The following is a 286,056-nucleotide window of genomic DNA, read 5'->3' as shown; positions in this document are numbered from 1 at the left end:
AGGTGCTTCTATATCCAAACCCGAACGCTTTTATTTTTTTTTATTTCCACCGCCTCCCCCGCAATTCGAAAAAAAACGATATTAAGTAATAAAAAAATATTACATAATCTGATAAATCACAAAAACGCTTGGTCATGTTTTTGACTAATGAAAATTTGAGAAACTTCCGGTAAATAACTTAGGAGTTTTTCACATTCTAATTTTCAATATAGACAGCGGGGTGCGATTTTGCTGACGCGCCATAAAAAGTCAAAGTGTATACAAAAGTTGGTTGCGCCCAACTTTAATGAGTCCACTTGTTTTTAAAGTACATTTTTGCTTACTTATTGTTCGCTTATTTTCATATCAAAGATTTTCAAAGGCTCCATTTTTCTATAAGACCAAAATAAGTTTGCTATGCTTTTCACTTCCCACGCATAAACTTAATTCTGTTTGCATTCGCAATTACTAATTCTACTTAAGCCCATCAAATTTGATGGCTCCCACTGGGAACTTCAATTCAGCTCAGTGCCGGCCAGGCTTTAATTAGAAGCTGCCACACTCCATACACACACACACATATAAATTTGTGGCATTCGCACTTAGGCCTGGCTGCTCTGGCCATTATCATTTCATTAACAGACGAGTAGACATAAAAGACAACAACTCCTCCTAACGCCTCGAAGTGTGCAGCAGCCGGCCACAAGGTTTGTCTTCATGGTATGTGAGTATTGTAATGAAAACACGTGTTGCGGCTATAAACAAATTCGTGTACCATGAAAAGTAGAGCTTAAAACAAAAGTCAAAATTTGTTTGCAACCGAGTTGCTTTAAATATGTTAAAGCAAACCGGACAGGTATTTCATTTATTATAATTTTTAAAATTTCCTTTTTAAGTCCAATGCGCTTGTAATACGGATATATAAATTTCTTAAGCCATGTCAGTCTATAAAAAAGTTTTTATGCGAAATCACGTGGCGGCATATCGCGAGCAACATTGCCACGTGCTAGACAGTTTCCGACATATTGACAATTGCAGCAGCAGCAGCGGCAGCAGCAACCTCGAATCTGCCAACACCACCCTGGCTAACCAGCAATCTAACTGTCGCTCAAGCCGGAGAGGATCCGATTGCCGTTGCCTGTTTTTAGTTAATTTCTTACATTTTGGTGGCAATTGGCAACTATAATGTAATCCACCAACTGTGTGCGTTGGCAGAAAAAATCAAAAACAAAAAGTTTCTGCTCGTATACAACTTATAACTGTCTGTTACAACAACAACAACAACAACAACAACAACAAATATAACAACAGCTGTGGCTATTGTTTTGGTACTCTGTTGATTTTAATTTTCAGCAAACTCTGGGCGTCGACACACCCACTGAGCGCCCAATGCTCTTTTGCTATATTTTTCGCATTGATTGTGTTACAATTTCAGGTTTTACTGTATTTGTTGCTGTGGGGCGACTTCTACTTCTTTTTTTTACCGGCAGCGCGGTTCACAAAACGTGTCCGTTGGCTTTGTTGTATTTGCTCCCGCTGCTGCTGCTGCTGCTGCTGCTGCTTCTGCTGTCTGCCACAAAGCGTTGGAGTTGTTTTTATCTATACCTCCGGTCGTTGGTTTGGGCTTTATATACATACCTATACACACGCACACACACACACACACACACACACACACACATACATATATACAAGTCAAGTTGGCTATGGCTTTGATTCGCTCGACTTGCCTGCCGGTCCGTCTGGGCGTCTATTTCTTTTTTAACCGGTTTATTTCTCAGGCTCTCGTTTGTTTCGTTTTCATTTCAATTTACGAGCGAAAAAAATCAAATCCAAATGACTTGAACATATTAAATGCTCTTGTTTTTATGGCTCCGTTTGTGCATTTAAAATAATCCAAGTTAGATATGATATTAGAATGACTTAAGACGTTTCAAATTCTAAACCGTTTAGTATTTTTTTTTCGTATTTTTGTATATTCAATTTTATTTTATTTGAATTTTCGGAATATAGCAACTTACCATAGGAACACAATGTATGAATATTTTTTGCAAGCTCCACATTAACTAAAATATAAAAAACACCAACAAATTTTCGATACTTCAAAAAAATGTCGCTCCTACGATAGTTATATAACTCTTGTCATAACTGCTTATAAAGCTTAGGCAGTCAACGTTTTTCATTTTAAGCTCAACGTACTCACTCTCACTTTAACATTGTCTACACATTCGCTCTCGATCATTCGTGTACGAGAAAATAAGAACAAGAAGAAGTCGTTGAGAGTAAAACCAGTTCAGATATCGGTATAAGCAGCGCAGTCAAGAAGTAAACTCTCAGTTTTACTGCACTTTAATTTGAATATTTAGCCTACTACAAACTGGCACATGAACTATTAACTGTAAATATGTTTTTTATTTGCCATGGACTTTATTTGGCAACATAAAATATGTCGCATTAAATAAATATTTTACAGAAAGCCGCAATAGCGTTTCAAAATGACTTTCATTTCCTGGTAAATAATATTTTTTCTGTCACTCTTTCACTTTTCGTGTGGGAGTTATATAAATGTGGCAGATGTTGATATTTCATTAAAAAAAATAGAGTTTACAGTTTGTATTTCAAAAGGATTTCAATAACATGTATTTAAAGATTTTATTTTATTTAGAAATTTAAGCTAAGAGGGAAACCAAGAGAAGGTTCATAAAAATGTAATTATTTTTTATTTATAGATTGATTTGTTGTTTGAAAAATATTCTATTTTATCAGTTTCGTACTATTTGCTCAGCCAAAAAGATCAGCATTAAAATACGTAATACGACATTTTCATCAAAGGTGCTTGCATTTGGTTCGCAATTTCAAAACCTTTTTTTAATTTAGATTTAAGCTGTCATGTTTTAAATTGATTGTTGTTATTTGAGTCAAAGACCTTCGCTGTGGATAGTTTGCTTGTAGTATGTTGGGGACACACCCACAATGCTTAGATACAATCAACTAAAACAAAATCAACCTTCAACTAAAACAAAATGCTTGTTGATATAAATATTATGCCAAATGCTTGAAATAAACACAAAATAATGCTTAACACAGTTTTTTTTTGTTTTTACTTTGCCATTTATCATGAAAAGTGAATCCGTTAATAGTACTCTTGTTTTCGTTGTTTCCTTTGTTTTTCATATTTGTCCGAGTTTTTTAAAGTACAAGGCGCATGACTGCATATAAACATTATTTATGTCTTAATAGATTAATTGTTAAGATTTGTAATGAGAGAAATATGAGCTAATTACGTTCTTTTCGCTTTGCTCAATAAATTGTGTTCGTGCCATGCCGCAACCAACTTTTAGATACACTTTGACTAGGGCATAGCAACAAAGTGTTTTTGTTATATATTTCAGATTCATCCGTTCAATATTGTGGGCGATTTAAAAAAAATAAACCCGATTTGGCCCGGGCATACAAGCACCTACAAACGAATTTTGGTGCTCTCCCTCTTATAGTCTCTGAGTTCTTGTTGCTCATACAAACGGACGAATTGGTTATGTCGACTCAGTTTGTAAGCTTGCCACGCAACCTTCTAGCTGTTACGTACATTTGTACAATGTTTTTATAAAAATGGCACAGTGTATAAAAAATGAGTTCTATGCATTTGCCTCCGTTTGCTGTTCCGAACAAATCTAATTTTGTTTATTTTAATTTTCATTTTAAAGGCTTTAAAAACAGATAAAGTCTAGTATTGTTGCTCAATCATTTAAATCCGAGTGTCTAGAGAATGGTATAACGCCAGTGGCAGCTTTTTTTCCAGCGCCATTTGCAAATGTCAAAGGGTCGCATACTTAATATTTCATGAATCTATTTGTGACTCTGTTTTCATGGCGACAAAATTGAATTTTTCACTTGGCGTGCTTTAGATTTGTTGCTAGCCTCTATGACTATTTCATCAATATGCAAAACAACATTGACGTAATGCACATAAAGAAATACTTTTTGCATTTCGTTTTTGTTGTTATTGTTTCATTGGCTACCATTAGCGCAGCAACAACGAGGCCACTGCAAATCTTACCTGAGTTGCCGTGAATTAGAAATTAGAAAACTGTGCCAGCACACGAAAAATTATGAAGCACATTGGGACGCAGACTACGACTGCGACACCGGCACCGGCACCGGCACCGACACCGACGCTGCTGCCCGCCACTCAGCATGAAATTAGAAACAGACTTTTGGCGACTGCCCTGGTGCCCTGCCATGCCTTGGCCTGGCCTGACCTCTGGTCTGGTCTGGCCTGCTTTTTGCATAACACAAAATCAATTACAAATTTAATTAAATATGTAAAGCTCAGCAACAACAGCAGCCGCAGCAGCAACAACAACAACAACAACAAGAACAACAGCAACAGCAATGTAAGAGAAAAGCTCAATCAGCTAAATGTCCCAAGCGGCGCCTTTGGCTTAATAGCAGACACAGCAGGTACAAGAAAATGGCAGAAGGTTGTCATTTGAGAGCGGGTGGAGCCATAAAAATGTGGCATTTAGAAATCCACCTTCAGGGAGTTATATATCTTTAAGTAATTTGATTTATATTAAATATGATTTTAGCAACTTGAATTATGTGTACTTCAACTAAAACCTGTACCAAGATGTACTTATGTTAGGCGAAATCATAAATTAAAGATGAATACAAATCTTATGAAGACTTTTGGACAGAAGCCTTAATTAAATTGGTTGTCCATTGCATCTGCTCTCTATAGGCGTCCGGCCTAATCTTGTCCAGATATTGTGCATCTTTAATGATCAAGCCGGAGGAGGAAGCCAAGCTAAATGCACATGTGGTTGCCAAATACGTTTGGCATATCGGCAAATATACAACTGGCATGCGTCAGCTGGCATTGCATTTTGGTCAATTTGCATTTGCATAACGTTTGATTGGTTTATGCCACATTCTGAAGCACTTAACTTTGGCAGCACTCTGACGCAACTGTCATGGGCGACAGCGAAGTGAGTGAACTGAATTTTCAGTTCAGTTCAGTTCAGCTCAGCTCAATTTAGTTGAGTTCAGTTGTCCGTTTTCCTAAAACGTTTGGTGGGGTGGCGGGGGCAAGCAGTTAATTTAGCAAAGTGCCTCGCCCCTTGAACTCCACCATTCGCACCGCTTAATTAATTTTTGTGTTTATTTTCGATTTCATTGCAGGTATGTGCCTAGAAACGCCAGCAGTGCTGCTATTGCTGCTAATATCGATTAAGGTCACAGTGCGTATACGTCACGTTCTACCACCTCACGAATTCGCATTCGAGCAACAGTTATGTTTGCTTTGCAATAACAAACAACTTGAAATCATTAATGACTCTTTTACAAAATATACAATATCTTTATAAATGCAGGCTTTGTAGGTTTTCATTCATTTTAATAAAACAAATTTTAATGTTGTAACCTAGATGTAGTAGTCAATAAACTCATTTCATATACAATGGCATGTGGGGGTAAATTACTTGACTGGCAAAAACATGAAATGCTTGCTGCAAGATTTTTCTGTCTTAAGTTTTTTTCAAGTTTTGCTTTTGGCTCAAATGTTTGCTTCTGTTTCTCTGACAAAGCAGACAAAATTTATGCAGGCAATGGCAAAACAACAGTGGGTGGCAAGCTAAGATGTTTTGTGTCTTAGCCGTCATTCAATATTCATAAGAAATTACTTAAAGCGGCACTTGCAGTAGCCTAAATAGAAAGCTTTTGATTAAAGCTTAATTTATTAACAACAACAACAACAGTTGAAATATTTCAATATGAAGACAACAAACAGTTAATTAGGGCTGCTCCTTGTCGGCCATTAAGGCCGCCTACCTATGAAGGTAGTTAATAGCAATATTATGGCTTATAAAAACGATTCTTTTGTACACAGTTTACTCAAGTAATTTTTACGCAATCGTCATGGGCACAACGTTGACGCTGTTGACAGTTGATGGTCATCGCTGTCGCCTCATCAAACTAAAAATATTAAAGCCGACTGGCAAACAATTTAAGGTGCAAACGTGTGAATACCCAAAACGTGTATATGATGTTGTTCACTACTGCTTGATAAAACTAACGATGCTGCGGCAGCACGCCACCGACTTGAAAATTCATTAAAAGATCAAATAAATAAAAAGTAAAGAGTTGAAAAAATGTGTGAGTTTACTTATATGCGATACTTTGGTATTTGTGTTTGACAAAGTCAAATGTCTTGCAAAGTGCTCATAACTCATTTGGACGCGCTAAATAAAACACAAAATTTTCTTCTTTTTTTTTTATTACTGTTGCTAAATGTAGGTTAGGCGGACTTAGATTAATCAACATAATAATATTTTCCCACACTGCACTACTAAATGCTTCTCAGTTGCAAGCCGAGTAATTGTTACTTAAGAATTACTTGAGCTTGCAACTTGCCACTCAAGCTTGCTGCAGTCTACATGTTGCAGACAAATACCACTGACTGCCTACATGACACGACTGTTGCCGCTGAGCATTGGCTGGTGTGGAAACTTAGCAGCCGAACAGCAATTTTTCATTGTTGTAAAGTGCTCGAAATGGATTTTTACTTAGTTGCCCGCCGCATATTGCTGGCATGTCTAGCAAACATGCTTTTCGCTTTGCTGTTGTCTTGACGCCCACGTCATGCATCAGTCTTATGCGCAAAAAGTTATTTTTAATGAGTTTTTATATCTGCGTTGCAGTGCAAAAAAATAAGAATAAAAAAAATAAGCAGCTCACTTTTATTGAGCCAAGTTTGAGGCTTGCGTGTTGAACGCCTTGACGCCTTTCTAGTTTGCTATGGATTTTCCAGTTGCAAGGACACTTGAAATTAGTGTAACCTAGGAACGTTTGATGCGCCGTCAGCGCGAAAACAAATCAAAGGAGTCAGTGTGTGTGCGTGTGCGTGTGCGTGTGTGTTGTGTTCGAGAATCGTGGCCAAAAAGAATCAACAAAGGCATAAAAAGTCAACAAATAACTATAGCATGTTGATTTAACATAGTTAATGCGTATAAATGCGCTCCTCACATACACATACATAATAGCATATATGTTGCTATGAACGTATCCTGATGGCTCGCCAAATGGTGCGGGCAGTAACAACACTAGTAGTAAAAGTAGGTTCAACAATAAACAAGCTATAAAATGTTTTCCTCATGTACACGACTTGCTTGGGGATCATTTTGCTTTTTATGTCAAATAAATAACAAAAAAAGAGTGTGTCTATTAAATAAACTATAAAAGTATTCATAAGACGGAGGCAAAATCAATCTTTATTATTCATCTACTGTGCTACTCTCTCTCTCTCTCTCTCTTTCTCTCTGATGCTGCATGAAGATACTAGCTGCTTGAGTTTAGCAAACTAATTTTCTATTTATTTAACAAACATATATTTTCAAAACATTTTTGTTTCGCATTTAAATACTTGCCCATGTAGAGCAAAAATTGATGTAGCAAAGATGTGTATGTGGCTCCTGAATAATATTCAATAAGCAGACTTATTGTTAGATGCGTGCTTTTACCTGAACCTCTTTACATTCACCTTTGTCACCTCTCTGATGATCAGCTTGTTTCTTTAAAAGAAAAATGTTATGCTGAGCATTTGAACTATTTTAAGTTGGCGCCACAGGCGCTATCCTTTTGCCAGTTTGCTCATTGGCAGGCCTACGAGCCGATTGAGGGTCCTAAGCAAGTTTGTTGCTTTCTGCTTCGTGCTTTGATTGATTTCGTTTACTCTTGAGAACGTGGCCCACAGTGTTGTCTTGTCGTGTGTTGTGTTGTGTTGTGTTGTGTTGTGATAACACGAACTTTCTGATTTGACAAAGTTTTCAGTTGTTGGAGTTGGGAGCATTAATTTCAATTCTGCTCTGAGAGCCAGAGGTCGAACGCTTAACCTTCAAAGTGCTGACAGTAGAAAATTCATCTAGTACTTATCTATGCCAATAACTTGGCATATAAAAGTCAAGAGAGGCTACCAATGGGCCGTTGCTTGGGTTTGCCATAATAAAAGTCAACAGTGTACATCGGAAGGAAACTAAAATCAACGTCAAACACAGACGAGCCCCATTAATTTTTATTGCTCACGAAAAGCCGTAAGAAGCAGAAAGAAAAAATTTGAATAAAAATTAGCAGGCATACATTTAGGCGCGCCAGCCATAAATCTCATAAATACCAGGCAGCAACTGTTACGAATAGATGCCGAAAACGAAACCAAAAAAACCAAACTTCAAGGTAAAAGCCACCAAAAGCCAAACGCCAAGTACTCTGTATGTGTGTGTGTGTGTCTGTGTGTGTCGCCATTTTGTTCACAGTTTGGTTTTTCTTGGCTTGAGCTTTAAATACTCCTCGTTAGAGCTTCAATTGAGCTTGTCAAAAAGTTCATTAGTGGGAATGAGCCTTAAATAAATGTTTCATACATGGACATTTCATTTTATTTCGTTGTTTATCTGTAGGCTTGGAACCGACAAACAAATAAATTTCCACAGCTCTTCTTCTAAAATAGGTCCAGACTTATTGGCGTCGCTCATTTTTGTTGTGTATTGTACTCGTGCTTACATAGAAGCTCCATAAAGCGAAACTTTAGTTTTAGTTATTGCCATTGGCAGACGCTAAGGTTCTCTTTGATTACTGAGGGTTGATTTTTATTTTTACTATTTCATCTTTTTATGTATTTTTATTGTTGTTGCGGTTGTTGCATAAGTTCTGCCTAAGCCGCTGCTGAGAATTCTGCTTTAGTAGCTGACAGTGACGTCAGCTGGTCTGCCCGGGGCTTTATCTGGATGTCTTCAACTGATCAACGTAGGCTGTGCTCAGGCTCAGAGCCTTTTGGGAAGCATACAAAAGGCGAAGACTGCTTATTTATAAGTATGTTGGGTATTATGTGGTACTTAGGCTGCTTATTGGGATTTGCTTCGCGTGGCGTGCCGTGTTGTCGTTCATTTCAGGTGGCGTCTGCTGTATTTTGTTTTTACAGCGACTGCGACTGCGACTTATAATTAAAACTTATGGTTGTGCGTGTGGCAACAGTTAGCTTATAAGACGGCTTAAGCTCAGGGCTACTGCTATTCCCCAAGATGTGGGCATATTTTTTGGCGAGCGAAATAAGCACAGGCATAACAAGCTAAAAAACACACGTTGTTTTTTATGCGTTCACGCATCAGGCAATGCACATAACGCTTATTGAGCTTGCCATTGCTTGTTCAAGCATATTCCACTTGATTGATTTTGTTATAAAATTAAAAATAAATACGAATGGCAACATAAATTTTATGTGCGTTCATTGCGCATTTGCATTTGCCACAACATTATTACATGCATACATATGTGTGTGTGTGCGTGTGGAAATATATGTATGTATTTCGCCTTTGGGCTTCGATTGGGGTTCAAAATTACGTTTCTAATACGCAGCGTTGGCCCAACAATAATAAAAGGCACATTCACTGTGATATATTTGTAGAGCTCTTAAAGAAAATTTACAATTTGATCGACTTAGTATACCTCTTATCTTGATTAAAAATGTGACTCTTACTTATTTATGTTTTTTTTTACAACAATTATGCAATCTTACAGTATAGAATAAAAATTATTTGCTTTCAGTTTAAAGTCCTTGTCTTATTCAATACCGTAAACGAGTCACGCATCTGTCTCTCTCTCTCTTCTTCCTTGCCTCTTTGGTCTGCTCACTGACTTCCTGTGTGTGTGCCAAACGCTTCCTGCGTACATGTGCTTACTCATTTGGTTTATGTTCAGCTCTCTTCCTTCTACTGCAGCACGATGAGAATGTTGTGCATTTAAATTTTCCATACCTAGCAGCACTTAGCCCGAAGAGACCTCATCAGACTCACGGGTTCGACTGTTTTGTTTAAATTACTCACAATTCTTAAAGTCGCTGTCATTGATGTTATTCATTTTTGACAACAGCTTTTTTAGTTGTATTTTGTATGTTGAATATATTTTTAATATAATTCACTTTCACACTTGACATGCTAATTCAAAAATACAAAAAATACTTGTATTCTGTATTACCGTGTACCGAATACTGTTTTGCAAGTTTTATTTGGTTTAGACCCTTTACATAAAAATAAATAAGAGTTTTTTAGTGTGAGAATTGATAATGGACCGAAATGTAAAGTATATGTATATATTATTTATCAAGTTGAGTACGCTGGTCTGTACGAATATAGTTAAATATAAGAATATAATCAAAAAGAGCTCCTATTCTTTAGAATTTAATCAACAACAAACAGTTTTTTTCGCAAATAAAAATTCCCTATATTGAGCTAAGCTCGCAACGACAGTTTTAGATTTCTACTCAATTTATTTTCATAAACTTTTATACTTCATTTGAATTGTATTATATTATAAACCCTCTATAGAGGGTCTCATACTGTCGGCACGAAACTAATTTCCAAATATTTATTGTTGCAAATGAAATGCAAACATTTAAATTGAATAAATGTGTGCCTACAATAAATTATTAATACGATTTGCATAAAATTGCTACTGTTTTGAAATTTGCTTTCAACCTTGACTCCATTAATCAATTGAACGCCCGCATATTTTTTCCAAAGAGACCCAAAATAATAATTCGTATGCGCGATGAAAAATCAATTAGTAAAAAAACATTTTTATTATATGCATAGTTTTTTATTTGAGTTTTTGGCTGATTTTTTACGCCGCACACTCGAACTCTCAGCTTGTGTTCAAATTTATCGGCATTTCTTTTATATATGTTTGTATACTTGTTGCCCACTCTTTCTGTTGTTGCCGCTGTCTGCTTCTAAATGTTTAGTTACAAAAACAAAAACAACAAAACTTGTTTAAAATTCCAAAGTTGTTTTGAAGTTTATGTTGCGCCCAAGACACATTTAATGTTAATTGTTTTGGCGCTGATTGATTCAATTCTCATTCAACATCAAGTTTTTGCCACAGATAAATAAATATTTTTTTTTATTTGAAATTTGCTGACAAATTTCATTTGAATCGAACAATTAAGAAAATAATGCTACTATGAGCCACTGTTAGTTAATTAAGTATTCAGCATTTGTTAGCTTTGTTATGTTAATACTCCATTTACTTTCCACAGCTGTGTGTGTGTGAAATTAATGCACATATAGGCAGCAACTAGATTCAAAACCTAATCGGACGTTGAAACTTTTATTCTTTTACCATAATTAGAAAAATTGTTGTACATTTGTATGTACCCAAGAACTTGATTGTTTCTCTCTAGAACAAGTTTATTATATAAATCGAAAATAATGTTAATTTCGTGCATCTAATAACGAAGCCATATTTAGATTAAGATATGCTGATATAAAACCAGTGACGTTTCATAGCGAATTTAACTCGAAATCTCGTCTCGAGTTGTATCCAAGCCAAGTTTCGTCCACAGCGCGACAAGTTTTTTGTGGCTGCTATATTATGTTGACAATTTGAAATTGTTGGGTGATTGGCAGCCGGCAAAGTGAATGCCGCAATCATCAATGGCTCGCATACAATATTCAAATGTTTTCCCAATGTCTGGCTAGCTGACACTTTGGCATTTGCATTACGATTGAAAGGAAAATGTGCAGGCATATAAATTTGTAAGCATCTTTTGGCAATCTTTTATAGCAGGTGGCAGTTAAATTGGCCAGAGCTGAGCGCAGGCGTTGCCTGTTTGTCAACTTGCAACATGCAACCTGTAATTTATGCTTTCAATATCCACGCGCCTAATAAGCAGCTTTGTTGAAGTGGAATATCTCTCTACATTGGATTTCTGTCAGCAGTAAATGTGGCTTGCTATTTCACACCTAGAGCATTCAGTAAGTTCTTCGCTGATGCTGCAGATTAAGCTGCGTGCACAGTTCGCAGCAATTTGTAATTCGAGTGGAAAGTCGCCAGAGCTTACTGCAGACAAAGGCATTTTCAACTTTGAGGCAATTCAACTGCAGTTTTCGTGTGGTTTGCAGTTTCATTTTCCAGCTCAGGCATTGTTTGTTCAAAAACATTTTTTTGTATCTTTTCTGGGCGGTGCTACTCGAGAAATTGTAGCGTGTAAACTCAGGCATGCATTAAATTTCACTTTCTCATAGTTGCTTCATAGTTGCCGCCTCGAGCTGATGTGTGCGGGGCACAGCTTCAGCCTCAGCTCTGATTTTCTATTGTTTTCAGTTAACCATGTGCTGCTAAGTAGCCGGTTTCATTCTGTTGAATTATGAGTTTCGCATTTCAATGCAAAGTTGCTGTTGCACGTCATCCACGTGAGAGTTATTAATAGATGAATGTATTTGTTTTTATAAACTTAAAAATTGGGTCAATAACTTTATGAACGCTCTATAGTTACGGGTCTCCCTAAGATCTAAAAATAAAATTATAAAAGTACCTACAATCGGGCTCACTCATATCAAGTTTGGTGTCTCAAGCCCTTTTAGCCGATGAGATCGCCCAAGTGATACAGAGCCTGCTCGATAAAGTGAACGCTATATAACGTGATTCGATTTTACAAAGCGGGAAAACTTTATAGCATTTGCATTTGTTACGCGACTAATTTGTGGTTGTAGAATTTAAAGAAAATATAAATGTTTAGTGGGAGGATTACTTCTGACGATTAGATAGCCCTTACAAATGTCGATAATTAAGCAACTCTAAGAAATAATTAAGCTGAGCTTGATTATAAAGCCTTTAAATACACAAAAAAAGAGTTAACTAAAATACTAATACTTATATGACATAATAAATTAGTTTTAATTAGTTATATCGAGCATGCATTAAATGTTTGCCTACCTAATGTAAGTTAGTGCCCAAATAAAAATTGAATTGGATTTTTTAAAAGCTTGCTTTGGCTAAAGGCGATTTTCATTGATATCTAATATCGAGGTACATAACAGCAATTAGTCGGAAGGCAGTCAAAGTCGAACCAGGAACAATAACACTGAATCAGTTATACCCGCCACACAATGAAACCGCAACACCCATTTATCGCCCAATGTGGTAAAGACAATTAGGCATGCCCCGCACGCACACAAATCAAATGAACATGCGACAAGCAGGTTCACAGCAATAATTGGGGAGCCCGAATTCATGGACAAGATAGACAGACAAGCTAACAATCGACAGCACCATAAATCCGAGCCATATAGAGATTTTGGCGGCGCGATAAATGCGCCGAAAACTGACACGCGCCCACGTAATTAGAACATTACCAACATTTAGCCCAAATAGAAACTATAAATTATGTGTTGGGGCTATCGCAATCCAACCCAAGCGAACCAGTTTGTAGAGCTCTTTCTAATGTGTGTTATTGCTACAATGTTTATACATTTTATTATATTGCTACTACCTTCAACGATTTGACAACAAATTTGACAGCTTAGAAAAAAGTAAAGTCGAGTTGCGTGTGAGGCGAAACAAGCTCGCAAAGGCAAAACGCAATTAGAATCAACTTTACCTATTTAGAATTCAATTACTATCACGAGTATGTGTTTTTGTAAAATTAATAATCATTTATGGTGTGCACTTGAATATTTTAGGCTTTCAAATTTGAGTTTTGTTTGACACGGCATCACAGCATCTTGTGGAAGCGCTTTCTTTTAGATTATTTTCTTCATGATAAAAGTATGTAAATTTCTTTGAAAGTACTTTAAATATTCATGCGTATAATAAGGTGAAATGCGAGTGACATGAGCGTGAGAAGCTTTAAAGCACATTACCTTTAATTTACATTCCCCAGAGAGTAGAAGCCACGCTTTAAATAAAATTAAATTACTGACTTACTCTTTCGGTACAGAGAATAAAGTCATAAAGGTTTAAAACATAAAAAAGTAAATGATCGAATCTAATTTAAACTTCTCAACTTGATTCGATCGACTTTAATATTTTAATTGAAAAGCGGTCGATACAAAAGTAGTTATGAAATCTAACAAGCCAATAAAATATATATTAATATTTGCTTCAAATACGAAAGCTAATTTGTGAAATTAAATAAAGCACAACTTGCTCTGCATTAATTACTTTAATTTTTTCACTTAACATTATATATGACTATAAATTTCGAATTAATTTTTCATTAATGATCTGGCTTATTAAAAACAAATCAAATCATTTCATAATTAAATTTGAAATGGTGATGTTAAATGTAAATGTGACGTTTAATTTTCAATAGTATAATTTATGCGTTGTTAACAGCTTCTTGTATCAAAAGTTTAGGTGACTAAATTTTGACTGATACATTTTTTTTTTTTTTATAAATTAGGCTCGTAATCATGAATGAATGTTTGCTTGTTTTTAAAGCATTAACAGACATTTTTTAAGAGCCAATAATATGAGCTAAATGATGTATTGATGAGAACTACAAATTTAAATACGCCTCGTAGCTCGTAACTAGTTTCGAGTTTCAACTGATTGGTTGATGTGACAACCATTTAAATTTACAAATAACTCATTTAGATGCATGAACCTTTTATTTAGTTTAGTTAGTTAGTTGTTGATGTGCTTCGGAAGCTAAGCTCACAGGAATGTAAATGGCCGCTTTTAATATTGACATTGAGTTATGGTCGCAAAGTGCGCTGTCGTGTATTGAAGTTTTAAGAGCAACATTTTTGGAATGACCTACAAAGTTGTGTAATTAATGAGTTGAATGCTGTACAGTATGCACTAATAGTTGACACTTTAATTGGAAATACCGCAAATTTATTTATTTACTACAACACATGTACGCCGTAAATCCGGTGGCTACGTACGCATACAGATGCAGATACAAAATTTTAATATTTGATCAAATTTGCATTTATTATGTCGAACTGAATAGATGCAGCTCATTGTGTTATCCGTGGTGGATGGTATCATCTGCGTCAAAGCCAGTTCTTTTTTGTTGTTTAATTATGTAGACTTATCAAATACTTTAGTATATTTTTAATTAGCTTGCTTTTGTTAGGCAACTAAATTAAAGTTTTATTACAAGGTTCTTTTTATTTTGAATGCAGTTTTTGACTTTCTAAAAGATATAAGAATTCTGCTCTTGCTTATTTAAATTATTTAAGGCTTAGTTTTTTTCTTATTCCAGCCACTTTTTTTAATTAAACCACTACAATTTATTAGATTTTATCACCTTAGCTTTAATGCGCTCTTAATTGCTTCATTTAATAAATTCGGCTTTTATTTCATTTCAGGTAAGCGCATTAAATCCAAGATAACTTGTTCGTTAAGCTAAACAAGTAAGATACATTTGGTGATTATAACTCTCAATGCGATGCCACTTTTGTTGTATGTATTAATAGATAGATACAATTAATTAATTTAATTTGTGGGAATGAGTTGGCAACCCTAGTATCAATTAATAACAGATCGATTGATCACATTTAGTTTTAAGCAAGTCGACCGACAGCATCGTTTGGTTTCAAAACTGACATTTTGAATACTGATGCTAATATGCAATCAAAAATTCACTTGATAAGCTTTTAAGTATAATAAGAATGCCACACATATAAATTTTCAACGCATTATACATTCTGTATCTCTTAGATACATGTATGTATGTTGATTTGCGCAAACCTAAAAAGTAAAAGTGCCGGTTGAAACCAAATATGAATAATCTAAAAAGCAAACGCAATTCGGTTCCCGTCTGCGTCACAAGGTTAGCCAGTTTGGAATAGATACAATGCGAGATCGCGATACTTGTGAGTTTTATGGCCAAATATGGTGGACAGTCAACAGAATTTCATGCATATTTATAAGTTCGCAAAGTAGTTGCTGTTATGTATCTGTATCTGCTATTTGCATTCAATTTATTTGTTGATACAAGTTTTATGGCTTCTGTAAAACCATTTCAATATTTGTACCATTGCGACTGTCACTTATGTCGAAAGAGGGTTTCAATCAAATACGCCGCAAAAGATCGTGGGTGGCTAAGCGGATTTTGTTTTATTTAGCTCCTAACTGAAGGTCATGTTAACTTGTTAATGTTGGCCACTTTATCAAAATAGTTACAGCTATAACCGTTTGTAAAATTAAATAAAAATTAAATAAATTAATTTACTGTTGAACTAAGGTTTTCGAAAATTCAAAAATCATTGGTTAAACCAAACGCAAAACATTCGACACATTTTAACTGACCCAGCAAGCAACTCGACAGAAACTGCAGCCTCTTGCTGCTCTGATGCAATTTAAGTCGTATAATTGAGAGAAGCTGAGACCCAAACGGCGTATTACTTAAGCTCATAATTATTTGTGGAATACTTTCAATTGAAATGCCGTAAAAAAACAACATGGTTGAGACTCACAGTAAAACAATTGTGGGCACACAATTTGATTCGCAGCGCTATCCCGACATCATCAGATTTGAATGATTTTCATAGGGGTGCGGCGGGGCAGGGTGGTCTATAGCTCACGCCTCGTTTGTGTGGCCCACTCTTTAAAAAAGCTGTCTCTCTCTCTCTCTCTTTGTTACAGTTGTATTGAATGCGATTTCGATTCAATTAAATTCAATTCAATTGTTTGTGCGCTTTGTGCGGTCGTTCGTAAGAGTTGCAAATATGCCGCAGAGATGCTTTCATTATTAATTTCTCCCAAGCATGTTTTAAATATTTTCCTATGCTCGCATGCATGTATACAACTGTGTTAACGACTATAACTGAGTATGTGTGTGCATGAGTATGCGGAAGCATTTCTGAATTTAATCGACCGCATCACGCAGAGCCTTCGAAAGCCAACTAAATGCTTGTAGGCCACACAGAGTCCAGCAGAGTTCTGAATTGCGCAACAGCTCCAAGCTTGAGATTTCAGCACTCTCTTGATTTACCAAAAAAGCTTTATTACTATTCAAATTTAAATCCAGCGCAGTGCCAAGCGTTGCTCACAGCTGAAAAATATCTTTGTAGCTATGTAAGTAATTTGCAGCGAGCTCTGCAAATGTGAGATGTAAACGAGCTCAATTCAATTGCCAGCACAGCACTATTGACTTTTCCATTTAATTTCTACTTGCCATGCATGTTCTATGGGGCATGTTGCAAGTACATATGTAAGGCTTGTCTCGGAATCGGACTCATGTAACTGTGTGTAATCCGCTTAATTGTTGAATTGAAAAGCAGGATTACTTCCAGAGCTTATGTGATGCCTTTGGCGCAGGTAGGACCACATACACATACATACATACATATGTATGTGTATTTAGAAAATTAGCTTAGATTGTGCTTTTTAAATATTTCTATGCAAAGTACTTGGACTACAGCTAACCCCAATATTAATTTGGCTTAACTCAAATTTCTTTCGAACAATTTTCTTTAATACTCAACTCACTATAAATAGATTTGTTATTTTTCTGCTGACTTAGTTATAAGTATCGCTGCGCGTCGGTGGCGTCGGTGGCGTCGCTTGCTTTGACACTTGACAGCTCTTGGACAACAATGAACTAATTTAAGCAGCGCACTGGCATTCACCAGCGGCATGAAGTAGTTCTTGTTGTTGTGATAGCCTCTTGAGTTATTGTGTATCTTGTCGTTTCATTTTGTTTTTCGTCTTTTTGTTGAAAAATTAAGCTGCATGTACGCAAAACGATATTGAAAAATTAATACACATAATGCTTCCGGCACAGCATGAAAATACAATACAACAACGAAATGTAAAAGAAAATCAACAGCAAGCTTTCAAAAGCAAACACACCATACTCTTACCAGCTGCTGGTAGCAATCAATGTTCAGTGCTAAAACCACAGCAATGACGGAGGTCTCTAGAGTGCGCGGTCTCCTCTCACAGAGCCAATGACAAGTGAATAAATCTTGGGAGAGTGTCTGCTCCACGCACTCATGAAACTTAATTTGTTGGCAGCGTTTTGTTTAAAACAAATTAAACATGCGGTCACTCGGACAGAGTCGACAATTCATATTGGTCATAAAAAACGCTCTATTCATAAATCTGTAAACAGAAACAAGAACGCATTAAAGTTGGGCGCAGCCAGCTAGTTGATACACTTTGACAATGACTTTCACAGAGAATACACGAATGGGCAGCATCCGAATGGACAGCGACGTCAGCAGCGACGCTCGTGAGGGCATTCAATGGAAATCTTAATATGTCGACAGTTATTAAACCGATTTATTTATCGGAAACTTTCGGCATCAGTCACATTTTCGATTTGTGATGGAGGGGGGAGGAAATTAAATTTTCAATAACAAAAGCGATCTCATTTTGGTAAAGGAGGAGAATCTACACACCAAATTCAGTGTCGCTCAGTTTTATAGTCTCTGAATTCTTGTTGTTCATACAAACAGACGGAGCATACGGCATTATAGACTCAGTCTGGGGTCTGGCTGGCCTCTCTTCTGCCTGTTTCATACAGTTACACCACTTGATGATGTCCGTGATGTTCCATTTCTTATACAAATGCCAAAGTGTATAAAAAGTAAGCATATTTAGAGTTGATGCTCGGCCTTGTCAAACTCACCCAGCTAACCTCGGAGAGTGTTGGCACCTGGCGGCAATGTTGTTTATGACTTGGAAAAGTCAAATGAAAATAAAGCTACAAAGCCAGTGAAGCAGGATGCCAACTGCAGTAAGCGGTTGCCGCAGTCGTTGCAACAAATAAAATAAAAATAAACTGCAATTGCTGCCAAATGGTGCAGATTTTTAGTTTTTTTTTGCTGTTTTTTGTTCGGGGGCTGACAACCTGCGGCCAGCTACCGTGGCCATGTCATTCACTTGGGATGCATTTGTCACCAGTTGGGTGCCCAAAGGCGTTTAAAAAATGTACGCATAACTTGACTCCCAACCGAGCTGACCTGGTAGCAAGCAAAAAAAAAAACATTTGAAATATATTTTCCAGTTCTACACTCAGATAGTTTTTCATTACGAAACAAAAAAAGTTTGAGTTATGCGTTAGGCAATGCGGCAAGTATTGTTCCGAGTTGGGCAACTCTTTCATCAGCTGCACAGGCAAGTGGCGACTGGAGCTATAGGATATTACTTTTTCTTCATTTGAGCTGCAATTCAGTTGACCTTAATTAAAAATATACTGAGAGCTTTTAGCTTGATGTTCAGATAGCCAATGTTGCGCTCACATCTTATGTAAAGAGTGTAAGAGATTAACAATACTCCAGCTATCGACTAACGATAGTGATTTATACTACTTAGTCTGCTACAAAGTTAACTTTTATCAACTTAGCTTCTAAAGGCCGCTTACCAGCTCAAATTGAGACCACAGTGAATCATTGCAAGGATGTGCTTGCTTGTCAGGGATTTTATAATTGTTACCCAGGGGTACAGCTTACAAGCAAAGACATAAACATAAATAAGGTGGCTTACTTCAAGCTTGTTAACTGCTTTGTTATGTTTGCCAATTAAGCTGCATTCACAAGCAGTCTGCAAACTGAACCATTACATGGAACAGATGCATCAATGTTATCATGCATACATTGCTTTAGACACTGACTTGGCCTATACACAACACGCACACAACACGCACACACACACACACAAAAGCAGTAATCGATTGAATATACTAAGAACAATTAGCATTGTTCAATGGTATTTGCATCTAAATTTCCATTTAAATCCCTAAAGCCATCAATTCGACATTGGAAGCTGACACCTATTAGCTTAAGCTTATTATTGAAACAAGCTTGACTTGGTGTTATTATTATTATTCAAATATTACATCTTTATTACAACAACACCTGTCATTAGCTAAACATGCGCCTAATTTATGTTAACAGCGTTGAAAAAACATTAATTTATGTACGCTGGCCGCTTCGATTATTGAGCGAACATATCGATGACAACGGCCCAAATTAAATATGCATGCTATGCATATTTCAAGTTAATTGGGTTAATTGGCACTATTGGCAACGGGGCAATTTTGCATCCGATTATATTTTGTTACCGTTTCAAAAGTTCTATATATAGTCATAGTTTAAAATGTTAAATGATTGAAAAAAAAAGAATTATTTGCTGAAATCTTAAAGTAAAATAGTTGATATCAATTCGATATACGGATATTTATGATATGAAGCATTATCTAATGTTATTTGAGAATTCAATGCGCTTATTGTTAAGTCAAATGTGACAAATGCACACCACAAACATAAATTTAATAAAGAAATTAGCATAATTTTATCGTTTATTTTCCGCTGGTTGCCGCCTTAAATTCTTCAAAGCGTGTGGCAAACGTCTAAAGTAGCTGATGATGATTTAACTGAACAGATATGTTAAGCGCAGATAAAGTAGAAACAAATGTGAAATCAAATCCATGTCATATTTCTTGTGAGCACGGTCCTCTAATTTGCCTAACAATAGAATTAAATACACTTATTAGCTCTAATCCGTTATTGTATTTGGCCGGCAAGATTGTCAACACCGCTTTGGAAGTCACAAAAGCATGATAAATGTCGGAAGAGCGTAAACTGTCCACGATGTTTTCTCACACAATTTATCAAGTTTGGGCCTTTATAAAAACGATATGTACTCATGTTGTTGATTTCTTTTTCCAACTTTGTACACAGTTGCTTATGGCTCGATGTTGATCTTTATGCAACTAACTGCACAACAAATGTTAATGACAACAGAGCTATTTGCTGTAATGTACTTTCTTTTTTGTTGCATTAGCTTCCGTACGAAAGATGTGAGATCATTATCTTTTAACTGTGCTCCATTTGACAGACCCCATGCTGAATTGTCTCAATTTAAACGTTGCTGTAGCCAAACTAAATCTATTATGATTGTTTGTTTGCATAGTAAAAGGCATAAACTAAAAAAAAAGTTCATAAAGCACTAGAAAAGGATATTAGCAATTTCCTCTTTTAGTATAGGCAATTTTATTTTTCTAATTTATTTGATTCCAAGCAGTCATTGCCGATTAAAGTCAATTTAAAGTGATTAATTTATGATGCATAAAGCAAATCAAATAAGCAAATGCATGACGAAAATGCGTTAAGGTGATGACGCTGTTGTGTCTTGAAACAATACCAACTCTTTTGTCAAATAAATTCAATAAGGTTGCGCATAAATTTTGCTTAAAGCAAACGAGAATGAGGGCTACGCAACTGCACAATACCCTTTATTGTAAATGCAGAGAATATTAAATATAATAAATATAATTCATTCATATTCAACAACTTATGAATTTATAATAATATGTGCTGTCCAAGCAAACGAATATTTGTTTTTATTTTGCTTTAGATGCATGCAAAAAATTATAATCATTGATGGCAGGCAGCTCCTCCGTATGCCTTTTGGGTTAATAAATTACAATCCATTTAATATACCAACAAATGTCAAAGTGTATAAACAAGTGAAACACGTTGAAAAGTTGGGCAACAACAACAAGCGAAATATGAAATTAAAGATTTAGATTATTTATACACGTAAGCTTATATGGCAAATATATATGCATACTCATACGTATGTCAGCTAAAATATTGTGCGAATGAATCATATTGCGAATTTCGCTTTTATATTGGTTTTGTTTTGGTTTTGTCATTCATACTTGAATATTCGAAGGAGGTTAATGTACCTAAGCCAAGATACGTAACTGTAACCGTAACCGTACCGTAACCCTTGTTGTGTTTGGATTGTTTATTACTTTTTGATTATGTAGGCTAATTATTATTTTCAACTCACTGTAAACGGAGAGCTCAAGGCATTTCCGTTGACCTGCTTTTGGCATAGATTTCGTTGAGAAAAAACCCATTAGATAAATTAACAAGCCGTTGGTGCTTTCAATTCTATATTGAAATGTTTCGCATAATTAATGGCTATGGAAAATACTAGTTGACTGACTGGCAGCTCGTAGTCCTTTAGCGCAACCATTACAATTAATGTTCTCAGGCTGAACAATGACAGCTGCACTCGGCTGTAAAATGGAAAATGTTGCCGGAAATATTTAAAACGCCATGTTGGCAAACACAAATAATAACGGCAAGAGGCAGACAGCCAACTGTTAGTTGCTGGCTCTTTAGCAAAATTAACTAAACTAGCGCAGCATACAGAAAGCTGAAAGATATGTATATTACAAAAAATTGCAAATGCCAAGCTAACGAATTGCTAACGAATGGAAATAAGTACATTTTGTTTTCAGTCAGTGAGTCCGTCCGCCTCAAACTCCTGTTAGTATTTCCTTATGTATGCCTGTGTCCTGAACACAAAATAAATATCAGTGTTGTCTATGCCCCTCGCCCCTTAGGGGACATTTCTTGACCAGCTCTGGACCAAAATTATTACTTACTGTTTGGTGTGAATAATCTCATCCAACACATTCAGATAGACACCTAACATTATTCGATTATACAATAATATCTATACAATTATTTAAAAATAATACATACAAATTATTGTCAAATTGGATTCGATTCCGTATTATTTATCTTACGTTAGTTTTATATACTTCCAATATTTTGATTACTATATTTTCTCCGTTTCTGGATTTTCGTTCCACAATATAACATACAGAACTTAAGGGCTGCAAATTGCATAAGGTGTCCGTGTTACCTGATTTTATCAGCAGCTGATTCTGAAGATTCATATATCTATCTACAAATGTATATTTGGTAGATACTTCCACTAGCTTCTCTACTCTGAACTTAACAATATCGAAACTTAAACTCCTATAAGTCTAATCGATTCTTTAACTGGCTCGATCACTGCCCTATTACCCAATCTTGACGCGATATTTCAATTAACAGGCCTGGCTATTGTACTCACTAATCCCAATCCAATCGATATGCATACTGTATTCTGCTCTGGCTTGCTTAAAAATACATAGGCTCGTCCAACGAGCAGAACCCAAGACTATTCATATTTATTTACTACCTTGAATAGGTGGGCACATTATCTATTAACCCGTAGCTGAGCCATATGCTGACAGCGCGCTCGCCGGACACGTTGCATTATTTATGAAACGCATTTCAGGCATTGACCAACTTGTAGCGGGGGCAAATGGGAAACTGTGAGCACAGTTTTGATAAATTACAGCATTGAAAAAGCATTTGGTCACACACAAAAAATAGATGTGATAAAATTCACAAGTTGCATAATGTGGCAACAAGCGGGCATTTGAGCATCTTGTGGCACAGCACTCGCCATATTTGGTCGAGCTCTGAGCCAGCCGCTGTTGCAACAGTTAGAGCAGCTGCAAATTGCATTTGTGATTCGGTTGCAACGGTTCCGCGTTTAATACTCAGTTCGACAATAAAGAGTTTTTATTTATTTATTTTGTTTCGTTTACAAGCTGCTGGCAAATCGTTTTAATGCTTTTAAGGAAATTACAAAAGAAGCAAAAAGTGTATTTCTTATTTACAGTTTCGTTCATATTTTGTATTTGTTTCGTGCAATTGTCTGCTTGAATGACACATACACATTTTATTGTTGTGTTAATAAACTTTAGTGCAATATTAGCTGCTGTTGCTACAAATTGTGTGCGCCTGGTTTACTGCCTTTTGTGCGATAATAAAAATGTTTGCCAAATGGCGGCACACACATTATGCACAATGAATGGAGACGAGGCCTTTTGCCTCTGCCTTTGCCTGATTTTGGTTTTGGTTTGTTGGCTATTTGGCTTTGGGGCGTCACTTTTATCTTTTGTTGTTGCTGTTGCTGCTGCTGTTGTTGCTGTTGCTGCTGCTGTTGTTGCTGTTGCTGTTGTATCTGTAGTTGTAGTTGTATTTGTTGTTGGTTCTAACTTGGCATTGTTTATTTTGCAATCATCCCGCACCTCTTTAACTTCGCTGCTGCTTGCTGCTGGTTTTTTACACAATAGCAATATGCATGTTTCCAATTATGGCGCTCAAAAGCCAGTCAACGGTAGCAACAACAACAACAACAACAAAAACAATAACAGCCCTTGGCAACAACTAGCGAACAATAGAATATAATGATGACGTTGGTGACTACACCAATCAGCAAAGAAAAGCAGAGCAGCTTTCCCGCCTTTGCCTTTCCACACACATTGGAAACCAAATGCAAATTTATATACTGCATACATCGAATATGCACACAAAAATATGTGAAACAAAAGTCAGAGCGAAATGTTATTGTTCTTGTAGATGCATTGTATGTTTATATGAGTAGCCAACCTAATGCATTTTTCCACTTGCAAAATGCATTCTGTGTGCTTGTACATTTTTGAGGCTTTTAAAAAACAAAAATCGCGCATTCCTCCATAAAGAAATTGGCTTCTTCTGCGTCGCTTTTAAAAACGATGAGTTCTTGACATACATGTAACAAAGTGCGCTGCTAGCGATAAGATAAAATCTTATGAAACTCATGAAAGCAACTCAAAGTTGTTGTGAGCAGCTCAAAGATTCGAGCTCTACTTTCAGTTGAAATCAATTCAATGCAGAAAGAACTATGAACATGGAGAGAATTTGATTAGAGCCGCTTTTTGTTTCATATTTTATAGCAACCGAGCTCTGATGTAATTAAAGAACAAATAGTATGCATTTGCTTATAAATATTGAGGTTGCAAACAAAAGTCGTCAGCAAAGAAAACTGAAATGTGTCAGAACTACTTGACATTTATACAAAAAGTACAAAACATTCAATGAACTGTGAACTTCCGTTGAATTTCATAAAGCGTGCATAATATTTGGGTTATTCAACTGCGGATTTACACTTCCTCTTTTTGTCAAGTTTTATTTTTGTACTTAAAGAGAATGTTCGTTGAAACGAATAAACAGATTTTATGTACTGATGCTTACAAATAATTATTGATACATAATGATCAAATTATTAATCGCGAATCCCAGTTTATCATCCTTACATACTCGAAGCTTAAAAACAAGCTATTGTCCAAAATCTATCAATTTGTCCTGAATTTGATAAAATGGGATTAATTTCACAATTAATAATTTTTGTAGGCTATGTGTTTAATTGCCAGCAACTTTTTAGTACAACAACAAATTCACTTTTAAATTAGTAGGCTATTAGTTCATAGACAGAGGATCTAAACAAAAGCATTAGCCTATTAATGATATAAAATTTAGCAACAATCAAATCTGAGCTATAAGATTTGATGAAAAATAATAAATAATATTCTAAGAAATAACCGTGTGAATAATATAATATTATTTTTACTGAACAATCACAATAACTATTCGGCTTGAAATAACTTTGGTCAATAAGGAGTAACATTTTCAAGGCTGCTCTGGACATATTTTAAATTGACAGTGATCAACAAACATTCTAAACTGTTTAAGGCGGGACTATAAATAGGAATATGAAAGATATATTTCCAACCTTTAGTGTATTGATTTGTCTCTTTGTCGCTAAGTCCACCCAGTATGCTTTCAAGACTGTGTGAGTTCATCTGGGAATGCTTTCGAGATGATACGATGTTCCGATGGAGTCCTATTCCATAGTTAAGCTACCTTCGATATGAGTATCATTTCAGGACTCGCATTCACGGCATAAACTTTTAGTCTGCCTTTACTTTCCTGATATCCAAGGCAATCAAAGAAATTATTTCAGCGATTGTTTTTAATTTTGCACAGCGCCGCTTGACGTGGCTCATTTCGCTGTTTTTAAAAGCACCGCACGTTTTAAAATCCGGAACCTTTTTAAACATGCATTAAGGCAAACACTTTTATGGCAAATTAAACGACATTAAGTGCATTGATGAAGTCATTAACATACATATGCAACAAAAATTACCAAATTGTCATCGTATTAAGCTGAAAATTAAATGAATTTCTCTTTGTTAACAAAAAGGTTCGATGCTAAAATGCAGTTAGCACTTGATAAAAAACAAAGGGATCGGCATTATTCATACAAACAGCCTGTGTCTGAGGTGCATTAATATTAATTTTATGATAAGTATTTTTTATTAAATAAATCACCTACTGTTGCATCGAGTCAACAGACTTTACACCTTTAATACTATAACAATAATATTAATATGAAAAATGCTCAGAAAATGCATGTGTTTGAAATGAGGCCTTTTGAGTTAACTGGGTCGCGACAGACGGACGGACGGACGGACGGACGCACGGACGGATGGAATGGAATGGATGGATAGAAGGCAGTTTCTGCTGCCTCTTCAACCTTGACAAGTGAAATCTAAAGGCGCACACATAATTTCCGCAAGTGGCTTTTGCCAACTTTAAATGAAAACCTGTTAAAGGCAGGCCCGCTAGAAAGAGAGAAGCATAGCCGTATGTACATTTGTATGTGTGTGTGTGTGTGTGTGTGTACATAAAAAGGCTGCAAACCACGCACAAAGTTTTGTGCAGTAAAATCCTAAAAGGAAACGTCCCGAACAGGGCTGCCAGTTGGCCAGAACGTGCAGTTGGGTTTACCTGTTTTCTCTGCTGTGTGTGCTTTGTGTGCTCTTTTTTTTCTGCATGACATTGTCGACTGCTATAACGCTTCAACGCTTCAGAAAACTCATACACAGACACGCACTCACACACTCACATAACGACTGTAAAAACCGCTCATAGTTCTCCGTCCAGTCACGCCAGGCAGCCAGGCAGCCTGCTAAGTTCACTGGTGAGTTCAAGGTAAAGCAACCACAGCGTGGTGCTCTTTCCTTCTGTCTCCACTCCACTCGCTAGCTTCGTATACAGTCTGGACTGTGTCTTAGTCTTCATTCTCGTCTTGGCACAGTGTCACTGCTGCTTGCCGCCTCAACATCAACATCGTCTGCTTGGCTTCCTCTTGGTTTGTTTTTTTTTTTTTTCGTATATGGCTTCTTATATGCCTGCTCCCATTTGGTTGTGAGCAGTCTTTAGTGCCAGCCGGGGCACATAATTACACACTGCTGGAGTCATGCAAAAGCCACGCCAGTGAAAAATTACCTCAGAGTCATTTGAACATTCAGCAAGAAATACAAATGCCCTTCGTTGAATCTGCAGCTGCAAGTCCGATTAAATATTAAGGCACATGTATAAATGCCACAACAAATAGGATATTCGTAATTGTTAATAAAAAATATATGTGGCTTTTCTATTGTGTGACCTTTACTAGAAGTTTGCCTTACCATTAAAATTCAAACTGTCATTCTGTATTGTTCTGTATTGTCTATGCTCTGCAGCTGCTCAAATGTTTCGTTGGAAATTGAAGTTTCGTGTGCAATTATCAAAGCCATTCATATTAAATTCAACCGAAGCCATAAATATTCCACAGTTGTGGGTTCAAAACGTTATGACATCACTTTTGTGTCCAAAAGCCTAGCAAAAGGTATCAGGCATTAACGCATAAATCCCACAAACAATGCAGAGTGAAGCTCTAGTGTCGGGTAACAGCAAAATCATAGAATGAAACAAAAGCCAAAAAAAATTGTGTCAAGCCAAACTCTGCGCAGCAAAGCGTAAACAATGCTCCAGAGCTCACTGCGACAGGGTGGATCCAATTTTAAATTACTTAGAATTACAAGAAACTAGAAACAGTTGCAAGTGCAACTTTAAAGCTTATGCCACAATGGGCGGCAGAGGCAATCTTCTTTCTCCACAACTAAAATTCAATTAACACAAACACACACACACACACACACAGACACACATATACAGATGCGGACAAGTATTGTACGCTCTCTTTTTCTGTGGGTGCAATAATATTAATTAATAGTGTTTAAGTCTCATAATAAAAAACACTGTTGCAGCAGATTAAGAAACACAAAAGCAACAACCGCACATAGTCAATTACGTTGCAATCTGTTTGTTGTTAGTCGCTTTACTGTACATTAAAAAGAGCGTAACGTCTACAAAGTGGAGCAGATTGTTATATTTCCTACGCTTGTCGCTCGCGCTGTCATTGTTGTCACTTTGATGTGAAAACCATAAAAACAATGTGAATCACATGGTGGCGATGCTGATGATGAAAATGAAAGTTGTTTGTTTTGTCTCGGAGTAAACTGTTCAAGTTTTGTTAGTATTTTGTTAAAAGAGACATTTAACAAACACCGTGATATGCCAATAATTAAAGAATTATTTTAAGTAGTTGTTAGCTTTTGAATACAAATAAAATGAAATGTAAGACAATTCCAGCTTGACTTTTATTTTTTTTAATATTTATATAACGCGACTGGCATTGCCTCAGTTAGAGCGTAAATTTAATTTCCATCAGCCTTATAACTTTTGCATTTAATCCGTCAGATATATACGTTTGCATTCAAATAAATCGCCATTGACGACTTTTGACATGGCCGCAAATATTTACAATTTTATCACGATTTGTTTACTGAGAAAAACGCGCACATGCATGCACACAAACAACCAGCGGCAATTTTTTTGCGTGCAATAATATTTCTTTTCCATAAAAATAAATAAGCAAATTAAAGCATTTTTGTAAACACAAAAGCATATGAATACCACAGTTGTGCTGAATATAAATATTAACAGGCTAAACTGGCGAATACCGGTTGACTTTAATAATTTAAAAGTATATTTATCTCATTTTCATTATATGATTTTACCAAATTAAAAATTTCTAGACTATTAACAAGTCCAAAAGTATCCTGACTAAAGGGTTATATGATTAAGCCGCCGTGCTTATCCCATTCACGACCAAGTGTGTGTTCACACGTACACATGTGTGTGTGTGTGTGGGCTTGTGTGCTGGTGTTGGGGGTTCCTTTTGTGCTCTTATGAAAAGCAATTTCATGTTATGAATCCGTTTTTAGCCAAGGCAAAGTAGCGCGCCATTTTTGTATTTATTGTACAATAAAATATTATATTTACAGTAAACGAAAATGTGGCGTTCTTTCTCTTGTGTGTGTTTGTATGTGCAACCCTTTTCCTTGGAAATACACATGTATGAGAGTGTAACCACACACACACACACGTACTAATAGCTAAAAAAGTTTGTGCAATACTCCGCACCCTCTCGTCTTTTTTACTTTTGGGCTGTATCGTTGATTCTCTCTACCCGAAATACACAACGGCTCAGCGGCAATTCGTTACGCCTCGCATATTGCACGACCGCGAACATACACATACATACACACACATACACACACACACACACACACACACGGTGTAGTGTTGCTACAGTTTGCCAATACACTAAACTAAATTGAATAGATCTTTTTTAAATATTTTATGTTATATTATTAGTTGTGCAAGAGTTTCTGTCTAAAGTAATTTGTTCAAAATTAATATGAAATAATGAATTTTGTTTGAACTTATATTATTTGCAATTTTATGTATAGAGTATTAGCAGCTCTACCAAGCTTCAGTTTTCTGTTACTTAATACACAAGTACGTGTGTACAAAAATGAAACTATTTTCGTATTTGTAAGATTGCAGCATTGGATAAAGTTGCTTCACAGGCAGCGACAGCGTAAAAGCGTTGCCCAAAAGTAGACTACACCCACTTAAACATATTCACACAGACACAGGCTCGGTTTCTTGGCTTCTGTGTGCGGCTGTATGATAAGTCCAATTTCTATTACTATTTCGATTATTTGTTGTATCTTGTGATATGCCAGCCTTTGCTATTGTGTGGTTGTTAGCATTTTCAGTCGTATGAACGTCATTGCTCGTGCGCTACATTTTGTAACTGACAACATTCGTTCGCAGCTGCCAAGTGCACAACATTGTATATAACAATGAATTGGAGTTCTCTTGCATAACGCTTTAAGCACTGAGCTGTTGTCATAAGCCCCCCATGAGCTGTAATAGGAAACCTCATGCTTATAAAGTAAGGACATTATTGGTCAGGTGAAAGAGCTGAGTCAATATAAACATGACTGCGTGAATGTCTGTCCCTCTGCTTGTCTGTATGAGCATTTATATCTCATAATATCGACGGATTTTGATCGGAAATCGATCGGATGAATTACTCTCCAAATATTACATTTTTTACGCTCTATGCAAAGAGTCTCAGTTTGTCGAAAAATATATTTATACCTTACATTCTTTTACTTGGCTTGCTGAATTATTTTTCACTTAAAGTTCTCGTTTTTATTACTCGCTTTCATAATTGCTTTAAGTTGTAAGCAGACAGTTTTATCATTTACATTTACAAACTCAATCAATTTATTTGAAATCTAACTTTATGTACATTTACATATAAATTGCACAACTTCCTGTCACTTTTTTATCACTCTACTCTCGTGATATTTCCTTGCCAAATGGCACCTACAACAACAGCCACAACTCAGCTAAAGTCACAACAGCTTAAACTTTTTCATTTTTTGCAAGTAAATTTGTTTTGTTTTTACTTTGCTTCAGTTTCGCTTTGCCGTTCCACTGTCTCTCAAAGTTTAGTCCATTTCGTATGTTATTTTATGGTTATTGGGTGATGGCTATTGTGTTACAAATTAAAAGTCAAAACCTGATACTTTCTCACTGTCATAGTTTTTTGTTGGACGTCCTATTTGCACCTACATATGTCAAGTCTAAAATGTGCTCTTTTGCGCTTTTGTAGCTTGTCAAATACTATGGGCATGTAGTAATTCGGTTTGACTTGGGTGCAGGCCATAAAGTCCGCTTTAATAGCCCATGTGTCAATACGCACAAGCCTCACTATTTAAAAATGAATGAAGCCTTTTAACGACTACAATTTAACACATATGCTGCGCGGCCGCATGGCTCATAAATGGCATAATTATCGCATATTAAATGCGTACCATTAAATCGCTGGGTCTGTTGTGTTCTCTGTCTCTCGTTAAAGTGCACAAAATCGTCGAAAAGCCGCTAAGGAAATTATTTATGCATATCGAGCGAGCGACTGACAACATTTTTGTTGAGCTTTTCGAAACAAATCATAAATAAATAGTGTGGGCAGAAGAGTGCAAGCAATTGTAAAACTGTTAACATTAATTAATTCAACGTTAAGTAAACGAATTCTTTTTTATTTTGTTGTAAAGCAGTCTGAGCTGCAGTTAAGCAATGCGGCCAACGCTTAAAACGGCATTGGTTATATGTTTTGATATTTACATGCGCCAATTATAAATATTTCATTTGCAACTTTGGCGACAAATGGAAAAATACTATAAGTATTTACTCCCATATACACATAAAGTACACATAACTGACGCAAAGCGCAGATATATGGATGAATGTATTTTTTTGAGCCAGCGATTTATGTGGGGTGGGCCCTCAAGGTTAACGACAAGCCAGCAAGCCGAGAATGCAAGCGAACTGAAATAACAAAGCGAATGCATACAATTAAAATGCAGTTTATGGCAGTTAAGTAACAACAACAGCAACAAAAATACCCGCTCAGCGAGTCAACCTCTGAGGCAAGCATCAACAAAAAATATTAAAAGACAAGAATAACAATAACAACTGCACCAGTAAACTAAAGCCATACAAGTTTGTATGCTGTCAGAGCAATTCGTCATATTGTGGCATTTATAGTATTTATATACACACTCGAGCTTACGATATACATATACATATATATATTGTATATGTATGTATCTGAATGTTTGTTCGTATCTGTGAAATCCACAGTCCAGGGACTCTGTGTCAGATTTGTGCGTTAAGCTTGCTGCATTGCGGGACTGAAACAAAAAGCGAACAATTTTAACAGCATTGCAATGGGTTTTAAAACCACGAAGTGACAGAGTTGTCAAACAGCGTAAAAAGATAAGAATGTTCAATAAATAACTGTGATTCAGAGATATATTTTTTAAAGGGATTTAGATGTACTCTTCAAAGGAAAAACTGTGTAACAATAGGTAAAAATATTCTTCGTGTGTATGTTTTACTAAACTGTCACAACATAGTTAGCTGACAACTCTGTTTACCTATTATAAATGAAAGAAAAAAAGTCAAAAAGTTTGTTTACGATTTTATTTTCACATTTTTTATGCCAAATGGAAGAGGGAATTTTAAAATTCTTTTAGTGTAGGAAACAATCAATCCCAAAAAGTATTTATACTCTTGAATTAAATATTGAAACCTAGAGCTAGGACTCCAATTTGGTATGGCAATTCTCCTACGCGATGTAGATCGAATTTATTTACTGCTTACTGTGACTTGTTTACTATTAATATATTTGGTTATTGCGGCTTTCAAGTTAAAGCATATCAAAAAGTTGGCTGCGCCAAATTTTGGCTCTTCAATTGTTCGAATTTGAACGCCTTTATGGCTAACAGAGTCAAGATAGATTTTCATGTTACATACCGCATACAGTTTGTTTCGTAATAAGTACTAAAATAATTTGGACTTATTCTATTAATGATATTAAATTATTATTATTATAATGCTTTAAATCAACTGATTTACAAATGTGCCCCAACAGAATCCAGCCTGAACACCTGCATAATCTATCTCATAATCTATTGTTCCCTATTATGTTAGGTTAATTTTTCTATACATGTTATAAAAATTTTTCTCTTCTTTTACAGGTAAGCGAAAAGTCTTTACTGGTAAACACGTAAGGCAACATATATACTGTTAATCAATAAATATATACAACATTTGATAATTGCATTTATACGTAATTAACTATATCATATTTATTATACATATAAAATGCTATTTACAACTAGAATAATAAAATCATTCATACGAAGCATTTGTAGATTTGTTAACCAAATTAAAACACAGTAAATCTAACTCGCTAATTTCGATCCAACATGTGTTTCATCCCCCTAACTGCACACGCCCCATGCCTGACACGCCCATCAACGCCCAACAACTAAGTAAACGTACAATACTTTTATCTATGACCACAAATCGAGCAGCAACAACATTCTATTATATTCACATTGCATTTGCATATTATTAAAGGCAGGAAATTAAAAATACTTTTTGTTTGACAATTTGCCAAACATTTTATATCCGCATTTAGTTTGGCAATTTCCAACATTTTTACAAATTTAAATGCCAAAATGTGGATTTTATCGCCATCATTTTTTCTCAGTTTATCAAATAGCTCAATCGGCCATGTAATTAAAAAAAATATACGTATATATTAAGTATGTAGCAAGCTTATTATAATTAGCTTTCCACAACATGCGCCGCTATCCCAACATACTATATGCTTCAAATTTGTGCCTGCCTAATATTTTTTCTTTTCAAATTCCAAGTGCAATCTAAGCTCGGCTAATTACGAGTTTGCCGCCAGGCATTTCCGCTTCGTGCACTTCTCATTAGCCTTTTTTTTCTGTTCACTCGTGCGGCTTTTTGACACTTTGGTGTCACAGGCGCTTGAGAGCTGCGCATTTGGCCTACATACATATGTACGTACATATATAGTGGGGTTAAGGATGCATAACTGTCATCAAAAGTGGAGTGAAATGTGCTTCCGTTTGGATTCAGCCCGCAAAGCCAAAAATTGAGAATATCATAAAGTTTTGTTCAAATTAACATTAAAATTGCTCAGTCATTATCATAATCTCTCTTATTAATGCACAATTTCAAAGTATAGCTAGTGCGCCTTTTCTTTGAATAAAATATGCCCAACAATATTACGCATACGCCACATAAGTCAACGGGTATTGCGAATTCCCAGAAATAAATTGCGGACGAAATCGGCATGCTATCAAAATTTACATAGTTACATAAGTATATACATATATAAATCAGATATTCCTGTTGTTGCTGCCTTTGTTTTTCTGCCAGCTTTCTGTATTCCCTTTGATAATTTTAATTTCTATTGCTGCGGTGTAAAATTTAGTAGTTAGAATTGTGATTGTAACTAAATATATTTGTAGATTTTTGCTTATTTCTAATATAGTATTGTCCCAAATACTGTTTTCTCTTCTAGCTGTAAATATACGCGAGTTTAGTTTGCTTTGTTTATTAAAAATACTATACAAAAATAATCTAATTGATTTTCATTAGCGCATTAAGTGCAAGCCTTGTGCTTCCTGACCCGCCTGCCTCTCATAAAAGTATATAGTGGGTGTTTGTGTATGTGTAATAAATTACTTTAAATTAATTGGTTTTATGCTGGCCACAAACATGTTTGCATTTTAAATACAACGTTACTTTTTTACACATTTATTTATTGCTTAACACATAGCCGTTGTCGATGTCGATGTCGTTATTGCCGTTGTATCATGTACTATATGCATTGCTGTATAGATTGACACTTTTTTAAAGGTAGTACTAAATAGGTATTGTCAAGGAAGTGCTCCCCTTGGCAAGCGTCTATCTAACACAACATGTAAATAATGCCTTAAGTAACTTTAAGTATTCTCCTAACCAATAAAACTTAATATTTGTGTTCTCTGTAAATATTCAAGTCAATAACAAATTTTATTTTCGAAGACAAAAATTGCATTTGCTTTTATGGGTCGGCCATCAGTATACTATATCGTTATATCGTTCATACATATGTACATACTGTATGCATATATACATACATATATTGTATTGTATTTGTGCAACCGTGTAGCTCACAATGAGAGAATAACATGTGTGCTTCTCACTCACAATAACAAAAGTAAAATGAAAAGCTTGCCCAATCAGTACGAAAACCAAATACTTTCCCAAAACTAAATAATACAAAAACAAATGTACAAGAAAATCATTTTTAGCCAACCAACCAAAAATAAACCAATCAAATTCCCCACAAATAGAGAGAAACGAAACATTTTTACCAGTGGCGACATTTTCTTTTCTGGTTCTTTTCGTATATTACAGGTTTCAGACACCAATTAAAGCGTTTGCCTGCCTGACAGCCTCAAGGTAAGCTCTAAAAGCTGCTCCATCGACACCATATTCGAATCTTATCTACTACTATACTCTCTCATTGCAATACTTAATAGCTTTATGTACACATTATGTCGTTTTGTAGTGTTGATATGTTGAAACAATTGGCTATCAAGTTTAAATGATTTGTACGAACAAGTCCTAGTCGAAAAATTCAATTTGTAAATTTTTGTAGAAATTAATATAACTAGCACATAAAATACTATTAGTATTCAATTTATATTCAATAACTATTTAATCATACTAACTATGTATAATTTACTAGTAAAGTCTTTGTTCCAATTTAAATTTAAATTCAAATTTCTCTTCAGACTTTCAGTCTTTTCAATGCTGACCATGCCATGACTTTTGAGGCAATTTGTTTATTATTTTCGCACATAGCAATCCAAGCATGGCAATTATGAAATTGTTTTAACCACATGGCCAGCACCCCACTCCAGCTTGCCAAAATGCTTTCTATTGTGTGGACAATAAGAACAACTGGACCTAAGACACTACACAAATGCGTATTACTTGTCTTCTTCGAAATTTGTATTGCTGGCTGTTGTTATTACAGCACTTGCCAGTCATCAGGATTGTATAACACAAGTGGTTGGTCCTGCTGCGTCAATTGCAATTATTATGTTTGCCTCGTCGTCGTCGTTGTTGTTGTTGTTGTTGTTGTTGTTGTTGTTGTTGTTGTTATTATTGTTGTTGGCTATGCAGGCAATTTGTTAAATATAGAATGCAACATGTAAACCCGGATTAGCTAACGTGTTTCAATTCGTAAAATCGATTTAATCTTTCATAAATGTGACGTACGTGTCTACGCAGGTTAACTGTTTAGATCCCTTTCATGTTACACGTGTGTGTGCAGTCTCTGATTGTCATTGACAACCAGTAAGTGTCACGTATTGGCTGTTAAGCTTAAGAGCTGTTCTCTATTAATAAATGTGCAATTAGAGCCGGTCAATTATGTAATCAACATTTGTGTAAAGTGTTAAATTTGTGTCTCTTAGACACTTTGATGTCCATCTTTATCTAAATATCCGTGTGATAACACTAATATAATTATAATAATATTAGTGTACCGCATTAAGCAACATACGACTAATATTTATAATTTAAAATAAAAGCGTCGAGTTTGTGTTAACAAATTCGAGTTTTGCTACCACTATGCAGATTTTGAACTCGTGCATTCAGCACTATAATTACTTGTTTACTACCATATGCTAGTTTGAAATGCACCGAAAACATTTCGACTATCAAAGTTGGTAGTATGAACTCCAATCTGGCAAGAGCATGCAACCTAAGCCAACCAATTAAATAAGTTGTAATAAAATGTAGAAGCAAACACCTACCTTGACTAATGGAAGGCTGACATGAAGACCCACCCAACATGGACTTTAATTAAGAACACATGCTTCCTAAAATTCGAATTAACCTTAAAACTAGATATGCTAGAAATAAAACTGTATTCTCCTGAAACTTTGTTAAAAGCGTACATTTTTGCACATTTGCAGTTTTTTCAAATAAGTGTAACCCATGCAAGCGCGTACAAATATAATTGCATAATCGCGTCGACAATCGGCGATAATGACAGCAGTTTAGCTGCACATTACACATCATAAAAAGTGGGCATAACAACATCAATTACAAGAGGCAAACTCACATGCATACACTTGCGAGCAGACATTGCAATGGCTGCCAACACACACATACACACACTCATTTACAAATGCAAGCAGTATGGCGGCATGTGCAATATATTATCCGCTAATGTGTAATTATAAACAATTCGCTGCTTGTTTGTTATTTATAATGGCACTAGAACTAAACTTGTTTGTTTTTGTTGTGTTAGTTATTAATGTTTCTGTTGTGGTTGCGCCAAGTGGGCGGTAGCTGGTGCAATAGTTTCGGATTGTTGAACAACTGTCGAGGCACGCTTTAGCTAAGACAACAACCAGCAAACGCAGAGTGCGTGCAGCTGCCACATTTGCCAGCTAGGATCAGCCACTTCTGTTGTTGTTGTTGTTATTGTTGTAGCTTGTAGCTTGTTGCGGAGGTGCTAAAATGTCAAGCTTAACTAAATGTTTTGTAACACGCAAACTAAGTGCACAGCAGCAGCAGCAACAGCAACACGAGCAACCAACAAATTGTGCACATGAATGGCAATGAAATTTATGCATAGAACTTAAAAGTGTCCCACTGTCGTTACCGCTATTGTGGCTTTTACTGGGCCAGCAGCTGTGCCAAACTACATGTTCAACGAAATCAACTCAGGTAACAATTGCTTTTAAATTACCTACGAACAAAAACACGAATTGCGTACTGTACAAAAAGTATTGCATACACAACGGCGCAGCTGAAATTGTGCCAAGCTGAAATTTCCAATAACAGGCAGACAGCAAGCACAAAACAAACAAGAAACAAAAAAAACGTTGACATGAGCACAAGAACCAAATGCTTTTTTCTGTTTCTCTAATTGTTCTTGCACTCTTTGGTTAATGCTTTTTATTTTACTTTGGCAGCTGACAGTTTCTCGACTTTGTTTCTGCACTGACCAAACAAGTGACACTGTGGCGGATGTGCATTGTTACGGAAGAGCTGCAGATTTTTAATAACTTCCGCAGCTTTAATTACGCCGAGCTGGAGCGTTAGCATTCCTCATTTACTGCTGCAATCCCTTTCGTTGTCGGTTTTTACGCACCTGACTGGGTTAACAGAAGTTGACCAAGCCACAGTTATACCTAAATACTTTTACCGACAATTGGGCTTAACAATTGCAAAACATCATAAATAAATAAAAGCTTGGGACTGCCTGTTCAAAGCAAAAAACTTGGCTTTTCTTTGCTTTTGGGATGCTTTTGGGATGCTTTTAGTAAACTTCGGAAAGCCTCTATAAATCAATATAGGCGCCATCCATTAAGTGGATGCCTTTCCTTTTTAATGCAAACAGCAGCCACTTAATTTCCTATTACTATAGTGATAACGGCAACACAGTGCGTATGCGTAATGTAAACATTGACTTCATTTCCTTGCATGACACAAAACAGAATTTATAAGCCAAAATCCCAAATAGCAACCAAAGCCAAAGCCAAAGCCAAAGCCAAACTCCAAATGCCAACGTCCATTTTTGACAATTACAAACACATTGAATTTTCAATTTTTGATACTTGACATGAATGCCAGCACGCGATATTGTGATTCCAGTGTGCACCAACACGCATATGGCCTGTGTTCGCGTGTGTGTGGGTGCCGACAGTGACTGACGATGATCATGATTTATGCATTTGCAGCTCCTTTAAGCAAAAAGCGTTTTATGCTAATTTTCGTTGGGGAAACGCGCTTTCAATTTACTCTGCCTTATGCTTTGTTGTGGACGTGTAAATATGCAAATGCTCCTTCGCTGCGCTGCCAAAAATCAACTAAGCCACTATATAGTGCGAAGTATATGCCATGTGCCATACGATATGAGCTTAAAGTATACCTGCAGGGTAGTCCACTCAACGCTGGTGCTTCGCACTCTGCGCGTGGCGAGGTCAAAACTTTTCATACGCAAACTTTGTAGCAAAAGTTTAAAGCGCTCTACAGCCGCATAGCATCGCAGCTGAGCTGAGTGAGCTGAGCAGAGCAGCAAGAAGTAAACTTTAGTTAGCAAGCTCTACCGCACACATGACCCATTAATAAGTGCACGGAAAACTTTCGTGTTGCTTCACAACAATTTTTTTATTCATTTAATTTTTTTTTTTTTTGGTAAGCTTTGGTCATTTTATTTTTGGCCCGCAGCGGGTGCTCAGATTTACCACACTGGCATTTTGCCCAGCACGTTGTCAACATAAATTATAGCCAAGGATGTCTAGTGGTGGCAAAGTTTACACTTTCTTGCAATTTAAATGCGTTTATCTGTTCGGAATTGTTCACCAGACGCTAGACAATGCCAACTTTTGAGCTGACAACCACAAAAACACCACTGGGGCTCTGCTGTCAGGCCAACAGCAATACTCTCATAAAGACTTAAAGCCACACAAATACGCAAGGTCAATGCGTTTAGAACTGCAGCTAGTACTCAAAACGTAAATATGCATTTGCTTGCAAAGCAATTCCTCCAGGCGCATCTAATAGATACCAAAATTTATGTACATACATATATGCAGCACCAAAGGCACACGGCCAATGTATGCCAGTGGCAAGTCAATGGTAATGAGTCAAATAGCGGAAGCTATGAATAAATTTGCACACAGCATGCACTGAGAGCAACTCAAAGTGAATGGGAAAAACCTGATCAATGCCATTGAAAAAAGACTGCTATGCATGGGCAAACTAGAACTAGTTGGCATTATTTCCCGCAGTGTATGAGCACAACTTGAAATGTTTAATATGCACGCAACGTGGCAAACTGAATCGTAATATGTCTGGTTGTGCTCAGGAGAAGGGGAAGGGGAAGGCTTCGGTCAAATGTTCGCGGCTGATACGTTTTGCGTTGTGTGGTCTAAGACAGAATGTGTTGCAAGCTTGAATTGCTACCCAACATTAAGTACGACACTTGACGATTCAAATTGTAACTTTAACTACATTTATCACTCAAATTAAGAGCGCTCAAGAGTGCTGCATTAATATGTAAGTCACACACACACATGATGAGCATAAACAACAACAACAACAAGGGACTTGGGTTTCATAACAACTCTCACTCTGAGGCTTAATCTGAAATAAACAGCTCAGGGACCGTTTTGACGTCAGCGCCTTTTGCCAGGTGACCGAAATTCAATTAAACTTTTGTTGATATGCCTCCCGCCAGCCAGCTCTCGCTCTTCTCACGTGCAATTGTTCAACACCAGCCCATCCTCCTATATATATTTCTATATCCCTGCCCGTAACACTTTTAGACAGTTGCGTTCTGTATTATACAAATAGCCAAGTCACGTTAGTCCATTTGTAATTCCCCGTGTGCTGACACGTTCATGTAGGTTGAATTACTCGGTCGGCTCGCACAATTTGTGTTGTTTTAATAAATATTTAACACATTTTAATTGAAAATCTAAAAGCTGCAGCTAGCAATTTCTGGCACATAAAAAAAAAAGGTTTGCTTTTATTTTGTGCAATTTAACAGCCACACTTGACCTATAATAAATAGCAGAAATGCCAAGCGCAACAAGAGGCAGGCAGCTTGTTAAGCTCATTAATTAAGTAACGAAATGAAAAACCAAGGGCTGGGTAAAAAGCTCAAGTTTCCAGAGCAGTGTGCGTTAAATACATTTTAAATTGCTTGTTGCTCATGGTTAATGGTTGAATTAAAACTGCAACTAAGCTACAGAGAATTCTATAGCTAAAAAATTTATTAGGCTAGAGAATATTGTAAGCTTCGAAAAATATTTAAAATGCAGCATTGACCATAAATAATACTTACCCTCCAGTACGGTTAACTGGTAAGCACCAAGTAACTAGACTGGCTATCTTAGATTATCCGACCAGTTACCAACCTACAAATCTTTTCACTCTGTCTGAATTACAAAATATCAACGTATTTCATATATACGAATCAGGCATGTACTTTAGTAATACACTGACATGGAATATTCCAATTGGTGAAGCGGCTGGTAAAAAGTATAGCTTAAAAATGAAATTGTCAGTGACTCGAGCTTATCTGCCCCACTGGCTAAGAATGCGTATTACAAAAATAAGCCTGATATGATATTTTATGGAAGCGCAATCTTAACTAATTAGGAATTCGTAAACTAATTGTTGTTTTGAATGTTATTGCTGCATATGTATTCAACAAAAAGAGATCCGTTCACATACAATGCAAATGGTTTAGCTCTTGAGTGCTTAATATTGATTACTAACCACACAAAGCTCACAACTCATATGTTATTTGCCTTTGGAATAGCCTGCCTAATACTTTGAAGACATTAATAATATTTAATTGAAAAACTAAAATATTAGTATCAATAGTTAAATAAGCACTTTTAATGTTTACATAAGTTTTGCCTAAGTAACGGCTTTAAATCATAAGATACGTTAGCGTTGCATGTTATTGATGCATGCATGAATACGCCAACATAATTACCAATTGCTATTAGCAGTACTATCCTAAGGTTAGCTTCACATTTAAAACAACAACAACAATAGGTGCAGAAAAATACAAACGATAATACTTAAATTTTGGGCTTTAACTAGCTTTCGTAGTGGGCAGATGATAGTGCAATGTACTGAGTGCATGGATAGTAATAGTTTTAGGGCTCTAAGGGTATTAGCCTCACTATGTATATTATGTCGTGGGCAATGTGCAAAAGCAAATGCAGTTTGTCTGCTGTGTTATCAGTGCGAAACTTTAGTGATTTTTGCAGTTAGGGCTTTGCCATCCTTGTATGCACAAATCACGACATGTGGGGAAAAATGTTTTTCATTTGTGTTTGGCAGTTCACTGGACTCTTATTACACGCAAATGAATGCACTGCGAGTTCGCGTTAGTCGCGCCCAGACAGTCATAGAAATAGCAATACTTTAGCTTTGGGGTCCGGGCTTCGGGCTTCGGGCTTCGTGCTTTCGCGCATTGCAGTGCACTGCAATTGTCGCATGTTGGGACACAGTTTAAATGGATGTGGCAAGCGGCAAAGCCGAAAACAGAAAACTTCGATTATGGCAGCTCGTAAAAAACAATTTTGTACTAGGCGCTTTGTACAGAATTGCATTTATGGCCATGTTTTTATTACTCTTGTTGTTTTCTTTGGGCGCCCCCAATCCCTTTGGCCGCTGACAAAAGCTTCTTCAACATTTGTTAAGAAAACAAGTCATAAAAATTCAATTATGTGCAAAGGGCGTAACAGCGAAGAAAACAAAATAAGATCACAGCCCAAAAGGAAATGTATACAATCTTAAAAGGAGTGCTCACATGAACGAAAACATTTTTATGTCATGCTCTTGTTGTCTGCAGATATTGTTGCTCTCTGGCTTTGACACACATGCAAAGTATGCTGAGAAATTTACGACATGTGTGCGTGGTTAAGTATGTGCGTTAGCTGCTTGACATAAGAATATGTGCATAAATGCCTGAAACAAGAAGCAGCTCTTGCCAAAAAAAAAAGCCCAAGAAGCACTTCAGGAAACCACAAACGCGAGTAGAACTATGACTTAATATGTGCATAAGCAATAGAGAATGACAAACAAGTGGAAGTGCATGATGTATAATAGATATGCACTATTATGTATGTAGTATATGCAAGGAATGTTGAATTCCGTTATATGATTATACTAAAATGCTTTAAAAGTAATACGCCTCAGCTGAAGTCAAGCAAAAGCTCATCGATTGGGAGAGACACATTGACTGTGGCTCATTTTCCAGATAATAATTTTCGAGTTGGATAAAAAGTTCATGAAACTTTGACGTAATTTTCAAAAAACTGCTGTGAGACATAAAGTTCGCAGCTTTACAGTTGTACTTTAAATCGAGCTAAGTCATCGCATTCCATTCATTTAGTAATATAACTTATTTTTAAAACTAATGCATACAAAAGAAACGTAGCTGAACAAAAAAACAAATGTTCTTCTCCTGTTCATATACAATTGACTTAAAAAAATGTTCAGAGACTTACTTTTCTTCTTTAATTTGTCCCACTTTGTAAAATAATTCGTGTCGATACCATAAACATATAAATTTTGTATTTAAATTTGGTCGCTTAGGCGTTTTCCTTCAACTAAAAAAACGGTTTCCAAACATGATCATGCATGATAAAAGAACTGAACAGAACGGCTGACATGAGTAATGGGAACACATTTATGCAACCCTAATATAAATCTCCTTAATATTAGGCACTTATGTCTATCACACACATTGTAATAAAACATTATGAATATCTTGGCATCTGCTTTGTATGCCATTTACTTGTTACTCTTTCCACGAGTTTCTTGTAAACAAAAGCAGAAACATTTATGCCTCATCTCAGTTACAGCTGTGCTCAGCAGAGTCTGTCGCTATTAACCTCTCACTAGTTAAGCTAACTATGTACATGCAAGAAAAAGCATTAAGCAGCGCATGTATGCATGTATGAGTGTGTGTCCATGCAAATATTGTAGCATACTTTTTTGCATAAGCAGCAGGAGCTTCTTCTTCTTGTGGCTTATACAAGACCTAAGCTCAAGTTCCAAGAGCCGCCTTTACATACATTTGTTTGGCTTTTCATGTCAACAACTTGAGCAACTAATGCCTGGTCTTGCATTACAAAGCATACGAGAAGTCAACACATCTGATTGACAAGGCATACGAATTTGACATGCCACAGAAATTGTGAAGCGATCAAAACATCGTTGCCAAATGAAGCTGCAAACAGTGGGTGGAGCAGCAGAGAGTCCATTTAGTCAGCTTCCTGTATTGAATGCGTTCACTTCTGGGCATTCGCTCATCTGTTACTCTCATAACAGATGTGTCAATAAAAGCAGAGGCTGTCTCATTCAATAACGACTAAATCTCGCTTCTGCTCACAGATATCTCGATTTCTCTTTGCTTATCTCTGGCAAAATGACAGTTTGATAAATTGTGTGATTAATGGACATGTGTGCATAAACGCAAACGTAAAGTACTTTTGCAACTCTTGGGCGCTGGCTTACAGTTGACAGCCCACATACACTCTATACAAAATATGTGTGCCTTGTTACATTAAAAATAATTTGTTGTACGCGCCTAAAAGCGCACAACACTCCAAATATCAAACCAATGTCCGCACTTGTAGGAAAAGCAGCAACGTCAGTTGGTTGCTGCTGCTCATAAATCAAAGAGATGCCAACATTTCTAGAGGCGGGCGCTCATTAAAAAATGAGCGCCATTTGCCCCAACATACTAAAAATTGCAATGTCCTCGCTTAAATATGCATATGCATGTGCAAGTGGATTCCGCTGCATAAATATATATATATACATATATATTTATATACGTAGCTAGCGCTGTGGCAACTCCACTCGAAAAACTAACACGTCATAAATCTTGCAAAAGTATCCTTAAGCGCTCTTTACTGCCGCAAAAACTCATCACTTGAAAGGCAGGCGCTGAAAAAATAAAATACCAAAAGCAAATATAATTTTTCTACAGCTTCCACTCTGACTCTCTCTCTCTCTCTCTCTTTCTCTCTCTCTCTCTCTTATATGCTCTGCCACCAAACCAAAAATAAATGCATCTATATATTACTTGTTGCAGTTATTCCTTGGCAACTAAACTTGGCCAAATGATAGACTTGCAAGAAGCCGTAGCTTAGTGTTAGCAGCAGCAATTTGTTTGTCGTAGAACTTGGAACTTTCCACAAGCTGTCTCAAGCTTCTTCTTTCAGTCAGCATAACCCGATGTAGCGCATCACAACATTTTAAGTTAACATGCAATTTTTTTAATTACTCACAAAGCCAAAGCCCTGCTAAGGTTCGGACGAGCATTGCGCTCGCAGAAATGTGCAGCGCTGTGAGCTTATTTTGTTGCATGTTTGAGTGAAAAGCAGACACAAAAAATGGCGCGCTGACATTTTCTTTTGCGCTGCCGGGCACCAAACTTGCCTCACATGCATTCTACTTTACTCTGTTGCACTAGCCGTAGCTGTCGCACATGTGTGTGTGTGTGTGTGTTTCAGAGTGTGTATGTGTTGACGCCTTCTGGGCAAGTTTGAAAAACAAGAAATCAAAGTTTGTACACAGCTTGTCTCATCTTTTTAATAAAACAGACTCATGGTGACTCGTGTGTAATATTGATTATGGCACATTGTTGAAGCACGTCGCTAACTAAGTTGTAAATTACATCTACAATATTTATATTAGACTTGCTTAGCGCCACTTTGCTTGGTTGTTGTTAAGCTGCAGCAAACACGTAATAAACAACCGGCAGCAGTCATGATACGATATAACGACTGTAGTAGTTTAAAAGCTCATTTAAAGTTTGTTTAATTTCAAGACTTGTCTGAGCTTAAGCGAGACAAATGAAATTGCATTTGCATCTAATATAGCCGAGCTGCCATTGCCTGAAATGCGATTACGTTCTAATGACATTCGGGCTTGCGCTTTTCAGTAGCCTTGCGCGTTGATTTATTCTTAAAGCAGCAGAGTTCACTAGTATTTGTGTTTGCTCATAGCAGCGTACTGCAAGACGGGCATCTAAATGGCCCATGGGGAAATGCAATTTGCAGCTTTAGACATAGCCAGTGGTACTAAATTTTAATAGAGTTGTCTTGGCCTCTAAGCCATTTTATGAAAGCGCTTAACTATGGCTCTTATGTATAAATAAATTTTCATCTTCTAGTATTAGTTGTTGTTTCGTCATCTTGCTTTTCTTTCTGTATTTAGATGATTGTGTTTGTAATTGTGTACTCATTATATTTACATTTCTCTTCTCGATTCTCTTTCTCTTTTACAGGTTAGTATCTATCGAGCATTTACAACAGACAGCGCTCAGCTATGGGTAAGAGATTTAAAAGAAAATGCAAGCTATGACACAAAATTTGCATCCATTAATAATGAGCAATAATACTTGAAATTTTATTAAAAAATTTTTGTTCACTTGCGCTACCAAACACATGCGTATACTTAATTTATTTATTCAAGATTATTTTTATTTAATTTTCCTAATTCGGTGGTGCAAAAGTTGCGCTTGTGCCAAAAATCTTCAAAACAAAACCGGATGCATTAAGATTTATCAAATCAGCAGCGAAAGCAGCAACAACAATAATCAGTTTAATGTTTGCTCTCATTTGCAAAATAAATAAACAAACAAAGAAGCAAGCACATATTGTTGCTACGTGTATACGAACTTTAACTTGATTGCTCGCGACTTGCTTAAATATTCATTAAACGAATTTAATTTTGACTTGAGTCTAGCTAAAATTCTGATGAGATCTAGGCATTTTTTTATTATTTTTTTTGGCAGCCTATGCAGCCTCGTAATTGGCACATGAACGAGTTGTCTGCGAAAAAGAGCAAAAATTACAAGCGTCAAGTTGAGTTTGGCTTTAGTTCAAGTAGTAGCTGGTGTGCTACGATACTCTACTCTTGTTTTTTTTCTCCTTTTACTATATATAGTGGGAATATTTTTTCATTTTTTTTTTTTTTCTGTGTAATAGTTGTAAATTGAAACTGACAATGAGCGTAACAACAGATTTTATTTTTAATTTCAAGAGCATTTATCATAACAATTGTGTACGCATTTGGCACAAACAATTGATCAATTAGCGTAAGTTGTAAAACTGTTTTTTCTTGCCCAGCAAAATCTGCGTACAAACAGCGTATAAAGTTCAAAAAACCGTGTTTTAAATTGCTTACTTTGTTTTATGTGCCATTTGTTTTACGTGTGCATGTGCCGACCGAGTGGGCGAATGTGTGTGAGTGAAATACACACTGACCATTTAAAGTAAATAAAAGAAACAAGGCACTAAAAAATATATTTTGCCATGAAGAAATTGCAGTGCAAAGCACAATAGCAGCTCCCAAAAGCCCGAAATTCGCAAACACAGAACACTGATTCTCGATTCGGACTGGACACATGCCACTTGCAACTGGCAATGTTTGCTATGGAAATTGCTGTTGCATTCCGTTGGATGCCATTGAAAAAGTCATTGCTCGCTCGACTTGAGCGTACCAACACTTATTATAAGTATAGAAGGTACTTGAAAAACCAACAGAAAGAGCGAGACGTAGGGGAAATATCATTTTGCATGTGCAATGAATTATAATGTAGAATACTTCAATTTGTATTGTGGCATGTGGATATCTGATTCTTACTCACAGGAATCACTCGCATATTTACATATTTACATCTGTATGCTGTATGCTGCACAATGTACGACAATTTTAAATGTAGCTCAAAATCCATGCTATATAACAGAAAAGAGAAACATGAACACGTTCGAGTTACTACACTATGGGACTCACTCTGTAACTTACACATACATTCGCTTCTCATTCCCAAACTGTTTTCATGCACCCTTGGAGCAGGGGGCGTGCTTATATCTAGGAGTGCAACAGAAAATATCTACACATAACAGACAAATTTAAAATTACCTATGTATGTGTTTTCGCGGTCGCCGATTACGAATCTGAGGTAACTTTTCTCTTTTCATTTAAAAAGTTAATCATTATTATTTTCAATTAAAAGTGCTGGGTTTTTGCTGTCCGCCATTTTAAAGAGCACGAATAAGAATTTCATTTCTGATGTTCGTACCTTAAAATGCAAATTTAAATCTTGACGTGATGGAAATGTTTTTACCGGATTTCTGACAAGGTTCACGCTTGGCACGAAAAATTTATTCCACTATATCCCATGTAATTCGAAAGACTCATTCAGACCAAAATATTTGTGATAAGAGCTCCCTCACATATTATTAAATATAACCCGTTGCTTATTGAATATTTTAATAGTTTTAAAATTGAGCTTCAGCCTTCCACCGTAGATAGTATGGGAGACGTGGCAGACCGCATAATATATATAATCTTGATCAGCAGCAGCCGATATAGCCATGTCCATCTGTCCATCTGGATGTATGAGCAACAGAATCGCAGTAACTATAACAGCTAGAACAAGCAAATGTAACTTCCATGGTTAAATTTAAACGTAGCAAACATTGTAATACAGTTTAACTAGCGAACCGCAATGAGCCCCAATCCATTTCATCTAACGGTAAGCGGTACCACAGCATCAACGCTCTTCGGCTTGAATATTGAAAATCTGCCATAATGGAAAAACTCTTAATTATCCTTTTTCAATTTATCAATAGAGGGAGAAATCCATGCTTACACAAATTTTATTTATTGCCACGTCGTTATGTGCAGCTGCTGAGTTTACTTTGCCTAACCTCATAAAGAGCACAATATAAACATAATTTAAACTAAGTTTACGCTTTTTGTGCCGGGGACGTTGGCAAACTTAAGCAAACTTTTTTATAGCACACTTCAAGACGTAAGGCCAATTAAAATGCCAAGACGGCATAGCCTCTGACTTTCTAGCTGACTTTGTTGTGTGCGCCCTAACGTACAGTTTTTCAATCAACATTATAGCACTCCCACACACACACACACACACACAAACAAGCATCAGCAAAGCACATGCGTGCTAATTTATTTAACAAGCAATTGGCACGTAAAGGGTTAATTGTTGGCCCAGTCAGCAGAAGTCGCACATTTTCGTACTTTGTTCAATCTGTTACTATCGATTTTGCATGAATGCCTAACGACCTTAAGCTCAACTGTAAATCCATATTCATATGCTGGATTTGCCTCTCAGCCTCTTTTTAGGCTCTTCTTTGCTTAACACTTTACTTTAACGCCTTTGCTTCGTACGGGCTTGCACGTTTGCTTGTTTGCCTTTTGGTTACGGCCATTGCTGCGGGCACCGAGCTGCCCACATTTCTCATTAAAATTTTCGCATGCTCTATCCAAGAAAAATGCGTCCACATTCTATAAAGACACATTCATCCAAGTCAAGGGCACAGTCAGCCCCTCATCTGTATATTGGGCATTGCAAAATATTACTCATACGCACCATTGACGCTGCAGAAATGCTGCGGGCTGTGTATATTCAAAAAAAAAATATACAAAAAGCTAGTACATATGCGCATATACTTTTGTCTCCTTAGCCTGGCCACTCTTAGCTGGAGCTCGAATACCCAACAAAACAATTTCAAACAATTAAAGCAGACGGCAACAATAAATTTTGTTAGCTAGTAGTTGCTGCTGTGAATAAAAGTGCATATTGACTTTTAATTTGTCTGCCTGACAGGTAAACTGATTGTGTAGTTGCCCTTGTGTGTTCGGCTCCAGCCGTAACTTTATTGCTCGCTGCTTTTTACGGTTTGCTAATGTTATTACGATAAAGCAGTCAATGCTAGTTGAGCTAGTTTAGCAATTCCCCTAAGGCATATTAATGAAATAAATAGATAACCACTTAGAGAATTGAGCTTAATAATTTGCACAATTTTATATATTTACTCGCTTTACTAGAAAATTAGCATAACGTATTATAACTCAAAAGCTTGCTTGCTACTCGATTTTCAAATTGATGAAAGCAATAATGTCAGCTCAGAGCTCGGTGCACTTTAAATAAATATTTTCAATTAGGTCCAATTGATTCTTTATTGGGTCTTGACCCAGTATTGCTAATGGTAACTTCTCGGTTTTATAAAAAAAATAAAAAAAAAAACTATCCCAATGGCCAGTAAGCGATAGAACTCGCATAAGTCCAAGACAAGTTAGAAAAATGCTTTTGAAAATAAAAGTATGAAGCAATAGCGCCCTTAACGCCCTTAGCACTTATTCCCTTGGCCGCATTTCAGCTTACTGCGCTCGCTTTGGCTTACCTGTGCTCGTTGTACAAACACGTAATCGAATAATCCAATTTGCTTGTGAAAAATTGAAACTTTTTGTCGTAGGGCTTCAGTTGACGACACTCTGTCTCACTCACACCAGCCCTGGTAGTGGCTAATTGCTTGAGTGTACGAGTGTTTGTATGTCTCACGATTTCATACTGCATGGATATTGTTTGTAAAATTATGTAATTGACATTTGGTATTCGAGTATGCTAGATTGAACAGAGAACAAACTATGTAATAAGAAAATCACTACAGCACTACATTCAATTATGTATAAAGACAGCACTTAAAACTTTGCTACAGTGGCACAATTAAATAATCGTTTTGGGTTGTGCCTTGCAACTCGTTCAGCTTGGACCGCCTGCTGCCATGGCCTATAGTGCAATGATGCCACCTGCTGTTAGTTTCGCACGGCTTTGTGCTAGAACCAGCATGTGTGTGTGTGTGTGTCAGGTCAACAGCAGGCCTTGTGCTGTGCTCATCCTTAAACATACTTTTATTATATTGCTTGGTATTGCATGTTTTACTTTCGTTGGCATTGACAGCTTCTATGCTGCGCTTGGGGCAGCACTCGAAAAACTTTTAAAAAATTCTAATCCTTATGCTCATTGCAACATTAAGTTCGCCTAAGTGCGAGAGAAGCACACTAAGCCAGCTGCAGTTCTTTTCCAGCTGCTACTGCCAAAGACAAATAGACAGCGTCAAACTGAGGCTTACCCCAGTGCGTGCGCCGGAAGCCATTGCGGGTTAAGCACGCACACATTGGCAAGGCACTATTGCCACCACCAGTAATGCGGTAAGGGGCAACGGCAGGAAGTGCCACTGACAGTCGGAGACGGGCTGAGAAGACCTGCGTGAGGTAACAAAGGGCGCGCGCGGTGTGCCTCGCGACACTTTATGACAGACTTGTGGGCCTGTTGCAAAGCCAAAATGAAAGAAAGAGATACCTGGCTCGAGCTGCTGTTTGCCCGCCAAAGGGTTTGGGGTTGGGGGTTATAGCCTGTCAGGAATTAGGAATGCATTGTCTGTGTGCTTAGTTCAGTGCAGTTCATTTCTATGTTGCGCTCAGTTCTTTGGTTCTTCAACTCAGTGCAGCTCAGTACATGCATCAACTCTTTTGAAGGGCTTCCCGACTGACAAATGTTGGCTCAACCCCTGCAAATGTCTTGCAGCAAAAACGGCACAAATTAGCGCGTTTTGTGTTTCTTTTCGTATTTTTATTTCAGACTTTTTGTTTTGCGCGCAACTGGCAAACTGAATTCAGTTTGGTTTCCAGTGTGCAACTGGCAACAGTGACGGGATATTGCACCATTGTGTTACAGCTTGCAGCTCATAAAGTCATATGCCGCTTTTCGTTCGCGGGTGTGTGTGTGTGTTGTACTTGAACAAAGTTTGCTGCGCAAATTGAGTTTGTTTCGCAAGTAATTTGTTTCCATGGGTGTCGTGACAACAAGACTTCAACAAATATGAACTACTTGGAATCTATGCTGTGGTAAACAATTACTTAAAATCTAAAGACTGCAGCCGATATGTTTGCAAATATTATGCAGAGAGCAATTCATTTTGTAACCTTATTTTATTCATAAGTTTCATAATATTTGTTGTGCATTAAGTACATATTTTCTTATTCTCGGTCGCTTTTGTAATTTTAATATTTCTCCGGTCTCGCACTATGGACGCTCTCGACCTCAAAATACAGTGTATTTTCATCTTAACGCACACACATACAATTAACGGTCAAGAATATTTTGTACAAATATTTTACGAGCGCGCAAATGGCCGCTGGGGCTATTTTTAAAAAATGTTGCCTATGTTTGTGCGCATCAGTTAAATCAGTTTTTGTTTGCTTTTGAAAATAAATATTTGCCTACATCACTTCTCAGCGCACACAATTTTCATTGCTCGCTTTTTGGCTACGTTTCCATTCGATGTCGACGCTTTGCCAATAGGGCAATCGCTTGTTCACTCAAATGATGCGGAAAAATCACATTAATGGCAGCCGCGTGCCCACTTTTTTGGATGTCCCAAGCGACCCTAGACGCTTTTTCGCCATTGGGCCAATTAAAGTTTAATATGTGAACTGCAACGCCAAGTCGTTAAGTTGCAACGTGGGGACGCCATCTTTAATTTATGCTTTGTGCCTACACGTATGCAGGCAGCAACTATTGCACACGCAAACAGACAAATACATAGAAAGAGTGAGCGAGACAACCGCAATAGGCAACGTACTATGGGGTAATCGACTCCAGAAAATTGGCTGATACTAATTGCTTAAAACTAGATTTTTATGCTTATATATTAGCAATTGATTAATCTGCTTTGTTGAGATAACAGCTGTGTTAAATATGTCGATATCGATCAAATTAAATTTGATTTTGTTTATGCAGTTTATTTTAACTTTGCTGTTTTTTATTGAATCTTCTCTTAAATTGAAACTAACAATAAGTTTACAAATCTTATAACTAAAGAGTATCTAACAGTTCTTTTGGACTGTTTTAGGATTGCACGTTCCTAGGCTCTATCGCTGGTTGGTAGGTCGATTCGACGAAGACGGAAGCGGCCTTGTTAGTTATACATGAGGAGCTTTTGTTTTCTCGTTATAAAATTGATTAATTTAAATATAATCTCACACTATTTATATAGAGAAACAGTTTAAATAAACGTATTTATTGTATTTAAAAACGTGCTTTAAATTTATTAAATATTTTATGAAAGTAATTTTTAATATATTTAAGACACACAAATTTGAATATGCAAATATTGGGAATGCTCAAAAGATAATAAATTAATGCCACAAAATATGGTCTGATTTCCCATAGTGCGACGCTAACACGCACACACATTCGTGCTCATTTTGCATGTGTCTGTATGTATGTGTGCTTTGTGTAATTTATGTAGGTCTCGCGCCAAAAAGGAGGCTACGAATTACAAACTCTCATAATTTGCGGCCTGCTCACATTAACGAAGAGGGGAAGAAGGCAAATGTCACCGTGTTGGTGTCACTTTGCGCGACAATTTTTGCTCTGTGTGAGTGTTTTATATGCATTCCTAGAAACATGCCGATATAATTTCCATCTATGTGATTTTCTGTGTAAGAAAATATGTTTTATGTTTATTCAAATCGAGACTTTAACATTGTTGAAATACAAGACTGAGATTTTCAACGCTTTGAGTTTTGTTTTGTAAACAATATTTAATTAATTTATTTTCGGTTAAAATTGACGGTAACTTTTAAGAACTACCTGAGCCATGAATGTTTGATATATGTATATTCCATAAACTACTTTCGTATTGAAATTTGTAGAGGTTCGCTCTGATATTTTTTGCTGCTGATGTTCGCATAATGCCGTCCAAAACTTTATGTGTATGTTTGAGAATACTTCACATACATTCATAGTTGTTGTTGATTTGGTCTTTTGCACATGTTTGTTGGTAGTTTTTCTTTATGCCAGTGACTGGCATGAAAAGCATTTTACACATGGCAGCGTTTTTTAATTTTACTGCGCAGCTTTTAGAAATGTGCAACACACAGACACACACACACACACACACACACACACACACACACACATGTACAACCACTCATTCAAATGCACTTACTAATTAGAAATAAAAACGCGCGCTGTACATTTGCTCATTATGCTGTTGCTTTTTCTGTTGTTGTTGGCCTTTTTATTTTTTCGTTTTCCTGGCATTTTCCCACACACTCATCACGGACTTACGCATGCTATGGAATTTCCTTAACGCTATATGGCGGCACTGCATTGGTCTCGAAATAGTAGACGCCCTCCCGCAGTCCCAACTGCTTCATTGATAGTCCAGCCAAATCACCGCCCATATGCAGATGCTTGCCCGTTGGCTGTGGACAGTATTTGTGGCGAGTTAGCTGTTGCCATTCCGCCGGCTGGCAACCTTTAGCCTCGAAGTCGGCACTGCCGGAACTGTCGGAGGCAGCTTGCAGGCTTTCCGCCAAGAGAGCAAAGGCACGCCAATGGCTGCACTCGTGCCAGAAGCAGCCCGGCTGCTTGCTGCCCCAGTTGGCATAGAAGTCCACATGGCCGAGGGGTCTATCGAAGCCATAGCTGCCAACGCTGGTGTGCAACACCTCCACATAGTCCGCATCGTCTTTTGTGAGTCGCTCTTTTTCCTGGGCGTAGCGAAAGAATGGTAGGGCCGGATCCAAGGCGCGTATAATGCTCACACGTCCAGTCTGCACGTGCTGGCCAGCAAGACCAGCCACATGCGCGCCCATGCTGAAGCCAATTAATTGTAAGTCTTCAAACCGCATGCCCGTCTCCTCGTGCAGAAAGTCCACAAACTTGGCCAACACCTGACCCACTGGCTTCACCCTATAGCTGGCAGTCACATAATCGGCAATGGCGCCACGTCCCCAGTCCAACGTAAAAACATTATAGTTGCCTCTGTCCAGACTCAAATACGCTGGCACCAGATAGCTATAGATGTTCGCCTGGCCATTGCCCAGCCATCCATGTATGATGATGCTGCCAAAAAAAAAAAACCATGCAAATCAAATTAAATTAAATCTATTCATATGAATTTTAAGGAAGCATACTAATAAATAACCACTAATCCCATTCCCATTCGAATGGATCCTGTTGAAACTGTTATAAAAGTTTATTAATGTATAATGAGTATGTACAAATAGAACTAGGAGCCTAACCCAAATCCTGTCCAAAAACGTTTTATCAAAGTGGTTCAATTTAAATCATTTTGGTTTCGATGTTGATCCATCTCATTATTTTATTTATTGCTGTATTATCAAATTTGACAATCTGAAACTAGACCAATCGAGTTCAACGAAATCCAACTTTGTTCGAAAGTTGAGAAATGCAATCAAATGAAAATCATTTAGGCAAAAAATTATTATTATTAAATTTCTTTAAAATTTCTTTAATATAGTTAAAAGCGATATTCTAAATTTTTCCTTTTTGCAAGTGTACAGTATTATATTTTAAAATTATTTTGACCATTTCGAATTCGAAAGTTCGACTTTGATTTAATTTTGGAAATATACGACACGAAACGGGTTTCACTTTGAGTAAAGTAAAAAAAATGGGGCCTTTTTAATTAGATTTACTCGTTCTTGAAATTAATTGTTTAGAGCCACGGCTTCAAGCCTTCAATAATATGAGATTTACTTACCGTGTTGGATGGAAAGGATTAAAGCGTGATTGTCGCAAGGAGACAGCATCATAGAGTCGAACTGTTTGTGTGGTCATCCCCACAGCAGCTTGCTGACCATTATATGCATTAAGGCCAAAAGCAGCGGTCAAAGTGTTACCCACAACCTGCTGTAAGCGGCGATTGATAGACTGCTGTTGGGCTGTCACGCCCTCGGCCTGAACTTGATTGAGGCTGTGCAGTTGGAAGTATGTCTGCTTCTCGGCATTGTAAAGTAAATTGTAGTCCTGCAGTCGCAATAGTTGCTCATCATTGGCAATGGGCTGTTGGCCATCAATGGGAGCGATGATACCGCTGCTGCTGCTGCTATAAAAGTTATGCCTTTCCAATATTGGCAACGTGCTGGGGCTCATTAAGCTGCTGTCGTTGGCTGATGGCATTGCATTTCGTGTGTCAGCCTTGTCATTGTTGGGCCCATTTCTATTAGACTGTGCCCTCATCATAGCACTTTCCACTTCATTTGTCACTTTTACTTGCACTGCGGGCCTCTGCTTTGCCAGCAGCAGCCGCAAGAACTTGTTCTCCTCCTCGCCGTCCTTCTCTGCCTCCTCCAACTTCTGCAACAAATTATTGTTGTCTGCATTGAGCTGTTGTTGCTCTTGCTCTTGCTGTGCACTATAATCAGCGTACTCGTACCAACGAATCTCTTCAAACTCATGATTCAAATCGTTCACTAGCACAGGTCTGCTGGCCATTGATTTGGGTTGCTGTAATTTTGCTGCAGTAAGCCACAAACAAACTGACAAATGAAAGTGCATTAGACAGGCACAAAGGAACTGGAGCAGTTTGCAAATTTTAAGCAATCACCTGACTCACAAATGCAAAGTAATCGTAACAACCACATTGTATGCTTAGAACGCGAGTATGAAAAGCTGAAAAGGAAATCCTCTGACTTGGTTCACATATTCCGGGCCTAAGCTAGTGTACGCAGCACCTTTACGGGGTAACGCAGATTAACTACTGACACTCAAGTCGACATTACTCTCTTGGGCCAAGCAGTACGCAAGCAAACAGAATACCAAAAATCCACTTGGCAGAGAAGTCGAGCTATTAATATTCAGCGTTTCACGCTTTTTACTTTAGTTACTGCTTAACAAGCAGAAATTGTTAAGCCACGAAAAAAAATACACACAACATATATACATAGTATAGTATAGAAAGAAGCATAAGACGCTTATGCGACTCATTAGCTGCTAATCTGTTGAGTCAATAAGTGCGCGTTTGATTTGTGGGTGAGCATAACAAGACAACAAAATTACTACAGCAATCAATGTGCTACTGACCAAGTTTTGCTGGGCTTCGATACTTAGCACTTGTCAATTGGGAAAGGTCAATGTACCGAATTTTCGGACAACTCGTTTAGCGTTGGAAAATTTAATTCACTGTTAAAGAGTATCTGGCACAAGAGTTTCTTGCTCAAATTTTAGCCATATAAGGCATTAACGCTTTATTGCTTATTTCATAATCTATTTAGACTTAAATGCCTCTCTGTCAATCTGAATTCATGTATGTTCTCTATTTATATTTGCAGGTAAGTTCCGAAAATACGTAAAACAGACGTGCTGCTGCGATGACAAGGTGCGAGGCAAATATTATTAATATGCCGCCATTTTAACGATATCCAACACGTGCATTTCCTGTGGCTAATTTAAGGATGACGCAGAGCGAGGAACCGAATCGAGCAAACAGCGGAACAATGTGCATTTTTTGTTATCGCTGATCTGCTGGCAAAAAACGTGACGATAGCAGAAAGCAAAAACAGTGTTAAGCGCCCTTAAGGTAACAAGCATAAAAAGAAACAAAATGTATATGGTGGGTGCACTTGAGGATTTTGCTGCAGAGATATCAAAAAGTGCTTATTGAATATGAATTTGTTTAGGCAGGGGCATTTTCATTTTTTTCGAATCCCACTCTCCACTCCGCGCCGCCCTGCTGATGATGGCTCCGCAGAATGTGATAGGCGGCAAGTTCAATGTACAATGTTTGTTTGCAATGTAGCTGTATTGTATTGCATTTGTTGAATTGCAATGCAACACTCTCAGACAGGATTTGCTGCGGCAAACAATTGTCGCAACACGGCGGGCTGCTTTGTCATCATAATCGATTAAAAGCGGCTGAAAACGGCCAACAGCAAAGAAGGACGAGGGGTGGGCCTAGAAAGGCTGAGCTGAAGCCGCTTTGTTTACTTGCTGCTTAAGCTCGTATAGCTGCAGGCTCAAATATGTCACTCAAGTGACTTTTATTACGATGCGGGTGACTTGCACATGGGCTGGGCAGATGCCGCACTGCTGCTTGAGTCCGCTCGACTATTTTCCCGCAACATACTTGAACCGGCCTGGTGTCAGCATTTAGAAGACAAGTGGTTCGTATGCAAGCGCTTACCTCTCTCTCTCTCTCTCTGCATGTATCTTTCGTTCCTGGGTATTCTATGCTTTTTACTTTGCCTTGGGTAAAACATTTCTCAAGCGCCTCTTCACTTTGCATCCTGTGACTTGAACAGGATGCGTTTACTGCGCCTATGCCTTAGTGCCATAGTTTAGCTGACTCAGGCTCAGATTCAGGCATGCTTTTGTTGCAAAACAATATAAACAAAAGCACGCCCCATCGAATTGGGCACATCAGCTAAACGGCTCCTTGAAATATTCTTATTGGCTGATAAGTAAGATACATTTATCGCTTACATCTTATACTTATTTTGCAAGATCCTATAAGTAGTTTTCATTCTTTATTTGGAACGCAAGCAAATACAAAAAAAATGTGACGACAAATGGTTACTAGCAAATATAAAATAAATAACTATTTGAAAAGCTTTTAATCTTCGCAAGGACAGACGCAAAGCAAGTAACCCAACCAATTTTCATCAAAGCCACGAACCGAACTTGACTGAAACTCGAATAGGGTTTGCGCACTCGATGTCTCATTTTCTTTTTAACAGTGCTCACTTTCCATGTTTTTAACATTAGTCAAGACACAAGCCGCAATGTCGAATCTAGCTTTTTTTGATAAATATTCGAATAAGTCGGCAGCATAAGCTCTAGATACAAATAGTATTTGTATTTGTTTCTCTTAAAAAACAAAACTCGCGAAACATGAATGTTCGTTTACCCAACTGCAGAAATTTCAGCATCTAGCAAGGGCAACTGCGCAACACTCACGTTTTTTAGCTAGGGCAAAGAACGCGCCAGCACTGGCGTTACGCTTGGCCACTCGATAGAAAAATCAATAGATTTTTGTATAAAGAAAAACAGTTAGCCAACACTTCACTTTAATTTTGTAAATAAACGGCGTGCCCATGTTCACCACAAAGTTATAATAAATTTCGCATTTATTTCGATTTTGACAAAAATCAATGTGGCATTAAAATTGATTAAAATGTTGGGGTTTTTTTTTGTAATTTGGTACTACTTTGTAACTCTTAGGTAGCTCGATATGCTTTTAAAATATGTTATGCTATAAACTATATCGCCCTCTTAAGTGCAAAGTAACATTATTAACAACTTTTGCATATACTTTAGAATCTCTGGCATCCAAGCCATGTGGGCCTTAATTTCCAAGTACCCCGCAGCAAGCATATTAAATTCAATTACGCTTCCCAGAGTAGAGTTAGTCGGGGATGAAACTCCCAGAAGAGGCAAAATTCGCAACGAGTTGGGCTTCCAATGGGCTGCCAAAATGGCGCCCACTGCTTGCACAGCCATCTAATTATAAATAAATAATTATTAACTCTGGCCCAGCAGCAGTTAAGTTTATGTTTAACCACTGTATCCATCGCGTAGCTTCCCCCTCCTGTCTGCCTGTTGTCACTCAATTTCCACAAGGAGCATATCCGGCATGCTGCCGCCAAGGAGTGAGCGCAATATCCTTGCGGCAGTCACTTCAGCCACAAGCAGCCACTTGTGCTGCAGTCAGCTAAACGTTCTCAGCATATGTCCCCGTCTCCCATACTTGTCTCTCATATGTGTGTGTGTATAGCTATGTGCGTGTATGTTATTTCTTCCTGTCTGATGCGACTACTTAGCCCATCAGCTCTCAGTCCTGCCGTCGTTTGCATAAAAATGAGCTGCTGCTAGCTAAAATGTCCTTGCACACACACACAAACATCCTTAAAGTTATGTGAGTAGCTTATTTACTTTGAAACTTGAGCTAGTTTAGTGCGTTGGTGTTTGTTTGTCACACCTTATTTTAATTAATTATTACTCGCTGCCAAGATCCAAGAACTATATACAACGTATTATGTCCCGTTGCACGGTTTCATTATTTCATTGCCGTCACTTTAAAACTCACTCCCACTTCCAAGTGGCCCACTCAACTGACTGCATTGCATTGCCACCTTTGTTCCTCCTCTGCCTGCTGCTGCGCTTTTTATGCACATTCAAGCACTTAATAAGCTTACAAAACCACCGACAATTTGCATTTGGCAACTAGCATTTTTACTGCACTTCCACATGCATTCGCTCTTAGGCCGCACAAGCACCTACATTTATTTGCGTCACTTGTGCCGACGTCTGCCATTCTTAAGAGATCTCATCCCGCTCAACATGTTGTGCGTGTGTGCTACGTTTCCTTGTTATTTTACTTTGACATTTTGCAAAAAATATAACAGGCGTTATCAGAAGTTGTACTGTTGCTTACTAAAAAGCATATAGGCCGCCCACTCAACGCCCAGCAGTGCGAGCGACTACAAGAGCTTCATTCCCCTTAGTAGATCGGGTTTGATTTCTATCTACTTCTCCTGCGTTTCAGTATGTCTCCCAGTTTGTTTGCCAAGTTTGTTGTGGCTTTCTAGCTAAAGTGTATATAAAATTTGGCTTAAGCTGCAACGAATGTAAAGTAAGTAATGTACCAAAGAGCATAAACTTTATGCATAACAACTCATTGCTGATACGAATTATATTAATTGTTTATTTTTCATATACATACAAATAGAGTACATTTTTAGAGGCATTCTCCATTATTATATTATACATAAGCTATTAGTTATTGTTTTAATAAATAAAAAAAAATAGTGTACTTCTAGGATTACAGAATAAAATACAGAATTATTTTTGTATTAAATTGAGGAACAAGATAAAAACGAAATTTGCATAGTACAAATTCTTTTCATATATTGTCCGAAAAAAGTAGCAAATAATTATGAGCTGCAGATTTTTAAAAGTCTTACTCACATATATTTTAGGCATAAAAAACTAATAGATTAAAATACAAAAATACAGCAAAATTTTCGAAAATTTTGGAACACCTTACTTAATATCAGAAAACACTATTTTCAAACTAATAATTTTTATGAAGAAGAAGTGATTAATTGTAAATGATTTGAAACACATATATAGTTAAATAGATTCTTTTACGTGTCCATTCATGGCTATCTATAAAGATACATTCATAAATTACACAAACAATTTTTGTACATAGTACATTGACTTTAGTTTTTAATTAGTAAATTTTGGATTGCATTATGCTTGAAACGACACAGGACTGATAATAATGAAAACCACTTTACAGTAATGCATATTAAATTGCATATTAATCTCGAACCAAACCTGTTACAACCCATCCAACTAGAGACGCGATGTACACCCACCAACCCACGCACACACACACAGTCACGGGTATCACTTAGAACAGGAACCACAAAATAGAGTGAGCACAAAACGGGGAAAGTTTGTTGAAACAATTATGTTACCTCGAGCACAATTAAGCGTAGTCAATTTGTTAAAAAACAGAACAAACGCTTAACCAATTTCGAAGTATTTAGCAATGGCACACAATCTCCACACACACTCTCGAATAAAAACATTGCATACATCCTTTGATCCAAGTGCTTAAGAGCAGGCAACAGATCGGAAACGGAACCCTTATTATAATCATCATCATCCTCATCCTCATCCATCCACATCATCATCAGCAGCATCACAGTCGTCTCAAATGCATACAGTACAGCAATAACAATAGGGAGGAAAGCCTTTGGACGAGTCTGAGGCATGCAACCCTAATTGTCCAAGCTGCATCGAGACTCATTTTTCAGCGGGCTGATAGAGCCAAAAACGTATGTACATCGTAATATATTTTTGTTGTTGCAAATCTTTGTCATCTTTTGTGTATTTTTTGGCAGTGTATGCGCATTGCGCTTCACCCTCACGCCCTTTAATACTCTGTGTCGTATATTTTTAAGGGTTGCACTCTACGTTGCGTTTGTATTTCTTACAGCGAAAAGCAATCTTTTATTTTGTGCCACTGCTGCAGTGGCAGCAGCAGCTAAAGCATCCCAGGTCGCTGGAAATGGAAATTTATACATCAAGGGCGGCCCGTCGCAGAGCCGGCATTTTGTAGTGGCAACATTTTGGCAACTGAAGCCGGACGTCCCACTCCCCTTAGCTAAAGTTGCGCCCATGGGCGCGGTCGCACCCCCTAAATATTGAACAGCGAGCAGATCAACAAGCAGAACTTGCAAGATGTTTATAAATTTTGTTGGAAGTTTGCTGGCATTCTGCAATTACATATTTCATTTAAAAAGCATTCTTTGTGTTGAAATGTGATTTCAAGCATTGTATCTGTTGCTAAAGCGTTTTATCAGTCATGTCTATGTATACTCGACAATTTTGCTTACTTCCCGACTTTCTCTGACACACACATTCTCTCTCTCTCTCTCTCTCTCTCTCTCTCTCTCTCTCTCTCTCTCTCTTTGACATTCTCTCCATGTTGTACATGTTTGCTCTCTCATTCTCTTTCTCTGCCTACGCCTCTACCTCTGCCTCTCTCTCTCTTTTGCTTGCTGTCTCTATCTGTGTGTCAAGCCTATCTGCTGATTTACAGCATCCTGCTTATCCATTATGGCACTGATATCAAATACACACTCATACGCATACACACAAATGCTCAGACTCAGACACACACACACACACACACGCGCGCAGAGAGCGAAAAGTCTGTTCTCCTATATGTAAGTGTACAGAGCTTGCTCGTCGCTTTTAGCATTTGAATTAAAAATGGAAAATTGATTTTTCCGGTCTCATATACATATATGTATGTACATATATAGGTTTGTTATGTGGGTGTGTGTGTGCGTGGGCCGGATTGCTTTTCAATATTCTCAAACTCTGGTTGGTGGTTAGTGACACTCAACAATGTTAATGCCCCGGCTCAGCAGTACGAAATGTTAAATTAAACAATACTGCTGTGACAGGACAATATCACTGGCAAGCGTTAGAAAGAGGTCCATTTGAATTTGAGCGGTATCCTTTTTGCAGTGGTGCCGCGATTTTAGTGTAAACACTTGATTCACTTGACAGAAATTTCATATTTTGGGTTCATTTTGGCAATTGTATTTAATTAAAATTATTCTGCGAAGCCGTGCTTAAACGGTCCGTTATTGCGCCGGTTCCGAAATTGCACGTACGAAAACCCAAAGTTGACTGAAAGGCAACCAAGGAAGCGAGCAAACGATTTCTCATTGCCGTCACCAGGCAGCAGTATCCGCATATTCGAGGGTTGCGCGCGCATTCCAATTGCAAAACTCTCCCCCAATCACGACGACAAGGGTGGTTGCCAGTTGGCTATCCAGAGCTAGGCATGCCTCGCTTACAGTCAGTCGGCCAGCAGGCCTGCTAGCCAGCTAAAACTGTAAGCTCTCTCTCTCTCTCTCTATCTATCTCTCTCTCTCTCACCCTCTCTTTCACACGCTAATTCTCTCTCACTTTTGTTCCACAGCAGTCCCGCTTTTGAATATGCTAAGCAGATTTCCCGTTCTGTATCTCTTGTATGCTTGTCGGGGGTGGCTTTCCAGTCGCTTCCAGGCTAGCGCACCCATCCCAATCCAAACCAACGAACCAACCACCCACCCATTCGCCTGCCTGCCAACTAGCTGCCCCTACAGCGGCTTTGCACTGGCTGCTCTATGATATATAGACATTTCCATTTCCAAGCGACATCGTCGTTGCCGTTGTCGTCCGCTATTCTAGTCGCTGGCGTGCTGAATTTATGCGTTTATATCGTTGAACGTGCACTTTGCGAGCTGTTGCAAGTGCCAGCGCCCACTCCCCTGGCGTCAGTTCCGCCCTTGCAACTCACCATTAAAATCAAAATGTAAAAACAATAAAGTTGTTCCATATGCTGCTAGCAGCATGGACATATCTGTGTGTAGCAAGGGGTTGCCTGCAACCACCCGCTCCTTGTATTAAATTCGTGGCATTTTACTCAATGAAATGATTGCTCCTTCCCCCCTTTTGTCATTTACAGTTTTGTACCTACATAACTTTTAGCGGCGCATTTTGCCATTGATGTTAATGCGCACTGTGGCAAATGCAATTGCGATTTTCTTTGCAACCGAGAAGAAGAGAAAGAGACTGTGTGTGCTCCAAATCCAAGCAATTTGTTTTGCAGGTGTTTCAAGTATTAAGCTGTCGTTGTTGTTGCTGTTGCTGCTGTTGCTGCTGCTGTTGTTAAGCGCAAAGGCTTTAGCAATCATTTGAAATGCATTTGTCGACCATCACCGGAGAGTAAGTGTGGATGGCTGCAGTTTGAGTCTTCCTGTCATCATGGACATCTCTTGTTTAAATTACAACAATCATTGATCTGAAGCAAAAACAATACAGTCAAAAAAACATTTAACTAAGCTGTCGCATAAGTAACAGCATAGAGTTACGCATACGCAGCGTATTGCCAAGAGGCAACTATACCCGATCTTGTCTTTCATTTGCCGGCAAGAAGAAAATGTTGATTTCTATTGGGCTAGTCTTTTGGTGCGCATTGCAGTCATAGGCATCTTTTATTCTGTGCTTTATTGAACACTTTGTTTTGTGATGCGTGTTAATGTAATTGTCGCAACTAATGTGGGATGTAGTGGGTGGTGGATGGTGGGTGGTGGGTGGCACTTGTATGTGCGCTTAATCGAATTAGAATTTGAAGGTGGCACCGTCGTAGCTTTGCTGATGTCATCGACTGGAATATTTATTTGTGGCCTTAGGGGTCATCTTTAATGGTCATATGTGATCCACTTTCGCCCCCAACTTGTTTTATTCCACATTAAGTGCGTTAACAAAATATTTTAATACGCACATTTTCTGGGTCACTAGCAACCCGCGCTAACAAATGTCTTTACTCAACCTACCTGCCATACATAGACGCAGACACACCCACACATACTCCCACACATATAAAGCCATCCATCCAGACACGCCCTGAGAGGAAGCCAACCTTAGCCTTGCTCTGGCTGCGAGAGCTGCTGCTGCTGCTGTCGTCAAACAATCGCAGAGTTCAATAACCGACGAACCAGAGGCCAGGGCACAAGATACTGACATGTCAAGGGCTGCAGTTGCTGTTTATTAAATTATTAACAAATACATTTTAATATATTTAATTTACAACGGTTCTCCTTACATCAAAAATCAATAAGGACATTTGTGCGCTGTCAATAGGCACGCAGCGCAAATCTGCTTCAATTTATTGCCGATTCTTTTGCAAAGAGCAAGCACCAAAAAAATACACCAAAAAATAAAATAGAACTCTCCATGCTAAATGAATTTGAAGGGATTTTTCTTTGGCTGCCCACGCACTGCGCAGATGCATTGGAAGTTGGCCCAACAGCATTAACTGCTGAAAGTACAGCTATTCTTTAATAAAGTCAGCAGTAATACAGAAAATGCATTAATGTTTCCCTTCTTCTGCTCATTTTGCATTGAAATATATTTTTGATATTTCTTCAAATGCAGCGCATTGGGCTGCATCTGACCCACTTTCCATGGCTCTATTGTGATTTGTATTTATCATTATTTTTAAGCATATCCCCAATATGTTTATTTTTAAATTCTTATTTAACTGTCTGGTGAGCAGTCGATTTATCTGAATAAAAAAATTTTTTTTTAATTTCGGAACAAAATATTTTATATATTCAATTTTTGACTTCAGCAGTTTATCCAATACAGAAACTACGCTAGCTAATATAAAAAAAAAATAATTCATAAAATATTGTGTACCCGTAATTTAGACATATATTTTTGTTTGATTTGAAAATTATTCTTTATTCAAATTTACCGCGCAATTGATTCCGGGTTGTGTCTTGGCTACCATGTTAACTCCGAATGGCCAAGACAAGAACCCAGCAATTCGTTACACTAAAAGTGAGAATGATTTTAATAACGTATGAGCGTTGCGCCCAGCTTCAGTCCGTGCTTGTTTCACAATGAATTTTTATTTGTTGTTATCTTTATCTATTAAATTGAGTACCAAGAGTGTAATTGCAAAAAAACTGAGCATCTACAGAAGTTCCACATTACCTGTAACAATTTAATTGCTGTTTGTTCGTAAGTCGCTTTACAGTGTACGTTTAATATTTTTAAACCAATGCATTGCAATGCTATGAAATATGTTCCGCAGAAATTTTATTATCATTTGGATACTGTATCTGTAGTATCTGTAGTATCTGTAGTAGACCTTGTACTAATTTTAACATAAATATAGTAATTGAGAAGTTTTTTTATAACTAGTGATAATCTGAATCTGTATCAGGAGTCATCGATGCCGTAGAAAAGGACCCAGCAAACCAATAGTAAAGAACGTATCAAATTGTGATCCTCCGAAAGCCACAACACTGCTTACTTCAAGCTTAAGCTTAATTCTTCTTTTTTTTTCCCCATCTTCGACTGTAAATACATAGAACAAGCTCTGTTGTAGGCATATCTTCCCATAACTTTACAATTACACTGGTATGCAGTGTTACATCATAATTAGGGCGAGTGCACCCAAAGTTATGGCCGAATGGGCGGCAACAGACCGTAAGGTATAGTTTTTCTCATCTTTTTTTTCTGGAAAGCAAGTTTCCATATTTTAAAAATGATTTAGTCCAAAGCCAATTTTCAACGCCTCCAGTTCGACAAAGTGGTGCAAGGACTAAGACCACACAGCTGAACTTATGTATATTTTACGCAAAACTTACAAGTTCAGCTGGCAATACTAGTTCACAGTGAAACGTCAAATTGATTGAAAGCGCTGAAAATATCGTCCATCAAACAATTGGGCAACGATTACTTACCCTCTGGACCAGAGGTATTGCCCTGTAATGCCTCTAGTAGTTTTTCATCATTTTCATATTTTTGATTATACACCAACATCTGAAAGATAGATTATACAAATTAGGATTCTTTAATTAAAAAGCAACTAATTTGCATACCTTGCGTATGGGGGGAGGATAGCCCCTACGTGTTTCCACTACCTCGCATGCCGCGGGGCCCTTGGTGTACCACACATCATCACGGGTGAATGCCAAACGTATCGTATACAGCACTTCAAGGGAAAACCCAATGACGGTAAAAATAATTATTGGAATCGCCTGAAAATATGAATTCATAATTACAAATGCAAACACAGAAATAAATTTAAAATTAATTCGTTGAGCATTTTTCTGGTTTCAAGGAGTGTGGTGCTTAGCACTATATCGTAACACAACAGATTATCGGAGGTTAATGACCTGGGTATTCTCCTTGATAGTAAGCTGAAGTTTGACAAACATTTTCCCTAACTGTCAGTAGGCATTCAAGTTCTGGCTTTATCAAAAACGATGGGCTAAACAGAATTTAATGACCACTTACACAACTACTACTTTTAATATATCTCTTGGTTCGACCACACCGACCCAAGAAGGAGACGACGGCGCCTCCGTATGCTCTTAACAAACCTCAACAATATGATAAAAACCTGACCGATCAGGTTAAAGTCAAGAGCAAACTAATCTGGAATATGACGATCTTGTATTTGGACTCTTTCATCGAATACTTTTTGCCGAACAACGAATTCCAGAATTATCTAGTAATCTGGTTGGTCGGTTATGGTAGATGAACATCTAGATAATACTCAGAATCCATATCAAAGAATCAAGCTCTGAAATGCCTATTATTGCTATACGCGCATTTTAAGCTGGGTTCCAGGTGTTAACTTTACCTTTAGCACTATCGTTACTTGATAAAGCCGAGATTTGAATTGCCTACGACAGTAGACACCAATTACGTAGATCTCTTTTTAATACATCATTCCCCATCCTATCTATACAACATAAATCAGAACTATCCACAGGTCATAACCCTGAGTAGATCTGTTTGTGTCGTATATCATTAATTATATTTCAAAAAAGAATTAAAGAGCGAAAATGTAATTCTATATTTGTTGTCAAAATTAATTTCTCGGTCCATTGATCTGGGTAGTAGCATGGCTTCGAAATCTTAAATGAGTTCCCTTAACTCTTAACTCTTGTGCACAACCTATATATCCTTAAATCTGCATATGTACCACTCTTCGAGTTCTCTGTTGTGATTTATAATAAACTCTTATTCTGTTAATCAAGTACGTAACTGCAGACCTCCCACACGAGTATTAATGATGTTGTTAACATAAGCAACGCGGTGCACGCGGTCTCTATGCCGAGGTTAGATAATTAAACACAACAGTATGGAATCCATCCCCTCATACTGACAAGATACCAGAACAATTGTTGCATTTTGAGAGATTAATACATATCTGGGTATAATTTACTTTCAGCTGGTCGAATTAATCACACTTGAACAATATGACAAAAGTGTGAAAGACTTAGCTTTAGTAGACACTCTCACAAGAGTAATCTCAAGTCTATAAAAATGAAAGGATTATAATTCGATATGCAATTACACATTTGTTAAAATAGTTATACACTATTATTACTATTTTGTATACAATACTCCATAATGTAATTTTTCTTTCGCTTGTCAATACTGCTCTTAGTTGACTTAAATAATAGATAACATCAAAATCATAATAGCAATAACACACGTTAACTAATAATCTCAGTCTAGGTATTAACTGTGTTGCTAACAATAATTTATCTCTAATTCAAAATTTCTATAATTAATTTCGACTGTACTCACCTTGATCGGCCACATTGATGACGCCGTCCTGAGCGACAGTGTGATGCGCTTTGCTTAGACAGCTTTCAATTTATTTATTGCTAAACAATATATTTATTGAACATATATTATGTGATAAATCACAGTTAAGTCACACAAGAACATTAAAATCAAAAATCAGAAAAATTGCCACTATCGATCGACCTTTAGTTTTGCCCCTTGTGCCTACTTATTACCGATGCCACTTACATGGTACCGAAAAATGATGAATAGTTAGGGGATTCATTGCTACAAACACTGGTCAATTTGGTAGCAAGATATGGATATTAGATCTAAGCACAAGACGTGAGACATCTTACATTGTATACATGAGTGGACAAATTGGGTCGAAAGACAATACAGATACCTGGCCCGCATATCAGATCTCAGGGCATAGTAAATGAATTTCACATGAGGCTTATCTATTTCGAGAGGACGGAACACCAATTTTAATACGTATTCTTTCAACAATGATTAGAATCTGGGTCCTTTCTACGCTCGAAACATCCTGGCACAGCATCACCAAATTAAAATTCAGCTATTATAAAAAAAATATCACATCCACAATACATATATGTTAACATTGAAGTAACTAATTCATAATATGTATAGCTTAAACACCAACCAAGAAACAACACGAAATATCAGTCATTCATATATTTAATATGATATTGTAATGGACTTTCTATTTGACCGTAGAGTAAATTTAATTCAATCAGCAAAATCAGCTAAAATTGTGTGCGAACAACTTGACACCATAATATATGTGGATTGGAGAAAGCTTAACATTAATAGGTGTCAACTACACGATATTGCAGACTAGTGGAAAACGCCACTTGTAAAGCTTCCACAATAAAATAAGGGGTTGCGTTAATTGTCATGGTGGAATTTTCAAGTAGCCAGGCTACGACATCATCTAAAAAAATAATAAACAATAAAAAATACCATAACGTAAATCTTATGATGGGCTCAAGTCACGATTTATACAAATATATAACTTTTACTCACCTTAGGCGAATTGGCGCCGGTGTAACCTTTGGCGAAGTCTCTAATTTTCTCGCAAGCTCCGATCTTGGTAACCGACATCATCACGGGTAACCATTTTGTTCTGTCCGAAACTCAAAAATTCTTAATCCATAGCTGAAACACAATGATGATATAAAAAACTCACAGTAGATCACGGGGTGAGGGGAATTGAAGAATTACTATTTTATTAAAGTGTCACCAAGCAGGAACAGTAGAAATAGAAAAATAGGCACTTGGGTAGGTCGTAAAATGCTGCTACATAAATACATGTTATTTAATAAGTTTATATAAAAATATAATTTCTCTTGGAAACAATGCTTAAACTTTTATCATTGGAGCTAGGTTTTGTAAACTATGTCCCAGGAGAAGTATACCTTGTGCCTTAAGTTTGGAGCTAAATACATCGTAAATCACTCTGAAACACTTAACTCTGCGAGACGGAGGCAACAACCTGACTAAAACTCCATTAAACTTATCTCAGCAATCATGTTGCACTGCACCTCAAGAGACAGAGAATGAGAGGATCCGTGTATACATATATTGTTATGTACCTGGCAAACCTATCTTATACGTCAATAGACACTCTCATTGAGCAACCCTGCTCAACCCAAACAAAGCTACCAATGTTTTATAAAATAATCTAAACGGACAGCTGACTTAGAGTTGCACACACATGTTCAATTGCAATACATCAATAATCAATACATCATATCGCAAGTTCTTTAATTAGTACTTGCCGGCGAAAGTAGTGTGCTGTTTTGTTCATATTACCTGCTGATCAACACATGAATACTACTAGTAACAGCACTGTCCTAATATTACGCATATATAAGTATTTTTTTTATTCCGTTTATTATCGATCTGTTGCTTGAGGTCTTGCATATCTATTCTCACACAGGATTATCAAACAGGACGTAGAAGAAGAGCGAAGCTAAATCTAGAACATCGACAGACGCATTCAAGATATTTGCGCAAGTACGTTCATAGGGGAGAGCGTCATAAGAAAACGGATAGATATATATTCAAGCTTATTAATTAATCTTTTTCAAATAGAATGTGAAAGTCGGACTTTGTTCACTAAACTAGCATCGTTGCTATTGGCATAAAATATTGTCTAAACATGCAAATTCTCGCGGTATTAATATAATGTTTATATATCGTTTTCATATGCTGGTTCGATGAAATAGACCAAAAGGACAATGATATAGTGTGGATATACATATTATGTTGCACTTGTTGAACTTCTATATCAATTATTAACTTTAAGCAATTGACTGATGCTGATACATCAATAATCTGAATAGACTGTTACTTTCGCATTCATGCTGTTTGGGCCATTGCAATTGTCCAAATCATACCGCGCATTGGGGCATCCAAGAAAATCTTCCTACAAATTCAATCTAGCATGCGCAGAAGATAGGATCTATATTGAGAAGATATGTCTTTGGTTAGTAATTTGTTGTGCTGCTCTTTGAAAAGAATCGCATAACATATAGAACAGCAGATTGCGTGCGTCGCACTCTTAATGACGAGGCAGCCACAGATGTGACTGTTATGGAACGACAGTCAAATATGGATTTTAAGGAAGAAAAAGCACGTTATGTAATAAAAAATATTTATTTTAGACATATTTAGGATAATAGAGATCGGACCATAATTTCAAAAATACAAAGCTCACACACAGGAAAAAATGTCAGCCCGCATTCCGAAGTCGCACCCAAATGGTGCTCATATCATGTCGTCAGCACCCGGCTCTGGTCGTCGTATTGAATTGCGATTGGCCTTGAGCCCACCGACAGTGAGCAGAATGACTGCTCTACAGCCAAGTCGCAGACACGGCTAGACTGTCGGTCTCCTGCAAGTATTAGTGGCATGAGCGCTGATGCGTGTTAGATGGATCTTAAAATAGTTTTTTATTGGGCGTATGTTTGCCGACTACCCATAGCGCACTATAGCCTCTATTGCATAATTAGGCAGATGGCTTGAACTACTTGTTAGAGGCGGTGCTAAGGACGCTGCAGACTGCCTGGCTGCAAGATATGTCCTCTTGTTAATGCCCATACAATCGATTGAATCTCCATACAACGCCATCTGTGCTCTGATAGGAAAGTGGCCTAAAACACATGAATGACGACCATCTAATGGTCAACGCGAACTCGAACCGTTAATGCGGCCTGAAACAAGAAAATAGCACCGACTTGCAACAGGTCACAAGACACCGATGACAGCTCGACAAGAGCTGCTGCCTGATCAGGTAGAGCGCTGGAGGACGTTCCTGACAAGGATCAAGGCGAACATCACAGACAAATGGCTCACAAAAGCCAACAGGTCCCAACTAGCAAACCAGCGTCTGGCGTTACTCAAGGAGAAATTGTATCAATGGCGCTGCTGTCAGTTTAAGAGGCACATCAAGTCCCCAACGCAACCTCTAAGCATCCATCTCGAGGCGACCCATTTGAGAACGCAAGAGCAGCATCTTCACGAGGTCGACATCTACCCTATGCTTAAGGAAAGCGCCAGATCTTTCTGATACCCCAGTCAACAGCAGACAGACTCTTGTTGGCTGCCTCCCAACTGGCAAAAGACAATACAATTGCTCGGTAAAATGTATGTATAGGAAATTTTAATTGTTGGGAGCCAAGAGTTAACGATCTATGAGAATTGGCACAAAAGCACTAGCCAAAAAATAACTTTCTTCCTTGCGGCAATGAAAAGACAAACGGGTAAGTTCGATGGTCGCTCAATCTGCGTAGTCGATTATTCTTAGGATGTTACTCTTCGCGATATCTACATACGTATAGGATGTTTTTTGACTGTATTGTTTTTGCTTCAGATCAATGATTGTTGTAATTTAAACAAGAGATGTCCATGATGACAGGAAGACTCAAACTGCAGCCATCCACACTTACTCTCCGGTGATGGTCGACAAATGCATTTCAAATGATTGCTAAAGCCTTTGCGCTTAACAACAGCAGCAGCAACAGCAGCAACAGCAACAACAACGACAGCTTAATACTTGAAACACCTGCAAAACAAATTGCTTGGATTTGGAGCACACACAGTCTCTTTCTCTTCTTCTCGGTTGCAAAGAAAATCGCAATTGCATTTGCCACAGTGCGCATTAACATCAATGGCAAAATGCGCCGCTAAAAGTTATGTAGGTACAAAACTGTAAATGACAAAAGGGGGGAAGGAGCAATCATTTCATTGAGTAAAATGCCACGAATTTAATACAAGGAGCGGGTGGTTGCAGGCAACCCCTTGCTACACACAGATATGTCCATGCTGCTAGCAGCATATGGAACAACTTTATTGTTTTTACATTTTGATTTTAATGGTGAGTTGCAAGGGCGGAACTGACGCCAGGGGAGTGGGCGCTGGCACTTGCAACAGCTCGCAAAGTGCACGTTCAACGATATAAACGCATAAATTCAGCACGCCAGCGACTAGAATAGCGGACGACAACGGCAACGACGATGTCGCTTGGAAATGGACGCAGTGCAAGCGCCTGTGGCCAGCTAGTTAGCAGGCGAATGTGGGTGTTGGTTCGTGGTTGGATTCGAATGGCTCAGCCTGGAACGACGGAAATGCACCGACAGACAAGAGATACAAAGGGAACTGCTTAGCATTTTCAAAGGGGACTCGCGTGGAAAAGTAGAGAGAATTAGCGGTAAGACAGAGGTGAGAGAGAGAAGAGCCAAGATCGAGAAACGAGAGAGAGAGGCTAAGTTAGCTGCTCAGCAGGCCTGCTGGCCGACTGACTGTAAGCGAGGCATGCCTAGCTCTGGATAGCCAACTGGCAACCACCCTTGTCGTCGTGATTGGGGGAGAGTTTTGCAATTGGAATGCGCGCGCAACCCTCGAATATGCGGATACTGCTGCCTGGTGACGGCAATGAGAAATCGTTTGCTCGCTTCCTTGGTTGCCTTTCAGTCAACTTTGGGTTTTCGTACGTGCAATTTCGGAACCGGCGCAATAACGGACCGTTTAAGCACGGCTTCGCAGAATAAATTTTAAATTAAATACAATTGCGAAATGACCAATAGAATTTCTTCAGTGAATCAGGTTACACTAAAATCGGGCCTACTCGCAGAAGAAGGATCCGCCAACATCAAATGGGCCCTCTTCTAACTTGCAGTGAACTTGTCTGTCACAGCGTATGTTTAATTTAACATTCGTAGTGAGCGGGCTAAACATTGTAAGTTCACTAACCACCCAAAGAGGTTCACACAATATTGAAAGCAATCCGGCCCCCACCACACACACCCACATAAAAACTTATATGACATACCTATATGTATAGAGACCGGAAAAATCAATTTTCCATTTTTAATTCAAATGCTAAAAGCGACGAGCAAGCTCTGTACACTTACATATAGGAGAACAGACTTTTCGCTCTCTGCGCGCGTGTGTGTGTGTGTGTGTGTCTGAGTCTGAGCATTTGTGTGTATGCGTATGAGTGTGTATTTGATATCAGTGCCATAATGGATAAGCAGGATGCTGTAAATCAGCAGATAGGCTTGACACACAGATAGAGACAGCAAGCAAAAGAGAGAGAGAGGCAGAGGTAGAGGCGTAGGCAGAGAAAGAGAATGAGAGAGCAAACATGTACATAGAAAAAACAGAGCCACCTTCATTCTGCAAGTAATACGAGGCGAAGAGAGAGAGAGGAGAGAGAGAGAGAGAGCGGAGAGCGTAGCACAGTTGAGTCTAAACTGTTATACTGATTTCAAATGCTCGAGAGACATTTCGAACGAAACTAGTTTTCTTTAGAGCGAACGTTAGAGCTGCTGCCAATGAAATATGTAATTGCAGAATGCCAGCAAACTTCCAACAAAATTTATAAACATCTTGCAAGTTCTGCTTGTTGATCTGCTCGCTGTTCAATATTTAGGGGGTGCGACCGCGCCCATGGGCGCAACTTTAGCTAAGGGGAGTGGGACGTCCGGCTTCAGTTGCCAAAATGTTACTCAAAACCCCCCCCCCCATACTCCATACATATACTATATAATATTCTCTTCGCGATATAAACTAATTAATCTCTTTCTCTGTCACACACTAATCTCGTTGACGGCTATTGTTAAGTTTACTCTTGGGTTTGCTTTCGCGCTAACTTCGTTTTACAGCTATGTATGCGCGCAATGTGCGTTTTGCATATGTATTTCTCACTCTGTCTCTCTCACACTCAACCGCCTTTCGATTTCGCATTCTGCAAGATGCAGCTGCTTCCCATTATTGTCGTAAGCAACAACAACGATAGGTTAAAGAAGAAGACAAATAACAACAGTGCGTTCATAATAACAAGAATATTTAGCGAAAATACAGGCGAATATATATATGTATGTATGTATGTACAGAAGTATTTGGCCCTTTTGTTCAAGTAACCAAACTCATCCTTTTTCGCAGTATTTTATACTGCCTGACTGGTTTAGAATTACAGTTTCTACTACGTGCCAGACAAAAGACTCGACCAACCGGCAAGAAAAGGGAACACCAGATTATTGTATTGAATAATCAGGTTTCATTAACCCAAAGACTTTACTGTAAATGCTTAACAGTTTGAAATGCACTGCTCTTAATACAATTCTATTCCAACGGAAACCGCGATTTAAGCACACACGCATTAAAAGCTAATAATATATACATATGTATGTCCATACAGACATAGAGTAGACTTGCATAGAAATATTGTTGTTGTAATAATTGACCAAAGAGCGCGCGCTCTGTTAATTTACGTGTGCAGCTGCCATGAAGAGAGTCCTGTGCGCGCAGCTGTTTTCCCCCATTCGCTTGCGTTGTGTTTATGGCACAGGACAAAGAGCACAAGCATGCGATACCTAAGGGTAGATTTGCGACTGCAACGCGCAATTGCGCAATTACGCCAACTACAGCTGCATACATACATATGTATGTACGTATGTAGGCATCTTCATCGGTTAACAGGGGTAGTCCTGAACAGCAGGCAAGCAGACATCCAGGCAAAAATTTAATGATACAAAGCCGTAAAACTATTATGTATATACATACACACACTTACACATACTAACAAATAAACAAAAGGTCTATATCAAAAACTGGTTTACCAACTGTCATAGTAAACAACACATACACATTCATCTCAACTCTTTGTATGCATGTGTGTGTGTGTGTGTGTGTGTGTGTGTGTGTGACTGCATTGGTATCCTGTTCACCATTCTTTACGTCGGTTTAAACATCAAGCACAACTAGTTTTTAAGCTTAGGAACTGAAATGTAGATAACTCAGCAAATGTATAAAACATTCAATTCAATAACTATAATCTATATGACAATACAAAAAACCAAAAAAAAAATACTATAAATAAAGGCGACGACCGACAGCAACTGGCGGCCACTGGAAATATAGACGCGTGCGTGCGCGCAGCTGTCAGTGGCAGCTGTTGCACACATGCGCACAGGTCTCCACAACGAGTTGGCCTAAAGACCCCAAAAAGGATGTCGACGAAGCAACCGAGATAACACCAATTTAGGTACATGTTTAACAATCTTAAAACGCAAAACAAAAACACAATTGAAAAAGTAATATCCTTGACTACTGTAAAAACGAAAAAAAAAAACGTTTAGCGTAACGTACTCTCGTATTTTGTATAAATCTAAGCAAAACTTAATATTATGTATGTATATGTATGTACAATGATTGACGTATTCTAATGAAATGTACTCTTTACTCATACTCTTAATCGTACTTAGCGTTTCACCCAGCAGCAATATTAATTCCTAAAAGCATATTTGTTCAACAAATTAAAAAAAAAAAAAGAAAGTCTCGCCTACAACTATGAGTAAATTGAATGCATACTTAACTAATTTACAAATCATATAGCGCAAATAATAATGGAGGCCACCATTTAGTTGCAGCGCCTCAAAATAAACTAAAAACAAAAAAGTAAAGAAATATTTTAATTCCCACTAGCTGTAAGACCTATCAGTGTTCCCTTTGCTAATTTTGGCAATCAGTTTGAATCACTCAACTAAATAATATACGTATATTTTATAAATAATCTAGCCATAGTTGTATACATTATTATCAAGTATTCTGATAGCTGTTTAAAAAAAAAATAACTCTGGCTTTATTTAATTTGTTTGCTTGTTTATGTACTTGGCCTGTTTATTTTAAGTTACATAGTTTCGTAGTACTGATATAAATATAAATATATATATATATATACTTATATATTATTATATATATATATTATATATATATGGGTTTGATTAATAGCAAGGGTATTTTTTTTTAGCTTTTAAATCAGTTCTAAACATAGCAATCCCCAAAATTTTGCAGTGACTTGAATCTATGATCTTACTTACTATTTATATTATAATAATCCCAATATCTCTCTGACAGAAATATTAACTCAATGAATATTGTCATAGCATTAAAATCAAACCCAGCTAACGTAGAATATTTTATTTATAAAATAGACATGTTTCATACAAAAATATATGTATGTGTATATATAATATAGGCTTAAGTGACGTTTACTTCAATTTTGTATCATACATAATCAAACATAATGTAAACAAGGCATTATCTTAAGTAATAAAATCATTACGTTTGTAATGAAAAAATCAAAAAAATCGCTACACATGTAAATATGATAATATTTACTTTTTGCAAATCTTGTGTAAACTAACAAAAACGTTCGAATCGAAAATGAGCATTGAGTTAATATGTAAACAGTTATATAATGTGTTTATCATACAACCAAGTAATCCTGGTAATTGGTCTAGTTGTTGCTCTGGGTTTTTCTCTTTCTATATCTATCTATGACTATGCTTATTATATATATATATATAACAAAAACACAAACTCTCGCAATAAAAACAAAACACATTTGTACTCATACTACTACTCGAGAAATATCGAGCAGAATAATAACTCGTATTTAGAACGGGTTTACTTTTATATATCATATTTACCTATGATAATTAGGATGTATGTTTTATCAGCTGACCTAAGTATGTAATCGCAAACGTATTTAGTACAAGTTTTAGTTTTTAGTCGACCATTATCTAAACTGTGTTATTGTCTACATTTTCTCCTTTTTTTCTCTTGACATAACATGTGCAAAATTTATGACATTTGAAAAATAAACATTAACAAAATGCAGGTCACGCCTATTTATGTGGCCTATAGCCACATCCATTGGTCAGCAACGTTAATGCATATGTAATTGTGTAAATGTATTTAACCATTTAATTTGAATTTAATTTGCATATTTTTTGTGGTATTTATCAACTTTGACTTGTTGATAATTTACATTGTTGGACTTTTGCTAACGTTATGTAGGACAATTTACACCTATTATATTGCAAATTAGCTGAACGATTTACAATTTAGTCAAATATAATATTTGATATATCTATATATATTATTTATGTATGTATATGGGATTTGTCGCCCACTCTCTTGTTTTTTAACTCTGTTTTAAACATGTTTTCTATTTATTTTTCCTCATTGCCACTCACACACACACACAAACACACACGCATACACACTTACAGCGCAGTCGCGGCTTTGGCTTCATCACATTCCAAGAGCCCTGCACAGTGGACAAGGTGCTCAAGGTGCCCATACACACACTGGATGGCAAAAAGATTGACCCCAAGCATGCTACGCCGAAAAACAGACCACGCCAAGCCAATAAAACCAAAAAGATATTCGTCGGCGGCGTCTCCCAGGACACCTCAGCCGAAGAGGTAAAAGCCTACTTCAGCCAATTCGGCGCCGTCGAGGAAACAGTTATGCTAATGGATCAGCAAACCAAACGCCATCGCGGCTTCGGCTTTGTCACCTTTGAGAACGAGGACGTGGTAGATCGCGTCTGCGAAATACACTTCCACACCATTAAGAACAAGAAGGTTGAGTGCAAGAAAGCCCAACCAAAGGAAGCAGTCACCCCGGCCGCTCAGCTGCTGCAAAAGCGCATCATGCTGGGCACACTGGGCGTTCAGTTGCCCACTGCACCTGGTCAGCTCATTGGAGCACGCAGCGCAGGCGTTGCCGCCATGAATCCCCTGGCCATGCTGCAGACCCCCACACAACTGCTCCAGTCGCCAGCTGCCGCTGCAGCCGCCCAGCAAGCGGCGCTCATATCACAGAATCCGTTTCAAGTACAAAACGCTGCCGCTGCTGCCAGCATGGCCGCCAACCAGAGCAACTTTAGCAAACTGCTAGCCACATATCCACAGTCAGCGCTGCACAGCGTTCGGTAAGTGCAAAGCCGGCAAAGATATCTATTTCTACTCCTATTTTATTCGAAACTATAATGCAACTGTATTTCATTTGTAGCTATTCACCCTACACCATACCCGCCAGCGCCGCCACTGCCAATGCCGCCGCATTGATGCAGGCCCATCAGGCGCAAAATGCCGCCGTCGCAGCTCATCAGCAACAACAGCAGCAGCAGCAGCAACAGCAGTCGCATGCCGTCGCTGCTGCCGCTGCCGGACTGCAGCAGCATTCACATCAACAGCAACAACAACATCATAATGCCGCCGCCGCCGCCGCTGCTGTGGCCGCCGCTGCCTCTAATCCAGCCTCGCAGGCTCACTCGGCAGCTGCAGCTGCCGCATTAGCTGCCAATGCAGCGAACGGGGGAGGAGCCAATCCTCACTCACTGGCTGCTGCCCAACAAGCTGCCCTAGTGGCTGGCAATCCCTTGAATGCAGCCGCTGCTGCCGCCGCCGCCGCTGCAGCTGCTGGCAACCCAGCTGCCGGTTACCCCAACTATGCGCTGGCCAATGTAGACATGTCAAGCTTCCAGGGCGTCGACTGGAGCACCATGTACGGCATGGGCATGTATGTCTAAGTGTCTACACTTTTCTCAGTCCCCCTTTTTAATGGTCGTGGTAATTTGCAAACAAGAACACTCAGTCCCACACAACGATTCAACAAATGTTGATTTTCCTTTTGGGTTAACTTATTTTTAAGTACCTCATACATACATACAAACACACACACACACACGAACATCCGCTCATGAAAGCATATTAAGTATTATATTTAAGGCCCCCACCACTCGCGTCTACCCCATGCCCCTCTCGCACGCAAATTCGAATTATATTCGATGCATTATAATATTGATAACAAAACTCGATAAGCAATATAAGAAACAACATCAACTAAAACTTGAGCAGCCAACGAGGCAGAGCTGCCACAAAAGCAGAGCAAAAACACAAAAAGAGGAAAAGAATAAACAAAAAAAAAATTTAAGCAAAAATTAAACCAAAAAGCAAAGAAAACATTAAGAAAAACAAAACTAAAAAATTAAAAAAAAAACCACCGATTGTGATTGCGTTTAATTGTAGCAGTTTATATAATTTTTAGTGCATAAAACATGCAAACATACATAAAATTAAAAGAAATTTAAAAAATATATATATTATTTATAATGGAATAAACTAAAGCATGAGGCATGATATATAAGTATGTACATCAGATCAAATTATCGGTCGTTTACTCAAGCCTCGTAATTTTCAGTTAAAATAAATTTAATTTATAATAAAAAGAACAAAAAGACACATTTGCTGTCAGCTAATACAAAGAGAAAAAAAAAACATTATCGACACTACAGAATAAACATATATTACTTAGTTATTTAGTTTCGAGATCGAATTTAAAATATCAACTCGCATCAAGCATAGCACTCAAATAGATACAGATACATCACATACACAGTACACAATACTAAATAGTTAAAAACTTTTAAACAAGATCATGTGCACATACTTGTACTTAAACATAATAAACGGTATTCCTTATATAACTGCTGTAAATTTCCTATTGTGTACTGTGTGTAAGATATATATTCATTGATGATGACCATGAACGAATCGTGGAATCCCACTCTTGCCCTTTTATTGTTTACACATACACACATAGTTATGTATAATATGTAGTAGCTGCTCATAGCCTAATAATAAATCATACTTTGTACTCATCTTGGAGCTCTATGCTACTAAGCCCTAGTTTAGTTTGCTTTTGTTACACTATAAACATGCATACAACATTTTAGCATCTAAGACTACAACAAAATGCTCAAGTAGCCAAACATTATTTAAGGTGTGCTTCAACTTGAAATCAAATTAATCATTTAACGTTTACTAATCATTCACACACACTTTTCTCTCTCTCTCTCTCTCCACACTATACTTTGAATTTGAATTTGACTATAAACATACATACTTATGAAGAATACGCACCTTTATTATAATTTTTTTCTGTATCATTCCCGTTCCATCCAGGTAAATAACATAGAACAAATCTTAATGCTGTAGTTAAATGTATTGACTTAACTCTATTTTATTTTTAGCTCTTTAATTTTAATTTGTAATCATTTTGTAATTTGTAGAGTTTGCAAAAAGAACATACTACACTCACATTTATACCATATAGATCGGACGATCGGCGAAGTTGTATACGATTTAGTTCGCTTGCATGTTAACAGTTTAATTTAATACTTAGTTATCATTTGAAAGTAATATTTTGCGTATGTATGTGTATAAACTAAAGTTTAAACAACAATTATAATTTATAAATGCAACAAAATCACATTTGAAGTAATGTTTGTGTTTAATAAAAACAAAAGAAAACAATTTGCTCATGAATTAAGCAAAATGAAATTAAATATCTTTGTGTTTTTTATTATAGTTTATATTTATTATTTGCAAGCCTGTGTATATATACATTTAAACTTATAATTTTGTATACTCTACTTCAATTTGTTGACCTTACGTATTCTTGTTGTCTTTCCTCTCCCCACTATCACATCATGTGTAGCTATTGAGAAGCATTTGCTGGCCGACGGTGATAATTGTTTTTTATTTTGTGTATATTTCTCTGAAGCATTTTAGGTGAGTACTACACATACACACACACACACACACACACACACACACACACACACATATATTTCTATTAGTTATAAATGTGTACAAACATCTGCATCCCCTCTAATCCCATTCTTGTACTACGTATACCAAAGATTTATTTAACACACACATTTGTCTGGGCGCTGATTTAATCCAAATATTTCATATTTATTGAAATTTAAATTATTTATAACTTATGCTTAAGAATTCATACATACATACATTCCACTTATACACACACACATATATATATTGGTGCCATTTTTATAAATATTATTTATATACCTTTATGCCGCAAGAAATTTAGTAAACTGTTTAGATCTCAGCATATTTACAAACATATTGCTTATTTATATTTTTTTTTGAATAACGACAGTACACTGTAAATTAACGAATATTTATATTTTTTTTTACAAAAATTATTGTTATAAACATTAAAATACAATAAACAAAAGTATGAATCTACAAAGACTATTTATTGGTTTTTATTGTAACTGCATTTGTTTCCATCACAAGAAGACGTAGATTGTTTTTTTTTCTATGCGTCAACTCTCAAATACATACATATGTTTAATCAGTTGTGCACTGTAGTCCAATAGATATTGTTTTGAAATCTACATATAACCTTTGATTTTACTTGTTATGCTATAAATGCTTTGAACAATTTCAAAATGATAAGAATCGCCAAATTAGTTTTGTACTTGTAAGAAGTTGTAACAGTCCGATTAAACCCAAAAAAGTTCTTATTTTTGTCAATATTTTGATATATATTACATTTTTTGAATCAACAATAATTAATATTAATCCATAGTAGTAGTTTGCTCATTTTGATAAATACATGGTAGACAGAACTTGTATAGCGACCTATATATGCATACATTTATATATATATTGATGAATATGTACATATACATATATATGTTTAATTTTTGATAAACAGCAATAAATTGAACTGTGCAGCTTTGAATCATTTCTTTTTTTTTTTGTGGTAGAGTGTCTTTTTTAACATTCCTTGAAATTATTGTACCGATTTACCAAAAGAAACCCGCTGTAATATACTCTTCTTATAAATACACACACACACACATACACACGTTTAGATATGTCAAAATTGGATTTGGTTTTGTTTACTAGTAGGATAAGAATTTCATATATCGAAATAAATAATATACATGAAAAGCATGATGAGACATGTTTAGTAGTCAATTAAATACATACAAAGAAATAGACACACACAAACACAAACCTACGTACATGCATACATAGGCATAGAATCCTTAAGTGAATGCAAATAATTGCCAATTGCAGTTCATATCACTATCCATTTATATGACATATACATTTATACATATACGTTCATACACACACACAAATACATACATACATGCATACATCATATGACAATAAGATCAACTGTGTTTCAGCATTCACGCGTCAGTATTCGTAAACCAAATTACCTAACCAAGCGGAACTATAAATGAAAGCTCTCAAACTCAGCTATTGTATATTGTATATCTCTGGTTAAACAATGTTGAAGTTCTATAAAATATATACACACATACTTATTTATATATATACACAAACAAACAAACATAGCTATAAAGTGAGGGTGTGACAACTTTATATAGATATTTACATGCGATATACATGCATAAATACATATTTAGCAAGACCGTGATATATTCAATTAGATGAAAACCATACTTATAAATATATATTATATGTATATATCTATTAATTATATATTAATGTGTCAGCGTCTCAGAATGTGGCAAATAGTCGTACTCACTAAGAAAACCGTAGCTTACTCTTTGACTTAACCAAGTAAAACAAAGAACAAAACATTTCAATATGTAGTAGTTGCATCATTGAACAAGTTGTGAAGCTACAAAACGCATATCACTTTGAGTGCTCAGTAAGAATCAGACTAAGACTACAGTGCGTTAGAACAGATTACACATATACATATATGATAGTTGATATCTTTCTTTTTGTTTTGAGTATCTAATGAGGACCAAGATTTTTAGCGGAATTCGATCAACAATCAAGTTACTTAAACTGTTTTTAATTTAATACTACAAGCTATTTCCAATTTGCGAATATTTTATTTGGCTTGTTACTGGCATTTTCCTATTTTTTTATGCTTAAATTTTTTATATTTTTTTTTTGTTATTTGCTTTAGCAAATTTTTTTACAAATAAAAGTTAAACACGCGCTAGTCAATTGATACGTATTGCCACAAATCATTAAATAACTACTTGCAGCAAAATCGTAAGTATTATAAAAATAACAACAACAAAAAAACTAAACAATATAAATAAAATAGATTTAATTAACATAAAAACGTCAACAATAAATAAAAAAGCAATTATTTTCTTGAGAAAATATAAAAATTAAACATTTACATCTACCATGTGTATGCTAAGCTAACAATTAAGTCTAAGAAAATGTTAAATTAATTTGAAGCAATGCAGCTAACAGAAATTATTTAAGCACTTACGCTCCTCTGATGTATGCTATTTATTTATGAATTTCTTATAATAAAAGAATATAAAAACATAATAAGTATAAAAAATACGTTTAAGTATTAAAGTTTAGAAGTAAACTGCTATTGATTTTAAATGCTATAAATTAACAACTAAAATAAAAATTTTCAAAGACATATATAACAATATGAAAAACGTAATTTAAATGTTAAGGAAAATAAAAAAAAACTATGACAAAATGAAAAATCAGTAACAAAAATATAAACATGTTTTCTTATGCAACTGTATGCAACAAAATAAATAAAAAAAAGGAAAAAAAACTAACAGCTCGTTACATATCAATAATTATGAGCTATCTATGTACATACATAGCATATATTTTGTCGAAATACGTATACACGTATACTATTTAAAGCAGTGAACTCAACATCAAGCTCAAATTATATTGCATTGAGCATCAGAGGATTTCTTTTAGGCATGGCTCAGTGCTATAGAAATGTACGCCAAATATACTAGAGTGAAAGGTGAGTAAAAGCAGCGAAGAAAACTTTTGTGAATCGAATGCATTAAGCATCAAACCCTAAAAAAAAATATAACTTAGACTTGTCTTCCAGTACTTAATTGAGATGAAAAGCATACAAAATGCTTCTTCGTTAGTTTGCTTTTGTTCCCTCTAAATGGGTTTCCAAATGAATATACATATATTTTTTTGTTATATTTATTGCTAATAAATACGTACATATTTTCACCATACAAATGTATGACAGCTCATAGAGCTTTCAGCTGAGGGTAGTACATTGTGTATTTGAAATCTCCTTTTAGACCTTAAAATACAACTATGAGTACAATTTTTGCAACGAGGAATTTTAAAAATTAAAAAAAAACCAATGAGAAAATATGACAGATTCATGGAAACCCAACATATTGTTATGTTACTATGTTACTCAAATATCAATTGACATATGTATTCTAGTTTGGCGCCCTCTGAAAATTTGATGAAACCGATTTGAAGTAAACTGTTGTAAATTTGTTTCTTATCTGAGCCTACATACTATATGAACGATAGGCAAGTGCATTATATTAAAAGCAAAAAAAAAGCATAACAAATGAAATAAATCTGATCTGACAGTAATTTTACGGTGGTAAAAAATTTAAAAAAAAATTAGTTTAAGTTGTCACGTATATCTTTTAGGCCATAAGTAAGCCCGTATATACTTAAAGCAGTTAAAAATGAATATATACAAATATTGTAGGCGCGTGTACAAATATATAGTACATGCCCATATAGAATTCTCATTTAATGTTTAACACGTTTATATACAAAACTATAAGCTAAATCCTGTAACTGCTGTCACTCTGTAACTCGCTCTATATTGGTAGCGATTTTTAGACACCCATATATAACTCTCTCTATACATACAACTGTATTTACTCTTAGCTACGAAGGCTACAAAGGCTAAAAATATATATAAACAAGTACACTCAAAAATTTGAATTTCAAATAAAAGCAACTGTGAAGAGAAAATTAAAAAAAAGCAAAAGAATGAAAATAATTAAAACTACTGCATTTGATTTGAAATATACTTGGAAATACATAAATATCAAAATTGTTTTATGCCACTTTTTGTATGTAGCTTGCACGCATATAATTTGCTGTACAATCCACATAAAAAGCATAAATTGAAAGTTTACTGTACACATGAGAATTATATAATTTGTAACAAGTTGGCATACACAAGTATGTATGTAAGTTCATATGTATAAATATATATCGTACATGTATTGTTAAGACTAGACATAGGAACACTATATCTATAGTGCTAGTTACTCGTAATACTCAATTAGCTGTTAGTTGAATTAGAAACCACCGTCATATATTAGACTTTGTAATATGTAATTTGTATTAATGAAACACTCATGAAACTCATTACATAGTTTTTTTTTTGGTAGAACACAAAAAAAGCTTTTTCGATTAATCCACATTATTTTGACTTTAATTTGTAACACTTTAGTTGTAAATAGCTCAAGCATAATTTAAATTTTACGCATGGTTTACTAAAAAATTCTTTTACGTAACTGGAGCAATCTTTAGCAATGAATAATATCACATTAAATGCATTTCAGCATTAATAAAAAGTCATCCTAAGAAAATGGTGTGGACAATACTTGTTTGTGCGTAAAACTTAAATTTAATCTATGTACATGAAAACTATATCTCAGAAAACACTAACAACATATTGATAGATAAACATATGTATGTCTGAATAGTACTTATGGTATATGCAGACACAACGTATAAGCAATAAATATGCATTCATACATACTACATCACATTTAGTACACACTCATACATATAAATGTTGCAAATGCTCAACGCATGCATGCATCTTAAAATTGAGCAATATATACATAGAAATATTTTTTGTGAGCGTGGAGCCAAATACCAGTTGAAGCTAACATTAGACCCTAAGTGCAGTGTTGAAATTATGAACCAATGTAATGCTAATGCATAAGAAACAAACATACACATGTGTACTATATGCGTATCTATGTGTGTGTGCAGAAACAAAAGTAGCACATAAGATTATATTGAGTACATTCAGTTGCAACTTCATGTACTATGTGTTGCAATGAAAAAAAAAAAAACCAAAACCAAAAATTACAGAAAATTACTTAGCGTATATTAATACTGGTTTTTATAGTTGGTTAACGTTTAGCTTCTTAATCAATATATTATATGTATAATAACAATATATATGCAAAGTATACATAGTTAACGATACACTCATTTACCACATATGGAAGCCTAGATTAGTTTGAATTATGTATTATTGATTGAAGTATATATTTGATTCTTTGTTTGCAGTCTCTAGATCAAAAAGTTAATAGTCTCATCTAGAGCAAGTAACCCAAGTAAATCATGCAATTGTCTCTGCGTACAATGCTATATTACATACACATACACTGCATACATAAATATATACACATATATATATCCTAATGTATAACTCAATAAATGTTTGACATAAAACATATATATATATATATATGTTATATATAGATTTGTAGTCTTGTATACATCATTAAGTATCGTACTATTTCCCACACTTTAGAATCAATATCTAACTTTTTCTTTACAGTATTAGTATTAGTATTCGTATATGTAAATTGTAAATTGGCCGTAGTTGATTTAGATCAATTTAAAATTTCGTAACTTTATCATTTTTTAGCACACAGTAAAGTAAAGAAATTTTATTCATTGATAATCTTCTTTATAAGAGGAAAAACATTCAAACTTTCAGAGTCCAAAGCACTGCGTCTGGTTATACCAGTTTACATATATATGTGGATCCTACACAAGCGCTGTTTTTAAATTTAAATTGCACAACCATATTGCACACCAAAGAAATTTATTTGTAGACAACAAATTATTGTGCGTAAAATGGGTAAGTGTGTTTCAGATATTTTTAGCTGACGGCATAATTTACAAGATTCTTAAACTTACCCCCCAGTGATGTAAAAGTGCGCTCTTTGAGAAAACACAGCTTGGCTTTTCTAGGAATGGCACCGAAGGATCTGTGAACATTTGATACATTTTTTGTTCTCCTATATTTGCGTAATATAATTTGTCTTACCACAATTGCACTTGAAGTGACGTATCGATCCCACGTTTTCTGATGATACCTGAGACATCGATGTGGAGAGTTGCAAATCTTATAATAGTTGCTACAGAACTTTATAATGCGCTTACCTTGGGAATTGCTTTGAAAAGTGAACGTACTGGTGAATTTGCAGAAACTAATCGAAATGCCATGATATAAATAGTGAAAATGTATACGTCTTATTTAATTTATTTGCTTTTATTTCAAATCTAAACACGCACTAAAATTTTTTATTATTTTTGGAGCTACGAAAATACCTTTCCCGTTAAAATTCTAATGTACTCTGAAATATAAATCGGCATATTTTTGACAAAAACGTTCATTTTGAGCTTATGGTTGCTTTGTTAACAATATAGATAAAAATTAAAAAAAAACGAATGCCTTGAGTTGGAGTTGACGTATGTTAAGTGTAAGCTTTGGCAAGCAATCCATAAGACGTTCTAGAATGTTGTGGTATACTCAACAATTTACATTTATTTATAAATAAATAATTTTTGTTTCAGTTGTTTACAAAATTCTTACACAACATTACATTTATAGACAATGCGCGACTATGCTACGGGAGTGTGATGGCACGCTCCATATATGTTCCAATTGTTTTTTAGTATTGTTTAAATCTTTAGTTTCATTAACACCAGAATTTTTTGTAGCATTCTTCTGACGGGCTGGTCTCAGAGTTATTTGGAACTGAATCCTTATCTGGGTAGTGAGCAGATTTCACAGGAGGTTAGCTCGCCGCGATTGATAAAGGTGCAATGGTTACATGTCCAGGTACTCGCATCGAGATCCATGGCATCTGCTCCCGCATTGCCAGCGCTTGTCGCTGCTCCACTAGGGTAACTGGTAGTGCCGCTATAAAAAAAAAAAAAAAAACAATTAGACGTTGACATAGGGAAGGAATCTTAGGAAGCAGTGTTGCAGTATGCTTACCCGCCTGTCGAGCTGGCCTGCACCAAGGATTCGAGTAATTTCCAAACCTCTTCGCTTTTGAAATCGGCCGCCCTGTTGGGACTCTTGGTCCGAACTGCTTCTAGCAGCGGTCCCATGTGCTGGCGCATCGGTATCATGTCCATTTTGTACAGATAGATGAGCAAATGAAAGTCGGAAATGGAATCGAGAAACTCCTCCTGCGCCCAGGCAGACAAATAGCTGCTTAGCGCATTGAAGTCCTGCAGCTGGCCATCGATATAACGATTCTCAATAGGGAATGGCTGGCGTTTATCATACTCTGTGAATGTATACTGGGGCTGCAGCGGTGTCGAGGCAGGTACATCTACCAGCAGATACTCAACAGGTAGTGGTCGTGCCAACCGTTGCACCTCGTTGCCATATTGATCCTTTTCCTACAAATAATCACCAAACAATTCAATATAATAATAATAAAAATAAAATAAATATATTAAACAATAAAAACATCTGCTTGTTTTCTTTTTTGTCTGGCAACTACTGCCCCAGTGACCTGACCTATATATGCAGAAATCACGAGGTTGATAAAAAAGCTTTTGCACCAATGGAAGACATGTGTCCAAGTGGCCTTGTTCTCTTTCGAGCAACAGCAATTTCTACGTCACGAGACTGTCTCAATTACTTCCTTACTAACGTGTCAAATTCTACGTCGTACGGCAATAGCATGCTCATCAAGCTTTAACATTCATCGTAAGCTCATGCAGCAGCTAAATCTGGGCAAACTTTTGAAAACAATAAGAGCTCGTCTAGCAAAGCTTCTCACTGGTGCCAAACGAACGACTCTTTGCGTGCGTTGCATTGCAAACGAGTGTTTGAGCGCCTGTACATATGCAACAGTTTGTTATACAGCGAAAAACTTATTTTAAATGGCTAATAAAGCGGGCGGACAGCTAGGCTGACAAAATATATTTCAAACACATCGCATAATTTGATTTTCTATAAAAAATGCTTTTAGTTCTGTTTGTCGGAAAGTATTTTCCCCTGTGGCCTAGTGCCACTATCCCTAATGTCCATGTGGACTTTTAATTTCATTATAAACTGAAGCGTGCGCTAGTGCAATCATCCAGCTTGCTATCAGCCTACATTTGGGGCTTGCGTTGCAGTCATAGCATATTAATACCAAGTTTCAAAAATCTGAAAATAGGCAAGCTCATTTACCAAAACTGCATTGTGGTGTCGAACAGGCACGAACAGGCAATAATTAGTGCTATTGTTGCCATAGGCGAAAAACAGTCGGAAGTTGGTTGATAACAATTAAGTAAACTGGACAGTGATTAAGATATCATCATATACATCAAGGTTAGGCGCGATATAATATTCATTATACATAATAGCCTATAGACTAAGAAAAACTAGGATGATCCAACGAACTTTGGAAAAAAAAACTCTCCGTGGCGTTTTAACCTACCATTTTGTTTCGGCCCGACCTCAGCACGAATGCCGCCAATTTTGTGAAGAAGTCGGAAGAACTCATATCTAATGAAAAATTTATAATTTTTCAAATTTTAAATTTTTCAAAGCGCTCATTCACGCCAAACATTTTCGATTTTTTTAATAGTTTAATTTAATTTCCTTTACTTTACTTTAATATTAAACGTTTCTTTTATAAGTAATCGAACGTTTTTGGGTAAAAGAATTTAAACGCCTTTAGCAAAGCCCTAGCAACTAATGGAACTAATTTTAAAATGATATGGGAAGATGCCACCTTAAGATTGTTTTGATGTTAATTAAAAATTATTTATAATATTTTTTTATTAAATTTAAAGCGCGTCTTTTGTGACAGACAGTAATAAAAATCCAAATCATTTTAAAAAATTAAGACCAAAATTGTTGATGTTTGAAGTTCTTCTGTGACAATGCCCATATACTATATACAAGTGCCCCAAACTAAAAGAAATACGGAGAAAAATGTTTCAATATTTCAATCGCCTTTATTTAAATTGCAGCTAGTTTCAAGGCAAAATGGAATTTATGCACCTGTTTTAGTACAGAAATTTCGAACTTTCCTAATTGACTTTACATATGTAGGTATGTGGTACTCTCTCTCTCTTTCGCTCTAAATTTTGAGCTGAGAGTATAAACCAAATCACAACTAAAAACATTGAGAGGGAGAGCAATAATATAAGAGCCCTTGACATTGACATTGGCTTCGAACAGAAGCTACGCAAAAAACATGCAAGCAAACAAATTAAGAGAGAGAGAGAGAGAACGTATGAAAGCTTTCTCTTTCGAAAGTGGACTTTAAAAGCTGGGAGACCTTTTGCATTCGTTGCACTTGTTAACTGAACTTTGAACAGAACGCAGTGATAGTGAAAGGGCCAACTAACCAGCAAAAGGAGCAACGAGAATCAAAAAATGCAACACAAAAAAACGAAGCTTTTTAAATTTTAGTTTAACATTTTCGGCTAACTTAAAGATGTATGTGCGTTCCTTGAAACGTATACAAAAATACTGTGACAATGTTTTGGACTGCAGTTGCCTCCTCAACGGTTTCGTCCGCCGCCTCCGATCCGTCCGCGGCATTGGCCAGTGCTGCACCTACGTATCAGCAGTTGCATACGAAGCCACCGCGAACAACTCACAATTCCTGGCAGCATAGCAATGCAGCATTTAAGGCGCGACGCCATGAACAGCAGCAGCAGCAGCACAAGCAACAAAAACGTGAGCAGCAGCAACAGATAGAAAAATTGCAAGAAGAAGAGTCAAAACGACTGGAGGATAACCAACAACAAAAACAGAAATTAGTAAACAATAAGAAAAAAATGGCAGTAAAAAGTGAAAGCAAAATATTGAAAGCCTTCAAAGCCTGCAAATGCGCGCAAAATGAAGTCTAAATCAAAAGTCTAATACTTATATCATTATTTCATTTGCCAATTACTTGAAGTCCTATGCTTAAATTCCAATAGGACAAACAACAGGTAGTGAACATTATGGAGTAAACATAACAAAGGTAAGAATACCGAAGCAACATTCTTTGTTTGATTAATCTATAGATTCAATCCTAATAGGCATTAAAATGAAGTTGTAAGAGTAAAATTTTGCTTAGTGGACTAATTGCAGGAATAATAAGAAATACTGACCAAATTTTGTAAAGCTCAAGCCAAAAGTTATAGTCTCATTGAAATAATGGGCGGCAAACTTTTCAAAAGTGCAATTAAGATTGAAGCTATGGCAACGCAATAGAGAAAGTTTCACTAACGTTGGTCTTCACAAATATTTTGGAAACTAAAGCATTATCATAGTTTACCTGCAATGCAATAAAACGATGCTACTTTCAAGTTTCTTATATAATAAAAAGCTTGCGTAGAAAGCAAATTAACGGCATTGTTAAAGGCAATGCGTTCGGTAGCTGCGGTTACTGTTTTTATCAAGAATTTTAATTATATTTGTGATTTGATGCGAACAGACAGTAAACGGTAAGTGCTCATACCTACGCCCTAACGTATATCGATGGTAGGCGGTCAACTTATTGAAATAACAAAAAAAAAACATGCGTTGCAATGCTTTTAATAAACTATATACAAATCAGAACCGCAAATATTGATTTTTTTGCCAACATCTGATTCATATTTTTTGTATAGTAAATCACACCTTCTGCGTTAGATTTTATACTTAACTTAATGTTGGAAACCCTATTTAAAAGAATTACTCAGCTATCCAGTTCATCAGTTCTAGCACAGATATACATTTTGTCAAAGTTCAGCAAAAATAAAAGATTAAAATAATAATTTCACTATTTTTTCTATTTTTTTTTTAAATAAAAAATAGAAAAAAAGTTAAATTAATATATATATATATATTAATATATATATATATATATATACATAATTATCACCTGACTTAATAACCACGTCACAATTAATTCCAGCATACATATTTAAGTAGAAATAATAAGAAACAAATAAGTTTACATTTTGGCTGTGTAAACAATGGAATAAATTTATTTTGTTGGTAGTAGTTGCTAAATAAGTTAATGACTTGGTTAACATTTGCAAAGCAATTACTGCTTGCAAATTCAATGCAAGCTGACAAGGTCGATGGTAGAACTGCGTGCGTTTCCCACATTTAAATAGGCCCTATTTAGGGGATATGCAGCAATGCTTCAAGCAAGCAGTGCAAACGAAAAAGGCAATACAAGTGAAGAAATATTGAGAGAAAGGTAGCTATAGAGAAAGAGAAGTACGAAGACTGCAAAGTAATCTGACCAGTGCTAACGGCACAGTATATTAAAAGTTTGTATACTACGCCAAAAGGCTTTCAATTACATATTTATAAGCCTTAATTAATTTACAACAATCACAAGTCTTAGCAGTTTTTAAATAAGAAATAAACATGCGGCTGCAAACTATGAATAATGAAAGTTGTTAGATAAATTAAAAAAACTAAAACTAAAAACTAAACTATACTTAAGCTTGAAACTTAAGTTCCTGAGAGAAAAGTCTTTGAATCAGGCCTTGTATTGAAACTAACTAACCCAGAATTTTATGGGTCAAAATACAAGCAATCAATCAAATAATTTAAAGTTAAAGTGTAAAATAAATATAATAATATACTATATCTATGAACAATAAGTTGAGATAAACGGTAATAAGCCTAATACTGCTGAAAATATAATTAAACAACATGTAATTTATGAGTACATTTTTTTTTGAAAATAAGTAAAAACATCAATTAATATCGATGCTTAAGTGCCAACAAAAAGAGTTAAAATAACATAATTAAAATGCCTAAATGCACGTGTTATATATAAGCAAAATATTAAATTAAAGCTGTGCAAATCATACAAACATTTGTGGAAGTTATAAAAAACGAGCACTACTACCGAGAACCTTGTGCTATTTAAAAGCGTAAAAGGATTTTGCACAGTCTGGGTTCTTCAATCGATATTTGTTATGATTCTAAGATTTATATGAAGCTTTGTAATTTTGCCTTCGAATTGTATTTACAAAAAATTGACGTTGGTGGAATATAGATTTAAATAGAAAGCACTGAGTACAGGTACATCATTTACGGAGAAAAAGCTTCTTCAACAAAATAAATTTATGATTTGATGTGACGTACGGTTTACATTTCCATTTTCACTTTCATGACAACTCAATGTAGTGGTTATGCCCTTAAGTAGGAAGTCATTAGCGATATAGCATACATACTAGTTTCATAAAATAAAATCGGAAGTTCTGCTTAATTTCAACAAATTAAATTCTTTGGTAATGTTAATTACTAAATAAGAATTCTTATTATTCAAACCCACAGATAAGCAACGCTCACAGCACGGTACACAAAGGACATTCTACTACACAATCTGTGTTGTCGCACACAAAAGTTCGTAGCCAATTAGCCAACTGGCTGCTAACGAAATGAAAAACACGGCTTGCGGCTCACACAACAATTTTTTGGAAACATTTTGGTAGCAACCGAAAACGTGACTGAAAACATTTTGAAATTTGGAATTTTTTGATAAATCCTTTACGAGGCAAAAAATTAGTACATTTTTATCCTTTTAACTAAATTAGACAGAAATAAAGATTTTTAAAATTTTACAAATGACAAGTAGATATAATTTCTGAATTTATTAAAAACAAATTAAAGAAGCATTGTGCGTATACTAAAAAGTGCATATTAAAATGTTTGTATTCTATTATTATTAGATATTTCAGTTATTTAGCATCATATGAACACTGAAGAGGTGTCAGGCGCTATAAAGTTACCTGCTCAAAAAGATAATAACAATAACCTTTGATTTAGGTGAACAATTTATTCATCTATTTGGACACTTATATTGTCTATATGCAAGCACAAACTGCTGAATTATTAAACAATTAACTGAGAAAAATGTGAAGGAATGTTTTTCAGCTCAAAATAAAATAAAAAATAGCTATTCATGTTGTTTAAAAATAATATTATAATGACGAAGTCAAGAAAAAAAAAGCAACATTTAGTCCGACAGTAATATCTTGTATGCTGTGGAATTTGCTAAGAATTCCATTCATTATTGTCGAAAGAAAGGAGATGAAATATTAAGAATTTTATGAATTAAAAGTTATTGATTATGTAATCATGTGGATTTTAAAAGCGTTGATTTTCAAATAAGTTTGTCCATGCAATGAACAAAGAAAAAAGTTCATAAAAATATAAATCAAAAGGCAAAACCTAAAAAGTATAATTATACATTTAAAAATGTGCCAAAATACATATTTGAATGTCTATTAAACATAAACCGGATCTTATGGCTATATATTATTTAGAATTAATTTTAATTTTCATAACCAAAAAACGAAATTTTCTCATTCTCAATGTGAAAAATGTATATTGGCTTTCAAAAAAATAAAGTTTTTAATTAATATGAAAACTTTTTAAGTATTGTATATATATTTTATACTTAATAAAACACACACACACAATCTAAATTATATTACCTTATAGAAAACGTCCGGCACATATTGTTTATCGGTCGATTCCCGCACATATCCCAACTCAGGTGCATCTTTAGTGGGTATGAGGCAATTATCCCGTACCAGTGCCATGCACTGAGCGGATACAGCATATCCTTCCATGTGAACCTGCTTGGTTTGGTCGCCTGTTAAACGGAATTAATTGTAATCAGCCTTCATCCAAATTATTTAATATTACTCACCAGTAACACATATAGTAACGAATTTCGAGCCGAAAATGCCATTAGAGGCATATTTACATGGGTTTGGATGTCGATTCTGCAGCTCGCCAGCAGTTATGCATTCCTGTGCGGTCAAAAAGTGTGTCTCAATGCCGCGTATCTGTTTAACAGTGCCAGCACTGGCATCATCCGTAAGTAAATCAGTGAATATCCAACCAATCTGAGAGAAATGTAAGTAATTCATTTATTGAATTAAAAATTCATAAATAAGAATGTGTATTTATGAGAATAACAAACCTTTTTCAGACCTAAAGCATTTGCCACAGCCTCGACATCCTCCGCTCCCTCATCTGTGCATAAATTAATAGAATCCCGAGATGATTCCTGTGGTGGCTCATAAATTGCCGCCACCTTAGCGCGTATACCCAGCGGCACATCTGTGTGCGGCTCATAGGTGCCATACAAATAACCCATGCGTTGATGGCCCGTAGTTCGCCAATAGTTTAAAAAGCGTTCCACTATTTTGGTATTCTCAAACATGACATTATCTACATGACGATAAGTCTGGCGATTTAGCGTAATTGCCGACGGCTGGCACTTGGAACAGATGCCCTTTGGCCACGGCGGATGCTCACGACATCCAGGCTTGATGCGGCAATTGATATCATCAAAGACAAAGTACTTGCCATGATCCATGCCCGACGTCTGCTTGCGTATGTACGAGTGAAATGCTAAGTGTTTGATGTTCTGCTCCTTCAGATAGTTTTCGTCATAAGGCTCTAGCGGAGAGCAGTGCACACAGCGCCCATTGGCATTATGATGACAGCTGTAGATTACATATATATATTTAATTCAAACTAAAAACATATATGTAGTACAACCTCGATAACCAGGACAATATTAATTAATAATTAGTAAATTAATGTTAATTTTTCGTTGTATAAATAATGGGGATAGCAAATTATATTTGTCTCTTGTGGCATGTTAAACAAAAATGTGCTTAGCTCAGATTTTCAGAAACTGGCAATCCTTCAGTTGCTTTGTAGGAATTTAATAATACTGTTGTGACAGAGATCTTAGTCTATTTACGTTCACTTTCAATATACATAGAATGTCAACGGCCACCGTGAACTCTTGACAGTGTAAATTGTAAATTATATAAACTACGAGAACTTAACAAGTAAGGTTATTGAATAGAAAACTAATATTTTAATAATTTAAGGGTTACACTATTGTAATTGTATTGTCTACTATTAGACAACATTATCGAGCTTGTTTATAACTACATTTGACGTAAACTTACAGCTTGCTGTCGCGCTCGCGCTTAATTGTTCCATCGGATTTAAGCAAATGTTGATCGACTTCATCTTCAATTACGTCAAGAGAAGGGCGCATACTGCTGCTGTTGCTCTTCTCATTGATTTGTTTGGTTGTCCTATTGAAAGCCACATTCTCCATAGCTGCGGTGCTGGCGCGCTAAACAATTAGATTAATTTTTTCTGTTTACTACATATCTACAGCGTGTAGCTTGGTTTATCTTACTCGAGATGATGTTCCGGCCATTTGTTTCAAGAATAACATATCGCCATGCTTAAGCGTTGTGCCCACCAGCTGGGTGCCACTGGCCTGCAGTTCATTAACGAAACTGCGCTCTTTAAAAAGTCCAAAGCCATCCACTTTGAGCGCACTTTGCACGCTGTCATACAGCTGCTTAAGATTTGACTTTGGTGAGATCTCAATGCGTTTAATGCCTTCCGCAGACTGCACACGTATAAGCTGTCAAACAGATTTAAAAAAGTACATTTAGACAACACGTTCAATAACAGGTGAAACTGCGATCAATCGCACCGATTGTTTACATAACACAAACAGACGATGGCGCACAAAGGCATAGACGAAGTTGCGCTTCTTGTAAATAATGTTCTGCAGCATAAGCTGTGCACTGGCCATAATGTTGTTACTGTTCCTTTGGCCAATAGGCTGTTGCTGTTGTAATCGTAGCGGAGAACGCTACTTAGAAGAGCCTTAAGGCTTAAATATCAATAAACAGAACTGTATATCATGAAGGCGCGCATTGAACTGTGCTAGGAAACGAAAAATGGCAAACTGCAAAGAATACAAAGACAAGACGACACAATTTTGGCAATAATAAACAAAGTGTCAGTGAAACGTGTGCCAATTGAGCAAAGAGCATATTTGGCTTCCAATGGTTAAACACTCATTCATAGGTGTATCGTTTTGACCAACACCACTCCCCCAATTGGCTTACCACCCCCTAACAGACTCTTCACTGCTTCAAAATCTACAAGTCATTGTACCCGTTGGTGGTGTTGTTGTTGTTGTGTCGTCTGCCTCTCGTTGCCGTGGCAACAGAATTCGCGTTGCTCGTTTATTATAGTTAGCATAAAGCACTTAAAATTGTGCATTTGTCACTTTGCAGAATTTAATAAAAATAAATAAAGCAAATCCTATAGAGAAACAAACTTCGTTTCGCATCAAGAACTAGCAACAACTAGTAAAATAAATTCGTTTGCCGGCTTTTGATGCTGGCATACTCATACTTTTGGATAATTTACTTACAATTTTATCAGACGACATTGCTCTAATTAAATTTCGGCACACGCCCGACACTTCAGACTCTTGAATAATATGCTTTTTACAAAAATATTTAGCTCTTACGGTAAACACTTTTTTCAACACTTTACATTTACGCTAATTTCTTGTTGTTGTTTCTTTTTTCAACACAAGACTTTAGAAACAGCGCTGTTAAATAAGTGTCAAGTGGTGGTCGGCCGATAATTGTGTTCTCTTAAGTAAGTGTTGGTAAGCCATAAATATGAACTTTTGTTAAGTAGCGGCTGTTTTTTTTTTTTATTATTTTTACCAAGTTTTTGAATTTACCAATTGTATTTATGTCAAAGCTTTGTTGGTCAAGGTGTAAGTCAATCGAGCGTAATCTGAACGATTCGATAGAAAGTAATTCAATGTATTGAATTCAATGTTCAAGTTAAAAAGGTACAACAAATATTGGATTGAGTTCAATTAAATTTTATGCCTACAATATTTCTATATATTGTCATAAATATTTAATCATATTAACGAACGGTCTAACAGAAAGTAGTTACCGCGGGCTATATCAACGGATTTTACTAGCCCCAGGCGTCACAATATAATCGCCTATAATCACCACTTACATACATACCATATGTATGTATTTATGTATGTAGATACACTCTTCTTCCAAACACCTTGCTGTAATATTTCAGTTTTAGTAACAGGAAAATGTAAAATTTACTTTTTAAATTATGAAAGATCCGGATAAATGAAATTCAGTATGTGCAATTCACATTGTGCATATACCCCTATATATATATATATATATAAATATATATACTTTACTTTTGAAATTGTTGATACTACAGAGGCTTGTGCTTAAAGTTTCAGCCCATTGGCTACCATAGTGACTCTCTAGTCAAAGTCCATATAGAGTCCAACCTTCGCTAGTTATTGCTAACCAATATAAGGTAAGGAAAGCTTTAAACACTGATATTATTTTCTTTTTCCCCGAATTTTGAAATTAAAAAATAAAATTAATAAATTGTAATTTAAACTTGGAATTCACATTGTGTATATTTTTTTAAAATTTATTTTTGTGTAGTGCGTATAAGCTAGCTAGATTTTTTTTAACAGACAACAAGCATATTTGGAAGACTGCAAATTGAACATATTTTAGTGACATTGTAGGTATTTCAATCGTATTTGAGATTACCCATGCATATATACTTAATGTCCACGTAGTCATCAATGCCATGGCGTGAGCCCTCGCGTCCCACGCCTGACTCTTTGACTCCGCCAAATGGTGCTTCTACTGCCGATATTATGCCCTCGTTGACGCCAACCATGCCGACTTCCATGCGCTTAGCCACACGGAACACCTGCTGCAGGTTATCGCTATAAAAGTAACCAGCAAGTCCACGTCGTGTATCGTTGGCTTTCTGTATCGCTTCTGCTTCGTCCTTGAATTTAATAATAGAGGCAACAGGGCCGAATACCTCCTCAGTGTAGAGCTTCGCGGTAGGTGGCACATCCGTGATAATAGTGGGTGCATAAAATAGTGAACCCAGCTCTGGTATATTTTTGCCACCCGAAATTATATTAGCACTCTTGCTACGTGCATCCTCTACAAACGCGCTGACTTTATCGAATTGCATCTTGTTGATAAGAGGGCCGATCTGGACATCACACGACTGACCTTGTCCGACCTTTAGCGCTTCTACACGTTGCTTCAGCTGAGACACAAACTTGTCGTAAACACCCTCCTGCACGAAGAAGCGATTAGCCGAGACACATGTCTGTCCGCAATTGCGAAACTTGGAAGCCATCGCACCGTCCACAGCTTTCTCCACGTTCGCGGTATCAAAAACAATGAAGGGCGCATTGCCGCCAAGCTCCAAGCACACACGCTTGATGCCATCTGCCGCATTGCGGAAAAGCAGTTTACCCACTTCTGTAGACCCGGTGAATGATATACCCCGCACATCGGGACTCTTGCAAAACAAATCTCCAATGGGGGCTGCCTTATTGGTTGTAATCACATTAATGACTCCTTTTGGTATGCCCGCGTCCTCTGCTAGCTTGGCAACGGCTAGCGCTGTCAGCGGCGTATCCTCAGATGGTTTAACAACAACTGTGCAGCCGGCAGCCAGTGCAGCGCCAGCCTTGCGCGTTATCATTGCCATGGGAAAATTCCATGGCGTAATCAGTGCAGCTACGCCGATAGGCTGCTTCATAACAATAATCTCGCGATTGGGCGCTCCGCTGGGGACAATCTCGCCATAAATGCGGCGCGCCTCTTCAGCAAACCATTCCACAAACGCATTCCCATACATAACTTCCCCTTTGGATTCGTTGATGGGCTTTCCAGACTCAGCTGTCATTATCTCTGCAATTTCGTCTGTATGCTGCTCGATAAGCTTATGCCACTTCTGCAAAATTTTATTGTTATTTTATAAGTTATTTTGAAAGTTCAAATACTTTGATAAAACGTACTTTTAAGAGATTGGAACGATCCTTCGCAGTCATAGATCGCCACTCCTTGGACTCGAATGCCTGTTTGGCGGCACAAATTGCCTCCTGTGCGTCTGCGACTGTCATGTTCGGCACTTGACCAATCACCTCTCCGTTAGCTGGATTTTTCACTTCGAACACATCATTATTGCTGGAATTTACCCAATTGCCATTGACCAGCGCCTTGGTCTGCACAAGTGCAGAAAAATTGCGCATACCATTCGCCATTAGGATTCTGTTAAAACTATTTACGGCTCGAAACATTTTTGTCGTTGGCCACTAGGTGATTACCTGAATTTTGCAAAAAATCAATTTACCGGTGAGAAGCTCTGTAAGTACTTGCCGCTTGTCATTAGCTATTTTGCTCCTATCTTACCCTCAAAATCCAGTAGGTATTAGAGAAAACTCGTCTGTTATCTACGTTGTCACACGATATGTTGATAACGCTTTTTGTTGTTGATTGTTTTCAATTGACTTCAATTAAAAAACAAATACCGATTTGCATGTTAATGTTCTGTTAAAAATTGCCATGTTAAAAAGATTTGTTATGTCAAAACTGTCATTCTGTTAAATCACCCTCAAATAATAAAGAAAAAAACTTTTAAAGCGATGACAATTAAATAATGTTTATAATCAATTATAAGTTATTTCACAGAATTAAATTGTGCTAAACACTGGGAAGTTAATTTTAACAGCCGTTCAGTTTATCAAATTTGAGTGTTGAGTAATCTTGTATTTGTTAAAGAACTAAGCTAGTCAACACTACCGCTTACTCATTGCGGAAAACGTGAAAGAAACTTCTATTGCCGCCTGTCTGCTACTAAATTGATTGTTTTTAACTAATATTAGCGTGTGACTGCAAATAACATCACTTAAATATGGTTAGTAGCAGTGTAAATAAGCGTTTATACAGACATCCGAACCATACAAAAATATTATAAGAAAAACTTAATAAAATTGATGTGCACCGCGTGAAATACCGCGTGATTAATTAACTAATGTTGCAAATCTAAATTTAATTAAATACAGACCCAAAGCAATTTAAAAATCAAGTCATAAACTACATTTGCATTGGAATGCAACTTGTGCATCATGCGGCAATTAAACATAACCTTCAAAGAAGCTTCTCGCAAAGCGACAGCCAAAGCACCACAGCTGTCACTTTAAATTATGGCTGACTAATACAAACCTTTTCTTGTGTTTTTATAGCAACCACAAATTGTGCTCCTCAAGGAAGGCACTGACACGTCGCAGGGCAAGCCTCAGCTGGTGTCTAACATCAATGCGTGCCAAATGATTGTGGATGCTGTGCGTACCACTTTGGGTCCGCGCGGAATGGATAAATTGATTGTGGATGGCAATGGTAAGGCGACAATTTCCAATGATGGCGCTACAATTATGAAACTGCTTGAGATTGTCCATCCCGCTGCCAAGACACTGGTGGACATTGCTAAGTCACAGGATGCAGAGGTATGTTAGAATACCAAACAACATGCCTTTCGATAATTATGCTTTTAATTATGAACAGGTTGGAGATGGCACAACATCTGTAGTGTTACTGGCGGGCGAGTTCCTAAAGCAGGTGAAACCTTTCGTAGAAGAAGGCGTGCACCCACGCATCGTAATCAAGGCCATTCGAAAGGCGCTGCAGTTGTGCATGGATAAGATAAACCAAATGGCCGTACGCATCGAGAAACAGTCAAAGCAGGAGCAACGTGCTCTGCTAGAGAAGTGCGCCGCAACGGCCATGTCCTCCAAGCTGATACATCAGCAGAAGGATTTCTTTTCCAAAGTCGTTGTGGACTGCGTGCTCTCGCTGGATGAGCTACTGCCACTAAACATGATTGGCATCAAGAAGGTAACCGGTGGCTCCTTGGAGGAGTCCCAGCTGATTTCTGGTGTAGCTTTCAAAAAGACTTTCTCATATGCTGGCTTTGAGATGGCTCCCAAATCCTATGCTAAATGTAAGATTGCCTTGCTTAACATCGAATTGGAACTAAAAGCTGAGCGCGACAATGCCGAGATTCGTGTAAACAATGTCAAAGAGTACCAGAAAGTTGTGGACGCCGAGTGGCAAATACTCTACAACAAATTGGCCAAAATTCACGAGTCTGGCGCCAATGTTGTGCTCTCCAAGCTGCCCATTGGCGATGTGGCCACACAGTATTTCGCCGATCGTAACATGTTCTGCGCCGGCCGTGTGCCCGATGAGGATCTCAAGCGCACGATGAAAGCATGCGGTGGTGCCGTTATGAGCACGGCCAATGATATCGATGCCAAGGTGCTCGGTCTATGTGAACACTTTGAGGAGCGTCAAGTTGGCGGCGAACGCTTCAACTTATTCCAAGGTACGACAACCATAGAAATTAATAATGGTTTAGAACATTATTTATTATTTTACCCATTTAGGCTGTCCGAATGCGAAGACCAGCACGCTTATACTGCGTGGAGGCGCTGAGCAGTTCTTGGAAGAAACTGAGCGTTCACTGCACGATGCCATTATGATTGTCCGTCGCACAATTAAGCACGACTCGGTAGTTGCTGGCGGCGGTGCCATCGAAATGGCTTTGTCCAAGGTGCTCCGCGATTACTCACGTACCATTGCTGGCAAGGAACAACTGCTGATTGCAGCGATTGCCAAGGGGCTGGAGATTATACCGCGTCAATTGTGTGACAATGCCGGTTTCGATGCGACCAATATTCTTAACAAGCTGCGTCAGAAGCACGCACAGGGTGAGTGATTTTTATATAATTCGAATTCTGGAGACAGATTTTTTCCATATCAATATCAGTTAATAACAGAATGCTTTGAATAGGAAGCCAAATAACATATTTATTAGCATGTTAGATACATCTATAGACGATGCAAATTAAGTTGTTTCGTAAATTCGAATTTACTATAGACGAAGTTTGAAATGCATCATAGTCGACCGATACGAATGCTTTAAACTTTATCTGGATCCCAATTTTATGTGCTCATCTTCAAATATACGAATGTATATTTTAGATAAAATAATCTTGGGATGTAAGGTCATTAGTTTTCGATTTCAAACCAAAGATTGTAGAATTATAGATTCATGTTTATATTTCCCCTTCGCTTCTTTTTAGTTTGCAGATATATTAACACAGAATTAACTGCTAAAGGCACTGCAATGTATTAACACATTAACTGTGAAAAGATTATCATCTGCCCGAAATGCCCAATATTAAAATAGATTGAACGTTTAGTTTGCGAAATATATTTCAAATATGTCCTGTTAGTAATGAGCACTAATTTTTGAGCTGATCATGCCACAATTGAAAGCACGGCTCTTCACAAAGACCGGGCATGTCCGGACAGAGTTTGCACATATATTTGGTGAATTGCAGCATGCCGCTCTTGTGACAATGTCGACAATTCTTACGCGCCGGCTTGCCATGCTGTTGAATGGCCACCAGCTCGTGTTTGCCTTGGCTGCTTATTTTCTGTGCCTGTGTGCATGAAGATGGGCGTTTTGATTTTCGTGCTTCCTGCGGATTAATAGCTGCAACGACAGGTGTATCAGCTGTCACAGGGGCAGAAGTCGTTGGGGCAGCTGCGGTTGCATCCTCCCTAAGCAATGACTTTATAATAGCCGATCGAAACTCGCTATAGGGACGACGGCTACCACGTACTGACTGCGCATTGGCGCAATAGAGCAGATGGGCATTGTATATCAACAAGTTAAGCAAGTATATGATAAGCTGCTGCTGTGGCAGCATTCCCTGGCAGCTGGGCTGATAGTTAATCAAATGCTGCCTACTGGGTTGCACACGACGCAGGTGAAAGTCGAGCTCCTGTACAAGCTTGGGGCGTTGATTAATCTTTTGCATGGATAACTCCTTTGAGTAGATTGCCACGCAGTCTGAGCTGAAGAAGTAGACGCTTTTATTGCGCCGGCGCCATTTGGCCATCATTAATGGTTCTGCGTATCTGTTGGCAATGCAATTAGGTACTAATGATTGATGGACCAAGGTCTTGCTGTTACCATAGCGATTACGATCGAGCAGACCGCTGCAGTATGTACCACGCTTCTCAAGCTCATAAGCCAAGCCATAGCTGCCGTAATACTTGCACACATAGACAGTGTGTCCATGCTGCTTATGCTGTTCCAGCATTTTAAGCACCAGCTCATTTCGTTGTGTCACCAATTGACGCGAATTTCGAGCTGGTTGCTGCTGCTCCAGTAATTCCGGCAGTATTCTTATAATAAGACCTTTCTGCTCGCTGAGCAAGTGCAGCATTAGCGCATGACTGCGCTGCTTTGGCACTAACTCATGCTGAAAGCAAAATTTGCCTTTCCATTGCAAAATCGGCTCGTTAAGCACCAGCTGCTGTCCACACACATACAACTGGGACATGCGTCCATTGAAGTAGTTAATCAGCTTCCCTGCATCGCTCGTGACTACCTCTGAATTTGGTTGCAGCTCATCAAAATTGATTTGTTCCAATAGCTCCATAAAGCGCTGGTTTGACATTTTTTTGTGAAAGCCGGCAAATCCATAAAACACCTGCTGTGACCAGTAATCGCTTAGGTGCTGCAGTTTTATGTCACTCATAAGCAGGCAAAGACCCACAAATATCTCCAACTCTGCGGCGCTTGTGGAAAGCTTTGGGCAACGCGCATTGCATCCCTTTGCCAGCTGTGCAAAAAACTCGCTACGATTGCCTAGTAGTTGGTTAAAGTAATACTGCGGACAGACAAATTTTTTCAAGCCAGTTTGTTGTGTAGGCGAGTCGAATTTGAATAGTGAACGCGGAAATGTCTGCTGTATATTCCACTCCGGATCATAATCGTCCTGATCAGCTAAAAGTTTAATTTTGAATTATTGCACTGTGCAGTTTTCTTATTTATGAATTAGCTTGCCTGTGCAAAACACATCCTTCGCCTCATAATTAACTTCAGAGTAACCGTCTTCCTCTGAATCGCTTTGTTGCTCCAGTTGCAATTCAGTCCTGCACTGTTCGGTTGCTGTGGTAGTTATTGCCGCATCTTTTTCGTTTGTAGCCGCGAGCTGCAACTGCAATTCAGTTAAATCGGGCTTGATGTCCACACAGTCATAGTCGGCCAATGGATAGCTGCTGTCGAGATGTTCGCTTTTAATATCAAGACTTGCTCGCTTTACTGGCGATCTGTGAACATCTTGACGTGGCTTAAGCTGCTGCTTGCGCTTCCTTCCCGACGTAGACATTGCCTTTTATTTATATTTATTATTTTTACTTTTTTAACCAAACGTGCCCGTGCCTCTTGCAGCCGAAGTTTTTCACCTAACGCGTGTTTGTCTTGACAGCTCTTTCCTCCATGACACGATTGCATAGTGTGTGCTCTTTTACACTTACAGGTAGTGCTGTGATATTTTTGGCTTTGTCTTACGCGCGGGCATTTCTATTAGAGTTGCCAACAGATAGCATTATTGTTTAAAATTCTAGAGATGTGTTACTGTGTTATCGTATTATATATCGTTTTTTAGTATTTTTTTTTTCAAATTTCAAAGGTATTCAAAAGAATATGACTATTAAAATGATAAACTTAATCATATATATTACAGGTGGCCAATGGTATGGTGTTGACATCACCAAGGAGGACATTGCCGACAACTTTGAGTTGTGCGTGTGGGAGCCATCTATCATCAAGATAAATGCGCTCACTGCTGCTGCAGAAGCCGCTTGCATGATCCTCTCCGTGGATGAAACAATTAAGAGTCCCAAGGCCGATGCGCCACCAATGGCAGGAGGTGGTATGGGAATGGGTCGCGGCATGGGCAGGCCCATGTAAAACAAACCAACAAACACAAATACACACTTTAAATAGAGGAACAACTTACATACTAAAACATAAAACACACAATCAAAGCGTTCGCAAATTTCACTTGCATTTCTCGTATAATTTAACCCACGTACACAACATGTATTATTGGTTTGCAGGCTTCTTTGTTGCACCAATTGTATAACTGACCTAAGTCTACAAATGTTTAATAAAAAGGAAACATGTATTTTTCATAACACACTCATAAAATCATGTATAATCGATTCACTTTTTCCTGGCGATCTTAACTGCCAACTGTGCTGTTGGCTGTGTGTTTAATTTAGATGAAAAGGCGCGAGCCGTCTATACCAATAAGTCTATTTCAGCAAGAAAATATTTTTTTGTGCATCAAAAAATAAAAGTGTGAAAAGGAGTTGTTTTAGCATATTATCGATATCGATTGTGCGACTATCGATAGTATTCCAATCATCTGTTTTGTAGTAGAGCTGGGAAACTATAGATAGTGACCCCATTCGATATTTTCGATGTTTTAAGAGCGAATATTCGATACTATCGATAGTATCGTTATTAAAACTTAGGCATTTTGATGTTATAAGAAATATTTTATAATATTTAATTGATATAAAAGTAAAACTTAACATATTAGAGATCAAACTTATCATTTCATTTCAGTATGATGTACAAAGAATTTTAACCTAACATAACATAGGAAACTTAATGGAAGATCAACTCCCTAACATAAAAAGAAAATTCAAGTGTACAAAATATAAAAAAAATAACATAAGAAACTTAATGGGAGATGAACTCTGTAACAAAAGAAGAAAGTTTGAATTATTTGTCTTGGCAAAGAAATTTACATAAATATTATTCAATCCATGAATTTCGTTGTAAAAATAGAAGCATGTCCGCATTGAAAATTTTTCACAGCACCATCGATAGCGACAAAAAACTATCGATGGTGTCTCAGAAAGGTAAAAATTCGATACCTCGATAGTACCATCGATAGTTTCCCAGCCCTATTTTGTAGCCATCGCGTCTTTTTTAAGAAAACAAAAGCAGACTCGGCATTAAAATGAAACCCAAAACAAATTCCGCCATGAAAGCTCTAATGAATCGCCCTGGTTTCTGGTATTCAGTGAATGATGTCGTTGAAGCTTTGAAAAGGCACCCTGTTCTATGGGACAGTGATCACAAACATTTTACGTATCGGGATGTACGCTTTGAGGCTTGGGAGCAGATTGCGCGGCAGCTGTGCACCAGTTTTGAAACAGCTAACGCCTCTGAGCAAAAATTAGTTGGTGTGTTACTAAAGCATAAGTGTAATGTTACATTTAAAAACTGTACCTTTTTTTTTAGTAAAAACCATGGCATCTCGCTGGCAAAATTTGAAGAAAAGTTATTTGGGTATTTTGAAGCAGAGCCGTGGCGAAGTAACTATCGCTTCATATGCATGCGAAAATAAACCAAGATTAAGAAAAACGGCCAAGCAGCGACGCGAGCAAGCTAACACTATCATTCGAAGGAAAAGGCGGTCTCCAAAAAACATTGAAGAATCAACAGTTGCCAGTTTAGTGTCAGTAGAAGACCATTGCGCGAGCAGTACAGTACAGCTTGATCCTGACCGGGCATTCTTCATTGCTGCAATAAAGCCACATATGGAACTTATGAGCGCGGATATAAAACTGGAATTTCAATTCAAGCTGATAGAAACACTACGCAGCTTTAGACCATACCTAAAATAAATTACAACTAATACATAGAATTAATGTTAATAATACCTGATAAGTTTTAAGTCATATAATATAAAACTTTGTGAAAAAGTCAGAGAAAATCCAGTTGGGAGCAAAATGCTATTTTGTCTCAAGAAAAGTTAACAGCAAGTGCAAACTCAAACATATATGATAAGAAACTATTTTAAAAAGAAGCGATAGGCCTCTGATTAGCACCCTGACAGTCAAATATCATGTGTCGACTGTGAAGTTGGCCAAATTGATCGTGACTAGCCAGGATGGTTGTAACTATATATAATCTATCTGTAATGTTAGCCTGAATATAATGATTTAATATGAAGAATGTACCAAAAACACTACGGAAAACATATACTTGATTACAATAACAAATATACTATGCTAAGAGGCCCCAAAACAAAATGGGGAAAAGCTGTGCACCAATTTTGAAAAAAAATCTAACTCCTCTGAGAGGGAAGAGATTGATATTTTAGTAAATGCGTTAAAAAAGACGTTTTTCAGAGTGCACACCGCTTTGATTTTTAGGTGAAGGAACTTACTCTCCGATTTGGCCTCCGGTTGTCAGCTTAGCATCAGTGGAAGACCATTACCATTACCAGCGCAGCATATCAAAAATAGGTATTTATTACAGATCGAATATAGTTTTTTTTTTGTGGATGAAAATAATTACTTTAGATATAAGTGACAAACTTAAATAAAATTAGATAAAAATAGTATTTTATTCCCGTTTATGGGAGTTCTTTGATTCAAATTAAAGATCCTCTCCATATGCTACATTTTAATACACTGACATTTTTTATAAAGAACGAAAAAGGGTATTATGAAGTTGTTCCAAATGTGTGTACCAGGAAGGAGGACGAGTCGAAGACCACAAAAGTGTATATATTCCTGATCAGAGAGACTAACTGAGTCGATAAAGCCATATCCGTTCGTATGAGTAACAGAATCTCAGCAGTAACCAAATTTCGTATGTAACTGCATCGATATCTCCCCAGCATATGGAAGAAAACGAAAATATATTTAAATAGTTAAAAAAAAAATTTGAGATAAATAACAAAAACTCTCTTTCGTGTGCTTGAACGATACGAGTTTCAGAGCGATCAGATCACTTAGGCGTTATTCCCAAAAGAGACCTGTGTAGCGTTAGTACCTTTGTGCATAGTATGTGTAAAGTGAATATAAAAATTGGTTGCGCCCTACTTTAATGCGTTTCATACAATGTTTGTCATACATATATACTAGAACCGAAAACCAGAGCCTTCTATTTAAATTCGCTAACATGCTCAGTATTTTTCTATGTGCATGATTAGGAGCGCATTAGGGTTTATTTTTGGCACATACCAATTTAAAAAAATTTGATACATATGTATTACTATATGCAACAATTTGAAATCATTAACTAAAGACTTTATAAGTCTAACTTACCTACTTGCCACAACGAGCAAAAATTGAAAGAAAACAAATTTCGGCATACCACGAAATTTCGGTTAGCGACCGATGAAAGAGAAACGATCTGACTGAATATCTTCAAAACCTTTTCTGCTAAAACATGTTAAGATTTAGAATTAGTTTTCGTTGGCGGATATAAAAGTTTTTGTTTATTTAATTTGATAAGCTGCATTTTTGAAAATTTGTTTATTTTAAGTAACTAAAAGTTAACATGTCGTTTCGCAGCCTAGTGATTGGAGCTGACGGATTTCGCAACAGAAGACGCTGATTTAAATCCCGGCACCTGATTTTGTAATGTCGCCGCGCCCGACTACCCGCGTGTCTTAATTATTCCTTTTTTCATGTTGAATGCGTAAGTTTCTTGTATGTATTTACCCAATATATCGGATATTGCAAAGTCCGTATTTTTAATTTAAAAATCAAATTTTAATTTAATTAAATTTAAATATGTTGAACGCTCTTTTACTTTTTATTCTCATTACTCTTATTGATTCTATGTTCAATTTAATGATGATTACTTGCGATGACGACGAAACAGCAACATTATCATTTTTTGTTATTTAGCCGACGCTACGCTAATGACGTTCGCATTTATGTATGTATGTACATATGTAGTTCAACCGTTGCTTCTTCACTTGGAGCTGGGAGTTCACACATACACATTGTACATACAGCAAACCTAATGATGATGACCGTATATGTGCGCAGCAACAACAAAAGCACTTAGACGCAGTGCACAAGTGAGGGGAGTTGATGATGATGATAATGCGTTTGCTTTGCTTGCCTTAACGAGCTGTTGTTGGCGCGCTTAAAATAAATTACATGGTCATGCTAGACAACTTGGCTGAAATCATTATTCATCAGCTTCCAGTGGGTGTGGCTGTGCACTATGCTTAATAACATGGATGCAAACAGAACTATGTAGTTGCTGACATTTTTTGGTCATGTTTAAAATTTCAAATCCAATGCCTATTTGCGCCAGTTGACAACCCCAAATGCTGATACATAAACTATGGTTGGCCTACTCGCACAACATGAGTACTAGTGTTAGTAAACAATTCGAATGTGCAGTCTGATTTGTGTCGCCCAAGAGTTGTTAACACTGCTGCTAACTACGTTTTTGCTCTTGAACATAATTACAATTAAATTATTTAACTTATTATTAAGTTTTGTTTCGGTCTGTGTTTTTGCCACTGTTGTTGTGTTTCGCGCGCCAAGCTGCATTTGTGTTGCAGTTCAATTACATATTATTGGAAAACCATAGCAAGGAAAAGTATGTACCTGTGCGATTTTGTGAGTGTGTGTGTATCTTGATAGCACTGCCAAGGGAAAAAGATGTACGCGCGGATGTTTGTGTGTGTGTATTCAAGAAAAGTAACCAACTCTGCCCCTCTTGCCGCCCACACAGTGCTTACAGTGAAGAACAGTATCTTCATTTGCTTCTCTCGCAGCTTTTGTATACTTGAAATACCGCTTCAGTTTAACGTGAGTCGCCGCCGTGCCAGCATCGTTTTGCTTAGTCTCCTTACTCTTGTCCATCGCTGTGCAATTCCACCTTGTACTTTAACTATTGTTTACAAGCAGCAATGTTATAATGAGTATGTGTGTGGGGCCGGCATATTACAGTCTAATGTTCATTAACTGATTTGTTATTGTTGGCCACTTATGTACATACTATGTACATGTGTGCTATAATTGTGTCTATTGTACATAGTTTCCAGTTAATTAAACAAGTGGTATTTTGTATAAAATTTAAATGTGTGCTCGTTTTTAATTAGGAATTTCTTGCAACGTAAATTTTTAGACTAAGGGCAGAGTCAGCTGTGATTAATACAAAAATAATAAAATGCAGTAAATTTGCTATAACGAAACCCAAATAAATATTTTAGGTGCGGGCGATAAATAAAATGCTGCTTCTATAATAAATAGCGTGCTCCATGTCCAACTACAACTGGCAGCCGAATTTTGTTGGGCATCCGTTTGTCAAGATTGTGACCCATGTGAAATGCCTGTAAGTATGCCACGCTAGCTGCCAATTTTGAATAAACATTACTTTTTAACTTGTTGCAGTATGAAAAATTCAATAAAAAGCGCCGACAATGGGAGGATAGTGGTGTATTAGAGCTTATTAAACTATGGAAAGTTTGCGCCTATGAGCTGCGCACAATTAAAAGAAATGGGCACCTTTATGTGGCGATGGCCAAGCAAGTAAGTGGCAAGTTTAATACATTTTTAAAGGATATTATTTATTAAACTTTTTAAATGTTGCAGCTAACGGGTCTTGGTGTGCCCGTTACAGCGCTAGAAGTTCACTTCAAGGTAAATAATTTAACACAACGCTATAGACAAGAACAAAAGACATTTGAGACAACAGGCATCATAAGCACATGGAAGTTTTACAGCCAGGTGGATGATGTATTTAAAAGTTTGGCTGCACACACAGGTTATAAGTAAGTAGTTGCCACCTAATTGAACACAAAACAGGAAAAACTAACTTAATTTACACATTCAGAGATAAACGCATGACGAGCAGCTCGAATGCGAGCAGCCTACCATCCACATCCGAGTCACCAGTTTGGAAAAATCCAATGTCTCAGCAAGAGTTTAACAGCAACAACACGGAGGGGTTCTATAAGTAGGTTCAGCGTCTGGTATTATCTTGTTAAATCTTCCATAATTATTATACTGTTCATCCATAGAACGGAGTACGGCATGCATCGTCATTTTATGGACCACTCCCAACCGCCACCAAATGCTGGTAATGTGGATAATTTTATGGCCTCCTCAGCGGCGGTGGCGGCTGTTGCTGCTGCAGCTTCGGCGCGTTTAGCGGATAGCAATATGGAGCAGCAAATGCAAAATGCTGGCGGCTCTAATGCAGGTGGTCCGGGTGGAAATAGCAATGGCGTTGTACCCAACTATAATAAAATCAAAAAATCCCACGAGGACTACGATAAATTTGTGGATATTGTTAAAAATATTGTTGATACGCACAAAAGTTCGCCCGACAAGGTGGATACCTTTAGCGACTTTATCAAATCCTATATGAAGCGCTGGCCCGAACGTCTGCAGGACGAGGCCATCAATCATATAACAAACTATGTGATTGTCAAGAACATGGAGCACAGCATGGGCGGGGGCGGCGGAGGCTTGCATAATCCAGAGGGCGTCAATAATCGGCAATAACAATACAAGCAGGAGCCCAACAACTAACAGTTTGTTGGACACAGCAGCTCCACGTATAAATGAACACACTCAGCATGGATTACTTAAGAGTGGCGCGCAGTTACTTAAAAACAGGAATTTTTAATTTGCAGACAAAACCCAATATCAACCAATACGGTTTAGCTTAGCTCTTAGTTTATATATACATACATACATATATTTTGAAAAAGCAACGGCATGCAGTATTTTTTTGTATAGTTCAAATATACATAACACATTTTGAGTTTATAGTTGGTAGCCTTCACCCAATGCCGAATTGAGTTCGAACCCGGTGAAGTTTAGTTAATAAAGAGTACAAGGCGTACTTGTGTATGTGTATATGTAATACGTTTAGACATCATTTCCTATTGTTAGCTATAAACTTACAATAATAAAACCTAAACTGAAGTAAACGCTTACAACACAATGAGACAAACATTTAATTTGTAATAATTTCTGATTTGCCTAAAATTAAAAGTAAGTTGAAGAACAATTTGTTTACACGCATTTGGCTGTTAGGGTGTGTATTTATATTTTATTATTCCCTAAATTCGTTGTATTTGACAGGCGACGCTATTAAACATATTCGTGGCTTTTCCTGTTGCGGTGGGGGCTGTGGGCGTGACGACAAAACGCGCAAAGCTGCCGCCCATGTTCTCTGTGGAAAGTCGGCCCGGATTTATGACTAAACAGTCATTCACTAGGCGTATAAAATGACGCTGGTCACTGGGCAATATTAGAACATTGGGCAACTGCTTAAGCTGCGCATACTTTTGTGCCAACTGGGAGTCAAAGCTCATGTTATCATCTGGTGGAGGGCAAATGGGATAAAATGAGCCTTGGTGGAATAAATGATTTATGCAGCGATGCATGCGTTCACCCGCATTGATAGCAAACTCATGGCTTAGCAAATGGTCCAGCACATCCGTGGAGCTAACACCCAGAGTTATGCCATCCAAGTCTATCCACGAAGGATCAGGCAGCATATGCAAATTGGGATAGCTGCGTCGCAGCATTGGCGCTGGTGTGGGATAAACAGCATGTGACATGGCATCCTTCTGGCTGCTGACCAGCAGAACCGTGGTGTGGCTACCAACGACCTCCATAATGCTAGCGATTAGCTTTTCAAAAAAGCTCTCAAATGTCTCTGCCAGTTCACTGACCATTTTATGTTTCGCAGCCAAAAATGGACCTGTGAGCAACAGCACATCGGGTCTATGTTGCTTAAGATAATTGAAGAGCTCCTGAAGCGGTTCGTAGCTCAGATTGGTGTCATGTGTAAATGGACCTGACGCTACAACAAACTGCAAGTCGCGTTCCAGCTTAAGCGGCGGCGGTGGTGCTAGCAGGCGATCTGTATTCACTTCTTCTACTACAAATGTATCACCTTTGGGTATGAAGCCCTTCACAAGCACCACTTGACCAGGAAATATGCTTGCAGACTTGATGTGTGAGAAATTCAGCGATAGAAAGTTTTCATCTGTATCCAGCACGGACAGCAAGGCGGAATGCGAATCCAAGGGTCCATCGTCATCGGAGTGTATCATTCCCACTGCATGTAACATGTGCAGCGCATCCAACGAATGTCTGTCCTGTGGATACCAACTGTACTCTTCGGCCCCCTCACGACCCAGTTTCTTTTGCACCAGCGCACGTCCAGTTTCCACGATGCGATCATGCAGATCATCGCATCTCCCAGAGAGCACATCATTCATATAGGAAAAATTGGCCAAGGTCAAGGGTAGATTGTTGTACAATAGCTTCTGTTGCACGGGCAATGTTTGCTCTACGTTAGATTGCCAGCTGGATGCTGCTAGCAGCTGGGGATGTCCAAAACGATCCACTATTTCGCCAGGTTGTGCTGATGTGGATGTCTGTGGTGTACTTGGTGCGGATTGTGTTTTATAGCTGGCCGGGCTGAAGAGTATGCTGGTCTGTAAGCTTTTTGCTCTGGGTGTGTGTGGCAGCGTAGACTCACTCATACTTTCACTGACATAGTCATCCAGCATGGAATCATATTCTATCAGGCCATAACTGGCCAAGGAGCTTGTGTCTACCGCAGCCAGAGGTTTGCCCTTATTTGTAGGCTTGTTGGTGGCAACTTTTTCACGCTTTATTTGCAACACCTTGCGCTCAAATTCACTAAGATTCTGACAATTGGGATCATCACCATGCAAATGGGATAAGCTGAATGCCATCCATTGCTCCACAAATTCGGTAGCATCGTTTATATTATAAGTTAGCGCTAACTCCATGCATTTATCTAACACTTCGCCGGTGGGCTCTACACCCATTTCGTCAAATTGCTGTTTCAGTTCCGTCTGCATTTGGACAAAGCGAATGTAAATAGTTTTTATAATGTAATATTTAGCCACTTGACAAAGTTTTGGCGGTTGTTTGTGTTTTAAGTGTGACTGCACTTGACAAATCTGACCACAGGGTGCTCCAACTTTGTCGATAATATCGGCTCGATAAATGGTAGTAATGCCAACTATGTGGCAACGCCAGTAAAATTGTCAATGCAGCTGTAAAAGACACCCTTTCTCGTACAACTAAATTAAAAGCTATTAAATTTATAGCAATTAAGTAAAAAGTTGCAAAAGTGTGCAAAATGTTAAATGAGCTAACTGTTGCGTGTACGCAGCAGCAGAATACGATGCAGATTAAGCACTGAGTATACATTTTGTAGCCGCAGCAACGAGCAAGCAAGCAACAACAACAACAACAACAATAACAAAGCCAATAACATAAGGCAGCCCTGCAGCGACAACACACAAAAACAAAGAGTCTATAAAATTAGTCAATTTGCATATACATTAATAACATACTGAGACAGCAAATTAGGTAATATTTACACATATACACACGCACGCACAAAAGAAAATGAGTAAGCTGGAAACGGATTCGGATAGCTCAGAGGAATTTTTTGATGCCGAAGACACAACACCCAATCGCAACTCAACACTAAGGTTAGTACAATGCGTCCAATGTCAGTGACTCACCCACTTACGCACTGTGTATATTTACAGTCGGAAATTACAAAAGGAGTGTGTGCAGGACTTTATCTTTCCGGAGCCAGCAGTGCGTGTTAATGCGGCCGCCTCATCGGACAGCGATGCAACGCCCATTGGCGCTGGTACGCCAGCAACGCGCAGTCCCACCAATAGTCTGGGTGCACGCCTCAAGCAGCAGGAGGCGGCTGCAGCCGCCGTTTTCGTAGAGCCTAAGCCGGTGCAGGGCGTGGTAAGTGCATTTGGTTGTGGATGAAAGACACTTGGTGTTTGTGTGTTTTCTTTGCATTGCGTTTCAATTTAGATTTGATTTGCATGCATGCCTACGTTTCACATACAATTTGTGTTTTTAGTTTCAATTTTTCAAATTCTAACATAGATGCGATGCGCGACCTTCTCATTGACATTAAACTCGGCATTTTGTACACGTTTATGTTTTCCCTTTCTGGTCGGTTGCGCCCCAAGTTGCTTGTGTGTGAGTTTGTGTGTGTGTGCGCAAGCGATCTCTGTGTGCAAAAAAACAACAACAATAGCAATGCAAATTTATTTATGCTGATTTCACTTTGGCTACCAAATATGTGCAAACAACTAATTAATATTGGCTTCTCCCGGGCCCCACTAACAATTGTTTACTTTATGATGCAATCATATCCAATGATTTATTTTTATTATAATTTGTGTTTGCAAATAGTTAAATTCCCCCACCGAGTCCACTGGTAAACGCTGCTCAAGAATGTGGACAAGTGTCACCAACGTGTAGATGTGTGCATGTTTATGCGTGGGTGGCTTCTAAAGTTTATCAGAATATCGAAAACGAATAGATTTCAAAAAACTATGAAAGCCATAATAATGTGCTAACTATTTTGTTTAGCGATAACGAAAATTCCAACAAAAAATGAAAATGTATAATTTATTATCACACTGTGCCGCCTCTAGTCTTATCGGTAATATTATTTTTATCAGTAATTGGAGAAAAAAAGACTTTCTGCTTGGTCAAGGCTTGACCCATTAAAACACAAGCTAACTGTTCACACCTTCTTACTCATGACGTAATAATATAATAATTTATTGTCTATGCGATTCGACTGCTTGCTTATCTGTCAATGATGAATAGTAGACTAGACTAGACTACTACTTCAAAAAAGCTGTTGGTGCTCCCTCTCTTGCAATTGTTTATTACTGTGTGTGAATTAAGTTGGTTGTTTGCGTGTATGTTTGTTTAATAATTGCTTAAGTCGCTTGTTTGACTTTTTTTGTAAACATTTTGTTTTCTTTATTTTCATATTTTGTGCTCTTCTACTCATTTCATAAATATCAACGAAAATTAAAAACAAAAATCGTTCAAACTTACATGGAATATGGTCAAAAAATGTGTTTATGTATATCGTGCATATATAGTCTGGTAGACAACGCTTTCATGAACTACGTCAATGCATGCAAAATGATGAAGATGATAATCCAGGAAATACGCTCACACCTGATTCTCAGGTAGCTAAAAAACCCACTCTTAATTCTATTCTATGTAGCATATCTCTTTTAGTAGCATATTTATGTAGACAAAGCTTAGCATCTCGTTTGTACAGTGTTTGTTTATATATTATTGAGCGTTGAGCTATAAAACATGAATCAAAAAATTGCTTTTGATATTGCCATTTTTCGAACTACAGAACAGCTCAACGGACGGCGTTTTTACCAGTCGACATACGCATCCGTTTAAGGTGATTGAGACCGATACTATGAGCATACAAAGTATGACATCATTGGGTCGCGTGGGACGCATCTTGGCTGGCAGCATTGATCCATCGGGTGAGCATATGCAAACATATGTATATATACCCTTTAAAAGGAAAAGTATAAAATAATATAAAAAAAAAACTTCTTAAATTTTTATTATATATTATATTATATATTATTTTGTTATTAAGACGAGAGCCTATAATTTTTTAGAGTTAAGTAGCATTTGGTTTCCATTCAAATTTCGTTTCTTGTTTCTTTTCTGTAGCAATTAGCATTGATCGTGAGTCGTTAGCCTCAATGAATGCGCAGCAACAACAACAACAACAACAACAGCAGCAGCAACAGCAACAACTGCAACAGCAACGTCAGACACCTCCGCCAACAAGCCATACAGTCGCCATGTCCACATTCACAACAACAACAACAACAGTTGCAGCAACAGCGAATGCCACGGCTGCCACTGCAGTTCCTGCAAGTGCAAACAATGCCAGCTCCGGTGGCATTATGCTGCAAGAGCCAGATGTGATAGCAAGCACCAAGCTGGCACATTCCAAAACAACAGATTCAATTACGCCCAGCGGTCCCAAAGCGCCGCCGCGACGCAAAAAGAATTCGCGTAAGTTCTCGAGCAGCTCTTCAGAGCAGTTTAACATGAATGAGGGCATGCGCCTGCCGCCAGGCGACACGGAGGACACAGACAGCGACACGCGGTCCGTAAAGAGTGTTCGTGATGTGCAACAAAAGCTTCGTGATGACATAGTCAAGGAGTTTGAAAGTTCGCTAAATGATGTGAGTTCAACTGCATCCAGCAACACATTGGCTTGCTCCTCCTATAGCACAATAGTATCTGCCTCCACTTCAACGTTAACAACCACGCCCTCATCGCTGTCGCAGTTAGCGTCTACGAGTCATGCCTGCCATGTGCGTCCTGTATCAACGGCGGCAGTACTGGCCAAGCCAACGCATTCGCTGGGTAACAGCGTTAACTCAGTCTACTCCAAGACTAGTCCCTCAAACTCGGCAAAGAGCAACTCAGCGCCTGGTAGAGTTAGGTAACTACCGGGAAAAATATTAGGCACTCGACTGGTTTTACTAATTATATGTATATTGCTTCTAGTTCGATTGATCCCAATCAGGGTCTTAATCTGTTCAAGGCTATACAAGGCGGCTATGTGGTAAAGCCGCGTGACGAGGCAAGCAACAAGGCGCAGGGACCATCACAGGACGAAATCGAGCGTATTGAGAAAATGCTCATGGAAAGCGCCAGTCGTCCCAAATTGGCGGGCAGCGGTTCCAATAGCTTAGGCAGTGCCACGCGGTGGGTTTACATTTGTTATACAAACCAAAAAACATTTATGTATATGTGTATCTCGTTTAACCTAGCTTTATAGATTAGCATGAGTTGAAAAATAAGAGCAGCAAACTCAAACATTGTTAGGTAACACTGTACTTTAATAATTTATCATATTGAAAGCAATGATTAGAAGTCAAGCCTAAATTTATTGATATGACATTGATATTTTTTGAGTCCAAAAAAAATGTATTTATTTTGCCGTATAGAATTACAACTAATAGGACATAGGGATAAATACTTATTATATTTAGTACTAATTATTAATTATCTAACAAACTATCCGAAAATCTGTAGGCGTAGACAATATTTGTTACTATTATTAAGATTCTTTTTGAGTGCTTTTTGTATATGTATTATACATTGGGAGTGGCTAAAAAAGCAACTTAATGAGCTAGTCTACGCTAAATTCTATAGTACATTGAACAGCGTTTTAGTCACAATTGTAATTAATTTCGTCTCTTCTATTTCTAGCTATCCAGCCCTATATCGTGGCTCTAATGACAAAGAGCGTCGCAAGTCGGCTGGCGATGAGGATTTGCTGCGTCAGATGAATATTTATGTGCGAACACGCACCAACTCTGGCAAGCAGTTGACTGACTTTGAGATACTTGAACAAGTTCCTGTTAAGAATTTGGATACGGGCGAGAATATGCCGTTATCTGAAATGCGTTCACCGCCAGTGCCTGAGGGCTGGAATCCGCTCTCTTTGCATATTTTAAAATTAACTTCACATCTGGAGGTAACACAAAAGGAATCCGATGAGGAGAGTGTTATAGGCATACCGCCCAGTATTGATGGACAGCAGCCCGACGATGAGGAGCTAGAAACTGAAGATGGTAGTCGATTAAAAAAGAAAACGGCGCGCATTAAACGCTTCTTTGGCAGCACAATGCGCAAGACGGTGGACAAAGCCAAGTCTATAGCATCAGAGGTATCGCATGCGCGTCACAAAGAGGATGTGGCAGATATAGTGGATGCCATGAATCCAGAGCAGAATATTAAAATCAAAGCATCGTCTTCTAACAAGGGCCCTTATGAGTTCACCAAACTGCAGCATGTCCAGGATTTGAGTGGAGAGGACAACAGCGCTGTGTGGTGCATGAAGTTCAGCTCCTGTGGTCGTCTGCTTGCCACCGCGGGTCAGGATAAAGTGCTGCGCATTTGGGTGCTTAAAGATGCGTATCCCTACTTCCAGGACATGCGCAACAAATACAATGCTGATCAAAAGTCCTCGCCTACGCCTTCACAGGAATCGCTGGTCTCGCAGCAGTCAGCCGAGGAGGCCATTGCCATGGCTACGGCCGCTGAAAAATGTACGGGTCCGTTTATGCCCAAACCCTTTTGCACATACAATGGTCACACTTCAGATCTGCTCGACGTAAGCTGGTCCAAGAACTACTTCATACTATCCAGCAGCATGGATAAAACCGTGCGTTTATGGCATATTTCTCGAAAGGAATGTCTCTGCTGCTTTCAACATATTGATTTTGTTACTGCAATTGCATTTCATCCGCGTGATGATCGCTATTTTCTGAGCGGCAGTCTCGACGGCAAACTCCGTCTCTGGAACATACCCGACAAGAAAGTGGCGCTTTGGAATGAAGTTGATGGTCAAACAAAACTCATCACAGCTGCAAATTTCTGTCAAAATGGTCAATTCGCTGTAGTGGGCAGTTACGATGGCCGTTGTATATTTTACAACACAGATCAGTTAAAGTACCATACGCAGATACACGTGCGTTCTACGCGCGGTAAGAATCGGATTGGACGTAAGATTAGTGGCATTGAGCCCATGCCTGGCGAGGATAAAATTCTTGTAACCTCCAATGATAGTCGTGTGCGTCTGTACGATCTGCGCGATCTAAACTTGTCTTGTAAATACAAGGGCTATTTGAATGTATCCTCGCAGATTAAAGGCTCTTTTAGTCATGATGGCAAGTATATTATATCGGGATCTGAGAATCAGTGCATCTATATATGGAAAACCAATCATGATTACTCCAAACTAAGTTCGGTAAGATTTTTTTTCGTAACTTCAATAGATTACTTTGTTAATTCAAATTGTTTTGCAGGTACGTCGCGATCGCAGCGATTTTTGGGAGGGCATAAAAGCGCATAATGCCACCGTTACCTGTGCCATATTTGCGCCGCATCCAGAGGCCATAATCAAGCCTGATCCGGATGAAATTGATAAAGTAAGATTTGCTTTTATATAAAACCTGCAAATTACACAATCGATAGTAGCGTCGCTAAGCATTAGCAAATGTCCATATTCTCATTAGATTGCAAAATTGACTTTGTGATATGTAAATTCATAAAGTCAATGATATCGATACTATCGATAATACACTGTATAGGTAAACATATAAATATATAATTATTTGTAACAATATATTTGTTTTTATAGCTGCCCAACAATCAACCGGATCCATTGGTAGAGCAGCATAAGAAGGGCTGCGGCTATGTGTTGGTCAGCGCCGACTTTAATGGCGCCATCAAAGTGTTCATCAACAAGACAAAGCCCAAACATAGCAGCTTGCCTTATACAGCAATTGCGGATTAGTCAATTGAGCTTGGAGCTTGACAGAATAATTAATTGCATTCTAAATGCAATTTCCATAAAAGCGATTAAATAACTTTTTAATTTTTAGTAATCTATTTATGACAATTGTGTGTATTTTGTATAATGGTTAACTGATAGCATTCTCTTTGCTTACTTATATGTACGTATTAAATGCCTAATTGCTATAGTTTACCATAATTGTGTACAAAATGTTATTAATGTTTAATGCAAACGCAGTGCAGTGTGTGTATGAAATCTTATGCGAATTATTGTTTATTTTTTTGTCTAATGTTAATTATTTTCTAATACCAATACTGTGCAAGTGTAAGTCAGTGTGTGTGTGGCTTTGAAACTTTATTGTATGTTATATTTAAAATTCAAATACTGTATATTTTATATAATTTCCATATATATGCACACACATAGACAAATCCATAAAAATACATTACTAATATTGCTAAATAGTTTGTGGTAATTACTTAAAATGATATTTTGTGTAAAGTAAAGAAATACAAAAAATACAAACCTAGCACTTGAAACAAATATTTTGCATACCAGCCCCAAAGTATTGTATTGATTTATGCGTCTAATGCTGCTGTTGAAGTGCTTCCGTCTCCGCCTGGCAGTTTAACCGGAGTAAGCAGCAGCAGTCCTGTATTGTCAGCTATTTAACGTAAGTTAACCTTCATTTTTGTGGCTTCCTAATAGCTAAAAAATGGGGTATGTTTGCAATGCATTCATGTGCAAGTTGGCGTGCGTGTGTTTACTTCCTTAAAGGATAATCCTTTGTGCGAGATTTTTAAAGTGGTATTTTGTCATTTGCCCGGGGTATTATTGCAGTCCAAGGCTTTGCCAAAAGTCCCAACTGCGACAAAAAACATTTCCAGACTTCCACAATAATGCTTGGCCAAATATATGTTCTATATGTGTGTTGCGCCAAAATGACAAAGAATAAAACAAAAGGAAAATATCCACAAAAAGTGTCAGCAAATGAGTAAAAATCTAAATGGGGAACTTCCCTACCAATTCTCTTTTTCTTCTTTTTTTCATTTCGTCCGGAAGAGGCGACTTCCTGAGTGCCATGGAAATCATTTCAAGTGCCTGTGCGGTGCGGGCTTCCCAGTTGCAGCAACGCCCAGACAAAGCGTGATATCCTAGCGCCTCACTTTGGGTCGGCTCGTGGGCTGGGCTGCCTACCAAAGGCAAATACAAATACGTTAATTTCAAGTAGCGACAACGAACGACCCAGCCAACCCCAAAAAATATAAAAAGAGGGAGATTTATGCTTATGTACATTACAAGCCTTTGTACATTATGTATATTTGTGAAGCGACTTTCATAGCTTCTTGGATACTGAATACAGTATATTCCATTGGTTTGGGGCATGTCGTCGACAATGAATATTTTGCCGGCTAAATAATTGTTTAGTCAGACAGCAAAGTCATTCGAAAGACGATTAGCGTTTATGTTCTTTCTGTAACGTGCATTTTCCGCAGACAATCAATAAAGATTTACGCTTTCTGTTGCTGGCTGCTAGTTGCTCGTTACTGCTTGTCGCTTGTGGGTGGTCAAGTGAAGCGGGCGTGGCATGCCAATGCGGCAACAACAGCTGTTGCAACAATGCCAGCCGACCACAGCAGCCAGCAACCAGACGCCGGCTACCCCAAAAGTTCCCTACAAAATGCCAATCAATGCACTTTTGGCCATGTGCCAAGTTGCTCTTAGCTGAAGAGAGTAACGAATAGTAAGTTGCGAGAGAGTTGAGGCTATAATTTTGCCCCAATAGTATTATTTTAAAAGTCTTTATTATTTATTTTAGTTATTTTTAATTAATATTACTAAACTAATAATTGTTTAATTTTAGTGCTTAACTATTTAAAGATTACTTCTTTTTAAATGACCTTAAGAGCAATTCTATTAGTAAAAAACTCTTTTAAAGAGCGTGATTCAATAAAGCTGATACTGTGTGCAATATCGTGTTTGTAACAAATTGACAACAAATAATAAATATGATTTTTTTTAATAAAAAATAAACTATTTTATTGAAATGTCTTACTGCCCTAATCATACTTATTTGGTTTGTGTAAAGCCTGTAAGGATCAGTCAAGGGGGGAAAAAAATATATGTATATTAATAAATATATTAAATTAATTTGTTAGGACAAGCTAATAATATAAGAACACGTTGTGTTGTTGACTTTGAATTACAACTCGTGCCGGCTTTCGTGTAACTCGCTTGGATTTCATCACGAGCGCATCGCTGGTTACCCTGCAGTTTCAGAGACTAGTCAAAACATAGCGATATCACCAGTGCACATTGTTCAGCTCTTATTGCGATGGGTTGTCTTTGGAATAGGACTTCTCCGCCGTCCTTATATCCATGTGAACTAATAATTTTATTTTTTTTTTCAACCCATCCAAGAAACATGGAATATGCAGTTTACACATAAGACAGGAAATGATAATATTGCAGTTAATATAAATTCTCGTCTCATAATCAGTTTAAATTTGTAGTTCAAGCAAAAACCGCAGGGCTTACTGTGGCACACCCACACACATACACAAGCATGTGAGCGCGCGCTCTCAGACATGCACACACACAGACACACAGACACAGCTACAGCTACAGATGTAAACACAAGGTGCGCTTAGCAGCTCTTTTGGACGCTCTCTAACAGTTTATTTCTGTCTCTCGTGCAAAGCGCAACGTTGAAGCGGACGGCTCGTAGCGTCGCTCGGTCGGTTGGTCTCGTTATTCGTGTGTGTGTGTGTGTCGGTGTTTTCGTGTTTTTTTGGTTGACAAATGCAAATGCCATAATAATACGGTGTAATATATGCATTTTGATAAATTTTCTACAATTTGAAGCAAGAATTTTCCAATTTAAAAATAACTTGCAACCGTGAGTGCTTGCATAAGATCTTTAAAGTGTGTGAGCTGCAGCGGGCTAAAATAAGTATGTGTGTGTGTGTGTATGAGCTTGTGACTGTGGGTCTCAGCTTTGGCGACTGCAGCCTTAATTGAATTAAAAAAAAATGCTGAACTTATTACAAGTAGCAAGTCTCAAAAGAGAACTTCAAGTCGAATTTGAATTTTATTTAATTTAAACTGTTGTGCTTGCTGTCGCTTAACTTGTTAATCGCTGTTGAAATGTTTGTTTTTTGGGTTAAAGTTCTAATAGTGCAATTTCAATCAATTAGGCACAGATTCATGCATATTTATTGACGATATTTCCATGTATGTTTCAGTTATTAGCTTTGTTTACAATAAACAGTTTTTCATAACTGCGCACATTAGCATATTTAATCAAAACAGTTTTTGTTTTTGTGTTTGCGGCGTAACACGGTGGGAAGAAATACTGAAGCTATAAAAAAGAAGCTTAAATCGTTGTTATTAAAGTTCCCAGCATAAGATTTTTCCTGAAACTACAGCTTAAATGCTTCATTAGGCAGCAATTTATTCTAAACACATTGTTGGGGGGTTTTTTATGCGCCTGTTAGCTTAATTAAGCTTTCTAACACGAAAGTCAATTATGAGCGCTCGATACGCCCGCAATAAACTCGAAAGTCATATAACACTTTCCAAACAGAAACAACGGAAAACAAGAACAGCAACAACAATTACTATTAAATTTAAAAATCAATTAAAGAACTAAACAGGCTTATTGTACAATTTGATTAAGTTAAGACCACAACCCTTTCACTTGATATATAATCCGCAGAGAATCCAAAGTGCAGCAAGAGCAACAGCCACAGCAACAGCAACAAGCAAAAACAAGTTTTAATAAGCCAATAAACCAATAACCAATAAACTAAACAAAATACAACAAACACAAAGCAAAAACAACAAAAACAAGCCAACTAGGCCCGTTAGTGCGCCGTCGTGGCCCATATTCAAAATAGATCAGCAGCAGCAGCAGCAGCAGTCGCAGTCGCAGTCGCAGTCAGAGCATCAGCAACCGTTGCTGTCAAAATGCAGAGAGCAGCCGCCGCAGCAGCAACAGTTGCCGCCTGAGAACACGCTAGCAGACTAGGCTATAAACGAGTCCAAAAACGTTTCCAGTTTTGCGCGTTATTGTAATAATAATATAATAAACGAAAAAAAAACAGCGCACTGCATCGCAGTGAGTTGAGTTGAGTCCTGTGGCTCGTGTGTGTCTGCGCTCCCCGATAGATATAGGAAGTGCCTACATTTTGGTCTTTTGAGCTCCGCATTGCGACTCGTGCGTCGCCATGGCTAATCCTCGAGCTAAATATGAGGCGCGGCGAACGGTATGGCTCGTCACTGGGTTGCAGTTAGCGCGCAGTGTAGCCCGCAGGTCAACTTCGGTAGCCGCGGCGACAGCACCTCGCGCGCACGCGACGCCGCTGCTGGATGAGTAGCTAATGAAGCGCAGTGCTAGTTTGTCCGCGCGAGCTTCTTTCCACCTCAGCGATCTCCTACCGGAAAACGGTTTAGTGCACGTGTTTGGATCGCGCGTCTAGTCATTGCTCGGGACGCAAGTTCGATTATGTGTATGTCCAGCGCCTCTATGGCTCTCTGCGGAAGAAGCCAGGCACAGGCGAGTGCGACGGGCATGGCGCTGACGCTTCGCAACTCGCGCTGGCCTTGACTGCGATGAATCGGTGTGCTGCGCTAGTGCTCGCCAGCAGCCCAGTCTTGCTTCCAGCAAGACAGCCGCACAATTCGTGTGCTGTGGCGCGCTCCATTGTATGGGGTGCGCAAGGCTGGATGTGCCCAATAGCCAATGTCGGCTGCATGGCTGCTTGGCCTGCGCTCTGTGCGTCCGCTCGGTAGTCTACTGTCATCGCGCGCATTCGTCTGGGTGTACGCGTCCAGCCTTCTGCGCTCTCAGATCTCGGAGAATAGAGCTCAGGCGGTATTTGACTTATTTAATCTCACAGTCTTTTTTTTTTTTTTTTCTTTTCATTTTGGCACCATAGCTGGGTGTACGCACGCGCCGCTCGACTCCTCTGCCTCCCCGCCGTGTCTCCATTAGCTCAGCGTCAGTATCCAACGTCGTTTTGGGGCCAAATGCTTATGGAAGGCTGTATGGTGGCGCTGCATTCACGTTGGGCTTCTTTGTATCCAGTGGCTTGGCGTTGGACATGGCGTGCTTGCGGCGTGGCTTGTGTGGTGCGACGCGCCCGCCAAGTCTGGAGGGGCGTGGTCCTTAAGCGGTGTCATGCATGATGCTGTGCTGGCGTGATTGTATTGTTTCTAGCCCTCTGATGGTTTCGTAGTGCCAGTCAAGGCCGAATTTTGGACGATTAAGACGCGCGATCTACGGACGGGCTCTACTCCGGGTCCGACTGGTGCATGAGTGCCGGTTTGGATTGCCCTTGGTTGCGCGCGGGTCTGCAGCCCACCACACAGCCACTGCCCAAGCCGCGCAAGATTGTCCAGCTGCCAGTGGCCACCTTGGATATGGACGATGAGAGCCCAACGATGAATGCAGCGCCACCAGTGACGCCTTCCATAAGCATTTTTAGGCGCTCCAAAACGACGTTGGATAGTCCGCTGAGCAATGGATGCAGCGGCGGTGGAGGCAGTGGAGGCGGCGGCGGCGGTGGCGGTAGCTATCTCAGCGGGAAGACTGTGGAGATTAAAAATAATCTTAAGAATGCCGCCGAGCGTCTATTCTCCGAGATCATCATAAGCCAATCGCAGAAGCAAGCAGCAGCGGACACCACAATTATAACCAAGCATGAGCGCGCCATACAGCATCAGGCGCTGCTGGAGCAGGAGCTGGCACAGCAGCAACATCATCGCCAGCAATTGGAGCGTGCGCGTGCCCGTGCGCGTCCTTCTCCAGCTGAGCAGGTGACCATACAAGCGGCGGGGAATTGCACGCGGATCAACATCAAACCGGTTTCGGTGAGCGCTGGGAACACGCCGGAGAAGAAGCATGCCTTTCATGAGCTGCTCATCTCAGAGCTGGCGGCCATGCGCAATCGCTCCTGCTCGCTGGAGCAGCTGCCCACCAGCAAGTCCCTGGCGACGCCCAGCAAGACTTTAACGCGTCAGCGCTACAACTCGATTGATGATGCTGACACCGAGGATGTGGATGCGGATAATGTGGAGGATGCAGATGGTGATGGTGATGAGGAGGACACCCTGACTTATGCCATCAACAAAACGCTTAAGGAGCACAGCAATGCGAATGGCAGCAGCACGCCACGCAAGCGTTGCCCCTCGGGCTGCTCCTCGGACTCCTCGCCCTACGGCACGGAGCGCTCGCAGCGCATACGCACCTCGGACTGGATCGAGGTGGGCGACAACGGCAAGCAGGTCACGCTGACCAGCTGTCACATCAGTCTCGAGGACTCGGGCATGGAGGATGAGGAGCGTCTTGACGATATGTCCTCCTCGGGCGTGGGCGACAGCTGGGACAGCGTCAAGGAGGCCGAGCACGAGAAGCGTTCACGCAACGTCAACGTCAAGCGGTGAGTCAGACAGTAAAGATTATACAATCTGATATATTGCACACTATATATGCATTCTGAATTAAGTGGGTGGGTTTCTATATAAGATAAGTACTTTAAAAAATATTTTATGTGATAATTATTGTGAATATTCCGCTGAATCACACACACAATGGGGAATTTAAATGCCAGAGGCCAGTTTTTGTATTTTTGTTTTAATAAAGTTTGTTAGTGAATTTTGCTAAACTGGTTTGACGTTTGACCACAATATAAATAAAAAAAAGTGTTAAAACAAGAATCTAACTAACTGCAAATATGACACATATATTTGTATGTATATTTAGTACAAAATGTTGCTACATTTACTTTTTAATGTTCGTTTTAATATTAAGTAATAAAGCCGAAAAAAATTATTAATATTTGGTTGAAAAATAATAGTTGAATAGTGTATCCAAAAGTGTAAAAACCAAAATGAAAAGCAGATAAAATTGTTTAGTATTTTCTAAATGTCTAAATAATTTCTGTTTTTGTCAGCTCCGACATATTTGAAATGGGAACGGAACGTGTTTTTGCTTGAACAGAATTTGTAAAAATTCTAAGCTCTTAACTTATAAATAAATAAAAATATATATACATATGTATTTACGATTTCAATTAGCATTGACTTCGTGACTTTCTTGTATTTTTACAGTTATTGTTTAAAAAAAAAATTGTTTGATTGCGAGTATTTTTGATTGCAAGCAACGTGACTTTTGAAAAACTCATGTCTATCAGTGACAAGAAGAAAACAAATAATTAACAAAAGAAAAGACAAGCAAGGCAAACGCAAACGCAAACGCAAACACAAACACAAAAGAAAATTTCGGTTAAGGGTAGCTGTCAATTATTTAAGTAGTTGCAGTTCCTGGAAATCCACATTAGCTGTCAAATGCCATAAAATCTGTTGACAGACAAAGGGCAACAGGACCGACCGCACGTGTGTCCTGGCCTTAGACTAATCCACCATTGTCAGCGTCATTTTGCTTAATTAGTTGTGGTTGAGGCTGAGCTCATAAAAATGTTTTTGCCAATTGAAGAGCAAATAGCAGAAAAATCAATAAAAACACAATTTAAAAGGGGGGAGAAAAGGTTCGATGCGATAAGATAAGTTATCTGTTGTCGGATATAAAAAGATGCACAGTTATAGATATGCATTGTGCCCTTTATGTGTGTGTGTGTGTGCGTACCTGATAGGTGCAGCGAAAACTGCTTGCAAATTCCCAACATGTGTAATTTTATTTATGCGCTTACCGCAATTATTTCAACGAGTTTCACTGAGCTTTTTGCCTGACACGCTTTACATGCCCAGGGCGGGCAACCACTCGTATCTCACACAAAGCTACCATATACGCTTATAAATATGTATGTATGTGTACCATAACTGAATGTGTGTGTGTGTGTGTGTGTGTGCGGCCCATTGTTTTGTCTTTGGCTGCTCATGCAAATTGCTGCCAACTTGATGATGTTCTCTGCAGCGTTAGATGCGCCTGCCTGGTTTATTTTAGAGTTTCCTCTCACTTTCTGTCTCTCTCCCTCTAGCGCTCTTAGTGTGGCTTTTGTTTTTAGTTGTTGTAGTTTTTGATAAATTATTGCTGACACCATTTCAATGGTGTGGCACGTTGCATGTGTGCGCAGTACGCTTGATTGCAGTTGCTGCAACATCTTGCAATATTTACAGCCCAGACGCTGCCAGTTAGCGTCTACTTATGAGTGCGCGCTCTCGGCTTGATTATTATTTCAACAAAAATTGAAAACTTGTTTTAAGCGTTTCTAACTGCGCAAATAGCGAATAGCGCGGCCAATGTGTGAATTTAAAAGCACGCGCTTCAAAACCTAATTACAAAGCACACTTCTTCTTCTTCTTCTTCTTCGCAGTGCCAAGCGGCAACCTCAACTCGCCATCAGCTGCGCTCAATACTGCTGATTAACGTGACTCACATTGTTTGGCATTTGTGCGATCACACGCACACACATATGTACAAAACTCAATATAAATGCAAATATACGTAGTACCTGCATACGAATGCACGTAAAACGCTCTCACATGCTCACAAGCTTGTGAAACTCAACGAAGCGTAACGTAACGTCTTCCAGAGAGTTTGTTTCTATGCTAAGTCTGTCTTGGCTGTCGGCGCTCTCGCTCTCGCTCAGTCGCAGTCAACGTCTCAGTCGCTTGCTCTTCCCATTTGATTAGTCATACACTTTACGTGCTTGCAATCGAGCCAAGCCGCTAGTTTATACTTAGTAGCTTCCCAAGCACACACATACATACAAGTACACACACACACACACACACACACACACACACACACACATGTGATCGATTCGCTGTTGGCAATTATGTTGCATCAATTTTTAGCATAGTCATAAAAGCAGTGGGCATCATCTAGAGAAAGCTGTGAAAATCTTGCTCATTATTATAGAACCAGCTAATAAGTCAGCTGCTCAATTTTGCTCAGATCTTCAAGTCTCAAGCTTCAAGCTGAGTAATTCTCGAATCACACAGTGCTGTTAATTCTGTTAAAGTGCAATGTGCTGTTTAGTCAGCAGTTTAAATATAAATTTATTTAACAACACGGCAAGTAGCGTATAATAGACAAATTTCAATTTAGTTACAAATCAAAATGTTTGCTATGCAAAGCCCTTTGTTTGCTCTAATTGATTTGTTAACGAAACCTATTCGTAGATAACAATGCCCTGAACATTTTGCTATTGCCCAAGACTTCGGAAAGCCGCAACTCGCATGAAAACCAATTATCCGTCTACACATATTTAATCAATTTGCAGTGGCCACAAAAAATACAAAATAGGAAAAACTTTTGCTGTGCTGTTTAACGTAGAAATTGTCTAGCCCAGAAAGAAAACTGATTAAGCTGTTAAGTTTTCAAGCGCAGACTAACGAGCTTTTGATTAAATGATAGACTGTCTGTCTGACAGTTTTGTTTTGCTCTTTATATAAATTTGTTTTTTAAAGTTTTAGAGTTGCTTTGATGCAGTTGCTGCTTGCATTTGGTAAATAAACTCTTTATGGGAACATGTGCGAGTGCTTTAGAGCAATTCTATGATTAGATTTCACTTTACATTTCACTTTGGCTTGCCCAATAAGTGCAACTCATCTCTCTCTGTCTCTCTCTCTCTCTCTCTCTCTCTCTCTCTCTCTCTCTCTCTCTCTCGGTCATTGGCATTTAAACTCGCCTACAAACATGCGAGTACACTAGTAGTTTAGTTTTCTGTTTTTCTTGAATTCATTTCATTTGGCAATTGATGGGCTGCTGTTGTTGTTAGTCTTGGATTTTCACTTGCCCATTAAGGCCAAAAGACAACAAAAAACAACAACCAACGTGAAAATGTTTGTGAATTCAATCATAAATTTCTGTGCCAGCGATAACAATGCTGTAATTTGGCTTGCAGTTTGTTTATCTATGAGCTGCAATTGCAGTTTGGAAACTTTGAGCCGACAAACGGTTCGAGCCGTCCCCTTTAATTGAAGTGCCTTTTGTAGCAATTCATTGCACTCTTACTGCAGATACATAAGTATGAATGTATGGAGATGTCGATTAACAAACTGAATTCGTGTAAATAATTAAAGCATACATAGTGTTGATATATATTCACAGTCGATCTGGTCATGGCTGTAATTATAGGCGCAACGCAAGCTCCAACATTTTTATTATGTTGCGGAGGATGTGGCAGCAACAGCAACAGCAACAACAACAACTGAAACCACAACAGACAATGCTATAAAATATAATCCAATTTGCAACGCAAGTCCATAAGCAAGCCAAGACAGCAAGTTTTCTATTTATTTATTACAATTTGCAAATTTCCTTTTAGTTTATTTGTTTTTTTTTTTATTTGTTACTGTTGGAAGGAAACAGCTAATGCGCAAAAAAATGAAAGAAATGAAATGAATGAATTAAAATCAAACAACAGTCGGCAATGGACACAAGTTGTCGCGGCTCAGCTCGTTGCAACATGCCGGTGACGCTTTATGACTTGTAAATATATTATTATGCCAATAATACAATTTATCATATATATATATATGTGCATATATGCACACACTATAAGATATAAACACGTAAACAGCTCTCGCTTGTCGGACGCAGCATTTCCTATGTTGACTGGGGTAAAAAAATGCAAATTGTAAATTGCATCTTATAGATGCAGATTGCTTATGTGCACAAATGCACAGTTACACACACACACACATATAAAGCTAAGCAGTTGGCAGCATGGATTATAAAATAAATTCAATCAAAGCGAAAGCAATTGCAACACTACTCGCTACTGCCAGCTGTAACAACATTAACAACAACAACAATAACAACAACAACAGCAGCAGCTACAACAATGCGGTCACCCCAGACTTTGCCCACCGTCTGTATTTTCATATTATTATTGTTTGTTGTTGTAACTTTAGTTTAATTTAATTGCATAACTGTGCAACAGTTGTCCGTTCGTTAAGAATTACAAAACATTTCCGCCGCTAAAGAACACATGACATTCAGAATAAACATTTATTGCTCTTTGTTGCTGGGAAATTGCTGCATTCAACTTTTACTTTTCCACAGCTGCTGGCTGCATGAAAAACAAACATTTTCAAATTTACAAGAAATTGCAGCAAGCATTTTGATATGCCTCAAAGCCATGCCATGCTCGCGTTATTTGCTATAATTTTAGCTAAAAGTCTTAATTTACATGCGCCAAGCAATGCAAAATTTACTTTGAAATGCGCTGCGCCTGCGCAGGCGAGTGGGAGAGACAGAGAGCGCAACTGATTGTGAGCAGGAGGAGAGTGGGAGAGCGGGAGGCCTGAACAGGCCTGAACTGGCCTGAACAGGCCTGGCACTCTAATAGACATTTGCAAATGATTATTAAAAACGTAGCGAAAACTTTGTGTGCTGTAATAGACTCGCTGACGAAAACAACAACAACAACAACAACAACAACAACAACAACAACAACAACGGGAAAGGCAACTGCAACTTCAAGTTGCAGCGTTGAGACGCTCAATTTTCAAGCATAATTTTCTGGGAATTGCAACAGCAGACAGCAACAGCAACATAAATGTGGCTTGTGGCAGTGGCTACAAATGCAACAACAACAGCATTAACAACAAATACACTGCTTTAGTTTTTATTGTTTGCGCTTTTAATGTTTACTATTTGGAAATTCTAATAATCAACCAGCTCAGCCGGAAATAGCTAAACAATAAACAACACTGTGACAATATCTATGGGTCTGCATTTGTTGCTCGTTTTTGCAACATCCATTTGTTCATAGATATGCTAGGCTGATGATGATTGATGATTGATTCAAATATTTGGCTTGAAGGAAATTTTGCTTGCTGTGATTAGTTTGACCTTCAGTTGGCTAGGATTAGTCTTAACTGATTTCTGCGAATGTCGAATCATTATCCAAAGCCCACAATTGAAAACTTAATGCATAAGAATTTAATTTAATGATCGGCAAAGCCATCAAAATTACAAATACAATTTGGCATAGAGACCTATAATTCTCAGACGCCCACTTCCAAAGGTTTTCCACGCACACACACACACACACACAAAGACACACATGTGTGTGTCTTTAAAGCAAAACAATGCTTTAGCTAGACGAGTCACGAGCAGAAATCCAATGTGAATCCAAGTTTAGACTAATAATACAGAAATTATAAAATCACGCAAAGCAATCATAAATTATAAGCACTGGAGTTGGCACTGCCAAGTAGAAACGTCCCAAAAACTTAGACTATGATGTGCGTCAGTCTTACAGTCTTTCAATCATTCATTCAGTCAGTCAGTCAGTCAGTCAGTCAGTCAGTTGGGCCGCAGCATTGTAATTATGTTGAGTGCCACTCGCTGCCAAAGATACACATGCCCAGATACGTTTGCCGCGAGTGTGAGAACCGTTAAAGCATGGCAAACCGACTTTAACTGAACAATTGACAAACTGACGCAGTGGCGAACTGACTGACTGACTGTCAGCCAGACAAGTGGTAAGTGGTAAGTCTTAGTAGATGATGCGACAGAAATGCAGGTAGCTCTGGCTCTTTAGCAGCCAAAAAGTAACTCGCAATACGCTTGGAAGTAGCACAAAGTGCGCAGCTAGCTCAAGCTACAAAACCGTCTACAGTTACTTGGCCAAAAGTACGCTTTAGACAAAAGTCGTGTCAGCTTGCTTTGAACTTTGAGAACCGTCGCGACTTGTCCCTCATAATCATCATACGAGTAATTGCTAGGCATCTTGACACTTTGCTGTAACTGATTGTAACTCGAATTGGATTCTACTCGAAGCTGGCTGACATGCAGACAGACAGACAGACAGAAGCTGCCTGCTCTGGTTCGAGTTGTCTCTTGACTTGTTGTCTTGTTGTTGCTGCCAAACGGTACTTTGCTCTCTGTTCTTGGCAAACAAAATATTTCTTGGTTTTCTTTAGCTCAAGACAAATATTTGGGCTTTGTATTAACTTTGGGTCAAGGGTGTGTAACTTTCTATATAAACTTTGCGCTTTTGACTTAGAACGTTTGACTTTTAAACAAATTGCTTTCAATTCTACTGCTGTTACTGCTGCTAATTTTCGCTTGTTTGTTTATTAATAATTTATGTGTGTGCTTTGCATATTCTTAGTTTGCTTAACGGCCAACGATTGTTTTCCCATGCCGACAAACTGCAAAGCCAAGCGTTTCTTTTATTTATTTTTCTTGTTTGTTTTTTGGCACATAACTTCCCGAATTTCTATTAATTAAGTGTCTTTGGTCTAATTTTATGCAAAGTCATCAACGTGAGAAACAGCAAACAACAAAATAAAGAAAATAATAAAATCAATGAAAGCAGCTAAAAGCAAAACAAAAGCTAAAATACTCGTATTGGCCAGCACCAGCCGCAGCAGCAGCAGCAGCAGCCGTTAGATGCGGAAAAATTGTTTGCGTCTGTTGACTGTTGGCGACCTGGAAGTGTATGTGGATCTGGACGCACATGCGCGTAGGCAGGCCAGGCCAACAGTCTGTCTGACTATTTGGCTTACATAAAGCCCACATGACGATACAATTTCGTATGTTGTTGTTACAATTTTTGCTGTGTGTTGCGTTAATTTATAACATTAGTTGCCCAAAAAACAGAAGAAAAAAATGAAGCGAAAATTGTATGAAAACTAAAGTTGCTTACGAAATGCTGCACAAGTTGTGACGCGCCAGCCATTACCACCACCACCACCACCAGCACCACTACTACTCGTACTACTACTTGGCTTCAAGTGTGGGCCATTGGAGCGCTGCCGCAGTCACGAGTCCGAGTCTCAGCTACCGGAAGCAATTCGCCACTTAATGCACTTGAGCTGAGTTTTGCGCTGAAAATTTAAATTTCAAATGATCGAATTTTGTGTTTTTTGTTTCGCTTTTGGCCAACTAAGTTAACCAGCTGTTGCTCCACTTGCTGCAGCTGCTGTAGTTGCTAGTTGGTTGCCTTATTTGCTATTTGCTACACTTTACGCACTAATCACGGCCTGATCCTGATCAGTCTTTAAATTTGGCGCATTTCTAACAAAAACTTGCCGCACTTGCAGAAACTTTTTCAATGTGATGCAAGTGTGTGGCGTAATTGAACTTTATGAGTTTGCTGTTGGCCCAAAAGCAGCAGCAGCTGCTGTTGCTTTGTATCTTTCGCTTTGCTTTTGCACAAATCGCTGCAGTCAAGTGCGTGTATTACTTAAATTTCCTGTACGTCTTGCCACTGGCCAAGTAGATTGGTTTCTATTTGTCTTTGTTGTTATTTTACGATTAATGCAAATGCGGAATTTTACTTAGAAATCTGTTGTTAGCTGCGATTGTGTAAGCAAAAGTTCAAAATTATTGCCTAGGAACTATTCAATCGAATGAGTGAATGAATCGAGTTTTAATTGCATTCAAAAAAAAACTTTATCTATTGCATTTGCTACCGAATTAAGTAATTGACATAATTCATAAATAAAATATGAACGGGAACTTATTTATCAAGTTCAGCTAGCAGAGCTTTGAAAACAAGGCCTGCATTTAATTATATTATATATGTATTTTGTATAAATTTTATATAGCGGCACTCGCTGTGCATAATCTATGTAAATATTTCAAACAATACGTACATTTGATATATTAGCTAGAGACTTTCGCTTTTGTCCACTCAAAAGCACCGGCCATCGGGCCATTGGCACTGGGTTTCTAAGCCACCGTTAAAATACTAAACCCAACGATGACAAGGTGCATAAATTAGTGAGACACCAACAGCAAAGTGCTATTCGCAAAGGTCTTGTTGGCTCAGCTTGTTTTGTTGGTTGGTTCTACTAATCAGAAAACCAAAATCAAATTTCGCTTTTCGTTGGACTCGAAAGAGAAACCCGAAACTAATCGCCTGAAAAATACACACACACACACACACACACACACGTGCAGGTCAGTAGACTTAACAGATATTTTTATATGGGTAACCAAACCGAGCCAGCTAGTAGTACATAAAATGAAATCATCTAACGCTCAGTTTCAGTTTATTTGCATAAGATGATTTAGTTTGCGAGTATTTGTGTAGAAATTTCACATATAGACTTGCGTGTGCGTATGTGTGCGTAGCTTAAGCAAATGAAAGCGAATGTGTGCGTGCGTGTGTGTGTGTGTTTGTGGAAAGGTGAGGGCGTTGCATGTACGAGAGAGGAACACAAGGCGACGTGTTTTGAGCCGTTTTATTTATGGCTAAGAAAGCGCAGGCAACAACTGTGGGCAACAACAACTGCGCTTGACCCTCTTTTTAGCTTAATGATTTTTATTTTATTGTTATATTTTTTGTCTGTTTGTGTTTTTTTTTGTGCCTTTTGTGTTTTGTTTTCGTTTAACGCACTTGTCCATTATGTGCAGCTTTTGTTGTGAGCAAGGTTGGCTGAAAATTGTCTACGAAAAGTTTGTAGTGCCCAACAATTATCAAGCGACTTCTCAGTTAATTAGCGCTGCATAGCTATAGCCATAGCCATAGCCATAGCTCTTAGCTCCCACAGCCCAACAATATACCGGAAAATTATGCCCCATTAGAGTGCGCCCCACAGCGTCAGCTGACACTGAAAGAGCTGAGATTATTTTTCTGGGTTTTTAGTTAATGCGGAGTGGAGAGTGGAGCAACAGACTTCTGTTTAATATGTGAGCGCTTGGGCTCATTAAAAGGCTGTAAGTTTGTTCTTCGCTGGGCTCTAAAAGAAATCAACTTTGCTTGCCAAAATAAAAGCTGCTTAAACATCATAAACGCTTTGCTAAAATAACAAAAAATCTTTCTGGGTCAACTATTGATATTATGATCACGTAGTTTATTTAGCGAGAAATCGCCCAGAGTCAGCACACCGACTGGCTAAAGAGCGTAGTGGCATGTAGCATGGCTGAAAAGGCATTTCAAGATTTATGACAACGACGACGTCGACGCTGCTGCATTCTTTCGAGCCGCAATGCATCCCGTTCATGCTCCCATTTGCCACCTGCACACACGAGTGCGACTGCCTGCACTATTTTTGTTGGCTCTGCGTAGTGCGTAGCGCCTCTATATATTTTTTGTCAAAGTTTATTTTTAACAGTTGCGCTCCCAATTTCGATTTTAGTCTCGGGGCAAGGGTAAGCATTGGCATCGGCATCGGCATCGGCATACCGCATACTATGCTATGTCTCAGTTTGTCGACACTCTGGGGGAGCATACAAATTTGACGGCATTTGTTCATCATTATGATGTTTTGAATTTTACTGAATGAGCAATGAGTTGTGCCAGAATTTATCTCAGCCAGTGTCGATTTGAGGTTTTACCCTTTCGGCTCAGTCAGCCAGTCAGCCAGCCAGCCAGCCAGTCAGCCAGGCAGGCAGTCGGATAAATATGATGATGTACTACATAGAGAAACAACGTGTTATTTTGTTATTAGTTCTATTTATAGCTGACGTATGGCTGTGTTTGTGCAGTACAGGGTGGCACTGCATCTATTTTTAAGGTGTGCCTGTATTCCTTTTGGAAATCGTTGTGCTCCAAAGTTTTGACTTGAATGGTGTGGAATATAAATATATTTATAATATTTTATATGCAAACTTTCTTGCACACACACGCTGTATTTGTTGTTTTATTTTTATTAAATCAATATACGCATTTCTTTGTATACACATACATATATATATATATATGTATATATATATATATATGTATATATTTTTATCTTTGTCTTTGAATCTTTCCAATTTTCTCAGCTGTTGCTCTGCACTTCCTATACACACATGCACAAATTATAGTATACGAGCGATAGATAGAATAGAGCTGGCATCTCTCGGAGAGACCGCAACGCAAAAAGTCGCCAACGTTTGACTTTTTAGTAGCACGCGAATTTCTCAACGCTATCAAAGGCGTACAGCAAAATAAAAACACACATCGCGATCGGAACAAAAGGCCCAAAAACTAAATTATATGTTTATAATTACCATACTGTTTGTAAAAATTATAATTTGTGAGTAGTACGCAGGCCTGAGCAGACGCAAACACAAATATTTAGACAGCTTTGCCAACAAACCAACCAACAGCCTCAATAAAAAATACAATATAATTGTGTTGTATATAATAAAAGAATTAAACAAATGTTGCTAATGTGTCTGCGCAAATCCGTGTAAAAATTCAAATTAACATTTAGTTGCGCTGTGCTTTCAATTAATAACAAAGGCAGCATCACGACTCGTGCGTCTGTATTCAAGTTTTTATAACAAATGTGCTTAGGCTATATATAAAATAAAGCTATTTGTGTGTATGCGACCTTAGTGCTTGTCTTGTTCTTGTTGTTGTTGTTGTTGTTGTTGTGCACGTGGAAATTATCACATAACTAAATATATATGTGTATGTATGTATATGAAACTCTTAGAACAAATGATCCCAAGTCCAATGCTTGCCTTAGCGGCAAAGTGTTAACTTTCTACAACTTTTTCTTTTGCTTTTAGTGTTACTACTTTATGCTGGGAATGTGTTTTGGTCACACACCCACTCTATTCAAACCTATACAAAACGCTACAGTTTTGGTCAAGTCTGTTTGGCATGCTTTATTTAGTTAATTAATTAAAATATTTAATGCACACTCACGTAGGTTGAAACTGCGAAAAGGCGTTGCTATTGCCATAAAAGCGTCCCAAGCTCTTTAATCAAAACAGCAATCTTTATTTAGAAAACACCCAACACACACACACACATACATATGCATATATATATTTATTTATATACTTGTAGAAACATAAATAAATAAATCAAGCTTAATATTTTGTCGTCGCCGCAGGCTAATGAACTTGCCTTTTTCTGTTTCTGTAACTGCAGCAAACGAGTTTGGCAATTAGTAAACCATATTCAAGGTACATTTTTGCCCTAATTCATAAGCGCATAAGTGTGCGTGCGTGTGTGTGTGTGGTTAATGGGAAGTGAAAAAAGCTGCCAAGGTTGCAATCGTATGCACTTGTTACATTGTGAGATGAAATTTCATATTAACTCAGCGCAAAGTTAACTGCAAATTGTTTGCCACTTCTGCTGAACAGATTTTTCCTTGTTAACATAGTTTCACTATATAAATTATTAAATCACTGTGATCCATCACTGTTTCGTTAAACATTAACCATTTTTTATAATCATATATTTATTTGTTTTTAATGCTTGAACGTTTTTTTGGTTTGTTTTTGTTCTTACGCTAAAGCAAAAGTCTCTTGCTGTTTATTGTTTATTGTTTTTTTTTTTGGCCATTTTAAATGCTTGAAACGTGCTAAGTATATATTTTGCACTTACTGGCGACAAGCTGGCAGATCAACAAAAAAAAAAAAATGAGTGTCAGCTTCGGCTTCAGATTGTTATTGTTCGATAGCAATGTCCGCTTTTGGCCCTCAAAAAGAATTACATGCCGTTAATAGTAAACATAGACTACAGTCTGCGTTCCTAGACCCTGTAAAAGAATATACAAACGGTCTCACAAAACTGAAGAAGCTAATTTTGTAGCTTAAATTATTGATTTATTTCTATTCGACCAATTCAAAATTGAACTGCAACATTACTATTGGCCATGCCAAATTTGACGATCAAAGATATGCTAGTCTAAGAGGTTGGAAAAATCAATGAGTTTATTATTTTCGGTTGTCTTTTTCAATATATAAAGAATTCTCGCGAGTGCCAGATAATTCTCCTTTGCGATCGTTCACTGTACTTACTTATTTCAAAAATGTATAATTTTTTTCTAAGCTTCAAAGCAGAGCATCAATTGCTCTGGCATCCAGCATTTAAAGTCTTTAAGCGATTATGGCTTCCTGTATGGCAGAACTTTTCAACATAAATAACGCCTGGCATGCTTCAGGTGAAATCGGGCATTCAACTACTTGTACTCGTACTCGGAGTACGTAGCCCGCGGATCGAGTGTATCTTTCGCAAATAGAGATACTCGACTGTTCACACAAATTAGCGATTGCTAAAGCTTACTCGTACCTGCTTACTGATTACACACACACACAGCGTATCTCAGCGCGGTCCGAGCAATTAGCCAAGTTAAATACATAATGCATTTGTCTGGCAACGCCAGCTTAGGCCTCACGCCTAGCTAAGCTACACTCACTGCTGACCAACGACTGTTTGTCCGTCTGTCTGTCTGTCTGTCTGCCCGTCTGCCTGCTTATGAAGCTACAGAGTGGCAGCCAAGCGTAGAGCTGGCCAAGACAATTGCAAATATTCGAAGCCGCAGCATGGCCGATAAATCTAAAGAAAAAAACGAGTAAAAACTCTGGCGAAAAATGATTGTTGCGGCTGCGCAAAAAGTTTATAAATATCGATTGAACTTTAAGTGCGGCTTTTGGTAGCGCTAGCGCCAATTGGCAGTTGATCTATGCGCTGCGCAGCGCTGCTTAAGACAGAGCCTAGCGTTTAACTGTTTAACCGTTAAACGAGATTATATTGTCTGTTTAGAGTTTAGCCGCCGCTTGGCCGCTTGCCTGCAGGCATTATATACATATAGCCCAGCAATTGGGTCAATTGTGAGCTGCATGGCTAGCAAACAGAAACGTTTTGTGCATGGACAATGCGCTTCTAACAAAAGACTATCGACTAGGCTTTATGGACGCAACGGGCCTTCAAGTTGTGTTTGCTTGACACTCTCAACAGTCTGCGCATTTTATAGCATTTCTATAGCTAAATTAGCTGAAAGCATTTCAAACGCTACCAATAACAACTAACCGAAACAAAAAGCACACACACTTATTGTTAATAACCCAAGTCAAGCTCCCAGCTCGAAGCTACTTGAGGCACTCTAGCCAAGCTCTGGCTAGCGGGCGCGGGCTGGCTGGCCTTGGTTACTGGTTTGCTTCGAGCTGAAGTAGTAGCAGTCACACTTGTGTGCCTATAAGTCTTATGGCACACACATACATACATACATATGTATGTGTATATGCATGAGCATGTGTTTGTCTCCTTGCTGGCTAATAGCGAATAGCATAGATTGAAATGTCATTGTTGTCAGCTTATCGTTTTCTTGCATTAATGCCTGCCACACTATGTTGCGCCGCCATTTTGTTAACACTTCCAATTGCCATGTTTGTGTTCTCTATCTCTCTATATACTTTGGCTTTTAGCTCAAACGATTCCGAAAACTATTCAAATTATTGTACGTATTCTTGCACAGCTAATGTCTTGGGTCGTTTGAAAGACACGTTAACTGGCAACGGCAACGGCAACGGCAACAGTAACAGAAACAGTAACAGCAAACGCATGTCCGAAGATCTCGACGAGCTGTTTCTATCGCCCATACCGGCGCCCATGCCCGTCGAGCTGCAGCAGTGCATCTTGTTTGGCTTTCGCCGGCGCTTGTATCCCCTGCAGATACTTGAGGAGTGCCGCAGCGCATTTGGGCCGTTTGCGCCCAGTGCGCAATATGTGGCCAAATGGTATCAGCGCTTTCAAGATGGTCACTTTGGGCTTGACGAGCACGATGACGAGTGGGCGGGCCCCGGCCAGACGCCCACCACATGCAGTGATTACAATGATGAAGACGATGATGGTGATGATGATGATGATGATGATGATGATGCATTGCCGCTTGTGTTGCAAGATGTGCATGTGGGGCAGATCTATAAGGATAGTAGAGATAGCGAAGATGGTGGTGAATTTGATGTTGATGTTGATAATGAGCACATAATTAATTATTGGCACGGCTATGGCTATTTGGGTAAAAAGCGCCGCAGGTGATACGCCTAAGTTAGACTCTAAGCTCTGAGCCTTGGCTTCTTTTTAACTTGATTTCTTACCATTGTTTTGCAGCGGAATGTCTTTGAGCGGTCTACCGCCTTTGCCAAAATCTCTGAGCGGCTTCAACAAACTGCTTGGCTCCGATTCGGGTTTGCTGAGCGATGTGGAGGCGCAGCAGGAGCTGGAGAGCAACAACGACAACAACAACAAGGAGAACGACAGCGGCAACAAGTTAGCAAGCCAAAAAGTTAGTGATAACAAAAGCAATAACAACAACAACAGCAGCAGCAGCAACAACAAGAATAGCAACAGTAGCAACAGCAATCAGCAGGCATTGAAAGACAGCAGCAACAATAATGCAAACGATAAATTAGCAGAGTCAGCAATCACAGAAACAGCAGCAGCAACAACAACAACAGCAGCAGCAACAATCGGCAATGCAGCTGAAATTGAAAACAAGACGACCACAGCAACAGGCTCACCTACTAAAGTCCATATCGGAGGTAGCACTTTGGACTCCCAGATTGCAACGCTGCGTAAAGAAATGGTAAGTGGATTTTATTTAAAAACAGTATTAGAATTAAAATATTTACTTGATTGCATTTTAAATACACAAGGAATAATTAAGAATTTCGGTTAAACTTCAACCAATTGTAATTTCATAATTTATAATATTAAAGTAAAGTTCCGAAAGCTCGCACACTTGTAATTCCCATAGCGAATTTTATTCTACAGTGTTCAGTTACCAATTGAAAACGTAAGCTTTTCTAATAAATGTTCACATACAATTCCGAAAGTTATTGGTAAATAATAAATTTAGAAAAGCTTTAATTTTTTGCTTATGCTTTTTTCAAAATTTAGATATGTTAGATTAAAAAAGCTACCCAGAAGATAAAATTTAAAATGTGCTTAGTAAGAAAAAATACACTCTATTATGTCTGAAATAAAATTAAAGTATGATAACGGTAACGATTTGAAGTTCAATCGAAACGGTTCTTATGTTCAATACACTTGGTTATTCTTCTGTCTTGCTTTGTCAGCCTTTTTCTTCACATAACTCTTACATATTTGGCATGAGTTACAGTCAAAACTTGTGTTAGCTGTCGGTTCACAATTAAAGTGAAAATACACACACACACACACACATACATATGTATATATTGAAATACACACATTTGATATATTTGTTTGCGTTGAGGTTGTCAGCACTTGAATACCAACAAGCAATTTCCTATCGTTGTGCAGCAACAACAAATTGACTGTTGAAAAATTCTTCAGTTTTTGGTTGCACATACCACAGTTGTGGTTTTTTTTATTTATGCATTTTTATTGTGAGCTTAACAATAATACAATATTGCAGCTTTCTATGACTTGACTTGGATGTCGATGGTCTGGCCTGGTCTGCATTCAGATTCTTTTTGCACGTTGGCTGCTTCTAACAGCGCAAAGAAAAGAAAGTAAATCCCGTGTCAGGCAACTTTCGGTGTTTGTTTTTTGGTGCAGAGTTCATGAATATTTTATGGCTCAAGCGAAACTAAACTTTGACATTGCCGCAGCTTTTAAGCTGATATAAATGGCCATAAAGCGTTCAAATGTCCAATGGCCGCCAGTTGGGTCAACAAAGCGAAATGTAAATGCAGCTTAAATTCATTAAGTCGAATTGGCAAAGCAATTATCTTAGCATTTAAAAGAGACAAGCAGAGAGTGACAGCACAGCACAGCACAGCACAGAGTGAAAGAGTGGACAAGCTTGGATATTTTTCTTTGTTTTCCGCTGACATTTTGCCACGATGCCAAGCACTTTGTCAAAGTTGAAAGCGCAGGCACAACGCGCGTTTCAGCGATAGGCCTCTCAGCAACAAATTTATTTATTCAGAGGGGCGTTGAAAGCAGCAAAGTGAAGAGGTGCCGAGAGCGTTGAGCAAATGTCGCTTTAAGTCACATTTATAATTGCGTAGCATCAACAGCGGAGTGGAAATTTTGTATTTATTTTTAACGAGTTGTAGCATCAACTCTTTGGCCATTAGCTATTGTAGAAGGTAGAAGCGTAAGTTGTTGTTGCACTTGGTCTACGTGCAAACGACTTGAAATTTATGTGGATTAAATTGATTGAAATTTGAGTTCAATTTTTAGTCGCTTTTTCGACCTGCAGCAACGCAAGTTAGCCAGCATTAAAAATGTGAAGGCTAACTTATTAAAATGGTTACCTTAGTTGCTGGCTATGTGAACTCAAAGTTCGAGCATTTGAAAAAATATTTGCCCAATGTGTTTGCCGGCTGATACATTGATCACGATCAACACGATCTACACATGGCGTTAGTTTGTGAATTGTGACACGTTTTGTTTGCTGTTTGCTGTTTGCTGCTTGCTGCTTGCCACTTGGTGTGTTTATAGGTCTCTTGGCCAGACCCACGTAGCGCTGTTGACGTCTCTTGCTCTTGACCAAGCTGAGAGCTGCTGACTGCTGTTGACAGTTGATTTGTAATTTTGTTGTTGCTGCTGCTGCAATTAAATAAATTAAAATTTGTCTGCGCTTGTGTAATAATTTCACATTTGTAACGCAACTAGCAACTTGTTTTTAATTGCAACTCAGTCGATTGAGTTTGGCTTTTTGGGGTTAGCCAGCTGCTTAGCTTAGTTGTCTAAAACCTTTCACATTTTATGCTTCAGCTTGGCGACCTTTTGCTGCACGAGTATCAAGAACCTGTTTAATGTGCGCCTAGGCGTAGGTGTAAAAATAACAACAACAGCAACTAGCTGCTGCTGCTGGTGCTGGTGCTAGGAGCGGCTACAATTCAACGCAAAGCTATTTGTAGCAGCAAACAAAACTTCTGACAATAAGCAATTGCAACACTTTTGGCCTTTTTTTTTGGTTTGGTTTGGTTTGGTTTGGTTTGTGTCTCTCACTTTAGTTTTTTGGAGCGCCAACAAAGTGCATTAAACATTTAAGCCATTTTGGCAATTTGCATGCCAGTTGTGCAATACTGTAACCCACTAAATGTTTGGGCTCATTGTGGGCTGGGCGCTAGCGTTGAGCTAAGTTTTGTTTTTTGTTTGACTTTGAGTGCTGTTTAACCCGTTGCTTGACACAATTTAATAACAAATCTGTGTACTAAGCCTTGTTAACAATCAAGCTCCAGTTGTTAAGGCTACATACAAAGCGAATTTCACGCGCTCAAGTCGGCAATCATGCCGGACAATGTTGACGCCAACGCCAACGCCAACGCCAGAGAGCGCGCCCAATGACATAGTAATTGGTCATTGTTTTTGCTCAGGCATTGGTTATACTCTACTTTAAATAGGGTATACCGACGACCCTAACAAACCCAAAAGCAATGCAAATTAATTGAAGACAAGCAACATGAGAAGCGTTAGTTGTTATGTTAACAAATTGATTACCCTGTTATCGATAATCTTAAGAACAAGCGATAGATCTTTCAAATAAATTCGAGCACAATAATTCAATAATGATAAATTTTTTTAAAATTCTGTGCTTGCAGCCTATCTTAGTGGCAATTGAATTGTTAAGGTATCAGCTGTATTACCATATCCATTTGTTACTATGCCACTTGCCACTATATTGTTAGTGCCAATGCACAAACATTTAAATTCACTCGTATACAATTACGCCTTGCTCTCGACTTGAATGAAGCCTGGCTTAGTTAGGTTATTTGTTGTTTTTGCAAATGTTGCGGTTGAATGATTAACAATTCAAGCTGTGAATTGTTAGTGGGTGTGTGTACACATACACATATGCACATACGCTCGCTAATCGTGTATGTGTGTGTGTGTGTGTGTGTGCTGCAATTATGTTAGTTGGCCGCTTTTGCTTTCAATTGTTCAACAAAGCAAAGAAATTGATACCGACACACATAACTAAAGTAGTTGTTTCTATTTTTTTCTTTGCCTATTTATTATTACAATTATTAATAGTTTTTATTTTATATACGTATATGTACACACTTTTTGCAAGCTGTCGCTATTATTATGAAAACTGAAAGTAAACATGACTTGAAGGTCGCCCAAAGTATTTATGCGCGTATATTATTAGATCAGCTTTCGAAAAAAGACATATTGTTGTTATGCAAGCTACAAGCCGTGACAATTGCTTAAAATTATAAATGGCAAATTATTATATTTGTATGTTAACTAAAGCATGCGGAAGTGTTTGCAATGAGAACTAAGCTTGGCAGGCAAATTGGCAACAAAGCAAAGCTAATCACCAGATGAGCTACAACTCAATTGATATGGAGTTACAATTACAATTATGACAGCTGTCAATAGCTGCAGTTACGACTATCCACATTCCTTTCAAATTGAGCTGTCGACTAGTTGAAGCTACCAACCGAAATTACGTGCACCACACTCACTCACTCACTCACTCACTCATTCACTCAAGCCATCAAGCTTTGTGTATAATTCAACAATGGAATCGAGGCAGGAGTGCTCGTAACTAATCAGCGCATGCGCAGCTATTAGGCCAACTAATTTATAAATGCGGCTAGCAATGCGTTTAGTAATTTCTTTCTTTCTTTTAGCTTATGGCAGCGAAATTAAATTTATTGAACAAAAACAGCAAAGCAGCTGCCACAGCGCCACGATATCAAGCCGCATCAGGGCCAGAGAGCTTTGGTGAGAAGAAATGCATCAAGGCATGAAATGACTTTTTATGGCTTTCATAAAACGGCCTTGAACGCGTTCTTTCTGCCAGCCACATTTGTATATATACTACATATATATTTTACCTGTACTTATGCTTGATTTTCTTAGCCAAGTCTCTACTTACTTTATTTGGCGCAATGCCGACAGCAAGCAACGGCCATAAGACTTGGCCATAAAATATTCACTGCTTGTAATTTGAGCGCGACTCTAATTCGTTTTGGCTTGCTTAGATGATGGTCACGTTTAATGATTTGCGCAACGCTAACATCCGTCAACTGTCTACACACACACACACACACACAGACACACACACACACATATTCTACTTATTGCTTAGAGTTTATTGAACTTTTGTTCAATTTCTTGAAATTGATAAGCACCTGTTGAAAGTTTTCGGTTTTATGGCGCATAAAATTATATTTAATATTATGTAGTAGTGTAGATTTATGTTTAAGCGATCGTTAAGAAAACTGTTAATTATAAAGAAATATGTTAGTAATGTTTTTTAAAAATCTACTAGAAATTCAACTTTTTTCTGCCTGTATAGCTATTGATTGATAATATGCTTACAAGCCAAGCTCTGTGGGTTTGTAACTTTGTTGCCGCTTCCGTTATTATTTCTTTGCCTTCCGTTTATACTTTGCCTTTCCCCAAGTTCTTTTCAAGTTCTTTTTTACACATATATATATTTAGCAATGCCGTCAGTTGACTGCCTTTCTAACCAACTAAATTCACCTGGCGTGGCTTGGGGTCAAAGCACCCTTTGCGTAATGTTAACTTTTGCATGCATCATGCAAAAATCAACGAATGGAACCAATGTCTGTCTCGGTTCAAGTGCGACTGTGCGATATATCAAGAGACCCCTGGAAGCCTCATGTCCAGCTTAGTTTTTTGAGAGTCGCGCCAGCAGCATGCATAATTAATAATGCAATGATTTGGAGACTGACATTGAGACAGCGTCCAAAGTAGCTAACCATGCTTATAGTTCCACCAAAACGGGTGTGTACTTGTCTTGGGCTTGACTCAGCATTTGGCAGCTGTTATTCTGTGGCTGCAGTCGGGCTGATTTTTATTTTTTGAATGAACTATGCGGGCGCCCAGTTGTGGACTTTGCTCTGCGGCACCTGCAATAATACAGAGAGTGAAAGACAGAGCGAGACAGACAGAGAGAGAGAGAGAGAGAGAGTGAGAAATGTGTGCTAAAATTACTTTTGCATTAATGTAAATGCCCTTTGGAGAATGAGGAATTGCAGGCAGACAGCCAGCCAGTTGGCCAAATGTTGCACGTTGTAAATTTAGCAACAGTGTCTTGCTTGAGAACTATGCCTGCCCTTTACACACACACACACACACACACACACACATACAGGAAGAGCTGCTGGGAAAGCGAAAGTCTGCTCAAGAGCAATGTGCAACATTATAAAATTGTTATTATATCATTTTACGCTCAATAAGTTTGTTAATAATTGTGCCGAGCGCATTGCTGCTGTTACTGTTGGTGTTGGAGGCGTCGCTAATTGTCGCCAGACAAACAACATCAACACAAGAAATAAATGTTGCTGCGAGGAAACAGGTTACACCACTGCAATTGCAACCAAAAGTACGCAGCTAACTTGGCCAACACATACAGCTGCAATCTTTGTTTGGCTAATGTCGCGCAACATCAACAGCTTATTTTTGTTGTTGTTGGTGTGTGTGTGTGCAGCTGAGTGTAAAATTTACTTTTAAGTTGCTCTGCTTTTTTGCTTTTGTTTTATGTTTATGACTCTTGTTCAAGACGAAGAAACAAAGGTTTAAATTTAATTTTGGTTTAATTTGTTGACGCTACAATAAATTTTAACAATGGGCTTGGACTCGTTGTTTGCCAGAAAAATACTTGTAGCCTTGTAGATTTTTGGGAAAATATACGAAATATGTAAGCGTGGCTTTACAAATTGTAACTAATACTATTAGCAACTTCACAGCAACAGCAAGCCCCTACTCAGATCGATAATTATAATTATATAATATAAGCTTGTCCATAATACTGGCTCACCAAGCTTGAGTATTCTACAATTTCCACATACATATTCAAAAGTATAAAGAATTATAAGAAACTACTCCGATGGATCCGCGAGATCCATAAACTCCTCTTCGATTTGCATTTAAAATAATAGGTAGATTAAAAGTTTGATGTTAAGTAGTATTTTTTATTCAAAAAGCCGGAAAATAAAAATAAGGAAATTTACATAACCTTTTAGTGAGAATTAAGTATACAATATATTTTTTATATGCTAAGCTTATTTAATAATTTGTACGTTTTGTTTTCCCATTTCCAAACCAACCCCAGCCTTTTCGCATTAAAAAGTCGGTCAGCTGTTAAGGTCTTCTTTAAAATACAATTGTATTCCGTTTTATATCAGTTTAGGTAAACAAATAATATTTGTTAAGACCCATTTAATGTTGTAGGAAAATGTGTACATGTATATATATACAAGATATATAATGTATAAAAACGATGCCAAAAATGTTGGCTTATTCGCAAACTTTTGGAACTATCGATATTTTTTAACTTTTCGTAAACTTGATAATTTTATTTACCATTTGGATTTATTGATAAGTTTTGAATTGATCGATAATTATTAAGCTGCGTCTGCGTATGGATGATTTTAGTGAAAATTTCTGATTGTATATTTTTGATAGAGTTTGTTTGTGAAAATTTCAGCTCTCTAGCTCTTGTAGATTCGACTGTACAGCGATCATCCGTCATTATCATTTCACCCGTCAGGACAAACCCTTTCATATATGTAAATAGGGACAAGTGCTCCAGTCTTGAGCTGGCGCAAGCATCTTTTAATCAAACTGGCCTAAGCTCAGCTGATCTCATCGACTGCAGCAGCTGTTTACCATTTTTCCTTTATATACTATTTGTTTGCTTGCTCTTTTGTATTTTACGTTGCTTTTTAGTGTTTGTGTAAACAATCAGTTTGACTACCTGCTGCGATTTGCAATGATTATTTTGAGCAGTTATTGCTTTTAAATGTTATTTATTGTATACGCCGATTTATCAATGCTATTGGCATATTGTGGTCTTCTGCTATAAATGTCAGCAATGCCGTTCGATTCTTTAGCTACTGCTACCATTTAACCTCTATGAGCTGAAGCGGTTGTTATACATTTGGAGCCAAAGACTGTAGCTGCGCAGGTTGTGAAGGTAGCTGGGCTAATTGAAAATAGCTTGAAAAGAGCTTGGCAGCTCAAGTCAAACCGTAACACGGACACGGCTCCATGGCTAATTGTGTGCGAGTCACTGAAGCCAAGTTCCGTTGGGGAGGCAGACATATTGAAATAAACGTCATGGCGCAATGAGCTTATAATATATATATTATGGCTATAATATGCAAATTAACAGCGGAGCGGGCGGCGCACGGGTTTGGGCCAACAACTGCTTTTACGAGCTGAGTCGCTGTCAAGCCGTAAACACAACAATTAAATAAATATCATATCTTAAAGTAAATGCTGCAATAAGTACACATGTGCTTATTGTTTAAATATTAAGTGGCGTTGAAAGTACTCTCTGGGTAGAGGAGGCGCGCACGTAAAACTAACATAAAAAATTAATAACATTTTATTGGCCATGTGCAATGAGCAGCGGGCAAATGACAGCTGCAAAACAAACAGCTTCATGACATGCAAAGTGAACAAAATTGTGGCAAAGCGAGTGTGGTTGTGGGAGTGGGAGAGGGGTAGAGGGAGGGGGAGGGGGAGGGGGAGTCAGTCCGACTGTAAATTAAATGTGGCCCAAGTCAATAAACAAACAAATAAACATTCGCATTTCGCTTACAATCAAAACAGAGTCACCTCAATAGCTCTACAACTGAAGTTGAGGCTGCGGCTTAAAGCTTAAGCTGCTGCTGCTGCTGCTGCGGCGGCTTTGGAAGTAAGTGAAAGTTTTGGCTTCCCAATCCTGGTCGCAGTGGCAGCCACTAGGCACCGCTGGCTCGCCTTTGCGTTGACAGTTGCACACAAATTACAAAAATTAGCGCTCACATGCAACAAAACGCATTCGATGCCAAAGCGTTGCCTTCTTATAATCTCTGCAATCTTCTCCAGCTTGCAGCGATCGTTCGACCGACCGACCGATCGACCGACGGAACGCCCGCACGCCCGCTCGCTCGCTCGATTGTCATGATAGTTTGTGTTGCGCTTCTGGGGCGCATTTGTATAGTTGGCAAATGCCAAATGGGGGCATGCAACAATGGCAACAGCTTACATGTTGGGGGCATGCAACACAGCACATTCGTGCGCTGGTCTATAGATTAACATACTCACAGCACTGCACTTAATTTGCCCAAAGCCAAAATTAACTACAAACCAGGCTGAAATCAGTTTAACAATATTTTGCAATAAAAATTTGCCATTGCGGCTGTGGCAGCTCCGCACACACACACACACACACACACACATGCATTTAGATGAATCACATTGACAAATAATTTGGTGAATTGTCTTTCTCTTTTTATTTATGCAAGCAATTAAGCTGGCATTATGACGTTTGTCCAACATACTTATTTATTTATGCATATTCGAATTTCCTTGTTTGAAAACTTATTCTTTAAACTGCTGCTGGCTATAGAGCAGGTACATGTTGCTGCTGTGATTGTTTGTTTGGCTTATCAATCAGTGCGGCATCAGGCACAGCTTGTTACATAATGTTGCAAGCAAAACATATGAAAAATGTTGTCCAAACGGTTTTATTTATGGCTCTCTAGCTAAGTTTTGGCTACCGTTTGGTTTGGCAACTTTTATGCTGCATGTTGCACATGGCAGTTGTTGTTGTTGCTGTCGGCAGCTGCGTGCCCAATTGCAACTAGTCGGCAATTGTTGCTGTCCTATGTGTGTTTTAATGCCACTAGGCAACTGCTTAAAAACAGTAAAACTGCTTCCAGGCAACCCAATAGCATGAAGAACCCTCAACGATTTTGAAACTTTATGCAATCGATGCGTGCACATTTTATCTGAATCTTAAATTTTAAGAGTTTTATGCGTAATTCATATGATAAGATTGTACAAATTAATAAAAAGAGTATATTGTGAAAATTTAGAGATTAGAGATGTGACAGGCTTGCCCGTCCGCTTAGCATAATGTTATTGATATGTTATGATATGCAACTAATGTTATGCTATTGCATATGGAACATCAGAAACTGGATTTAAATGCTGTAACTCAGCTTACTGTTCTTAAGTTTTTTCCTGATTCTTGCAATGTTTGCGAATGCTTTAGGGATTTATCTCGATAGATAATTTTAATATATGATTGACAACGCGCTTGTCAAATCGGCATTAGATATGCCGACTGATCCTCCACCGATATGAGGGCATTATGTCTTGCATATAAAGCGGGTGTTGGTGTGTGTGCTGCCAGCAAATTGAATTGTCTAGAGCTGGAACAGATTCAAATTTGATTTGCACATACCAACACGTGGACTCGTTTTTTGGCACACAACCACATGCATAACAAGCTTATAAGACCGTTAGATGAACTGTAGCGTGTATAGGATGTGCAACTTATACTCATACGAATATCGTATCATTGACATTTTATCGTCGCGTACGTGCCATGAAGACATGCAGCAGTTCGAGCGGTGATAGAAGGCAGAAGCAACTGCTGCGGCTGAGTATGAATGGCGTGAAATACACACACACACACACACACACACACACACACACACACAGTAAGTAAACGCAATAAATAAGCGACTGCTGGATAGTGGGGGCAGCGCCAAGGCAAGTGCAAAGAAGCGAAAAATCGAAAACGAAATTGTGTGCAAAATTCCAGAGTTGACAGCTTGCCATACAATGTTCTGGGCACGTCAAAATGTCGCCAACGACAAAGACCGTTGCTTTTGTTAGCCTAGAGTGTGTCTATATTTGTGTGTGTGTGTGTGTTGAGTGTGTGTTGGCGCTTAAGTTGAAAGGCGTGACTGCATTGTCGTCGTCGTCAAGCAAGCAAAGGCAAATGCCAAAAACTTGTCGTCGCTGTGTTGTAAAATCGACAGCGACGACAGCAGCGTAGCTGGCTAAATGAAGTTGCAACAATATGGTACAACAATTGCAGCGACAATGGTCTAAAGCATATTTTTGGCCAAGCTCATCTCTGGGGAGGCGCTTCCGCATTTGTCGCGCATTCTTCAAAGTTCAAACCCAAGCACAAACACAAACACAAACACAATCACAAACCCATAGCATAGTTGGTAGTTTGGTAGTATGCTTATGCATGTTTGATATGCTGCCTGCCGTCCGGTCCGGTCCGGTCCGTCTTGCCCTAAAGGCGTCTGCTTGCAGCGTCTGCGTCGCTGTCTCAGTGCCACACTCAAGCTAAAGATAGAAGTATACGAGTTACATATGTATGTGCATGCATAATGCATAAATGCAGGCAACAGCTTGCCGCATGTGTCGCGTGTCATTGCCATTCGCTAGCTAGTTTATTGTCGTTTGCATCCACGAGATACATTTTATATTTTTGTACTTTTACGGCTTCTGTCGTCACAACACAACACAACAAGCACCAGCACCAGCACCAGCACAAGCGCAATAATTTTAAATATGTGCATTTCTAAGCCATTTGTACGCAATGCGCTTAGGACTAATTTAATTTTCCAACATTATCGATTGCATTTTATGACACTTAAGCGAAAGTTATTCCCTCCAGCTAATGGCGCCATATGTTGCGCTTAATTGCATGCAGTGACAGTTGATGTCGCTGATTGCATTAGAGTAACCATCAGACAAGCCCTCAGACCTGCAAGCTGACAACTATCGCTTATGCCGGCTACAAAAAGAGCTCTAAGAATCTGCGGTTTAAAAACTCATTAATGCTAAATTTGTGGCACAGCGGTGTGAAGCTGAGGTAAAGCAAAAGAACTGCGACGATGTCTGGGGCTGGATGACTGGCGAATAAAAATTCTTGTAATTTGTTTTGCATGAGGCCACAAAAGCGTGACAAACTCTGACAGTAAACTCACTTTAAATTCTTATATAATTAGGCAAAGAATTCTGCAATACATTAAGAGTAGATAAATATACTCAGCCGAGCAGTTGCTCAGCGCCATTTGATGTCTGTTTGACTTGAGCTTCATTTGCTTTTCAATGTCAACACACATGATGCTGCTAATTAAGCCAGCAGTTTAATTTGCTTGGGTAATTACTTGGCCATGCTTAAGTGCCATTGAGCGTGTGCAGTTTTGAGTCACAGACACAGGTATTGCGCATACGCCCAGTTTTGCAATCGTAAGAAAAACTCTGTGTACGGTTTAATCTTCTTTGCGGCTTTGGCTTTGTCTAGTTCTTATTGCGGTTGCAAGTTATTGCAATTTTGCTGCCGAAGCCGAAGCCACAAAACTTTGGCGGCTGTTTGTCTTCGGCACACAGATTTAACAGTTCCCTGATCTGCTTTGCCCTCAACTTTGGCCATATTTCCATTTCAATTTGTATACAAAGTTCTTGCCATTTATGTAAATATGCCTGAAAGACTGCAGGCGCTTTGCATATGGCAAGTAATGCGGAAATATATACATATAGCTATAGGCTATATCGTACAGCGTAGGTGGGCGTGTAAACTATGCCAGCGACTGTCAGGGCTGTGGGTGGCTGCACTTGTTGGCGCTTGCAGTCTCTAATGCCAATTAAGCGCTAATTAACATACTGAGCTGCAGGCGAGGGCGTGTGTGCCAATTACATGTGGGCTAATAGTGTGCCCAATGCAAATGCCAAAGCCAGCAAGTCAAAAGTCAACTTTCGTCTGTATATAAGTATAAGTATTTGCCTTGATTTGTCAGGATTAGAGACATTGTTGCAAGGCAAACAGCAAACAGTTGTAGCCAGTTGGGGCATATCAGATTGCAACATCGTTTTGATCCCCAGATGCTGCTGCTGCTGCAGCTGCTTTTGCTGTCGCCGCTGGCGTCTGGCGTATTAGTCGCCCAGCTGCAGCTTTAATGTAGTGTAGTGTAGTGTGGTGTGGTGTAGTGTAGTGTAGTGCAGTGTAGTGGGAGGGGTCTGAGCGGATTTGTTTAATGCTTGGCAGAAAGTTGTGTTGTGCTTTTCTTTTCTTTTCGTTTTCGTTTCTGTTCATTTTGCTTAAGCGAGATATTATGCGGCGATATTAATTGACAAATGAGATTTTTCCTTCCTAGTCGAGAGCGACAGGGGAACTTTCATTTTGACCACAAGTGTCTAGTTGTCAGCTCAAGCGGGCTCAAAACGCGGCGCCGAATGCAGGCCAAGGCAATGTATGCAAGCCACTCGCCTCCCCTACCCATACAACTATATATATGGTGCCCATATGCTAAAAGATATGGTTAGATGAATGGCTTCAGTTTGGCTACAGTGCTTGCCAACTGTCTGGCGCTATCAAAAGTGCCGCAAACTCTTGTCAAGTTACTTAATGCCGCTAATGCGGTTTCGAACGCATGTAGCCAGGAGACAAGCTAGGTTAAGTCTCTTCGCTTTCCGCTCTCCACACTCCACTCCACAACGCGTCTCCTTGACAGTGCGCTGAACTGTTAAATGTCAGGCAATGATAGTAGCAGCTGCCCGTAGATTGATGAATGCTCTCTTGGCATAAATATGCAATGGTGAAAATGCAAAAAGAATGGCAAATTAGAAAGGCAGACAATGATGATAAGCCAACTGTGCATACCCTTTGAGTAATTGCTTAGGCAAGCGAGCAGAAATTATAAGTAAGCAGTGTTGCTCAACATGTTGCTAGCAACATGTGGCCAAGAGTCTGCAACAAGTTTAGTATGAGACTCGCAGTCAATACTAATTTGTATATAAAATTAAGCTGTTGATCAGCATTGTGCAATACATAAATTAATGAAAATTGAAATATCTTGCCTTTACGGCTAAAGTTTCCTTGTGGCATATATACATATATCTGTAATAACGTTACTCTAACTGCAATCTAGCTGCCATAAGGAAGTCATAATTCTCAGCCGACTCTAGCTGAGATTCTCGTTTGACGGCAGCGCCAAACCTTTCTTATGGCATTGTGGGTGTGCCCGTTGTCAGTTTTAGTCGTTGGGTGGCGCTGTCAATCAATGCCATGCAAAGAATTACAACAACAATAGCAATAACAACAGCAGTCAGTCAGTCAGTCAGACAGTCAGTTAGTCAGCTAGTCCAACGCTGTATCTTATGGGTGCTTGCCTTGGTTTTTATATGTATATATGTATAATATATATATTTTTTTTTTTGAAAGTTGGTTTGCGCGTTGGTGGCCACGTCAAGAACATGTATATGATGAATATTAATAATATTTGTGGCAAGCAGTGGACTTAAATTAACGTTGCATTTTATGTTTCTGTATCTCTTTCAGCACGGGCTGCGTCAATTGGATCTCTCGTTGCTGTCACAGTTGTGGGCGCTTAATGACTCCATACAGGAGTTTCGCACCATGATCGAGGAAGACGAAGAGGATGACGACGAGGCTGAATTGGATGAGCAGGGTAATCGCAGGCACTCACCCACGCCCTCTTCCTACGATTCGGTTAGTTCCGAAGGTGGCGCCGATGCGGATCTTGTAAAAGCAAAGCGTCTGGGTACTATACCAAAGGTTATAACAACGCAGCCCAAGCAACAGCAGCAACCATTGAAGCCGGTGCCAAGAATGCGCAGTGCACCACCGCCACCACCCGCTGCGTTAATGTGCGCCTCGCGTAAGGCGGCGGCACCGCCACGACCCACATGATGTTACCTAACCGACTTCCTCGCCGGAGTCAGGATGGTCATGTGCAAGGCGATTGTGAGCGATGTGCCGCAACCAACAGCAACAGCAACAGCAAGAGGAGGAGCAACACCCACAGTGTCATCAACAGTGGGCAGCATTTGAACTGGAGCTGGATGTGGCTGGTGGAGGTCAGCTCTCGAAAGGATTGGCGTTGGAAGTTAGTCGGATAACAGACGTGGAAATGGCCTGCCCCATCCCTAGTTAGTACACCTAAGCGATAAACGATGAAGCATTGATCAACAAAACGATTAGGGATAAACAATATATCTATAATTATACACGTATGCATAAGCGAGCGATTAGAGCGCTACTTACCTAGTAGCATAGCCTTTAAGTTTAGCAGTCCTTTGTGTGATCTTCAGTTGTAAGTTTATGTGTAAAAATTGTTTAATTTCTTTCACTGTTAGCCCGCCCAGCTGTGGCTAATGTTTCTTTTTGGGATTCAAGGCATGACGGGCTCAGCATACATACATATATAACTTTTTGTTTTTCTCCCCAACTAATTGATTCTCAGACTAACGCAATTAGCTGTAACACCTATAAGGCCTATACTTAAGCTGCACTAGTTGTTTGTATATACAGAGCTCTTGCTTGATTGATAATGAATTGTGCTTTAACTCCTTGACTTAACTTAACTTAGCTGCAACATCTTTTTAGACATACCCATTAAACTTATATCTAAACGAGAAGCGAAAATAAAGCATTCAAACGATACACTTTTTGTTTTTATTAACTCTGAGCAGTGAGCATTAGCAGTGGCCAGGCCATTAGGCCATGCTTACACCATTCGCGCCTGCCTTGATGCAGGGAAAATCATATTGCATTATCTGCTTGCCGTCGTTGCTGCAATACAGCACTGAGCAAATTTTCATGTCTGTCAATCCATCCAGCTTTGCATTGAACTTTACGCATAAGTCCAAGGGTGTGTACTTTGACACCACGGGCAAGCAGACGCTGGGTGGTTTCTTGGGATCAAGTGTCATCTTGGTCAGCGTCTTACCCTCATAGTTAATTGTGATGTCCGCATTGCCGGCAAACAAATTGATTTTAAATATCATGCAAACTTTAAAGCAAATGTTAAAAGAAACTGAGTAGAATATTGAATCGTTTTCGTACCTGTTTTCGTTAGTTTCACAGCATTTACAGCCACACTCTGGCAGCAGGTGCAGGACATCTTTATAGAGCAGCTACAGTTCTGAGGAAGGGTTACTAAGCTCTCCGCATTATTAGTTTTGGTCGTTACTTCGGCTGTAAAGTTAGGGTAAACAAGACTAAGGAATATACCCAGGCCTAAGGCTAGCATAGCCCAATGACTTCTTTCATTTAACGTTGCACCAAACATGCTACTACCACTAGAATCTTTAAACTGACAACTAATTCAGATATTACCAACTTTTTGTTGACTCTGCTGACGCACCAAATAAAATAAAAATACATAATAGTACGTGCATTAAAATTAATTTACAAATTATTTTTTTTACTTTGAATTTATTCAAACTAATGCTTAGAATGGCTCATTTAATTCTCCATAGGCGTGCGCAGCTTCTAGGGTCAGCGCACTGCTGTTGCCTAGAAGTATGCAAGAAAAATTATTATCTATTAGCCACAAGCTACGGCGAGTCTTCTTAACAACTTAGCATAAATTCTACATTGCTGACCGGTTTGAATATATTTATAGTCAATTACATAGCTATTAAGTACACGACTGTCAAAGCGGCGCACATAAGTTACTTAGTTCGGATGAATCAAGTGGCATTTTACAAACAAAGTATATAATTTCACGCCCACGTCTGTTTATACACTGCATGCAAATTTAAGAAATGCTTCTTTGCAATTACAGATTGTGCATTTTTTATGGCTTTAAGATTTTAGGTTAGACCGGTTTTACATTAAAAATGTATACATATGTGACACATGTCTTAGCGACAGCGTCTAAGTTTAGTTTGCATCTAAGTTAGCGAAACAGCAGCTCAGTATCAATTGAGTTGTAGAGCTAGTATCAACATGAAAGCTGCTAAATTGGTAAGCAAGGCAATTCCAAGATGTATTCTAAAATACTTAGTTACTCCTTTACAATTTTCAAATCCTCAGCTGCTTCTTGCTGCACTGGTGGCTGCCCTGGCAGCCAGCAGCTCTGCTGGCTTATTAGATAACTTTCTGCCTTCAATAATTTCGGAATATTATTCTCATGTGCCCAACAAGGAGGGCTACCGCTTTATGTAAGCACAAAAACAAACTTATAATTTACAATTATTGATGCTTGCACATATAACAGGATCGATGAGCCCAATGGCAGCAAACGTGAGGAAATTGGCGTTGTTATGAATCCAGGCACAGCTGATGAGCAGCTGGTTGTCATGGGCACATATTCCTCGGTGGATGACAAGACTGATATAGAAACCATTACCATGTACACTGCAGACAAGAATGGCTATAAGACACGCTTTCAGATCAAAAACCGTAAGCTTAGTGCCAAGGCTTTGAAATCTGGCGCAAATGGTTAACATTATGTGTCTCAAGCAAGAGATGAGCTCAAACGGCGCAGATTTTCTTCTGTTTCACTTAATTGTCATTATCTTTATATTATCAAGTGACATAGATGTTGTAATTAAATACTTCTTAGTCTTATGTTGTCATTTTTTTTTTTAATGATTTTCAGTCGGCTGACCGCATTTTTGCAAAGTTCTTTTGACCAAACACAAATGCAATTTTATTGCCAAGCTACCAGACAAGTTTGCTTAAGCCTTTCGATGTATTCGTATTCACAATATTAATAAACCAATTTAACTGAAAAACCAATTAGGCTTAAGAAAACTTTGGAAGCTTGCCAAAAAGTATGCAGCATTATTTTAATTGAGTTATAATGCAGAGTGGAAAGTATGCAATCAGTTATTTGGACAACATTCACTCAATTATCATTTTTTTTTTAGAATCCTTGCGGAACTTTTTAACGTTGTCAGCTCTATGTCAACTGGAGCCCGCAGCTAAAAATCTTCAAAAGCGATAGTAGTACTTATGTGCTGTAGTATCTCGTGGGTTCAGTAAGGAACATTCACTAACGTTTTAAAGCGTCTTTTCACAAGATTATTGAAATGGATTGACGGTCATAGTTATATTCCTTGAATTGAATTGATTATTTGTACACTTATTATTTATATATTTTCTTTGCGGTCTATGTCAAAAGTATCTAAAATAAATGGATCGTTGCTATATGAGTGTATAAAGCCCAATTGAATGAATATGACAAATATTAAAAATATTACGTAGAGCGCCATGGAGAAAATGCCGACTGAGCGACGAGCTTCGAAATTCAACACTGAGCCCCAAAGCAATGTGAGACAGAGTCCCAAAATTAAAAATATGTACGTATTATCCCCATAATTTCCATATTTGTTTTTCTTCTCAACTATTCCTTGAACGTGGATCGCGGTGAACATGACAGCTTGAGAGAGCATCACCTTGAAGAACGGACTGCCAATGCAGGCAGCATATGCCATTTTTTCATAGCCCTGCAAAGCCATAGCAACATTTGCTACCAAATCATTCATTCCACTAGCTATTGTGGTAACAGTCACGCCCATAAAATCAGTTGGTATATCCAGTATATTGCCAACAACGCCCAGAATTACAGTCACTTCGCTGGAAGTCTCAAAGATCAGGCACATTGAACCGGATAAATTCATAATGGTAAACAACCAGTGATATTTTGGAGGCACATTGGTGCTAGAGTGGAAGAATACGAGAATTGCTAGCGGGACAGTTATTAGGCAAGAGTATAGGCCATAATGATAGGTTACAAGAATCTTTTTGTACCAAAGAGTTGTTTTGTCTCTGAAAATAAATGCTTGGCCAACGATGAGCGTTATTGCCGGATTTAAAAAGATATGCATGCAATTGAGCAGCTTGGTCCAGCCGTGTTTGTCCAGCTCGTAGTCGACTAAAGGTATATAAAGCACACAGATAACAGTAATGGGCATCTTGGCCAAGTAATAAATGCGGGTAAGAAGGCTAGCCCGGCCCCAACTGTACGAATCGATGGGATTAATGGCTTCAATGAATTCTCTGCACAGACGATGATTCTTAGGTACTCTGGAATTATGAAAAACATTTCGATTGCCATCTATGTCGACGGTATATCGACGGACACCTGTTTTCCTTGTTACAAATGTGAATCGACTCTTTCCAATATCCTGTGAACTGAAAAACTGGTCACCCGGCTTGTGTATTATTTCAAAGTTTTCGTCCTCAGCATAGTAATTATATTTCTTACGTAACTTTGCCAGTTCCGCGTCTAGCTCTGGTGTCTTTGGTAAACGCCGTAGCTTGCCAATTGTCCGGCTTATAGCTACAATAACAAGCGATAAGGGTTGTTAAGAAATGGTATTAACCAGCTAGGTGCAGGCTTAATTTTGCTTGTCACATGCCAAAGTTAATTTCTTATACTTACACCGCAACGCTGCACGCATAAGATATACATCGGCGAAATTCACTGCCAAATAAATGAAATACACCAAGAACATGAGAATGCATTCTGTTAGCCTGACTTTAGTATCAGCCACAACATATTCCAGGAGGGACACACCCAGAATAAAGAAGAGTATGTCCCGCACAGTAGCATGCTTATTCATCTTAAAAGGAGTCATGTAACAGAGTAGCCCTCCAGTGAATATGGTAACAAACAATGCCAGCGACAATGTATTTGCAACCACTGGCGTTTCGTCATTGATTGCCGACAAATTAGAAAACATATCAGGAGTACTATTACCTATTGCTAAGAATGTTATGCCTGCCAAATGTTCGTTTAAATGACATAACCGTGAAAGCATCTTTAGTGCCGGGCTATAGTATTGGTTGATCACCACGCCCAGGAAGATCAGCAGCTCTACGCAGAACAGCAGTAGCAAACTGATGAAGGCCAGCTCTTGGAATTTGTTTTTGCAGCCAAGGTCACAGGACATTATCTTCATGTATGGTACAAAGTTCGTGCCAGCTATGCAATTTGAGGCGTTCAATACAAACGCACACCGATCTTCGTAGGGAAAGCCCGTGACCACAAAACAGCTAACTTTATGAAAGAAACTATCGAATTCGCGATCCATAGCATTGGGCTCGTATTCATCGGCCATGGTCTCTATTCAATGTCTAAAACTGTAAATTTTTCTTTTGTTTTAATTTGTATTATTTTCTGTGTGAGTTAAAATCAAAAAACTATCTAAATTGAAGGACTAGTGCTTGAAAACTTTGATATTATAAAACGTGGCGATAAGCCAGTTCAAAACAGATGGCTTGTAAGCCGAGCTAAGCTAAACGCACTCTGCTAAAGATACACAACAGTTCGCGCTTGCCTCACATTACATATTCACTGCAGAGTCAGCACCGACGCTCGCATGGTGTCAAAAACGTGAACCGCTGTCAATATGGATATGGAAATTTCCGACGTTATTTATCCAAACGATCGAGAAAATGCTACAGATGAGGGTGAAAATATTATGTAAAACCGCTAAATATTATAAGCCCAAATCGTATTACAGACATACATATGTATATGGCTCAAGCGAGCAGTTAAACTTATATTATTTTATCACACCTCTTCTGCTTTAAGAAGAATATTAAGTCGTTCATATGCTTTTTTTATTACTCATATGTTTTCGTCTATATCAAAAGTATCGAGAACAGTCGGATCTTTGCTATATGAGTGTATAACTCCCTGATAGATGAATATTGAAAATAAAATATATAAAATATATATGGCCATAGAGAATGCACCAACTGAACGACGAGCTTCAAAGTTTAAGATTAATGTCCACAGCAATGTTAGAAAGAGCGACAAGTTTAAAAATATATACGAATTTTCCCCATAGAGTCCATTCAGAGCATCAATATTACCCTTCTTCCCTTGGATATTCATAGTGATAAACATAACAGCGTGGGAGAGCAACACATTAAAGAATGGGCTGCCAATGCATGCAGCATATGCCATTTTTTCATAGCCTTGCATGGCCATGACCATATTAGCTACTACATCACTCAAGCCATTGGCAATTGTGTTTACAGTGACACCCATAAAGTCGTTGGGTACTTCCAAGGTACTGCCAATAACACCCAAAATTACGGATATTTCGCTGGCAGTCTGAAAGATCAGACACATAGAACCCGTCAAATTCATAATGGTGTATACCCAATGGTAGCTTGGTGGAACAGTGGTGCGAGAGTGCAAGAATACGATAAATGCCAACGGGATTGTAACAATGCAAGAGTATAGACCGTACTGATAGGTATGGCGAATCCTATTATACCACAGTGTGCCTTTGTCTCTGAAAATAAATGCTTGACCAACGATAAGCGTGATTGCCGGATTTAGAAAGATTTGTATGCAATTGAGCAGCTTGGTCCAGCCGTGCCTATCCAGCTCGTAGTCAACTAGTGGTATATAAAGCACACAGATAACTGTAACGGGCGCTTTGGCCACGTAAAATGCACGCAGAGAGAGGTTGGCCTTTTTCCAGTTGTACACATCAATGGGATTAAGTGCTTCAAGAAAATCTTTGCACAGTCGATGATTTCTAGGTACTGTGGAACTATGAAAAACATTTCGATTGCCATGTATGTCCACGGTATGTCTAGGAATATCAGTTTTTCTCGTTGAAAAGGTGAATCGATCAGAGTTCCCTCCGGTATTAAACGAAAAAGCTCTCGATCGCCTTTGTAATATTTGAAAGTGCTCGTCCTCGGCATAGTAATTATATTTCTTTTGTAACGTTTCCAATTTTTTTTTCAACTCTGGTGTCAGGTTCTGCTTTTCGAGTACGATTATTTGTCGAAGCATATCTGCAATATAAGTAATAAGGCGGAAGTCGAATAGAGTCGTCTTGCCAAAAATAAATATTAAGCAGAACTGTGTGCATATCGAGATTCGTATGCAGCAGAAACCAATAAATTGAACAAAACTTGATTTTTAAAAAGCCAATCAAGTCTAATTTGCACAATGTGTATAAAAAAATTTGTATTATAATTAAAAAAACAAAAGAAAAGAAAATCGATTGCCTTATTAATTGGCTTTGGACTTATAGACGCTAAATTCAAATACTTACGCCGCATGGTTGCACGCATAAGATACACATCCGCAAAGTTGACAATCAGATACATAAAGTATACCACAAACATGAAAATGCACTCTGTTAACGTGACTTCATTACCCGTCGTAACAACATATTCCAGGAGCGACACACCCAGAATAAAGAAGAGTATGTCCCGCACAGTGGCGTGCTTATTCATCTTAAAAGGACTCATGTAACAGATTAGTCCTCCAGTGAATATTGTAACAAACATTGCGAGCGAAAATGTATTAGCAACCACTGGCGATACGTCATCTAATCCCGACAAATCAGAAAACATATCCGGCGTACTATTGCCTATTGCTAGGAATGTTACTCCAGCTAAATGTTCGTTCAATCGGCACAAGCGGGAGAGCACCTTCAGTGCCGGGCTGTAGTAAGAGTTGACCACTACGGCCATGCCGAGCAGCAGCTCAAAGCACAGCAACAAAAGCACACTGACAAAGACCAGCTCTTGGAACTGGTTCTGAACGCCAATATCACAGGACATTATCCGCATGTAGGGCACAAAATTCGTGCCGGCTATGCAACTTGTGGCGTTCAATACAAACGCACACCGATCTTCGTAGGGGAAACCTGTGACCACAAAGCAGCTGACTTTTTTAAAGAAACTTTCGAATTCGCGATCCAATGCATTTGGCTCGTATTCATCTGCCATGGTCCTGTTTCAAAGCTCAAACTATTAATTTTCGTCGTGTATAATATGTGAAATATAAACTGAGTAGTTACAAAAGTAAAATTAGGACTTGAATTGTGACGTTTTAAAATAAAAACATGGATGCATGCTTTAATGGAAAATGTCTCGCTTTGTACAAAACTGATTTGGATTAATATTATATAAATATGCAGAAAAATGTTTTTAATGTATATAATTTGATACACAGCGTACACATTTTATGCGTTTATTTAAGACATGTTGTTAATATATTAGTATCATGAAAGCTGGAATTTTGACATTAACAGTTATGCGACAAACTATAAACAAGTAGATTATAAATTGAAAACTGGTTTAGGAAGACCAGCTCCATAAATATAAATAGACCTTGAAAATGAGAGTGTAAACTAATAATATTTAAATTTAGTTTAAGAGCCACAAATCAAAACAGTCTTTTTTAATTGCTAGAAAAATTTGAACAAATTATATAATTGACGAAGGCAGCTCGAAAACTTGTTAAGATGAACTATCTTATGATAGCAGCACTTGTTGCTTTGCGAAGAAACAGTGGTAGCTACTCTCGAATTGGCCTTAGTTAACTGAAAAACGGGAAGCACATTAATCATTAATTAATTTGGTCAAATGAATAAAAAAAAATAAAAATACAAAATGCCTTAAGAATAATGTTGGATTTGAATTTTTTGGTTTGTCTATGCTGTGGAACCGGTTTGAATGAATAGTAACAACAACTAATGTGAAAATTATTACGTATACGACGCATCATATGGTAGCAGCGCCAACGGCTCGTCGCTTTAGAATTCTTGTGCAGATCTGTGCTGTTAAATCGCAACACAATGAACTCTCAGTCTCGATTGGGAACTTCAGCGCGCATCAACATGACAGCTGCGAAATTGGTTAGTAGCAGCTCCAACGCCCCAAAGGCCAAGCTGCCTGGGTGGAGACTGTGTTGGTATTTAAGTGTTTGCAATTAAATCTTGAACTGCATACTGGCATTTAACTAACAAATTAGCGTACTAATCGCAATCAACATTTAATTGCACCAACAAGTTCTATTAGAAGAATGCAACTAATGAGTGTTTATGGTGATCTGTATTTCACAGCTACTATGCTCTGCCTTGCTGGCTGTGATGGCCGCTAGCTGCTCGGCTGGCTTTCTTGACTACATTTATCCCACAATTATGCAGGACTATTATAACCTTGCGCCTACCAAGGAGGGTTATCGCTTCAAGTTAGTAATATAATAATATAAGTAATATTATTAGCTAATGTCTGATTTTTCTGATAGCATCGATGAGCCCAATGGTAGCAAGCGCGAGGAAATTGGTGTTGTTATGAATCCGGGTACCCCTGAGGAGCAGCTGGTTGTTATGGGTACATACTCTTCAATTGATGAGAAGACCGATACCGAAACTATTACCATGTACACAGCTGATAAGGATGGCTACAAATCCCGCTATATGATTAAGAATCGCAAACTGAGCCCCGGTGCTCTGAAGTCCGCCGCTGGCTAAGTCTGTCATTGTCAACCTTTCAAAAGTGATAAAAGATTAATTTGTGTACTATAATTATTAATGCTGATAATAGAGTTGCGTTTGGAACTGGTTTAAAACTGGAACCTTGGCAAGTACAAATTCGTTTCTTGGCAAGATCAACTTGAGGTGTTTCATTATCGTGTGGTCATCTGGGTAGACAAGTTTTATATTGCGTAATAATATTTGACCTTAGATGTGTTAAATGCTAACGAAATAATCTTTTTTTTGTTGTCTTCGTACACTGTGAACCTATGCAATTATCTTTGACAGTCATTGGTAGTTACCAAGGTGCATCTAAACGTTTCTTGGCCAGCATAAAGCATTTGCATCCAAATCAAGCGTCTTCAGCACTCTTTAAATTATTTTTCGTAATTAATTATTAGTCACGCCAATTACGAAACACGAATGCTAACCATACTTGATTAGCTGTGAATATTAATGAAATTAAAGCTTCAACGCTTTGGCTAATGGCATTATAAATGTTTACAATTGTTTGTTGTCAAGCTGGAGCAACTGCACACGAGAAAGTTTATCTGAAATCTGCAAATGCTTGCGAGCATGAATCATGGGTAAAGTTTTAGAATTATACAGAAAACAGGAATTGCCATGCACATTCCAATCTTTGTGTACGAAGTGTTTTTCTTAAAGTACATAGTTATTTTCTTATTTATTGTAAAGAAATCCGAAAAACCCTTGACATGTCTTATTAGTCAAATGTACATTTTAAATACTTTAATTACCTATTAACTGTCTAATTTATATTTAGGCATATTAACATAATCAAGGCCACCGAAAAGTTTTGACTTTGTTAGTAAATTAACGACTCACATAATTATGACAAACTTAAAAATAATTTTGGCTGTACCTTACGGCCATGAATAACATCTGATTTGGGTATTCTTCTGTTTAGCGTTAAGCTGGAATTCCAGTTAGCATATTAATTGCCGTTCTTGATATCAAAACTGGATTTGTTATTTTTTTAAGCCCATATCTACGACAGCTTCTTGGTATATTTGTTTACTTGAAATTAGTTTATTATGCTTAGAAAATTGTTTATGTTTTTTAAATACATTCATATCATAAATATAATTCAAAGCCATAGTTATCTAAACGATAAGCTGGAATTCCATATTTATTGCACACTTGATATTAAAATTGAATTCGTTTTTCGATTGAGCGTGTGACTGAAATAAGTTTGTTGGAAATGAGCCAATTATAATATCTGATTTTGTTCTAAAAATACTATCAATATTTAGCTAAACGCAATTCACATAGTTAAGAAAAACGTTAAGAATTTGTAAACGTTTAATTCTTATTTCGTTGCTGCTATGTTTCTCGTAGCAATCAATAATCAATTGTGAAGCACACAGCATAGCAAGCAGCTTTCGTAAGAGAGCTAAAGTGAGTAAGCTTTTGCGCTTTTGCATTTAAGTGTTGTAAAGTATATAAAACCGTTGGTCGCTAGCCGAGACACCTGTTGATGTTGACAATAGTTACATTCAAGCTCAAAACTAATCATAGTTCTAATTTAGCGAGAAAAATTGTTTGTACGATTCACAACAATAGAAGAACGTAGAAACTAGCGCTCTGAGTAAAATGTAGACAAAAGCGCTGGGAGTAAGAGGCGTGTGCTGGTGGGAACTTTGCATTGTTATTTTGAAGAGAGTGGGGTCTGAGCTTGGCGCGCATTTTGGTTGTTTGATTGTTGCCACAGGTAACTGACCAGATACAAAGCGGCCAAAACAGAGAGGACGGAGCACAAGCGAATGAGTTGCCAAGTAAACAAACCTGGAATAACAATAGCAACAAACAACCACCAGAGCGCGCACAGAGCTAGAATGCCTCCCCTGTACTTTGGATTAGAACGTAGTGTTCAGTTCCCGGTTAACATTCAGCGATGTAAGAACGCGACGCAATATAAAAATTTACAAAATAGGATTAATTAAAAATGTATAAATATTTTGACAATAATGTGTGAAAGGTTTTAAATACAAGTACCAACTACGAGTGTCTATTTGACTGTTTGAATGCGTGAAACACCAACAAAATGAAAGTAAAACTGTTGGTGACACTTTTGTTGCAGTGTTTTTGGGGCAAGTGCTGGGGGCGCGCAACGGAACAGGTTGGACAGTCGCTGATACAATTGAGTCACGGTAAGTTGAGCAACAATCCAGCGAGAAATTATTTGTCATAGGCATGGGCCTATTGTTCAGAGATCCAGAGCTTTGATATGTAACTATTTCATTTTACACTCACACTGCTTATGGTCAAAGCTCAAGCTGACCCCTCAAAACTGCGGTAGGTGTTGCTGTGTCTGACCTTTGGTTTCATGCGTCAGTTGCGTTGGGGCTTATGTAAACAATTTTTTTTGGCTACAATAAATTTGGGACAATCAATATAATTTATGTATAATTGCATGAAACAATTGCGCGCCGGCCAGAAGCTCGCAAATCAGCGCAGCTGCACAAATATGTACTCAACTTAATTGCAAGTTTCTACACGCAATATACAATATACTGTAATAGTATTTTTTTTTGGTTTTTTGTTATTTTTGGGGTCATAACAAGTGGTAAGTAATCGATAAAAATGATTATTGTCTACCTTGTCGTTTGGTCATCATCATTGAGGGCAGTTGAGCATAATGACTGCAGTGTTTTGTGGCTTACCAACCTATGTTGGGTACTTGGCAATGGCAACAGTATCTATCGCTTTTTAATTGATCAAACAAACTTAGTACAAATTTAAATAAGTCATGAAAACATAATGCTGGCGCTTGATAGCAAGTAACCCAAAATAAAATCTAGTTGCTGAAAGTCCTGGGCACGTTGGTAGGTAACCAATTTAACTGATTTGTCGATAAAATGAATATCTGCTGCCTAGAAGTTGTAAGCAACAACAACTTGTGAATACGCTGCAAATAGCATTTGATTACAGCAGTAGTTTTTGTTAAGACAGCAGATACAATTTCTTTTGGCGTTGTCTCCAAAGTTTTTTGCCCTCAAAGCCTAGCCTATTCCTATAGTAACGCACTACAGGTTCAAGAAACTTGCAAATAACAAGGCGTAAAATTGCCATTAATAATAATGTTGCACTTGCAGATGATGACTTGGATAATGATTACCCAGATGTTAAGGATGAGGTGCATTTGGAGGATTTTTTTTGGACGGGGTCAGGTGACGGGCCACCTGATTTCTTAAAAAAAGTGCACACGGGCATAAGTAAGGGCAAGGACGTAATAGTGAAGACGGAAACTGTGGTGGCCACAGTCTATGTGGACGGCAATAATGTGAGTGCTAAGCAGTTAGTCGTAAAATGAAGCGTATTGAATGTAAAGTTATCCCAAAGGAAATCGAAATACCTTTATGCCTGGACTGCAAGCCTGATGATGGCGGCGGTAATTGGGAGTTTTCGGCGCCTGGCATGCCGCCATTGAATTATTCTGCAACAGATAGACGATATTGGTTGTTAACTGTCATGTCTGGTTTCTATTCGGCCAAGGATAATCCCATGCTGGAGGATAAGCTAGCGCGACTTTATCGCTTGGCATTCACTAGGTAAGTAACTTATGGCTACGTAAGAATTTACTTATTAGCGTTTGGCTCTGTTAGACAGCAAACACGCCATCTAGGTTTAAATGGAGCACAGCAAATTGCAGGCGTTTCAATTAATGCGCCACGTGAGCGTCGCCAGCCAGCTAAGGCTTCCACAATTAGGCCAATCGTTGACACCACATATTGGCCGGGGGATGATGTGGAAATATTGGATATGGATAAGCATGGTGTACATCAAATCAAAACTAAGTGGGCTGCAGGTGCGCAGCCCGAGTGGGAGAGTGAAATGGATGAGTCAGAGGAGCATTTAGGCAGCTCAACATTGCCCACAACAACAACAGTAGCAACAGCAACCAGCAGCGAGTCTATAGACTACAGCGCCTATGTCACATTGATCCCTTGGGAGCTTATACAGCAAAATGGAAAATCCGAAAAGTTGCAGGAAATGCGCGAGGCGTTGCTAAGTCAACAACAACAACAGGAGCTGCCAGCCCAACCATTATTGCGCAGCGACTACGAGCGCGTCCGGGTCGTCATACACAACAGCACGCAAATCAGTGAAACTGATGTCTTAAAGTGGAACAATAGCGGCTATGAAGGCGCTGCAACTGACGCGTATGTTAACCTGAAATTGTAGGCCAAGCATGTCAACAACAACAACAACTTTTTGATTAACTCTATTTATTATGTATGCAGCAATGAACGGCCTGTGGCCAATCAAACGGAGCTTATCTACACAGTCTTGGTGAATGGACGTCCCGTGCTGGCTACCACTGCGGCCAAGGACATGGAGCTAGTAAGCGAATCGGAGGCAGCCAGCACAATGGGTAAATCCATTTACATGAAATCGGAGCGTAAGTGTCCCAAAAATCTTTGGCTTCACCCTACTGACTTTTGTTCTTTTATGCTCACAGCTTATATACGTGAACCCACTGCCACTGCCTTGGCGCCCGTGCCGCACAGCAGTCAGGCGGGCTTCTTCAACTCGGTTAGAAACAATGTGGCCTTGGTGGTCATCAGCTCGCTGGCCATTTTACTGCTCTTGTTGCTGCTGGTAGCCATTTTGCTGCTAGGCCGCACACGTGCCCAACAGCGTGAGCATCTCACGGAGGCCAACAGGTAGCGTCGGCATGCTTTTAATATAATTTGTTTATAATTATCACACTTGTAGAACTTCCTCACGCAATGAACTGCTCTCGGAGGGTCAGTCCATGCGGCCCAGCTCACGTGGTACGGTGTTGCACAGCGGTGGCGATACTGTGGCTGCAGCTAGCTCCATACGCTCACGCGATGTTGGCGTGCAGAACATTGCGTATGAGCGTGAGCCACGCATTACGTTTCCCGCACCTCCGGCCGAGCCGCATACGCGTACACGCCGTGACTCCTTGTCCTCCACAGACAACACTTCAGATTCGTCGGTCTATTGTCCCATCAATCCGCCCAGCGCCGATGTGCAGCGTATTTTGGATGATAAAGCAGCTCGTTTGTTTGATGGTCACAAGCGACGGCGTCATCAGTATGATCGCGCTGAAGGTCACGAGGACACCATTTACGCATCGGTGTTATCGGAGAAGAAGAGCGACAAGTTGCGGCACAAGTCCAGGCGTCGTTACTTGAACGAGAACCGGGTGGGCTCGCTGGAGACGAGTCCAGTGCAAAGTGCACGCGCGCAGGATCATTCCTCTACGGAAGAAGGCAACTCGCCAGAGTTGCGTCGCAGCTATGAGAACTTCCAGCGCACGGAAGCCTACAATCCGCACAATAATTATCATCGCAACAAGTTGCTCGAGCAGCAAAACATCTTCAACGAGAAGGATTACGAGGATGCTGCACAGCTGGGCTCGCCACAGGCTATCAACAAGCAGCTTATACAAGGTAGAAGTCTGGGCGAAAAGTCTTCGGATACGGCCAGCGTGGGTTCCTTTCTCTCTATGGCTTCAGTGCGCGCGTTTCCCAAGAGCACTCTGCCCGAGCCGCTAAATCGCGTGCTTGATCCCGTATTTGTGACCTACTACGACAATGTGAATACAGTTGCGCCTCAAGGCGGGTCCAGCAAGTCCAACATTGCAACTATAGCAGCTAGCTTTCCCAGTCCCAAGGCGCCCAGTTTAGTGCGCAATATGCGAACTGCCTCGCACAGCGATAATCCGGATCCAGGCGTGGTGGGTCCTATTGTCTGGGAGCGTCACAAGAAACGCGTGAGCAGCGCTGACAAGCAGGGTGAGGCCGGTGAAGATGGTGATAATAATAATAATGATGATGATGATGATGATGATACGCATGATGTGCAAGTTGTGGCACAGACACGTTACTAACTCGCAACTGTAGTCGTTGTTATTGTTGCATGCACCTTAACCAAATAGAATAAACCCAGATAGAGACCACAACTATTTCAATTCCAAAAATCAACTCAAAATTTCAACTCTCAACATTCAACCCAACTCAACTTCCTCCAATCATCTTCCGCAGAGGCAGACTTTAGCCGCAGTCCCATGCACGATGCCTCAGCCATACGCAACCATTACGAGGGACTGCTCGAGGGCGCTATGCAGCTCTATGATAGCCAGGATGATTTACCCACGCCTTTACCAGCTCGTGATTTTTGCAACAAGCGACGCGTCACTAAGCGCGAACATCGCGGCTCCTCCGCAGGCTTGCCCAGGTAACCAACAGAACCCTACAACTACTTCTACCGTCACTACTATATATGCAACATTGGACTTACAGCTATCCGCCCAAGACCTATAGTACCAGCACAGAGCGGCCAGCCACTGCACAGCCGGAGAAGACGCCAAAGTCGGCACAGTCAACGCAGCCGCCCTCCCCCACTTACAGCGCCTGGGGCAGCAGCAAGCACGGTTCCCACTCCCCACTGGTGCGACCCTTGAGCGCAGGGCCCTTCCATCGCCCCGAGACCATACTGGAGATCTCACGGAGTGCTGCAAATACGCCCGGACCAAGTGCGCAGACAGCGCCGCTTATTGAGGCAATACAAACGGAACTGCGTAAATTCAGACAGCAAGAGCAGTAACATCCAACCGATTTTTTTATATAACAAGCATAATTTTTTCGCAATTGTCTTTAGAATAAACATTTCACATCAACTTTCAATGCTGCATACTATTGTTTGAATTTATTGCACAGTATTTACATGTGTTAAGCATTTCGGGGGTTCAAATCATAGGTAAAGATATCAAGCATTGAAAGCCCAGACCAGCCCATTATAATATAAAATACATATTTGCTATATACCCATTAAATTAATTATAATTCATATGCATTGTGCTTGTGTCTGTCAAAGGTTTAGATTGCGACTGCTAGTTTGGTCTTAGTACAGTTCCTTTTGTGCATTGGCTGCCGCTGAAAAATCCTTGGCACTGACGCTGCGCTTGCCCAGACGTGGGCCAAACCACATGCCAGAGGATGCGCTGGGTCCAGTGCGCTTATCCAGCGCCTGTTGCAGCGCTAGAAGATGTGCCCATTTGCGCAGTTCTGCATCCCCGCCGCGACCGACACGAGGAAACGGCACAAGGCTGGCGCGCTTTTGGAACTCTGTAAATGTTTATTGTCATTAATAATTTTGTTTGTTCACTCTCGGGCTCCGCACCTTCGAAATCCTCTGGAGACGCATCGCTTAGGCTGTAGAAACTCTCATAGGCAGATGCCGCATCGTTGGCGTCGTGTAGACTGTTGGCCAGGCTGGGATCGCTCCGTCCAACGCGTGGAAACGCATACAAGCCCATATTGGCGCCACGGCGATTCTTGTCATGTTCCAGTTCTTGTGAAAAATAAAAATATATTACTGAGCAGCCGTAATATAAATAAATTGACGTTGCTTAATCACATTAAGTACTTCAATGCGATTTATTAGCAAGGATTTAAAATCACGAAGCAATGCAGATAAATTGCCTGTGGGTGGTTGGGAGCAAAACTATCCACCGCTCTCCAAGTTAACGTTCTCCTGCTGCTTTACCTGCTGTGCTAAATTTGCCCAACAAAACGAATAATAGTATTATGTACGAAATATTCACAAGACACGTAAACGACTTCATTTTCTTGCTCAGCGTTTCTCAATATTAAATTTGAAATCACAAGCTGTAGTTCACTCGAGAATGTTTACTGAATTTGTGATTGACACTGTGCCATTTGCTTCTCCTTTTATATGCGTTGTCCATCAGCAATTCCTACAAATGTTGCCAACATTAGGTCAATGAAACTGTTCAGTGTTGCTGTTGTGTTGCTCTGCCTAAGCAACCAACCACCTGTGGGTAGATAAATGTTGCTAGCGTGATACACTTGTTGCACACAAATGGGAAATAGGAAATTGCTTTATTGTCTATTTTATTTTTGGTTTTCATATGAAACATCGTTCCCTTATACATTAATAAGAGTCTTTAACTCTACTAGTTTAAAAAAATTCACCCCTTAAGTTTAACGTCGCCAGCTGGCCAGCGACCCGTCGAGCTGGATATATCTACTCCAAGGATATTATTTGTATACACTTTGACATTTTTGTAAAAAATAGAAAAAGGGTATTATTGAAGTTGACCTCAAATGTATTGTAACAGTGAGACAGGAGGGTGGCAGAACCCATAAAAGCTAATATAATATTCTTGATCAGCTCGTGCGAGCTGAGTTCGATATAGTCATGTTCTGTCTGCGTCTGTATGAGTGCGTGTTTCTCGCACTCTAAGAAGCATGCAGCTAAGCAACAAAATTTGGTATGTAGGTGCTTCTATATCGAGGACACTACGCTTTTATTTTATTTTTTTTATTTCCTCCTCCCCCGAAAATCGAAAAAAACGATATATAAGGCAGTAAAAAAATCTTCAAAAATCTGATAAATCACTTAGGAATTATTTATATTTTAATTTTCAATATAGACAGCGGGGTACACGTGCTGACGCGCCATTCAAACGTCGCTTCCGACGTAGCGGCGGCGTCGCAGCTGACGCACAGCGAAAACGAGCTGTGACGCGTTAGTTGTTTTGTGTGTATGGTTTTGTTGGGGAAGTTGGCATTGGCATGTGGTGTATTCTGCGATGCCCTTAGTCAAAGTGTATTAAAAAGTTGGTGGCGCCCAACTTTAATTTGTCCACTTTTTTTATTGCTTTTTCTTTTTGATTAAAAAAATTTTTTTTGAGTTCTAATTTGAATAGTTTTATTCCAAGCACTAGAATTCGAGGAAAAATATAATAATAAAAATTCTATCTGAAAAATAAATTGCGCTTACCTCAAAATAAAAGCACTAGGCTGCTAAATGTTCTATACTTTAAAAGCGTTAAAGTTGTATACCCCTGATATGCCATCGATGATGAAGACTTTATTCAATATCCTTCTCATGGACTTAACAAAAAAATCTGGTTACTTGCACGTTTTCTCTGATTGAATATCGGAAGGAAGAACGTACAAGAGAAATAATCTCTTTTACTTGACTTTTGGCGCTAAAAATGCTTTACCTCTTATAAAAATATTTCTTTGAAAAATTTTAGCCAATTTTATAAAACTTGAACGTGTGGAAATTGGCAGGCAAATTGTATCAAAAAGTTTCATAAGCCCTTTAATGCGCTGTTGTTGGGATTATGTCAGTTGACCCTAAATGGAAGTTTACTTGTTTTTTGGTTTGCTTAGAGCTCGTTTATTAAATGTATTCATCTGTTTGCGGTTAAAATTAACATTTTATTTTTAAAGCCAGCCAGAGATCATGCGACCTGTAACAGTCGACTTGCCACGTTCTCCTCCCGCTGCTGCGCTGCTTTGGCCTACCTTAATGGCCGGCTTGGCAGGTGCAGGTGCCGGTGCCGGCTTCTTGTCATCCCCTGGTTTCTTTGCCTCCTCGGCACCTTTGCCATCGCCAGGCTTTGCTTCAGCAGGCTTAGCTGCTGATCCCGTTGTCGCCTTAGAGTCGTCCGATTTGCCATCCTTTTCCGGCTTCTCGGTTTTCTTATCATCTGGCTTCTTGTCATCTGGCTTGGCTGCCGGTGTGGCACCTCCGCTTGTTTCATTTGCTGCCTTGTTGCTACTAGGTGCTGCAGCGCTTGTGGTTTTAGCCTCCGCATCCGGCTTGGCATCTGCTGGCGCAGTGGGTGCAGCGCTTTTGGATGCTGTGGCAGCTGCTGCAGTTGGTGGCTTGGCCGCTTCGCTTTTGGTTGCTTCCTCCTTCTTGGCCGCCGCTTCAGGCTTAGCCGTCTGTGCTGGTTTGGGGGCTGCTGGCTTAGCATCTGTGGGCTTGGTTGGAGGTGCAGGTGCATTGGGCTTAGTTGCATCGCCAGGTTTCTGAGGTTCACCTGGTTTGGCGCCAATAGTAGGCTTTATTGCTATCTGCATGGATTTCTGCTCGCCAGGTTTGGCATCTGGCTTCTTGTCATCCGTTGTTTTCTTATCGTCCTTTTTGTCAGCATCTTGGCTCTTCTCATCTACATTCTTGACGGAGGCGCGCATGGCAGCTGCTGCTAACATGGAAGCAGCACTACCACCAGTAGCACCAGCAACACTAGCACCACCAGCCGCGCTGCTTGCTGATTTTCTAGACTGCAAGTAAAAAATATTCATATTAATGGTAAGGAGAATTCATTGAAGAAGTTCAAAAATTGCTTACGCCGCTAGCATCGGGCTTCTTATCGTTCTCATCCTTGGTCTTATCATCGTCTGTCTCTGCTATGGAAACCTCGTCAGCAGCCATTTTCTTGCGCATAAACTTAACATAGGCAACACGCGTGGCACGCGTCACTTCGCCCAAGTTGGGATTGAATTCTACAATTGGGAAAATCTATTAGTTTTTTATTTAAGTAATTAAAGCAGCTTAGTTGGCTTACCTATAAGCTGGGTTTGATCCATTTGTAGACCCTCGTTGGCTTGCTCGATAATTTTGCGCCTCAAGCTGCGCTGGCTATGACGCTGCATGGAGGAGCGTTTGGAGCCAATCGGATCCGAATGGAAAGTATTCTTTCTGGCAATGGCATTCCAGTCCTTGTCACTGCAATTTATAATGCACATTAATTAATTTAATTTAATTCTCTAAATAATAAGTATTAACACTTGCCCCTTCTGCGTCTTTTTACGACCAATAACCTTGGCCAGTGAGGCAAATATATCGCGTCCCATTGCGGACTCGTCCATTTCCTGCTTGAGGTTCTCCACGAACCCAATCTGAAAGTCCTTCAATATGCGACGTTCCATTACCTTGCCCTTGGTGGTGCGAGCAGCAGCTATAATTGAAAGCCATTGGGTGGTTTTTAGTGGGCGGCTTGGCAACATGTTGCGTGTTGTTTCAATTTACCCTGCGTCTTCTTCTCAATATCCGGCACCTCCCAGCTGTTGTTGGTGAAAATCTCCAGCAGCTCAAAGCGCAGCGAACTGATGTCTTGTCGCACTTCAATTATGTCATCCTCTGTGATGCCAAAATCGTCACGGCGTCGCTGCTCAGCGGTAATATATCGACGCACCAGCAGCTTCATCACTTTGTCATGCAAAGTCTGCGCTCGCTCCATGGACTTGCGCTACAAGTAAAAGTGTGGGAGAACATTAGCATTGACGCATTGAGGCAACAGCAAGCCACAGGAGTTTTATTGAAACTAATTTTCCAAATGATTTGTCTTGATTCCCTGTGGACACAAAGGCTTGGGTTGTGGGCACAAGTAAGGGTTATATACCTACCATGAAGCTCTTGGTGCGTGAGGGACGCTTGCTTCCAAAAGTCTTGCGCACCATTTTCATGTTAGGGCAGAGATTAAATGGCGGTGGTATGGTGCCACCATCCTCAAAGTAGCTCATCCAAAGCTGTGAGCGCGCAAACTTCCACTCGGTATCAGCACGCTCAGAAATAATCTGATATGAATTGGACATCATGGCAATCAGCATGTTAAGCAGGACAATAATATTAATGACCGAGTAGGAGCCGAACATCAGCAAAGCCCAGAAGCGTGTAAAGCTCTTGATGCCAGCCAAGTCAAAGGAGACCAAGTCCACCAGACCAAAGGAGGCCCAGAAGAGCGATTGGGAAGTCTCAAACAGGCTGGAATAGAACAGATTGGAGCCAAATGCCTTTAAGTGTCTTATACTTACTTGGAGAAGCGACGCCAGATGGTGCAAGCCTTCTCCTGGTCATCAAAGTCGGCCACATCTGGATGTAAATGATAGCATTTGTTCTTCTCCAGCTCGGCATAGTACCAGAGCAGTTGGTTCAGACCGCATCCAAAGGCAAACAACACCAGTGTGTAGATGAAGAAAAACTTGATAATATCGATGATCATGCGTCCCAGAGAGACTTGCAGCGGTCCCAGATGCGGATTGATAGAAAATATGTGCACCAGCTTTAAGTAGGAGAAGACCATGCCAGCAGCAAAGGCGCCCTCCGACAATAGCATGGGATCAAATGGATGCCAATGTTCGCGTGGAAAGAACGGATCAATACCGCGAAACCACAAATCCCGCTGTGCATGAAAAAATCATTTTAAAAATAAAATGAGGTATCTTAATAATAATATATTACTTACATGCACTATGATCCAAGAGGTGGCTCTGCATAGAATCCAGGTGACATAGAACATGTTCGATATATAGTCTACTATATTCCAGAGATCCATTATGTACTCAAATAAGCCATCGGCATATAATGTCTTGAGTTCTTCAAATATCAAGGCGGCAATATACATAATAATAGCCAATTCAATGGGTCCTGGCAAGGAGCCACGTTCGTGTTTTCGCCAATCCTCGAGCATGGTCAGCATCCAGGGAAAAGCCAAAAGTTCAAAGGTTATTTGCACCACGCGCAGTGAGGCAGAGGCCAAAAGCACTAAAACGAAGAACAGTTTTAGTAACTAGCAAGAATTTACAAGATTATATCGAAATGTTAAACCTAAGTATGCAGAAATACTATTAATTAAATATTATGACACTAGACAGTATTAAAGTTGGAGGCAGCAAGCATACGCACGTCATCACCAACACATACACCCATTACATCAACGCTTGAACGGTGCGTCAGCAAACGCTCCCCGCTGTCAAAATCGAAAGCTTAGTTTCTGAGTTCTTGGTACTCATATAGACGGGCAGAACTGGCCATGGCTATATTGACTCGGCTTGTCTTGCTGATCAAGATTATGCACTTCCTCTTCCTCCTTGCTATATACATTTGTATAACTTCATCATACTCATTCCAGTTTAATGAAAATGTCAAAGCATCTTTAAATTTGTTTTGCATGGATTTTGGAAGGCCCATAATCAATCTCCACATCATGTTAGTGTTAATTATTAAAATTGAATAAAGTACACAAAGCTTTAATGGTCACAACTAAGGTTTCTGCTCTGAAAACACAATACAATCTGCTATAATCGGGACAGAGTAATCAAATGGCTTCATGTTGGAAATAATGCAAAGATTGGAGAATGTATTTAAATGTTTTCAGAATTGTATGCAACTCACTCAGAAAGAACATGTAGGAACAGGAGTGTGTTATAAACTTGACGAAAGGCTTGCGCATAAACTTGGCACCCTCAGAATCGGGCGCTAGTATATATTTCAAGCTGTAAATGGGAAAGCTGCAGCCCAGCTTGACAACGTCCATGAGTTGCTGCGAGGCCTGTTTGCGTCGAAAGCCCGGCAAGCCCTCATACCAAATCGCCGCCAGCAATTGCTGCACATTCGGATGCGACACAAACTATAAGCAGCACACACTTGAGTATTTTTTTAGGCGTTTATATTGTATTATTGTACCGTTTTTTGTTTGTAGCGTATGGCAAGCTTTAGACGCTCCAGTGTCTGTCGGTGTCCGGGTGACCATATCTCATGCGATGGCTCATGATTGAAGTTGAGCATCACTTCCAATTCCATGGAGGTGCGAGCATGATCCAGCAGCGATGTAACAAAGTTCTGCACAGCTTGACGCATTTCCTAACAAATGCCAAAAGTACATTTATTAAATCATTAAAATGCAAGTCGAGTTGATGTACCGTATACTCTGCCCGAAACTCCGATTCCATTGCCTGCAAACGTTTCAACTCCCAGGATAACTGAAAAGCGGTTAGCACTGGATCACGTGAGCTGAGCGCTATCAACGAGCTGGCCGAAAGCGCACGATAGGCATTAATACGCGACTGCGAGTGACGCAAGGAGTCCGATGTCTGGGACGTGACGCACTCATCACAGCCGCACCTAGAGGATTATATAAGCTACAGTTGGTAGAGTGCCAAGCTCACGCTCACACACTCACTTGACGTCGTGTGGCATGGGCAGCGTGGCACCACGATCCAGCAGAATCTTGAGTATCTCATAATTGTTGCGATGTGCAGCTAGAATCAATGGTGTTATGTCCGTGGTGAAGGTGGATTTGGATCGATCCACAGATTCCCAGCTCTACACAAATTCAAATTCAAAGTGTAAATAAATTAGGATAAATAAACAATTTGATCTCAATGGTGCAAGCATCTATTTACATATGGCTCTCCCTCCTTGTGATGCGTCTCTTCCCACTGCAGTAGCTCCTCCACCGCCTCCACATACTCCTCTGATATGGCATGCAAGAGCGCGTCGCCCACCTCAATATTGTTTTCTAGCAATATGACCATCAAATCAAAATTCTCATTTTCGATGGCCGAAATGAGCGCCGAACGATTCATGGGATCTGTGCAGTTGATGTTGAACTTATCGGTTGGCGCATCCAGATTATCCTCGAGTATTCTGCAGGCATTTCATGACAATCACACACTGTACTTACTGCAATAAAAACTTACTTTTTGACACCGGGCAGATCACCACGCTCGCAGGCTAGAATAAAATTTTTTTCCACATCGCTCAGGATATATTCCTCAGCCATCATTAGATCGTAGTCCAGGCGCGAGCCAGCCGCTTTCTCAGCATCTGACTCTGTCATTTTGTAGACAACAAGTCTATTGCAACACGAATACAAAAAACTCAAATTGATTTTAAATTTGCTTTCACATTGCTTGTTGCTGCACTCGGCGCAATGTCCTTGCAATAGCGGCAAGCCAAAAATTAACCACAAACAGCTGCGTATCCTTTTTCGGCAACACCACGTTGTGGTGTCTGCAATTAGTCGCGTTGGACTGCTTGCAAATAGCCAGTACGACTTAGTATATGCCGCTAATTACATTAGCGCTTGGCCTAAAACTCGGTCAATGTGTCTGCAACAGAAAGTCAATGGACATCACCTCAAAGCGCTAATCACCAATTGACTTTAGCTTGACGATTGAAAAAAAGAGAAGACCAGAGAAGAAAGAAAAGTTGCCGTGGCCATCAGTTGGGCACTGTGTGCACGCTGTACAGCGATTTTTATGCTGGCACGTGAATAATGCAATTCTCGGAATGTGTACGAGTCAAATAATGTTCGATTTTCGATTTTGGAAGCCCCATCAAGTGGGCAGCACTCGGTAAACACAATGTGAGAGGCGCCACGCCATATATTAGTTAATCAATAGTAAATAGAAATAAATGTAAAAATAAATATATATTATTCTGAAACTTGGCATATGAAGTTGGACAAGAACAGAAATTTAAAATGTTGGTAACTATAGTATTTTTTGTGTGCGTGTGTGTCAAATCGGAAATAATACTTGCTTCACTTTTAGCTACTTTCACTCATATATGTATTTTGATTTAATATGCAAGATTTCTTTTACAATTAACTGCTATCATTATGAAAGCTAAAGTTCGATGAGACGCTATCTTTTGCAAAACAAATAAGATTGTTGGCTATTGCTATTAAATTGAAAAAAAAAAGTTGATAAAATTAATATACAGAAAAATGGAGTTGTAATTTATAAGGTTTCAGTAGAAGAAATAACAAAAATTTATGATTTCAAATCTAATGCGTTCTTATTTTTTAATTGTTTTTTGTAATGTAAGTAAAAGACCTCTTATAATTCATGTCACAAGTCTAAAATATTTCCAGAAAGCATCTAGAATGCATATTACTTATTTGGATATGTTTTTTAGCCTAGTGTCAAAAACTAAAATAGGGGGAAAAGTGAAACAAGCTTTATTCGCTTCAAATACTTTAAAATCAAAAGCTCGCGTCACAAAGCTTATTGAGGTAAATTTTGTGAAGCTTACAGCAAGCTCAATGACTCTCAAACTGTGGTTTGCTTTAGCAGTTACTTTCAAATTGAAAGTTTTCAATACAAAATTAAAGATAAATGTAATCAACATTTAAACTTATTTTATTGACATATTGATATCAATGAAAAACCATTTAAAAATTTTATCTTTTCTAAAATACGGCTTTTGAAATTTTTTTTTGTAGATTTTGAGGATGGATATTAAGATGCAAAAAGGTGCTCCCATCAACTTCAAAAATGTTTTTTTTTATAATAATAAACTTTTTTTATTGCTTAACATGCATTCATACGTTCCTACGTTGTTAAGATCAACAAAGCATACAACTTACAATGCTACTTAAAATATTCAGTTCTAATTAGTCGATAGTTAAATATATATCAAAGTTTTTGATAATTGAAAGCCCAAATTATTTATAGTTTAATATGGACGCCTTGACCCAAAAGAAATATAGCGAGTAGCACATTGACTGCATTTCATGTTGCACATTGCCTACTTTTGTGCGTTCACAGTGCGTGTTTGTATGTCAATGGACTTAGAAATTAATGTGCAGCCCAAGCAAGAGGAATGGGGTAATCAACTGGGTAACGCACACCTGGTACAAATGGCAGAAAAGGAATGACAGTATATAGAAAGAAAAAAATGCTAGCACATCTTACGTGATCAAGTTGTAAAGTAGCGAGTGCAATGCACTTCAGTCTTATTTCCACGTAGGTAGGCTCCAAATGGAATTTCTAATTAAAGTTATGAAATGCGCACTATTATTGTGTGTGCAAAGGCAATTTAATTAGCTTGCTTTGCCTAAAGGCAAAAGACTACAACATGCGATATGCAATATGATAACATATGTTTAATATATTTGCTTGTGCTTTGCATGCCCCTGGTGTGTACCGAGTGCTTGCTGTTACACTTAATGAAACATTGGCCTCTAGTTGGAAACGAGCAGTAGCAACAGCAGCTAAAGTAACCCCCAGTCATTGCCATGGCTTTCGCTGTAGTAGGCACTTGAAAACGAGCGAAATGCTGCGCTCAGCCCTTGAAGTTGTAGGGGCGCACTTTCACTGACTACAGAGCCAGCAACAGCGTCAACTGCTATGCACAACAACGTCATAAAAAAGGAAAAGCTAAGCTCAAATTTTCTGCTAAGCTAACCAACACGGCGTATGCGCAATATTTCGTTCAAAAGTTTATACCTATAAGAACAATTTATTGACCGTGCAATTAATTCCCTTTTTTGTCTAAGCTACAACTTGAGACTGCAGGCAACTGCAACAAAGTAAGAGTGTAAACTAATACGCAAGAGTTGGCTAAACGCAAAGTGCTTTATTTACACACGATATGGTTGAAGTTGGCGAGAAAGCGTCAGGATTAAGACAATGTATTGATGGCACTGAAAATCAATACAACTTCAAAAGCGTTGCAGTTTTAAAGCTGGTTAATGACGAAATTATAGCGCTCATTCTATGCTATACCAACAAGCCATCTCAACTTGACCCACACTAACAAGCAGCAAGGAAATTCACCACACAGTCGACTATTAAAGCCGTTGCCGAGCTAGGCATGGCGCTCAGTGCACAACTTGGTGGCCAGGCAGGCGCATCTAGCCAACAAGGGTAACGACAGGAAAAGTTTACGAGCCAACAAACTCTGTATAATCTGCCACCTACATATTCCTAGCAAATCCAAATAGCATTTAAGTGTAAAAATATGTGTAAAAAGAGCATCGACATTTAAAGTACAAATGTAAAATAATATTAGCTATAGCCACAAGTTTGCGTGTAAGCTAAGGGTAAGTGACAGTTGCTTTCTGAGGAATGTTGATAAACAAGAGCTGAAGTTCATTGCTCTTTAAGCATCATACGTATTATTAGGCATACGCACTGCTGTCAACTTTTGCCTGTGAACTCTGACAAAACGTGCATTTATTTATTAATGTGTGAGTTCTCGCATAAGTCAATCGACAAAGTTCTGAGCAAGCAAACTTGTTAGCAAAGAATGTGCGTCGCTCCAAGAATTCTTTTATGAAATACCCGGGCGCTTTAATGAAATTCTAACCTTTGCTTTAATGTAATTTATTCTCTTTGCAGTTTCTGCCTTGGCATAGAAAGTGCAATTATGAATTGCCCCACAATGTAAAGGCGATTGCCAGACTATATTGCGAACATCAAATCAGCTTAACGATGCATCAGGTGCTCAGCTATGACACGGCCGTAAGGGCCAATAGTTCGCGAGATTATCGCGAGTACGTTACCAAGCGCACCTGTGCCTCGCTGCTGCTCTTAATAGGCTTCTTTATGTTTATCTCAGGCAAGGATATGCACTGCTCTTTGCACAGCCTGCACTAATTACGCATTTGTTTTGCTTATGCAGGTTACTTGCTGGGAAACTTTGCAACTGAGCGTAAATATCACATGCGCCAGTTGTTGACCCAAAAGGCACTTAATGGCGTCTCGGGGGCGGAGAGGTCGGTCCAGCTGAATAGTGTGGATTATGGTAATTTGCAAGAGCTGCGCGCCTACCAGAAGAACAAGGAGCAACTGCTGGTGGCCGCGCAGGTGCTCAACAATCTGCTGCAACAGGACGAAAGCGAACGGTACTTGGCCACCTCGCTCAATACGGAGATATTTAATAAATACATAAGTTGCACGCAAAATATTCCGCCCAATACGAACATCGAGGCGAGCCGCTTCATAGAGCAGCTGATAGACAACACTGTGGCCAGGCAACGTGATTGTCTGCGTATTATACAGGTGGTGATTGACAATCATCTGGCAAACAGTCAGCTTTAAAGTAAAAGCGGCCAAGGCTTAACTAAGTGTTTCAGTAGCCAGTCCACATTCGCTTAGAGCTTACTACAATTTTTGAATATGTTTATGAAATTTTACAATTGCATGCGTAGAGAGTTTTCATATAGCGCGCTAATAAACTTGCAACTTATATAAGTTGAGATTAGAAACATCTTTGGGTAAAACAACATTTATCAAAACTAAAAGAAAAAACCTTGTTGGGGTATTAGGCTGTCTGCGGTGTTTTGAGACAAATGATGAGGCTGCATAACAATAGATCGCCTTTTGTATTTTGGCTTTTCACACGCCCTGCTGCTGCGTGGGCGTGCCCTCTACATTAAGCAGCCACTAGACAAGCGGGGACAGCAAAATGCGCAACAATAACAAATTTGTTTTGTTAAATATGTGAAGCAAACTGCACAAACTGCTGAAATTATTGACAAGATTTATGAGTTTACTATATCGACATGGCGCTATGTTGTTGTTGTTATAGAAAGACCGAGAGTAATTAATTGTTGGGTGAATAATCTTAAAATTGAATTGCATTGCCAGGCGCTAAATGTTAATTGCGAGTTGCATGCATCAATCAATCAATCAAGCATGAACTTGTCCAGACCTCAACAGCAGCTGCGCGTATTTTGGGAAAGTGCTTTGGGAGCACACACAATGAATGGCCAGCGCGGGCCGGTCCCTTTAATGCCTACCATGTCAGTAGCCGTTGAACAAACGCAACAAAACTTAATTCAATCCATTGTGGGTGTGCCAAGCAATTAAGCGGCTGCCAAATGATTGATTTGACTTACTTAAAAAGCCATCTCGTAGTTTGCATTCACACTGAATTTGAAACCGAAGCTGAGTCCCAATCCGAAAGCGTTGTAGATCCGCATCGAATGCGCACCTTAGCACTGACCTCCAAACCCTCAAGCGAAACCCAAAAACTCAAAACGCACATGCAAATGAGCTACAAAATGCGTTGGCAAATGCCAGCTCTTTGCTGATGATGCTGCTCGTTCATATTTCACACCTTAAACAAGCTGCCAGCGCTCAATGGATTCCAATCCGATCCGATCCGATCCCATAGATTGCTATTTCGAACTCTATTTGCATTTTAAATTATTGACTGCCTGCTCTTATTGACATGTTTATTTGCAAAGCGCACAAAAGCCTTTTGTCTTAGCTCGATAACACACACATATACCATATACTATATATTTGTATATCTATTTATTCGATGCCTGCATATATGATTTTTTATGAATTTCTCAATTGTGCCACATATTAGCGCAGTTACCTGAGCGCTTGTTTAATTTGCCACTCATAAACATAAATGTCCGATGCGTCCGAGTTTGTGAGTGAATGGGCCGCTGCGGCTGATGGACGGGACATATGTCATAATAATATGCATATGTAGCCAGTTGTGACCCCTACTGGGAATCGACAAGCTGATGTATTCATTAAATATGCGAATCACGGTAGTGATTATTAGCAGGCGTGGCTCTACACATGTATTGTATACAATGTTGTAAAATACCATTTCAAATTATTACGTTGTCTAATTTATCATGAAGCAGCACAGCACAGATTTGAAAAGTTTGAGCGAAATTTGGTGAATACATGTATTTAATTATTGTTGTACTATGTACAGCAGCCCAATACAATGTGTATCAAATTGGTAAACCACAAAAATTCATTAGCCGCAAGCCACGCTAGACCCAAGCTGATCACGTTTTATCCATATGCAGCAGCTGCTGCTGCTGCTGATGCTTTAGCTGCTGCTGGTTCTGCTGAGGCCACAATCAAAATTTGTTCAATGTACGAAATGCCAACAGCAACAGTGAGCTGCTTGCCTGCTGCTCTCTCACTATCCCTCGCAGTCTCTCTCCCTCTCTCTCTCTCGTGCACTCTCCTACTCTTTTGGCCAAAAGTCAAATTGAAAATTTGTTTTGAAAAGCAAGAGAAACGCATGTACGTTACGTTAAACTCGTATGGCAAAGCGGCTAAAGGGTGCAAACGGGTTCAAAAGCGCAGCATAGGCGGCTCTACAGCGTTCAAATATCAAAAGTCACGCCGTGGCTGGCGTTGAAGAAAGCTGGTTTCCACTCAATGTCTATAGCTTTTTAATTTTTTTAGTTTTGTTTCTTTAGGTTAGCAATTTTTTTTTTTTGGCAGCTTGCTTGGCGTTTGGGCGCAGGTTTGACAATGCGAGTACATTTGGCAAATAATTTTATGCGGCAAGTGATGTGACTTAGCCATACTGAGCTTAGTAACCACGTCATGCCTTTGTCTAAAATAATGGAGCCTGTCACAGCTTTGTTTGCTAACAAACACTTATTGCGGCTTAAACTGCTCTGTAGACACTTTTTATTAAAGTTCAAGTGATACTTTGCTTGAGCCAAAGAAATAAATTCTCAAAAAAATGTTTGAAATTGTTGCTTAAAGTTCAACTTTTGCTTAAAGTTGACTTTTTTTTTAACAATATTTTAAGAGCTAGTTGTTGCTGGGAGCTTGCAAATAGTTAATGCCCATCAGTTAGTAATGAACAAAGTGAAATTGTAATTTGCATTTTTTTAATTTTTAAGTGATTGGATGTTAAAATGTTATATTAAGTTTAAGTTCCACTTACTTATTGCCTTAACAGCTTTGGTTTGAATACAATGCGAAAATAGAAAAGCTATTTATTTTAATTCTTCCATATGTGAATATACATAGTATTAAAGGTAGGTATTAAATCAACAACAAGCCATACTCCACTACTGAATTAATCAAGCAATCATGTTGGCTATGCCCATGACAAACTTATCAATAAAAATAATATCATTTAAATAAAGAATGCAACATTACATTAAAAAAAAGAACTTTATTTCACCTGATTGGGAAAACTGGTCAAGGTAAGTCATTTCTCATTTGCAGCGACTGCCGATCTCAATTAAACTTACACTGCATGGAATTGGTCCACTTTCAGTGCAGTGTATCCCACTTAGTGTATTGACTTCATTTAAGATAAAAGACACATTTTGGATCTGCATGACTGAGCTGAGCGTATGCGCAGTTGATCTTTCAGTGCTTCAAGTATGGCCTTGAAAAATATTTCTGTTTAGTTTTTGCAGCCACCTTCTACTCATTTAAAATGACAAAAATCGATAATAAAAATTGAAATTTCAAAACGAAAATATAAACAATACCAGCTTAAATATTGTAGCAATCAAGAGTTGGACAGTTTCTGACTAAGTTGTGGGCTATGGTATTGTTTTATTTTGTTTGAATGTATGAGGAAAATTTAAGTAAAAAACGTGGAAAATTATAATAAATACTGATCGAAGATAGCTTCTATTAATTTGAAGGTAAGAAATTTTATCATTTGATTTTTCCCAGACGGGAGCATCTTTAACAACAACTTAAGTTTTAGCGGAAATTGGGCACAAACAGAAATCAACGCGTACTTGACTGACTGAGATGCTTATTTGCGCTCACAAATGGCGCCATTCTGGGAGAAATTTTAGCCAAATAAACTAAAAGAAAGCGCCTTCTGCAAACACCGAGGCGGAAGCTTTGACTTGAGCCTGGGCAATGGCAACATTGCGTCTGTTTATTTAGCGCACGCGTGTGTGTGGCAAACGATTCCCGCTGGCTGCGACTGCGGCTGCGGCTCATTAAGCCAGCGCTGGAGGCAAGGATTTTGGCTTGGCCAAAAACGAGTTACCGTTGCCACGCGCAGCTGAAGATAGAGCTAAAGCCAGCCGCTGTTAAATAACTGCAAATGCGTCATAAAAGCAAATTTGGAAAGTGGCCAACACACACGCATACAAAACGCAAATGCTGAGCTTAATGAAATAATCAAATGGCTTGGTCAGAATTCAAATTGCATCATTGCAAGCGTCAAGTTCAAAAAGCCCATAAGGGCTGAGCTGCTGCTCAACAACAACACATCATCATTATCATTATCATCATCATCATCATCAGCTTTCATTCATTGGGCCGCCGAGCAACAACAACAGTAGGCAACATTTGATTCCAACGTGCCAGCAAGTAAGCAACATTTGCGGCGAGGCAGCAGCATCTTCAGTTGGTGGCAGGCCAGCGCCAGCACCAGCGCCGCGCTTTCAGTCTGCAGCGAGCGTTCAGACGGTTCAGTTGTTGTTTATGTGCAAGCGGCGAGCCGCAGTGTAAGCTAAACCCAGCGAGAGAGCTACAAACTATCAGATCAAATCGATTCGACACACGAGCGGTGTGCTAATTTGTAAGAAACGTTTTCTTTCCCGAAATCTCTGCAATTAAACGCAATTGACACGGCTTAGATAAAGTGCAACGAGCAAAACCTAATGTTAAATGCCTGTAAACGAATAAAAAAAAAACTGTGCAGCTTATAAACAAATTGTTGGCCAGCTAATAATAATTTGCGTAAAATTGGTTTTGATTGAATCAACTAATTTACCATACATAAAAATAAATTATTAAAAACGTGTTAAAGGTGACGTAACGTCTGCATACGAAACGGATTATCCACAGCAAAAGAAACATGTTTGTGGTGAGTACCTGAGCTTCCTTTATAACTTAATTGTTAATTAGTTTGATTAAAAGAAAGCTGCCTTGGGCTAAAAGAAAGTTGCCAGAGGCGTGGCCTATTTGCAAATCAAATTAAAATTGTGTATGTCATCAATTAGCAAAAATTAAGACATCACTTGCCATATTTTATCATAAAAGGCGTGGGAGCTTTGGCAACAAGCGCTGATTTTAAATAATCAATCAAGCTGTGGTTTTGTTTTTGGTCAGCTCAAATCAATTTTTATTGAAAGCCATTTGATTTGCATGCCAAGTCATTTGTGTAATGTCTTTTTAATGCCCAGCTAATGAATGCAGACCAATGGGCACTAAAACTATACCATACTTAGCAGTGGATGGATATGCTTAAAATCATTAGCTCAATTAAGTTGTTAATTAGAGACAGCAATTTAATTCACGACAATCAAATGGAACTGCTTACAGTCTTTGAAGTTGAAGGTTTTCTGGTTCTGCGATTTCGCCACAATGTCAAAACTGGTCATATCCCATTACGGCTTATGCAACAACACACAGCCACACAGCCACACAGCCAGACAGCCGCAGAGCTATGATTGAGCAACCTGTTGCACGGCTGAGAGTGGACCCTGGCCTCGCCTGGTCATCATTGAAGACGTCCCAACGCAGCGTTGTTTGTGCAAACTGTCGCTTGCTGTTGACATGCAATAAAATTTCACTTTTCACCATTGCATAATTGCAGTTTGACAATGCTTAAAATTGATTATGTGTTATTGTTGTTGTTGCTATTAACTTCCTTGGCTGATTTCACCAGCCACCAAAATAGCAGGCTCAGCTCATAAATCATCTTGTTGTCCAGGCAGACAACAATGACTAAACAAATCAGCAAACTAAGCAAACAGAATTGTAATGGGATAATTATGCTTACAAGAGTAAATAGCATTGAACTGTTGTTTGATTGTTTTAAACAAAAGTAAAATCACTCACGAATATTTCATTCACAACTTATGCATGCGCCTGCAAACGCCCGCACACAGCGTGTCTTTGGATCTGTATCTATATCTGTCCACACGACTTTGCACGAACTGTCACAACAACTATTTATCTCATGCCACAAAAGGTGGCACGTCGAGCGCATACACCTGTAGCTGCCGTTGCATGGACTCCGACTCATTCACTGCCATATTGAGTGATTGCCATGGAAAGCGTTTATAGCTTTAGAGCTTAATTGCGAGCACGCAACAAAATCTTTCTGGGTAGCGGGTGTAAGTTTGTTGCCTAAGTCTTTTGTTTTGATGACCCTTCACATAATAATAACAACATTGTCGATGCTCTTGCGTGGCTTTATTATGCTGAAAGGTCAACAGCAGCCACAAAAGTACGCACACAATTTAAGTGGCACACGCTGCATACAATGTAAGCGATTTTTACATAATACTTTATAATATGCAACTAAATAAGTAACAAAAGCAACCCAAAGCAAGACAAAACAAAACAAAACAAAACAAGACAAAGGCATAACGAAAACAGTTGCCACCTCAAGTGGCCAAATGACGACAAGCACGCCGATCATCTTCATCTGCAGCAAAGCATCTTCCGCCAGATGCTCTGGCGTCGATAAAAGTGAAACCTCAATTGCCCATGTACCATGTACCATGTGCCATTGACATTGCATTTTTACCTCTGCTCGTCGCCGAGCCTCGCCGCGCTATTAGATGCAAATGGTAAATGGTAAATAGTAAACAGAAAATGCCAAATACAAAAACAAATAAAAAGCAGCAAGAAAAGATTTGCCATCGTCGCCTGCTGTCTGCAGCTTCGGCTCCCTAAATAAACAATGGGACAGGCCGGGCCGGGCCAGGCCAGGCCATTACGCGAAGCAACCAAAAACTTAAACAGAAACAGCTTGTGTTTTCTTTTTGTTGTTGTTTTTCCCGCTTGGTAATTTATTGTAATACGCGCACATTGGTAATTTTTGTATTATTTTTTTTTTTGTTTTTATTATGAAATGTTGTGTGAACAAATAAATGGCAAAACTTGCCTTGGCTGGAGATTAGGCGCGGCGCAAAGACGTGCAAGTAAGCACTGGGCAAATAAGCTCAAATCAAATTATGCATACAAACTATAGAAAAGCTGTCAACGTGAACTTTAGCACGTTATCGGTTCATCAGACCACTTGACCTTTAACAGTCAACAATGCGCACTTTTGTTTATCACAAAACCCTTTAGCTCGGCATCTTGAAAAACAAAAGGCCAGCTAAATAATAAGCCATATTTATACATGGCTTAACAGATTGCATTTAACGCAACCGAAACCCTATTAAATAGACATAAATATGCAAATGGAAAGCAGACAAAAATCTTGGCTAAATGAATTGTAACGAGCAATGAATATGAATACGAATGCGAATGCATGTAAATCGCTGTTACCCAATAGCCCAAGCATCAACGCCAATCAAACGCTCACAAGCATGTCAAAACAAGCACAAAATTTGGAGCTTTGAGATTGGTAATCTGCTAAGCTGAGGGAAGGGTTAACGATCAGTGTGAAAATATGCAAATGATGCTGTAGAGCTTGTTATAAATATGATGTATACATACACAAAGAGCTTTGCCACACACATAAAAGCATTACATGAGTTTTTATTGGGGCTTGGTAGCAACAAAGGCAGTTAAGAGCTCATAAAATACTATAACGAATTTATTGAGCAATGCCTCTATCTATTTTGAAGCATTTAATCATAAATAAGTATAATAATATAATTTATATTATCGACGGTGCACTACGCTTATCAGACGAAATCTGAAATTTCGCTTGCAACATGCGTGTGGTTTATTAACTATTAATATTTATGCTGGCCTACATTATACAAATAAACAACAACAAAAATTGGCACAAGCAGCAGCTGGCAGATGGAAAGGCTTAATGTTGTTGCTGGCTTCCCGCTGAGTAGCAGCAGCTGCTTAATAGCGCGACTACTTTGCAGATGCCACTGGACGTTGTCCAGTCGTGAATGTGGATTGAGCAATCCTGCTAAATGCAGCTGTTGGATGCAAAATGCAAAATGCGCATCGCTCGAGCGACGTTCAAGAGGCGTGAAATTAAACACAGGCGACGGCTGCTGCTGCGCAAACGGCGGCTGTCAGCTCGAATTACTGCACATTATGAGGTGCCATTTTTTCAATGGAACTGGGTTACCCAGTCTTGCACATGGGTAAACCCGCTGAAAGTGAAGTGAAGTGAGTTTTTGGTCAGTTGTTATATAAAACAAAAACAAAAAAGCAATCTCAGCCCACGCAGCACATAAAAAAAAACGAAACGAAAACATGAATTGAAGTGAACAATAAATAAAGATAGCTTTTCGCTTTATGCATTGATTTATTGCTAATTTATTAACGCCGCTTGATTGTTAAATCATTTTTACACTTTCGACTGCGGAACTCCAGCTCAAGATTAATTAAAAATAAAAATTGCTATTATTGTCCGTTTTACTGCCTAAATCTCGCGAATGGATTTATAAACTGCATTTTATGGTTTGCTGATAAACTAAATGATTTGTAATTAAAATTGGTATTTCAAAGATTCAAAAATTATATTTTTAAAATCAAACTATTTTATGTATGCTCCTCTGTATTTTTTGGTTTTTGTATTGAGTCGCATGTGCTGTCTCATTATCGAGTATACATTGTATTTTAAAGTAGCTATGCTGCCGTTGCTGTCGTGTAAAAATTTAGTCATTTAGCATGCTGAGCTTGTTGTTTTCATGATTTGTTGCAGGTTAAAGGAAATCGCTGCCTAATACTTCCGCATGGATATACATACATATATATATTCAAGTGTTTTTTATACCTGTTGATTAACTAAATAAAAATAAACACGCGAAGCTCAAAAAAAAACTTTAATATAGTTGTTGAGCGCCAAGCAGCTTTGACTGGCACTACAATTTATGATGATTACTGTTTTGGGCATGTACATGTACTTTTGCCTGTAACTGTGGGCACAGCCAACTAACTGACAGTCATGGCTGAAGCGAATGATGATGATTTCCATAGTGAAATTGACGCAAATGAGCAACGCAGGCAGACAGCGCTATTGATTTTGCAGCTTTTTATTTGACCACAGGAAAAAAAGTTAAATAAAATAAAATGAAAGATATAAGACGCAACAGGCTCATAAATTTGAGTGTCAGCCAAATAGTTTCCCAGCAAATCTTGTTTCGCGTCTTTTGTTGTTTTTTGGTGGGCGTGGTAGTCAAACTGCAATTGTTGCCAGCTGTTTTCTCCTGCAGAACTTGAACTCCAATGTGGCTCTAGGCACAGGGGCGGAAGTTCAGCGCATTGTGTAAAATGTGTATAATATTTATTATTTTCACTTGAATACGCTAGTCATGATAAAAATTGATTGATTTTTTTAAGACACCTGGGGTGCTATGGTATGCATAGATGAGGAAAGCATTCAAATTTGTTTGATTACAACTAGTCTACGTATACGTAATATTTGGCTAAGCAGTTGTTGCTTTTATTTTAATAAGCCACACGAAAAAGCCAAAACACAAAACTGAGCATAACGAGCAAAAATTCGCATTGCTGATTTAATAATTGCGCTCAAGCAAATCGCAATTGCTATTGCAATTGCAAAAATTTTCGGCAACAAGCCGCAGTCAACTGCGCTGAAGTTGAAAATCGCTGAAAAATGCAAAGTGCCAAGTGGCAGAAACGTGACTGACCAAATCCTGTGTGCGTCAGCCAGCCAGCCAACCAGTAAAGTCAGGCTCCAAATGGAGCGCGACAGGTGGTGAGATAAGCTTGGATTTGCTGCTCTTGGCCACTTTCAATTGTTGTTGCAGCAATTAGACCAAACTTTCAGCAAAGCAACAGTTTCAATGTAATTTTCCAAAATGCTTCCGAGCTTAGAGTTGCACTCAAAGATAAGCTTAGATTTGCGAGTCGTAGTTGAGGTAAGGGCCAGAAATAAATCGGCAAGCTGTTGAAAATTTCAGACTGTGCTGCAAACGCAACTCGGCACGCCACACATAAAAGTCCGTAGCCAGGTAAGGGCAAGGGCGGAGGGGGTGGGGAACAGGTGCATTAAAACATTTGGCAATAACAAAAAGAATAATCAACAACAATTCCAGCTGCATTTGTTGTTTTTGTATAATTTATATTGATGATGTCTTTCTCTAATTGTTGCAGTTTTTGTTATTTTATTATATTTTTTAAAACGCTGTTTTTATTCTAGGTGGAATTTTGTTTTCTTGACTTTATGTATGCAAATATTAATAATTATTCATTATTATTAGGTTTACAAAATTTATCTGTATATAATTTAAATTCGAAAACTGGCTTCAACAGTCTTTTGACATTAAAAGATGTCATCGAAATAAATTTCCAAATTTATGTTTTCAATAAGTTTCCGTTTTTCTGAAGCACACAGCAAAAATAAGTTTAGCTTTGTTTATTTTGATAAAGATTCAGCCAACTTAACATTACTAAACATTCAAGTCAAAAGTTAGGGAATTTCGAACTTTCAAAAACTGCAACTTTATCCCGCTAAGTATTAAGAATTAAGAATTCCATGTCTTCTAAGACTCGTGGAAATCCATACTATTAGTTTTTAGGCAATTTTCGCTAACAATCTGGCTTGGAAAAAATTGCATATAGTTGTTAAATTGCAAATTGAACAAAATAAACGAAGTTATGTATGAAGCTTCATGCCGTCAACTTAGTTTGACTAAAGTTTAAAATATGTTATGATCCCCCATTTTTCTTCCTGGCTACGCCCATGCACACATAGCATAGCCTCACAGATTTGAGCACTGACACAACAACCTTTGTGTGGCAGCTTATGATTTGAGGTTGCAACAAATACCGTAAAGATGAACATGCGCAGATTAGAGGGCATTTGCCGCAGCTTGAGTACAGCCTACAAGTTATAGCTGGGCAATGCTTTGAAACAACGTTTAGGCTATTAAAGAAGTTATGCGCACACTTTGAGGGCGTTCATTTGAGATCTTGTTACAGTAGAGTATATAGTACTGGAAATTTTTTTAAAATTACTTAATAAATTAAATCTTTTCCGTGTTTGTATTGCAATATTTTCATAAGAAATAATGCTTTGACAACATTAATGTTTATTAAGTCAAATGAGGATTGAGCTGAACGCATCAAAGTAAATGTCTCAATTAGCAGCAGCGTCATCAAACCCTAATGTTAATTTGCATAATTGTTATCTCTCTCTCTCTCTCTCTCCCTCTCGCTGTTTATTTTCGGTAGCGACGTTTCAACATGCTGCCATGGGTGTTGCTGGCGTCGCTCATGCTCCAATTGGCAATTGTTGCGGGCGCGCAGGCCGAGGCCGAAAATGTTAGTACTGAGAGCAACGAGATTATACCCCGGGAGGCCATACAGAAGCTGGACTATTCGGTGCGACAAGCCCTGCTTCGTGCTATTGATAAGCTGGAGCGCGAGGAGGCCACCTACGCTGACACAACGACAGCGTCAAGCACAACACAGGCTTCGCCAGCTAAGGAGCGTGAGGAGATTCTGGAGGAGAGCACCAATGCAGCCGATGCTGTGGTGCCTACAGTGCAATTCTACACGGCCACCTTTGATGAGCGCAATGCGCACGAGCAGCTGCTCTCCTCGTTCATTGATCGCTCCAAGCTGTGGAAGAAGTCCGCGCTTCTGAAGTCCAGCGAGGACAGGGAAGGTGTTGCGGATTCGACGCAATTGACAAGCAGCGTGGACAGCAATGAGATTGGACACGATGGCAGCGATGAGATCAAGTTCGAAATACGCAATGCCAAAAAGGAGGTGACCACCACGACATCGACGACAACGACAACAACAACCACAACGCCGCAGCCACGCACCACACGGCGTCGTACTACGAGCACAACAACAACCACAACGACAACCACACCGCGACCCACGCATAATGAGGATGGCGAGAACATAGAGCTGGTGGATAAGCAGGATATACGTATACAGGAGGCACCCTTAGTCACCGCATTCACAGTCGACTTGGATGAGCGTGGCACAGCGCAAAAATTTCGTCCTTTGCTACAGCAAACGCCCAGCTATCAGCAACAGTTGCCACTAGCGCAGCCGCCTCCGCCTCCGACGCAGCCGCATGTTGGACCCACCATTACTAAGCTGAACGTGCTAGAATCTGAGCTGGCCGCAGCGCCACCACTGTCAACACAAAGTCCTGCCACCACAACCCAAATAAGCCCCAGTCTCAATGTATTCTCCACAACTCCCGCATTTACCAGCAGCAGCAGCAACAGCGGCAGTCCCGCCAGCAGCTACATTAAGGTAAGTCAGCAATACTCAAGAAAATTCTACTTTCAATTTGTTTGTTTTATCGAAGGAGCCGCTGACCAGCCCCATTCTAGCCGCAGCAGTGCCACCCAATGTAAATAGCTACATTATTGAACGCCAACGCGCCCTCGAGCAGCAAATCTATCAGTTAAAGCTGCAGGCTCAGCAGCAACAGGCGTTGATCTTGCGCCAGCTGCAACTGCTTGAGGAGCAGAGCCAAAGTCGCTACCAGGGCACACCCATTGCGCAACCAAGCACATTACAGCCACAGCAGCAGCAACAACAACAGCAACAGCAACAGCAGCTGCAACATGCATCACTGGAGGCAATACAAACGTTGCAGCCACCTTCGCCTGGTTACTCCATCAGACCTTCGGTTGAATTTATACCTAGCACACATACCAAGACCATTATCTATCCGACATATCCAATTGAGCAGCAATTGCCGCTGCGCGATGCCGTTGCGGCTCATAAATTTGCTCTGCACGGCAGCAGCAACAACAACAACAACTATCAAAAATTGCCAACAACAGCAACAACAACGAATGCAGTGCAACAAATTTTCCAAAATTTGCAACAAAATCTGCAAAAAACAGAAAATGCTGGTGGCAATACACTAAACCCTAATAGCATTGCCAATGGCAATTCCAACAGCAATGGCAACAGCAACAGCAACAGCAACAGCAACAACAATAATAATCATTTACAGTTACAAGCTACAAATCAGTTCAACTTTGCGCCCGCGGAGGCATCGCTCTTGCAAGCCCTGCCCCAGAATAATTATCAACAATTTCAGCAACAATTGCCACAGCAGCATCAACAACAGTTGCTTTTACCCAGCTACGTTAGCAATGCTTTGTACCAGCACCAGCAGCAACAGCAACAGCAACAGCAACAACAACAACAACAACAACAACAACAACAACAACAACAACAACAACAGCCACATAGGGCGCGCCTTTATCGCCAAGAATCGGGCGTTGGCAATTTTGGATTGAACAATATCAATGTTGAGATACAGCCGAGCAGCTCATTTGCTACCACAATTGTTAGCCAGCAAAATAATCTGGACAATCAAAATTTCTATCGACAACACTTGACGCCCGAGATCAGCAATCAATTGCAGCAAAATGCGCAACAATATCGCTTGCAGCAACAGCAGCTTTTGCAGCAGCAACAGTTGAAAACAGCAGCGGATGCTGGCAATAGCAATATCAATGGGACGCCCAACGTAAGCTCAGGTAATGCGAATCCTAGTTTAACTAGAACTAACAGTAACAGTAATTTAAGTCAATTTAATAGCTTAAGAAATCTTGAAGAATTGAAAGTAATCAGCAAAGTTTTAGCTCTCAACCATGGCATACCGCAATTTGCATCACAAAACCTGCACTACAATGGCGCATTCTGAGCCCCCAACAGCACAGCACCAGCCCCTCCTTCACTACCAACTACGTCCCAACTCCTGCACCTCAAACTTCTTAGCACCAGCTAGCACCTTTGATATCCCAGCCCAGATGTCGACCACCACTCGAGTTAATTAAGTCTCTTTCGCAACTACATTGTAAATACGCACTTTAAGGCATAAGCATACCACATAAAGATAATAGCCTTAAACGCAACAAGGATAACACACGAAGGATGTGCGAGTACGAGACGATTTAATGTAGTGCTTGTAGCAGCGTAAATGTTGTTGAAATATAATACATAACTATTTATTTATATGTGAATAAAGTTTATAATAAATTTAAAACGAATTGCAACTGTTTTTTATTTCAACGCTTGTTGTTTTTGGTAAGTTTTTGCTTTCAATGATAAAACACATGCGATTTCCGTTATGTCAGTAGTTTTTTTTTTGTTTTTTTGTTTATTGCACAGTTACAATATACATGTTCTGGTTTCATATAATTTATTACAACTAGGTTACTACCAAATAAATGTATATATATAAAAATATGTGTGGTTTCTCTGCGTGTTATTACTAACTAGTACTGAGTTTTTTTGGGGGAAGGCGCGGTTAGTGTTAACAAAACAACAGATATACTTATCATAGAGCTGAGAAAGCAATAACTACAACTAATTTATGAATTATCTTAATAGTTTTTCTCTTAATTCATTCCTCAAATTCATAGTATCTGCTGGACATGGGCTTAATAGGTTCTCTCAAACTCAAATAACAATGTTGTTGTTACTCAGACGTTCAACTAATATGTTGCAAGCTTAATGCTCTTGTTTTCAAATTTTTTTGATTTTTTTGTTTATAAAAAAGTAATAGAGTCGGTTAAGAGCTTAACAAAAACGCAAGCTATTTAAACTAACAGATTAGAGTAATATGCATGTATGTAATAAATATAGATTAATTTTTATTCAATTTTTTATGTGGGCTGTTTTTTCAACTAAGCTAATGTAAATTTTATCACTATGTTCTATATGTATACAAAGAATATTCCTCTACATTCGTATAATTTGCTCAAGTCTTAAGAATACAGTTGGTTTCAATATGAATTTGAAAGTATCAAACGCACAATGTGTGCGTTATTAAAGGCGGGCCTAGGCGGGGCGGTTTGTGTTGGGTCTAGGATTGTTTTTAGAATATTTTCCTTTTTTACGCTTTTTCTTTATACAGGGACAGGTTTATGTAGGGGGCGGGCGGGTGTCAATTAGTGCAAACTGACTGTGGTAATTTGGGTAATTAATATAGGCTACTACTTACAAATATATTTAGAGATAGTTAAGGCTACGTACTATCTTAATAATATATCATTGTTTTTGCATATTTTTTTGTTTTCTTGTTTCTGTTTTTGTTTTGTTTTGTTGTATATAGTTGCTCATTCTCTATAAGGCACAGATTTTTGTTACATCAGTTTCATTTCATTTCTCCTCTATACACATAAATACTATAAGCTTAAAGAAAATAAATATCCAATATTTAATTACAAAATGTACAGCGAAGGTGGGAGGGTGGGTGTCGGAGCGTAGCGACTACACCTCCACGCCATAATTGCGATCGACCACGTAGTCGTAGCGTGTCTGTTCTGCCTTGACAGCAGCAGCAGCAGCAGCAGCAGCAGCATCATCATCTTCGGCGTCCTTTGGCGACGCTGCTGTGGTTGCGTCAGTCGCTGTAGCTGGTGTGCTTGCTGGACTGGCTGGGCAGGGCGTGGCCGGTAGCTTAGGCACAGCGCCGCCTGTTGCTGTTCCTGTTGCTCGATGGTGATGCTCATTGAGATTCTTATTTCTATTGCTGCTGGCCACCAGAGCAGTGTTAATGGCAATGACCGTCTCGGCGGCATTGTCCTCATCATCATCATCATCATCTTCCTCCTCCTCCTCCTCGATGGCATCCGCATCAGGCATCATGAACTCGCTGGGCAGCTCGGGCACTGAGAGGCCTTTGCGTGTAAAGAACGACATCTTCTCTCTGCAATTGACACAACAATAAAAATAAAATCTTGCCATTCAGATTATAAAAAACAAAGACAAAAACATACTTGAATGATACCAAATCTGGGCAGCCTTTGGGCACTTTGGTTTTGCGCAGTTTGTGAATTTCTTTGGCTGTCTTCATTAGCAACTTTTGCAGCTGTCGCTCCTCAGGGCATTTGGCTGGATCGGCGCGCGCTACTAAGCGCTGGAACTCCTCGTTTTCGATGGCCCAGGCGGCGATCAGCGGATCCTTATTCTCGCAAGCTTTCTGCAAACTGTAAATAGGAAGAGAGCATGAGCATGAAGTACTCAACACCTTGGTTGCAACTACTTACACTTCTTTGAGATTCTGCAGCTTGGAAATTTGATCGTTAAGGAAGAATAGCTTGCTATGCTGCGCCTGCAGATCCAGCTCCAGATCTAAGCTAGTGCGCGGTATGTGAGTATGATGCAGTTCTATAATCACGGAAAGAATGAAAGCTTGAGCTCTGAGTTGACTTTGTGGATTGTTGAGTTAACTTACTGGTTGCCGACTTGGTCGCCTTGGGATGGAAGCGCAACGAGCGCCGTTCGACGGCTCCGCGATGGAAAGTGTGCGGCGTGACGCCAAAGTGCATGGCAGAGTCCGAATCACTGCGATTGAGACGGCAGTTGTAACGGTTCTTGCTGACCGCTGCCGAAGGCGTAAAGGTTTGGGAACGCTTCACTGGCCTGTCATCCAGCAGCTGTGACTGATTGCGCAGTTTCTCAACGGGGAAGGCACAATCCGTGTTGGTCTCCTTGTCAGCATACTCTTGCTTCATATTTTCCAAATAAGCATCCAACATGCAACCAGCTAAAGAAACAGATTCCAAATTACTCCAAGTTACGAGCTGTAGCCAAACTGCTGGGTTACTTACAGTGCGTTAGACCCATGGTGCCCACCAGCTGCTGCTCATCCTCTTCGTCATCGTCATCGTCATCGCTGCACTGCTGATCATTCAGACGCATATGCTCGGGCAGTTCTTCGGCGATTTGCGCCTGCAGCTCCAAAGGTGGCGCCTGGTTGCGTGTGAGCGTCGATGTCTGCGACGATGTTATGGTGGATTCATCTGAGGACTCCTCTCTGTTGTTGTTAAGATTATTGTTGCTGGCTGCAACGGCGGCAGCAGCAGCCGCTGCGCTGGTGGAGGGCAGATCCAGCGACTCGAAGGTGGGTATGAACTTGGAGCTGAGCACATTGTACCACTTGAGCGTAGAGTCCTCTGGATTGAATTCGGCCATGCTGATCTGCACAGTGCCCTGGTAAAGAAATCACACACGCGTTAAATATATATCTCCTTCTTTTTATCTTGGGCGCTTTTACACTTACAATAATCTCCTCCTTTTGGCCAGTCATGCTCACCACGGTCACCTGGAGGCTCTTGCTCAGCAGCTTGTCCAGCGATATGGGCACAGCGAAGGTGTCATTGAAGACGGGCTTTTGAAAGTCTCCCAGCGCCTTGGTGCGTATGGAGGTCAACGAATTGGGCAGCAAAGCGGCGCGCAAATAACTGTAAAAAAGAGACAAATTTCAGTTAGCTGAATTTCATTTGTGAAAATGGACACGTACACTTGGGAATTGTCCGTGGTGGCAGTCCAAAGCGCTGACAAATTGTTGGCACGTTCCAGTGATACCACAAGCACGCCCTCCTGCTTCAGATACTTGAGCCCAATCTGCACCTGGGCGAGTTCTTTGCGCGGCAAATGCGCACGCGAAGCCTCAAAGACGCCGGAGTCGCCGGCGACGGACTCATTGCTAACGGCTGCTGAAACGGAGCGCGTGTTTGAGGTGGACGAGGAGCGGCTGAGCATCTCCTGGGGCAAATCCAACAATGGGGGCTTCTCCGAAATCGGCGACAGCGGCACATTCAGATTAATAGGCGAGCTCATATTGAGCTTCTGCAGTTTGGCCTCCAGCATCATGCAGTCGAGCACGGTGGAGTCCAAGTCATAGGGATGAGCGCGCACAGCGAGTGGTGCCACTGGTTGGGAGCCATAGGCGGGCGGTGCGTTCAGCGGCGGCAGCACTGGCATGGCATTGGCATAGGTGGGTTCCTCCTTGGGCTGCGTCTGCTCGGCATGCGCATTGTACTTCATGGGCGAGGCGGGGGGCGTTTCCATGGAGAGGCTGCTGCGAGGCGACAGCGACATTTCCGAAACATGCAGCGGCTGTTGTTGTTGCTGCTGCTGCTGCTGCTGCTGCTGCTGGTGTAGCGCAGGATGCACGGGCGGCAGTCGCTGCTGCTGCTGGAAGAGACGTTGCGAGCGGCGCTGCAGATCAATGACATCAATGGGTGAGTCCACGGCAAAGGGATCTATGTATATGTCTGTGAAGCTCAGCGCACTCTTGCTGCTGGCCGTGGAGAGCGAGCCGAGGCTGCTGCCGCTGCTAATGGAAAAGGTGCTCTCCGAGGAGAAGGACTTGAGTCGCTCCTCCAGCAGTTTGGTCGACTTGAGTGCCTCTTGCAGTTTGTCCAGCAGCAACTGCTTCTCCTCGTGGAAGCGCAGGCGATTGGCAATGCACGTATTGTTCGCCTCGTAGGCCTCCTTCAGATCCTCCTCCAGCTTGTGGCGCGTCTGTTGTATGACTTGCTTCTCCTCAGCGCTGCGCGACTTGAGCGATATGCTATTCAGATCATTGAGCAGCTTCTCCTTCTCCTGTATCAGCAGTATGCGATCCTTGTCCGACTCCAGCTGGCCGGGCTCGATGCGCTCCACATGATCCGCCAGCTGCTGCTGCAGCTTCTTGATGTGCTTGCGCCACTCGGCGTACTGCAGCTTCGTCTTGGCCATTTCCGCAAAGCGTGCCCCGCTGTTCAAGTGCTCGCCGGCCCCACAGAGATCCGTTTGGCTGGCTACACAGACACGATCGAACGGCGAGTTGGCATTGAGCAGCTCGGCGTTCTCCTCGTTGATTTGCTGGCGACTCAGCTCGTTCTTGATCTGCACCAGACTGCGCATGAGCTCCTCGCGCACCTTCTCGCCCGAGACGAGCGACTTGTGCACCTTGAGCATCTCCTCGCGTATGGCCTGCACCTCGGCAATGTCGTAGCAGCCATTCTGTCGCGCATTGATCTTCTCGCCCACCGAGTAGAGCGTGTCCATGCCACGCTGCGTATACGAAATGTCGTTGGTTATGTGATTCAGCTCCTGCTTCAGCTGCCGCACGCGCTCACGCGCCAGCATCAGATCGGCCCTGAGCAGCTCCGGATCGTGTCGACTCACAGAGCTGGACGAAGAGCACACTGCAATGCACAATGCAAAAGAAGAAGAGGACAAGTTTGAGCTACAGTTATCTTTATGGCACCTGCGCTACTCTTGGTACTTACAGCTGCTGCGGCTGGCCGCCAATTTGTTGAGGTGATTGTATTCTTCCTGCGCCAGCAGCAAACGCTGCTGCTTGACATCAAACATTTCGCGCTTGTTCTCCAGCTGATCCTGTGCGGCGGAGAGGTAATCGCTCAGCATCTGCTCCTGCACGCTCTTCCACTCCTGCCGCGGATCCTCAAGCTGCGTGCTTTGGGCTATGTGATTGATATAGTAGCGTCCAATATTCGGGTCGTACGCCTCCTCCCACCCCACGGGCAGCTCATCGCCCACGCAGTCCTCAAACGACTGTGGCTTAGTGTAACTGCAAGAAGAAGAGCAGGCACAAAAGTTTAGCTTTAGCCTTGTCTAACATATTATCAACTTGTTTGCATAGAGACAACAAATTGCTAATGAATTTCCGTTGAACAGATTTTTCATGTGTTTCTTTTTTTTTTTTGTTTTTGGGGCCCTATCCAATATGTATCGTAACCTGTTTGGACTTGCTGTTCCCACGCCAGAGTTTCTCTATTGATAAGATTAGCGACAGAGCTTTGTCTGGCATTTCCTGAGTAAAAGTGGGCAAAAACAAAAACAAAAACAAAGCCAACAACAAAACAAACACAAAGCAATTTCTTAGATTCTCAAATATTTAACTTGGCCAAGGAATGCTTGCAACGCCAATGTCATGCCTTCGCTGCTGGCATACATAGACCAGGCCAACATACACCATACACCATTTGCTATTTGCCATATGTCTAATCTTATCGAGGTCGCGTTTTCCCGCTGCGGCAAAAAGTAAAAAATACCAAAAGCTAATGACAATGACGTTGCCGTCGTCGCAGCGGCTAAAGCAGATACTACTTGTATTATTTTTGTTGCTGTTGTTCTTTTTTCGACAGCAATTTCTTGGCGAAATTCAATTTCAATATCGTTCGAATAACAACGTTTTCGCATTCCGATGATAATTGTTAATCTTCATACACAGGCAGACAGACTGACAGACGGACGGACCACAACAGCAGATAGATAATTTTCAATTGAAAACAAAATATTTATTTATTTATGGAGTGCGTGTGTGGGTATTTATATGATTTGTTAATTAATCATTGCTTTGGAATTTGCACGGCCATTAAAGCAGCACAAAGATAATAAAATGCTTGCCATATGCGCCAGATATTTACGCACACCAACACACTGCTCACTGCTCAACTGTCGGACAGTTGCGCATTTAATATGAACATTTTCCAAGAATAAGCATCGAACACTGAAGCTGAAGCTGCAGTCCATGGGAAATGTTTAGCCAGAAACGATCACGTTCAACGATCTGCTCAATAATAGGCGCGTGTCGGCTATATAGCTCCCCGATCGACATATCGACAGATCAACATGTTGCTGTTGTTGTTGTTGTTGTCGCATAGATCTGGTTATTCAAATGCTCTCAGCTGAGCGCTAATGGCTGCAATGACTGAGCAGATTCTTTGCTGTGTGGTCTTTATGATTTGGGGCTATCGAGTGGCCAATTGCTGCAATTAGTGCGAACGTGCACTTGGTCAGGGACGCGCTGCGTTGCCGCCTTCAGCTCCAGTTCTGGGCTGGCTTTTGGGCTGGCGATAGCTAATCAGCAAGCACTTTCCGATGTCTAATGCGAAAAGTTGTTGCTTTGTTTGGCTAAACCGAAACGACAAAATGTAGAGCATGAATGAAAGCAAGACAAAAGCACGTGATGGGGCGAGGGAGTGGGTGGGGCGGAAAGTGCACGTTGCGACAAGCTGATACACACAAAATGTGGCTAAAGCCATGTGCCAGTCTCAGGCCCAGTCCCACTGTCTGTGCAATTGACACACAAAACGATAAACTGACGGCGAACATGATGTTGATGTCAACAAAAAATACAACAACAACAACAAGAGCAGCACAAAATATAATATTAATAATAAACAAAATGGTTTCAGAGCTCGAAATTGATGCCCGCTACGTACAGTTGTCAGTGAGGTAAACAATAATAATTGGCTCAACTTCTTTGGAAATCACAAATAGACAAAAGTTACGTTGAATCCATGCTGATTATTTTGATTTTAATCGTGAGTTGTGCCATTATAACTCTCTCTCATTGTTTTTTTTATCAGACGGAAGTTTCTACAGGTGTCAATTGCAGCTGGCAAAAAAAAAAAAAAGAAATAAGCGAATTAATCAGCTGCAGCGCATGTTGATGCTTCACTTCTTTGTTTGCTCATTAGCACGCTTGACTTGCAACGACTTACTTTGACCTCAACCAAATCAAAAATCAATGAAGTGCACCAAAGTCTGTGGGTGAGCGAAGGGGGTTTGAGTGGGTGGTTAGGTGGGTGGGTGTGAGCACTGGCTAGTGTAGGGCTTCTATAGCTCAGCTGGATGTCTTTGGACGGCTCTTCGCTGCTCTTTTTCTTTTTTGCTGACGTCGACTAACGAGCAACCGGTTAACGTAAGCTTAGCCATTTGCCTAAGTGGTGGCTCTAGCCCACATTGAACGTGGCACTTGGCGCGTTTTTTATAGGCATAGCACCACAAATCGGCATAAATTAAATAATTGTAAACAAAATATTTATGGTATAGCGCGACGCGGCGCTCAGTAATAAAAAAGGGCTCAGCAAAACAAGTTTAAGGCCAAAATTATACTTCGGCGTGAGCTTTGTCGTCACATTGGGCATGGGTTGGCGACAGTCACAAAAATTGTCATTAGACAGCACTTAAATGAGCTTGAGATACAGCCACAGCTCGAGCATAGATACATTTGTATAAACAATATTATTTAACTGTTTACGCCGCGTTTTATGCTAATTTCTGGCCATAAAATTTATTCTCAGCGCACATAAGCCCATCTATCTGGCTATATACGCATGTATGTAAATAAATGAATACATATATACATACAAAAAAAAAAAAAAAAACATGTGTGTTATTTGCTGCTTTTGTTGAATTGTTGATAACTTTTGTTTTCGCCAACCTTGTGACAAAAATAAATAAATAAACAGTTTAAAGAAGCGTTTTCAAATTCTATTTCCAGTGGAGGAATGTAAATTTCAGAGCTTTTAGCAATGCAAATGTGGCCCAGCCCAGTCCAAGTCAAACCAAATTCTTGCTAAAGCTGCTGAAGCTGAATCTGAAGCTTGCAGCTTACAGATTTTCTATACAGTTTTATAATTGTTTAACGGAGCTGCAAAGAACGCGAGAAACGTCACAATTTCCGGTTTAAATTGAATTAAAAAGATCTGTTTCAAACGCTTAACCCAGTTAAGAGCTGCGAGCGCGAGAACACGTCAACTTGAGATTATTTATGCTAACAATAATATCAGGCGATTTGCAGCCAATTGATCAAGCTATAAGCTCGAGCATCGCCTTGACATACCTACATAAATTTATAGGTAAATACTACATCGAGTTGATGTTGTTGTTGTTGTTCGTTGACGTAAGAGTTAGAGCAACGTTAGAGTCCACACTATGCAGCAGCAGCAGCAGCAGCAGCAGCTTACGAAACTAATGATGCAACAACTAGATAGTGGACTAAAAGGGGTGTGTCCAAGTCTAAGTATGGCCTGATAAAATATCCATGAGTGTATTTCATATAGAAAGACAATTCGAATAGAATATACCTCACTTTAGTCATGGGCACTGTTTGTCTAATGAAAACAATTCGAGTTGTTTTTCTTATTTTAAACGCTGCTGCTACCCGGTTGGGTTGACTTGGCTTATCAGTCGGTCGGTCGGTCGGTCGGTCGGTCGGTCGGTCGGGCACAAATATTTGTGCGCTTAATCAAATTAAGCTATAAAGGTCGTACGTTGTGTTTTATCTTATCGCCCAGCGCAGTCCAGAAATGCTTGAGTTGTTGTCAACTAGCCGCGTTTATTAATAATTTTCTTGCCGAGAGTGTGGTTCGCATTGCAAGCCAATTAAAAAGATATTAGCTGCATTTCCTGTCCTGCTCCAATCACGTTAACATGGCTATCTCACACTTCAACTTCCTTCCGGCGCACTTCTCAAGCTCCCCCATCCCCAGGGCACGAGACGGAAATGCTGCATCTAACAATAAGCAATTTCGGTGTGTCGCCTATCAAATGCATTTTATGAACAACCGGCTCTATGCAAATGGGTTTTAAATAATAGGCAAAGCTCCCTACTCCCAACTTACAGACAGACAGATAGAGTCAATGAACTGCGCATGCGCGTCAAGCTTGTTTGGTATTTTTGGTATTTTTATGGCTTTACTGTTTTTCTTTTTATTTTACGTTGGGGAGATAAGCCAAAGGCATTTGCTGTCGCTTTTTATCTATGAGTGTATTTCACAATCTGCTTAAAGAACAAACAACCAAAGCGAGAGCGAGAGCGAGTGAGCGAGTGGGAGAGAGAGAGAGAGAGTAACGTCTATGAATCAAATATTTCAACGCCTTTCGCGGCTCAGGCCTCGCAAGTGGGTGTCAATTACAACAAACACCAAGATCAAGACACTGAGAAATTCGTTCGACCTTACGTCCCAAAATGTATCTTCGAATGGCGAAGGCGAGGCGAGGCGAGGCGAGGGCGTGGGCGTGGGCGCGGGCAGCAATGACATTAGTCACACTGACGCTGGGAACTACATGACGGATCCATTTAGTGGCCAAGTGGTGGTGGTTTGTGGTTAGGTGGTGGCCTTATTGGTGGCTCTTTGGCGTTTGTGGCTCATTTCGAAATCACAAAATGTCTACCATAAATTCCAAAGTGAACAATTGAAATAAATTTTTGCGCCATGCGCAATGCCAACTGCATACAAATTAACTATTAAAAAATTCATAGAATTTGTAAACATGTTGTTGCCTCTCCCCTCTCCCCACTCCACACCACCCCTCCCCACCCAAACACTAGTGTGTATTGTGTGTAGTGCTCATGGCAAAATTCAAAATAAACTTAAATTGAAATTTATGATATTTTATGACTTGTTGACGGGCATTTTTTCTATTTCTAAACGCTTGTGCGCACATTTGGATTTCGGGAAAGCTGGCGCTTTGTTTACTCTTGGCAGGCACTGTACGAAATTCCAAACAAACAATATAGCAACCCCATTGATGTTTGTGCAGGGTATCTTTTGTTAAACTCAGACTCTGTGCCTCAAGTTATGCGGGCCAAATAGACAAGGCAAACTTTCTTGCCTTCATCGTTATGCCATTGATCGATGAGCGTTTGACGTCTTTGGCTTTATGCCTGAGTCTGTGTGTGTATGTGTGTGCCCCCATACATATGCTAATGGTCCAGCCATAGAATGTGAATACATATGTATATACAGACAAACAGACAGACAGTCAGACATATATCATTGATTGTCTGCCAATATTTGGCTATAAAAAGCAAACAAATTTTGATTTTCGAAATTCTTTAGTTGTTGACGATCTTCTTAGCTATACTATATACAATATATATATAATATACATATATGCAAACGGTATTCAGTACGTCAACAAATATTCGTGGTATGCGCATTATAAAAGCTTTAAATTCGATACGACAACTCGGAAACATTTTCGTGGCGTTCGTGACGCCCACATGAAGAATGCCAAGGCAAACTCACACCCACCCACACACACACACACACACACATGCATGCATATGTATATATTTCAGAATTCCTGCTAAATGGTGTGCACATATTGTTTTTAGCTTAAAGCCTTGACAAGCTTGAGCAACAATAACAAGTGCAACAAATTCCTCAGCTCTTGCTGCTTCTTCTTCCTTTTCTTCTTCTTCTTGTTGCAACTGAAAAGTGTCCACCTGTGCAATTTCTTTCGTCTGACCAGACGGCGTTTCTAGGAAAGCTGAGAGCTACAAAATTCTGTTGGTATTTTTCACCAGTATTTTTTATAAGCTTACGCTGCATAAGTGCAGCGAAGCACCGATCGTGTGCCCACATACAAATGCACATACATACGCATGTACATATGTATGTGTGTATATGTAATACCCATCACTATAGTTGTTGTTGTTGTTGTTGTTGGTGTTGTGCTCTGTCATTAACAAAACAACTGTTGCGACCTTCACATACCAGAGCAGAGCAGCCGAGCCGAGCGACTGTGCGCAAAGCGAGCAGCGCAGCGCTGCGCAGAGCGTAAAGCGCATGTGCACACGCACACATGCACACAGATTCAAGTATACACATGTATACACGCGTGTACATATGTATGTTGAATAAATCGCATGCATATTTGTATGTAAAGCATGCGAATCGTAAAACGCAAAAATGACGACAACGTCAAAGTCTCAACAGACAGCAGTCGACAGCAGAAATTTGTTATACGATGTACATACAGATGCAAACATATAAATGTACATACATAGATACACACATACATCTCTCCCATAGCATATGCTGGCTAAATGGGAAGTTATATGTATGTACATCCATACATATATGCTGATGAGAACGCCTCGAGTTGAGTTCGCCCCCAAAAGGGGGCGCATTCCTCGCTTAAGGTCGAGCGCATTACTAAGGGGTGAGGGGGGACTACGCTCTCATGCTGAGAAGTTAAATTATTATTCAATTGTTTTACTTTTTGTAGTTTTTTGTATCGCATTTCTGTCTTGTTTATTTATAAGTGTTGATCTATGTATGTATGTATGTGCTGATTTTCAAAATTCCCCAAACGTCTAAAGCAAATCACACACACACACGCATGTATGTATGTATGTATTTTTATTTTTAAAAATTTCCTTCAAGTTTTGTGCACATTTCGTAGACAGCTTGGCAATTCGCAGCACGGTCAACGAAATAAAATTTCATAAAATAATTTATTAATTTTGATTTATTTATGCATGACAACTACTACAACAAGGCGGCGCAGAAAGCAAAAAAAAATAAGATATATAAATAAAATTAAAGAGAAAAGAATGCTGCATGTCAAATGGGCCAATTAACATTTCAGCTGCTTTTTTTTTTGTCTTTGTTAATTATTTAATTTTCTTTTGTTTCGGCTTTTTATTTTTATTAGTTGTTGTTTATAAATAACCAAAAATGTTGTTATTGTTGCTGCCTTTGGCGTATGCAAAATAGTTGTGCGATGTTATTTTTAACTTTTAACATCAGGGCATAAATAAATTATACTATGCCCAGTTGGATTGCTGCTGCATTTTCTTCAGCAGCTGCTTCTTCTTCTTCTTTTTCTGCTTTGCTTTCGGTTTATTTCATTTATAATATTTTCGCAGTGGCGCAGGCAGAAATTCCAAGATCTTCGTATAAAATTTACATTTGTTTATTTATTGTTGCTCACACACACATGCGCGCTCGCGTCCATGTGTGTGTGTGTGTGTGTGTGTGTGTGTGTGTGTAGGAGTAGCGAACGTGAAATATTTTCAATTTTATGGTAAACGCTCGTGGCATGATTAGGAATTTACGGTTAACTGTAGCTGTTGTTGTTGCTGCCGTTGCTGCTATTGAATTATTGGAGATATTTGTGGTCTAAAACAAATACAAATAATACTTTGTGAACTTTTGGGCTTAGTATCAATTAAGATAAAGAGGTTAAACTTATTAGAGTATGGATGATGATGATGATGTTGTTGTTGTCTCATGGGCAGCAATATTTTCAACCAGATCAGTATTAACTAACGATATATATACAGATACATGCATTTATTATATGTATGCGTGTGTTTGTGTGTCTGTGTGCGATCATTTACTCCAAAGCAAACAAATAAACAAACGCACAAACATGCATAAATAACTATAACTCGTTGCAGTTGCAGCAACAACAGTCGCCTCCAGCAAAGCAACTCATAGATACACAACACACACACACACACACACATGCTGGCTGTGGTAGCAGCGCAGTCAACTGCGCAGCGGCAGCGACTGTGGAATGCGGTTTTGACAAGTTCTTCTAAAATTGTACGAGCAACTTTGCTATTTACGCTATGAAACGAACGACAACGACAGCAACAACAACCACAACAACAGCAGCGAGTAAAATGTGCGAAGGAGCGCGGAAAGCAGAACGAGCAAGAATGCAGGTCTATTGAAAATATGAGACAGTCAGCATACCCTGTTAATTTCTGTAAAACTGAGCATAGCTCGACTTGGGCAACGCTTATGTAATTTTTGCTTCGGAAATAAATATTTGTTATTTTATTAATACCAGAGAGTTCAGTAAAGGGTGTCAGAGCAAGTCTCAGACGCCGCCGCTATTGTGGGAGCAAGCTTAGCAAAGAGGGGCACTTAAAAATGAAACCCAGAGAGATGAGAAGCGAAGAGAGCGAAGCATAGAGCAAGCAGCAGCAGCAGCAGCAGCGCCAACATGATTGCTGTTGTTGTTGGAAAATATTTCAAAGTTGCAGTGAACTCGCAGCGGCACCAATTGAATGCAATTTGTGTGCATGTGTGTGTGTGTGCATTTATTGAAGCAATGCTGCAGCGCATTGCCTTAAATGCCAACTTACTACAACAACAACAACAACAAGCAGTTGCATACTGAAAGCGACGCCCAGCTTTTGGTTGCCTTTTGTATTTGGCAAACATTCCAAACGGGCATAAAATGTTCTTAAGTATGGCAGTTATTTATGTATGTTTGCCCCGTTTTGTTTGTTTGTATGTTGCAAGCTGCAAAAACGACAGAAGCTGCTGCTGCAACAAAGAGTGAACGAGAGAGAAAGAGAGAGAGATAGAGGCAGTTGTTGTTGCTTGGAGCAAGCGAGATGGCAGAGTTGCTTTGACATGAATGTCAGCTTTGCGCATTTAAGCAGTTTAATCAACATTTTTTGTTGTTGTTTCCTTTTGCTGCTGCTGCTGCTGCTGCTGTGACTGTTGCTTCTAAGACGAAGCCGGTTTGTTGGCCATTTCATGCATGCATCTCCCCATGCCAACTCCCCTGCTCAGCACTCCCTCCCTACCTCCGTTCCACCACTCGATTCCCATTTCCCCAGTTCGCATTGCATTGCATTCTCAGTGCAGCATACACTCGAGTGCATGTATCTGTATCTATAACTATAGCTGTGTAGCTATATATACACACACACACATGTAGTCTCGGTTGCAAGCAGCAGGCACGTTGCGAATTCTATGCAACAAACGTTCAAATGTGATTGCACTTTTCTCAACTTTGCACCAAAAAAAAAACAACAACAACAACAAAACGAACGGCATGCACTGTGGGGCCGAAAGTGTTGCTGATGCTGACCCACAAACCAATAAATTCCAGCTTAAGTATTTGTGGAATGCAGCAGCAAACAAGCAGCAACAGCAACAACAAGATAAATAAAAAAATTAAAAAAAAAAAGAACACAACATGAATTATGCGCCTGCCATACAAGAAACATTTTGACAGCACACACACACACACATGTACTCTTGCATGCATGCATGTATGTGAATGTGCTTTATTTTTTTGTGGGGCATTTGAGGAATGCAGCCGTGAGACGACCTCTGTCTGGGCTGCCTTATCACTTCATTAGCCCATAAATTCGACAACAAAACATGCGCACAAGAAAGAAAAAAAAAAAGAGAGATACAGATACATAAAGAACAGCTACAGTCTGGTTGGAGGCTCAGCTGCAGCTCCAAGCCTGCCATGTTAATTATGCAGCATGCACACTCAACAGATACAGCTACAGCTCAGATACAGCTACAGATACAGATACATTTGTATACGCGTGCGCAGTCTGCTCTTTAGCTGCTGCTTAAGAATATGTTATGCGCACTCAAATGGCATTCGTGAAGTGCTACTGAAAAATAAAACACAACAAGTTTTCGTGGCACACACACACACACACGCACGCAAATGAGACAAATGAGTGTGTCTGAGATCACTTTGGGGCTTAGCTCTTGGAATGCCTTTAAGCCGCCTTCAGCTCAGCTCAGCTCAGCTCAGCTCAGCTCAGTTCGCTTGTCATACACACGCGCAGCTGAGATTAGGGCAATTAATTGCCACAACGATTGGCATGCCACATGTGGCAAAAGTTAACAAGAAACTGAGAGCTGATAGCCAGCTCAAGTTTCCCTTAGTCAGCAGCTTTACATTATGCAATTCAATCAGGAAATGGCGCGCAGACAAATGCAAATCCAAATGCAAATACAAAAACCATATTTTCAGCTAAAGTGTACGCTCAAGTTTTTATAGCGTTGCTGCCGCTACTTCCGCTGGCGCTGTGGCATAGCAACCGCCAGTCAGCCAGCCAGCCAGCCAGTCAGCCAGCATAAACAATGCCCAAAAGTATCTCACAGCAATTTATCTTGAGTGTGCACATTCCTGCGCTTTATTATTTTCGTTCATTGCATGCATGGAAAATTGCTACCTTGGCAAGCAGAGTCCAAGCCAAGTCAAGTCAAGTCGAGTCGAGCCAACGCATATATCACGATCAGAGGAGCTACAAAAGCAAGCTCAGCATTAACAAAAAACCAAATACGAACAAAATGCCTGCGAAACGCGCATTCAGGCAGCTTGAAATCTAAATCCACAAACAGACAGCTAGAACGAGTGAGAGTGAGAGCGAGAGCGAGAGAGAGAGAGAGAGAGAGCACATGGCATATGCTGTTTGCTCCCTTAAGCCCTGTGGCTCCATCAACTGTCCCCCGCCGTCCGCCTCCTGCGCCTATCAAACTTAATTTTCTGCTCACGTTTGCAGTTTTGCAGGCAGCGCGAGTGAAAAATTGCACAGCTGCGCCAATGACAGCTGAATTATTATAAATCGATATATGTACATATATACAAAAGTATGCAGACATGCATATGAATAAAAAATGTATAAAGTTGCGTTGTAAATTAAGTAAAATAATAATATTTGTAAAATATTATATTCAAGTGTAAGGTTTTCATTTATTAAAATGAGTACTTTTGATATAAAATATGTATTTTGAATATTACAAAATATCGATCGACCTCCTTAAACTTATCACAATTCTTTCTGTTTAGGGTAGGGGCAGGGGTAGGGGTAGGGGTAGGGGCTTAATTAGCACATGTTGAAAAGGAAATCATTACGCTACGATAAAAATCACAAGTGTTGATTGCCGGGCTGAGCAGTTGGCAGCACCAGCAGCAGCAGCGGCAGCAGCAACAAGTGTCAGTGAGTTGACAGGAAAAACTCACACAGATCGCAAAACTTAGATCTCAGTTGCAGCGGCTGCAACTTGCTGTGGCACAAAAAAGCATAAAACAACAGCAAGCACACACACACACACACACAGGGAGTTTGCTTAAATGGGCAAAACATGCAGCAGCAAGCTGCAACAGCAAGCTACGCTTATGTATCTGCTAGATACATTATGTAGCTAAAGCTGTTTGCCGCAGCAAGTGCAAAAGAAAATATTTTTTGACGCTTTGGGCTGCGGCAGACTAGAAATTGTTGCTGCTGTCGTTGCCGTTGCCGTTGCTGTTGCTGGCGACGTCGCGTTGCATTCATGCGCGTAATCAAATTGTAATCACGGCCTGGACGAGCAGTGCAACAAGCTGCAGCAGCAGCAGCAGCAGCAGCAGCAGCAGCCGCCACAGCTAAAGCCCAAAAACAATAACAAGCCTGCTTTTCTGCTTCTTCTTCCTCTGCTGCTTGTTGCTGTTAAGTGGAAATACTTGTTGCACAAATGCAATGCATGTTGCCAACACTGCTGCTGCTGCTGCTGCTGTAGATGCTGCAACTGAACAGTGAAGCCTGCTTAAGAGCAACAACAATTCTTTATTCACAACTATAAAAGTATCAATTGGCAACTATTTCAAATGACAAAAGTGTATGCAAAATTCGAAGTTGCCTTTTGACTTTTTTCTTTTCAGTTGCAGTTGCAGTTGTTGCTGCCTTTTGCCTTGTGCAATTTATTAAATGAAAAATGCCGTTTTGCAGCTTTCCAAGTTGCATTGCCAGTATATACATATAACATATATATATGTTTGTGTCTGTGTGTGTGTGTGTGAACATCTTTTGCAGCAAGCAAATTGAATTTTATGCAAATTTTACTGTTGCTGCTCTGGCTAAAATCGCCACATCTAATGCATAATGGCACGCATGCCCCTCACTGACACACACACACACAAACAGACATGCACACACCTCTGGCATTTAGCGGGTTTTTTATGCAATTGGCAACGCATACGTTTGCCACAAGCTGCACACGCTGCACACAGAACTAGAACGCTCGACTCCGAAACCAAGTTGCAGTTGCTTTATGTGAATTATTGGCTACTACATGCCGAGCAGCAGCCTTAGACAACTTTTTGTTTTATTCACATTATTGTTGTTCGATAAAACTTTCAGAGCATCAATATACTGAAATTCTTTCCGCCCGTTTCATTCCCTATTGAAGCTCCTGTGTAGACGAATCTATGACGGTTTTGGATGCTATTGTATTTTTGTTGTTTTAAACAAGTCATGGGTTTCTCATTAACAATTGAGACACAGCGACTGGTTTCAGCTTCCTTCCATAAAGTCTAAAACTCCAAAGCAAACTCGATCCAAATTCGGCGGTCTATCTTTTCAAACTTTCTGAGTTCTTCATACATATACACTTATAAACATAAGGACAGCGATAAAGGACTCAGCTTCACTTACAGATTAAGAATGTATATGCAATGCTAGATTAAGTATATATATTCTCGGAGATTCATACTATCTTTATCTTTAGTATGCATAGCTAAAGCTGCATAATTGGCGCCACAACGTTCAATTTATGACTGCGCTTTCGCCTAGGCCCAGCAGCAGCAACTGAAAGATTTTATGTAAAACAAACGAGTTCGCGTTTGCAACTTCAATTTAGCTAGTGCTACCAACTTTTACACAATATTCGATGTTCGAATTGAGAAACTGTCGCTAAAAACTTGTCTGCAACAAAAAATGCCAACAACAAATGCTGCTGGCAAACAATTGGCCAAAAGCGTTATTAGCATGGCCAGTCGTCGGTTGCTGAATATTGTTTATAAGAAAATAAAATAAACAAAAGAAAAAATAAAAATAATGCCCGTGCAAAAGTTGTACAGACAAGTGAAATACATAAGATCTAAGTTTATTTTTTTTTTTTGCTTCATTGAACGCGTTTGCGCTATCATCGGCCAAGAGTCCATCGATATTTTAAGGCAATTAACAAATGCTGGGAGTGAAATTCTTATTTACAAATGTAATTTATTAACCTAATTTATCTTATTAATAGCACTGGTTAATGGGACCTTTGGCTTTGGAATACATTGTTGCTCAAGTCTCATTTTATGTGGATGAATGTTAATTATATTTCAATGTTTGGGTGAGAAATAAGTTAAAAGTGTATGCGCCTAGCAACCTTGAGTCATTTGTTTTAGTTCGCAGCATTTTTGGGAAGATTTGCTGATCGCGAACGCTTGAGGCTCATGGTAGAAATTTATTTATGGCTTATTGGAATTTTGCGCTACCGGCAGCAATTTGAAAAAAATTCAATAACGGCGGCATGTGCCAGCTAAAGTGCGAAAGAGAGGCGCATACGATATAGAGAGAGAAATATTCAATCTGTGTTTTTTTTTATTTATACATCTTTTTTGTTTATTGGCGATGGGGCGTAAATAATTGTGTCGAACAAAATATGCGAGACGTGCAAAAAGCCAATACATTTAAAAAAAAAAAAAAAGCGTGTAATAAATGTTTGTATGTGTCAACTTGTTAAGTTGGTTGAGTAAACGGAAAGAAAACGTTTTCAAAACTTGGCTCTCTACCCACTAAGTCAAATGCCTATGCATAACCCTAACAAATTGCGCAGATGTTTCATTTCATTAAATTATTTCTTTTTCGTTTTTCGAAAAATTCCTCAACGCTTTCAAGTAAAAACATTTCGAACAATGTCCATGCAATTTGAAACAAACAATGGAAATGTTTGTGTTAATTGAAAGCGTGAAGCGTTCATACACACACACACACACATAGTCGTAGACTATGAGCATACAACAGAAGAATTTGAGAAATCAATTATTTCGAAACTGCAAAATTCGTACGTACATTTGCAATTGTTTATGGCCAAATGACAGACACGGGAGAAGGAGAAGGAGAAAGAGAGACAGCGAATGGCAGAGTAAACATGTGAGAGTAACGGCAAAACGCTAGCGGGGAGACTTGGGGCTCGACTAAAAGTATCTATATCTATGCGAATCATGGACTGATGTTGTCCCCCATTGCTCCCAAACCGCCAACATCAAACTCTCTCGCTCTCCATGTGCGTTGTGTATGTGTGTGTGTGTGAGTAACTCATAGAGCGGCCAATACATTACGTATGAGGGCTTTTTTAGTTTGCTCGCCTTTTATTTTTGTGTTTTACGTTTTTTGCAGATCATTCGCAGAGCTTTATTTAACTTTTGCTCGCTCGCTCGCTCGCCCGCTTACTTGGTCTCCCACCCCACCACTAGTTGAGTGGGCCGCTCCCTTCCGCTACACCGCACTCCCCTCTCTTTCTATCTGTCTCTCGCGCTCTCTGTCTGACTCTCGGACGAGTGTCTCACACTCTTGCCTTGTTGTCTGTATCGTTAGCTGTGCCGTTCGCTTTGCTGTACATTTTTTTCATTTTTACATTTCAGTTTTTGTTTGTTGCCGTTGCCACTGTTCAGTTCAGTTTCAGTTATACTTGGAGTCTTAATCATCGCAATGGAATGTTTACATACTTGAAGTTTTTTATTTTTACTTTTTGTGTTTTATTTTGTTTTGTTGCCTTGTTAAAACATGTAATTTATTTTGCTTTTATTGTTTTCGTTCGCTGTCTCTGCTTCTTCCCGCATTCCACAGCAATCACACACACACACGCACACACGCACACATGGACCTGACTACAGCGAAAGAGAGGCAAAGGCCAGATGCAAGACGCACCTTTTCTTTTCCGGTTGGGTCGTGCGAGTTGGGGAATTCGTATGGGTTTCGTTTTGCTGGCTTCCTGGCCAAGCGAGCATTTAGACTTACCGATCTCTGGGATCCAGCCATGTGGTCTTTTTGTTAATGTGATCTATGTAGTAGGTCTTGCCGTCGAAATCCCTGGCAATGTCCCAGCCCTCGGGCAGTGGAAACTCGTGCTGTCCATGATGTTGATGTTGAAGATGATGCTGCTGTGGAAATGCATGTTGTCGCTGCTGCTGCTGTTGTTGTTGTTGTTGTTGCTGCTGCTGTTGAGTCGACATTTTGGCGAAACAACAAAAAAAAATTTACACACACACAACACAAACTTTTAGCAGTCACTTGGCGCGCGCGTTTTTTACTTTTTTTTTCGTTTGGGGGGCCTTTTTGGGTTTCTCTTGTTTATGCTGCTCGATTTGCCTTTGCCTTGTGCAATGTATTACAGACAGCAGCGTAAGAGCGACAGAGAGAGCGACATTATTTATTTATCTGCTCATAACTGCATTCCATTCCGACACAGACACACACACGCACACAAACTCTCGCACTAATACTCGCTCGCACACGACAGAAACTCTCGCGCACAACGCGCCATACGATCACTAAATATTGTGTTGTTTCTCTCTCTTTCTCGCTTTCAAGTCGCACAGAAATGAGTGCAATTGAAATTGTGTGTTTATTTGTTTGCTTAATTTAACTAATTATAAAGGAATTCAGCCTTCGTTAAATTCCAGTAGCGATCGTGTTTCTGCTTCTCCACGCACCAATCACTTGTAGTTGAAAAACATTTTCGTTTCATGTACTTTTCAACGCCTTTTAATTGTATTTTTTGAACCGCACACTACAATTTTTTTTTATTAAACTCTGTTTTTCTGGTTAATGTAAAACAATTATAACCATCGCGCCCGTACTTTCTTATTGTTTCTATTTATTAAAATTAAAACATCCGCGACACAACCTTCGCGTTCAGTATGTATTTTGTTTTTGTTATCGGTATCGTTAACTCAATCGTTAGCTAATCGTAATCGCTAAGAATTAACTCAAACATGTTGGCTCGATAGTTATGTATCGGTAAAATGTTCGACGTCAGCATTGATATCGAGCATTTACACATGCTGACAAGTATCATCCATTAGAGACCAGAACGAGCGAGGAGCGCAGAAACAAATTCCATTCATAGGAGCAAGCGAAAGAGAAGAAATGACTGCAAACTGAGCAAGAGGGTGTGGTGAGTTTCTTATGGCGCTCATTTCAAACGAGTTATTACAGTATAAATAGTATGTTTGAAATTTTATTGCCCTACATATACTGAATGCACTAAATTAACAAGTCAAGTACGCCAATGAGTGAGTCCTTTCATACAGCAAGAGCAAATATCGCTGCGGTAACATCAAAGCATTTCAGCTATTGTCCCTGAAAGAATGAAAAATACACTGGCTAACACAAACAAACACCAGGGGACAACTTTACGCTTCACGAAAATGTCGTGTTTTTTAATTTTCTTTATGACTACATGCTTGTTGGGTGTTTTTCTTTGTTATAATTGTTTTTCATATAATAGCGAGTGCTCTTATTAACAACGCTGAAACGTAATGCAAAAATGTAATGAAATTTTAATTAGTTATTATTACAGCAGCAGAGCAGAAGCAGCGGCACAAGGCTATGACGTAGCGCGCACCTTTTTATACACACAGACACAAACTTACACTATGGGTGTGGGTGTGAGTGTGTGTGCGAGAGTGGGTGTGAGACTCTTGCACACAATTACATCTAAGAACGGAAGGTAATAATTTTTGCATTGCCTCGCGCCATTTTCATTTTGTGCTGTCATCGCCATTGTCGGATCTGAGCTACCGCTTATCAGATAAAGCTAAATAAATTGGAAATGCAAGTGGAGTTTTTGAAACGCCCAATCGGTTGAGTATAAGCGATAATGTTTTATATATTTTGATACAACTACAAATTGGCTTAAGTAAACTAAATAATAGTATTTTAAGCCAAACCTCAAAGACCATGGCTAGTGCGCTAAAAGCCAAGTCACCAAAAAGGCAATCAAGAACAGCAAAAGTTTTAGTAGTGCATGAGAAAAAAAAACTAAACTTGAAATTAATGACACACCGAGTCGACAGCCACATGCGACCCATAAACCAATAACAAGAGCAACCAGAAAGTTAGCAAACACACCTACAATAACAACAACAACAACAACAACAGCAGCAGGGCCAGGAGCGGGAGCAACAACAGGATGTAGGATGTGAGGCAGTATTGGCATGCAGTTGGCAAAGTGAAACTTGAGCTGCACGTTATAGAGAGATACACGCACACACACCAATACACACACACACACACACACACATCAGGTGCACACGTGGCACCTGACCAGATCAGGGTCATAATCCTCTTGCCAAAATACCAACAGCATCAACAACACAACTTGCACTGACATTTTGTAGAACTCACCGTCGAGTCCTTTGAGCTGAGCGGATAGACTCTAGGGGCGCGCTCTGGGAATGCGACAGGCAATGCTGCGACTAGTTTGTGTTTGCTGTTGGCTAGAGTTTTGGCATTGGCTTTAGCTTTGGGGTTCCTTTTAACCACAAATCGTACGATAAAACCCATTTCGAGTTTGCTGCTCCTACTGCCGAGCGAGGACGGCCGAGGGCCACAAATTAGATTTGAGCGCAGTTTTCATTTTGCGTTTTTGCGGCTACTCAAAGCTTGAGTAGTTGGCCTAAATGCTGTGCCACAATCCCGCTTTATCTATCTCTCTCTCACTCTCTATCTCTCTCTCCCTCTGAGTCTGAGGTGACAACGCAACGAAGTTGGAGCAGTTACAAATACGCACACACACAAACAGTTTATAGCACATTTGTGTTATGCTTTTAGTTATTTTTTATATCGCTGCTGCTCGCTGCGGGCAAAGTGATATTTGTCCCAACTGGCTTAGGCTGTCATGCCAGGCGAACCCTTTTTGCATGGCCCCTAATACAAGGAAGCAACTACAGCTTAGCGTCTGGCACCTGACGTTGCTGCTGGATATCATGAATTATTCGCTATGATCTTAATAAATTCTGGCTGCCCGAACACTTGTAGTGCATATAGCAAACTTAAGCTGCAAGCTACACTTGGAATCGTCTGTGCAATTTTGTGTGCCACTCTTGGTCTCTTGAAGCTTGCAACACTGTTTCGGCATTTGATGGCCCGGTCCGGGTCCAGGCATGCAAGTTATTGTCTGAAGTGCACAGTTTTTATTAAAGCAACATTGTGTGCCAATCAAGGGAGCACTCTCAGCCAATTTCGAGTGGCTGCAACTTTGTTTATATCCAAGGCAAACTGATTTTAATGAGATTATATACATTTTAGTGACAGTTTTATGGGCAGCTTGCTTCAAAATACAAAGCAAATATTACTTGGCAAAGATATATTGCAATTTCAAAGTAATTCCAGCGGTTTGCTTTCCTTTCAGTTTAAATTGGTTATGTTTGTTTGTAATTTTGTCTATGCGAACTCATCAATACTAGTAGAGATTAATTAATTCAGCGCTGTTAATTGATTCTGCATTTATTAATTCAACGCAATTTCGTTTAAGGTTTCGATTCCAGTTTTGTGTTTCAAAATAAAAAATAAAGCAGGAGTCTCTTAGTGAAATTGGCCGCTGCCTTTGCCATCCACATTTATTTATTTTCACCAATGTTATTTTGGGGCGGTAACCGGTGGTGATCCGCAACTAGTGTTCACTGCTGGGTTAGTATCAAAGTTTTAGAGCAAATTACGTATACGTATCGTTTTGCGTATGCATATTTAAGGCATATTGCAAAATGTTTTTGCAAAACTAGTTAGAGTAATTGTCTGTGCTTTAATACAGCTGTCAATCGCTTGTGGCACTTAAAAGCAGTTGTAGGCCATTAGACCTTATAAATTGGCTGCGACAGGCTTGAGGGAATAGCAGGCATCGACAGCGAACCGAGCATTGAAATTGTATGCCAACGAAAAAAAAGCGAGCGCATGGTTCAATGATTGATTATCGACACTGTTTCGCACTCAAATTACTTGAATTGCTAGGGGGGGTGGGGAGCCACCTCGCAGCCTGGAATGATGAACGTGTTGGCAACGAGGCTGGCAGTCAAGCCAATGAATCGGTTACCAAATACCAAAGCCAATTGGACACGCTCCAAGGCGACCTAATGGCAATTGCCACGCTTTGCAAATAAAATTGCAGGCTGCCTCTGCCAGGCTGCCGAATTTTGCTACAACGCTGTGGCAGGCAAGTGGCATAATGCGCATTGTAATTATTCGACTTCAATTAGCCAAATATTGTGCATAGGCACAATGAACAGGATACGTTGCAACTTCCTGCCGTGCGGGTAATTAAACTTCCAGCTTGGCCATTGTACGGCCTTCGACATGGCGACAAATGATTTAGGGGGCCAGACTCCAAGCATGGCCGCACATGTTAGGCCAATCTATACAATTTGTAAAGGTCTTAGCCTTAGTCTTGTATACCTGTTTGGTATATTAAAAAATTAGTTGGCAGCATGTGCTGGAACCTAAGAAATCAAAAGGGATTTACTTAGTAAAGCCAAGGGCTTGCAGCAACAGGTACACGCACACGCACACGCAGGCACACACACATACGCACTCAAGCATTTGAGGCAGTTTTTGATTGCTTGTTTGTGGTGCAGACTGCCTGCCAGGACTAAATTCAAATCAAATGAAACAACCTTCATCTGCTTAATACACGCACACACAATATGCAGCTTTTGTGAGTTGACTTCATTGTGTGTGTGCTGACGACCCAAGCAAAATACCAAGCTTGCCACAAATTGGCCAAATGTAGAGGTGTAGAGCAGATGAACACACTTGAAACTGTAACAAAGTATCAAATTTATATGCAACGTCTAGTGTATCACAAATCCCAATATGTTATTGGAACTTTTTCGAAAAACTATAAAGCCCAATTAATAACAATTTAGCACACAAAGTTTTTACAAATATAACGACTTAATTATGCTGTTGCCTCTGGGCAGCTGTGCCCTCATCAAGCCATGAAATTTTATGCTTTATAACTGCAAGGACGCGCTACTTCGATTTACCTGTGCTTCTGGTTTCTTTTTTATGATGCCACTGGGAGCCATGCGGCAAAAAAGTAAAAGCCATTTAAAAGCCCAAACTTTTGCCCATAGACTGTACGTCTGTGCTTGTGTGGGTGTGTGTGTGGGGTGGGTAAAACTTGCGTATTTATAGCTAAATTTTAGCACTGGACTTTTGTTTGTTGACCCTCTCAACGCATTAGGCCACAAAACAGCAGTGCTACACTTGACTGTCGTCCTTGTAGTCCTTTCAATTTATGTGCCCGTCCGTATAACAAGTACACAACATACAGCACACAAACGCCTACAATGCCTTTTGAAGTTACAGCTGCTCTATGCGCAAATTGCAGCTGGGGTCTGGCGTGGTCTGGTGCTGGTGGTGCGGTGGCGCTGGTGGTGGTGGTGGAGTGGCTTCATTTAGCATTCTAGCTGGCGACGTTTGTTTGCTCGCTTTGTTGGCTGCAGTCGTTTGTTTTGTTGGCTTGTGGCTGCCACCTTGCAGCCCATGCACGTTTTCAGCTTTAAATTTATTGCTTAAAATCAATAATTGATTACGCACAATTAACGCGCATTCGCTGACTATCTACAGGATAATTCAATAGTGTTGTAGCAACAATACAAAAAAACATGCCTAATTGATTTATACAAATGAGTGCACATTCATTGTTGCAGCTAAATTTAATAATAATTTCATAAGAATGCATGCATAAAATGCATTTAAATTTTATGCGCAAGCTTATGCGTAGTTCAGCTGCACTAGGGTATTTGCATAAGCTAGTCAAGCGGAGCAAATGTTTTTTTCTTTGTTAGCCTCAAGCTGCTATTAAAACTCATAAATATTTAAACCAAACTCTTTACACAAAGGAAACTTAAATTTAAATCAAAAGCAAAGCAATTCACATACTTCTATTTGTTTAATTCCATTTGAATATTAAAAATATATTTATTACATGAGCCATTAAAGAATCACAATGAAAAAAATGTATATACTCCATAAGCTGGCATCTTGCATAGAAGCCTGGTCAAAAGCAAAAAAAAGGCATTGGCACTTTTTAAAATTAACTTGAGCTTTATTTTTTTACAGCTGCGTTTTCATTTCATTCTTTTGCAGCAGTGAAATGCTTTTAAAAACATTTTAGCCAAAGGACATGTGTCCTTTAATATTGTGGACAAGCTACTTTCGATTTTGTTGGGTTCTTAACAAGAAGTGGCAGCCAAGGCAAAGGCAAAGGCAAGGCAAATCAAATAAGAGAGAGAGCCGAAGGGCGAATAGCCACAAAACTTGTTTACATTCGAACAAACTCAGGAGGCGGTCAACAGACTCTCAAGTTTGTCGCATACACTTACTTACTACGTGAGTGCCACACATTGTGTATGTGAGTGTATGTATGTGTATGTATGTGTATGTGCATGTGTGTGGTTTTGTGTGTGACAGCACATTTCATTGTAGCAGCAACAATGTTGCTTTTATTGTTGTTTCCATGGCACAGCAGCTGCTGACATTTGGCTTTAGCTCTTGTGCCAAATAATTTTAGCCATGTCATGAAAATACTTCACAAATTCCTTCACGGTGTGCAGCAGCATACATTTTAATGCAAAATGTGCTCAGACAAAACTTTGTTGGTTTGCAGCAAATGCCCAAAGCTAACAAACTCACATCGCGTATACGCAACGCACGCGACGCAAAGTGCATTTGTTTGTACAGAGCGAACAGCTGTCTGCAGATGTCGCTAACTAAACTCAACAGCAACACCCTGTGCTCAACAGCTGCAAGCTTCGTTTGTCGGCCGACTAATCAAAGTAGTCAAAGACCCAGTGTCAGTTTACAGCTACAGCTCAACTGCGCCCAGCTGCAACAAAATGCTTGCGAAGCAAGACGTAAATGTTTGAGCACATGTGGGTGTGACTGCCTGGGCGCCTTTATGGGCTGCCTGCTGGTATCAAACAGTCGCTTTGATATGTTGCCTGCAACTGATGGCATTGCATTAACTTAATACAACTTTTATGCCCTGTCTCTTGTCGCTTTTTTATAAGCTAGTGTAGCCTCTAAAGATTAATGGACAGCTGAACTGATATATGAGCTGTGTATTAGATTAAGCGTGTGAACCAAAGGTATACCCAACATCCGCATGCATTTACTTTTGAAGCTATGGCAGACATTCTGGCCATACAAAGTACTGAGTTGCATCAAAAATGCAAATTCTTGGCTATGTAATATCAGTCGCTTTACAAGCTTTGCCTGCAATTTGCAACACAGTTTGGGTTTGATTTGCAAGCTACAGTCATTGCTTTTAACTTGCTTCCTGTGTTGGCATTAGCCTTTGGTCCTGTCTAATGCAGTTAGTTGAAAATGCCCGCTGTTAGTTGCTAATGAGGCAATTGAGTATACCAAACGTTGTCAGCAACATTTACAATGCTAATGCCACAAACTGATTTTTGCAACAACAACAACAACAACGACAAGAACTGCAGCGGCAACAGATTCATTTTGCTCTGATTATGCCAGTGCAGAGCGGAAATGAAATACAGCTAAAACTTACATACATATATTTTATAGATAAAAGTCGGCAGCAGAAGGAAGTGCAGCTGGGCCAAGGCAATTACGTGCACATCACTGAGCTTACATGAAAATGGCGCAGGTGGCCAGCTGCCAGCTCCTGGTTACCAGTTGCAGCTTCCTGTGCCTGACCTTTCGCAATTGCTAGGAAAAAAGGAACTGAACAAAGCTTCATTTTGTTTAAATTACATTTTTAAGCAACGCCAACAATTTGTCATAGGTACACTTTCTGTTTTTCTAACCTAGCAAACAGTAGTTCTATCACTACCTGGGGCGTGTTCAGCGCTTTAGCTTTGTTTGCATTTCAAATTTTGGCGCGTTGCATATTTCATAGAGTTTTGGCTGTTGCCAAAGTCCAAACACAGACATACACACACACACACACACACGCATACACGCTGTGCAGTTGGCTGTTGCCAGCTGTCAATTGGGCAACTACAACTGCTGCAACAACAAGAGCAACTCGCACTAATGCCAGCTGCTGTTGCATATTTCATGTTTAATTTCAGTTAGTGCGCGGCATGTTGTGTCGCTCCTAGCCTGTGCCCGTGCCTGGCTCGACAGCATAACTTTTGATCAGAAGGAGAGCGGGATAAAGAGCTGGAAAGGCTGTCAGTGTCCCTGGCAATTATTTGACTAGTGCCAGCGAACATTTCGTCTAGTTGGCTCAATTGTTAGCAATGTGTTGCTGTTGCTGTTGCTGCTGCTGCTGCTACTGCTATCAATGCGTGAAGCATTGCGTATGCTCTTTGCATGGCTGCGAGCTAAAAGCAATGACAAATTTGTAGTTGTTGCCATATATCGCTGTTACCTGTTGTGTGTAGTTGCAACTTTTTCGCGTCGGTTGTTTGAGTAGTTTGGCCAATAGTCGAGTTGGCTTCTTCAGTTACAAAAACTGTTTTTACACATATCATAATTTACGGCAAGCATTTACTAATTCCCTGCACAAACGAATTTCATGCAGTGTAATCATTTGCCGTAGCTTTTACTTCAGTAAGGCTTAGAACTTTTTGTTGCTGTTGCTGGTAACATCAGATTATGCTTTCTGAGCAGCTTTACTCAATCCCACTGTGTGTGTTGCCTTTGCTTTAACCCCTAAAGGTTTACTTCATACTGCAATATATTTCGCTTTCGCTTCATTTAACATTTGTTAAGCATTTTTTGGCGCTTGCAACTCGCCAAGCGAAAGCAAAAACACAAGCAGGGAAAATATTTGTTTATATAAAATAAAATTCGAAAAAACTGTTCAGCAAATACTCTTAAGTAAAATATATATTTATTTTATTTATAAACTAAATTATATATTTTAAATACAACGATACTACTTAGGTTTGTCTCCCTCCTTCTGATAATTACGATAAGCCTAACTCAAAGTTATCGACACCAACGATTGTAATTGACTATATCTTGGCTATTGCCACTAAATCTCCTACTAGCATATATTTTTCAATTGTATTAAGCAATACACTCTTCGCTTTATAGAGTAGCTACTAAAATAAGCAACTACCAAAAAACTAAGCGCTGAGCTCCAAAGCCCAAGTGGCATTTTACAATGTTGAGCAGTCGCTGCGCGATGAGCAAAGTAATACAAGAACACACACAAACATACATACATATGTATTTCAAAACTATGTACAGCGGATGTTGGGCGGTTAAGTGAAATTCAATAACGCATAAAATAGCAAGTCACTAAACCCACGCATTCAAGGACCTTGACTTTATGCCTGCGCCAAAGCAGTTCGCCGCAGTGTAAGTAAGTTTCTATATATTTTATGCACACTTACTCACACACACACACGCACACACACATACGCATACATGTGCTTACATTTATGAGTAAGTATTTTGTGCACTTGAGCATAATTTGTTGGCAGCAATTCATAAGTTAACAAAGCGTCCTAAAAAATTGTTTTTGGTGGCTCATTTTTGTTTGTTGCTGGGCTTTTCTTCTCTTTTGTGTTTAATGCTTCACAGATTGCTGCAAATAATTTGCAACAGTTTTTATAAGCTTTAAAATTCATATGTGGCAATCTAATAGGCTGGCAATTTGATAAAATGTGCTTTTTACTTTGCATGTATTTGCATTAAAGTGCGCGCTTTATCAGCGTGCCTGCCAGACGTGGCAGATTAACTAAATATGCATATATTTTGCATAAAAAATATAAATAAAATAAAAAACACAAACGCACAGCAAAAAAGTTTAGTCAACAAGTCGTTGGACTTATTGCCTGGCACAAATTAAATTTATAAACAAAAGGCGTTCAGCAAACAGAAGACAGTCAAGCACAACCCAAAAAAAAAAAAAAATAAAAAGTGAAGAAAGTTTTGCATTTGCCCAAAGCCCCTTGGGCGTCGTATACATCCAGCTTAAGAGCACATGTTGGCATAATTCGTGTTGCTGTAGTTGCTTTTTTTTGTTTTTTCTGTTTTTTTTTTGTTTTGCATTAACATTAACCAAAAACTGTTGAATGAGGCGTATACGACGCACACGCCTCGAAGTAGGCTTTAAAAAATGTTTCACTTAAACGGCGCACTCGTCGGAGTCGAGCACATGGGTTTTGGGATTGCGTGTATGGCAATGCAAATGGTGCTGCTGCTGCTGCTGGGTACTCTTCAATAAAAACAAAATATGTGCGTACATGCCAAACAAACATAAAGTTGGTAGCTCGTTAAATTTCGCCAACGGGGTAAAAAGGTAAAAGCGTTGGCATAAAGCTAAAAAGCATATGAATCTGCGCAGGATACAAGCAAGTTTCACTCAACGCATGTTCCGTATATAAGTCCCAATGTGCTTGTGTGTAAAATTTAGAGTTGTCAAGCACTGATAAATAAAGCAACAGTTTCGCATTGAGCTTTGCCTACTGGGCTTAGCCGCTGGCGCTCATAGATAAGAAATACATACATATGGTGGCTTGCACTATAAACTTAAAGCAGTCTCCCTCTCTCTCGCTCTTTTTGAACGCGTACGTGATGCCATTAAGTCAGACACGCCCACCAGGCAGCTTAACAGCGACTGCCTTAACATAAGCCTGACTTGCGGTGCCTGCCAAAGTCAACGAAAATGGCGTCAAGAGCGCACATTTCCATACAAGCACACACATACACACAAATAAAGCTATAGATATAGCGCAAATGCTGACTCAGTGAAGCGCAAATCGTTAAGACAAACAAGGAAATCAAAACAAACGAACGCGTCCAAGCGCAACACACACTGAAAGCATAATTTGAGGACGGACAACAGATGGGCAACTATTTCATAGATATATGTGATACACTCGACCCTCGGCAACAGAAATATGTATATACTACATACATATGAAGTTGGTTCCAGCAACTTGTTTGTAGTCTGGGGCGTACATTTTAATTTATATATTGATAAATAACAATGTATAAATAGTTTTAAAAATCTGCATATAGAACTAAATGGAAGAAGCCAAAAAATTAAACCAAAAACTATTTTATCTTTAGTTGAAATATAATATGCGGCTCACTACTTGGTGTAAATTAGATTAAAAGTGCTGCAAGTTATTTTACACGTAGCCTTCAATAACATTTTGTTCAAACCCGTACAGCAATAGCAGCGAATATTTATGGCAGATCCACAGACAAAGCTGCACTTTAATTTCATTGATATATGCGTGTAACGATAAGTCTACCTGACTATGCAGCTGAGCCTATATCTATTATTAACATCTAGTTGGGATGGCAAAAAACACATGGCAATTGTCTCATCGCCAGCTGAAGTAAAGTAAGAGTAAAAGCGAACCTAATGTCTAGCGCTTGAGGCTAAAGAGGCCTAAGCCGGCTCGGGTCATTAACATAAACAACTCGGCAGGCAGTCGCTCGGGCAGTGGGCGGGACTAGGCAGTTGGCACGTGTCGAGAAGCAGAGATAGAGCGAGCGAAATGTGACAGGAAAAAGGAAACTAACAAAAGCTCTTCACGCATGTATAGTGGCCAGGGGCTGGTGCTCCATATGAATGCTGGCCAAAACTGTCAACCAGGCAGCGCATAAATCATTTTAGAGCCAAATTATATGTATCATATATATAGTATAATTTATATATTATATGTGCCCGAAAATAGTGGCAACGCTAGGTCGTGCTATATAAAAGCAATGTGATGTCAGCAAATGCCTTAAGCTGTCACTTTCTAAAGAATTTAATTGACAGTGCAAAGTCATAAATTATAAAGCAAATATTATACTAAGTAAATGCCATGCGCTCTTAAATATTAAAGCTTGCCTGGAACCTCGGTTAATTGTAAACTTTCTTGCTTCAGCTTTGGCCTGCGGCAAAACAGGACGAGAGACAAACAAAAACATGTTAAGGACACGTGTGCGTGTCCTGCAAGCAAACTGCTTGCGTATGTGTGTCTGATTGCGATGCTGCTTGCCTTTCACTTTCGCTTGTATTTGGTTTGCTAATAAATTAATGATGTACTTCTGCGCTTGGCTGAAAGCAAAATGACAACAAATTGTCCCAAACGCTTAAGTGACACTCGCACACACGCAATTTATAGCATTTTTATTGCGCAACCACACACACACACACACACACACGCACACACACTCAAAGCCAATGATAATTGACATAAGGCAAAATGCTATTAAAAGCCAGTCCAGTTGGCTGCTGCTTTATGGCAAAATTGTCAGAAAAGCGTCACTTAGAATATTGAATATCGTCGAGTGTGAGTGGGATTGAGACACGAAGAACTGCTTGAGTCTTGGATTAGTTTATTAATAGCACTCATTGTAATTGATTATTGGGATTTTTAAGTCTGTGTACATAGCTTCAAAAATTGACTAATTTTATATCGTTTTCATTCGCTAATGAGCTACCGAATAATCTAGAATTAGATATTTGTGTCAATGTAGAATATATTAAAAAAAAAAAAACAATAAGAGTCCCTGTGAAATTGTTACGTTCGTGTCATGAGCACAATGACATGAAAAGCAAGGGGGAAGTGAAAATTTGTTCGTTAACTGTAAATAAATTTCTGTTAATTGATTAAAGTCATAAACATACAGTATGCAACTAAAAGAAGATCCTGCGATAAGGCGACAGCTGCTGTACATACATGAGCTCATGCTGGAGCACATTGGAGCCAATGCAATGGAGCGCAGCATGCACCCAATGTGGTACCGCGTACTGTCGCTGGAACAGAAAAGTGCGTCCTGCTCGCTGCATACAGCGCTGCGCGATGACATAGAGCACGAGAGTACACATCGAGTGATGCGCCTGTTGTCGCGGCTAGGAATTGATCCACGCCCGCCCAGGCAGGAGATGCGGCAGGTGATACGCATGAGCCGGGGCAGCGATGTGGCATTTCTATGGTTTCTCATGGAAATGTTTTACAAGTCGGAGGATCACGGTAAATTCTACACGTTCAACGAGCAGATTATATTGAGCAGCATATTCTGGCTAGACTTGAGTCCAACACTACTTGAGCTCGATCGTGTGCTACCGCTGCCAAATGAGTCCGCAATGGAGCGTCTCAAACAGGCGCGCGCGCTGGCCAAGCAGCGACGCCAGCGGCTGTCAGTGCGTACCGAGCGACTGCAGCGCACGCAATCATTGGCAGACTTTGGCGGCTCACCATATTTCGAGCTGCCTTTGATGCCCCGTCCAAGGCATGTGCAGCTGCTGGCAAGTCCCGCCGCGCGGCCGGCGCAGGTGGGTAAACTGCTGGGAATGACCTCGTCCATCACAATGGGCAAACGTTGGTTTGGCAACTTCAACACCAGCCTGTCCGAGCGTGTGGCCAAGCCAGTGCTTTACCAAGAGATTAATAACATAATTGAAACGTTGGCTACACTTCAGCTGGACTCCGAGAAGCTGGAAAGCATGTGTGCGAGCCACAAGGAAATCAGCCAAATAGAAGAGTCGCTGCGCCAGCAGCTGGCGTATATCAAACGGCAGCAATTGTTAAAGCTCATAGATGTGAATCGAAAGCCACAGGCGCATCGACGCCAGCGCATCCTAAAGCAATTAAATGACATGACCAAAATTTATCAGCGCAAGTTTCATGCAATGGCAGTCAGCGTGCGCCGCAAGGCAATCTGCACGGAGCTAAAGCATCCGGACTTTATATATCTGGGCATGTTCCCCGATGGGGATGTGCCGCCAGCTTGTTTGCAGAGCAGTCCCAAGCGGCAGGAAACGCTGCAGCTGCGCTCGAAATTGTTTGATGAATCCTTGCCACAGCAGGAGGCAAGTAGGCCACGTCCTAGCAGCGTTTTGAAGTTTTTGCAGCTAGGCGGCGGTGACGCTGAGCTTCGGCTGAGGAAGGCTAAGAGTCGCGCTGATGCTCGAGCTCAATGTCTGCGCCGCATTGCAAGTTGCAAATACTTTCAACTTGGCAACACCAGAGGGAACTACAATTTCAACTATTGCAAGCTTTTTGGGGACTGTGGAATGACACAACAGAATCCGGAGCAGCTGCGTCTGAAGCAGGCATTTATCAAAGCTTTAGATGACGATGTGGAGTATCTCAACTCGGTGCGAAACTTGGAGCACAGCGGCTCGGCAGCTTCATTGGTGGATCGGGCCGCTAAGCGCATTTACCGCGAGCACAGCGAGCTCTATGAGAAGGACTACGCCATACTGCAGGCAGAGCAAGCTGAGGTGGAACCGCCGGAGCGCTTGGACTTTGGCCAGCAGTACTACGAGGCGGATAACTTGCCCATGATGCGTGAAATGCTGCAGCGAGGCTTGCAGCGGGTGGCACGTGATCGCCGCTATGTGCTGCCCACACTGCCGGACGTGCATTTGGTGCCGCTGCTCAACGAATGGATCTGCGCACGTTATGGAAAACGCTACTCACAAGCGGAGCTCAATCGCAGCTATCGCAAGAGCCAATACCTCATGGAGCACTTGTCCGTCTTACTCAATCGTCAGATTGTTAACATTAGTGCCGATCTAGCTGGCAAAGAGAGCAGCAAAGTGAAGCTCACGGGCGAGCGCTTCAAAAGTCAGTTTGTGCACTCTATACTGGAGCTGGGACGTGCGTTTCGTTATGCCATGCAGCCGCAGCACTGGACTAAGCACACCTCCACCACCTATTATGCCTATATGCCAGGCCATGCGCAGGATGTGGACTTTTGCGGCACCAAATCGTCTGCACGCCGACGCAAGCCATTGCCGCTTTAATCCTTGTCTAAATTTGAATGTTGCTCATGAGATGAATTTCCAAAATCAATTTACTGTAATTGGTGTTGTTCTTGTAAACACGAATTAGTCGGTACGATTAAATTCGTAAATAGAGCTTACACTAAAAATTTTATGCATGCATGCTTGTATATCCGTTTCCGTTCGCCCAGAATGTTGCAACGGCTATTACATTTCTCCTGCACACGCAGCACAGTGGCCGGCACATCGTTAACAGTTTCTGCGAAATGGATAGATTCTGAAAATTGAAGTAATAGTTCGCTTCAATCAGCTACTGAATACAATTAAAATTTAAAGGTTGCTTCAATTAAATTTGTTCGCATTTGGATACAATCTTAAATTAATCTTCGATTAAAGTATAAAACCAGCAACCAATGCTACGCTACTCCGAAGTATTTTATTGATGTAAAATTTATTAAATTGATTGAAAAATTAGAAATATATTTTATTCAGTCAGAATATTAAAATTAAAAGTTTATTTACTATCCAAAGTTACAAAGAACAAGACGCCCGCTCTTTTATTCTAAACATATGCTGGCAAAACGATCCACTGTGCATTTGAGCCTTCTGCTATGCAGTATTGCTTCAGACTCGCCACCAAGAAAGATAGATCAGTCTCATCAAAAAGGTCAGATAGTTCAAGTTTCCATTAGAAATATATGCACCATTTTGTGAGAAGCTTTAGTACTTGTAATTAAAGCGAGATGTGTACAGACCTGATTTAATTTCCTACTAGTGAAGTAAGTGTTGTAAGTATTATAAATAAATATTGTTATTGTAGGTATCAGTCAGTTTCTTAGGTTTTAGGTAAGTCAGTTTTATTTCAACCATAATTATGATTTATTTATGTATAAATTACAAAACAAAATATAAGAACTGGAGATATATTGTTCAAAAAAGTATCCTTCTACGTATTTTAATTTGTTGATTACGTCCCTGGAAATTCTCTTTCTAAAATTCTAAAATTCGCCACCAAATTCGCACATTTATTTTCGTTTGAAACGGACTGCTCTACTTTTATAAATGATGATATCAGTAAAAAATCAATTGGTGGAGATTGCGCAATGTTTAATTCAATTAAATAAGAAGGAGCCTTAAAAGGATATCCAACTTAAAAGGCTTACTTCCGGATATGGGATAAATTAAATTTTTTTCCGGTTGAAGAAGTTTTCAAAAGGACAAATCTAGCCGGAAAAAGGCTAAAACGATGGTGCACTGAAACATATAAATTTATAGTCTGCAAATTTATCTAATTATGTATTATTGTTAAACTGATGAATATGCGGTTTCTGGGCCTTTGTTTATTTTTTCCAGCTCTGTATGCATAATGAAATCCAAATTCATGTACGCTTGTGGTACTCAACAGCTCTGGATACAGTTTGACTGGATTTTGCGGTTGCAAGTTGTTTTCATGTGCAACAATGCGTATTAAAGCCAAATTACGTTATCCGCTTGGCAAACGGCAGCTTATTAAAATATTAATTGAATGTGAGGCAATGCCGATAACAATGCCGTAAACAAGGTCAAAATGTGACCCAATCCCCAACCCTTGCCCGCCCTTTCGGTAATTGCGCCACACATACAAATAAACGCCTCTTTTTCGCTCGGTGCGATTACCTGGACGCTGGGCAGCGCACGTATTTATTGGCGAATATGCGGGTGATGCTCGTAAAATGGCCGTAAAGCTACAAACACAAACATATGCATGGATAGGGTCCAAGCATATACGACTGGCGTATACGCTGATATAAAGTAAAGCATCAGTCTCAGGCTCAGTTTGCTGCAAAATACATTATTTTTTATGCACAGCCCACAAGTTGTTTTTCTTATGGCGCATACGCCTATTTGGCCACTCAACAGGCAAATGGCAACTGGCAACTGGCAACTGGCAGCAGCAGCAGCAGCAGCCGCCACAAAAAGATGCCAATTTGCAGATGTATGCAGTCATTGTTTTATGGGCCATAAACATTAACAATTAGCCTAGCGGCAGGCCCAAAAGCAAACATCCGACGGCCCACAACCCACCACCCACCAACCACAGCGAACAGAACAGTGAGCGAGCAACAACCAGCAGCAGCAGGCAGTTATGATTTTTATAACTTGGTTTAATTAGAAAAACACATTAGCACAAAGCAAGCGTATATATTAATGGAGTTGTTTGCCTTTGGCCCGGTTTCAGTTGCAGTGATCCTGGACGCTCTCGCTGAGCACAAAGAAGATGAAATAGCCAGCGCCAGCGCCCAGTATGACGGCGAGGCAGAGCCAAACGTTAAAGGTCATGAACACAAGCATCAACAGGAAGGACACGGTCACCTGCAGCATGTGCAGGAAGGTCTGCAGAAAGTGCATCTTGCATAGCCAGGCGCGTCGCTTGGGCATGCACTGTGCCGGATTTGTATCCTTAGGATCTGGCGCAGCTGGCAATTGTGATATGGAGCTGGGCATATCGAGCTGCGATGGCATTGGAGTCATTGCCGCTATTGGTGTTGCGGCTACTAACTTTCGAAGTGGACGCACTGTGCGAGCAACCGCGGTGCTCCGACGATTTTCACCGCCCTCCAAGCGTTGTGTGGGCCGTTTGGACAGCCAGTGACGCAAGCACTTGAGTCCCTCGTACAGCACGGCCACCACGAAAATTAAGAGGCAGGATAGGGTCATAGCCAGCGCCGTTTCTGTGCGCCAGAACTCAAAGAGTATTGTCTCCTCAGCGCCTGCATGAAAAGCCATTGCCATGCTGCCGCTGTGCCCATCATGCTGCATGCAACGTGCAGAATGCGAATGACCTGCTGCCTGCTGATCTGCTGCTGCTGCTGCTGCTGCTGCTGCTGTTGTTGTTCCTGTCGACTCCACGTTTCCATGCTGCGGATGCTCATGATGCTCATGATGCTCGTGCTGCTGCCGTGCGGCGCGATATAAAGCTGTATGCATACGAAAACGGTTACGCTCTGGGTGCTAGTGCTGCTGCTGTTTGTTTCGTGCACGCATCTCAATTTTTCGAATTGCGAGCAGGTTGTGTGTGCGTGTTTGTGTGTATTTGTGTTGGAAGTATAGAGCACGGAAAATAACAAATAATAAATATGTGAACAAGCAATTTATGTTAGGCCAAGTAGGTTTCGAATATAAAACTCGTTTCTGTTCTTTGTCAAATTTCAACTGTCATTAGCCTAATTGAAACTTTGCACAGGCAGATCAGCCAGCTGCTCCAAGTCAATGCAGTTGCTGTTCTATCCGTAAATAGAAGAGAAACCCATAGCAGGCTGTCAAATTTTCCTGCGTTAATGGCGGCCATAATTTATTAGCTGTGGTCTCCATGCATATTAATAAAGCTTCAAGTAGAGCCAGCCTCGAAATTATGTTGGCACAGCTAACCGACAACTCACAGACAACTCACTATAAACTGAGCACGAGCTGGCCATTAGATTGTGTGTAGTACAACAGATTAATCATACGCCGTGTTGTGCGGCGCTGCATTAATTTATGTGCAGGAGAGTCGCTGATTGCTGAATATAACATTGGCATTATACTACATATCAACGAGTACGTGCAAACATCTCATTTTCATAATGTTGTTGTTGTGCCCGGCGTGTAAGCGTTAAGTGGCGCACTTTGGCCCCGAAGGCGTGCAAACGCAACACGCTACGTGAGCACTGGCATTAGTGCTGGCGTAAAAAATGAATCGTCCGTTTGTCCCAATTGGTATGTGCCGCCGCCCACAGACTGCTCATTAACAGCAGTGTTTTGTTCCGGCGCACATTAATCATTCTACAAGCTCAGCACCCAACTTGAGGCCAAGGCACATTGCCTTTTTTTATGTGCTCTTTGAATTGCTGAAACAATGCCGAAGCTGTCGAAAAAACTAAAAGAAAAACAAAAGCTCAGCGCCGCAGCAGCTGCAGCAGCAGCAGCAGCAGCAGCAGAAAGTGCTGAAGAAAATAAAAGAAATCTAAGCAAAGGCTGCAAATGTTTTTTTTTCTTCCGATGGCTGCTAAAAGATTTCCGTTTCCGTTCACATTTCACTGAAATTGAGCGCAAAGCGAGTTTTAATACACTCTAAAAGCGTTAAATGCCAGCGAGCATAGAAAATATGTCAAATTTAACATCCTTGTCATTAAATAGTTGAGTTGATTCAAAGCAATTATGCTTTTATCTATATACCTATTGCTCAGCAATTGTCTTCTTCAGCTAAAGCGTTAATCATGCGGCTTTTAATGGGCGCCAAGGTCCACCCTGTTCCCTTGAGATACAAAAGCTTGGCGCTCCAAGTCTCGTTACGCTGCTGTTCACTTGGGCGTACATCAATGGACAAGCGACTGCAGCTACAGAAATTAAATGAAATAAAAGAATCCCTATTGTTCGGTCTATTCTTGTTTGGTTTGTGTTGCTCCGAGACTGCGGCTGACGACACGCAGAGCGTATCAGTAACCTGCCCCACATTGCTGCAAACGGTTTTCTTTTGGAGTTGAACATGAAGCCTTGCGTGTAATCGCGCTGCTAAGTCCATTTAATCAACTTAATTTTGTACAAAATCTCAGATATTTCACTTGGTTTCTTCTATTTATTTTCGGTGACGCAAGCGCCCAAAGAACAGCAAACACATATTAAATAACGCTATATGCTCAGCAATTACACAAATTCCAAATGTTGTGGGCATCGTTAATTTCTAATTCTCTTGTAATGAAGCCGTTGAGCCTGTGTGTTTGCTTTGCGTGCAGGTCCTTCCACATTCCCAGCATGCGTGGCAATTTTCCTTTGCTGTCATTGCCGAAGATGAGCAAAGAGCTATACAGTAAACGCTGCATTATAAATGCTGTTTGGAAACTTTTTCAGGCATCATTAAAAAATTTGATAATTTTGAATGCAATAAGATTGGAGTTAATTATTGTATAATCTTTATCTTTGTTGTTTCACTTTTTTTAACGTTGAATAAGTCTATTTTATGTCAAGATCTGACAAGTGCGAGTTGCCAGCAATGTTACAACTTTTAGTTTAAGTAATTATAATACCAGAGAAATGAATTTATATATTTGATATCTCTTTTTTTTAAGTTCTGGTATGTTATAGTAAGTTTACAGTTTATATTAATAAGTAGCAACAAATTTGAAATTTTCTGGCTCCATTATGATTTGATTGAATTTGAAAATAGTAATATTTAACTTCAAACCAAAATGTATAAAGTTAAGCTTTGACTTAGCCGCCCCAATTTATCTTAATGTGAACACTTTATTGCTGCAAATTTGATTATACAATGTGCCTCAATATAGAATTTGTCGCCTTCTTTAGAAACTTAAATTAAATTTGAGAACTTGCTAAAGCAAAAGTCTTTGCCATGGCCAAATAGCTATCATTGGTAACATAGCTGTGAACTATCACTCACTTAGAAGCACTTGAGCTTAGGCGAATGAGGCACTCAAAATAAATTGATGCCAATTGAATCTATTGCTACATGCTGCCTGCAATTTGTATCGCTTTCGTGTATGTCTGTCTGTGTGTAAATTTAAGCCATATGAGGGAACACAATGCTTAGAGCCTGTCCGCTGATTAATGGCTAAGTGCTTGTTAGCACTTCATGTTCAGGGCACACCTATCGCCCCCAGGCGCTAACAAAACTGACAACTGCAGACATTTTCATAAGCGCATTTTTTCCAAGTGCTTTGGCTCTGAGCGCGTTGCTACGCGATGTTTCATAAACGTCGCATTAGTGTCACAAAAAAGAGCAAAAAATATGAAATAAAAATGCCAAAGTGGTCATAAAACTGCAGACTTTAGTACTCAGCATACTAGTACTATGCGATGCGATACCAACAAGCGCGGCGGTAATTTTACTGCAATCGTCAGCTTGCTACTGATTTTTGCTATTTTTTGTGCAGTCTATATTTTGCTTTTGTTGTTGTATTTCTGGGAAATAGCCTGCACAGCAATTTGAATATAAAATCCGCTTAGCTGCAGGGCGCAGTATTGCCGAAAAACTCACACACACACTCACACACTTACCCATACATAATGTGACACACACACACACATATGTAAGTAGCTACATATATATGCAGCTTGTGGGTGGCATGGCATGCACGTGTGTGTGTGTGTGTGTGGGTGTGTGTGTCCTTGCTTTTTTGCCGCCATCCAGTCTGCCAGGCAGTGCTCATAAAGTGGCATTGTAACATGGCTGGGGCTGGGCAACGACTGAGTGTAAAATCATCATTTATCAGCAAGAACAACAAAAGCAACAACTATGTATAGGAACGGCAGCCAGCAGCCAACAGCAAGTAGCTGGCGCCGGAAGATCACTTTGTCATTGTCATACCCTTTTCGAGTGCGGCACCACCTACGCTACATGCAGTCAGTCCGAACAGACACTCGAATCTCATCTCATCCACTTGGCTGCCTGCTTTTGGTTAAGTATTTTTTTCCATGCTCGCTACCCAAAAACTACGAGCAGTTCTTGTTGACTATGGAAAATCTCACACAGTTACTTCTACATTTGCATGGCAGCCTCGCCTTGTCTGTTTTCAGCAGCGCTTTTTGTTTGTTTTGCATTTATTTTTCGTTGTTGCCATTTGGCATTTTGGGTTTGTTTCTGCACGTTTGCTCAACTTGTCAGGCCTTCTAGCCAGAAGTGCATTTTTTTATTTCTCTACATACATACTGTACATGCGCTCAGCCTGTTAAGCTGTATATGCAGTTGACATTCTGCTAGACAGCTGCTGACGCCTGACATCTGCTGTAGCTCTTTGCATTTCAAAGTTTCTGATTTAACAAATAATATTATTTTATTTTGCAGTGGAATTGGACAACAATGTGTGCCTGAAGTGCCCGTGTCTGTTGCTTGTTATCGCATGAGCCAGGTAAAAATCTGGAAAATTTAATAAATACGGTCCAAGATGAGTTTAACAATAAATTCGAATAGCAGAATTTACATTATTGCACACATATTTATTAAGAAATACTTATACACAATCGCACATACATGTGTAGGGTTTGCTTACTACACATATTTATAATATTTAATCGGATTGTTGTAATCACAAACTTAAGTAAAATTAAATCAAATTAAACTGTTATTCCAAACTCTTATTCACTTGTATGCAATACCCAAAACGAAATCAATATTCACTCTCTGTCTTTCATCTCAAAAATCTTTCTATTTTAAGCTGTTGATTCTTATTCTATACTAAGCTGGTTTTGTTACGCCCAACAGGGTTCACAATAAACTCACTGTCACATATTATATTAAAGATATGTCTCTCTCACTCTTCAACATAAAATACTGATTCTCACTCTAATATTATCTTCCTGGCTCCTCTCCGCTAAAAACAAACTGTCGCTGGATAACAAGGTGCGAATTTACAAGTGCATCTTAGCTCCGAGCTTATTTTACGCAATACAGGTGTACGGTATCGCAGCGAAAACACACCTCAACAAAATACGTGTTCTGCAAGCCAAGACGTTGAGGAGGATCTCAGGAGCTCCATGGTACATGAGAACCGCGGAAATCGAGCACGACCTCAAAGTTCATAAAATTGGAAGAATCTAAGCAATTACCAAAAAATATACGGAGAGACTTGGAGCTCATCCGAACAGCCTAGCTAGACGCCTAACGCCGAGTCATCGCGCAACAATCAGGAGAAGACTAAAACGACACCACCCTCAAGACCTGCGGGCTCGGGTCTTGACCAGATGATCATCAGTAATACCATAATTAAATTCCGCTTATATCCTCAATTTATATTTAGTTTATATGTATTATGATTCACTGCTCATAATTATTCTTTTGTGATTATATCCGATTTGTTTAAGTTGCCCAGTCAGGTAACAGTGCACATATCTTTGTTATCATTTCTTTATTATCTCAATAAAAAAAAAAAAAAATATTATCTAAATATATGAATACACATTTTCCAACATACATCTTCACTATAAGTTAAGAAAGAGACTCTGGGTGAAAAGTTACTCAGCTCTTGCAGAGGCAAGATGATAGTCCTTTTGAAAATCAGCTGATTGAATGAATAACCACTGCCCTGATCCTACAAGCGGTCGGGAGATATTGCATATTTGCCATATACAAAACAGCTGTATGTTTCAGCTCGAGTAAGGACTTTTGGCTTTGGAGTCGTATACAGGGTAAGCTCTTGTACGCCAAAAGATATTAAATTTGTAGTGACATTTATATATATATTTAGTTTTTTTTCTAAGTCATATCTGAAAATCGTTTATAGCAACATCTCTGAATTAATTGTATTTTTTTTTTTTTTTTATTTATAATCCGAGTACAGGCGAATTTGACGTTGCATGAAAAAATACTGTGCTGCCGAATAACTTTGAAAGCTTTGGCTAAAGCGTTTTAAAGTTTCTATTGCATATTTATCCGCGTACATTATTATTTTGACTAGTACAGTATTTAATGTTTAAATTAATGTGCTGCAGACCCTTTCTTTCAAAATCTTGCATGTTTCAGTTTTCAATGCAATCGGTGCTTTGGCTCTGAAGTCATTTTCTATTATTCAAAAAATTATTAAAGACACGTCGTCACTGCTGTTAATTGCGCTTTATCTTGAATAGTGGCAACCATCTCTCTATAATTCTTTGTATTACTTTGCTTAAACTTTCACTTTATATTATCCTGTGCTCTGATAGAGTGCAGCGAGTTAGCGTAGTTGTTTTTCTATCAATGTAACAAAAAGAAAGAGACCTTATTTCGCCCTTTAACTCTCCAAGTCAACTTTTTCGTTTCTCTTTCCTCACTACGGCCAACTTCACGTTGTCCGTCACCAGTTGCCAGTTAACTGTCAAGATCTATCATTATATGATACTTTGATTTTTCCGAGCTTGCATTTCAAATGCAAAAGCCTCTTTACGCATTTTTCGACATGCATGTATTTACATTTTGCAACGATTAGAATACAAACAGCATGTGTCCCTGTGAATCCTTGTGGTAAGGCCAGATTAAATGATGACCGCTTATCCGATAGTTACCGGGCATGCGGGTCTAAGGAAAATAAACTGATTTCCTCATTGGCTTGCAGGCTGATTGTGGACCTAACAGCTATCGCAGATATTTAAGGCACTAGCCCTGGCAGTTCACAGCTTTGATAAAGATGCATTGCAGAATCCACGAATTGTGACAGCAGTGTGCACCAACTTTTTCAACAACCCATTCGGTATTCGACGAATCTAGCTGTTGGCTTATTAATAAATTCTTAAAAGTGTATTCGATGAACATAGCCTAATAAAAAGCTAGCAATTAGCATTCTACATTTGCCACTCCACAAAATTTGGCAGCAGAAATCAAACTAAAACCATCAACAAAATGCACATATGAAATGGTTGAGTGCACAAGTGCCAATTTTAATTACTCGGCAAGTCCTATTTTTAAGCACTGAATTTGCTTAACACTACCACAACACATAAAGGCCATTAAGGCGAATTTATATTTATTATTGTACGCTATTAATTAAAGCAATTCTCTCGTATAAGTAGACATACTTACTCTCTGCACAGGAAATTCGGTTAGTTTAAATAAATAAGCAATATTAAATATAATTACACTTATATGGTTTGCCTTTTATTTAATGCTTTTAACTGCTGCTCATTTGTGTGTGTTTAGTAGTGTACACTAGCAGTTGTGGAAAACAGAATTCAAATGCAGTTTACAGTTGTGTGTGTGTGTAAGCTTAACTCGGAAGAGTTTCAATTTCTGGTATTCATTACTTTTATTTACTTTGCTTTCCTTAACATTAGTTCTAGTTTGCATAGCATTAGATGCGCTTAGCTTGTCATGTTTGTTTAGATTTGTTGGTGTGGGATTTAATTCTTGGGCAAATTGCTTGCCGTTTGTTCAACACTGAAGTTCTAACACGTACAGAACTGACATTTGAATATCTTCATATGCATAGTATATATTATTTAGTATTGTACTTACAGTAAAAACACGCACACTTAATAGACTTATAGACTTATTAGACTAAACATTTATGTACTTTAGGTTTTACTGTACTTTTCATATAATATAGAATGTATATATAGTATATTTTCTTGTTATATATATATATATATATATATATATATATATATATTTAATAATTAGTTTGTTTTGTTTGATCTAAACATAAAATTAATGCTTAATGTTTGGTATCACAGAGAGGCGTGACTTTTATACAAATACAAAAAATACAAAATAATTAATGCAGAAAGTTGTTGTTGTTGTTGCTGTCAATAAATACATATTTACGTAAACATTAGTATGAGACTTGAGCGTTTGTTGTATGCTAGTTAATCATGCGAGTACATTTAAATACACGCATATATAGTAAGTATATATGAGACAATTAGAGCTGATTTTGTTGGATGATATCATATTTTCTCTTTTTTCCATTTTTTTTTGTGGTTTTGCTGCTTTGGTATAGCGCTTATTTACAGTTATATGCTTATGTCATGCTTGCACTACATACATATACACACACATACAAACACATACACAGACAAATATATAATATACGCATAGGTAAATTTAATTAGGTTTACACAATATCTAATCTGTGTTTGAAGTTTATTTTTGGCTCAGCTTTGAGTATCGCATATGAACTACGCACGCATTAGATTCGATTTCGTTTTCGATTTCGATTCCTATTGTGATTATGATTATTAATGTTGATATTTAATATAATTATTACGTTATCTCTCCTTCACTCATCTTTCTTTGGATAGAACATAAAAGGAACCGTGGAAACCTGTCTTTATTGTACAGGATAACAACCGCATGTGTGTTTATGTGTGTTTGTCTTGGGTTGGCTGGGTGGCAGCCCACTTAAGCTTGAAATTACAACGACTAGTTGGCCTACAACATACAAAAAATACTCAGAGGTTAGCATTGACACATATATGTATGTATGCATGCATATGCATGTATAAATATCCGCAGTTGTATTTGTATTTGGGTTGCTCGACCTCGACTTCATTCACAGAAAGCTTTCGCGAGCGCCGTGTCGCTCGTCGCCCAACATGACGCGCTGCGACGGCGGCTCGCCATACTGATCCTGATAGTAATTCTCTCGCATCATTGTGTTGAGGCTGGAGCACCGGAAGTAGAGTATCTCCTGGAAGGGTTTGCGAAAATCGCGATTCAGCGTGGCGTAGATAATGGGATTCAGCAATGAGTTGGCATAGCCCAGCCAGAGGAAGAGTGAGGACAGCGAGGGCGGCACGTGCATCGTTTCGAAAGGACGTATCAGCGCCAGTATGAAGAACGGCAGCCAGCAGATAGTGAAAGCCGACATGATAATCCCCAGGGTGGTGGACGCCTTCTTCTCCTTGGCCAGCTGGAAGCGCAGCTTCTTGTGATGCGGTGACCCCAGCAGCCCAGTGGAGCCGCTGACTCCGCCTCCGCTGCCGTGATGCAGGCCCAAGCCGCCAGTTCCTGTGCCGCCGCTTGCGCTGAGACCACCGCAGGTGGAATAGGTGAGCGAGGTGTTTCCTACGCTGCTGTGTCGATGCGCATGCCCAGTGCCATTGCCGCTGCCCAGCTCCGTGTGCGACAGGGCGGGCGCAGTGGCTGTCTGTGGCGAGGAGCCATTGAGCGCCTGCTGCAGATGCGTCTGGGCGCGCTTCTCCTCCAGCACAATGCGACGCGCCGCCTTGAAGATCTGATAGTAGACAAACAACATGACGGACAGCGGTATGTAGAAGGAGCCGAGCGTGGCGTAGATCTGATATGCAAAGTTCTGGCAAACCGTGCAAATGGGCTGGCCATCCTCGTCCTCATGCTCGTTGCCCAGTATGAGCAGCGGGGGCAGCGAGATACAGGCGGCCGCCAGCCAAACAATTCCCACGCACAGCATCATGCGACGAGGCGTGCGCTTGACTCCGTACTCCAGCGGCTTTGTTATGGCCAGATAGCGATCCACAGATATGGCGCACAGATTCAGTATGGAGGCAGTGCAGCAAAGCACATCGAACGAGACCCAAATGTCGCAGAGTAGCGGCCCAAAGTTCCAACGCTCCAGCACCTCGTAGAGCAGCGCCATTGGCATGACCAACAGCGCCACACAGAGATCGGACAGAGCCAGCGACACTAGCAAATAATTACAAGGTCGTCGCAGTTTGCGCACCATGCAGACGGCAATACAGACAAGCACATTGCCCACCACAGTGCCTAGGATGACAATCAGCAAAATTATGCTTACAATGACCGACTGCAGCGAAGGCAGCTCAAATTCCTCGCCCTCGAGCTCATCGAGCAGCAGCGGTGTGTCGGACATGGACACCAGCGTGCTGCTGCCATTCGGCGTGCTGCTTGTAATGGCCGTGCCCGTAAAGCTAACGATGGCGATGGGACTGCTGTTCGCAGTGGCAATAGCGCCCAAAAAAGCGCTGCTGCTGTTACTGCTGCTGCTGCTGCTGCTGCTGCTGTTGTTGTAATCCAAGCCCAGATTGATGCCAAGCGTTGGCTGAATGCTGGCTATGGCTATAACTGTGCTTGTAGCCGTGACCGCGCCCGTGGCTGTGGCTGTGGCTGTGACGTAGGCAATGCAACTGCTTAGCAGGAGTATGAGCAGAGTGAGTGTTGCCGTTGAGATCAGTTTGTTGCTGTTGTTGTGCTCGGCTTGATGGCGACGACGACGGCTTGCGGATGCTGCTGCTGCTACGCACTGCTGCCCGGGCGAAGCCATCAATTTTGTATGCTTAATGCGCTCTTGGGTTAATTGCTTGCTTAATTTTGCTGCGTGCAACAGTGCGTATGAGTAGCGTCGGCAATGGCGATAGCGACAACAACCGCCACTAAGCTGCTGCCTTTGATCAGCGCCATGTCTTCAATTGCATCAAATGGCAAGCGCGCTGTGGCAAACTCATTATCATCAGACAGTTTAGCACGCTTGCTGTTGGTCATCAGCATCATCATCATCAACATCATTGCTTAAGGCGAGCGTTGTTGCCTCATTGCGCGTCGCAGCATATTTCAGTCATTAATCATAATTTCAATAAAAAGCAAATCGTCTTATTAGTTTGTCCGTCGCTTGAGTTGACTTGCCTCGACACGGATTAGGCTTGTGGCGGCGTTGCCAAGGGGGCCTTGCTTTGTGTTGTTGTTTGATTACTAATTTGATGTGAATCTGTCTGCCGCTGGCTAACGTAGCGTATGCTTAATAAAACGCTATTTGCGACTACCAACCAAGTAGATTGAACTTTAAGTAATTGCTGCAGCTACAATTTAATATAGATTGGCGTAACTTGAAACCGTCTGCGCTGTGCTGATTGTCCCGCAACTGCAAAAAAAAAATAGACATGCTTTAATATAAAATAAAATTATATAGCAAAACACGCACTAAGTTGGCATGAAGCCTAAGAGTTTATTTTGCTTAATGCTGAAAATACTTAAGGTAAAACCTTCCTAAAACGTTTCGTGATGCCAGCGAATTACTTGAAATTCTCTGAAATAAGCACAAATTCGGAGTATGGGGGAATGCGTCCGGGTATGCAAAATAAATGTTTATTGTCGGTCTCATAATATTTGCTATTGTTAAAATCAAACAAATGGAATCGTGTTCTGTGGAGGCGAATCAATTTTATGCGTAAATGTACATGCAACTAAAATTTGTATGCTTTAGCTTAGGTTACAGTCGTAATTATACCTTTTGTCTGTTATTGTCCCATTTCGAAACAAAGTACTATGCATGTAGTCATAGTTTATCCGATTACCGCTATTGGAGGTTTGGGCCAACAAAAAGGGGAGTAATGCCGTTGTGATTGCAGTAAATTCAACGAAATACAGGAAAATTATTCAGTAGCTGACTAATTCAATTCGAATTGATAAAAAAAAATAAATCGATTTCAACTGTTTACATTTGATCTATGCATCTGGTCAGCTCATATATTTTGTATATATTTTGAAACGATTTTCGTATATTGATTCCTTAGTGACAAGGTATCATAGAAATTTTAAAAAGTTTTTAAGGAATGCTCTTTTTTATTTATTTATTATTTGCTCTAAGGTGTAAAAAATTAAATAGTTTTGCCGCCAGAATATGTATGTATCAGCTCAATGCCAAATATTTAGTAAAAAATGAAAATGTTTATGACAGTTAGTTTACTGTATACCCTGTAGGCCGTTTATTAACCGCAGCAGCGAATAAATGTTTTCAAACATATCAGCGTATCGCTTCGTAAATAGCAAGACTTTAATACCAAATTTTGTTGCTCTTTATAGTCTGTAAGTTCTTACTGATCAAGAATATATATATATTTATTTAATGGAGTCTGCCAAGCCTCCTCCTCTTTTTTATATTTGCACAACTTCATTTCCATTTTTATTTAAATGACAAAGTGTATAATAAGAACTCTGAAGAACAATTTAATTAGATTTAAGAAAATTATGTGAGAACATCAATTTGTAGCACACAAAACTTACAATATTATAAATAAACACAGCCCATTTGCAAACCTATGAATTAGATAAGAGCAGTATCGCATCGATAAACGAGTTTTATCGGGGGTCAAAAAAGTTAGAGTTTAGAATTTGTATTCTAAGATAAGACCTTAGATCCAAGATCTTACAAGAAGTGCACAAAGGCCCTTGAAAAATGGCTCATAGTAATGTAGTCACACCTATTACGCTGTTGTCTATTACTTTAAAAGCCCAAATGCAAATGCAAAATTAATAAACAAAAATATGTCAAGCGGAAATATGTTTGGTAACTTTACAAAAAATTTAAATTAAAGTCTTCTTGCTGCGTCACAGTTGTAGCCGTTTCCAAAGAAACTTAAACAATGTTCATCAATGGCCCGGCGGCTATATAACTGTCAGTTGTTTTGTATGGCAATTTTTTGGGCAATTTTTGGTTTCGCCCGCGCTCATCATCATCATCTGCTGTAAGGGAAGTGAAGCAGAAACGCGACCGCAATCGCCGTAGTCCGTCCTTTTGAATTAATTTTCATACTTCTTTTCATTTATTAAATTGTTGCCACTGCTCAGAAGCATGCTGCCACGCCCACACGACACGAGGCGTGGGCACAAGTAAACAAAAGAGCAACCAAACTTGAGTTGGCATTGTTGACGCTGGTTTTGCAGCTTCCGTTACGCATGTTTTGTTTTCTTTTTTTTTTTTTTTTGAGCATTTTTGTGGGCAATGCCACGCTAGGCAAGCCGCAACCAAAATGGAATTTATACATTTCGCTCTTAATTGAATTCCATTTCAATTGCTACAAAGCTGCCACCAATTGTGTGGCAAATGGCACTTACCCTCGCGTGTCTCGCTCAGCAAAATTTATTAAAGTCTGCGTGGCGCAGCAATTGAGCAACCTGACGGTCTTAAGAATGCGCGTCTAGACAGCCAGACGATGTCGCAGCTGCAGCATCTAAGCTGACTAGCTGTTGAAGTCAACACCCAGGTGTAAATGTTAAAATTTCGGCAGAACTTGCCAATTACCAAGGCAACTTTAATGCTTGCCACTGTTGTTTGGCAACTGATATGTGTATCGATATAATTTGCTATTTATTATTTTTGAATTATGCACTTTGTCACTCGTTAAGAGTTTGTTTAGGTGATTACTTAGCACACAAATAAGCCGCTTTGCATAGGCCACGCACTCTGCTAATTATGACGCGTTTATTGTGCTGTCGACGGCTGGACAGCGATAATTATTGCAACAACAAAAGAAGATGTAAGCTGCTTTAAGCATTTGCTGGACAGACTCTAAGTCCTCTGCCAGTCCGATGTTGACTTTCGTTTGGAATTTGTACTGCTCCCAGCAGTCAGCAGCACATACATAATTTAATTTAATTATGCGTAACAGCCAAATGCTGCTGCTCCCAACGCTTATTTCTTCGAGGCTAGCTTTATATTTATTTATTGTTTTCATTTTTTTGGTTTTTAATTTGGAAGCTTGTAAGGCGACAGCAGGCCATAAATATATTTTTGGTTTTCCAATTTATGCGCATCTTGGCTGCCAGACAACGCGGCGCATGAGCAATATTTGTGGCTTGGCTCGCATATGCGACCACGCCTTGGATAATTTACCGCAGGCTTTACACTATTTGACGTGTTGGCAGCAACCTCAGCCCTGCTCAAAACTTTTCAAATATTTAGTAGTTTACCAGCTACCAGCGGTGTGTGGCAACGTCTTGGGGTTTGCCGCAGATTCTACGAAAACTTTTCGTGTCTGTCTGCATTCTTTACGACTGTGAGACACGCAGCTGCTGGCGTCAATGCATAAAATGCACTGTGCGCCTGTGTGAGTGCGGCGAATGTTGCTGAATTATTTTAATAGTGTTTTAGTTGCGAGTTGCAGTTTGCTCAATAACTATTTGCCGTTGAATTTTAGTTGGTTGGCTGGCTGGCTGGCAAAAAGACAGAGTCAGTTATTGGCTTGTAAAACTTTATCTTGTGCTAATATTGATCAAAAGCAACGTATGTGCTTAAAGCAGAAAATACAGTAGAGAATTAAAGCTGTTGTGTGTTTATGTTTGTTTTGGGGTTTAATATTTAAGAGCGGTTTCAAATTTTGTTTTAAGACAGATAGATGGAAAGATAAAGAGAGTAAAAATGTAAGTGCAACGTTAAGCTTATTTTATTATTGAACTGTAACCCTTAATTTAATTATTGAGATTCATAATAGTGTATCACATAACATTGCATACAGTACAGTCAATTCAACGTTTGAAGATTTTAGGTAAAAGCTCATTTTTGTTTCTAAATTATTTATTCTTTAACCCTTTCATGCCCAAATTAAACTGGGAACACATAAAAAATATTTAACGCCATAAGTGATGAATAGGAGCCCCAATTAGCGTTCATTTTGATTTTCGATACTCTAAGTCCTTTGGTATGTCCTTACTGCAATGTTGCCTATAGGCAACATTTGTCCATCCATATATGTAAATAAGTACGTACGTATGAGTAATATTACCTTTAAATGCACAAACAATTATGAGATTTTTCTTAACAATCTTTATTTTTCTGTGTTAGTATTAGTATGATACAGTAAAAAACAATTTTTATTTGGGTTTGAGCACAAATGGACATTACATTTCGAACATTTTGACCTGGGAAAGCCTTTAGTACACATTCTACATCTACCTTTTAATCCCCACTGAACCCAGTGACCAATTTGGTCGTTTCTTATTGCCTTTGCTGGAGCCATAATATAAGACCTCTTTGGAAATGAAGATTTTGGTGATTCAATCCCTTTGGAAGAAGCTGGAGAACTTTGATCTACAAGATCGGTTGATGAGCTTGGAGAGTTAAAATTTAGTAAACCAAATGCAGGCCGACCCCTTTTTCGGGATCTAACCACGTTAGCATTAAGTAGCTCCATGGCAATATCTAGTTGAAAACTTATAAGTGGCATATGTTTTGTTCTTTCAAATGATTGCTTATGATCTCGGCGGTACAGTAGCCAACTATTCACCACTGTCACATTTATACACCAATAAACGATTCGCATGTACCATTTTTTTGAGCGATGATTTACTTTGTATAATTCTAATAGCATATCTGATAGATCAACACCACCCATGTTTCAATTATACCTATCTACAATAGCTGGACGAGGTATTTTAACCATGATTTTCTCTTTGCGGCACCAACGCATGCACTCAGAAACTGGTGTATCAGCAATATAATTTGAAATTAGCTGAACACATTTGTTATAATACCAGCGACACGAGATCAAGTTATAGGTTGCTTCGACCTTTATGTCAAAAGATCCCCTGCCTTTGTCAGTTTAATCCCTTCGGACGCATGCCTAATGAGCACAAACAATTTATTAGTTATGAACCTCTTGTGACCAATGTTGCCGGTAGGCAACATTTACTTTTGAAAAAATCCACACTCTTTATAAAACAATTTTCAAGCCCAACTTTTTACTTATATCACAGTCTTACCTATTTGAAAGATGTGTACGTACTTATGTTTTTAATATTTGTCACTAATTTTAGTTAATCGCACTTTTTTCACGGACACTTTTTGGCAAAATTTTTCGGCAGCTGTGGTCGCTTCGAATAATTAATGATAACTCAGCACACGCTGCAGCTGCATTCGCAAAAATTACCAAAAATTTAAGAGGATTAATAAGGGGTATCCCCCATAAAAAAAAAGTTCACAAAAATTTTGAATCGAAACGAAATTTTTAAAGCATTTGTAGTCAAATATTTAATTAAAATGTAACTTGAAAAAATAAATATAAAAAACTAGCATGTACTCAGTTAAGTTAAAATTATTTAAATTGTAGTAATTTTTAGTAAAATGTTAAATTAAAAAAATACTATAAAATTACAAAAATATATATTATATTATTAGATAAAATCAACCAATCGGGATGGTTTAAAGTATAAAAAGCCTAACTTTCTAACCAATTGTACATATTTTACGACAGGCTTAATTGTAAGCTGATATTTACCCCATATATATTCTTGAACTGCAAGACATGTGACCATGTCCGTCCGTCAATAACTCAGAGACAAAATTTGGAAAATAATAAAATAAAATAATAAAATGATTTACGAATGCCGAAAAGCTTAAAGTGATAAGCAAAATAACTTAGAAATTATTCATTATTATTCTATATGGAAAGGGGGGAGCGCTTGCTGCCTACGCAGATACGATAAACTTTAAGGCTCGTCCTATTTAAATCTAATATTTTATTCAAAACCACAACCGTAAAAAGAGAATCAATGAAAAATATCTTCCTTCCTACATAAGAAGTTGATTGCTAAGAAGTTTTTTGATATTTTCTTTTTCATATTCTATAATATTTATAAGCATTCACACATCACTGCAACCTACTGTATGTAGATGGACCATAATCTTTATTTGTTCTGTTATTCTATATTCTATCAAGCTGACAACTCCAAGCTTCAAGCTTCCAAGCGTATCGATAGCATCAACTTTATATCTTATTTAGAGAGATTTTTCAAATATGACTTTAGTCCCACTTTAATAGTTTAGTTTGTTTAGTTTAGTTTTGGAGACTTGCCAAAAAGTCCTTCAGAAGCTGACCTTAAGAACGTTTTAGGGCGCGTATTACTTTTGACGCCATTTCTTTTTTTATTTTGAAACCAATTTAAATAAAAACCACCAACAGACAATTGCTATAAAGTGAATTTGAAAGCAGCTAGCGTTAAGTTAATTTCGTACGCTATTGTTTCACAATAAGAAAAGCAAAGGCTTTCGTAGCCACTCGGAGTGGAATGCACTGAAAAATGTTGGTTGGTTGCTTCATGGTCTGCTGCGGATTTGCGCTGACTTTGCTCGCCAGCTCCCCGCCTCGCCATGCCTCGCCATGACTTTATATGCATTCTCCACGCATCTCTCACACTGACCGCCTTTGGCTGCCGTTGAGCAAATTAAACTGCTTTTGTTGTTTTGTTTACTTCTGCGCTGCTTTAGTTGAGAGCTTTTAAAATCTGCGCGGATTTGTGGCTGCACCGCGAAATTCATGAAGTGCTATAATTTGTTTCAAATCTCCACTATATCTGCTGCAAAAAAATGCAAATTGTGCAGTTATTTAACAGCGTAATTATCGTTGGCTTTGGGTTCAATAGCTAAATGTATTCTTAATGTTTGCTGCTCAATTCTCATGCTTGCGCTGGCATTTCAATTATTGAGTCATCAAATTTGATTTCTTTAAACATCAGAGCAACCTTTTTGCAATTTTGAACATGTTGCATATTTATGTTACGAGCATTCGTTATCCTTGGTAGCATTTTTCTCGCATCGCCATTTGCCCAAATGCCTGATGTAATTTCAATCTGACACGTCACACACACACACACACATATACACGATGTGTGTAGGGGTTGGGTGCTCACAAAATTGCTGTAAATGGATGAGAGTTAAAAAGCCAGCAATTTTAAATTGCCGCTGTTGACGCTGGCGCCCTTTTTTGCCGAGCAGCTTGACAGCAACAAAATCGTTGCTTTCGAAAATTTCGGGGCTTGTTTTTATTTTTCGCGAGCGCTGATGGGTTGGCGCACTTGATGTTTATGTGTCAAGCAGCTGCTGGTTTATTTTTGTTTTCTTGTTGGCATGGCTGTAAATAATGAATACGTTGATTTCAAATCATATATTAATGCCATACAGCGCGCATACACTGTGCAACAAGCGGCAAAGCAAACAGTAAACTGTTGAAGCTTGCTTTTCAAATTGAAAGCAATTGAAGCATGCATGCTAGCATACTTTTGTTGCGTAGTGTGCAGCATCAAATGCTGTGACATATGTAAGAATTTGTATGTTTGCCTGTCACTCTCACTCTCTTTGGGTGTGCATAATAAAATTTGTGCACACAACATGGTGAGGAGAGCGCACGCATAACGGTGAAAGCAAATTGCTTATCTTAGGCAGTTATCTTTGTGTTGTTGCTGTGTGTGCTTGTTTGTACTGACATTTTCATTGGTGTTTCATTTTTGATAATGCCCCAAGACTTCGCTGCGTATGAGTGATATGATTTGCATATGAATTCATAAATATATTGCCGCTTGCACGTTGTAATAAAACATTAAATTTTACATAAATTGCGGGCACATTTTGTTAGCTATACTCCAAATACATAAATATAAATATTTTTGCGTATTGCGTTGCTTTTAGCTTAGCTTGACAAGCGTCCACATGTTTTGCATGTGATTCTGTATTTTATGTGATTATTTATGTGGGCTTACCTCCCCTATCCGCCACAATTGTCATGTTACTTTTTATGGCAATTTTTATGCGTTTGTCTTTTGCCTGCTATGTAAATGTTAATATTTTGCGCAAAGCCAGGCTTGTGAAATTTAATTTGCCTATGGCGCCGCTTTTATTGTTTAACGCAAATTCAATACATGATGTTTTTCTTGCAAATGCATTACACAACTCACTTGGCACTTGGTATTTCTTGCATTTTAAAGAAACTTTCACTTATACTTAAGCTGCAACTATATAATATAAAATAACTGCAGCTGCAATGGCGTAAATTGCATTTTTGTTGCCCACAATTTAACGCTCAATAAACTTTGCTAGCCACTGAGTGCATTTCTCGAGCTACAGAGGGACAGAGCGACAGAGAGTGAGAGCGGCAGTTAAAACTGATGAAGCTCTAAAAGCAAAGTTTGTGGCTCTAATTGAATTCTTTGCAGCAATTCATTTAAAATATAGACACTAACCTTGCTTTTTCTTCAATTGAACTGCTTTTGTCTGCGTACTAAATTAATATTGCGGCTGCTGTAATGAAATAAGTGTCTCAATAAGTATAAGTCGTATAATTGATTATCATGTAAAATATGTAAAGTCATTTATTATTTTTAAAGGTTGCACTGTTAATATTGGAAAACTTTACATACTATAAGTGGCACGCATATTGTAGGCCTGAAGGCTGCTGTCTGTAAGAATGAGACGGCGCCTGAGACTTGTACAGTCTGCAGACGACATTAATCATACGCCATGCTGTGCAGCACTGAAGCGTGGCTAAAGTGCGGAAACGTTGAAGGCAACATAAACACACACGCATGCATTGCTTGTGCTGCTTGCAAAATTGAAAATTTATCGACTAGAACGCACACAGCCGCAAGCAGAGTGTAACCACAACATGAGCAACGTTAACAAGAACTTGTCAGCAACAAATTTGCCAAGAGACGACAACAATGGCGATTGCACAACTGCATTGCAACCCAACTGTCAAACAGCTATACTTTGCCTGTCCGCCTGTCTGCCTGCCTGCCTGCCTGCCACACCAAGCAAGTTGAGTTGTTGCATGCGCTTCGTCAACGTCACGCTTAGTCGCATTTGTAGGCATAGAAAATTCATCTACTTGTCCGAGCGGCACAGAAACCAAAATGTGCACGGCACGCTGCACACACACACACACACACACACATACACACAAAAGTGGGCGCTGCAGAAAGCGAGGAGCAACAGCAATAAACAGCAACTGTCAACATGGTTCATTGCACGCATTAGCAGCGCCTCAATAAACAATCTCTCAATTTAAAACTATATTTTATTCAATTTAACATAATAATTGTTAACTGATTTGCGGTTTCGCCAGTTTTTGCAGCAAATGAGAATGAGTAATTCAAATAAATGTTTTCATACCCCCAATACGAAACAAAATAATATATATTCGTTAAATATTTAATTTGAAATATTTTTGTATCAAAGTTTTAAATATTAATAGCGACTGTCCATGGTCGACAATAAATAAATATATACAAGAGCTTTAATAAACAACAATATCAGTAGCTTAAGCTTCAACTACTTATACTTACAAGTATTATAATGAGTACAGCCACAGTGCATGCAAAAAGTATAATCATACTAAGCCTAACCAGCAAGCGTTACTTTGTTGATGAAAGCCCGCAACTAAGTGCTGAGTTATGAGTGCAGACAAGTTTTGCTAAACTCTAAAAAAACTAACGCCTAATACGCTGCATTAAGCGCGACAAAGGCAAAGTGGTACTAAGCTGAGTTTACATATAATGAACGCGAGTGTGTCTGAGTGTGTGTGTGCCAGGATATAGCATGTGTGTGCAGACAGCGTGACGGAGAGATAGAAAGAGTGAGCAAGATAATCAAGCGGCTGTCAACAGGCGTGTGCGTTTGCCAGCACACGGCGGATTTTAATTGAGTTTACGCTTCGCGTAAGACAAGTACATAGCGCACGCAATGCAGCCTGTGTCTGTTATGAATGCAACACATGCATACACTCACTTATAACTGCTACAGCAGCGCATTATTTGAACTCAGCTGGAAATGAGTCGCTTTTGCGGTTTAAGTGCACGACTCCAGTGCTGGCTCGACTCGATTTCGAGTTGACTTGACTCCGGTTGACCCGCTCTTGCAAGCTGAATGCTGCATGCAGCAAGTATTTTTAATTAAGTTAATGAAGTGCATCGTGTGGCTTTTTGGTTTGAGCGCACAGCCAAAGCGTTATAAAGCCAACATGCTTTAGGTTCGCCCCATAATGACTGCAGTTTGATGAACGATGAGCGAGGCTAATGACAATCAAGTGCATGCATGTGGTTACAGTTGCCTTAAATAGCCGCAGTTATTCCATTCAATTGATCAACTGTTGCCTTGCAACCGTTCGCTGGTGAGCAAAGCAATAAGCTTGACAAGCTAGCAGAACATATTAAAAATCTATATAGCACTTTTCACTACGAAAACGAAAGCATTAAATATTTCAGACATTGCAGTGCATTGCACCAAAAAAAGCAATCAAAAACGTGAGAAAAGTTTCTATTGCATATTTATGCGCGCAACAACAACAGCAATAAGTAAATAAGCATACATATTGAAAAATGCCAACGCAGTTAAACGCACAGCATGTTGCACCTCAAAATGCGCTGCAACGTGCAAAACTTAATGAATATAAATGCTTGCTATACTAAGTATTGTTTAATGTGCTTTTCAGAGTAAACTATGCATTTGCGGCTGCTCTAATTGCTCGTAAAATAATGTAATTTAAGCTAATAGTGCTGCTGGCTACAGAGGGCTACAAAATTCGCTTAAGGCTGCCAACGTATTTTTAAGATTTATTTTAGTTTGCGCACTTCTAATGAAATTCGATTTCCAGCCTGACCGGCTGCATTCATAATAGTAATGGAGAATCGATAACAATTGGCTATCGGCAGCGATGATGCCAGCCACACTTTTCACTGAGTATCATCGACAATAAAAACGTAGTACACATTTGAAGTCTCTACTTTATACGCAATGCAGTTTACGTAGCGTAATATGGCCGCTTGTGCAACTTCATTAGCGTAGAGTATAACGAAACGTTACGTACTGCTATCGCATGAAATGTAATGAATATAAAAGCGTGGCGCGTGTGCGGCGAACATTGCCAACAGCACTGGTATTCAATTTAGGTAATTTATGGTGCGCATTGTTAAGCATGGAATTCACAGTCGTTTTAGCTGCACAATGCTCATAGTTATTTATTATCATTTTATTTGGCCATTCCAACCCAATATTCGCATAAAACTATTTAAGTATGAGTTTGCAAGATACATTAAAATATATGGCATAAATTTAAAATAAATTCTGCAATGTCGCTAAGCCAACGAGCAGCTGCACTCTACAGTGAGACAGCATAAAACAAGTTGAAAGAACTGAACAAAATGGCTGTCGCTGTCTGCGTGTGCGTGAGTGTGAGCTTAGTTGAGCTTATAGAGCTCACAAACAGCTGCGTAATAAGATACTACTGGCATTATGCAGTTATTTTTACTGCTCTTACGCTCTCTCATTAATCTAGAGTGCATCGCATTAGAGCCCTGTCGGCTGGCTCTGTTTCTCGTTAGCAGTTGCTAATTAGCATACAGTTAGTACAAAAGTTTCGAGTCATGGCTGCGTTTTAAATACGCATAATGCTTATCGTCTCTAACTTCGCCATTCAAGTCTCCAACTCCGCAGCTGCGTATCATATTTCTTGCTTTCTTTTAACGCTTTCCGGCCACTTTGCTTTGGCGCCGGCCCTCTTTTGTTCGGCACGTCGCGTTCATCTCTTTGATAAATATTAGTTTAATTCCAGCAGCCAGTGCCAGGGTCAACAAGAAATCCTCTGCTCTCTGTTTTTTGCTCTCTGCTGTCTTCGTTTTATATTAAATTTCACCATCAACGCATTTTCTGCTGCCTGGCTTTGGCTTTAGCATTGCCAACTCGCGCATTTTGCGTTGTTTTCTTAGCATCTTTTGTTTTGGAACATTTTTGGGCCAATTCAATAGAGTAAATATTGGTTTTTGATTGAAATTTGAGCACTTGGTGCTGCATCAAATAAAACGTAACTTGATCAATTGCTTTGTGTGTTCAACAAAGTAACAAAATTTCCCTACATATTTACTAAAGCAACTACTTAAATCCAAAGCCGACGAATTTATAGCAAATTTCTAAAGCGAACATTTCATTCATAAGCTACAATGCGCATTCACCACATGGTCTACATGTTGTGCCATTGACAATCTGTCTATAGCATCAACCTAAAAAAAAAATATATATTTGGCACACACGCATATGAGCAAGCTGCCAGACACGTTTCTTGCATTGAATATCAGACAACATACACAGATTTGAATAACGACAAAAAATTATAATATTTTTATGACGCGTGAATGCGACTCTTAAATTGTTTGTGCTCGCTTTTATTTTTATAGTATATGGTGTATATTTTTTAACTTTGTTTTTTTTTTTTTGTATCTGACTGCGGCACACAGATAAAAAGGAAAGCATTTTTAATTTGCTACAAGCACTAAAAAATTTTCATTGCACATTTGTCCAATTTTATGTGTGTTTTCAGTGGAAATTTAAAAGGATTTTTATTTTTATTAATAAAAGCATTAATTCTATGCATGAAATATGCCTTTGTGCGACAAGCAAACAAAAAAGCAAGTGCCTTTGCTCATTGATTTTTCTTCGGCGCTGCGACACGCAAGCACGTATACGCAGCGTTGAGCAAGTATTCAGCATTTGGCGACAGCTGCGAATGTCATTGCGGGTTCAAGGCTTTTAACATTCGGCCGGAAGTGTTCAGAGCTCAGTGCTCAGTGCTCAGTGCTCACCGGTTGTGTGAACGTGCTTAGCCTTTTGTTGGCTGCAGGGCTTGTGGCCTTACCTTTTGACCACTTGGGTAATTGCTAGCTGCTGCCGCCGCCGCCAAGTTTTCAACTTGTCATGCCATGATATAAATAAACAAACCCGACACATTTGCTGACACTGAACACACTAAACACTTTTATTTCCTTCTTGTATTGATTTTGTTGTAGCAGCTTTAAGCACCTGTTACTGTCTACTTGAGCTGTTAATTGCAGGCTGCATAATTTATAGCGCTTAAATAGTTAACAAACTTTAAAAATGCTTGTTGCATAGGCTACTCAGTTGCTCGTCACTGAGAAGTCTCACGCAAAAAGTAAGCCCGGTGTGGCTGCTTGGCAAACCACTTAACAACTTAAAAATAGCCTTTTACTACTTTATGCAAAGTTGTCAGCAAGTGTTGTTTTGTTTTTATTTTTTATTTTTTGTCTCCCCCTCTCTCTCTCTCGCTCTCTGCTGCTGTAAAGCGCCCCAAGGGAGTTTATAAAAACAAGTGGTATTGCCCCTGGTGCGGGAATTTAATTAAAAAGTTTCCTTTTGCCCACCGACAACAACAACAATAGTAATAGCAACAGCAACAGCAACGGTACCAAAATAACAATAACAATGCTAGTAGTAGCAATCTTTTTACGCCTGTGCGCGCCTATCTAGGTACTGCCGCTGTAAACTTTGTTGCAGCTACAAAAAGTTGCTTGTCTGATTTTTATAGTGGCATGTAAATTTAGTAATGCCTGCTCAGGCATGTTTTCAGAGCCGTAACGCAATGACGTTGCAATTTATACAAGTTTTATGACAAGCACTTGAGAAATTGCACATTGTTGCCGCGACATCCTAACAAATATGCAGATAGCTTATGAAATATTAAATCGCACAAAATATGCATGCGCATACGCCATGTTGTACCACAAAAGCGCATAAGCAGCGCTTACTCATAGTAATTCGCCACCCAAAAAATTACAATGGCTGCGTAAATAGTGGCAAGACCAAATTAAATGTCAGTTGATGGCGAAGCCATGGGTAAACTCAATTCAGCTGCTGGCAAACTGAGCGTCGACTCAATTGAGGTTGTATTTGCGTTTCAAGTGCCAATTAGCTGAGGTTTTATTTAGGGCTTGGCTGAGAGGAGCTGCTGCTGCTGCTGCTGTTGCTGCTTGTTCGCTGAAGTGGCACAAAGGACGCATCTAATTCAAACAATGCCAGTACACTTAATACCAGCCGTTGCTGCTTCTCAATTTGTAGCCCCGAAAAGTGCCTGGTCTGCACAACAATTTTTTGATTTTTTTCTGTTGCCCCAACCAAAGCTAATCTGCCACACAAGTGCCTACAACAATTTCCGCCACTCATAGCCATAAGCCGCAGCAAGCTGCAACTGCGTGCACTTGCTTGATCTATGTGGGGCCGGGGGGTGGGGGGGTGGTGTGTGTGTGTATTCCTCGCTAATTTGTGCAGCTTACCAAGCGGAAGTGGGCGGCAAAAAGCTTGCTAATTGAAACACCTGCCCAGAGGCTTGCCTTGGAGCTCAAATTATATTTGTTCAAAACGTTCTCTAATGACTTCACACACACACACACACACACGTGCACACTCATACACTGTAAAAAACTGCTGTTTATCGATTGCTTATGCCACATACTCTATCGCTCATTTGGCATTAGCTGAAATTATGTCACGTCCTCGGCAAATTGCTGCCTGAAACTTTTAAAGTGCCTCAACTTTTATCGCACTTTATTGCACGTAGAAAGAAACAGAGAGAATGAGAGAGAGTTTTGTGTTTAGTTTGTAAGGAAATGTATGAGTTTCGGTTTGGTTGACCGACCAAGCGTAGGAAAATAGTTCTGAGTGTCAATATAGACACAAGTTGCAGTTGCCCACTCACTGCTGTTTTCTTAACTGTTGTTGTGCAAACAAAAAAGCACTTTAATGTCCATCACACACACACACACACACGCACAGCGAGAGTGTAAGCCGCAACGCTCGCGAATCGCCAATCAACATCAACATCATCGTCAAAATGCGACGCCAATGGCATTGAGGCAATGGGGCGACTATAACCGCAGCCATCACAAATGCTATTAGAGCGGCAGTCAAGCCTTGCCACTGCTACTGCCACTGCCACTGGCGCATAACAATGCGCAACTACTGATGCTGCAACCATGGCCCACGGGCAACGCACAAACTAGCGTGTCGTAAATTGAGATTTCTATTTATTGTCAGTGACTTTGATGATGTGGCAGACGCACCAGCAGCACCAGCAGCAGCAGCACTGACAACAGCAACAGCTCTACGTTACTGCCCCACCAGCAGTCCAGCTGTGGCTCGAATATCTATAAGTTTCAGTGACGGGGACATGCGGTTGGATACGTGACTAACTCAACTAACGCACAATGTTATGGCGCTTAAGCGCTTTTAATGGACTTTTAAGTTTTATTGTTTTTGCCATTGCATACATATGGGTGGCGCTTAGCTATAGCTATAGTTGTTGTCCAACAATATACGACAAAACTATTCCCATTTGTACAAAAGTGCTCACGCAATTTACATACGAGCCCAAGCTGTTGATACTTTTAGCTATGTGAAGCAGACGCTACAGTGTTTTGTTAGCTAAAGTGTAAGCAACGTTCGTTGTTGAGGCTTTGTTTAGCATTTGGTTTTGTTTTCGCAGCACTCTTATTTGCAACTTGCGGACGGCAAGTGCTGGGCAAATAAAATTAACAATAGTTGCACTTAACACCAGCAACACCAAGTCTTGGCTTGGACCGAATTTTGTGTGTTGCTTCTAATAAAATAATATTTAATCCAACTAAAAAGCAATCCAACTCATGCCCATGCCCATGCTCATGCTCATGCTCATGCTCATGCTCTTGCTGTTGCTAAGACAACTGTCAATCAGAAGTTCTAATCCCTGGGGAGTGAGCTGTCAGTTTGCCGATAACAATAAATTGGTTCGCCTTTTGTCTGAGTTGATGTCGCTGGGTGTAGTAGGGAGACCTATTATGGAAATTAAATTGATATTTAAGTGACACGTTGGCGGCAACCGCACACTGAGCCGCGGATAAATATCAGCCCGCCAGCGAATTGTTTGGCCAGTCTATTGAAAATTTGATGGGCTTAGAGGCTGCTTAGCATTTACGAGGCAAGCAAAAAGTTGGCACGTGGACTGGCAACAGTTGGAGTTGTTGGCTGCATTGTTTTGCCCGCACCCAAAAATATGCTACACAATCTAATGAACTGTAAGCTTTAACCTCTTTTTGTTTTGGTCTGTGCGGCTTATAATCAGCGCAGTCTTGTGGTTGCCTGTTGTTTGACCTTTTGCCAGTCGCCCCTGACTCCTGGCGCGTTTTGACGTTTTGCTTTACTTGTTGGGTAAAATGTTTAATTAATATGCAAATGATTGCCAGAGCACGTCAACTCGGAGCTTTGCTGCTTGTTTAATTAAGACGCGTTAGCGCTGGCCATACACTGCGTATGCGTGATGTAATAAAAAAAAAAAAGTGGTTTTATATAAAAATACCTGTTGACCTTAAACAGTTAAAGCATGCCGCCGCAATTTCGCTTTTGCGGCATGCCGTGAGCCCTTAAAATATTTATTGAATATTTAACTTTGCTCTTTGACGTCAGTGCTCCCTTGACCCCCAGTAAGCCCCAAGACTTTAGCATATTAATTTTCAGCTTGCCAGCAAGTGCAATAACTAAGAGAGAAGCAAAAGCGTAGCAACGTAAGCGCATGGGGGCCACAGAGCAGTATGAAATTGTCTGAAGTCTGGAGTTGCGTCGTATGTATGCGCATATTTATTAAGTTGTCGGTCATATCTTTGGCCCACAGTTTCTCTCACTCTCACTCTCACTCTCTGTCTCTCTCTCTCTCTCTCTGTTGTTGTTTATTTATATGTTTGTATGCTTGTGTGTTTTTTTACGCTCCTGTTGACATAGGCATGGCCAAAGTGGTACGGCATAAGCTTGGAGTGATACATGTTATGAGCACGAGTGGCACGTCTGCATTGCACGCCATTTGCAATTCGTATTGCAAGTACATTTCCGGTTTTCAGAAATGCATTTCCGTTTCCGCTGCTGTTTCTGTCGCTGTCGCTGTCACAGCCCAAAATTTTTGTCGCACATAAATTTCAGTTTGACAAAAAGCTCACTGAATGCAAACAGTCTTGACTCGCCGCACGCACTAACGTACACACACACACCCACACTTTGACACAAACAGTAACAACATCCGAAATAGCGACAAATGTGCACTTATTGTGCATTCAACCATTTTGGTTACAAACATGTTGATGCAATTTATTGCATTTGCCACATGGCTCAATTGGTTAGCTGGTCACCTGGAAATTGATTCGATTTGATTTTCATTAGCATACTCGCTTGCATTATAAAATGCATTACGCACCGCAACTGTGGACAAGTAATAAAAGTAGCACTCAGCGAATATTACAAAAAATTACCACAGCATTGCATAATGAAATTCAATTATTTTAATTCAAATGAATATATTCATTTACAGCTTTGTTCAAATGCATTTAAGTTCCGTTCAATTTAAGTAACTAGCCGCTTTCTTTTTATTCAAGTGACTGTACTAACCACAATTGTATGGCATGCAGCTGCAGCTTCCATGCAATTTTTTGCTGTCAGGCACGCCCACTTTTTGCCCACACAGCTATCCGCAAGTAGCATGTTCAATAAAAACGAGCATAACCCATTGGTTTGCTCTTTTTTTTACCGCTTTTGACATTTCGTATTTTACAAAAATTTCGCACCTGATTTTTTTTGTTTTTGGTTTGGCGCGCTTGCAGCTCAAATTTCGCTGCGCTTAATGTATTTTCATATGTGTTGGCAGGCTGTAAAAAATATTAGCACGGTTTTATCCTTGTATCATCTCTGTTAAGGCCTTTGAAATACTGCTGAGAGAGTTCTCATGCTGGCTTTACAATTGTACGATGTACAAAACGCTTTTTCAACTTTAATTTTGTATACACTTGTTAAGTTTGCTTAACTTAATTGCCGTTATGTTAAGCTTTATCGGTTGCGTTGCGCCAACTTCTGTGTCTGGCTAGCTTATGTGAAGCCTAATAAATATTTATTAGCTGCGCAGTGGCGTTAAAGAAAAATTAAATTTGTTTTCATTAAGCCAGACAAATCGTTTAGGACAATGAGTAAATATATGCTTAAGACATTATTTCTCTTTTGGGCCACACGCGAAAATGTGTTCAAAATTAAAAAGGGTGTTGTCCTTGGGGGCTGTTGGTGCTGCCAAAACATTTCACGGGCTTAATTGTGTGCAAGCCAAAGACAAGTAACAACAACAACTAAAAGAAATAACGTAATGAAAAAGTTTTGGCCCCCGCAAAGAAAGGCAACATGCAAAGCGCGATGAACGCGAAAATCTGTAGAAAAACGAAATGACAAAATTAAAGTAAATATGCGCGGCAACAAAGACAAAGTAACAACACAAACACACTGGGGCTAAACAGAAAGAGACGGGAATAACAAGTAAACAAAATCACAATTAACTGAGAATGACAACAGCAAAATATTAATTCTTAGAGTGACGAATTTCGTATACACTATGGATGACAGTTGCGCAGTTATCGATAAAAAATAACCAAATCCTTGTCTTGAATAGTATTGATTGCAAACGTTGAAAAATATTTTGCATCACTCAATAACCTCTTCATGTGATAAGAAAAAAAAATAAAGTTGGGAGTCGCATATATGTATGCATGTGATAATAAACAAAAGGTCGTCAAGCATAGGATAGACATCGGTTAGCTTTTTAAGTGTTAAAAATAAATGCCACGCTCTGAGAGTGCGTGACAGTGAAGAGGGCACAGCGTGAGCGACACATAAAATATTTTAATTGCTGCACCCATTTTATGATATTCAAAACCAAGGAACAAAGCCAGTGAAAGCAAACAAATTTATAATAAATTTAAGCTTTAAGCCTGCAAATGCGATGTCCATAATCTAAATGAAACGCAATACATTAAATGCCGTCAAATAGTGTATTGATTTGATATAATTTTTACGCCGCTCATAATTTAAATATTGTAACGTTGTCGGCATTGCTTCATAGCCTCATTGAAACCCTGACAAGCGCTCAGGTCGCTATTCTCCTCGCTGCATTTGAGAAACTGTCGTATTTCGTAGGCACATGGACCTTCTTCGACAAGTTCGCTGCGTGGGTGCTGTTGCGCCGGCTGCGCTGCAGCTTGAGGTGCCGCCTCGGCTGCCTGTCCGCCACCGCGACTGAAGGCACCAGTGATGCCCGCGCCCACAGCATGACCCACGGCCGAGCCAACGGCAACACCTGCCGCTGTGGCAGCCATATCTTTCATAATATCTCCAGTCTTACGTCCCGTGCTAGTTGCTGGAGGTGGAGCGGGCGCTGGTGTCTTATTAGGCTGCACTGTGGGCAAGTTGCTTTTGGTACTGCGCGTGCTGCTGAAGCTACGCGAGGCAGAGGCGCTTCTTGGCGCAGCATTACCTGAACGTTGACGCGGCATTTCGGTTTCGAATCAGTTAAATAAATGAAGAAACTGTGATTTGAGGTTGGGTTGTGCTTAATTTCAGTACCAAATATTGTGAAAGCTTTAGGAAAGTGTTCAAATTGACTAGACAGTCAGAGAAAACTGCGTGTGCAAGTTAAGGCATTTAAAATGCACAAACAATGGTGTACGATATTTCTCCAAGGACTTGGCTTGGGCGCATTTGGTCCTTGTTAGCTTTTTAACTGCAAGCCAGCTAATTTATATTACATTGGCAGGGCAACCAAATGGGAATATGCTTAGCACGGCTAATTGCCAATGTGCATGACCAAGAGCCACCTGGCGACGGAGCGTTGCAAGCCCCAAGTGCTTTGGAATTCTGCGTGGCCGTGGCAGAATGGCTTATTAGGCAAAGCAACGCGCTAATGCTGCAATGCAACTGAAAGCTCAAACTAAAGTAAGTTTTAAAGCATTCTGCAGAGCGTCAGTGTTAATTTAAAAAAAGAAAAAAGAACTTTTAGCCCTCGTTGAAACGTAACGGAAATGGATTAATTACCACGTTGCATGCAACGTCTTTCTTTTAGTGGCACTGCGAGTAATGAAAATACATTGCTAAAATTAGCCAAACTGTCAGCCAAAAATGTAAACTGTACTATATATACAAATGAGTGGAAATGTTGTTTGGACACGCAGCACGAAGCACCCAGCACCAAGCGCCGAGGCAAGTGCTGATAGCGTTAAAGTTGGTGTTAGTGACAACACAGCAGCTAATAGGGCACAGAGAATATTCCATTGAATTATAAACCAAAAACAGGAGGGTGGGGCAGCGAGGAGGACAGCGAGCACAGAGAGAGAGAGAGAAGGCAACCGAAATGACGCTTGATTGATGCTTCATCTGACGGCCCAATACGCTTGCCAATTTATCTGGCAGCCACTCTATGCGGTCATGTTAATCAGCGATATACAATTTGCTCGCTACCCACTGTATCTCTCTCTCTCTCTCTCTCTCTCTTTCGCTCTTGGATTGTATGGTATGTTATGAATATTTTAACAAATTATGCTTCAGCGCGATGTGCGGCAGGCGATTGGTGGTGACAGCAGCTGTGCCTGGGATGGATAGAAGCAAGCATAGCGTACTCTACCACAAATGCTAATTTCATTTTGTTTATTGTTTTGCCAACAATCTAATTTGCCCCGCTGCGGCAAAAAAAAAATGTTTATAAATCAATCAACATCGATAATGTGGTGCAAGTATGCTGACCCTGGCCCAAGAAGAATTGACTTCAAAGCTACTTGAACGAATAGGCTACAAATACTTTAAGTTAATGTGCAAGTTATTCAATTGCTAAAAGCCGAAAACGTTCGCATTAATTTGCATTTCTTATAATATGGCAAACATTCTGCATCATTGAATGTTAAGCTATGCCAAACTCTGGGAAGAGCATATGAACTAATCGTAATTGTTATTACATATGCCAGACATGCGGAGTACTTCCGCCGCATAACATTATGCATAATTCAATTCCTCAATTACAAGTGCAATTTCTGGCATATTTGCTGTCGTTAGATTTGTAAATATGTACAAGCACTTACACATGCACAACATAGAGGCATATACAAATATTACGTATACGTCGTTGGCCGGCAGCAAAAGTAAACGAAGAGAAAAATGCAATTAAATTTACATTGCGGCGCTCGCATTGTAAACTTTTTGTAAGTACGAGGCAACTTGGTTTTGTGGCTGCCACATGCAAAGGGCCGCATTCGAAATGCGGTAAATTACAGTTAACGATTTTGTAGCACAGCAATTTGCTTTATCTTTAGATTTCTATCTATGGCTTTGTAAATGTGGAGTTGGCGTTGGCGTTGGCGTTGGCGTTGGCGTTGGCGTTAGTGTCGGTTTGTTTTGCATGCCACACTGTGCGGCACCTGCGAGCTGCCACGAGCTGCCTTGTGGTCAGCCTGTGTGTACATACCATATGTATGTTGCCCCATAAAGGTGTTGAAATAACTGCTGCACACAGTTCCTTTGTGTTGCAATCGTTTGCGCGTTTTATGTACAAAGGCCACACCAGGTCAGGCTAGTGCGGGCTAGTGCGGGCTAGTGCGGGCCAGTGCCAGCTGGGTGGGGCCAATTGCCAGCGCATAATTATGTCGATGATACGAGCGCCGTATAATAGAAAACGAGCCAAAAGTTGAACAACACGTGTATTCTGAGCGAGAGAAGTTTCGAGTTTTGCGGTCACAAGTTGGCAACTTTTGGCTGTCTAATTAGAGTGCTGGCTGCTACAACAACAACTAATTTATATAAAATGCATTTTATTCTGGCAATAAGAATAATGCTAAGAGAAACTTTTAATTTGCTGCCACCACAAAACTAAACGTATCTGGGCGTTGCCAATGGCAATGCTAACACTCGTAGAAAGTTATATGCAACATAGTTTTGTGTCCAGAAAAACGCCAAGCTTGAGATTTTATTAGCCATGCTGAGCTTACAACATGCAACACGCATCAACTGTAGTATTTCAGCTTAACGGCAGCAGCAGCAGCAGCAGCAGTAGCAGTAGCTTGCATTTGTTATTGTTGCCTTGTGCTTTGACTAATGATCGCGTGCCAATGCAATGGCAAACTGCCATTTCAACAATCAGCGCTTAAGCCCTACGGACTGGCGCTGGGCAGGCAAACAAATGAATGCTGAGCAGCAGGCACATAAATTGCCCAGACAAAGGCACAGGCACAAGCACAGGCAAAGGACACGGGCTTGTCTCACTGACAAGCCATTTTTTAAGCTTAACGCTGGCCAAGGCGTCTTAATTATATTTACATTCTTTGCATATTATGCTGCGGCGAATTTGCTTCAAAGTCAGTCAGTCAGTCAGTCAGTCAGTGAGTCAGGGAGGGAGGCAGCTACTGTTTCCGCTCTAAGCTACAAATTAATGACTGCACTTTCAAGTGAGACGCTCAAAAGGATGCAAGCGAAGCAAGCCTTCAATGCTGTTAGCAACAGCCGCAGCAGCAGCTTCTTTGTTGGCGTAGAAAACTTTATAATGTGCAGATTAAATTTTTGCGCTGAGTTTGCCACTTTTCTTCGCCTTTTATACAAAAAGTGCGCATGAAACTTTTGCGACGCCGCATGAAAAACACTGTGCTTAATACGCCGTGCAAAAGTTTCAGTTTGCAAAAAATAAATCATGCACACCGTTGACTGCCTACCGAGGCTGCTTCATTGAACTAGACGAAGGTATCTTAACGCAGCCCAAGCACTTGAGGCAACTGCAAGTTACTTTGCTGCAAAATTTATGTGGCCAACATGCAACATAAATCCATAGTTACTGACACTTGAGTTTTATACAAATATCGGTATATAAGCCAACACTTATAACTAGTGGCTGCAGTTATAATTGTAAGCTTGTTATTTATAAAATTTTTTGTTGAAACTGACAATAAATAATCCTCCAGCAATCAGCTTAAAAAGGTTGCAAAGTATTTACGGCCACTAATTAAATGCAAAGGGATTTCATATAATGTTTATTTAATTACGTTACGGGCTTTTGTACATTGCGGTTTCGATAATTGGCTGCGTGCGTTGCGTATACGTGATTTGAAATAATTACAATTTGAATACTTTGCATTTGGCAAAATCAATTTAAGTTCTAGTGCTGTGTACTCAATACGACTAAAGCGACTCAGTTAGAGAGAAAAATAAATATTTTAAAGCTTAATACGCATACGCACGTTGCTGGTATTTTAGCCGCAGCAGCAGTCACGCAGTTGTGCCGATGATTGATATGCCGTAGGTGGGCTCTGGTCTGTGTATACGCGTAGGGAGCTTTAGCAAACTTTGCACATGCCTCTCTGCCCTGCACACACCCAAACACAAACATCGAGTGTCAAAGTTTTCTCTTTTTGTGAGTGTGTGTGTGCGCTTAGCGCGTTTGATGAATTGTTAAAAGAAAATCGCGCATATGTGTAAACATTTTGGTCTATGCGAGGCGTCTGGCACCATCGAAACTGCTGATGCGCAAGCAGAGCAGCTGCTACCTCTGCTTGCTGTTGGCAAACAGGTACGGAACAAAACGCTTGATGTGTGTGTGTGTGTGTGTGTGTGTATGTTGCTTTCGTTGTGGGCTGTGCAACGAACTGTAAATTCTTTTGTTAGCATGAATTACAGTTTGATAAATATTGTTGTTATTAAATGGCATAAGTTAACAATTGTTTTGTAGCTAAATAAATAAACAAGTGAATTTCAAATTAATAAAATCGATTGCAGCTTAAAGTCTTGAGTAGAGTGTTCTGGTTTGATTTTTAGACCCGATACATAAAAACGTACAAAGGGCCATAAGTTAGTCTAATGAGATTTGTGCGTAACAGTCAGGCGTATACTTAATATATATATTTTTACGATCTAGAGAACTCTTGCGTTTAGGTACACATATGCAAAGTTGTTTTTGATCGGCTAATAAACACAGAAGCTATCAAAGTCACAAAAAAATATGTTAGTGAACTTTTTGAAATTTTTTATATATATATCATTTACTTATTTATTTTGATTTTTAAGTATATATGTTAAGTATGTATAAGTTATTGTAATGTCAGCTGCGCCTGACTTTCCACATTATATATATAGAAGCGGTGCTGCTTAGGGTATAACAAATGCAAGAAATAAAAGCCTATAACTTTGGGGCTGGCAAGCACTTTACTTTTAATCTATCTTCCGACTGCTGATGAGCACACACATACACACATACACACATGCACACATATGGCTGCTGTCGGCTTGTTAAGCGCTTGCAAAAAGCGTCCTAATCCTGGCCATGGAAGCCGCACGTACATATGTATGTGCCTGAGATGCTCAAGAAAATCGTATGTAAGTATATTCACATATGCTTGTAAAGCTTACTTACTGTCACACACACCCACACACACACACACACTGGCAGTCGACTACACCCACAATCATACTCATCACATCCAATCATCAATCACACGCCTTAGTGATTCATTGATAAGCTTCATCTTGCCGTTGACGCATTTGGCTTGAGCCCAGGAGTGGGCGTGGCAATCATGTTAATAATGCCGACCATTAGTCTTTGGCCCTACCCCCACCCCCCTCCAGCATTGCCTGGCAATCGCTTTAAAGCGAGAGCACATTGCTAACTTTAAATTGCTTAAAAAAAAATGTATTTTAAATGTATGCTTAGTAAATACGCATAGCACGCCATTTTGTTTATTTTAATTTTGTGAAAATCAATTTTCAAATGTGTTGTTTAGCGTACATTGCTTATTTTTAATGTGGTTATCCGTTCTGCCAGCAACGTGCGATGTAAACAAATGAAAGTTTTTCTTGTTGCCACAAACAGCAGCACAAACGCTACGTGGCGTATAAAAAATGCAAAGTTTTTACATTTACATCAGTTTTTGTTGCTGTTATTGTTTGCTTTATCGAGCTGCTGCTGTCCAAAGCAGGTGCCAATAATGGCACAAGTGTAATTGTTTTGCAATCGCTATGATAACGCTATGAAATCTGTCCCAAAATGAGTTTCAAGTGCTGGGGTATTAAAATCGCACTTGAAGCACAGCGAGTGCTTTGAAGCTGACCCAAAAAAACAAATGAGCGCGATGCTGCCACACAATTCGCAATAAGTGGCGACTTGTTGCACGAATGTGACAAAGGTATCAATGAGACTACGCTTGACTACAAGTGGCAACACTCACAAACACCTGGGGGCGCACTTAATGCACATCAAAGGAAACCAAAGACAAGATTAATATTTAAATATACATTCATTATTTTGCTCTACAATTTGTTTTGTGAGCGCTGCCATGCGCAACTATTGCTGAACTACTTATAAAATTAACAATTTGTTTTTTTTTAATTGACAACTTGCAGATTATGCTGCTTAAGTCATCAGGCTACTTGACTCATAATCATAGCAAAGCACTGCTAATCTTTCAACTGACGCGCAACAATTTACTCGCAGCAATAAATGCTGAGTAATGGCACAGAAATAAAGCTGACAACTGAGATATAGCCCATTGACAAAACTGAAATTATTATGAGCAGCGGCGATAAGCGCCGCAGCAAAGAAAACTTTCTGTCTTAAGCAGCAAAAGCAAAAGCAGAAGCAAACAAAATAAGCATAAGTAATATATACATATTTATAAGAAATGTTTGAGTTTTGCGTTTTGACTTGCCGCTCGTTAAGGCAATTTCCTAATATTTATGTTCATGTTTGTGTTTGTGTCGCAGTGTCAAGTCAAGTTTTGAAAATCACTTCTGTCTCTACATAAGACATTAACCAAAGGTTACTCTTTGCTTCTGCGATTGCATATATGTTAACAATGCAGCGCACACAATAAGCTATGTTCCATATATATATATATATATATAACGTATACGCCTGGGGTTAGTTTTAATAAGCAGTCAGTCACAGCTACAAGCCTTAAACGGAGTTCTCAGAACGTGCCTCAAACGCCACATTGTGAGATTTGATAAAAAAAAAATAAAATAAAAATATAATGCGCATAAGCAACACAAGAAAAGAGTCACAACAACAGAAACAACGAAAGCAGAAACTAAACGACAAGGCAACTTCTGAAGGCTATAAAATAATAATGAAGTCAATTTCAATGACCCTGTTGCTGTCTCTGCTGATTGTTGTTGATATTTTGTTGTAACTAAAGTTGTGTTGTTATTGCGGTTCAGCTGTTGTTCTTCTTATTGCTTGCCGGACAGCAAATAAAAGTGACATAGCGCGCGTTTCATCATTTCCTGCCGCCATTTTATGTGCTTGCCTTTGATTTCACGTCAACGTTAACTCTGCTTTTTGTGCAGGCGCTCAAAATTATGTTTTTTATGGCAATTAGCCATTATTTTGCATTGTTTTTGCAGCTGCAAAGCAGTAACGTATGGCCTCCGGCAAAAAAAAACTCTGGGCTCAGGTGTGTTCAGGTGTAAGGCAAGTTTTGTCAAAAATAGTTCAAAGCGAACTAACGTGATAATTAGTATCTTGTGTATGACAGCTAATGTGGCTTATTAAATGCGCCATTTGAAGAGCACTTTGTGTGCATTAACATGCGTGAGCCGTTCATTATCCTTGAGTCCTGAATGAGCACAACAAGCGTGCTGGAAAACTAGCAACAATAGCTTGAACTTTTGCCTGCTAGACGATTTTGCTGAATAAGTGCAGCTTAGGCGTCTGCTGGGCTTCATTACGCTTGATTTCTTGTGAACTGACATGCCATATATAGTATGTTACACTTGTGGGAGAGATAGATTAAAAGAGTTTCTGCTTCGTTAGGCAGCTTGGACGCGCTGGCAAGGCTTCGTGCTGGCGTCAAAATGCCTTGTGTGGTGCGGAGAGAGCCAGGGCGAGGGCGCAGACACACACAGCATGAGCATGAGCAGTCATACAAATGTTCTGGCGCGTCATAAGCGCACAATAGAATAGATGGGTGGTGGGTCGGATGGATGGTGATGATGCTGTAAACTAGGTGGGCGGTGTTGTGCGAGCGACAGGATGCGGTTACGGGATGTCAACAGCGTGCTGCAGTCGAGTAACCGTGGCAACAGCCGTCTGAATGACAGACACCTTTGTAAACAGCCGCAGGAGACACAGACAAACAGTCGGATGGACGAACAGACAACGGTCGGAAATACAAACAAAGCACACACACGCACACACACGCAAAGGCACGAGTGGTCAGCATCTAAAGTAAAGAGCTCAGCCGCATAATGAACTGAGCATGACTGACAAAGGCAACTGTACCATGTTGTCCCAAGACCGACCTGTTGATGAAGCACCAGCTCGTTCGCACAAAAGCGAGCAACACTTTTTACACATTCGCCAAGTTGATGCAATTTACGAGCAGCAGCAGCAGCAGCAGCACATCAAGCGCCGCGTCACACGTCCCAGTGCAGAGCATTCAGTAAGCCATTTAAAAGCTGTCGTTTGCTGCCCGGTTGCGCTTTACCGCAAGCTCAACCACACTCCGCTGCCCGTCACCCGCCTTAACCTCTGCGGCACAAAACCGCAACTGCCAGCCACCCAGCCAGCCAGCCTGCCAGCCAGAGAGCTAGCCAGGCGAGCAGGCACACAGCACTTGCTTTGGTTTTGAATAATTGACCAAAAAACAGCAGCTGACCACAGCAAAGCAATAGCAACAGCAAAAAGGGCACCAGCAACAAAAGCAAAATGAGTAAACAAAATTTATGAAGCACAACCGCAGGCTTAAGCGCTCCACTCTATGCCTTGTTTATGATTTAAATTCTATAGAGTTCTTTCTGTTGCTCCTGTTGTTGTTGTTGTTGTTGTTGTTGTTGTTGTTGTTGTTGTTGTTGCTGTTGTTGGCTTTCTCAAATTGTTTGCATTAATCATAGCCAGCGATTGATTATGAGCCGGAATGAAAGCGAACGCTAACAAATCCAACGCACGTAGCTCATTAACTTATGCATGCAAATATATGTATATATTATTTGCCTTTATTTTTTGCCACAAAGGTACAATATAATACACATAGCCAGAGCGGATGTTGCTCTTTTCACGCCTGACTGGCTACGGAGCCAGCGCCAAGCTGCCACAAAAATTTAACCACTGACCAGCGCCAACGCAAATGTCAATAAATTCATATGAAGTTATCTCTTCCAGACAGCTTAATGCGTATTTTTATAGCCTAATCTAGAGTCAAATGCTGTGCGTGTGTTTATGAGAATGTTCGCAGTCAAGTGGAATTTTTTGATATTTCAATACAAGACTTACCACAAGTCCCTGAAGTGATGAGGCTTGGCCTTGTTGAGTGGTCAAGGAGCTAAAATGAAAATAAATACAAAATGAATTTAAGGCAAGCCCGGCAAATATGTTTTTTAGGGCAAATATGCTCTTGTTGCTACAATTGAAGTGTAAATTTCATTAGCCAACTTATATTTTTGAAATATTTCGGCAACCCTTTATAAGTCTGTTGCCATGACAGCCACGCTGGCTGCTGACAGCATTTTGATGAAGCCAATAAACTCAAAGTGCTCCAGTCAGTGCCACTGAATGACAACTGGCAAGCAGGACTAAATAAAATTGAAGTACCGGAGCGAGCTTGGCAGCAGCCGTTGCCGACATGGCTACAATTTAAATGGCACAAGGCAGTTTTATTGAATCTTAGCCTAGCTGTGAGGGCCCAGCACAATCATATGGCAGATTAGCACAGGCCGCAATGCTGGGTCAGAGTGCAAAGCTTGTCTAGTGCTGTCAAAGTGACAGCAATCAATGATATTGAGCAGCGACAGCAGCAGCAGCTCAGGCTAAGCAAATACACATTATTCTGTCTATTGCCAGATATAAACTTCAGCCTGCTTGTGCCAATAAACACACACACAGACAGCCACACACACGCCCACATGCAGGTGGCTAAAACAGAACAGCTATCCACACTCAAGCTATTCAATTGCATTTTTGTTTGCTTTTAGTCGCACACAGCATGGAGATGCTATAGACCAACAGCCACCCACCCACACATACACAAATACATTTGCAGATAACCCCAATGCATTTTTTATGTCATTGCATACGTGATTTTGCATAAATTGCATAGCACGAAGCTAGCATAAAATATGCATAGTTTTTATTGCTTTATTTGCGCAAATATTCAAAGCAAATGCAAAACAAAATTTAATATGTTGGCATACCGTGCAATATTTAAGCCAAACTAACACCCGTTCAATCTAAGCTCTAATACAGTTCTAGGCATAAATAATTAAGTTAGGAACGACAGTTGCTAATAAAGCTCAAGTGATTGCCAACGCTTGATTAGGGTCAATCGGCAATCGAATCGGGAAATTAAAGCACCAGCAGCAAAATTGACAGCAAATGACAACTTGTGTCTCCCACTGTGGCCCACGAGCTCAAACATAGAAATGCAAATGTATATCGCGAAGAAGGAAGAACGCTTGGCAACCAGCAGCCAACCCACACCGCTTTTAGCATTTCAATACATTCGGGCTGTCAGCGCCTTATAAACATATAAATTCTTAAGTAAATGTACTGTTAAGCCGCATTATAGACACCAAACTGTGAAAAGGATGTGTGTGTGTGTGTGTGTGTGTGTGGGTGGGTGGGTGAGAGAATGGTGCATGCTAGGACAAGAGCTGCTACAATGTGGTATAGCAAAGCTTGTATCAAAAACATTAATGCAAACATTATGTAACTTGAAGATAGCGGTGAGACTGGGAACTGCAAACGGGAAACAGTTCTTGTCTGCTGGCAACTGGAAAATTGTGCAAATAAACGCTATTGAATTTGCAGCTTGACGGATACCGCTGGCTAATAAATGACAGATAAACACGCAGCTGGACAGCAAGCAGCAAATATCGATTACAGCACACACGACAAGCGAACTGGAAGAAAGTCTGTCTCAGACAGCAAACGCTCAAAAAAAAAAAAATAAATAAAATAAGAGCACGCCCAACTTTCAACAAAAATTTAGCGCAACTTGAGCCATAAAAATGAAAACGATTGCCGTAAAAAAAATTGTACATTGGGTTAGGCAAACGCCAACCCAGCACCACCCACAACACCAGCCCCAGCACCAGCACCGGCACCAGAAAAATGTCAGCCAAAGATAGCAGGCAGCAGCAGGTGAACAAGGCTGCTGTGCATCTTGGCTGGGCGCCACTTAGTGGCACTGACACTCGCACAGCAGTGGCTCCAATTTGAATGTGTTTGTATGTATGCCACGCAAAAAGTTCATGTGGATGCGTCGGGTGCTGTACGTTTGGGGCATGACAAACTTTTGTATCACATGCGGCAACTAGCGGGTAGCACAGTATCTAATTTGCAGCAGGCACCGCTGCTGCCGTCAAGTGTTCCTGGCGCTTTAAGTATTCTTCAGAAACAACCGAGGTGCTTTATTCGGAAGCTGTCAACTTCAATATACACTTTTATCAGGCAACTGACAGGCCTAAAACTTAAAAATTATTCATTGAATTCAGCAACATTCGAGTTAAGATTTAAGAGAGAGCTGGGCAATATTCTCTAAATTATCAACTTATACCAATTTGTTAAAAAAGAAATGAAAAATTTTTCGGTATGTTCTGAGACGGTGAAAAATAATGTAGTATAATCGAAAATAATGTTCTTCAAAGTAAATAGTCAAATAATTTTGTTTTTATATAAGTTTAGAAAAGTAAATATTCTAATATACGAACGAAAGAAAAAAAATGTATGCGCTAAAAATAATTACGCGCAAAAGTTTAATCCACATTATTTTTGGAATATAAGTTTCCCAATCTTTGGGTCAGAGAGTTTTTGGGAGATACCCTTATTCATTTTAAATGTTAAAGTGTATTAAAAGTTGGCGAGTCATAACAAATGAGAGAGTTTACAAAAACGAATATTTTAAATGCTGGGATATATAAACTGAAATTTTTTTTCGAAAACTTTACACATTTTGTGAACAAATCGTGAATCACTTGACAAAGGTAAAAAACAGCTTGAGCTAAGTTTAAATTGTTTTCTACAGTGATGACTTTTGATTTAAGTGCGCAAACATTGCAAGGCAAGACTTGGAAGGCAGGCTTACTTACACACAAAGCTGCTTCCTTAGTCAGTGTTAGTAAATATTATTGCTGTCATAGAGCTTTGACACGCATATGCTTAGTGCTTAGCTTTAACCCGAGGCTATCGAATCATGTAGATGACAGTTATGTATGTGGCAGTGGCAACTAATGTGCTGTGCGAGGACATTCAAGCACTGACAGTGCGTGTGTGTGTGTGTGTGTGTGAATGTGTAAATTGCTTGTAGGTGCGTGCGTGTGCGTATCTTGACATTGATTGCATGAGCATGTGTCTGACAGTGTCCCAACGAGTTGAATGCTCGCAATAGTGCGATTTTAATTGAATGATATGCAATACCTTTGAGGACAGAACATAAGCATGGCATTAAGGCAGCTTTAACTTTTCCGTCTGTCTGTCTGTTTCTTCGTCTATTCGTTTGTTCGTCTGTGTGCCTATGTGGTTCTGTGCACTTGACATGTTCATGTGTGGTTGGCCAGGCTGCGTATACGATTTAGTGGCGCTATAATTGTCAATGGTCCATTGTGCTGTCGCTTGCATGACCCCTGAGATTTGACATTATTGCCGACCAATAAAAACAATCACATAAATTGCCTTTGAATCATTTAGATAATACAAACAGCAGCTTATCAATTATGCCTAGTGATGTGCTTTTTTATTATGTACCATGTGTCGTACTTATTTGAAATTCTTGCAGTGTGATTGCGCCCGCATAATTTTCTGTTTTGCAGATTTAGTGCGTGGCTATGATATTTACGGCAATTATTCATAAGCTCGAGCTGTCACATCTCTGACAGCGGACAAGAACGCTTTATATTCATACATACATATATCGTTTTATTGATATCTGAGCAGGCGAAGCGCAAACAAAAGCGGAAGCCAACGAGACAGCAGCAGGAGGCGGAACCAGTGGCACTGATGGCTTCATGCTTTGCCTGGTATTTGTGTTTGCTTTAGCTGCCTGGCTGGCTGGAAAATCAATAAATTACTGTATTTAATATAAAGCAGCTTACTTTGTTGGCTTTGCGTTTAAGCAATATTTACTCATTGGCATTTCAATTAAAAAGCAACTATAATTGCTCATAGTGCGCACTAAGCTATGCATATATTAAATTATATAGCAATTGCCATGGCTTAAAGCTAGTCTGTTCACACACACACACGCACACACACACAGACATACATGTTTTTGTTGCAATTTGACAACTAGTAGGAGTGGCAGTAGCTGAGACAAAGGAAGGACTTCACTAAGAAATTAATTTCTTGTGCAAGTGAAATGTAATCGGAGAACAAAAGACGAAAAGCCTTGGCACAGAAAGAACCATCAACTGAGCACCAAAGACCAGACGAGCTCTGCCTATTTGCAGCTTGTGGCAATGCTGCAGACTGCATTTTTTGTGACACAAACAAGCTCTTGCTCTATTCTGTTCTATTCTGCGCAGAACTTGTTCTTGCTCTTGTTATTATCGTCAAGCAACACACGGCAAGAGAATCATATGTATGGCATAAAGCAAATGCCGGGCATAAGAATAAGGCTACAGCAAGAAATTGAAAACGGAAGGAAGCAAACACAACACAACACAACAGAGCACAAGCAAGCGCATGACATGCAAAATAGTCAAACAAACAGCCAAAGCAACAACAACCAAAGCAACTACAATAAAAAGGAGTACATGCTCATATGAGCTACGCGATGGCATACAAGCCTTGACGCCTTTAGTATCACAGCAAACTCGACAAACGGCTGGAAAATAACTGCAAATGCGCTGATAAGCGAGGCGTGTACACAGGATGCAAAAAGCCATGCTAGCGACAAAGAAAATCTGCTAAAATATATATAAAGCTTAAGTCACAGAATGTCTTCAAGACTAGCTTGTACTCTACAAACTTAAAGCTCGCTCCATCCCATTTAAATATGTTGACAATGTCATGCTGAAGTGCGCTGAAGTCATCAGGCATGCGCCTATTAAAGCAAAAATGCGAGCTAATGGCCCAACGTAACGCACAGAGACATGAGCAGTGGAAAATAAAAATCAATAAAGACCATTAAAATGCAAGCTAGCAAATTAACAACAACAAGCATTGCTGCAATTGCGCCTGAGGCCCTTGCCTTGCCCAAGAATGTTAAGTTCAAGCAACAAGGTTGCTTATGAAGCGGAGCGGGCACTTTCATATGCAAGTTGCGTTTGCGTGCAGCAATCGCACATACTACTGCATAGTCTCTGCAAAATCGTAGCTGGGCTTCCTAATCGATGACAAAACGTTACGCGTGCCATTTAATCAAGGTCGGCGGCAAATTTATGGATCTTGTTGGAGGTAAGTTAGTTAGAATGCTCGCATACATGCAAACATTTAAGTGTGATTAATGGCATAGGCCCCCGCAACATTTGCAATCCTGTCAGCCAAAAACTGTGACATAATGTGTGCGATGGAGAGATATACATGCATTATATTTTCCAGCTGGTTTTCATAGGTGGAGGCGTTCAAATTGCGCAGACAAAACTATTTTAAAATTAAATTAGGTTACTTTAGACAGGCAGCGTGACATTACACTGAACAAAAATTAACACCGCTTTACTTCTTTGACACTTTTAATTTGTGCAAATTTTCTGCAATATACGTGACATGTCAATTATATTCATTCATATTTTTCCATTACTACTTAATGCACTTTGTCATTTCTATTGTTCATCAATTATTCACGAGAGCAATTTGCATTTAATGCCATGCTTTGTTGCAAGTGTCATAACGGTACACATACACAAAGACTTCCCCCTGTGTGAGCGTGTACACACATATAAGGCATAGGTCATGCTCGTACAGGGGGAAATCTTTGGCAATGACATACCGAATTTATATTCAAATATATTTGAGCTTTGAATGCTCGCTTAAATTATTTCAACAATGAAAGAGCCTACACACACGCAGACACACAAATTTATATATTAGCTTATGAATTAAAAACGATAAAAACCTGTTGTTGATATAATGAAAAGTCATAATAAATATTTGTTAGTGTAGACAGAAAGCTACATTTGGCTTGGTTTACCTGGGACTTACTTATCAATGCCGATATTTATCTTACGATTTTATTTTAACCCATTTACTTATATTTTGTTTATAAGCAAATAGTCTGATAAGCATGCATATAACGCGCTTAACGAATCTTAAGCTAAAAAGCTATTGATGTATATATAAATCAAAACATTCTATTCTCTATTTATTATAGCTCACATAAAACTTGGAACGAGATGCTTGCTTACAGTTTGGAAAGTTTTCTTTTAACATAGCGGAAGATTAAAAATGTTATATGTTGTTGTTTAATATTGTATATTTCATATATTAATATTTAATTAATTATAATTCATAAATTCCCTTTCAATTTCCCTAAAGACTCAAAAATTACATGTCAAGGTGTCAACACATTTCTAAAAATTTGCATAAGCGTAAAAAGGCACAAAAATATTACTACGTCTTTAAGTTGACTTAAAGTCAATAAAAACGAAAGATAAAAAAAAAAAAAAACAAAATAAAACTGTCAACTAAAATAAAAGGATAAGCCTAAAAAATTCCCTAGAATAGGGGTTATGTAAACTGTTAGGTGTTTGTAGTGTATTATCATACTATGATTAAACCAATATTTGAATCAATGCAAGCTCAATGAAAAAATAATTATTTGCAAAAGATTATATTGCATACACCCACCAACGGTCAGCCGTGGAAATGGAAATAAATGAACGCACTGCGCACTGTTGATTAAAATAATAAAATGATAATATTAATTTAAGCTGCAATTCTTGAGCAAGAATTTGTACAGAGCAATAAATATATTTAATTGGGAAAATCAATTTGAAAGCACAACATGAAACCAAAATTATTTAACTTGTATAAATAATAATAGCATTGACATATATTTAGATATGACTTTGTAGTATTATCATTTCAGTGTTGTGTCAATGACTTTTTATACTTTTCATTTAATGATGGCGTCTGGCGCCGTTGTTACCGTGCAGCATTGTTGATATTGCGTATACGCACGGCTGGCCGCCAAAGGCAATAAATGCGCAATTAAAGCGTCAAATAAATAATTAGCCAAACATTTCGCACTGTTAATGTGTGTTGACTGTGCATACACGCAGGTCGACCCGCGTACCTGTAGTGTGTGTATAACACATTGGTATGCAATCAACTTGCACAAAGGCAAACAAAAAACACACAGCAATCTGAGCGTTCATAAAATACAACACGAAATTCTGTTTTTGGCACTAAAGGCCAACAAATCACATGGCCATTAATTTTTATTAACTAAATCTCAACGGAGCACTTCAAGACCACCACAAAATGTTGCCAAAACACCAAAACTAAAACAAAAAAAAAAAAAAAAACAAATACCGAAACCGAAATAAGTAGTAACGTTAACTTTTGATATCTGAACAATGGCCAAGCGACGTGCGGCGACGGCGAAGGCGACGCCGAGTCACTCGTACTAAAGAAAAACGAAATCAGCTTATCAGTAACGTAATTAAGCGGCGATAAAAATAAACAACACGCCCTCAACCCCCCCGCCAAACACTCCATATACTCTGAGTTGACCGGCTAGAAGCGCCGCTACTTTGTTCTACACATTTCTGCTGCTCACTGCGAGCGGGCAGGGGAAGTTCGTTGATAAGTGCAGACTTTTGTTGGAATATGTGTGTGCACACGTACAATGTATCTTAGGTAATATCAATTTAGATTTGAATTTAATTTATTTACACTGCCAAAATTTATAGGGCGAACTAAAGTTTATATTTAGGGCGGCAAAGTCAATGAACAAATCATGACAAAATGTAACTAACATCAATTAAATTGTTTACCCAGATTGTTTTAAATCTTTGAGCGAATCTTAAGCTTGGCTAAATTTATAAATTTGCTTCACTTAGTGACGGCTATCTCTATTGCTTTCTTTTCTTTTTCTATTTATCCATACAGACAGTTGATAGCGAGCTGGCAAATTGCTTTTACTTTCATACTTCGTGTGTGAATCAACTTTCGTTTTGGTCTAAACTGTCAAAATACATCAATCAAATGTTTGCCAGTCGATAAGATAGACTTGACTCTATTGACTCATTTGCATTTTCAAACTGTTGTGCGCATTTAATTAAAAGCATGCAACAGACAAAACATAGCTGCATTCAGCCTGGATTAGTCACTATCTATAACCATACAGCAAAGGCTGGCTGACCATTTAATACGTGAGCCGCAAGCAATACTTGTCAAAGCTGTCACACACCGTTGCTCAACAATGCAATGGCGCTTAGAATCAGGCAGCGGCAGCGCCGCTTAATTATCATAGTTGTGCAGCATATTGAACTTGGTTGGTAGGTTGGTTGGCTGGCTGACTGCTGCTGCCGCTGCTGCTGCTGCTGCTGCTGCTGCTGCTGCTACTGCTGCTGGCTGCGTGCAAATTACAGTGCCATTGACATTGCCGTAGCTTGGCAGCTAACAGCTGCAATTGTTTTCAACTAACTATTGTGCACTTCTAATAGCAGCAGCTATGCCCCCGGCGAGGCGTGTGTTGTCCGCTTGCTGTGTGAGCACAAGTGGCAAAAGCAAACTAAACAACTAATAGCAAAGCTTTTAATTGCTTGCTGCTGCTGTTTGCAGTAATATTTATAACAATAAATATATTTAATTAACATTTGCATAGCTAACAATTAGTCAAGCATGGTAATCCAAATAAGGAAGAAATATCAGTTATTAAAAATTAAGCTCTGCTAAAATATTCATGCCAAGTGCTTGCAATAAAAACGGAGTTAAGGTTCAATATATTTCAATTAGCAGGCAATCTTAGCTTTTGCATTAGGCCAGCAATTACACAATCAGCTGAATGATGGCTGCAATTAGAGCAGACCCCGATCACGCCTACAGACACGTTTGCAACTAGCCGTAACTGTAGTCTCTCACTCGCGACTGTCTTGCCAGACATAGCCTCTGATTAATGGCACCACACACACACACACACACATAGACACAGGCACATGTGCATGAACAATGTGCATGTTGTATGTACTTTGGCCATTGAAATTACCTACATGCTTTGGCTGTTGCACCCTTGAGACATGCTCGAACTAACCAAGGCGAGAGGTAAGTGCAGCTTTGGGATAACAGCATAGCCAGAGCACTTAATTCCGACATGTTTCGGTTTGTTTTGGCTTTGGGCATCGGTTTTGTGCTAATGCCCAATCAAAACATAAATAAGCCTGCCCGCTCTGACCACGACACACAATGGTTTGTGCGCAAACTAATTTGCAATTTAATTAAACGCTGCTGCAGCCACAGTCAACCACCCATACACACACACACACACACGCACACACACACACACTCACAAACAGAGTCAATTCGATATCGTATACTCGCAAATAAGGCAGTAAAAGATAATGCGTCTATGAACTTGAATTAAGTGCATGACAAGAAGCTTGTCTGCGAGTTCAATGATACCTGAAAAAGTTTGAAAAAGCATTTAATCGCCTAGCAAACGAGCTTAGTGTTTGTATCTTTAAACTCATAAAGACAGTGAGTGCAAATAATTGCCCAGTCAGACAGACAGACTGCAACGTTGTTTAACCGATAAATATCAGCTGTGTCAAGGCTTATGCAAATTGCGTCGTCAACTGACCAGTGCTTATGGCTAATCGCTATTTACCAGCTGCCCAGCTGCTATCACATGCAGCAGCAGCAGCAGGCCAAAACTTTTTTAAAGCTGATTTTGCAAAATGCCTGCTGCGAAACTTTTGCACAAGCACTTAACTCTTCAATGAGGCGTAACCAGAGCTAAAGCAGCTCAAAATACGCCTGCACAGCAACAAAGTTTGACTAAAATTCCAAAAGTTTAGCCACTTTATCTCAACAGTGTGTATTATTAAAACTGTATTTATGTGTTTAATTATAGTTAAGTTATCCTGATTGATTCATGCTTGCGTAAGTCTCTTTTTTCTCGCTGTGTATGTGCACTTGGGTACTTGGAAAAGTTGAGCGAACTAAAGCAACAGCAGGCGAGATTGCTCAACATTGTCAGCTTTCGTGTCTGAGCGCTGTTGATGAGCTGTTGTTGTCTAGGCCAGCCGCAGCGAAGTACGCTTAAATTCGCAATTATGGCATTTTAATACACCGACGAGACATAATTGCCAATTCTCTATGGCTGTAAGTGTGGCCTGCTGCCTGCTGCCAGCTGCCAACTGCCTTCTGCCTGTTGCCTGATGGTGCCGGATTTCCATCAATAATGCGGTCGCATGCGCCACACACCGTGCGTGCGTGTGCGTGTGCGTGTGCGTGTGCTATGTGACAAATTACTGCCAAAGGCGTGCGTGTATATGAAGTGTGTGCACGCTGCGTATACGCAATGTTGGGAGACTGCAGAGCTCAAGTTTGATAGCCGGATCAAATGGCATATCGCAGTATGTTAAGTAAAGTGTTTTCGCATCCCTGATACCTCACGGATATGTTAGCCAAGCCAACCAACTGGGCTAATGGCAAACATTAATTATGCACAAAATTAAGTTATATTATGCACGTTGGAGTTTGTTGTGCCTGCGGTTGCATTCACAAGCGCAGCAATTTGAATTAATCAATTAAGAACATATACCAAATTGCTTGCTTAAATTGTTTAATGATAAAACACATCAAACTTTCAATCATATTTATTTTTTGTTTTTGTTTTCCTGCGACCAGTATTAAATTACAATTTCAATTAAGCATACGCTTACATACGCTCATAAAGTCATTATTAAGCAGAGCTTAATGGCTCGCCAGTTCTGTATATATATGTGTGTGTGTGTGTGTGTCTGTCTGTATGTGTGTCATGCACGGCCTCAGGAAGTTGGGGTTTGCTTGTCAGCAAATAAATTTAAATTAACTTTGATTAAACTGCATAACGGCTGCATATAAAATACAGTAACTATTATTTTTAATAATGAGAAAAAGTTAATTGAAAATTAAATGCTTAAATTGCGCATATATAATGTTTTTTATTAATATTAAGCGCACTTGCTTAGTCATTCCCACAGATCTTTAATTATACGCTTAAGATAGATGTGAAACTGATGACTATCAAAACTATGATCGATAATGATAGAAGCTTGGCTAAGTACTCCAACTTGTTGAGTGAATTCATAATTGTGAAATGCGATTGACTGATGATTCGATACAGATATATCCTATTACACATGCAATTATGCACAGCAGTTTAATCTGCTTCTTTGTTATGTTAAAGCCGCTTATTGCAATGAATTTTGAATGGAATGCTTAGGCAGCTTAAATAGTACTGCAGCTTTGCTTTAAAGTGCGTTAAATATCTAATTAAAGGCCGTTTGAGCTTACACGCATTTCATTTATTAGTCGCATGAATGATCTCTGCCATTTGCTATAAACACAGCGCCAACTAATTAACATAAGTAATTTGCTCTAAGGCTGGCAGTCTGTTGCGGTTGTTGTTGTTGTTGCCATTGCTGCTGTGATTCTGGGCGTAGTAACAAAATGATACCCAAGACACACATTTACATTAGATTCAAATGAAGGCACGACCCCGAGTTACTCACAAATGCCAACAGTTTAAACTCACTAAAGCCCGCACAATACCTGGCCCAATAGCTAATCAGGATGGGGGTGGAGCTGTGTATGTGTGTGACTGCGGTGAGGTGAGGTGAGGTGAGCTGCGCTGAGGGGTGTCGCTCATTTATCTTTGCAAGCGAATAAACACAAAAGCAAAACGCAAACAAAGCTCACACAAAGAAAGAACCGCCGGCTTACATGATGGATTTCCAATGGCATTAGATGCCAGCCAGCAAATGATATTTTGTAAATAATAATGCGACGCTCTGCCGACGTCGAAGCGCACAGCGCTGTCAGCGATAGCGCCACTGCTGTCGCTTGCTGGACGGAAATTAAATTTGGTCACGTTAATTGCCACGATTAGAGCATTTCGGTCATTATGATAAGGCAACGTTACTGCCGCTGCCTGGACATTGACAATGGCATTGGCAATGGCAATAGCGTATAAGAGTACACGGGTGTATGACACGAGCCAATTTAGCAACCTGACTGATCTCTTAGCCGTTGGCATTGGTATGTGCGTGGGCGTGGGCACTTCAACTAATTGGACAGCGTATGTTTTGAAAGTTCACATAGCACTTAGATTTTGGTAACGGTTCGCCATATCGCAGTTATTGGGGGCGGTAGCTTGGCAGCTTTATAGTGATTAATTATAAATTAATTAAGAGCTTATAAGCACTTAGGCGCAAAATGGGTGCATTGTTATGGCAAACGGCAAATGGCAACTGGCAAATGATTATATCGCTAAGCCTGACGCTTCTCCCGTGCGTATGCGTAATATTTGCAAAGAACAACAAATGCAAAGCTTGAGGTAGGGCAATGTGTAATAATAATAGCCAAAAGCAGAGTATTCTGATAACAATAGTCTACCAGATTTATTGCACATACGCCCCGTTGATATGTTGCTTCTTGCTTTATGACTGCATACGGGCCATTTACAAGCAACAAAAAAAAATATTCAATAAATTTTACCTGCCTTATGTATTTTATTTTTTTGTAGTAAACGAAATTTCCAACGGAAAGCTTGCTGGGAATTCAAATAATAAAACAATATGCTTGGACAACAATTCATGTGCAATTTGTTTTATAAATATTTGGAAACTGAAAAGATTCTGAATTGGCCGCACTCTGCAGCGACTTGATGGCAACTTGAGGCACGCGCAACAATAATAATCTGCACATCAGTTGCAATTAGTGTAAGTGCCCACATGAATTGTTTTACATCTCTTGGCAACGTTCTTGTTTCACTTTTCATGTTCAAGGCTTTCGTCGTCAGTGGTTGGCATCATTTCAAAACAAAAGGAAACAACTCTTGCTTGCCCTGGCTCTACTGTCTACCGTGTGGCTCAGCAATTAAAACCAAGACAGTGCGCGAATGCAAATGCGAGCACGAATACCACTGTTGACGCCTTGCTGAGTTTTATTTGGTTTTTGGGCAATTAAGTTCTACCCGTTGACGCAGTTAAGTAAAAAGCTGCACACATGTGCGCATATTTTATACGATACATTTAAAAAGCTGCAGTTGCCAACTAGGCAGCCAGGCAGTCAAGTAAATTCCAACAGCTGCAAAGTATGCCAAAAGCTGCAGCTTCTATATACTTAGGTACTTGTATAAGCATATCAATGGTCTCTTAGCAGCTATATGTACTTCTCTGAATGTATTGCATTGCACTCAAAAAGCATTTTCAATCAACTTTTTATGGCAATTTTCATTGCAGCTGCTGTGAGTAATGCAATGATAAACTTTGCATTTACTACTTTCATCACAGCATCTTCTCCTGCTGCCCAGCTGGCCTTTCGAATCAGGAACTTGTTGAGCAAATATTTTTATACTCATTTTACTGAAGTAACTATTTTAAATGGCAATCAAAAACGAGTTTGCTGCTACAGAACTCATTTGATTAACCTAGACTTTTGTGAGGTGGGACAAATAACTGCGCAACACAGCAAAGTACTTACAGCTAAAGCAACTAAGTATTTGCTTCCCTATTGAATTTGCTAGTATTTTTAGAACACAATAGAGAGCATTAAGTAGCAAAAAAAAAAAAAAAAAAATGCTCTGATAAGCCGTAAACACAACTAGAGTATCGCCAGCAGCTAGCTGTGAAGCTGTCTATGAGTGTATACTATTCATAGTGATTAGAGCACAAACAGTGGGAGATAAATAGAACTGAGAACGCTCAGCTGCTGCCTGAGCTAATCTTAATCTAATGACTAGCAAGCATTCATAAACTTACATTAGGTCAACGTCTGCTTGGAGAAACCTCGGCGCTGTCTTGTCCCAGCTATTTGCATAAATTACTTAAATATAATTTTTAAGCGATTTTCCAAGAGTAAGAAAGTTGTTGAACAGGTGCCAAACGTTGCCGCTGCGCTTAACGCACAAATAATATAATCACGCGAGACAGCAAAGTAAATATATATTCTACACAAACATATTTATTTATGTGTATTCTAAAACACTGTGTATATATTGTGTATATATATATAGTTAATATTTGTATTTGTGCTGCTAAAAAATGCTGACGCACACCCAGACACAATTACTTTGCATGGAAATTCATATGATTGTTTTAATTTAGTATTTACTTCGATCACTGGAATATGGTGTTTGAAATATATTTGTGTTTTTACTTGCTACGCACAACAACAGCATTTAATTTTTCATTAGCACAAACAAATTTTTCTGGCTTTCGTTTCCTTTATTTTTTTGGACTGAGCAGCTAACAATTGTTTTGATTTCAATAATTTTCTTTCTGTGCCACAATCATTTTCACGGAATTATTTAATTCAGTAATTGAAATTTGCACACACTCTTCAGCACTGCTGCTGCTGATGCTGATGCTGATGCCACTGATGTTTTTAATTCACTTTCAGTTTCGCTGACCGTTACGCGCAGTCAAAATATATTTTAAATCAAAAAACGAGTAGCTGTGCGTTGGGTGCGTGAAAATTGCGGACGCATCGAAATTCCGTCCGCCTAAACACTTGTCGTTGCCCTAATGCGCGCACGTTGAAACTTTAACTGTAAACTCGGGCACCCAACCGACCGAGCGAACAGCAGTACCACCAGCAGCAGATAGCTCTGATGTGGGCAACCGTACGCCGCCTCGCCTTGTACCTGTTAGCTTAACAGAGAAAGTAGCAGCAGCGTAACATGAGCAGCGCTCTCAGAGCGCCTCGCTCACGCACACACTTGCACGCTGTTATCAACAGCCGAAGCTATACGCATACATAGCTGCTTAA

General features: G+C 39.4%; 28 protein-coding genes across 36 annotated transcripts; 13 read left to right on the top strand and 15 right to left on the bottom strand.

Moving 5' to 3' along the window:
* Positions 1-52,502: 52,502 nt before the first annotated feature.
* On the bottom strand, positions 52,503-54,498 carry LOC108601620 (phospholipase A1). Its single transcript, XM_033294231.1, has 2 exons — positions 54,020-54,498; positions 52,503-53,358 (listed from the first exon to the last, which is right to left on the bottom strand). Exons 1-2 carry the CDS (start codon positions 54,496-54,498, stop codon positions 52,584-52,586), a joined length of 1,254 nt encoding a protein of 417 aa, XP_033150122.1. The 3' UTR covers positions 52,503-52,583.
* A 9,555-nt stretch (positions 54,499-64,053) lies between these two features.
* LOC108602884 lies at positions 64,054-86,323 on the bottom strand. 2 transcript variants are annotated; one of them, XR_001915269.2, is made up of 7 exons: positions 86,136-86,323; positions 86,020-86,068; positions 85,890-85,960; positions 65,223-65,381; positions 65,085-65,163; positions 64,330-64,857; positions 64,054-64,263 (listed from the first exon to the last, which is right to left on the bottom strand). XR_001915269.2 is itself a non-coding variant. In XM_017991186.2 (6 exons), the coding sequence occupies exons 1-6, from the start codon at positions 86,196-86,198 to the stop codon at positions 64,769-64,771; spliced, it is 510 nt and encodes a 169-aa protein (XP_017846675.1). In that variant the 5' UTR covers positions 86,199-86,323; the 3' UTR covers positions 64,054-64,768. The 2 variants fall into 2 exon arrangements, 1 of the variants encoding a protein (XP_017846675.1); XM_017991186.2 differs by having other exon boundaries at positions 64,054-64,857.
* On the top strand, positions 76,476-78,369 carry LOC108602883 (antifreeze protein Maxi). Its single transcript, XM_017991185.2, has 2 exons — positions 76,476-77,236; positions 77,317-78,369. Exons 1-2 carry the CDS (start codon positions 76,770-76,772, stop codon positions 77,834-77,836), a joined length of 987 nt encoding a protein of 328 aa, XP_017846674.1. The 5' UTR covers positions 76,476-76,769; the 3' UTR covers positions 77,837-78,369.
* A 158-nt stretch (positions 86,324-86,481) lies between the features above and the next one.
* On the bottom strand, positions 86,482-96,342 carry LOC108602882 (nuclear protein localization protein 4 homolog). Of its 2 annotated transcripts, none has more exons than XM_017991183.2 (8): positions 95,474-95,647; positions 95,168-95,401; positions 94,929-95,101; positions 93,923-94,451; positions 93,647-93,845; positions 93,429-93,589; positions 86,977-87,389; positions 86,482-86,898 (listed from the first exon to the last, which is right to left on the bottom strand). In XM_017991183.2, the coding sequence occupies exons 1-8, from the start codon at positions 95,573-95,575 to the stop codon at positions 86,742-86,744; spliced, it is 1,968 nt and encodes a 655-aa protein (XP_017846672.1). In that variant the 5' UTR covers positions 95,576-95,647; the 3' UTR covers positions 86,482-86,741. The 2 variants fall into 2 exon arrangements, with proteins under 2 accessions (XP_017846672.1, XP_017846673.1); XM_017991184.2 differs by lacking the exon at positions 95,474-95,647 and adding an exon at positions 96,206-96,342 and having other exon boundaries at positions 86,484-86,898.
* Positions 88,993-92,482, top strand: LOC108602885 (GATA zinc finger domain-containing protein 10). Its single transcript, XM_017991187.1, has 2 exons — positions 88,993-89,962; positions 92,266-92,482. Exon 1 carries the CDS (start codon positions 89,472-89,474, stop codon positions 89,844-89,846), a length of 375 nt encoding a protein of 124 aa, XP_017846676.1. The 5' UTR covers positions 88,993-89,471; the 3' UTR covers positions 89,847-89,962; positions 92,266-92,482.
* Positions 96,343-97,241: 899 nt separating the features above from the next.
* On the bottom strand, positions 97,242-99,181 carry LOC108603770 (succinate-semialdehyde dehydrogenase [NADP(+)] GabD). The gene is made up of 3 exons (XM_017992857.2): positions 99,069-99,181; positions 98,675-98,983; positions 97,242-98,610 (listed from the first exon to the last, which is right to left on the bottom strand). Exons 2-3 carry the CDS (start codon positions 98,954-98,956, stop codon positions 97,375-97,377), a joined length of 1,518 nt encoding a protein of 505 aa, XP_017848346.1. The 5' UTR covers positions 98,957-98,983; positions 99,069-99,181; the 3' UTR covers positions 97,242-97,374.
* A 272-nt stretch (positions 99,182-99,453) lies between these two features.
* Positions 99,454-104,737, top strand: LOC108603769 (T-complex protein 1 subunit eta). The gene is made up of 5 exons (XM_017992856.2): positions 99,454-99,573; positions 99,902-100,162; positions 100,221-101,040; positions 101,102-101,425; positions 104,261-104,737. The coding sequence occupies exons 1-5, from the start codon at positions 99,571-99,573 to the stop codon at positions 104,485-104,487; spliced, it is 1,635 nt and encodes a 544-aa protein (XP_017848345.1). The 5' UTR covers positions 99,454-99,570; the 3' UTR covers positions 104,488-104,737.
* On the bottom strand, positions 101,456-104,182 carry LOC108603768. Its single transcript, XM_017992855.2, has 2 exons — positions 103,579-104,182; positions 101,456-103,518 (listed from the first exon to the last, which is right to left on the bottom strand). Exons 1-2 carry the CDS (start codon positions 103,901-103,903, stop codon positions 101,963-101,965), a joined length of 1,881 nt encoding a protein of 626 aa, XP_017848344.1. The 5' UTR covers positions 103,904-104,182; the 3' UTR covers positions 101,456-101,962.
* Positions 104,738-105,499: 762 nt separating the features above from the next.
* LOC108602423 lies at positions 105,500-106,875 on the top strand. Its single transcript, XM_017990538.1, has 2 exons — positions 105,500-105,776; positions 105,835-106,875. The coding sequence occupies exons 1-2, from the start codon at positions 105,551-105,553 to the stop codon at positions 106,218-106,220; spliced, it is 612 nt and encodes a 203-aa protein (XP_017846027.1). The 5' UTR covers positions 105,500-105,550; the 3' UTR covers positions 106,221-106,875.
* Positions 106,876-108,791: 1,916 nt separating this feature from the next.
* On the top strand, positions 108,792-111,049 carry LOC108603699. Of its 2 annotated transcripts, none has more exons than XM_017992728.2 (6): positions 108,792-108,948; positions 109,565-109,686; positions 109,746-109,883; positions 109,947-110,125; positions 110,188-110,310; positions 110,375-111,049. In XM_017992728.2, exons 2-6 carry the CDS (start codon positions 109,681-109,683, stop codon positions 110,859-110,861), a joined length of 933 nt encoding a protein of 310 aa, XP_017848217.1. In that variant the 5' UTR covers positions 108,792-108,948; positions 109,565-109,680; the 3' UTR covers positions 110,862-111,049. The 2 variants fall into 2 exon arrangements, with proteins under 2 accessions (XP_017848217.1, XP_017848218.1); XM_017992729.2 differs by lacking the exon at positions 108,792-108,948 and adding an exon at positions 109,175-109,273.
* Positions 111,050-111,386: 337 nt separating this feature from the next.
* Positions 111,387-113,933, bottom strand: LOC108603698 (DNA polymerase alpha subunit B). Of its 2 annotated transcripts, XM_017992727.2 has the most exons (2): positions 113,882-113,933; positions 111,387-113,200 (listed from the first exon to the last, which is right to left on the bottom strand). In XM_017992727.2, exon 2 carries the CDS (start codon positions 113,171-113,173, stop codon positions 111,425-111,427), a length of 1,749 nt encoding a protein of 582 aa, XP_017848216.1. In that variant the 5' UTR covers positions 113,174-113,200; positions 113,882-113,933; the 3' UTR covers positions 111,387-111,424. The 2 variants fall into 2 exon arrangements, with proteins under 2 accessions (XP_017848216.1, XP_017848215.1); XM_017992726.2 differs by lacking the exon at positions 113,882-113,933 and having other exon boundaries at positions 111,387-113,262.
* On the top strand, positions 113,440-119,925 carry LOC108603697 (WD repeat-containing protein 44). Of its 2 annotated transcripts, XM_017992723.2 has the most exons (9): positions 113,440-113,848; positions 113,909-114,122; positions 115,289-115,378; positions 115,558-115,696; positions 115,893-116,679; positions 116,745-116,945; positions 117,453-118,995; positions 119,054-119,176; positions 119,389-119,925. In XM_017992723.2, exons 1-9 carry the CDS (start codon positions 113,763-113,765, stop codon positions 119,542-119,544), a joined length of 3,339 nt encoding a protein of 1,112 aa, XP_017848212.1. In that variant the 5' UTR covers positions 113,440-113,762; the 3' UTR covers positions 119,545-119,925. The 2 variants fall into 2 exon arrangements, with proteins under 2 accessions (XP_017848212.1, XP_017848213.1); XM_017992724.2 differs by lacking the exon at positions 115,289-115,378 and having other exon boundaries at positions 113,441-113,848; positions 119,389-119,924.
* A 4,935-nt stretch (positions 119,926-124,860) lies between these two features.
* On the top strand, positions 124,861-154,655 carry LOC108603738 (putative uncharacterized protein DDB_G0277255). The gene is made up of 3 exons (XM_033294230.1): positions 124,861-125,987; positions 140,313-140,787; positions 154,261-154,655. The coding sequence occupies exons 1-3, from the start codon at positions 124,861-124,863 to the stop codon at positions 154,630-154,632; spliced, it is 1,974 nt and encodes a 657-aa protein (XP_033150121.1). The 3' UTR covers positions 154,633-154,655.
* A 448-nt stretch (positions 154,656-155,103) lies between these two features.
* Positions 155,104-156,100, bottom strand: LOC108603739. The gene has a single exon (XM_017992796.1). The coding sequence runs from the start codon at positions 155,727-155,729 to the stop codon at positions 155,439-155,441; it is 291 nt and encodes a 96-aa protein (XP_017848285.1). The 5' UTR covers positions 155,730-156,100; the 3' UTR covers positions 155,104-155,438.
* A 562-nt stretch (positions 156,101-156,662) lies between these two features.
* On the top strand, positions 156,663-157,279 carry LOC108604297 (CG15515). Its single transcript, XM_017993714.1, has 3 exons — positions 156,663-156,693; positions 156,763-156,890; positions 156,947-157,279. The coding sequence occupies exons 1-3, from the start codon at positions 156,676-156,678 to the stop codon at positions 157,173-157,175; spliced, it is 375 nt and encodes a 124-aa protein (XP_017849203.1). The 5' UTR covers positions 156,663-156,675; the 3' UTR covers positions 157,176-157,279.
* Positions 157,280-157,817: 538 nt separating this feature from the next.
* On the bottom strand, positions 157,818-159,866 carry LOC108604295 (mitochondrial sodium/calcium exchanger protein-like). Of its 3 annotated transcripts, none has more exons than XM_017993711.2 (3): positions 159,437-159,864; positions 159,119-159,379; positions 157,818-159,016 (listed from the first exon to the last, which is right to left on the bottom strand). In XM_017993711.2, the coding sequence occupies exons 1-3, from the start codon at positions 159,795-159,797 to the stop codon at positions 157,824-157,826; spliced, it is 1,815 nt and encodes a 604-aa protein (XP_017849200.1). In that variant the 5' UTR covers positions 159,798-159,864; the 3' UTR covers positions 157,818-157,823. The 3 variants fall into 3 exon arrangements, with proteins under 3 accessions (XP_017849200.1, XP_017849198.1, XP_017849201.1); XM_017993712.2 differs by having other exon boundaries at positions 158,519-158,760; positions 158,819-159,016; positions 159,119-159,866; XM_017993709.2 differs by having other exon boundaries at positions 159,119-159,864.
* A 404-nt stretch (positions 159,867-160,270) lies between these two features.
* LOC108604296 (mitochondrial sodium/calcium exchanger protein-like) lies at positions 160,271-162,524 on the bottom strand. The gene is made up of 2 exons (XM_017993713.2): positions 161,763-162,524; positions 160,271-161,499 (listed from the first exon to the last, which is right to left on the bottom strand). Exons 1-2 carry the CDS (start codon positions 162,442-162,444, stop codon positions 160,310-160,312), a joined length of 1,872 nt encoding a protein of 623 aa, XP_017849202.1. The 5' UTR covers positions 162,445-162,524; the 3' UTR covers positions 160,271-160,309.
* Positions 162,525-163,308: 784 nt separating this feature from the next.
* On the top strand, positions 163,309-164,114 carry LOC108604298 (endocuticle structural glycoprotein SgAbd-9). Its single transcript, XM_017993715.2, has 3 exons — positions 163,309-163,355; positions 163,563-163,690; positions 163,748-164,114. Exons 1-3 carry the CDS (start codon positions 163,338-163,340, stop codon positions 163,971-163,973), a joined length of 372 nt encoding a protein of 123 aa, XP_017849204.1. The 5' UTR covers positions 163,309-163,337; the 3' UTR covers positions 163,974-164,114.
* Positions 164,115-166,041: 1,927 nt separating this feature from the next.
* LOC108601621 lies at positions 166,042-170,622 on the top strand. The gene is made up of 9 exons (XM_017989520.1): positions 166,042-166,147; positions 167,093-167,280; positions 167,340-167,548; positions 167,603-168,178; positions 168,242-168,399; positions 168,460-168,664; positions 168,717-169,765; positions 170,015-170,207; positions 170,273-170,622. The coding sequence occupies exons 1-9, from the start codon at positions 166,042-166,044 to the stop codon at positions 170,574-170,576; spliced, it is 2,988 nt and encodes a 995-aa protein (XP_017845009.1). The 3' UTR covers positions 170,577-170,622.
* A 31-nt stretch (positions 170,623-170,653) lies between these two features.
* Positions 170,654-171,653, bottom strand: LOC108601920 (cardio acceleratory peptide 2b). The gene is made up of 3 exons (XM_017989898.2): positions 171,519-171,653; positions 171,153-171,323; positions 170,654-171,097 (listed from the first exon to the last, which is right to left on the bottom strand). Exons 1-3 carry the CDS (start codon positions 171,595-171,597, stop codon positions 170,874-170,876), a joined length of 474 nt encoding a protein of 157 aa, XP_017845387.1. The 5' UTR covers positions 171,598-171,653; the 3' UTR covers positions 170,654-170,873.
* A 1,518-nt stretch (positions 171,654-173,171) lies between these two features.
* Positions 173,172-178,605, bottom strand: LOC108604283 (transient receptor potential protein). The gene is made up of 14 exons (XM_017993686.1): positions 178,277-178,605; positions 177,980-178,223; positions 177,757-177,899; positions 177,497-177,698; positions 177,261-177,437; positions 176,970-177,204; positions 176,041-176,339; positions 175,610-175,977; positions 175,202-175,559; positions 174,825-175,044; positions 174,588-174,753; positions 174,361-174,521; positions 174,144-174,298; positions 173,172-174,076 (listed from the first exon to the last, which is right to left on the bottom strand). Exons 1-14 carry the CDS (start codon positions 178,414-178,416, stop codon positions 173,231-173,233), a joined length of 3,714 nt encoding a protein of 1,237 aa, XP_017849175.1. The 5' UTR covers positions 178,417-178,605; the 3' UTR covers positions 173,172-173,230.
* Positions 178,606-181,203: 2,598 nt separating this feature from the next.
* On the top strand, positions 181,204-182,543 carry LOC108602529. Its single transcript, XM_033294088.1, has 3 exons — positions 181,204-181,407; positions 181,706-181,925; positions 181,989-182,543. The coding sequence occupies exons 2-3, from the start codon at positions 181,799-181,801 to the stop codon at positions 182,405-182,407; spliced, it is 546 nt and encodes a 181-aa protein (XP_033149979.1). The 5' UTR covers positions 181,204-181,407; positions 181,706-181,798; the 3' UTR covers positions 182,408-182,543.
* A 10,661-nt stretch (positions 182,544-193,204) lies between these two features.
* LOC108601623 (putative uncharacterized protein DDB_G0271606) lies at positions 193,205-195,917 on the top strand. The gene is made up of 4 exons (XM_033294229.1): positions 193,205-194,236; positions 194,292-194,827; positions 194,927-195,483; positions 195,589-195,917. Exons 1-4 carry the CDS (start codon positions 193,205-193,207, stop codon positions 195,648-195,650), a joined length of 2,187 nt encoding a protein of 728 aa, XP_033150120.1. The 3' UTR covers positions 195,651-195,917.
* Positions 195,918-196,068: 151 nt separating this feature from the next.
* On the bottom strand, positions 196,069-216,771 carry LOC108603963 (protein kibra). Its single transcript, XM_017993164.1, has 9 exons — positions 215,877-216,771; positions 201,016-201,317; positions 199,257-200,931; positions 199,017-199,197; positions 198,565-198,946; positions 198,189-198,500; positions 198,001-198,121; positions 197,731-197,940; positions 196,069-197,660 (listed from the first exon to the last, which is right to left on the bottom strand). The coding sequence occupies exons 1-9, from the start codon at positions 216,089-216,091 to the stop codon at positions 197,222-197,224; spliced, it is 3,837 nt and encodes a 1,278-aa protein (XP_017848653.1). The 5' UTR covers positions 216,092-216,771; the 3' UTR covers positions 196,069-197,221.
* An 11,630-nt stretch (positions 216,772-228,401) lies between these two features.
* On the top strand, positions 228,402-231,009 carry LOC108601818. Its single transcript, XM_017989754.1, has one exon. The coding sequence runs from the start codon at positions 228,484-228,486 to the stop codon at positions 230,602-230,604; it is 2,121 nt and encodes a 706-aa protein (XP_017845243.1). The 5' UTR covers positions 228,402-228,483; the 3' UTR covers positions 230,605-231,009.
* A 1,707-nt stretch (positions 231,010-232,716) lies between these two features.
* On the bottom strand, positions 232,717-233,713 carry LOC108602412 (probable low affinity copper uptake protein 2). Its single transcript, XM_017990525.2, has one exon. The coding sequence runs from the start codon at positions 233,548-233,550 to the stop codon at positions 232,798-232,800; it is 753 nt and encodes a 250-aa protein (XP_017846014.1). The 5' UTR covers positions 233,551-233,713; the 3' UTR covers positions 232,717-232,797.
* A 6,996-nt stretch (positions 233,714-240,709) lies between these two features.
* On the bottom strand, positions 240,710-285,217 carry LOC108604331 (5-hydroxytryptamine receptor 1). 2 transcript variants are annotated; one of them, XM_017993757.1, is made up of 4 exons: positions 285,048-285,217; positions 271,417-271,465; positions 251,747-251,804; positions 240,710-243,878 (listed from the first exon to the last, which is right to left on the bottom strand). In XM_017993757.1, exon 4 carries the CDS (start codon positions 243,282-243,284, stop codon positions 241,575-241,577), a length of 1,710 nt encoding a protein of 569 aa, XP_017849246.1. In that variant the 5' UTR covers positions 243,285-243,878; positions 251,747-251,804; positions 271,417-271,465; positions 285,048-285,217; the 3' UTR covers positions 240,710-241,574. The 2 variants fall into 2 exon arrangements, with proteins under 2 accessions (XP_017849246.1, XP_017849247.1); XM_017993758.1 differs by lacking the exon at positions 251,747-251,804.
* LOC108604332 (coiled-coil-helix-coiled-coil-helix domain-containing protein 10, mitochondrial-like) lies at positions 262,145-262,770 on the bottom strand. The gene has a single exon (XM_033294048.1). The coding sequence runs from the start codon at positions 262,673-262,675 to the stop codon at positions 262,211-262,213; it is 465 nt and encodes a 154-aa protein (XP_033149939.1). The 5' UTR covers positions 262,676-262,770; the 3' UTR covers positions 262,145-262,210.
* Positions 285,218-286,056: the final 839 nt, after the last annotated feature.

The sequence above is a fragment of the Drosophila busckii genome, chromosome 3R, assembly GCF_011750605.1.
Source record: "Drosophila busckii strain San Diego stock center, stock number 13000-0081.31 chromosome 3R, ASM1175060v1, whole genome shotgun sequence".
NCBI classification, from domain to species: domain Eukaryota; kingdom Metazoa; phylum Arthropoda; class Insecta; order Diptera; family Drosophilidae; genus Drosophila; species Drosophila busckii.
Note: the sequence above shows the minus strand (reverse complement) of the source record. Positions and strands in the feature narration are given on the sequence as shown.

Coding starts and splice junctions, on each gene's coding strand:
- LOC108603698 (XM_017992726.2), bottom strand. CDS start 113,206: ATGCAGACGGAACTGAAACAGCAATTTGACGAAATGGGTGTAGAGCCC.
- LOC108602885 (XM_017991187.1), top strand. CDS start 89,472: ATGTTTTGGACTGCAGTTGCCTCCTCAACGGTTTCGTCCGCCGCCTCC.
- LOC108604332 (XM_033294048.1), bottom strand. CDS start 262,675: ATGCCGCGTCAACGTTCAGGTAATGCTGCGCCAAGAAGCGCCTCTGCC.
- LOC108603768 (XM_017992855.2), bottom strand. CDS start 103,903: ATGTCTACGTCGGGAAGGAAGCGCAAGCAGCAGCTTAAGCCACGTCAA. Junction 103,519..103,578: donor GAAGGATGTGTTTTGCACAG/GCAAGCTAATTC, acceptor TTAAACTTTTAG/CTGATCAGGACGATTATGAT.
- LOC108604296 (XM_017993713.2), bottom strand. CDS start 162,444: ATGGCAGATGAATACGAGCCAAATGCATTGGATCGCGAATTCGAAAGT. Junction 161,500..161,762: donor TATGCGTGCAACCATGCGGC/GTAAGTATTTGA, acceptor CTTATATTGCAG/ATATGCTTCGACAAATAATC.
- LOC108603739 (XM_017992796.1), bottom strand. CDS start 155,729: ATGATATTTAAAATCAATTTGTTTGCCGGCAATGCGGACATCACAATT.
- LOC108601818 (XM_017989754.1), top strand. CDS start 228,484: ATGCAACTAAAAGAAGATCCTGCGATAAGGCGACAGCTGCTGTACATA.
- LOC108601623 (XM_033294229.1), top strand. CDS start 193,205: ATGCTGCCATGGGTGTTGCTGGCGTCGCTCATGCTCCAATTGGCAATT. Junction 194,237..194,291: donor CCGCCAGCAGCTACATTAAG/GTAAGTCAGCAA, acceptor GTTTTATCGAAG/GAGCCGCTGACCAGCCCCAT. Junction 194,828..194,926: donor CAAAATTTGCAACAAAATCT/GCAAAAAACAGA, acceptor CAACAGCAACAG/CAACAACAATAATAATCATT.
- LOC108604331 (XM_017993757.1), bottom strand. CDS start 243,284: ATGGCTTCGCCCGGGCAGCAGTGCGTAGCAGCAGCAGCATCCGCAAGC.
- LOC108604297 (XM_017993714.1), top strand. Junction 156,891..156,946: donor AAGGAGGGCTACCGCTTTAT/GTAAGCACAAAA, acceptor CACATATAACAG/GATCGATGAGCCCAATGGCA.
- LOC108602882 (XM_017991183.2), bottom strand. CDS start 95,575: ATGGCCAGTGCACAGCTTATGCTGCAGAACATTATTTACAAGAAGCGC. Junction 95,402..95,473: donor TTGTGTTATGTAAACAATCG/GTGCGATTGATC, acceptor TCTGTTTGACAG/CTTATACGTGTGCAGTCTGC. Junction 94,452..94,928: donor CGCGAGCGCGACAGCAAGCT/GTAAGTTTACGT, acceptor TGTAATCTACAG/CTGTCATCATAATGCCAATG.
- LOC108602883 (XM_017991185.2), top strand. CDS start 76,770: ATGCTAATGGATCAGCAAACCAAACGCCATCGCGGCTTCGGCTTTGTC. Junction 77,237..77,316: donor TCAGCGCTGCACAGCGTTCG/GTAAGTGCAAAG, acceptor TTTCATTTGTAG/CTATTCACCCTACACCATAC.
- LOC108602412 (XM_017990525.2), bottom strand. CDS start 233,550: ATGCATACAGCTTTATATCGCGCCGCACGGCAGCAGCACGAGCATCAT.
- LOC108603699 (XM_017992728.2), top strand. Junction 110,126..110,187: donor GCTGCACACACAGGTTATAA/GTAAGTAGTTGC, acceptor TTACACATTCAG/AGATAAACGCATGACGAGCA. Junction 110,311..110,374: donor AACACGGAGGGGTTCTATAA/GTAGGTTCAGCG, acceptor GTTCATCCATAG/AACGGAGTACGGCATGCATC.
- LOC108604295 (XM_017993709.2), bottom strand. CDS start 159,797: ATGGCCGATGAATACGAGCCCAATGCTATGGATCGCGAATTCGATAGT. Junction 159,017..159,118: donor TATGCGTGCAGCGTTGCGGT/GTAAGTATAAGA, acceptor TTGTTATTGTAG/CTATAAGCCGGACAATTGGC.
- LOC108604283 (XM_017993686.1), bottom strand. CDS start 178,416: ATGACAGAGTCAGATGCTGAGAAAGCGGCTGGCTCGCGCCTGGACTAC. Junction 177,900..177,979: donor ACAAGGAGGGAGAGCCATAT/GTAAATAGATGC, acceptor GAATTTGTGTAG/AGCTGGGAATCTGTGGATCG. Junction 174,299..174,360: donor GGATCAAACCCAGCTTATAG/GTAAGCCAACTA, acceptor TCCCAATTGTAG/AATTCAATCCCAACTTGGGC.
- LOC108604298 (XM_017993715.2), top strand. Junction 163,691..163,747: donor AAGGAGGGTTATCGCTTCAA/GTTAGTAATATA, acceptor TTTTTCTGATAG/CATCGATGAGCCCAATGGTA.
- LOC108601621 (XM_017989520.1), top strand. CDS start 166,042: ATGAAAGTAAAACTGTTGGTGACACTTTTGTTGCAGTGTTTTTGGGGC. Junction 167,281..167,339: donor TCTATGTGGACGGCAATAAT/GTGAGTGCTAAG, acceptor GTTATCCCAAAG/GAAATCGAAATACCTTTATG. Junction 169,766..170,014: donor GAGCAGCGCTGACAAGCAGG/GTGAGGCCGGTG, acceptor CATCTTCCGCAG/AGGCAGACTTTAGCCGCAGT.
- LOC108601920 (XM_017989898.2), bottom strand. CDS start 171,597: ATGAAGTCGTTTACGTGTCTTGTGAATATTTCGTACATAATACTATTA. Junction 171,324..171,518: donor GGGCAAATTTAGCACAGCAG/GTAAAGCAGCAG, acceptor ATTTTTCACAAG/AACTGGAACATGACAAGAAT. Junction 171,098..171,152: donor GTCTCCAGAGGATTTCGAAG/GTGCGGAGCCCG, acceptor AAACATTTACAG/AGTTCCAAAAGCGCGCCAGC.
- LOC108602884 (XM_017991186.2), bottom strand. CDS start 86,198: ATGGCATTTCGATTAGTTTCTGCAAATTCACCAGTACGTTCACTTTTC. Junction 65,382..85,889: donor CACTTTTACATCACTGGGGG/GTAAGTTTAAGA, acceptor TCATATTTTCAG/GCGATTCCAATAATTATTTT. Junction 65,164..65,222: donor ATCCTCCCCCCATACGCAAG/GTATGCAAATTA, acceptor TCTATCTTTCAG/ATGTTGGTGTATAATCAAAA.
- LOC108603769 (XM_017992856.2), top strand. Junction 100,163..100,220: donor CTAAGTCACAGGATGCAGAG/GTATGTTAGAAT, acceptor AATTATGAACAG/GTTGGAGATGGCACAACATC. Junction 101,041..101,101: donor ACGCTTCAACTTATTCCAAG/GTACGACAACCA, acceptor TTACCCATTTAG/GCTGTCCGAATGCGAAGACC.
- LOC108603697 (XM_017992723.2), top strand. CDS start 113,763: ATGAGTAAGCTGGAAACGGATTCGGATAGCTCAGAGGAATTTTTTGAT. Junction 115,697..115,892: donor TGGCAGCATTGATCCATCGG/GTGAGCATATGC, acceptor TCTTTTCTGTAG/CAATTAGCATTGATCGTGAG. Junction 116,946..117,452: donor AGCTTAGGCAGTGCCACGCG/GTGGGTTTACAT, acceptor TTCTATTTCTAG/CTATCCAGCCCTATATCGTG.
- LOC108603963 (XM_017993164.1), bottom strand. CDS start 216,091: ATGTCGACTCAACAGCAGCAGCAACAACAACAACAACAACAGCAGCAG. Junction 198,501..198,564: donor CACCATGGGTCTAACGCACT/GTAAGTAACCCA, acceptor CTGTTTCTTTAG/CTGGTTGCATGTTGGATGCT. Junction 197,661..197,730: donor CCAGATTTGGTATCATTCAA/GTATGTTTTTGT, acceptor TGTCAATTGCAG/AGAGAAGATGTCGTTCTTTA.
- LOC108603738 (XM_033294230.1), top strand. CDS start 124,861: ATGAGTGCCGGTTTGGATTGCCCTTGGTTGCGCGCGGGTCTGCAGCCC. Junction 125,988..140,312: donor CGCAACGTCAACGTCAAGCG/GTGAGTCAGACA, acceptor ATTGTTTTGCAG/CGGAATGTCTTTGAGCGGTC. Junction 140,788..154,260: donor CAACGCTGCGTAAAGAAATG/GTAAGTGGATTT, acceptor TATCTCTTTCAG/CACGGGCTGCGTCAATTGGA.
- LOC108601620 (XM_033294231.1), bottom strand. CDS start 54,498: ATGAGGGCACAGTCTAATAGAAATGGGCCCAACAATGACAAGGCTGAC. Junction 53,359..54,019: donor AATCCTTTCCATCCAACACG/GTAAGTAAATCT, acceptor TTTTTTTGGCAG/CATCATCATACATGGATGGC.
- LOC108602423 (XM_017990538.1), top strand. CDS start 105,551: ATGAAACCCAAAACAAATTCCGCCATGAAAGCTCTAATGAATCGCCCT. Junction 105,777..105,834: donor CTCTGAGCAAAAATTAGTTG/GTGTGTTACTAA, acceptor CTTTTTTTTTAG/TAAAAACCATGGCATCTCGC.
- LOC108602529 (XM_033294088.1), top strand. CDS start 181,799: ATGCATCAGGTGCTCAGCTATGACACGGCCGTAAGGGCCAATAGTTCG. Junction 181,926..181,988: donor CTTCTTTATGTTTATCTCAG/GCAAGGATATGC, acceptor TTGCTTATGCAG/GTTACTTGCTGGGAAACTTT.
- LOC108603770 (XM_017992857.2), bottom strand. CDS start 98,956: ATGTTTCGAGCCGTAAATAGTTTTAACAGAATCCTAATGGCGAATGGT. Junction 98,611..98,674: donor ATCGTTCCAATCTCTTAAAA/GTACGTTTTATC, acceptor AAAATTTTGCAG/AAGTGGCATAAGCTTATCGA.